A 260,064-nucleotide genomic window follows, 5' to 3' on the forward strand; every position below is an offset into this window, starting at 1 on the left:
GGGGAGTTCAGCTTCAGACACAGAGCAGAGCGGACGTGCCACACGCAGCTCTGTGGGCAAAGGCGTTCAACACAATCGTTGGGGTGAAGCAGGGCAGCTGCTTCCATAGCACTGGCACTGTCGGGATACAGAATCCTAGGGCAGTCATACTTCAAGTTGTCTACCAACTCTGCAAGGGTCGCGGGGAATGGTTAGAACAGTCACCGGACCCGTCCCACGAGTCTGGAGTAATTAGCATATAGGATCCAGGGTTGAGGACCAGCCCCATAACTGAACTGTGCTATCAGCATACAGAACGGGACACTTTACTGAGACCGGGACCCTCAAGTGCTTCATGCCACGGAGGTCCGACACCAAAGGAGGAAAGGGCTCACAGGCTGACACACACACCGGACTTGACCTTTTTACGGATCCGGGATTAGCTGGAGCCCATCATGGCAGAGAACAGTACCCTGGGCAGCGTCTGAAAGATTTGTGAGTAAAATGACCTGGAACCGCAGACCCTGTCTCTGCCTCTCCTTTATCAGCGCCCAGTGCTGCTGCGCCAATGGGGACTACCACTACCCCCGCTATCCTGCCATCCTCCCGGGGCCCGCTCTGCCTGTGGGGAGCGATACCAACCCGGCTGCACCCGACATCAGCCCCGGTGAGAGACCCTACAGTGGCGGCCCTTATCCCTGGCTGCATACCACAGGTGGTGTCACAATCCTAATAGACTTTCTTAACCCCCAACTACTACCTCCATCCTCCCTACCTCTCTCCAATCCATCTTCTTGTACAACTCGGGGCAACGGAACTGGGCCAGGCCACCCCGTGATGACACAGAGAATCTGCACCCCCCCGCCGGGTGATGAGTAGGTTAAAACACCTGCCCCATGGGGCACTACACAAACGTCTTGCACTGGGCTGAGCAACGAGAGTACCTGAGCACAGGGATGTTCACATCAGTCGTCAGCATACATAAAGCACCCAAACTCTGTTTTTTTTTATAAAGTCTGTGTTCGGTTCGGTACGAATACCAATCCTCGTGTTCACTAATTCCTACTTACTTCTTAATTCCATCTAGTGGTGCATCATTACAAATAATGGGAATCTACATCTTGTTCTAATTCTGCATCTTACTTTTATTACTGAACGTTACGGACTAGATAGGTCGTCACAGGGTACTGCACAATCTTTCTCTCACAGTGCAGGACTCAACCCCCATGGTTCTAGGTCCCCATCTCGCAGTACTGCCTCCAGCAGCATTCACAAATCCTAGTTACACCTCACACCACACCTGTCAGGCACACCAGTGGGCCGCTTAAGCTGGAATAGGGCCGTCCACCTAGGGGTCAGGCAGGGAGGTGGGAGGTGACGAGGCAAAACAGTGGTAGCCCTCGAGCATTGAGGATCTCAAGGAAGCTGGGAGTTGGAGCTCCCAGGGTAAAGGAGACTAGGTCGCAGACGGTGGTCTGGACGCGGAGAAGTCGGAGACCCGGTCGCGGGAGATTGTGACTAAGGTCTTGGAGGATAGCCAGCAGCCACAGTTCAATAGCCGGTCTGGGACCGAAGGCACGACAGGGTACACGGACTCTAGGTAGTGGAGAAGCTTCAGGCAACCCTGCGGAGGACAGGGTCTATATAGACTGTTCCCATGAAGCTCAGAGATCGGGGGCACTAGTGCAACGAGGGGGATAGGGCTTTCCAAGCAAAGCAGCCCACTGAAATCACAAGCATGAGCTCCTGAGAGCAAGCTCTTCTTGCTACTCATAGCAGGGAGCGGGGCCCAGAAAGCTCCAAGCTGACGGGCCACAATGGACACTCTAATCTACTGTGCCAGGAGGTAGGCCACAGACCATCCGGCAGTGCTGTGGGGGACGAGACCCGGACGAGCTCCCCTCGGAAGACAGCTGCATTCAGAGACTTGGTTTACTTCGTTGTCAGTGTCTGCTTTCTTCTGAGTGAGTACCTGATTAACCCCTGCAACCAGCAAGCTTGCGCTTCCTCCTGCACCCCAGACCACTATCCAGAGTCCCGGGGCCTTCCCTACCCATGGAGAGAAAACGTCATCTAGCTGTCCCCATTCCATCAACCCCGGTACTTCCATCGGCAGCGGGGGTACTCTCTCCGTTACCGCACACCACAGGTGGCGTCACAAACTATATCTCCCCTGTAAATAGCCCCCTTCTTCATTTGAGTGTGGCCCCTAACCCCCGGGCCCAGAGACCCTCGAGCCATGAGTAATCACCCCCGGATCCAAGCGGTTCGACTGCTGCAGGGGCAGCACAGAAACATAGTGACAGTTGTTAGAGGTGTAAGGCATTATTCATATGTCAGTTTTTTTCATGAATGATTTTCATCAAAGTTGGGTCTGATGTTCATCTGTTTATCTCATATGTGAAAACTAAAGAAAAAGTTTTTGTACTTTCTCCTATCAGTCAGATAAAAACGGACATAACGCAAGTGGCATCTGATTGCTGTCCAATTTTTTCATTTAACCATAGACTTGCATTGCTGAATTTTATCCAACATTCGAAACTGATATCGGACATATCTCCGCAATGTTGCACAGACTGAAGAATCAAAGACATGAACACCCCCATAGACTATCAAAGGTTTGTATGCCATCTGTGAAAACACAGTAAGCACTCAAATGAAAAAAAAACAAACTGGTGTAGCTCACTTGAAGCTCCTGGATCTCAGAGTAATATCGGTAGCAGAAAACCCTAAAGCTGGTGTCACACACAGCGACAACGACAACGACGTCGCTGCTACGTCACCATTTTCTGTGACGTTGCAGCGACGTCCCGTCGCTGTCGCTGTGTGTGACATCCAGCAACAACCTGGCCCCTGCTGTGAGGTCGCCGGTCGTTGCTGAATGTCCAGCTTCATTTTTTGGTCGTCACTCTCCCGCTGTGACACACACATCGCTGTGTGTGACAGCGAGAGAGCGACGAAATGAAGCGATCAGGAGCCGGCGTCTGGCAGCTGCGGTAAGCTGTAACCAAGATAAACATCGGGTAACCAAGGGAAGACCTCTCCCTGGTTACCCGATGTTTACGCTGGTTACCAGCCTCCGCTCTTGCTGCCAGTGCCGGCTCCTGCACTGTGACATGTGGCTGCAGTATGCATCGGGTAATTAACCCGATGTATACTGTAGCAAGGAGAGCAAGGAGCCAGCGCTAAGCAGTGTGCGCGGCTCCCTGCTCTCTGAACTGTGACATGTAGCTGCAGCACACATCGGGTTAATTAACCCGATGTGTACTGTACCTAGGAGAGCAAGGAGCCAGCGCTAAGCGCGGCTCCCTGCTCTCTGCACATGTAGCACAGCGACGTTATGATCGCTGCTTCTGCTGTGTTTGACAGCTAAGCAGCGATCATAACAGCGACTTACAAGGTCGCTGTTACGTCACCGAAAATGGTGACGTAACAGCGACGTCGCTGTCGTTTAGTGTGAACCCAGCTTAACCCCCAATATACCATGTTCAACTTAGTATGTCTCATCATATTTTGATGACAGCTGACTCTCAGTTCCCTGCTTGCCGGGGGGAAAGGCATTAGTGTTGAGCGAGTAGTAACTATTCGCACTCACTATGCTGTTAGCGAGCACTGTCCGCTACTCGCATATTTGTTACAAGTAGCAGGCGCAATGTAAGTCAGTGGGAAATACTCACTAAGTAGCGAGTAACCCGAGAGGAGTACTATTTGCTGGGGGCACGAAAAGTATGGCTTTTGGGTTACTCGCTATTTTTCATTGACTTACATTGCGCCCGTTACTCGTAATGAATATGCGAGTAGCGGACAGTACTCGCTAACAGCATAGCGAGTACAAATGGTTAACTACTCGGTCAACACTAAAAGGCATATTCGTTCGTTTAGACAGGAATCCACATTCTGAAGAGATTCTTGCCTGTTCCATAGAAAAGAGCTTGTAAGTGCTGCGCTCCATTATTGCTGATAGACTGCAGCAGTGGCAGGTGAACATGGCAGCAGGCGGTACACAAGAGAACAGACAAGATCTTTAATAAAAAGTAAACTGCAAGCTTCTTTTTCTGTCACTTTTTAATTTAACCTTTAAAATAGTAATGGCCATTAAATTTCCCAGAAAATGTTGCAGTAAGTTTACATCAAGTGGACACCACTAATAAAATCCAACATAAATGACATATTGATATCTGCAATATGTTTTATTCCAGAGGGATCCATGTTTTTCTTTTATGCAAATGATCTGTTAAGATCTATGGGGCGGACATTGATCTCCCCTAGAATCTTTCTCAAGGGGCATTACCAGTGTGAGGCATGTAGGTCAGGAGAGCAGACTGTTAGTCATTACATGTCTCAGACAGGTAATGTTCATTTTATAATAATCTCTGGAGGCAGATTCTCAGGGAGATGTTTATAGCTTATTTACATAAAAGAAAAATGTTGATTTCTCTGGAATAAGACATCAGATCGCAGATATCAAGGTATCATTTTATTCAACGTTCTATGACTTACATGTCCATATAGACTGCTTAGGATAGGTGATCCTAATGACAGCTTGGCTTTAAGTAGAAAGGGGCCTATAATGTCACCTTTTCAAGTCATGTTTTACGCCTGTTTTATGGCATATAAAGCTCCAACTTTTGTTCACAATGCCCCATTCCTAGAAGTGGGTGAGGTTTTGTGTGAGGGAAGTAGTCAACCGTCGCACAATAGATTCCTTATACAGTAAGCCAGAGGTGTCATAAATTCTAAAATAAATCTCTAGCTTATAGATTCTGGCAATCAAACTGCCTAAATATGCCCTAAAGTCAGAAATCAGTTTGTAGCATCTTACTCTGGTAGGTTCTTGATCAAGATTGGTATACAAAACTGCAGTCTTGCTGACTTATCCCACAAAGTGTATAGAATGCGGATGTGAATGGGATTCCTTGTATTGAATTTTTGTCTTAATAAATTAGTGTAAGTTGGTGTTTTTTTGTATTTTATTTCAAATAAAGGATTTTTTCATTGTTTATTTTATTTACTTTTACTTACAGATTAGTAATGGGGGTCTGATAGACCCTCCCAATACTAATCTAGGGCTTAGTGACAGTTGTGAGCTGCCATTAACCTTTAATTACTCCGATTGCCACAGCACCACGGCAATCATGAAGGGCCGGGTAAAGTTTCAGGATTGTCACATCTAATATATGTGACAATCCTGGGCAGCTGCAGGCTGCTATTTTTAGGCTGGGTGGGCCCAATAAGCATGGGCCTTCTCAGCCTGAGAATACCAACCCCTAGCTGTCGGGCTTTATTATGGCCAGGTGTCAAAAATGGTGGTACCGCATAATATTTTTAAAAATGATTTATTTACATAATTTAAAAATAAGCCGCATTGGGCCCCTCTTATTTTGATACACAGCCAAAATAAGCACACGGCTGGGGGCTGCAGCCTGTAGCCATATGCTTTATCTGTGCTTGGTATCATAATGAGAATGAGCGACCTGGAAGTAGTTACAGCCGTACCGGAGACTTGGTACGTATAGCACGTCTGCTTCAATCCCCCTATCCTTGTCAGATAGGGTTGGGGCACATCTGACTGCAATCAATCAGAGATGCGGGGACTGCTGGTGGGCACGGGAAGCAGTGCATATGTATGAGATTAATGAGCGGCCCCAGAAGTAGGGTCAGAACCTTGTGGGAGACCTTGTGGGAGACAAGTAAGTATAACTCGCCTGCTCAAATTTCCCTATACCTTCTACCAACATTTTTAAGCAACGATTCTGGTCTCCATAGACTAAGGCTATGTGCACACGTTGCGTACAGTCACTGCAGAAATTTCTGCAGCGATCTGAAGAGCACATGTGCGCTTTAAATCGCTGCAGAAATGTCCGTAGTGAAAAAAAACAAAAAACGATTCCATGCGCTCTGCCTGCAGCTCCTGCCATAGACAGAGCAGGAGCTGCCGGCAAAGCGCACGGAAGAAGTGACATGTCACTTCTTAGAACGCAGCGCTTCGGCAGTAGCCGAAGTGCTGCACTCTAAAACGCCACATGCGCACGGCCCCTGCACAATCTCCATAGACTGTGCAGGGGACGCAGGACGCATGCAGTTACGCTGCGCTACAAAGCGCAGTGTAACTGCATGAATTACGCACACGTGCGCACATAGCCTTATATGGGGACGACTGTCTGGCCAGATATCCGGGATCAATTCTGGCCAGGAGCCCCCGATCCTGGATATCTGCAAGTTTGCTCATCACTATTCAGCAACTCTCTGTTCTGTCTCATTATCTATGAGAGTGATGTACTGTAGTTGTCCTTGTGACACAATGTCTTTTAGTCACAAGAATATCCAAAGATGGCAAATATTTCTTGAAGAAATCAGGGTGTTATTAAATAGCCAAGAAAACATCTAAGGGAAAGTTTCTACTTGACTTTTTTAAATGTAGATTAAATGCCACAAAATGAAATAAATGTAGTTAAGAATTCTTTTAATAAGACAATTTTATTAAAAAATTAAGACCATAAAACCACATACTGGTAGCTTTAGCATAAAACGTAAAGGACTACTCAAACCAATATAGCAATAATGAATTATATAAATGAACAAGCAAATGAGACACTAATTTCATACATTTCAATTTTAAATGTGTATTTTCAGCATTCACCTCTAACTGCCACCTCTCAAACGAAGCACAAGGTGGAGGGTGGACTCTTTCTGGATGTTGTAGTCGCATAGTGTGCGACCATCTTCAAGCTGCTTTCCAGCAAAGATCAACCTCTGCTGATCTGGTGGGATACCCTCTTTGTCTTGGATTTTGGCTTTTACATTATCTATAGTGTCACTGGGCTCTACCTCGAGGGTGATGGTCTTGCCTGTTAGGGTTTTAACAAAAATCTGCATGCCACCTCTGAGACGAAGAACCAAATGAAGAGTTGATTCCTTCTGGATGTTGTAGTCACAGAGGGTACGACCGTCCTCAAGCTGTTTTCCAGCAAAGATCAATCTCTGCTGATCTGGTGGAATACCCTCTTTGTCCTGGATCTTGGCTTTCACATTGTCAATGGTGTCACTAGGCTCTACCTCAAGGGTGATGGTCTTACCAGTCAAGGTTTTGACAAAGATCTGCATACCACCTCTTAGACGAAGCACAAGGTGTAGAGTGGATTCCTTCTGGATGTTGTAGTCACAGAGGGTACGACCATCTTCAAGTTGCTTGCCAGCAAAGATCAATCTCTGCTGATCTGGTGGGATACCCTCTTTGTCTTGGATTTTGGCTTTTACATTATCTATAGTGTCACTGGGCTCTACCTCGAGGGTGATGGTCTTGCCTGTTAGGGTTTTAACAAAAATCTGCATGCCACCTCTGAGACGAAGAACCAAATGAAGAGTTGATTCCTTCTGGATGTTGTAGTCACAGAGGGTACGACCGTCCTCAAGCTGTTTTCCAGCAAAGATCAATCTCTGCTGATCTGGTGGAATACCCTCTTTGTCCTGGATCTTGGCCTTCACATTATCTATAGTGTCACTGGGCTCTACCTCGAGGGTGATGGTCTTGCCTGTAAGGGTTTTAACAAAGATCTGCATGCCGCCTCTTAAACGAAGAACCAAATGAAGAGTAGATTCCTTCTGGATGTTGTAGTCACAGAGGGTGCGACCATCTTCAAGCTGTTTTCCAGCAAAGATCAATCTCTGCTGATCTGGTGGGATGCCCTCTTTGTCTTGGATCTTGGCCTTCACATTATCTATAGTGTCACTGGGCTCTACCTCGAGGGTGATGGTCTTGCCTGTAAGGGTTTTAACAAAGATCTGCATGCCGCCTCTTAAACGAAGAACCAAATGAAGAGTAGATTCCTTCTGGATGTTGTAGTCACAGAGGGTGCGGCCATCTTCAAGCTGTTTTCCAGCAAAAATCAATCTCTGCTGATCTGGTGGGATGCCCTCTTTGTCTTGGATCTTGGCTTTCACATTTTCAATTGTATCACTGGACTCTACCTCGAGGGTGATGGTCTTGCCAGTCAGGGTTTTAACAAAGATCTGCATACCACCTCTCAGACGAAGCACAAGGTGGAGGGTGGATTCTTTCTGGATGTTGTAGTCACATAGTGTGCGACCATCCTCAAGTTGCTTGCCAGCAAAGATCAATCTCTGCTGATCTGGTGGGATGCCCTCTTTGTCTTGGATCTTGGCCTTCACGTTGTCAATTGTGTCACTAGGCTCCACCTCAAGGGTGATGGTCTTGCCAGTCAGCGTTTTCACGAAGATCTGCATTCTTATCTGAAAAGGATGATGAGTAATGACTCATTAAATATGTAAATATTCAGATGCAATGTTCAGACTTTAAAAGCACAAAAGAATCTGGTACAGTGATAACATTTAGTTGCTATAACTACATTATTATTGAATTTCTGTACACGGGATCACAATTTCACATCTTTGCTGGAGGGAATGAGTCACTAGGACAATAAAGAAAAAAAAACCTGTCCCAAACATGCTGTGTGAACAGGTGCATAATTGAACATGACATAAAATGACAAAAAAGACAGCTACACTCTGTAAAGAGTGCAACTGTCTTTTTTTGTCACTAGGGCAATAAAGTCCGATCTAACCCTAATGTAAAATATATCCATACCAGATAGCTGTAGTTTAACTGTTTTCATAAAATCCCTGTTTATCTTGTGCAGTGCTCCTATTTGACGGCTATCTCTCTATACTCTGAAAGGAGAGATAGCTATCAATCAGCAGCAAATGGGCAGCAGCTCATGAATATAACAGGTTGTTAGTCCGAACTGATATATTGATGACTTATACATAGGACAGATCATCAATAAGAGATTGGTGAGGGTGCAAATAACCTCACAGATCATCCGGTATCTTCTCTGGCATCAGCCAGATGTAAGCAATGTACAGAGATGAACACCAAAGCTCTGGACATTGTTTAATGTATTGCAGTATGTCTAACATTTACTTTGAAAAGTTATATATATATTTATACATATAAATCCGTGTCTTTGAGGAGTTGCTCCATATACACTATATCCCAAAAGCCTCATGCAATAATATAAAATGTAGTATACAATACAATAGTGTAGTTAGTAATAGGAAATGTTACATACCTTCTTTCTCTCCCTTAGGATCTACAGCGAATGTGAGATTCTGCTGAAATCTAAGCGCTCTGAGTACAATGACGGAGGACAATGAGTATATATACTGCTGAGTGACATCAAAGAGAAAACCAACCAGTTTTCCCGGTCTAAGACATCCAGTAGTCATTGCTCAATCAAGAATTTTTCATCGCTATAAGTTTAAATGTCCTAATAATCAGTTGCCAAAAAGGGCATCGCCTTCTAATTAAACCTACTTTGTATCTATGTGTCATCGTAAAAAATTGTTTAAAGGAAACAAGACTAGAATATGTAGAACACAGTCTACTAACCTGTGCGCTGTGACTTATAGTTCTGTACAAACAATATGGATGGAGGGGTGGAAGTACACATGTTTATTATTGCCACTAAATATATGTAAATATAAGGATACAGTATATAATAGGGTTATATTTATCAAAGGAACATGCTAAAATATATTCTAATTTTTGTGGTTTACTCCTCATTGGCTTAACTGTAATTCTTAAAACAATACCTGTCTGTTCAAGGTTTTTTTTTAATCTGAATGCTTCATCCTGAGATCTTTTGTAAGTGATGAAGTGTGTAACCACTTTTAGTGCCATGTTTTAAACAGGACCTGTCCAGTTTTTGCTCTTACTTTATTCACGTTATTCCCTGAATATATTTTTTTGTTTAAAATCTGTTTTACGGTCCCAGAAATATGGGCATTTTTCTTCAGTGCTACTTGTTATGGTTTTTATAAGGAGGGATGGCTCACAGGGTAATGATGCAGAGCAGCCTAAAGACACGCCCCAGAGGATCCTGTGAGCCACACTTTCAACCTCATCACGCTGTTCATTTTTGACATCATAAAACCCAGATGACACCTAACAGTTCATCTAGAGTCCCTCACCATTGCGAGGCTTCAAGCAGAATGTTCTCAGACGGAAGTTGCAACTGAGCTTAGAGCATCACAGAGTGTCATCAGCAGGTTGCAACAGAGATACAGAGAGACTGGAAGAATCACAAAAAGGCATAGAAGTGGACATGCTTTAACCACATCCCACGCTGATGAAGGCTTCATTGGGAACAATACCCTTCAGAACCAGATGATGAATTGTCAAACATCTCCAGGAACACTTTTCAGACCATAAGAAACCGTTCACATCAGCATAGTCTGCGTTCTAGATGTCCTGCAAGGATTCCTAACCACACCATCCGGCACAGGTATCATCTACACTGGAAGAGGGACAAGTGGTCCTCGATGCAGTACAGTGATGAAAGTCAATTCACACTGAGCAGAAATGATGGCTGCCAACAATATTGGAGACGTCAAGGAAAGCGCTATGCATCAGCCACTGCTCTCACCAGACGAGGCTTTGGCGGTGGTGGTCTTACAGTGTGGGCAGGTGTGTCTAGTCAATACAGAACTGCCCTACACTTTGTGAATGGTACAGGTACTTTAATAACATCCTTACTTCAGTCATTGTGCCTTGGCATGAACAACACAGGGCTAATTTCATCTTCATGGATGACAATGCTCCAGCTCATCGAGGCAGCATCATTAGGGAACGGCTGCTGGTAACTGGGTTACCTCAAATGAAGTATTGAACCACTTTCTGCAGACCTGAGTCTCATAGAAAGCCTATGGGATCAGCTGAGTCTTCATGTAGAAGCTCTTAACTCAGTACCCCAGAACCTCAATGATCTGAGGGCCCTTCAAGAAGAGAGGGATGCCATGCCTCCACAGACAATAATCCACTTATGAACAGCAGACGTCGTTGTCAGCTGTAATTGATGTTTAAGGCTACATGACAAGATACTGAGACATTGACATTTTGAGGGTGGGGGGGCATCCCCACCACGGTTGACTTGGATTTCAATAAATTGGTTGAGATGAGGAAATCACCATTGCTTGCTTCTACTTAATTGCGCTACCTTATGAGAAAATATCATTTTAACATGAACTTTTTTACATTTTACACAAATTTACTCCAAAACTCAAATAACCCTAACTTTTTGTGAGTAGTGTATATATATATATATATATATATATATATATATATAGTACAGACCAAAAGTTTGGACACACCTTCTCATTGAAATAGTTTGCTTTGTTTTCATGACTCTGAAAATTGTAGATTCACATTGAAGGCATCAAAACTATTAATTAACACATGTAGAATGAAATACTTAACAAAAGGGTGTGAAACAACTGAACATATGTCTTATATTCTAGGTTCTTCAAAGTAGCCACCTTTTGATTTGATTACTGCTTTGCACACTCTTGGCATTCTCTTGATGAGCTTCAAGAGGTAGTCACCGGAAATGGTCTTCTAACAGTCTTGAAGGAGTTCCCAGAGATTCTTAGCACTTGTTGGCCCTTTTTCCTTCACTCTGCGGTCCAGCTCACCCCAAACCATCTCGATTGGGTTCAGGTCTGGTGACTGTTGAGGCCAGGTCATCTGGCCTAGCACCCCATCACTCTCCTTCTTAGTCAAATAGCCCTTACACAGCCTGGAGGTGTGTTTTGGGTCATTGTCCTGTTGAAAAATAAATGATGGTCCAACTAAACACAAACCGGATGGAATAGCATGCCGCTGCAAGATGCTGTGGTAGCCATGCTGGTTTAGTATGCCTTCAATTTTGAATAAATCCCCAACAGTGTCACTAGCAAAGCACCCTGACACCATCACACCTGCTCCATGCTTCACGGTGGGAACCAGGCATGTAGAGTCCATCCGTTCACCTTTTCTGCGGCGCACAAAGACACGGTGTTTGGATCCAAAGATCTCAAATTTGGACTCATCAGACCAAAGCACAGATTTCCACTTGTCTAATGTCCATTCCTTGTGTTTTTTAGCCCAAACAAGTCTCTTCTGCTTGTTGCCTGTCCTTAGCAGTGGTTTCCTAGCAGCTATTTTACCATGAAGGCCTGCTGCACAAAGTCTCCCCTTAACAGTTGTTCTAGAGACGTGTCTGCTGCTAGGATTCTGTGTGGCATTGACGTGGTCTCTAATCTGAGCTGCTGTTAACTTGGGATTTCTGAGGCTGGTGACTCGGATAAACTTATCCTCCGCAGCAGAGGGGACTCTTGGTCTTCCTTTCCTGGGGCGGTTCTCATGTGAGCCAGTTTCTTTGTAGCGATTGATGGTTTTTGCCACTGCACTTGGGGACACTTTCAAAGTTTTCCTAATTTTTCAAACTGACTGACCTTCATTTCTTAAAGTAATGATGGCCACTCATTTTTCTTTACTTAGCTGCTTTTTTCTTGCCATAATACAAATTCTAAAGCGGGCTTTACACGCTGCGATCTCACTAGCGAGATCGCAAGCGATCGGTACCCGCCCCCGTCGATTGTGCGACACGGGCAAATCGCTACCCGTTGCGCACAACCTCACTTACCCCCGTCACACGGACTTACCTGTCCTGCGATGTCGCTCTGGATGATGATCCGCCTCCTTTCTAAGGGGGCGGTTCGTGCGGCGTCACAGCGATGTCACATGTTAGCGACTATAGAAGTGGAGGGGTGGAGATGAGCGGGACGTAAACATCCCGCCCGCATCCTTCCTTCCGCATAGCCGGTGGAGGCAGGTAAGGAGATGTTCCTCGCTCCTGCGGTGTCACACATAGCGATGTATATCGTAGCGTGTAAAGCCCGTTTAACAGTCTATTCAGTAGGACTATCAGCTGTGTATCCACCAGACTTCTGAACAACACAACTGATGGTCCCAACCCCATTTATAAAGCAAGAGATCCCACTTATTAAACCTGAGAGGGCACACCTGTGAAGTGAAAACAATTTCCGGTGACTACCTCTTGAAGCTCATCAAGAGAATGCCAAGAGTGTGCAAAGCCATATTTTCAGTTGTTTCACACTTTTTTGTTAAGTATTTCATTCCACATGTGTTAATTCATAGTTTTGATGCCTTCAATGTGAATTTACAATTTTCAGAGTCATAGCAATAAAGAAAACTCTTTGAATGAGAAATATATATATATACACACACACATATATATATATATATATATATATATATATATATATAATTAGCTGTAGTACCCAGAGTTACCTGGGATAGTAACTAAAGGCCCTGCCACACACAGAGATAAATCTGCGGCAGATCTGTTATTGCAGTGAAATTGTGGACAATCAGTGCCAGGTTTGTGGCTTTGTACAAATGGAACAATATGTCCATGATTTCACTGCAACCACAGATCTGCCAAAGATTTATCTCTGTGTGTGACGAGGCTTTAAGTGTCTCTCTCTGTCCTCTCTGTTTGTTTCCTTCTCTGTCTCTCTCTTTTCTCTTGCTTTGTTGCAAGTTGGGGGCGCAGCCCTCCTAATACTGAGACTGAACAACTAATTGCGTCTCACTTTTCTGTGTATTTAATCTGGGACACAGCTGACCACTTGCCACCATTCATATTGGAGTTTGACATGACACAAGTCAGGTATTGATAATGTTTTTAACTTCAGTAGGTTAGGGACTGTCTCAGATGGGTACACCGTGACGAGGTGAGACAGCTTTTTAGCTTTCTGCAAAAATGTATACACTAAGTATGTCACGGGCGGAGGAGGGGACGCTGCGCTCTCCCACTGCTCGGGTCCGGCTGCCGCTGCTGCTGCGGCTGCTGCTACTGCTCGGTGGTGGCTCGAGCAGTGGGCCGGATCCCGGGGACTCGAGCGGCGCTCCTCGCCCGTGAGTGAAAAGGGGGGTTGATTGGTTGTGGGGGTTTTGATTATGGATATTGTCCGTGACGCCACCCACGGTTGTGGTGATTTTGGTGACACCACCGCTGCTCTGGACGGGGATCCCGGGAGCGGTGACAGGGAGCAGCTTTGTTGTTATTCCTCCCCTCCGTGGGTAGGGGGTTGGTTGTCCCGGGGCCCGGTGATGGGGTAGGGATGGATGGCAGGCAGGTTACGGGACCTGGCGGGGTACAGGGTCTCAGGGGCAGCGCTGTGCCGCACGGCACGGTGGTACTCACTCAGCCCAATGATGAAGACACAGTTCTCGGTAAAACACACGGCTGGATGGACGGGTCCCACAGACGGCTGCGGTGTTGCTGCTCCCAGCAGGTTGGTGGCAACTGCCTTTCCCTGCACCTAAGATGTCTGTACGGTTCCAATGGGTTCCCACCGGTAACCCGCTCCCCGGCTTGGATATGGGCCGGAGGAGCCCCTTTTGCCCGCAGGCGCTGGCCCTGAGAAACGGTTGCCTTGGCGGTGGCGGTGTCTCCCTCTGTTGGTTGGACTGTTGCCTTCTGTCGGGACTTGACTGTTTGGAAACCCAGGAGGTCCCCTTCACTAACGGATTCGGCAAGTTCACGGTGACTCCTAGCCTTGCCGGGGTCCGAAAAGCCCCTGCCAGATGGTGCTGGCTTCTCTTTGTGTACCGGTCCGGTACCGCCGGGCCACCGCCCGTCCTCGGTCCTTACGGTAGACTCCAATCAGCCACTCCTGCAGACGGTCACCACCGTCTGCCAACCTTGCTGATCTGTCCGAGCCACACACCCGGACCAACTTCAGGCTGCTCTCTTACTACTTCCTTCTGCTCACTTTCACTACTCAGCTCTATCTGTGCTCTGCACTCAAGCTCTGCCTGAGCTAAACTGACTACAGTTTCCTGCCTCCAGGACTGTGAACTCCTCGGTGGGCGGGACCAACCGCCTGGCCCACCCCCTGGTGTGATCATCAGCCCCTGGAGGAAGGCAACAGGGGTTTTGTGTTCTGGCTTTGGTGTGCCTGCTGGGAGTGTGGGGTATGTGGGTGTTGTTCTCTGTGGCCCCTGGCTTGTCCAGGGCGCCACAAGTACCCTGTTATTAAGCACTTGCAATTTATTTATTTATAGTCAGGGTATTTTTCATGCAATTTTCTCTTTGTTTTTTTTCTAGTCTTAAGGTTGCAATTCACATGCTTAATGTTGCATGTTTACTGAACATTGTTTCAGCTCAGGTTTTTTGTGTTTTTTGTCTGTCTCTCTCTTTGTCTCGCTCTCTGTCTGTCTCTTTCTCTCTCTGTCTGTCTCTTTCTGATCCTGGCTGTCTCTTTCTGTCTGTCTCTCTCTGTGTCTTTCTCTGTCTATCACTCTCCCTGTCTGCCTCTCTCTATCTCTGTCTGTCTCTCTGTTTCTCTCCTTGTGTCTGTCTATCTGTCTTTCTATCTCTATCTGTCTCTCTGTCTGTCTCTTTCTGTCTGTCTCTCTCTGTGTCTTTCTCTGTATGTCACTCTCCTTGTTTGCCTCTGTCTATCTCTGTCTGTCTCTCTGTTTCTCTCTTTGTGTCTGTCTCTCTGTCTTTCTATCTCTGTCTGTCTCTCTGTCTCTCTCCCTGTCTGCCTCTCTCTATCTGTACCTCTCTCTATCCCTCTATGTCTGTCTCTTTTTCTGTCTCTCTGTCTGTCTCTCTCTGTCTCGCTGTCTGACTGTCTCTATGTCTGTCTCTCTGTCTCTTTGTCTCTTTCTCTGTCCCTGTCTGTGTCTCTGCCTGTCTGCCTCTCTATCTCTCTGTTTTTGTCTGTTTCTCTATCTCTGTTTCTCTCTGTCTTTATCTGTCTCTCTCTATCCATCTCTCTGTCTCTCACTCCCATATCCATCGCTTTCTGTCTCTCTCTCTCTCTATCCGTTTATCTGTCTCTCTCTGTCTGTCCCTCTCCCTTTCTGTCTCTCTCTCTGTCTCTCTCCATCTGTCTCTCTCCTTGTCTGCCTCTCTCTCTGTCTCTCTCTCTCTCTCTGTCTCTAATTTTTCCCTTCAAAACATAGTCTATGACGTTCCCTGAATCAAATGTGGTGTCTGTGCAAAATTTTGTGATTGTAAATGTGACAGTATGGATTTTTAGCAGACATACACACACATACACACACACATACACACACATACACATACACTCAGCTTTATATCTTAGATGTTACCACAGTACTGAAGAGCGCTGGGTTTTGTAGATCTGCCAGTCCCAGTATGCCCAGAAGCCAAGTGTCGCGGGCGGAGGAGGGGACGCTGCGCTCTCCCACTGCTCGGGTCCGGCAGCTGGTGCTGCTGCTCGGTGGTGGCTCGAGCGGTGGGCCGGATCCCGGGGACTCGAGCGGCGCTCCTCGCCCGTGAGTGAAAAGGGGGTTTGGATTGATTGTGGGGATTTATTGTCCGTGACGCCACCCACGGCTGTGGTGATAATAGTGACACCACCGCTGCTCTGGACGGGGATCCCGGGAGCGGTGACAGGGAGCAGCTTTGTTGTTAGTTCTCCCCTCCGTGGGTAGGGGGTTGGTTGTCCCGGGGCCCGGTGATGGGGTAGGGATGGATGGCAGGCGGGTTACGGGGCCTGGCGAGGTGCAGGGTCGCAGGGGCAGCGCTGTGCCGCACGGCACGGTGGTACTCACTCAGCCCAATGATGAAGACACAGTTCTCGGTAAAACACTCGGCTGGATGGACGGGTCCCACAGACGGCTGCGGTGTTGTTTTTCCCGGCAGGTTGATGGTGACTGCCTTTCCCTGCCCCTAAGTACGGTTGATGGTTCCGATGGGTTCCCACCGGTAACCCGCTCCCCAGCTTGGATATGGGCTGGAGGAGCCCCTCTTTGCCCGCAGGCGCTGGCCCTGAGAAACGGTTGCCTTGGCGGTGGCGGTGTCTCCCTCTGTTGGTTGGACTGTTGCCTTCTGTCGGGACTTGACTGTTTGGAAACCCAGGAGGTCCCCTTCACTAACGGATTCGGTAAATTCACGGCGACTCCTAGCCTTGCCGGGGTCCGAAAAGCCCCTGCCAGATGGTGCTGGCTTCTCTTTGTGTACCGGTCCGGTACCGCCGGGCCACCGCCCATCCACGGTCCTTACGGTAACTCGGATAGGCCACTCCTGCAGACGGTCACCACCATCTGCCAACCTTGCTGATCTGTCCGGGCCACACACCCGGACCAACTTCAGGCTGCTCTCTTACTACTTTCCTCCTTCTACTTCAAACTCCACAACTAATCTCTGCCTGGTTTTCCCGCCTCCAGGACTGTGAACTCCTCGGTGGGCGGGACCAACCGCCTGGCCCACCCCCTGGTGTGATCATCAGCCCCTGGAGGAAGGCAACAAGGGTTTTGTGTCTGACTTCGGTGTGCCTGCTGGGAGTGTGGGGTGTGTGGGTGTTGTGCTCTGTGGCCCCTGGCTTGTCCAGGGCGCCACATTCCCCCTTAGTTAAATGCAGACCGTCCGCGGGCTGCCCGTCCATCACCGGTTTTATTTTCACCAACTGAAAAAGATAGAAAACGGTAACACACATACAATTATAATAACTTCTTCCCACATCAGGAGGTACTCTTACTTAAAACGTTACGGTTGCAAACGGTCACGGCTTCCACTCTCTCCCACCCAAGCAACCTGGCCCTGATGCTGCCCCTAAGCAAACAGGCAGCACCCCTTGACCCCAGTCCAGCACAAGTTGCCCGAGCGGGTTCTGTCCTTTTCAGGGGACCCACGTCCATGGGGAACCCCTGAAATCCCCAGAGGATTGCCACCGGTTCCGGTGGTGGCTGGGCCCCAGCCTGCTCCACTGCGGGCCCGTCCTCCAATCTGCCTCTCCGGAGGCGGTCACGGTAGAAGCCATAACAAACATTTTTATTTACATGCCACTAAGTTTGTGGTTGCCCTGCAAGTTCTCGGGCCTGTTCATAAAGAGTTCTTTATGCAACTTTTTGAACGGTCCCCACGGGGACAACGGTGCCGGCAACAACCGGTTTCAATCAGCAGTAAATCAGATGGCAATCAGGTGACTTCATCGGTAGATTATTCTTATCATTTTTGCAAAACTTTCAAAACTTTAAACAGTACTTTCTTAACACACACGTGGTCCCAATGGGGACGGGGACAACGGCATTCCGCTGCCCTTACTCTGATTCCTCTGATGAGGCGGCCCCATCCTCCGCCACCAGCATATCAAACATGCAGTGACATGCCTGCTGGGACAGGGGTGCCCGATATCCGTTCCCACCATTACGCGCATTGTAATAGACTACCGGCTCTCCCACGTAACGGAGACGCTCACTTGCCTCTTCACTTCCAGGGGTGGGCTCAGCACCGGAGCTGGAGTCACTGGAGTCACTATCGCTTGTCTCTGCATCAGGCGGGTTGCTGCCAGCTGCCGCAGCCTCCTGGCTTCCAGTATCCAGCACATCAGATCCCTCCACGGTAGCGTGGGGCAGTAGGTCAGGTTGGCTAACACTGAGGCGCCCCAAGGACAATGGTAGGGACGATATGAGGGCCGTGATAGGACCGGGCCCCCCACCCGCAGTGGCCGGTCCTGGTAGGACATGGGGACGTGGGTTACCCGTTGGCTCCGTCACATCTGCGCCCATCCCATACATTGGGGCAGCTGCAACCAGCATTTCCACCTCATGGGTCCACTGCTCCATCATGAGATATATCTGACTTTGCTGGCGTTGGTGGAACTCCATCACTCGGGCCTTCATCCATGCCACGGTCCCGGGCTCGGGGTCTGGCGCCATCACTGCTGGGACTTCTGGCAAATCCTCATCAAGGGGTCGCGGTCCCAGTGGCTCCCATGGGAGTGGTTCAGGGGGGTCCTGAGCGTCTGCAGCCGGTTAGTCCGCCGGGGCGGGTTGGCAGGGTATCGCTACCGGTTGGACAGGTAGCGCGCCTAGTGGCGGGGCGGCAGCAGCTAACACGGGTAGCGGGGAGGGAGGCAGGGTGAGCGGGCGCAGACCGGGCTCCTCAGCCGCAGTGGCCGATCCCTCAGGAATACAGGGGCGTGGGTCCCTTACCTGCTCCTCCGAATCCTCTTCCACCTCACGTCTCCGCATAGCGGCCACCACGTCCGCCATGTCGGTCTACCACTCCTCCAGGAGGAGCTGCATGTGGGCCTGCAGACGGTTACTCAGCGGGACGGTCCGGTCCCTCAGCCACGTCACCGTGCCGGGCGCGGTGGCTTCCTCGTTGGGAGTTGGGTTATGCATCTTGGTAATGAGGTCTTCCAGGAACCCAATATCGCCGCAGAGTCCTGGCATCCCTGCTTTTATAGCCGTGCTCACATGCGACCGGCCGCCGTTTTGTCCCCCTTAGTTTCTTTCCGGCTCCTCCTCTATTGGGGCGGGGTTTTGGCCTTCGCGCCTCCACTTCTCGAGGAGACGCTCGAGCGGGAACTCTTCGCGCCCAAGATGGCGGCTTTTCAAATTTTCCAGCCGGACACCTCCGGCAATCACACAAGGCGCACTTCCACCAGTCGGTAGAACGGTAGGATCCTGTTCATGACGCCAAGTTGTCGCAGGCGGAGGAGGGGACGCTGCGCTCTCCCACTGCTCGGGTCCGGCCGCTGGTGCTGCTGCTCGGTGGTGGCTCGAGCGGTGGGCCGGATCTTGGGGACTCGAGCGGCGCTCTTCGCCCGTGAGTGAAAAGGGGGTTTGGATTGATTGTGGGGATTTATTGTCTGTGACGCCACCCACGGCTGTGGTGATAATGGTGACACCACCGCTGCTCTGGACAGGGTTCCCGGGAGCGGTGACAGGGAGCAGCTTTGTTGTTAGTTCTCCCCTCCGTGGGTAGGGGGTTGGTTGTCCCGGGGCCCGGTGATGGGGTAGGGATGGATGGCAGGCGGGTTATGGGGCCTGGCGTGGTGCAGGGTCGCAGGGGCAGCGCTGTGCCGCACGGCACGGTGGTACTCACTCAGCCCAATGATGAAGAAACAGTTCTCGGTAAAACACTTGGCTGGATGGACGGGTCCCACAGACGGCTGCGGTGTTGTTTTTCCCGGCAGGTTGATGGTGACTGCCTTTCCCTGCACCTAAGTACGGTTGATGGTTCCGATGGGTTCCCACCGGTAACCCGCTCCCCAGCTTGGATGTGGGCTGGAGGAGCCCCTCTTTGCCCGCAGGCGCTGGCCCTGAGAAACGGTTGCCTTGGCGGTGGCGGTGTCTCTCTCTGTTGCTTGGACTGTTGCCTTCTGTCGGGACTTGACTGTTTGGAAACCCAGGAGGTCCCCTTCACTAACGGATTTGGCAAATTCACGGCGACTCCTAGCCTTGCCGGGGTCCAAAAAGCCCCTGCCAGATGGTGCTGGCTTCTCTTTGTGTACCGGTCCGGTACCGCCGGGCCACCGCCCGTCCACGGTCCTTACGGTAACTCGGATAGGCCACTCCTGCAGACGGTCACCACCGTCTGCCAACCTTGCTGATCTGTCCGGGCCACACACCCGGACCAACTTCAGGCTGCTCTCTTACTACTTTCCTCCTTCCACTTCAAACTCCACAACTAATCTCTGCCTGGTTTTCCCGCCTCCAGGACTGTGAACTCCTCGGTGGGCGGGACCAACCGCCTGGCCCACCCTCTGGTGTGATCATCAGCCCCTGGAGGAAGGCAACAAGGGTTTTGTGTCTGACTTCGGTGTGCCTGCTGGGAGTGTGGGGTGTGTGGGTGTTGTGCTCTGTGGCCCCTGGCTTGTCCAGGGCGCCACACAAGCGTGTTTCTACTCTGCCTATGCTGTGAGGTAAACGTGTTGCTTACACTTGAATTTATTTTTCTTCAGTCAACCAAACTGAGTATCAGTGAGTGACAGACCCATTTTGAATCATAAAGGTATTTTTACAGACGGCATTCATATGGCAGATTTCTGTGGCTAGCCCATTCATCTGAAGGAGGTTTGCAGTTTTGCCGCATGTGAATATTCCCTCGTGGGTGTCAACGATGATGGTTTTTTATGAGGTTCCATAAAAAAAAGATTTTATCCATCCTAATTAGGGATGATCGAATACCTCATATATTCGGCTTCACGAATATCCGACAAATAGGTCGCCGCTATGCGAATATTCGATGCGCAATGTAAATCTATGGGAAGCCTGATAGTTTTGAATAGTTGTTATTCGGGTTTTCCATTGACTTACATTGCGCATCGAATACTCACGAATAGTAGAATAGTGGCGACCTATTCGACAAATATTTGCAAAGCCGAATATTTGTGGTATTCGATCATCCCTAGTCATAATGGAAGCCATGATTCCAAAGTGATGTGCTCAAAGTATTTTAAAAATGATTTCCCATTATGATTTGCGTGAAAATACCTAATTAAGGTGTATGGCCCTCTTTTATACACCAGTGTACTCAATTTGGACTATCTCTAGCTCCACGTTCTCTCGTCCCTCTTTCTATGCCTTTCTAGACACTACCAAATATTGGCCTTCTTTGATCCTGTGCTGACTCTTTGAACTTGTTCCTTATGGTCACAGTGTAAGATTATTAAGGTGATGATTTATCTTCTCGGGACGCACAGTGACTTCATATCAGTGACTTTAGCTTTGTTTTAGGTGTGGTGCTGAGTAAAAGCTGGCCTACATACATAAATACAGATCTGTAATAATTACACTCCAGAATGTGCTGTGACCTGTCCTGCTCCTCAGCCATGTGTTAGAGTCTCAGAAGCAGATAGTGAAAGAAGACGTTTTCAACAACTAAAATAGGAAAACAAGCATTTATCATATGGCTATACACATAATGATCCATAATTAACCCATATGATTATGTTACCCAAATGCTATCTCGACATCTGCCTCTTTTTCAATGGGCCTACCGGGGATAAAAGTGTCTGATTCTGCTAATTAAGCCAAGTCCCAGTTGTTGGACACTCACCGATTTATAAGTTATTACCTATACTACAGATAAGTGATCTTATTTTCACTGGACAACCCCTCTAAAGAGTTTTAAGTAAAAAATGTTAATTATTAGATATTTTGTATTCACTTCTAAATAGTCAAAGTGTGTAGGATATGTTTCACTTTTTATTTTTAACAAGGAATTGCAAGATGATACAATAGGGATGAGTAAATTGAATCCTTAAGCCAGCTTTACACCTTACAATTAGGTGTGCGATCTCGTATGCGATGTGACACGCCCAGGTTGCATATGCGATTGAATGAGATTGCACGTAGGTCGTTCATTTGCTGTCACACGTGCGTTAGTAGTCTATGTGAAATTGATCAATTTTGTGTGCGATCCTTTAGATCATGTGTTCTGTGACGTATGCATTGGGCACCCTTTTTTTTTTTTTATTTATTGACTTGCCAAGCGTGTGTAATGTGTAGGGATGCGTTTTTACTATGTCATCTGCCATTCAGCTCTGCTACATGGCCGCTAACAGCAGACACAGACAGCCATGTAGCAGAGCTGAATGGCAGATGACAGCAGACACAGAAAGAGCCGCACAATCAGAATGAACTCGGGTTAACTTCACCCGACTTCATTGTCATGCTGCGGCTCTGTCTGTGTCGCGTCCTGATTAGCGGTCACCCGTGAAGGACTCACCGGTGACCGCTAAACTCCTGAGTAACTGAATTGAGCAGCCCTCTCTCATATACTCACCGATCCCCGATCCCCGGCGCGGCCCTGCACGGCATTCACACTGCTCCAGCGGCTTTTACTATTTTGAAAAAGTCGGCCGCCCATTAAACAATCTCGTATTCCCTGCTTTCCCTGCCCACCGGCGCCTATGATTGGTTGTAGTGAGACACGCCCCCACGCTGAGTGACAGGTGTCTCACTGCACCCAATCACAGCAGCCGGTGGGCGTGTCTATACTGTGCAGTGAAATAAATAATTAAATAATTTAAAAAAACGGCATGCGGTCCCCCCCAATTTTAATACCAGCCAGATAAAGCCATACGGCTGAAGGCTGGTATTCTCAGGATGGGGAGATCCACGTAATGGGGAGCCCCCCAGCCTAACAATATCAGCCAGCAGCTGCCCAGAATTGCCGCATACGTTAGATGCGACAGTTCTGGGACTGTACCCAGCTCTTCCTGATTTGCCCTGGTGCGTTGGCAAATCGGGGTAATAAGGAGTTATTGGCAGCCTATAGCTGCCACTAAATCCTAGATTAATCATGTCAGGCGTCTCCCCGAGATACCTTCCGTGATTAATCTGTAAGTGACAGTAAATAAACACACACATCCGAAAAAATCCTTTATTCGAAATAAAAAACACAAACATATACCCTGGTTCACCACTTTAATAAGCCCGAAAAAGCCCTCCATGTCCGGCGTAATCCAGGATGCTGCAGCGTCACTTCCAGCTCTGCTGCATGGAGGTGACCGGAGCTGCAGAAGACACCGCCGCTCCTGTCAGCTCCACGCAGCAACTGAAGACAGCCGCGCGATCAGCTGAGCTGTCACTGAGGTTACCCGCGGCCACCGCTGGATCCAGTGACAGCGGGTAACCTCAGGGACAGCTCAGCTGATCGCGCTATTCCCTTCATTAGCTGCGTGGAGCTGACAGGAGCGGCGGTGTCTTCAGCAGCTCCTGTCACCTTCATGAAGCAGAGCTGGATGCGACGCTGGAGGTCCGTGGATTACGCCGGACATGGAGGGCTTTTTCGAGCTTATTAAAGTGGTGAACCAGGGTATATGTTTGTGTTTTTTATTTCTAATAAAGGATTTTTTCGGGTGTGTGTGTTTATTTACTGTCACTTACAGATTAATCATGGAAGGTATCTCGGGGAGATGGCTGACATGATTAATCTAGGAGTTATTGGCAGCTATGGGCTGCCAATAACTCCTTATTACCCCGATTTGCCAACGCACCAGGGCAAATCGGGAAGAGCCGGGTACAGTCCCAGAACTGTCGCATCTAATGTATGCGGCAATTCTGGGCGGGTGCTGGCTGATATTGTTAGGCTGGGGGGCTCCCCATAACGTGGAGCTCCCCATCTTGAGAATACCAGCCTTCAGCCGTATGGCTTTATCTGGCTGGCATTAAAATTGGGGGGGACCGCACGCTGATTTTTAAAATTATTTAATTATTTATTTCACTGCACAGTATAGACACGCCCACCGGCTGCTGTGATTGGGTGCAGTGAGACACCTGTCACTCAGCGTGGGGGCGTGTCTCCCTGCAACCAATCATAGGCGCCGGTGGGCGAGGAAAGCAGGGAATACGAGATTGTTTAATGGGCGGCCGGCTTTTTCAAAATAGTAAAAGCCGCCGGAGCAGTGTGAATGCCGTGCAGCGCCGCGCCGGTGATCGGGGATCGGTGAGTATGAGAGAGGGGGGGAGAGGGATAGACTGACATGGACAGAGAGAGAGGGACAGAGATAGTGACCGACTGACAGAGATTAGTGAATGACAGACATTGTGAGGCGCTTCAGAACACAGCTTTTCAGCTGCGCTCTGAAGCGGACGTTTTTTAAGCTGCGGTGCAGAGTGCACACCTGCGCACATAGCCTCAGACATCAAAATCGTATGAGGGATGTCACACGTTTCAATTGACTAGGTTCGTACAACAAAACGTCCAATGTATGAGGAATAAATGACGTGTATGCGATCACCGTATTTGCGTTCAATCTTGATCGCACGTAGGTGTCACACGCAAATACATCACGAACGATGCCGGATGTGCGTCACTTACAACTTGACTCCGACGACAGATTGAAAGATTTATTGAAGCGTGTAAAGCAGGCATTAGACCCTGGTCCTGTGGCCTGGTAAATATTCCATGGCCGCTGGACATGAACACTGATAAGATTATATGTAGGAGGAATGGAGTAGGAGGAGCTAGAAATCACTATCTCCTCCTTCTTCTGTCTCCATAGAATCTTATCAGTACCAACTGTCATCTCCTTTCTCAGTGATGTAGTAATCTGTCTTCATTGAATACAGATTTTAGCTATGAATTGAGAATGAAGATTAGTCCTGGTGGAGAAAAAAGTAGTATTTTGTGATAAGATATATTGAAAAATTGCTTATTGTCATCTTTATTATTGATTTATTAGTTAAAAATTAAGGTGAAGGTTGCTCTTTAAATTCAAAAGTCCATATCCATCTCTCCCCTTTTGTCGCGGGCGGGGAGGACGCCGTCACTGCTGCGCTCTCGCTAATGCTCGGGTCCGGTGCTGCTGTGGCTGCTGCTGCTCGGTGGCTCGAGCGGTGGGCCGGATCCGGGGACTCGAGCGGCGCTCCTCGCCCGTGAGTGAAAGGGGTGGTTGGTTTGGGGGATTTAGTCCGTGACGCCACTCACGGGTCGTGGTGAAGATAGGCTACAACCGGCCTCGCTAACTGCCGAGGGCCCCATCACTCAGTGGCCTGCTCCTCCTCTCTGCAGGTGCACTCCGACCACTCCACAGCCGGGATGGGGTACCTGGGAGCGGCTGGCGCCGCATCTGGGGCAGACTTCCGGTCGGGTGTCGCCTCTGCTGTGGCCGGGCGGACTGCCGGGGCCGGCGCCATCACCGTTGCAGCCGGGCGGACTGCCGGAGCCGGCGTCATCACCGTTGCGGCCGGGCGGACTGCCGGAGCCGACATCATCACCGTTGCGGCCGGGCGGACTGCCGGAGCCGGGTAAGATGCCATCAGGGTTGCGGCTACTGCTTCCAGGAACCAGACGTGTAGCAGAGTCCTGGCGACCCTGCTTTTATAGCTTTGGCTACATAAGGCAGACACACACCCGCCCCCCCTTGGTTCTCTTCAGCACTTTCGCTTGTTGGGGGTGGGGCTTCGCTTTCGCGCCTTCCCTGCTCGGAGAAGACGCTTGAGCGGGAGATTTTCGCACCAAGATGGATGCACTTCAAAATTTTCGGCCGGACACCGCCGGCGGAGATCACAAGGCGCACTTCTACTGGTAAGTAGAGGGGTTCAATCCTGTTCGTGATGCCAAGTTGTCACGGGCAGGGAGGACGCCGTTGCTGCTGCGCTCTCGCTAACGCTCGAGTCCGGCGCTGCTGCGGCTGCTGCTGCTTGGTGGCTCGAGCGGTGGGCCGGATCTGGGGACTCGAGCGGCGCTCCTCGTCAGTGAGTGAAAGGGGTGGTTGGTTTGGGGGATTTAGTCCGTGACGCCACCCACGGGTCGTGGTGAAGATAGGCACCACCGCTGCTGATGACGGGGATCCCGGGAGCGATGGCAAGGAGCAGCTGGGATGTTGTTTTCCCCCTCCGTGGGTAGGGGTTGGTGGTCCCGGGGCCCGATGATGTTGTGGGGAGGAGGCAGGGTCGGTGAGGTGCAGGGTTGCAGGGACAGCGCGGCGCGGTGCCGGATGGCACGGCTGTACTCACTCAGCAAGAAAGGTACAAAGTCCTCGGTAAACCAAACGGCTGGATGGATGGGTTCCGCAGCCGGCTGCAGTGTTTTTCCCCTGACCCCAGGTTGGTAGTGTAAGTCTTTTCCAGCACCTTCTTGTACGCTCCTCCTGTGCTCCGGTTTCCAGCTGGCTCCCCGGTTCGGTACCGGACGGGCCACCACCCTGTCCCGGATACCTTCGGTTCGGTTCCACCAAGACTGTCTTCCCGGCTCCTGCAGACGGCCACTACCGTCTGCCTGACTGGCTACACGAGGGCCCTAGGCTCCAACCTAGGCCCCAGTCTGCGTCTGCCTCTCTGCACACCTCCTCTCTCTTCCTCTGCCTGGACTTGTCTGAACTTGTTTTCTGCCTCAGGCCAGCTAGACTCATCGGTGGGCGTGCCCATCTGCCTCACTCCGCCCACCTGGTGTGTCTGTCTGAACCCGAGGGAAGAAATCAGGTCTCACTGGGGATGACTGCTGTGCACTGCTGGGGGTGGGGGTGTGTGTGTGTTGTTACCTGTGACCCCTGGCTAGTCCAGGGCGTCACACTTTCATTATTAGTAGGGGGATATTTGAGAGGCCACCTTACACACGCACACATAGATTGTTGGCCACTTCCATCAAAATCGGTTTGACCAACTTCATGCATAGTGGTCTAGAGAAATATTCACACTTGTGACAGTAGAGAAAATCAAAGAGGTCCATCTTTTTTTTTACTTGTCTTTATTTAGCTTTTTTTCTAAATCAGGTACTTCTAATTGCACGGTAAAATATATACACTAATGTTATGTTTTACATATTTCTTCTAGTTTTAGATCATGCTTTTAAGCTCATAATTATGGGTTCCATTTAGACATCATGGTTTACTACAAAAAGATACCAACTGAGTGATTGACTTACTAAATTAAAGACTGACATTAGAGTTTACGGGCAAAGATTGGTTTATTGACATCCATAAATCAGACTTGAAGTTCTAGGTTCCTGGATGGAGTTACTCACAGTCATACCATCTTCAATGGGCGGTCAACCAACACTGTTCATGACGACTATCTTCCAAAGCCCTTTAACCCATTCACCAGCCCTACACTGTTTCTATACATCTTGGTATTACTCATGCCAGTACATTCTGTTTGCATTTAGGTGTGGCACGGCTTAGTTCCTGGGTCTATTGAGGATATGACCTACTGTATAATTATATTTACGGTATCTATGTCTGATAACCGGTTCTACAGATCGTACAATTCAGCAATATGCAGAACACCTGTCTGGGTGGAGATGGTTCCCGGGAATATTGAGGTTAATCTGTAATGGGAGGATACTTTGTGCCAATGCCGAGGTAAGACGTTCTAGCAGAAAGTGTTCTAGCCCAAAACATGTGGCTCTAGAACTATTTTTTCCCTTTTGACAAGTACACCGAGAATTAACATATGTGAAAGCACATATGTAAACAGGTTATGTAATTCATCTACAGGCAAATCTAAAGACGTTTCACACTAATAAATAAGACTTGTTGGTTCTACTACCTAGTTACATCTGAAATAAGATTCCTGGAGCATTTTGTGGTCCCTCTGTTATTAGTCCGGGAAATGTATGCATAAGGGTCACCAGGGTATGTACTGCCATAGTCTAAAGCCCGCTTTACATGCAGCGACATCGCTACTGTAAAGCGATGTCATTGGGGTCACGGAATTCGTGACGCACATCCGGATGCGTTAGCGATGTCGTTGCGTGGGACACCTAGGTGCGATCGAAAATCGTCGCAAACACGTGCAAAATCGCTAATCGTTGACATGCTCCCCTATTCACCATTAACGTTGCTGCTGCAGGTACGATGTTGTTCGTCGTTCCTGCGGCAGCACACATCGCTATGTGTGACACCGCAGGAACGAGGAACCTCACCTTACCTGCGACCACCGACAATGAGGAAGGAAGGAGGTGGGCGGGATGTTCGTCCCGCTCATCTCCGCCCCTCCGCTTTGATTTGGTGGCCGCTTAGTGATGTTGCTGTTACGCCAAACGAACCACCCCCTTAGAAAGGAGGCGGTTCGCCGGTCACAGCGACGTCGCTAGGCAGGCAAGTAGTGTGACGGGTCCGCGCGATTTTGTGCGCCACGGGCAGCGATTTGCCCGTGACGCACAAACGATGGGGGCGGGTATGCACGCGAGATCGCAGCGTGTAAAGCGGCCTTAAGGCTAAGTTCACACAACCGTATTTTTGGTCCAAGTCTAAAGGGTGCTTTACATGCTACCGATAGCTAGCGTTGTCGTGCGCAATAGCACCCGCCCCCGTCGCTCATGCGACATTTGGTGCTCGCTGCCGTAGCGAACATTATCGCTACGGCAGCGTCACAAGCACATACCTTGACAGTGACGTTGCTATGACCGCCGAACAATCCCTCCGTCAAGGCGGAGGTGCGTTCGGCGTCACAGCGATGTCACTGTGGCGTCACTAAGCGGCCAGCCAATAGAAGCGGAGGGGCGGAGATGAGCTGGATGTAACATCCCGCCCACCTCCTTCTTTCCTCATTGCCGGTGGATGCAGGTAAGGAGATGTTCGTCGTTACTGCGGTGTCACACATAGCGATGTGTGATGCCACAGGAACGACAAACAACATCGTACCTGTGGCAGCAGCGATATTAAGGAAAGGAGTAATGTGTCAACGATCACCGGTTTTGGATGATTTTGCGATCGTTGATCGTTGCTCCTTGGTGTCACACGCTGCGATGTCGCTACCGGCGCCGGATGTGCATCACTAACGACGTGACCCCGACGATATATCGGTAGCGATGTCGCAGCGTGTAAAGCACCCTTTATTCATGGACAAATTGATCTCATTCGGATCAATCTTTTTCAGTTGGGATGTTCTGATGACCGTTTTTTTTTCACACTCACCGAATATGGGCGTGAAAAAGTTGCAGCATATATTGGATGCATTCTAGTCTATAGGTTTTGAATAGCATCCGATTTTTACAGGTACATTGTAATTCTTAACAGGAAATATTAAAACCAATGCCATATGGATAGTATAGAGAAGATAATGCCAATGAAAAATCTTTGTTTTCTGGATGGAACTTGGACAATATTTTAAATGTTTAAAGGGGTATTCCCATCACCAAGATCCGATCCCAATATGTAGTAGGTGTAATATTAATATTTGTAAATACTTCCAATTAGAAATGTAGTATAGTTCTCCTGATATATCCATGTTTCTTACCTCATGTGCAGGGCATTGCAGCTTAAGTATCCATGGTTCCGACCATGAGCAGCTAACTAAACTGTCACTATATGAGTGAACAAAACCATGGATACCTAAGCTGCAATGCCCTGCACATGAGGTAAGAGACATGGCTATATCAGGAGAACTTTACTGCATTTCTAATTGGAGGTATTTGCTGTTATTATTGTTCTTTCTACATATTCTGATAGGATCTTGGAGATGGGAATACCCCTTTAACTAAAGGCCGCTTTACACGCAACGACATCGCTAACGAGATGTCGTTGGGGTCACGGAATTCGTGACGCACATCCGGCCTCATTAGCAACGTCGTTGCGTGTGAAACGCACAAACGACCGTTAACGATCAAAAATACCTAATCGTTGATGCGTCGTTCTAATCCCAAATGTTGTTGCTGCTGCAGGATGCAGGTTGTTCGTTGTTCCTGCGGCAGCACACAACGCTATGTGTGCCACCACAGGAACAAGGAACCCCACCATACCTGCGGCCGCCCGCAATGAGGAAGGAAGGAGTTGGGCGGGATGTTCGTGTGACGCCCCTGCGGTAAACCAGGTGTCACAAAAAGGTAACAACTCTGTAACAGCCAGAATGCTGTGTATCTGTACCAGTCCACACATACACCAGCTCACCAGGACATTTGCACAGCTCACACATGGGATGGGAGAGACCTAAACCAGTGGGAGGAGCAAGTGACTTGAGGAGGGAAGAGAAGACAGCAGACATTTGACATGTCACGCCTACAACACCCACACTGCACCAGCCTACACCACTAGGGGGCACTGACAGAGACACAGGATCAGCAGGGTTGGTCTCAGAAAGTATAAATCCAACTCCCCTGTAGTTAGGACCCTGGGGAGAAGGGAGGGTGTAAGTTGGTGGAGACTGTGGCGAGGCAGAACTGCGTGTGGTTTGTTTGAGAGGGAGTGAGGACAGACTTTAAGCATCCTGTTAGTCCTGCAGGCAAGTGGACTTCCACGGTGCATCAGCCAAACACAAAGGGTCTGAGGCTAAGCGACAAAGAGGGAGCCGGGGAGTACCCCTTAAATAGCTCACGTCGCCAGCATTAGTATGGGACACAAGGATGCCCTCCAGAAGCTCCAGGCTGGTGAGGACTTCCAAAGACTGACACGAGTGCAAGGTGGGGAAAGTGGCCTCCAGGTTAAACTGGTACAGATTCCAGGAGGACGGTAAACCTGGCCCTGGCACGTCCCAAGGCAGCTTTTCCCAGGCTGAAAGTAAACCTGTTCAACTGCACTCAGTGACTGGACTCCCTTTCTTTAATTTTTATTATTTTTATTTTCTTTTGCTATACCGAGCCTCCAAAGCTCAGGGGAGCTGGCGTAGTCAGATTATCCCCTTTAAATTAACCCCTTTTTACTGCGCACCATGGGGCCACGGAACCGGGCCAGGCCACGACTGCACAACCACTGGCTCGGCGACGGGTGCACAGGGAACGGACTGAGCTACTCCTATCCCTGGGGGTCCCGTGCGGGTGCCGCATTCATCCTGCTCATCTTCGCCCCTCCGCTTCTATTGGGCGGTCGCTTAGTGACGCCGCACGAACCGCCCCCTTAGAAAGGAGGCGCTTCGCCAGCCACAGCGGCGTCGCTAGGCAGGTAAGTATGTGTGACAGGTCCTAACGATGTTTTATGCGCCACAGGCAGCGATTGGCCTGTGACGCACAACCGACGGGGGCGGGTACGCTTGCTAGCGATATCGATAGCGATATCGCTGCTTGTAAAGTGCCCTTTAGTCTAGCAGTGTTAGCTTTTTTTGTAAACAGACCCATTTGACAAAGGGAATGGTAGCATCTTCTCGTCAAGTCAAGCTAAGGCTACATGTGTGTATAATGTTAGATTGCATCTAATAGTTGTCAGTGTGGTGATGTTGCGACACATGACATTACAAAATGTTGACATTACATCCACAAAAAATACAAACCGGCTGGACTTTTTGGCCCAGTTGAGATGCAACTGTTCTGCCATAGACGTCAATATAAGTCGCGTTCAACTTGCCTGAAACAGGTCTGCAATGTTGTGGTTTTTATAATAGTGAAATCACACCTCTAAAATAATAACCTAATATATATAGTAAGTTGTAGACATATCACGCATACATTTTAGGTCCATGACTTGTATATTAAGGAACCCCCACCAAGTGCTAAAATGAATGAGGCAAGAAGGAGAATTGTGGTAGAGAGGAGTCGAAGGTGGCTGCTGATCCACCAATCCAAGGTACAGAATCAATTCAGATAAAGAAGTGGAAAAATGCTAAAGGGGTTTTCCCAGCTAAGATATTGATGACCTCTCCTTTGGATGGGTTATCATTGTCAGATTAGTGGGGATCCGATACCCGGCATCCCCACGGGTCAACTGTTATCAGCTTTCCAGAGAAGAGATGAAAACCGTGAACAGAGTCAAATACAACAGTGCCATTCACTATGTAGTGGCCATCCCCAGGTACTGCAGCTCAGCTTCCATTCACTTCAGATTAATCTGAGCCATGGGTCCCCAATTCCAGTCCTCAAGGGCCGCCAACAGTGCATGTTTTCAGGATTTCCTTAGTATTGCACATGTGATAATTTAATCACCTGCACAGTTGATGAATCCAACACCCGTGCAATGCTAAGGAAATCCTGAAAACATGCACTGTTGGCGGCCCTCGAGGACTGGAGTTGGGGAACCCTGAGAAAACAAAAACGATCTCTACCCCGTGTATAGAGATGTACTGTTCTGAATGGTGGAGGTACTGAGAGTCAGGCAGCCCCCGGGTGTAACTTCAATAGGTGTAGGGGTTGCAATCGCACCCAGGCCCTGGAACCTAGGTTGCCCAAAAGGTACCATATAAATGGACTATCAACATTAAAGACCTGTTATAATCGGAGGCCCTGTTGGAGATTTTGCATTGGGGCCACAAGCTTCCAGTTACACTACTAGCCTCCCCAATCTGATAATGATAGCCTATTTTAATAATAATTCACCAATATCTTAAGCTTGGCAAACCCTATAAAAGGATGAACAGCCAATTATATATATATATATATATATATAACAATAAAATACATACAAGCAGAGCTGTTAAATACATAAATAAAAACTAGATAAGCACATAAGAATACCGTAAGGACAGGATTGAATTATTTAATTATCTTGTTAACCTGTTTGGCTTTAGTAAACTGAATTTGTGCTGGGAGGTGTTACGCGGGGACCGACTGGAGTAAACTAAGGGAAGCCCAGTTGTCACCCAAGGACCTCCGGGCAGATGGCAAAGCCACTACAGACAGGTGGTCGGATGTAGCGACTACAGAGATATATAAGGAATGATGGTGTTAACAGCACACCACTACGTACACCTGTCCCTGTTAGCTTCACAGAGGGCGAGGACCAGTCACGTGCTGTGTAGGGGGTACGATCTGACCGGGAAACCAGCCCAGTTAGCGTCAATGGGTGCCTGAGGACTGGTAGAACAGGAGCTGACCCTAGGTGTGCTGAGCCGCGAGTGTCTTGGCGCGACAGGCACCGTTCGCCTTACCCTGCCTACCACTGTCCTATATACACACACGCACACACATACACACACACACGTCTGCCACAGGCACTGCAGACTATATAGCACGTGGCACATTGGCCGCTACCAGCTCAGCCAGCTGACTGAGCCTCAGACAACATATAACTGACGCTCGCACACCAATGGACATGGCCTAGGGTCTTTTATGGCCTAAGCCCTGCCATACAACGGCCGTCATGATGGCCAATCAGCGGCCACCACGTCACCGGGGACGCCCATGACCGCCAATCAGCGTAATGTAGCAGGTATCCCGCACTTAGAGCCTGGGAGGCTGCGGGAACCCGCACATGCGTGGTAGGGCAGAATGGGCACTTAGGCACAGGATGGCTTAAGACCCTAGATACCTGCCACCTCTCAGCCAGACGCCTATACCGACAGACAGGTGGTGCTGCAGAGTTGACCGACCTGAACTCAGGAGACAAAGACGGGACAGGAGCGGTTTGAGGCGCAAGGGAACCCAGAACCATAACAGGGAGCTTTGTAGTATACTATAAACATGGACATAGCAAAATAAATTATTGACTTTATCGTTTACTTAAATAGAACCTGTAAGCAGGCTTTTCCCTTATGAGCTGTGGCCCCCACCAGAGAGCCTTTATATACAGCATTCCAGAGCACTTTATATAAGACCCCAGGCCGCTCTGTGTAATGTAAAAATCACCTTTATTATACTCACCTAGGGGGCGGTCCGGTCTGTTGGGTGTCGCTGCTCTTGTATCCGGCACCTCCTCAATTTTGTGCAATCGCCGTCTTCCTTCCCAGCATCGTGTACATGACGTGTCCTGAATTATTCACACAGAGGTCGCCATTGTGCTCCTGCACAGGCGCACTTTGGTCTGCCTAGCTGAGGGCAGATCAAAGTACTGTAGCGCTCATGTGCGCTCTGTCTTTGACCTTTTCTTGCGCCTGCGCATTACAGTACTTTGCTCTAGTCTCAGCCGAGCAGATCAAAGTGTGCCTGTGTACCGCCCTGAGAGGGGCCCGGCCGCTTCCTCCGCTTGCTTGGGCCGAGCAGCTCGAGGTCTGGGCTCGGGTTGTCGGTGGCACGAGCGCCTCCGGACCGGGGGCCACGTCGCTCTGTTAGAGGGGAGAGGTGGTGGTGTGGGACGAGGTGCTCAGCCGGGGAGGGCCGCGCTGTCGTGCAATGGGTCGTGACGCCACCCACGGGTCTTGGTGACGGGGTGCACCACCGCTGCGGCTGGAGTGAAGGCTGCTAGAGATGAGGAAACAAAAGGCGCAAATAGGGTCTTACCCGGCAATAACCGTTTAGAAAAACACGAATGAGAACACTCACCTGATGAGGTTGTGCCAGTCACAACCCCTTGAAAAGCCTGTGAGTGTCAGCGTGGTTCCAAGCAGCGGCCCCGAGATGATCGTGACAAAGATTTTTATATATGTATATACATATATGAGAAACGGGTTTATGCCGCGCTCAAGAATCACTGTATCCAAGGAATTTACTTTAAATCTCTTTTTTTATTTCAGTTCCAACGCGTTTCAGAGACATATACCGTCTCCTTCTTCAGGGAAAAGAGAAAAAAGAGAAAATGTTTTTCTCTTTTCCCTGAAGAAGGAGACGGTATATGTCTCTGAAACGCGTTGGAACTGAAATAAAAAAAGAGATTTAAAGTAAATTCCTTGGATACAGTGATTCTTGAGCGCGGCATAAACCCGTTTCTCATATATGTATATACATATATAAAAATCTTTGTCGCGGCTGGAGTGAAGGCAGGCTCGTCCGGGATCGGTGTTGCGGCCACAGCCTAGATGTTAGCCCCTCCGTGGGTAGGGGCGGTGTGTCCCGGTCAATTTGCCTATACTCAGTGGCTTCTAAGCTAGGACGGGGTCTGAGTATCCAGTTTCTGGTGCTCCGGTACACGGTTGACTACCCGGTTCGGGACCGGCGGGCTCCAACCCAGGCCCGGTCCATACGGTTCCGCCGGTTGCTGTACCGGTACTCCTGCAGACGGCCACCACCGTCTGCCTGCCTGACGTTTCCAAAGGGGCCCAGGCTCCTACCCGGGTCCCTGACAGCTGCTCCACTACCACTCACTGTCAACTCCAAAACTACTCTGTTTGAACTTCCTGCCCCAGGACAGTAGTCTCCTCGGTGGGCGTGCCTTTCCTCCCGACTCCGCCCACCTGGTGTGCTCTACTAGCCCTGAGGGAGGCATCAGGTCTCTCTTTTGGGTGACATGTGTGTGACCTCACAGGGGATGGGGGTGTGTGTGTATGTGGTTGATGTAATTACCTGTGACCCAGGGGTCCAGGGCGTCACACCTGCGCAGCAGTGCAATAGAGGCCTCTCTGTGAAATATGTAGGACGCGTCATGCACACAGAACTGAGCAAGAGGATGGCAATCATAAGAAGAGAGGAAGCGCCAGACCGAGACCAGCGACACCCATCGGACCGAACCCTAGGTGAGTATGATAAAGGTCTTTTACGCTATACAGAGCGGCCTGGGCTTATATATACAGTATTCTACAATGCTGTATATAAGGGCTCACTGGTGGTGGCCGCAGCTCATAAGGGAAAATCCTGGTGACAGGTTCCCTTTAAAACATCAATTGATGTGAAGACTGATGTAACAACTGGTATGACAATACATTGTTTTTTGGGTGAACAGCAGTAAATATTAAAATTGACTTCTTGGGTTATGAATTATAAAGGATTCTTTTAATAATAATGAATTCCTCTGAGTTGAGTTCTCTGGTATACATAATATAGCTCCTCTAAGTGCCTTCTTCTTCACATGGTATCTAGGCGCATTTCTTCTTTCCTGTAGGACATTCTGGCCTTCATCATCGGAAATGTTATTTACTTTCATTCTGTTCAAAATTTTTATATTTTCTTTTAAAGAAACCGCACTGTAACAAGAACAGGTAGATATTAATGACAATATTTGCATTACTGATTATCATCTTAGTCAAAGTGAACACAATTACATGACTGGAAGCTGATTGGTTACTGTATAATCATAATCATTAATGCAGAGTTCTGTAACACTTACAATAATAGTTTGCAAATTATCATCTATTATCATTTTGAATATGCACTAACCAATTATCTTCCATTCACTTAATTCTAATCACATTGCATGTTGATATTTCAAGAGTCCTATGAGTATACACTGATAGTGAAGCGTCTTTAGTTAGAGCACCTTCCACCAGGTTTAGCATGTTATACATGTCACTTCATTTAAAAATGGCTTCAGAGCTGAGTAAAATGTAGCTTTTATTTTTTAATTTCTCCTCTCTGTTTCAGAGATATTAGTTTGGAAATTTTAGGCTATATTTAATGTTAAGTTCATGGGATGATGCCAGAGATTTGTCACTGGGGGCTTGTACTTCTTCCACTGCATGAGGTTAACCAATCATAAGATACTTCAACAGACAGGTGAAAAAAGAACATACCGTCGCAATAGTATAGAACAGGCTTTCCCAAGGAGACATGTAATGACAGATAGTCTGCTGGCCTCGCTAATCTCACTGTAGAGCATTTTGTAACTATGAAGTGCCAGGAGTATAGCAAAGATTATCTTATGGCAGTCAGTAGGGGGAGAGGGAACTTAGGTTACAGCATTGTCAGAGGAAAGCTAAAGCTGCAAACATGTTTGTAATGAGAATAAGCTCAGCAATGCTATTTCCTCTCTCACCCCACACTGACTGCTGAGAGTTGAAAGCTGTACCTGTTAAGGCCCCGTCACACTAAGCAACATCGCTAGCAACATCGCTGCTAACGAACAACTTTTGTGACGTTGCTAGCGATGTTGCTGTGTGTGACATCCAGCAACAACCTGGCCCCTGCTGTGAGGTCGTTGGTTGTTGCTGAATGTCCTGGGCCATTTTTTAGTTGTTGCTGTCCCGCTGTGAAGCACAGATCGCTGTGTGTGACAGCGAGACAGCAACAACTAAATGTGCAGGCAGCAGGAGCCGGCTTCTGCGGAGGCTGGTAACCACAGTAAACATCGGGTAACCAAGAAGCCCTGTCCTTGGTTACCCGATATTTACCTTTGATACCAGCCTCCGCCGCTCTCACTGTCAGTGCCGGCTCCTGCTCTGTGCACATGTAGCTGCAGGACACATCGGGTTAATTAACCCCATGTGTGCTGTAGCTAGGAAAGCAGGGAGCCAGCGCTAAGCATTGTGCGCTGCTCCCTGCTCTGTGCACATGTAGCTGCAGGACACATCGGGTTAATTAACCCGATGTGTGCTGTAACTAGGAGAGCAAGGAGCCAGCGCTAAGCATTGTGCGCTGCTCCCTGCTCTGTGCACATTTAACTGCAGCACACATCGGGTAATTAACCCGATGTGTGCTGTAACTAGGAGAGCAAGGAGCCAGCGCTCAGTGCGCGCTGCTCCCTGCTCCCTGCTCTGTTCTGTAGCTCCGTGCACTGGTAACCAAGGTAAATATCGGGTTGGTTACCCGATATTTACCTTAGTTACCAAGCGCAGCATCTTCCACGCGGCGCTGGGGGCTGGTCACTGGTTGCTGGTGAGCTCACCAGCAACTCGTGTAGCGACGCTCCAGCGATCCCTGCCAGATCAGGTTGCTGGTGGGATCGCTGGAGCGTCGCAGTGTGACATCTCACCAGCAACCTCCTAGCAACTTACCAGCGATCCCTATCGTTGTTGGGATCGCTGGTAAGTTGCTTAGTGTGACGGTACCTTTAGAAATCACACTCATCTCTCCTCTAATCCTGGCACTTTGATTTCACTTCAGTCCTGAATGTGATTACAGTGAGGAACTCAGACTGTCAGTCATTACATGTCTCACTTGAGAAACCTGCTTAAGGCTGTGTCCACACTTTGCGTTTTCACCTGCGTTTCAGCTGCTTTTTTGGTCAGTTTTGAACTGCAGCGTTTTCATGCCAAAATGCATGCTTTCTGATTTTCCAGCAAACTCTATGGAAAATGGTGATTTCTTGTCCGCACATTGCGTTTCTAAACGCAGCGTTTAATTTGCATAATTTGTGGCAAAAAAACATGCGTTCAAAGAAGCAGCATGTAATTGTTTTTGCCATTTGGGCTGCGTTTTGCTAACATTGAAGTCAATGAGAAGTTGCAAAAAGCAAGAAATATCAAAATTCAATCGTTAAACCTGCTTTTTTGCTGCAGAAACAATGCGTTTTGGACTACCAAAATGCACGCTTTTCTGACATCAAAATAATGGAATAAGATGTCCCTTTACACACACACATAGTCCGACAATTAAATTATTGAAAAATATAAATTTAATGCTATTTTACCGCTAAATAGTATAAAACCGCTATAAATCTATGAAATATAACTATTTTCTTTATCATTTCAATATTTATATATATGTTCCTTTTTTTCCCCTTTTTTCATTTTGTTTGACTGTTTAAACTTTATTTAGCAGTGTCTTTATGTACAAAACGCATCTTTCAAAACGCAATGGAAAAGCATGTAAAAAGCGCAAAAAACGCAGCTAAAACGCGGTAAATACGCATGCGTTTTTAACGCTATTTTGTGGTCAAAAGCAACTTTGGCAAAATCAATTACTGCCAGAGGGTGTGTTTTGAACTGCAACTAGGACGACGCAAAGTGCGGACACAGCCTTAAGCTTTTGTGGGGAGCGTTCTTTTTCCCCCTGTATGTTGCTGCCTGCTTTTGATTGGTTAACCTCATTCAGGCTAAGAAGTGCACACCCCAAAAGAGAATCTCTGCTAATAGCCCTTGGGCTTAACATAAATTATAACAAATATTATAATCTAACATTTTGGCAATCTGAGAGGAGAATACTAGGTTAAAATCAATGCTACGTCAAACTCAGCTCTGCAGCCATTATTTCTTGATGTGGCCAGTATAACATGCTCAAACTGGTGAAAGGTCTTTAAGCATCGGGAAGTGAGGGGTGCTAATTATGTTGTCTCTGATCATATCTGCCAGGACGCATACATAATCATCAGGTATTGTTCAACTGTCCTATTCATTTATTCAAATAAACTATTTCTTCCTGTATGTTTTATTTTTACTTTACACTTACTAGGTTAGTAATGGGGGTGTCTGATAGACACCTCTCCATTGCTAACTTGTGGGCTTGATGCCAGCTGTCAATTCACAGCTGACATAAATTCTAAAATAATACCCAAATTACCACTATATCATACCAATTGGGAAGAGCATGGCAAAGCGCCAGAATTGGGGCATTTAATGGATGCACGACTTCTAGTGTGGCTGTAGGCTGCTATTTTTAAGCTGGGAAGGGCCAAATAACCATAGTCCTTCCCAGCCTGATAATAACAGCCTTCAGCTGTTGGCTTTACCTTGGCTAATTATCAAAAAAGGGGGACCCCAAGCCATTTTTTTTTATTATTGTTTCTTTATTTTGTTTCCTGAGCATCCAGTCATCTTTCCCATACTGAAAGCTTGTTGACTGGCTGCCCTGCATCCTTTCAACAAACTTTATTCAGCAGTCAAACAGTATCTGAACTTGACCATGGACTTCTGTGAGAAGTCCATGTTCAAGTTCGAGCCACAGACACTTGGTGTCCATAGGAACTTCAAACTTTACAGTTCGGGTTCACTCATCCCTAGCAGAGAAACTGGTTCCAGCGATGTATACCTTCCTGCTCTGTCATATTGACAAAATCCCAGTTTATCTGCTGCAGATCTACAAGTTCTCTGCATGCTGAACTCTGTATAACCCCGCCCACACCACTAATTGACAGATTTCTGTGTACACTGTTTATAGGCAGAACGTTGCCAGTTGTGGGGGTGTACAGAGCTCATGAATATATTGACTACCTGGCAGCAGGTTTACTAGTCCTCTAGTTATAATATTCTCTTAATAAAACAGATATTTTATCAAAACTACAGCAAAAAGCCCAGTAAGTGACACATCGCAGGAATCAGGATCTGTCTCTACATTATGCTGCTCTTAGATTAGGTGGCGAAAACCTGGAGACAGATTCCCTTTAATCTTTGCTATAGGTCCTATATAAACTCAGGTAATCTTGGCTCATTATCATCCAGTCATGAAATTATTATTGACTTTTCATTTTCTGAGCTAGATAACACACTATTGCATTAATTGATAATATATAATATAATAATACAGTATATGTAAATAAATATATAATTAATATTAATAATATATAATTAATAATAATATATAATTGTATGAATAATGCATTTTCACCATTTATTTTCTATAACTTACCTTTATGAGAATTATAACAATAATCAAAAGAAGCAAAATTCCCCCAACAGAACTACCGATGATGACAGGCAGAATCTTGATCACTTTGTCTTTTGCAATCGTAACGGATAACTGGAAAATAGCAAAAAAAAAAAAGGAAACAAATGACAAATATTTCTACATAGATAGCAAGACTTGATTTGGGATGACTTAGGCTACTTTCACACCTCCGGTTTTTGCAATGCGGCACACTCCGGCACTTTGCAGGAAAATCACAACCGTTTTTTTTTGCTGCCGGTTGCGGTTTTTCTGCATAGACTTTAATTAGTGCCGCATTGTGCCGCAAGGCCTTGCGTTCCATCCGTTTTTTGCCGCATGCGGCAGATTTAGCCGATGCGGCGGCCGGATGGAACGTTGCCTAGCACGTTTTTTCGTGCGGCAAAAAAAACCGCATCTCGCCGCATTCGGCCGATGCGGCATATTTTTCAATACATGCCTACGGCGGCCGGATGCGGCGCGATGCGGCAAAAACCGCATCCGGCCGCCGCATGCGGTTTTTGCCACTGCGCATGCTCAGTAGCATGCCGCAAGCGTCAAAAACCGGACGGGCCGCATGGGAAAAACTTATGCAAAAGATGCGGTGTTTTCACCGCATCCGTTGCATAGCTTGCACAGCCGGATTGAGCCGCAGAGCTCAAGCCGGATGTGTGAAAGCAGCCTAACTCCTTCACGACATGTGATGTATATTTACGTCATGTGCCATCTCCCTGCCTTTGATGCGGGCTAGGCATATGAGCCCACATCCTTCCCTGTTAATTAGCTAAATCTCGCTGCCAACCTCGTACAGATGGAAGGGAAGCATATTATTCCCCCGCTCCCATCGGCACCCCCGTGATGGGATCGTGGGACACCGATCTGTCATCATGACAGCCTGGGGTCAGCTGATGACCCCTGTGTCTATCATTAAGAACCTCCTTTCAATGTCAGCTGTGAGTCGGCAATCATAGGAGACCGCGATTTGTGCTGGACAGATCAGTGCAGATGCACTTGCCTTTACAGTAGAAGCGATCAAATGATCGTAGCTTCAAGTTTCCTAATGAGACAAGTAAATCCAGTAAGAAGAAAAAAAAAAAGCTTTTAAAAAAATGGAAAAAATAAAATAAAAAAACCACAAAAGGTCAAATCCTCCTTTTGCCCAATCGGAAATAAAACAAAAAAAAAAAAAACCACACGTATTTGGAATTGTTGCATTTTGAAATGTTGGATCCATCAAAATATAAAATAATGAATCCGATCGGTAAACAGCATAAAGATTAAAACATTAAAAATTGCCAGAATTACGTTTTTTTGATGACGTCATGTAAGCCGGTTAATCAAAAGAAGAGTTGGGAAAGCTGGTAGGTAAGAGGAGCTTTCCAGGCCTTCCATGTTATACTAACCTGACTGATGGACTGGAATCCCTGAAATCAATTCTCCCATCTAGCTCTAGTACAATATCTCAGACAACTTGTAGGAAGACATAGCATACATTTTGGAAGATAGCAACCATATTTTTCTGATTCTGGACATTCCCTTTAACATCCATGATACTTACGTATAGCTATAAAGCTTTCTATAGCTCACCTGTGCCTTATGTTCTTGCTCCTTTAAGTTTACGTACAAAGTTTTGTCATAAAGAATTTCTCCGGTTACATTTAGTTCTTGTGTTTCGATAATTTTCTACAAATAGAACAGAAATTTTCATAATTGTGCATCGATGTTAAAGAATGCGCAATGTAATATGGTGACGCTCGTACTGTGACAAGGGTCTCCTGTCCTTGGGAGACTTTGGGATGGTTTAGGTTTGGGATCTGGGTCTCACATTGCCTTGTGAGACTCTGGGCTTTAAACGTAGTTGCTTTTTTTGGTGCAGCAAGAGTTAACATGAACCTGTCAGGTTCAATATGCACCCAGAACCACGAGCAGTTCTGGGTGTATATTGCTAATCCCTGCCTAACCGTCCCTGTATCTAGTACGATAGATAAAGAGATCTTTAGAAAAAGTATTTCTAAAGATCCTTTATGATATTGTGGTGCCCCTGAGTATATCAGGGTGCCACAGGGTACTGCAATCCTTACTCAGGGTGCAGGGCCTACCCCCCATGGTTCCAGGTTCCTAATAACCAGTGTCACTCCATCAGCACCTCAAATCCCAATCACACCTCACATCATGACCTGTCAGACACACCAGTGGGTTGGTTAAGTTGGAATAGGGCCACCCACCTAGGGGTCAGGCAGACTGGTGGGAGAGAGGAAGTCAGTTGAGAGTCAGCTCTCTGAGTGAGAGGAGTGGAGTATTAGCCCTCAAAGAGTGAGGAGCTGGGAGTAGTAGGTCCCGGGGAGCAAGAGCGAGGTTGGGTCGCAGGTGGTGGTCTGGGACTACAGGAGTCAGGGACCGGTGGCAGCGACATTTGAAAGGGTGTGATGGACATAGTCTAGGAGGACAGTCGGCATCAGAACCCCAAAAGAACTGACCGGTACCGAGCACGACGGGGTACAGTACCCTAGGTCAGGAGCAGGTTCAGCCGTCCTGATAATTAACCTGGGAGGGAGAGTATCTTCACGAACTTCCCTAAGAGCTTCAGAGATTGAAGACATCAGCACAACGCGGGGGATAGGGTTTTCCAGAAAAGCAACCCAACTGAAATCCCAAGTGCCAGCCATCAAGAACACAGCAGCCCCACACACAGGTAGCGGGTCCCCAACAGCTTCATTACAAGGGGTCACAACAGACAACTAAAATTGTGCATGGAGGCAGGGTCCGGACTAACAAGTGACACCGGTGGGAGCGGACACCTGGACGGGCTCCCGTGTAGTGACTGTAATGCACAGAGACTTTGGTTTATCTTCAGTGTGAGTGTCTGCTTTATAATCTTCATCCTGCACCACGACTACCCACAGTGAGTACTCTGTTCCCGTGCACCCTGCGCTCCCCAGTATCCACCAAAAACCTAGAGGCCGGGGTCTTCCCTACCTGCGGAGGGACTGACACCTTGCTGCCCCACACCATCTGCCACAGTACTCCTTACAGCAGCGGCGGTACTCCCATTACCGCGACCCGCAGGTGGCATCACGAACTTCTCCCCTGTAAATATTCCCTTTCAAGGATCGGAGTGTTAGCCGAGCCAGAGTCCGAACCCCTCGAGCCACGACCACCCCGGATCCGAGCACCCTGGTCTGCGCCGGGGCAGCACAATATGCTAATGAGCACAGGGACTAGTTGAAAAAGCGTAAGTTTCTGCGCTCATTCCGCCCTCTCAGCATGTTCGCACGCCCCCCTTGCTGGTAGTTCCTGGTTAGTCTTATCTCAGGTGCGCAGTGTAGCGCCGGAAATACATCAGAGGTGACTCATGGATCTATGAAGATGTTTGAATGATTTCTAAATAAATGACCAAGATTTTATTCAAGTGGATTTACCTGTTTTTTTTTTCCTGAATCTTTCCTAGTTCCTGGTTAGTCTTATCTCAGATGCAATCGGTTTGTGACCACTCCCTTCCTTTTTTAATAAGATGAAATCTTGAAAGGGAAATACGGGTTTCATGCTGCGCTTATCACGAAAGCAAGCCGGAATAATTAATCCAAGTCTTTATTGTATTTGCTAGGTACACGTCAACGCGTTTCAGAAGTGGCAGCCCCCTTCCTCAGGACAGTATAGCAGTGACAATGATAGTATGGTATCAGGAGAGACAAGCTGATATATACAGTCATATGAAAAAGTTTGGGCACCCCTATTAATGTTAACCTTTTTTCTTTATAACAATTTGGGTTTTTGCAACAGCTATTTCAGTTTCATATATCTAATAACTGATGGACTGAGTAATATTTCTGGATTGAAATGAGGTTTATTGTACTAACAGAAAATGTGCAATCCGTATTTAAACAAAATTTGACCGGTGCAAAAGTATGGGCACCCTTATCAATTTCTTGATTTGAACACTCCTAACTACTTTTTACTGACTTACTAAAGCACTAAATTGGTTTTGTAACCTCATTGAGCTTTGAACTTCATAGCCAGGTGTATCCAATCATGAGAAAAGGTATTTAAGGTGGCCACTTGCAAGTTGTTCTCCTATTTGAATCTCCTATGAAGAGTGGCATCATGGGCTCCTCAAAACAACTCTCAAATGATCTGAAAACAAAGATTATTTAACATAGTTGTTCAGGGGAAGGATACAAAAAGCTGTCTCAGAGATTTAAACTGTCAGTTTCCACTGTGAGGAACATAGTAAGGAAATGGAAGAACACAGGTACAGTTCTTGTTAAGCCCAGAAGTGGCAGGCCAAGAAAAATATCAGAAAGGCAGAGAAGAAGAATGGTGAGAACAGTCAAGAACAATCCACAGACCACCTCCAAAGACCTGCAGCTTCATCTTGCTGCAGATGGTGTCAATGTGCATCGGTCAACAATACAGCGCACTTTGCACAAGGAGAAGCTGTATGGGAGAGTGATGTGAAAGAAGCCGTTTCTGCAAGCACGCCACAAACAGAGTCGCCTTAGGTATGCAAAAGCACATTTGGACAAGCCAGTTACATTTTGGAAGAAGGTCCTGTGGACTGATGAAACAAAGATTGAGTTGTTTGGTCATACAAAAAGGTGTTATGCATGGAGGCAAAAAAACATGGCATTCCAAGAAAAGCACTTGCTACCCACAGTAAAATTTGGTGGAGGTTCCATCATGCTTTGGGGCTGTGTGGCCAATGCCGGCACCGGGAATCTTGTTAAAGTTGAGGGTCGCATTGATTCAACTCAGTATCAGCAGATTCTTGACAATAATGTGCAAGAATCAGTGACGAAGTTGAAGTTACGCAGGGGATGGATATTTCAGCAAGACAATGATCCAAAACACCACTCCAAATCTACTCAGGCATTCATGCAGAGGAACAATTACAATGTTCTGGAATGGCCATCCCAGTCCCCAGACCTGAATATCATTGAACAACTGTAGGATGATTTGAAGCGTGCTGTCCATGCTCGGCGACCATCAAACTTAACTGAACTGGAATTGTTTTGTAAACAGGAATGGTCAAATCTACCTTCATCCAGGATCTAGGAACTCATTAAAAGCTACAGGAAGCGACTAGAGGCTGTGATTTTTGCAAAAGGAGGATCTACAAAATATTAATGTCACTTTTATGTTGAAGTGCATACTTTTGCACCAGTCAAATTTTGTTTAAATGCGGATTGCACATTTTCTGTTAGTACAATAAACCTCATTCCAATCCAGACATATTACTCAGTCCATCAGTTATTAGATATATGAAACTGAAATAGCTGCTGCAAAACCCCAAATTGTTATAAAGAAAAAAGGTTAACATTAATAGGGGTGCCCAAACGTTTTCATATGACTGTATACCCATGGGTATCTCCGTTTTATTGGACTGATAAGGATCCCACCAACTTTCAAAAATAGAGTGAGGTCCTGTGACGTGTGTACCCATAGGTAGATATATCAGACTTGGATTTAATTATTCTGGCTTGCTTTGGTGATAAGCGCAGCGTGAAATCCGTTTTTCCCTTTCAAGATTTCATCCCATTTCTTCGGGGCTGCAGCTTTTCTCCACCTACTACTATGCGATTATAGGAGTTGTGACCTTTCACAACCCCTAAAGGTGAATGTTCCTTTTTAAATAGTCACATGTTCCATCACATGATGCTGGTTATATTGATTTATTCTGAACTGACCACCTTGGAGGAAGGAAACTTCTTGTAGCTGCTAGAGTCCTGTTGCCTGCAGCCCTGGTGTCTGGCTGCAGCTCTGAAGTTGAAGTATATCCTTTTTGTCTATGTTCCCCTGTCTGTCTTCCTTTCCCTGTGTCGGACTATTGTAGAGGTGAAATCTCGTGCATTCACCGGCCTTTGTACTAGCCAGGGTTAATGGAGGGACAGACTGGGACAAGGCATGTGATGGCGATGGGGGGAAAGACTCGTATAGGTACGTTAAAGGAGCTCAAGGTTCAGACATAGATTAGTGTCAGGAGGTGTCACGACCCCTGCTCCCTATTTTCAGAGCCATGCTCTCCCTTTCCATCCCTGTTGTACCTCTGTGTTACACAGTGCCGGACATCCCCTTGACCAAGTGTGACGTATCCTCAATTCACATAATCTTGTGAGCCAACTAGTGTACGTTAATTCTGTAGACCTAGCGTGGTTCATACTCTTAGGGGTACTTTGCCCCCTGAGGAAGCATTTCAACAAAACGCATCGGGGCTTCCCCCTCTTTCCACTAGACCCTTGATATGGCGAATGCACTGGCACTTTAGTTATGGGTAAGCGGTTGTTTGATTATTATGCATAGGATTTGACTGGGTTTGCCTATTATGTACCCTTTGGGTCTGTTTTTACCTCATATTGTGCTCCTGTGCTATATATTACCACCTTTTCAACTTCTCTTTGGCTACCCATTGATTATGCTGTTGAGGTCCTAGTGGGGATACCTCTGTTTCTCCTTTCAGCAACTGTTGTATTTTATAAACTTAGGTTATGACAGTGCCCCTATTTGTAATGTTCTAATGATATAATAAATATATAATATTTATTCATACTGTTTGGGTGCATTTTTTACATTTCCTACTATGTATGGCCCTATTAAACTCATCTTCTCTTTCTTATGCAATACTATTTTGAGTGGCCTTTTACATATTTTCGGATATCCATCTGTTGCTTTTTCTTCCTGTCTCTTAGGGGTACTTTGCACGCTGCGACATCGCTAGCCGATGATAGCGATGCCGAGCGCGATAGTACCCACCCCCGTCGCACATGCGATATCTTGTGATAGCTGCCATAACGAACATTATCACTACGGCAGCTTCACATGCACTTACCTGCCCTACGACATTGCTCTTGCCGGCGACCCGCCTCCTTCCTAAGGGGGCGGGTCGTACGGCGTCACAGCGACGTCACACGACAGGCGGCCAATAGAAGCGGAGGGGCGGAGATGAGTGGGACGTAAACATCCCGCCCACCTCCTTCCTTCCGCATTGCCGGTGGAGGCAGGTAAGGAGATGTTCCTCGCTCCTGCGGCTTCACACACCTCGATGTGTGCTGCCGCAGGAACAAGTCACAACATCGTATCTCCTATTGGTGCGATATTATGAAAATGACCGACACTACACAGATCACCAATTTTCTACGCTTTTGCGATCGTTTATCGGCGCATCTAGGGTTTACACGTTGCGAGGCCGTTAGCGGCGCCGGATGTGCATCACTTTCAATTTGGGCCGACTATATCGCAGTAGCGATGTCGCAACGTGCAAAGTACCCCTGAGTTACTGGAAGATTCTCCATGTTTCTAGCTGATCTGCATGTGGAATTCAGATATGTCAAATTGTAATATTAGCCCCAAAGAACAGCAGGAAATTCAGCAGGAGAAGAATGGAAGAAGCAGAAGCAAAGAAATAGGAAGAATCATGAATAGATGAAGTCTGTAATCAGAAAGGAGATGAATCATCATCATTACCTCTTGAAGATTTTGCAAAAATAATCTTGCAGTTATCTTTATCTCTTCTCTTCCAGATATGACTTTGCACAAGATAAAGCGGCACATGATTTCCTCATTCTGACAAATAGAAGGGGGTTTAATGAACACAATAAAGGCTTTATATAATGTTATATCAGATAGTTTGATATTCTGCCAGCTATGTTTACCACACAGGAAGTCAAGAGTTAAGAGATATATCATATGGTAATGGTATATATTATGGTGCCCATAAAACCGTGGTGGGATCCATATGGTTACCAATAAGTTTATGTCACTTCACGGGCTGTTTGCTGAATACATTAACCTATTATTTTATGCCAAAGTAAAGACGGTAGTTGGGGAGATTTGTGAAAAATTTATTAAAAGACGGACACTTCTTAATTGGTTTGATGCATTTTAAACTCTCTGTAAGGGAACAAATAATTCTACACCTGCTATAGGGAGACATAAGGCCACTTTACACACAGCGACATCGCTAGCGATCGCACTCATCGTTTGTGCGTCACGGGCAAATCGCTGCCCGTGGTGCACAACCTCGTTAGTGCCCGTCACACATACTTACCTGCCTAGCGACGTCGCTGTGGCTGGCAAACTGCCTCTTTTCTAAGGGGGCGGTTCGTGCGGCGTTACAGCGACGTCACACAGCAGTCGGCCAATAGAAGCAGAGGGGCGGAGAGCAGCCGAAGGAAAAACACGCCCACCTCGTTGACGGAGGACGCAGGTACGGTGCTGTTCATCGTTCCTGGGGTGTCACACGTAGCGATGTGTGCTGCCTCAGAAACGACAAACAACCTGCATCCAAAAGCAGCAACGATATTTGAGATTAGAACGACGTGTCAACGATCAACGATTAGGAAAGTATTTTTGATCGTTAGCGGTCGCTCGTACATGTCACACAAAACAACGTCGCCAATGAGGCTTGATGTGCGTCACGAATTCCGTGACCCCAACGGCATCTCGTTAGCGATGTCGTTGCGTGTAAAGTGGCCTATAGGCTTATACCATATATCCTTACTCCAAATATTCAATTTATACCTCTTAAAGGAGCAGTCCAGTAATTTTTCCCCCCTTTGTTAGCAATGATATGTGTAATGAGTGGAGTAACATACTCATCTGACGTCATATTCAATAATTTTCAGTGGCATTCTGCTTTGCTTTGGCATGACGTAACCGCGAGTGTCTATGTGGAGCAGTGGTTACTTCCTCAATACAAATCTATGAGTATCTCCAGCTTTTTAGCCTTTTTCTGAGTCTTAGTCTTGCATTGAGAACATTTAAAAAGTTACCTCAATTCCACACAGCAGACACCATGTGGTTTGACCGGTCACAAATGTTCAAGTGAAACTAGAGCTGACCGCCCCTGAAAATGGTAGAACATTGCGACCAGTGAGTATGTCACTACACTCATTACTGGTGATGGGAGGACCAAGATTGTAAAAGTCCAGACCCACGCAGTTTCAAAGGTACCCGAGTGCCAGGCTCGGACTTCTCAGGGAATTCGCATCTATTATACAGTAAAAATAAATAAATAAAATATTTGGGATAGTGTCCCCCCCACATTATGATACACAGCACAGAGAAAGCCCACGGCTACAGGCTGCAGCCCCCAGTGACCCAACCTTAGATGAGGTCACTGAGTTCATTGAGGTCGCCTGAGGTCAGGTTACATACGGTCACAGGTGGAGGGCTGCGGGAACCTCCAGCTGTGGCCACAGCTAACCTGAGTGACATCACTGCTGATCATGCGGCTCACTCGGTCTTTGCCTGAAGTCTACAGTGGGTGGTAATGATCCATGATCACACGCTGTGATATAGATGTAGCAGACCTGGAATCATCGTAGGACCTTGTGTGAATTACGTCAGACCTACAGAGGTGTCTTTGGGGTTCATAGGGTGATGAAAGAGGGTTTTTTTTGTATTTTATTTCAAATAAATTATTTTTTCAGTGTTTGTGTTTATTTACTTTCACTTACAGATTAGTAATGGTGGGTTCTCAGATGCCTCCCATTACTAATCTAGGGCTTAGTGGCAGCTGTGAGCTGCAATTAACTCCTTATTGCCCCAATTGCCACAGCACCAGGGCAATCAGGAAGAGCCAGGTAAAGTGCTGGTATTTTCACATCTAATGGATGCGACAATCATGGGTGGCTGCAGGCTGCTATTTTTAGGCTGGGGGGGCCCTTAAACATGGGTCTCTCCATCCTGAGAATACCAGCCCCCAACTGTTGGGCTTTATTATGGCTTGGTTTGAAAGTTAGGGGGGAATCGCACACAGTTTTTTTTAATTATTTATTTAAATCATTTTTTTAAAATAGCCGCATGCAGTTCCTCCTATTTTGATACACAGCCAAGATATGCACAGGGCTGGGGAGTGCAGCCGGCAGGTGTGGCTTTATCTGTGCTTGGTATCAAAATATTGGGGAACCCTACGCCAATTTTTTTATGTATTTATTGTTACTGTACGATATAGAGGCACCTAGCGTTTGTGATTGGAGGCTGACACGCTGCAACTCATGGTGGCGTCTGACTGCAACCAATCACAGATGCTAAGCGCTTCTATATCGTACAGTAAAAGATAAATAAAAAAGATTGGTCTCAATTGACTTACATGATGACTGGCATCCGGACAGATACCCGGAATCAATCTCGGGCCGGAACCAGGGTTTTTTTTTAACCCGGCTACACATGCCGGTCCCAGTTATCTCTGAGTCCGCTCATTACACATTCACACATGATTGTTAACAAAGGGGGAAGAGAGAAAAAAACCCAAAACACTAGAGTGCTCTTTTTAACTTTTTTGACTTTTGTTGGATACATTTTGCCCCTATTGAAGCCGATAGCTATTTCAGAACAATTATTCTGGAGAGATTTATTTCTAGAAATGTCATCTTCCCTTCACACTCAGGCATTCCAGATTTATTCTGCATGTCACATCAATCTGTACTAAAAATGATCAGAAACAAGGTAAAAGTCACACTGGGAAACCAAATCAAGTTTGTACAATGCCTTTGTCTTTTTATATACATTCATGTTTGATTCCTCTTTTATTAGAAATGTAGTCAAAATTTGCAAAATTAGGGTATGTGTACACAATGTCTATTTCAGGTGGACTCAACCTGGATTCCACCTGAAAATTAGCGGAAAAAGCACAGCTCAACATAAACATCATGAAAAATGATAGTACTCTGCAGAAGACTTTTGTTACTTGTTTTAACCATTTCATGCTGCAAATAAAAAAAGTAACATGATAATTGTTGATTGGCTTCGTTTGGAAGGTGCCCACTCTCTATAGCAGAGGGTATAGGAAAATGATGCAAAAAAAAAATGCAAAACCACCGCTGGAGAAGTTTCAGGAAAAAAACATATATCATCTTTTTTCTGAAGGATCTCTGTGAAAGAAAAATCCGGCGACTCTGCCGTCACATTGTCATTGACTGTGGATTTCACCCTTTGCAATGCATGGGGTCAATTCTGCAGTGGTCAATAAAATAGTCAGTACCTAAATATTTTTCTTTCCAATGATTTTAGGTGAAGAATGCCAATTCATGATATACATTAGATTTGTAAATTTACAAGGATTCCGATCTCTTTCTGTTATGTAAATGTGCAATGTTAACCTACTGCCATCTAGTGACAAGTTTTAGTAAATAGCCTGTTTTTTATTACCTTTTTGGTGTTGGGTATCACATGGTGCAACCATTTCAATCATGTAGGATAATACTGCTTGAAAAAGTGGCGGTCACAAAAGGTGTGGACATTTGGTCCCTAATGCAGCATCGTGGCTGAATATGGCTGGAACTAAGCCTGTTACACCTCGTTTATACAGACTAACGTGATATATTTTCTTATTATGTATTTATATGGAAGAAAAATATATAATCATGAATTGGAATTAGCTATGAAGAATCATTAAAAAGAAAAATGTTGGAACTGGCTATTTTATTGACCGGCAGTGATGGCTGCTTAGAGAAGTTGTGTTACGGTACTTGAAAATCAAGGTGTCTTATTATATAGTATAAAGGTCCAAATCTCTCACTCCTGGACGCTAATAATAATATTGATTTAATGTAGAATTCCTAAATAAATTTGCATTTATTCCACAGATCCTAGAAATACTTTGTAGGATGTTAAAGAATATTGGGATATATTATAGTCATCATTTTTACAAAACTTACATTAAATCCATTTCTACAGATGCGATCATTGCTTTCAATTGTACATTGAGTTGAATTCTAGAAAATAAAATACAAGATTTGATCTTATTAATTCCCACATTAGAAAAAAAAATCTACAAAAAGTGAAAATTGTCATAAACATGTACACTAGGCAGAGTATTATAATAGACCCATTCAGTGGCATACTGCCCTTTGTGGCAGACCAGGCAGCTGCAGTTTAGCCCCTGAGTTGGGGGAAGACCATAGCCAAGCAGCACCGACACCGCCCATCCAATCTGTTATTAGAATTTCAATGGTATCTACATCCCAGGGTGAATAGAATAGTGGAGCAGGGAGCCGTCAGCTCCCTCCTCCACCATTCCCCCTGAGCGTCAAAGTCTAAGAGCAGTAGACACGATTCCATCACATAGCTCGCCTATGCTATGTGGAACCTCAGTGCACACACTGCACAGTCCGCAGTAGATGGGCACAGGGAGAGGTGAGTAATATTTATTATTTTAATGTTAATAGTTGAAGGGAAAATATCAGAAAGGCAGAGAAGAAGAATGGTGAGAACAGTCAAGGACAATCCACAGACCACCTCCAAAGACCTGCAGCATCATCTTGCTGCAGATGGTGTCACTGTGCATCGGTCAACAGTACAGCGCACTTTGCACAAGGAGAAGCTGTATGGGAGAGTGATGCGAAAGAAGCCGTTTCTGCAAGCACGCCACAAACAGAGTCGCCTGAGGTATGCAAAAGCACATTTGGACAAGTCAGTTACATTTTGGAAGAAGGTCCTGTGGACTGATGAAACAAAGATTGAGTTGTTTGGTCATACAAAAAGGCGTTATGCATGGAGGCAAAAAAACACGGCATTCCAAGAAAAGCACTTGCTACCCACAGTAAAATTTGGTGGAGGCTTCATCATGCTTTGGGGCTGTGTGGCCAATGCCGGCACCGGGAATCTTGTTAAAGTTGAGGGTTGCATGGATTCAACTCAGTATCAGCAGATTCTTGACAATAATGTGCAAGAATCAATGACGAAGTTGAAGTTACGCAGGGGATGGATATTTCAGCAAGACAATGATCCAAAACACCGCTCCAAATCTACTCAGGCATTCATGCAGAGGAACAATTACAATGTTCTGGAATGGCCATCCCAGTCCCCAGACCTGAATATCATTGAACATCTGTGGGATGATTTGAAGCGTGCTGTCCATGCTCGGCGACCATCAAACTTAACTGAACTGGAATTGTTTTGTAAACAGGAATGGTCAAATATACCTTCATCCAGGAACTCATTAAAAGCTACAGGAAGCGACTAGAGACTGTTATTTTTGCAAAAGGAGGATCTACAAAATATTAATGTCACTTTTATGTTGAGGTGCCCATACTTATGCACCTGTCAAATTTAGTTTAAATGCAGATTGCACATTTTCTGTTAGTACAATAAACCTCATTTCAATCCAGAAATATTACTCAGTCCATCACTTATTAGATATATGAAACTGAAATTGCTGTTGCAAAAACCCAAATTGTTATAAAGAGAAAAGGTTAACATTAATAGGGGTGCCCAAACTTTTTCATATGACTGTATGTGTGGGCGGTACTTAAGGGGCATTATGCTGTGGAGGGGGGTATTATGTTAGGTGTTGAGGGTCACTGTTTTGTGTTAGGAGCAATGTATGGCATGATATTATATTTATCATGTGGGTGGTAATCTTAAGGCAAATTTTATAGGGAAATTCACTGTGGTAGTATCATAGTGTGTGTGGAGGCATTTTTGGAAGCATAATAATCTATTGTACATCTCAAAAATATCTCTAGAATTCATCCTTTTCCTAATTTTGACACAGCAAAAATTCTTACTGTAGCTTTAATTCATTCTCGTCTGGGCTATTGCAAATCTCTACTACTTGGTCTCCCTCTTACTATTACTAAACTCTCCCCTTTGAAATCCATCCTGAACGCAGCAGCCAGGATTATATTCTTCTCCAACCACTACACTGATGATTCTACACTGTGCCAGTCATTGCACTGGTTGGTCATCTGCTACAGAGTACAATGTAAACTTATCATTTCCACCCACAAAGCTCTTCACAGTTCTCCCTACATCTCCTCCCTCCTTTCTGTCTATCACCCTACCCGTGACTTCTGTTCCACTAAAGACCTAAAACTAATATTCTCAATAATCTGAACATCCCATTTCCATCTCCAAGACTTCTCTTGTGCTGTGCGAGTTTTATGGCATGAACTACTCAGGACAATTCAATTAATTCCCAATATCCAGTTTTAAGCGTCCCCTAAAAACACATTTCTTTAAACTGGCCTATACCCTCACCTCACTTATCTATTTCAGTTTTGTCATTACAAATCTGATCCCTCATGGCACTGTTTACACCCTCCTTGCTCTGATTCCTGAAATCTTGAAAACAATTTATTTGTCATGAGATGAAAATTTGGTGGTGAAATTTTTACACCATATTTCGGCATCAAATCTACATCACCTTGCAAAAAAAACGGATCAAAACCATTTTCATTTTTATGCCAGGTGTTGCAGAAATATGGTGTATAAATTTCACCACCAAATCTGCAACTCTTGGCAAAAAAATGAACAAAAACGGTTTTGACGCCGTTTCGGTTCAGTTTTCTGATAGGAGGTACAAATTTGGTGCTGAAATCTGACACAGACATTGCAGCACCAAATTTGCACCTCCTGGCACAAAAGTGTGTTTTTTTGCCAGGAGTTGCAGATCTGTGAAGTCACTGACTTCAAGGAGGTCACCTGAGGTCAGTTTACCTGTGGTCAAACCTGGTGTTTTATGGAAACCTGCAGCTATGACCACAGATAAACTGAGTGACATCACTACTCATCTCTGCGGCTCAGTCACTCTCTGCCTGAAGCCCAGTGTGCCACAGCGTGCCTTCAGTATGCATTTAGCAGAGCTGGAATCGTCATGGGACCTTGTGAGGATTACATTTTAACTGAGTGTTTTGGGGGTTAATAAAGGGGAGAAAACTTTTTTTTGTATTTCATTTGAAATAAAGGATTTTTTCTGTGTTTTTTATTTTTGCTTACAGATTGGGGTCTCAGATGCCTCCCATTACTAATCTAGGACTTAGTGGCAGCTTTGAGCTGTCTTTAACCCATTATTACCCCAATTGCTGCCACCATACCAGGGCAATCGAGATGGGTGGGGTAAAGTCCCAGGATTGTCGCAGTTAATGGATGCAACAATTCTGGGCAGCTGCTGGCTACTATTTTTAGGCTGTGAGGGGCCCAATAACAATGAGTCCTGCCCAGCTATCAGTTTTATCATGGCTGGGTATCAAAATTGTGGGTGACCAAATGTCGATTTTTTTAATTATTTATTTAAATATTTAAAGAAAAAAAGCTGCATTTGGTCCCTCTTATTTTGATGCACAGCCAAGATAAATGCAGAGCTGGGGGCTGTAGCCATATGCTTTATCTGTGTTGGGTATCATAATATGTGGGGAAACTATCCTGGCTGTCTGCGGGTCCGCCAATCACTACTTGTGATGTGTCATTCTGAGATACATGTATTTATTTTTTCTCGATTTACATCTTAAGATCCTTTAAGTACAGATTATCTAGTGCCTTAGACTAATCTATTACAAATATTTTTTTCCAATCCTGGATAAACCTAAAATTATGGCATCAAAGTATTTGTTTGCTTTTATATAATAAAACAGACATGACGGTGCACATCTCTGACAATATCAACATCTTCTGTTGCATTTCTTTTGCCCTCCATGTGTAACCTCCCATCAGGGCCGGCGCCAGCACCCGGCAAACCCGGTCAAATGCCGGGGCCCTGAGCTGCCGGGGGGGCCCACTCGCGGTGGCAGGAGTGGCGCACCGCTACTCAGGGGGGCCCGGTGGCCGTGCTGTCACCGCCCCCCGCCGAGGATCGCGCTTTCAATTGCATCGGCATCGCAGGTGCCGATACAATTGAGAGCAATGATGAGAGAGTGAGTGGCGCGCTCTCTCTCTTATCATTCTCCCCGCTGTGACTGTCGGCGTTTTTCTGACAGCTCTGCAGAGGACCGCGGTGACGTCATCACTGCGCGCCTGCTGAGAGGTCAGAGCGAGCGACAGCAATGGACGACGCGCCGAGGAGACCGGATCAGCGGGGGAACGAGGAGAAGTGAGCCGCCCCTCTACTGACACTGGGCTCCCCTGACTCACAGGCCGGCCACTACACAGCGGCACTAGTACACATAGGGGCCCGGCAGCCGCTCTGCAGAGCCGGCTGCCGGGCCCCTATGTGTAGTGCCGGTGTGTAGTGGCCGACAATGCGACCGTCAGGGGGCCGGCCTGTGAGTCAGGGGAGCCCAGTGTCAGTAGAGGGGCCCCTGACCTGGAGAGGCCCACCAGCCGTTTCTGAGCTGCAGCCGATCACGAGCGCGCCTGACCTTCACAGAAGACGGAATAAGCCATCCTGCAGGACCTGCGATGATGTCACGCCCATGTGACTGTGTGGGAGGAGACACAGGAAGCCGGGCAGAAAGCAAGAGGAGATTTGCAGGAGATTTGGACACATGACTGGTAATAGGAAAAGAGGGGACATGAGGGGAAAGGCCGGAGCTGCTGCAGGGTGAGGGGCATATGAGGGCTGCAGACTGTGACAGAAGGATGTGAAGGGTGCAGAGAGTTTGAGAGGGGTAAGTTGGGGTACAGGCAGGGTGAGATATGTGGGCAGGGTGTGTGAGATATGGGGGTGTAGTGTGTGTGATCTGGGGGGTGCAGGCTGTGTGAGATGTGGGGGTGTAGTGTGTATATGGGGATGCAGGCTGTATGGGGAGCAGGGTGTGTGAGATGTGGGGGTGTAGTGTGTGTGATCTGGGGGGTGCAGGCTGTGTGAAATGTGGAGGTGTAGTGTGTATGATATGGGGGTGCAGGCTGTATGGGGAGCAGGGTGTGAGATGGGGGTGTAGTGTGTGTGTGATCTGGGGGGTGTAGGCTGTATGGGGAGCAAGGTGTGTGAGATATGGGTGTGTAGTGTGTGTGTGTGTGTGTGTGTGTGATATGGGGATGCAGGCTGTATGGGGAGCAGGGTGTGTGAGATATGGGGGTGTAGTGTGTGTGTGATATGGGGGTGCAGGCTGTATGGGGAGCAAGGTGTGAGATATGGGGGTGTAGTGTGTGATATGGGGGTGCAGGCTGTATGGGGAGCAGGGTGTGTGACATATGGGGGTGTAGTGTGTGTGATCTGGGGGGGTGCAGGCTGTATGGGGAGCAGGGTGTGTGAGATATGGGGGTGTAATGTGTGTGATATGGGGGTGCAGACTGTATGCGGAGCAGGGTGTGTGAGATATGGGGTCAGAAGAGTAACTACCGCGGTCGCAGGGGTCGGAAGGAGAAGAGAGGTACTTGTTTTTTTTATTTTGCTGGCTGCATGATATATGGAGGCCTGGGGGTGCTGGTTGCATGATACATGGAGGTCTATGGGACTACATAATAAACATGAAGGACACCTTTTATACATGGACTAGGGGTGCATTATACATGGAGGAGTATGGGGCTGCATAATACAATATGATGATTTATGGCGCTATATTATAATACATATAAGGACTATGGGGGCTACATTATAATATATGGAGGAATATGGAGGCTACCTTATACATGGACTATGGGTGTGCGTTATAAAACTGGAGGCCTATGTGGTGCAGTATAATATATGGAGGACTATGGGGTGAATTATAATACATGTAGAACTATGGGAAATGCATTGTAATACATGAACTATGGGGGTGCATTCTAATATATCAAGGGTTATGTGGGACCCTTTATATTATACGGAAGGCTATGTGGGGGCCATAATAGTATTTGGAGATCTATATACAAGGGGGGACAAAGATACAAGTATGGGATGGAAATGTTTTGTCCTGAGGGAAAAAGGCTCTTTCACTCAGCACCCAGCTTTCCCATGCTCTGCTGTACATCTCTCAGCACCCAGCTTTCCCATGCTCTGCTGTACATCTCTCAGCACCCAGCTTTCCCATGCTCTGATATGGGAAAGCTGGGTGCTGATGGAAAGATGTATAGCAGAGCATGGGGAAGCTGGGTGCTGAGGACAAGATGAATATCAGAACATGGGAAAGCAGGGTACTGATAGAGGGATTTCATATCATGGGAAACCTGGGTGCTGAGGGTAAGAGCCAAGTGTCAGTGTCATTATTCCGTACCCTAAGTCTCGGTGTACGTGGAGGGGGGCCCCGGTCCAAATTTTGCACCAGGGCCCATCAAACTTTAGTTACGCCACTGAGTATTAATCACTGTATTCTACATGAGGGTGCCTACTGCTATCTGGCTCTGCAATGTGCTGTATACAGGCTGTGCTATGTTATATAGCACAGCCTGTATATAGCACAGTGCAGAGCCAGATAGCAATAGGCACCCTCATGTAGCATACAGCTTGTATATAGCCTATATACAAGCTGTATGCTACATGAGGGTGCCTATTGCTATCTGGCTCTGCACTGAGCTATATACAGGCTGTTGTATATACAAGCTGTATGCTACATGAGGGTGCCTAATGCTATCTGGCTCTGCACTGTGCTATATAGGTGCTGTGTACTATATGAGGGTGCCTAATGCTATCTGGCTCTGCACTGTGCTATATAGGTGCTGTATACTACATGAGGGTGCCTAATGCTATGTGTCTGCATTGTGCTTTATACAGTCTGTATACTACATGAGGGTGCCTATTGCTATCTGGGTCTGCATTGTGCTATAAGTGGGCTATATACTACATGAAGGTGCCTAATGCTATATGTCTGCATTGTGCTATATGTGGGCTGTATACTACATGAAGGTGCCTAATGCTATCTAGGTCTGCATTGTGCTATATGGGGGCTGCATAGTGCATATGGGGGCTACATAATACTATATGGAGGACAATGGGGGCTTCATAACACAATATGGGGGCTGCAAACTACTATACCCCCAGAGTTGTATGTCCCCTCCACCCAGGTGCTGTATACCCCCTCAGAGCTGTATGTTCCCTCCACCCAGGTGCTGTATACCCCCTCAGAGCTGTATACCCCCAGAGCTGCATGTCACCCCCCCCACCTCAGTCACTGCCCTCCTCTAGAGCTGTATGCCCCCCATTGCTGTATACCCCTTTCCTCAGTAATATATATTCCCCCAGTAATGTGTTTGTCCCCAGCCTCTCTTGTGATGTATATACAGCAGTGTTAGTGTGCTCTATGTGCGGCCATGTCTGTTAGACAAGCCGGGAGGTGAGTGAGGCTGTTGCCGTCTTCCCAATATTAGAAATATATATACAGGATAAATATATAAAAATAATGTGTGTGTGTGTGTGTGTGTGTGTGTGTGTGTGTGTGTGTGTGTGATGTGTATCTGTCTATGTATGTCAGTGTATATGACTGTGTCTAGATTTATGTCTATTTATGTGTTTTTGTGAATTTCTCTTTAAATAAGTATGTGTACGTGTATGTATCTGTGCATGTCTATGTGTGGATGGGGCCCACTGAGACTCTTTCGCCCAGGGCCCACAAAAACCTGGAGCCGGCCCTGCCTCCCATCACTACTAAAGTCTAATATTGATTGCTGATCAACTGCAAAAAAAATGTACTTGCACTCTATATACAGGTACAGCTGTTTCTAAAGTAAAGTAATACAAGTACATCTCAATAATTTAGAATATCATCAACAAGTTAATTTATTTCAGTAATACAATACAAAAAGGGAAACACATATTATATAGAGTCATTACACACAGAGTGATCTATTTCAAATGTTTATTTCTGTTAATGCTGAAGATTATGGCTTACAGCCAATTAAAACCCAAAAGTCATTATCTCAAAAAATTAGAATAATTACCAAAACACACCTGCAAGGACTTCCTAAGTATTTAAAATAGTCCCTTAGGCGGGCTTTGCACACTACGACATCGCAGGTGTGATGTCGGTGGGGTCAAATTGAAAGTGACGCACATCCAGCATCGCAGGCGACATCGTAGTGTGTAAAGCCTAGATGATACGATTAACGAGCGCAAAAGCGTCGTAATTGTATCATCGGTATAGCGTCGGCGTAATCCATAATTACGCTGACGCGACAGTCCGATGTTGTTCCTCGTTCCTGCGGCAGCACACATCGCTGTGTGTGAAGCCGCAGGAGCGAGGAACATCTCCTACCGGCGTCACCGCGGCTTCCGTAGGATATGCGGAAGGAAGGAGGTGGGCGGGATGTTTACATCCTGCTCATCTCTGCCCCTCCACTCCTATTGGCTGCCTGCCGTGTGACGTCGCAGTGACGCCATACGACCCGCCCCCTTAATCAGGAGGCGGGTTGCCGGCCAGAGCGACATCCCAGGACAGGTGAGTCCATGTGAAGCTGCCGTAGCGATAATGTTCGCTACGGCAGCTATCACAAGGATATCGCAGCTGCGATGGATGCGGTGACTATCGCTCTCGGCATCGCAGCATCGCCTTGCGATGTCGCAGCGTGCAAAGTACCCCTTAGTCTGGTTCAGTAGGCTACACAATCATGGAGAAGACTGCTAACTTGACAGATGTCCAGAAGGCAGTTATTGACACACACTACAAGGAGGGTAAGCCACAAAAGGTCTTTGCTAAAGAAACTGGCTGTTCACAGAGCGCTGTATCCAAGCATATTAATGGAAAGTGACTGGAAGGAATTATATTCTAATTTTTTGAGATGCTCCTGTACATCAATTAATCCCTTTAGTAAATGGACCTTAGAAAATCATCAGGAACCACACCTGGATCTTCTGGATTAATTGTAGTTCCGAAAATGTAACACTTCTCAGTTTAATGGGGACCTGCAACTCCAGACTCAGTTCAGCAGCAAATGGATTTTCTGTATTCACCTGCAGATACAAGTTTATGTATTAAATCTGGGTAAATAAGCTGCTTACATCACTAACTTAAGGAGTATTGTATACTTACATTAAATGTATATTGGACGTCCTCATACAATGCTGGAACAGATGGTATTGTCACAAAAAGTGCAGCCTGTTGGCTAAATGAATACATAAATAAGATAGAGTAAGATAGATAAGTACCTGCTTTGCATTGCTTCTTAAGCCAGCTTTACACCTTACAATTAGGTATGCGATCTCGTATGCGATGTGACACGCCCAGGTTGCATATGCGATTGAATGAGATTGCACATAGGTCGTTCATTTGCTGTCACACGTGCGTTAGTAGTCTATGTTAAATTGATCAATTTTGTGTGCGATCCTTTAGATCATGTGTTCTGTGACGTATGCATTGGGCACCTTTTTTTTTAATTATTGACTTGACAAGCGTGTGTGTGTAGGGATGCGTTTTTACTATGTCATCTGCCATTCAGCTCTGCTACATGGCCGCTAACAGCAGACACAGACAGCCATGTAGCAGAGCTGAATGGCAGATGACAGCAGACACAGACAGAGCCGCACTGTCAGAATGAACTCGGGTGAACCTCACCCGACTTCATTGTCATGCTGCGGCTCTGTCTGTGTCGCGTCCTGATTAGCGGTCACCTGTGAAGGGCTCACCGGTGACCGCTAAACTCCTGAGTAACTGAATTGAGCAGCCCTCTCTCATATACTTACCGATCCCCGATCTCCGGCGCTGCACAGCATTCACACTGCTCCGGCGGCTTTTACTGTTTTGAAAAAGCCGGCCGCCCATTAAACAATCTCGTATTCCCTGCTTTCCCCGCCCACCGGCGCCTATGATTGGTTACAGTGAGACACGCCCCCCACGCTGAGTGATAGGTGTCACACTGCACCCAATCACAGCAGCCGGTGGGCGTGTCTATACTGTATAGTGAAATAAAAAATTAAATAATTAAAAAAAACGGCGTGCGGTCCCCCCTAATTTTAAAACCAGCCAGATAAAGCCATACGGCTGAAGGCTGGTATTCTCAGGATGGGGAGCTTCACGTTATGGGGAGCCCCCCAGCCTAACAATATCAGCCAACAGCCGCCCAGAATTGCCGAATGCATTAGATGCGACAGTTCTGGGACTGTACCCGGCTCTTCCCGATTTGCCCTGGTGTGTTGGCAAATCGGGGTAATAAGGAGTTAATGGCAGCCCATAGCTGCCACTAAATCCTAGATTAATCATGTCAGGCGTCTCCCCGAGATACCTTCCATGATTAATCTGTAAATTACAGTAAATAAACACACAAACCCGAAAAAAATCATTTATTAGGAATAAAAAACACAAACATATACCCTGGTTAACCACTTTAATCAGCCCCAAAAAGCCCTCCATGTCCGGCGGAAGCCAGGATGCTCCAGCGTCGCATCCAGCGCAGCTGCATGGAGGTGACCGGAGCTGCAGCAGACACAGCCGCTCCGGTCACCTCCACACAGCAACTGAAGACAGCCGCGCGATCAGCTGATCTGTCACTGAGGTTACCCGCTGTCACTGGATCCAGCGGTGGATGCAGCGGTGGCCACGGGTAACCTCAGTGACAGCTTAGCTGATCGCGCTACTCACCGCCGCTCCGGTCACCTCCACGCAGCAACTGAGGTGAGTAGCGCGATCAGCTGAGCTGTCACTGAGGTTACCCGCGGCCACCGCTGCATCCACCGCTGGATCCAGTGACAGCGGGTAACCTCAGTGACAGCTCAGCTGATCGCGCAGCTGTCTTCAGTTGCTGTGTGGAGGTGACAGGAGCGGCTGTGTCTTCTGCAGCTCCTGTCACCTTCATGCAGCAGCCCTGGAAGCGACGCTGGAGCATCCTGGATTACGCCGGACATGGAGGGCTTTTTGGGGCTTATTAAAGTGGTTAACCAGGGTATATGTTTGTGTTTTTTATTTCAAATAAATGATTTTTTTCGGGTGTGTGTGTTTATTTACTGTAATTTACAGATTAATCATGGAAGGTGTCTCATAGACGCCTGACATGATTAATCTAGGACTTATTGGCAGCTATGGGCTGCCAATAACTCCTTATTACCCCGATTTGCCAACGCACCAGGGCAAATCGGGAAGAGCCGGGTACAGTCCCAGAACTGTCGCATATAATGTATGCGGCAATTCTGGGCGGCTGTTGGCTGATATTGTTAGGCTGGGGGGCTCCCCATAACGTGGAGCTCCCCATCCTGAGAATACCAGCCTTCAGTCGTATGGCTTTATCTGGCTGGTTTTATAATTAGGGGGTAACCGCACGCCGGTTTTTTTAATTATTTAATTATTTATTTCACTACACAGTATAGACACGCCCACCGGCTGCTGTGATTGGGTGCAGTGTGACACCTGTCACTCAGCGTGGGGGGCGTGTCTCACTGTAACCAATCATAGGCGCCGGTGGGCGGGGTAAGCAGGGAATACGAGATTGTTTAATGGGCGGCCGGCTTTTTCAAAACAGTAAAAGCCGCCGGAGCAGTGTGAACGCCGTGCAGAGCCGCGCCGGTGATCGGGGATCGGTGAGTATGAGAGAGGGGGTAAGAGGGATAGACTGACATGGACAGAGAGAGAGGGACAGAGATAGTGACCGACTGACAGAGATTAGTGCATGACAGACATTGTGAGGTGCTTCAGAATGCAGCTTTTCAGCTGCGCTCTGAAGCGGACCTTTTTTAAGCTGCGGTGCAGAGTGCACACCTGCGCACATAGCATCAGACACCAAAATCGTATGAGGGATGTCACACGTTTCAATTGACTAGGTTCGTGCAACAAAACATCCAATGTATGAGGAATAAACAACGTGTATGCGATCACCGTATTTGTGTTCAATCTTGATCGCACGTAGGTGTCACACGCAAATACGTCACGAACGATGCCGGATGTGCGTCACTTACAACTTGACCCCGACGACGGATTGAAAGATTTATTGAAGTGTGTAAAGCAGGCATTAGATTATATAACCTGAAGCTGCGGAGGCACCTGGGTATCAGCTTCAGCATGTGAGCGCTAAAACAAGAACATTCCACACATCTTAGATTATTTCCAGACCTCCATGTCTGCACATTGGCAAAACACATGCTCACATGGGTCATTTCAGTAGCTAATCCAGCGCTGAACATGAAGAGGTCTGGCTATTAAAGAGAACCTGTCAGGTCCAATATGCACGCAGAACCACGAGCAGTTCTGGGTGCATATTAATGATTCCTGCCTAACAGTCCCTCTATACACTAGCATAGATAAAGAGTTCTAAAAGTATTTCTAAAGATTGCTTATTATATGCTAATGAGGCCAGTGACTAGTTGCAAGGGCGTTAGTTCCCTTGGCTAGTCGACCCACATTGCATGTTAGCACACTCCTGTGGGTGTACTAACGTACTAATAATGAATGCGCAGTGACGCCGCACATATCTCACTCTTGATTGTGGCCGGTGAAGGATGGATGCACACTGCACATAATCGGGTTTCCTGGGACCTCCGATCATGCTTACTAAAGTGATGCCGTGTGTAAGCTTCCCGGCTTCAGTGAGGTACAGTGCGCATGACTCGAAGTGCTGAGGACTCCTGAACATTCCCAATGTGCATCCATCCTCCGCCAGCCGCCGGAGTGAGTGAGCTATGTGCAGCATCACTGCGCATTCATTAGCATGTTAGTACGCTCACAAGGGCGTGCAAGCATGCTATTTGGGCCGACTAGCCAAGGGAATTAGCATATAAGAAATTATCTTTTGTAATACTTTTTCTAAACATCTGTTTATCTATGCTACTACATACAGGGACAGTTAGGCAAGGATTTACAATATGCACCCAGAACTGCTCCTGGCTCTGGGTGCATATTTAACCTTACAGGTTCCCTTTAAATAAGCTGGTCAGTTATTCCACTTTATGACAGTGAGACAATGGAGAAGATGGGGAAATTAATCTCTCCATCTTCTCACCTGTGATCCGATTCTCGTATGCCAAAGAATCTGAGCACAGTAAATGACACTCGTCTCACGTTAGGAGCAGAGTTTGAGGTGACTGTCATTAATATGTAAGATCAGATTCTCTCGGATCAGATGCTATACGCCAGTGTGAATCCAGCATAATAGAAACACGGCACCATTTCTGAATTTTTACCCACTCCTGGTTTTGGCTATGAATACTGAGTTAAAAACCCACAAAATACTCAAGGTGTGCACATGGCCTAAAACAGGGAAAAAATATTGGATAATGGTGACTGCAATTAAATTGCATTTGATACACAACGCAACATAATGTGTGCTGCCGGACAATATCCTGCAAAGAGAAGAATGGATGGTGGAAAAAAGGAAGCAGCACTCAAAAAATGAGTGAAAGGTAATGAGCTTTATTGGCCCATGTGAAGATGTTTTGGATCCGGTGACGGGTGAATAGTAACTATTCGAGTTCACATTATTTGGAACGAATCCCACAGTAATATTCATCAGGAATAAAGAACCTCATGCTAGTCAAGGGGGAACCCGAGCATTTTTCTTGCCATGATAAATACCGGAATAGTACTCGATATTCGGTAAGCATAATGCAAACACAAATAGTTACTATTCGCTCATCACTACTCAGTTTATGATGTGAACTTTCCTTATTTTTTGTTTGAGAAAGGTTCACAGTAACCGAAACATCGCCACATGGGTCAATGTTTGTAATAGTTCTTTAGACTAGTTATATAAATTAGCTTGTAATTGTGAGCTATCTCAACATTGCTATATTCTGTAAACCTCTCAGTTATCCATAAGCACTGCTTGAGGAAGGTTGTCTGACCGAAACGTCACCACGACACACAGGCTAATAAAAGGTCCATTTTATTTTTGATTTTCAGGAGTCTTCTTCTATCTACCTACAACTGTATTGTATCATTGTATGTATCATAGGTATCATTGTATCTATCATAGGTATCATTGTATGTAAGGCCTTTGCACCCTATTTTTCTTTTTGTATATTGGTGCTGTTCCATTTTTTCTACTTAGATATCTACTGTATCTCTCTATCTCTGTCTATGAGGTGTTGTTGGGTGTTGCTCTTTGACACAATAGCCTTACATAATGTACAATTATTGTGTAATGTAACCATGTCAGAAGCAGCCAAACCAAATTAAGGTCACTAGAATATGGAAATAAGTTGCTGTTTTCATTTTAAGCAAAGTTTTATTTGGAGCAATGAGGACTCCTAGTACTGATTGTGTATCCTACAAATTCAGATTATTTTTGCAAAACATGTTGCTTTCCTTTATGAACAGTGGCATACCGCCAATAGCGGCAGACCACACGGCCGCTATGGGGCCCATGAGTTGGGGGGCCCAAAATCAGAGCTGGCAATGGGTCCCCCTGCCCGGCATTGCACTTTCAACTATATGGGCATCGCGGATGCAGATACAGTTGAAAGCAGTGATGAAAGAGTGAACCGTCAACTCTCTCCTGCATCATTGTCCCGCTGTGTCTGCGTTTTGATGTCTAAGCATAGCGGTGCACGATAAAGTCACTTCTACGCACCCGCTGTGCCGAGATGTGCAGTGCTGCGGAGCATAAGCCACTGCAGAGACCGAAGCAGCAAGGGAAATAGGAGGAGTATTTTATTTTATTTTTTTAAAGTCAGTGAGTATACTGTTAGGAGAACTATGGGGTATGTATTATAATATATGGAGGACTCTGGGGTTTGAATTATAATATATGGAGGACTGGGGTGTGCATTAAAATATATGGAAGACTCTGGGGTGTGCATTATAATATATGGAGGGCTATGGGGAGTACATTAAAATACTGTATATGGAGGACTATGGGGTGTGTATTATAATATATGAAGGACTATGGGGTATGCATGATAATATATGGAGGACTATGGGGAGTGCATTAAAATATATGGAGGACTATGGGGTGTGTATTATACTATTTAGAGGACTATGGGGCTTCATTACACTATTTGGAGGACTATGGGGGTTCATTATAATATATAGAGGATTATGTGGGTCCATTATACTATGTGAAGGAGTATGGGGTGCATTATAATATATGGAGGACTATGGGGTGCATTATAATATATGAAGGACTATGGGGTGCATTATAATATATGGAAGACTATGGGGGTCCATTATACTATACAGAGGACTATGAGGGTTTATTATAATATATGAAGAATTATGTGGGTGCATTATACTATATGAAGGACTATGGGGTGCATTGTAATAGATGGAGAACTAAGAGAGTGCATTACACTATATGGAGGACTATAGTTCATTATAATATAATATAGAAAATATCTTATGCTGTTCTCTTCAAAACACTTAATGCAAGAAGAATTTCCCAGACTTACACAGAGAGGACAGCGCTGAATGAATGTCTCACAGGCAACACAGTTTTCTGAACCAGCGGTGCGGAGACGTTGTTAAAGCTGAAATAAATGAAGTTATATATATAAAAAAAAAATAGTAGATTTCTATATTAAGTAAATAATCAGTATAAGCGCCTGTTTTTTTTTCCCAACTACCAAAAGTAAATTTCTAACAACCAGAGTTAACAATTCTGACATTGGAAGTCCTGAGGAGACTATCAAGAAAAATAACAGAGTTTCTTTAAAATAAAATTTCATTTTCAATAATTGTTTTGCCTTCTTTTACCTTTCTCTTTAGGTTTATCCATAAATGAAAAATGTGCTAGAAAAATAGCCCAATAATAACGAATTACTAGTGATGTATTTCATAGTATTTTGTATTGTTGAGCTGATCTGTTCTTGAAGCATGTGTTGTAGGTAAAAATAATTTCATGAAATGATGCCATTTTGAGTGTACTAGACCCCATTACATGTACTTTGTGTACAAGGTTACTGTGTACAGCTCTGCCATATGCATGAGGCTTAAAGTCATATTTTAATGTAAGTACTGTGCACACTTGGCCAGGCATTAGTGTATACGTTCCATGGAAAGAAGCTGTACACTATGAAAGACAAAAGCTGTAATTTCAAGAAAATGATAGCAGTTCGAAAAAGCAAGTCAATTGCAAACTTGTTGTTTTCCTGTTATCGATCTAAATAAAACAAATTCATAATTTGAGAATGCCTCTTTAAGTGAAAACATGCAGAGATTACTTATTACTTATGGTGATTGTATACTATTCTTTTGAATTGGAGCCGTTCTGCGTCCTTGGCAATGGCTACTACACATTAAATGGAGCCCGGCTTTGCAGTTCTGTTCACATTGTTTAAATCCAGCAACCTCCAGAGCTTTGTACCTATTGATTGGTGGGGGTAACACGTGTCGGACTCCTATTGACCTTATAGACAACAATTACAGGTACACAAAGCAGATATTAATTTAATCATGCCAAGTTTATTAAGTGTTATAAAAAACACATATAAAGTGTTAAAGAATACTTTAAATATAGGCAACACAGATGAGGAATAGGGGGAAAATCGCACTACTTAGAGTAGCTGTCTGAGACAAGTATGATCCGCAATTACATATATTCCGGCTAATGTACATAAATATGATTTATATATATGTCTAGTTCATATAGCATATAGACTATGGTTACAAGTGAGAGATATGAATGCTGCTAGGGTGCAGTTGCCAACAGTGTTGGAAAATACCAATACCTCTAATTATTATAAGGACAGTATATTCCCATGCAGCAGTCACTCCCACACTTAATTATCTCATACTATGCCAACACTATGAACCAGAGACTTTATAGTAGATTACCTATAGCCGGGCTGATATAAATAAGTATGATTTATACATGTGTCTAGTTCATATAGCGTATGGACTATGGTCCTAAATGCGAGATATGAATGCTGCTGGGATGCAGTTGCCAGCAGAGTGTTGGAAAATACCAGCACCTCTACATATGTAATAAGGCCGTATGCTCCCATGCAGCAGTCGCTCCCACACTAAATTATCATGTCAGCACTATGAACCAGGAACTTTATAGTGAATTACCTGTAGCCATATGTATAGCGATCGGCACCCGCTCAGACAGCCACTCCCACCTGACGCGCGTTTCACCGCTTCCGGTTTCGTCAGGAGGCCTCCATGATAATTTAGTGTGGGAGCGACTGCTGCATGGGAGCATACGGCCTTATTACATATGTAGAGGTGCTGGTATTTTCCAACACTCTGCTGGCAACTGCATCCCAGCAGCATTCATATCTCGCATTTAGGACCATAGTCCATACGCTATATGAACTAGACACATGTATAAATCATACTTATTTATATCAGCCCGGCTATAGGTAATCTACTATAAAGTCTCTGGTTCATAGTGTTGGCATAGTATGAGATAATTAAGTGTGGGAGTGACTGCTGCATGGGAATATACTGTCCTTATAATAATTAGAGGTGTTGGTATTTTCCAACACTGTTGGCAACTGCACCCTAGCAGCATTCATATCTCTCACTTGTAACCATAGTCTATATGCTATATGAACTAGACATATATATATAAATCATATTTATGTACATTAGCCGGAATATATGTAATTGCGGATCATACTTGTCTCAGACAGCTACTCTAAGTAGTGCGATTTTCCCCCTATTCCTCATCTGTGTTGCCTATATTTAAAGTATTCTTTAACACTTTATATGTGTTTTTTATAACACTTAATAAACTTGGCATGATTAAATTAATATCTGCTTTGTGTACCTGTAATTGTTGTCTATAGGATCTCCCATTCCCAGGGACACTTTTGTTTTCTAATATTTGAGGCTAACTATAGGTTGTATCCTATTGACCTTATATTGATTATCTATCCTATGGATTGGTTATCCATATGGGGTGTTAGAGCAATGTATCAATAACTCCAACTTGAGGGGTTCTGGGAATAGCTTATAGTTAGTAAAAATAAGAAATCTACAGACTGTGATTTCCAAGAAGTTCTGAAGTGCTCCTTTATTTATATCCTTCATGAATATGCAGAAATTTCTTACATAATAGCAAATATCAAGATACATAGCTGCATAGTAATTAGACACTCCCTGTATGTACCCATCTTAGTCTTTATTTCAGAGTGTTCTTGTGAGAATTACTACACCCAATGAGACTTGGCAGTCCCGAAGACATTAACCCATTCCTTATTCTCATACATGTGACTGGACAACCCCCAGGTAATCTAGAATTGTGGGTTCAAGATTATGGATTGTCAAAACCAGCATCATATTGGAATCTTAGTGATAGGATTTGCAAAAACTAAAGACTGAACATGTGTGTAGTTTTACATAAAGGCAAAAATGATGACACATGGACAGAATAAATATAATTGGCGATGTTGTGTAGGTACAATCACAATACGTAACCGCTAATAATTTGTTCTTGGCAATCCTAAAGGTGAAAGAAGAGCACATTTGCTGATTAGATAGGATACATAGGTTAAAATCCACTAAATTTACTAAATATAAAAGTATACTTACTTGTCAACCACATAATAAATTGTGGCTTCCGGAGCAGAAAATGTATTTTCCGTTGGTTGCCAAATAATAGAAAATGTCTCCTACATGAACAGATATATAAATATTATTACAGCTGAGCAAAGTCATGTTATTTCATGGAAACTAGAAAATAAACTTCAAAAATGCAAAAAAAAGTCCAACCAAGTCAAGGTGAACCTTTAGGGTACGCTCACACGAGCGTATAACTCGCATGAGTATCGGACCGCATCACCCGGCGCGGCTAGCTTCTCTGCTGACAGGAGCGGCTCAGCTGCATGTATTTCTATGCGGCTGACATGCTCCTGTCCGGAGAATGTGCGGCCGCACCGAGTGATGCGGTCCGATACTCATGCGAGTTATACGCTCGTGTGAGCGTACCCTTATATGGATATCACTAACGGCTCAACTCTCTATGTGCCAAGACAGACCTCATTTAAACTGGGGAAGCGAAAAGAAACCAACATACAGCTTGTCTGGGAAAGATAAGTGGATAAGGGTGCTGAGGGATAAGGGTGTGACAGGAGGGACTCACATTCCCAAAATCTGAAAAAAATAGGACCCACCCTCCTTTAGCAGTGTGCTGACACACAGTGTATGTAAATGTGTGTGTGATGGTGGGATATTATGGGGCATGTACCATTTTGTGTGGGCTCATGTTTTGGGTGTGGTGGTCTGTCTATTTGATGTATTGTTTATCCTGTCTGCAGGGTTATAACTCCTTGAAGTGCTTCTGTCCCTAGGTGTGTGGGAGGGGACCTGGAATCCACCTAAACTCTCTGCTTACCTGAAGGTTTAGTGATTCAGTCTGGCTGAGCAGGAGACGAGAGAAGGAGTAAGGTTAAACCTCTGAGGGAGACGCTGAGGCTGCGGACAGCACCCCAGAGAGAATGCGAGAAACCCTGATTTCTCAGGAGAAGTACTGCTGGAGGATTGTGACTGAACTCCGGGACATTTATGCCATTTCTGGACTATTTTTACCCTCCGAGTGGTGGCTTATTTAATGGACATTCTGTTTTGCTTGGAATAAATGTTTTTTTGATTTTTCACCTATCTCTCGCTCTGTTGATTGGGTGATATCGGAGAAGGACCCCATCACAGTGTGTATATTGGACCAGTGGGCCCCACTGTTTGTAGCATATGTTGGGGGGTTTCAGAGCTTGGCACCCTTATCCATTCATCTTTTAGACAAGGTATTGATAGTGAGCTACTCCTGGTTTCTTTTTATTTCCCCCGTTCAGTGCCTGGCTTGGCACATAGAGAGATGAGACATTAGTGATAGGGACAATCCATACTAAAGGTATACCTTGACGTGGTTGGATGGATTTTCACTTTTTGATTAAAAAAAAAAAACAAACAAAACCCATGACACACCCGTTACAATAACATACACCGGGGACGTGTCGGAGATATGGCACTGGACCGGGGAAAGGTGAGTAGAGCACAATAAAAAAAATAAATCTGAAAATGGAAAACCCCTTTAAACAATACAACTAATTTGTATTCCCAAACATTATATATATATATATATATATATATATATATATATATAAAAAGATTGCCGTCTGATACACAGAGCCAAATGTTTTGCGTGTGCCTTAAGGACTGTTCCCTAAAGGCTGTGCACTATGGAAATATTTAAGTTAAAGAATATCGGACTGTTAAGGCTCATTCCGGTACGTGTGGCATCCATTTTTTCCACTTATACAACATGTACCCATTATAATCTATGGTGCTATTCACATGTTCGTGTTTTTTTCCGGCAGCAGGGATAAAAAAGGCCGATACAAGTCTATGGGTCAGTGAAAAACACATGCATGTGCCATCCGTGTGCTACATGTATTTAATATTTCAAAGTATTGATCGATAAAATATATACGGTATATATATATATTATACAGAAACATACACACACGAGAAAATTGATCATGTTTCATTAGTGCTTTTGCTCAGAGTTTGTTCTGAGTTTCATCAATTTTCGTCTGATGAGGAAAAAAATGATTTCTCCACTTTCTCCTATCCATTAGTTCGTGAAAAATAGACAGCACACAGGTGACATCCGAGAGCTGCCCAATTTTTCACGGACCCATAGATTTTCATTGCCAAATGTCATCTGACACTTTGTTTTCAAATTTACAGACATGTGAACAGCCACATTTATTATGCATTGCTCAATCATATGCCGCAACGCTATACAGACATTAGCATCACTGTCCCCACTGGGGCTCACAATCTAAATTCACTATCTGTATGTCTTTGGAGTGTGGGAGGAAACCTACGCAAACACAGGGAGAACATACAAACTCCTTGCAGATGTTGTCCTTGGTGGGATTTGAACCCAGGACCCCAGCGCTAAAGTCACAGTCCACCCACTATCATAATTACGAATGCTATCAGTGAAACACATGGATATCACTTGTAAGCGAAAACGGATGTATGAATGAGCCCGTAGGCTAGTTTCACACTTGCGCTATTTTGACGCAAACGGAATCCGTCACTAATGTAGTACAGTTCATTTATTTACAGTGGAAGTGTGATGCCCTGGGCAAGCCAGGGGTCACAGGTAATGACATCACCACACCCTACACCCCGGTTAGGTACACCTAAGCTAGACCTGAAACCCTTGTTGCCTTCCTCCAGGGGCTGATGTCCTCACCAGGGGGTGGGCCAGGCGGTTGGCTCCGCCCACCGAGGAGTTCACAGTCCTGGAGGCGGGAAAACCAGGCAGTTAGAGATAGAGTTTTGGAGAGGAAAGAGAGGAGTTGAGTGGTAGAGGAGCAAGTGGAAGGAGAAAAAGTGACAGTTTGAGAGCCTGAAGTTAGTCCGGGTGTGTGCCCCGGACAGAGACAGCAAGGTTAGCAGACGGCGGTGACCATCTGCAGTGGAGGCTGATCGGAGTTACCGTAAGGACCCGCGGACGGGTGGTGGCCCGGCGGTACCGGACCGGTACACAAGGAGAAGCCAGCACCATTGGCAGGGGCCTTTCGGATCCCGGCAAGACTTGGAGTCGACGTAAATTTGCCAAATCCGTCAGTGAAGGGGACCTCCGGGTCTCCAAACAGCTAAGTCCCGATTGAAGGCAACAGTCCAACCGTATGAGAGAGACACCGCCACCGCCAAGGCACCAGTTTCTCAGGGCCAGCGCCTGCGGGCAAAGAGGGGCTCCTCCGGCCCATATCCAAGTCGGGGAGCGGGTTACCGGTGGGAATCCATCGCTACCAACATTACACAAGGTGCAGGGAAAGAAACAGTCACCGTTAACTACCGGGGAAAAGCAACAGCAGCCGTCCGTGGGAACCGTCTTTCCAGCCGTGTGTTTTACCGAGAACTGTGTCACCGTCTCAGGCTGCGTGAGTACCACCGTGCCGTACGGCACAGCGCTGCCCCCCGCGACCCTGCACCTCACCAGGCCCCGCACCCGGCCTGCCATCCACCCCTACCCCATCACCGGGCCCCGGGACAACCAACCCCCTACCCACAGAGGGGAGAAATAACAACAAAGCTGCTCCCTGTCACCGCTCCCGGGATCCCCATACAGAGCAGCGGTGGTGTCCACACAATCACCACAACCGTGGGTGGCGTCACGGACAATAAATCCCCAAAACCAAACCCCTTTTCACTCACGGGTGAGGAGCGCCGCTCGAGTCCGCGGGATCCGGCCCATCGCTCGAGCCACCGAGCAGCAGAGGCCGCAGCAGCAGCGGGCAGCCGGACCCGAGCAGTGGGAGAGAGCAGCGTCCCCTCCTCCGCCCGCGACAGAAGCGCGTTACTATGGCGCGTGTGTGTGTCATGCAGTACCCGCTTGTGTCCACATGATGTCGCGCTTCCACTGTAAATAAATAAACTGTACTACATTAGTGACGGATTCCGTTTGCGTCAAAATAGCGCAAGTGTGAGTGGGACCTTACTGAGATAGGAGATAACAATTGGTTCTCATAAAGTTCTACGGAGTTAGAAAGAGAGGGTAAGGGAGGAGCTGCAGGCAGACGCAGACATTCTGCTGCAACTGCTCCTGGGTCCTATAATGATGGTTACACTTTAAGGCCCTGCTTATTCATTTTTTTTTACTCTGGAGAAAAACATTAGATAAACAAGTGTAATTGAGAAACTTACAGTGGACGCGGCAAACACAGGATGTCTGATTCCACAGGTCATTGTAGAATTAGATGATGGAGTGATTTTGGGAGCAGAACATTTTACCCCGGGGATTATTAGTCTAAATGGAAAGACAAAAACTTTATAAATGTTGTCCACAATTCACCAGAGAACTGATAACAATGTATCACTTGGTTGACGTCTTACTTTCTAATGACCTATAATGTACATTTACATCATAGGTCACTAAGAAGATTATGAAGCCGATGCAGGAGCCGAGCCTGCTTCATAAAGGACAGATGCTGACTGTGTAAGGCTACGTGCACATGTTGAGTATTTAGTCCGGCTTTTATAGTGGAACAATCAGAATAAAAGTATAAAAGAAACTAGGGATGAGCAAACGAGTCTGCGTCCGAGTTTGGAGTTTGGGTACTGTTCGTAGGTTAATAAGGCTTTTGCGCAACCAAATCAACAAGCTTAATTGCATGTGGAAGTTGCCTGTACGCTGCTGTGAACAGTAAAGGAAAAAAAATGGGCCCCCACCTATTTATGATAACCAGCACAGGTGAAGCAGGCAACTGTGGGCTGCAACCCTCAGCGGTTACCTTTACCTTGGGAGGTTACCAAAAATAAAGGGGATCCCACACTATTTTTTAAAATTACTGAAATATTTTAAAAAAAAGGACTGGGATCCCCCTATTTTTATAACCAGCCAAGGTAAAGCAGACAGCTTGGGCTGGTATTAACAGGGTGGGAAGGGCCATGATTATTTTGTCCCTTCCAAACTAAACATAGCAGCCCACAGGCGCCTCAGAAGTGCTGCATCCATTAGATGTGCCAATTCTGGGGCTTTGCCCGGCTCTTCCCGATTGCCCTTGTGCGGTGTCCATCAGCTTAATACTTTTTGGTTTGATGTGAGCTGTGAATTGACAGCTGGCATCAAGCCGAAGGGTTAGTAATTTTTATTTTTTTTATTTATTCCCTAACTACATTTGTTTCCAGAGCAATTGCATCCACTTTTCTTCCTTTTGTAGCCCCAAAGCCCTTACTACGAATATTTTATACCCATTTTACAGCACACAAGTTTGGGTCTCCATTGACTTATATGGGGCTCGGGGTCAAGTTGGGATCAAGTTTGTGGAAAGAACTGAACTTTTAACTTTAGTTCTGCAGAACCTGGCGAACCAGAACACCCACGCACGGGTCCCTCATCTCTAATAGAAACACAGGTTTTGCATTTTTCACCCTCTCCTGTTTTGACTTACAAATACTGAGCCAAAAAAACAAATACTCATCCTGTGCACGTGGTCTTATATACAAGTGCACCTCACTAAATTAGAATATCGTCAAAAAGGTCATTTATTTCAGTAATTCAATACAAAAAGGGAAATGCGTATATTATATAGCCATTACACACAGAGTGATCTATTTCAAGTGTTTATTTCTGTTAATGTTGATGATTATGGCTTAAAGCAAATGAAAACCCAAAAGTCATTATCTCAGAAAATTAGAATAATTACCAAAAAACACCTGCAAAGGATTCCTAACCGTTTAAAATGGTCCCTTAGTCTGGTTCAGTAGGCTACACAATCATGGGGAAGACTGCTGACTTGACAGATGTCCAGAAGGCAGTCATTGACACACTCCACAAGGAGGATAAGCCACAAAAGGTCAAGCTGTCTGTTCACAGACTGCTGTATTCAAGCATATTAATGGAAAGTTGGGTGGAAGGAAAAAGTGTGGTAGAAATAGGTGCACAAGCAACCGAGATAACCACAGCCTTGATAGGATTGTTAAGAAAAGGCGATTCAAAATTTTGGGGTGAGATTCACAAGGAGTGGACTGCTGCTGGAGTCAGTGCTTCAAGAGCCACCACACACAGACATATCCAGGACATGGGCTACAAGTGTCACATTCCTTGTGTCAAGCCACTCATGACCAATAGACAACACCAGAAGCATCTTACCTGGGCCAAGGAGAAAAAGAACTGGACTGTTGCTCAGTGGTCCAAGGTGTTGTTTTAAGATTAAAGTAAATTTTGCATTTCATTTAGAAATCCAGGTCCCAGAGTCTGGAGGAAGAGTGGAGAGCCACAATCCAAGCTGTTCGAGGTCTAGTATGAAGTTTCCACAATCAATGATGGTTTGGGGAGCCATGTCATCTGCTGGTGTAGGTCCACTGTGTTTTATCAAGACCAAAGTCAGTGCAGCCATCTACCAGGAAATATTAGAGCACTTCACGCTTCCCTCTGCCAACAAGCTTTTTGGAGATGGAAAGATCATTTTCCAGCAGGACTTGGCACCTGTCCACACTGCCAAAAGCACCAATACCTGGTTTAATAACCACAGAATCACTGTGGTTGATTGGCCAGCAAACTCGCCTGACTTAAACCCTAAAGAGAATCTATGGGGTATTGTCAAGAGGAAGATGAGAGACACCAGACCCAATTAAAAAACACACTTTCTTGATAGAAAAAAAATCACTAAAAAGGGGGATTTTAACCTCCTGTTAGATAAAAGTTACATCTTTAGATGTGACTTTTATCTAACAGGAGGTTAAAATCCCCCTTTTTAGTGAATTTTTTCTATATCAATAAAGTGTGTTTTTTAATAAGGCCTTCTACCTTCTGTGAATTTGATAAATAGCATAAACACCTTCAACCTATATTTCTGTGAATAAGACACCAGACTCAACAATGCAGACGAGCTAAAGGCTGCTATCAAAGCACCCTGGGCTTCCATAACACCTCAGCAGCACAACAGGCTGATCGCCTCCATGCCACGCCGCACTGATGCAGTAATTCATGTAAAAGGAGCCTTGACCAAGTATTGAGTACATTTACTGTACAGACTTTTCAGTAGGCGCCAACATTTCTGGGTTTAAATTCATTTTTTCAGTTGGTCATATAATATTCTAATTTTCTGAGATAATGACTTTTGGGTTTTCATTGGCTGTAAGCCATAATCATCAACATTAACAGAAATAAACACTTGGAATAGATCACTCTGTTTGTAATGACTCTATATAATATATGTATTTCCCTTTTGTATTGAATTACTGAAAATCAATTAACTTTTTGAGGATATTCTAATTTATTGAGATGCACTTGTAGTCTTTAACTGCAGCGAAAAGAGCTTGCTCTGATCTCTGCACTTTAACCATTTAAATGTCAATACAAAAAAAAATAACAAAAATAACAAAAAGCTATAAAAATATAATTTGCACCCCTTATTGGTATCAATATAAACTACTCCTCAGGGAGCAAAACCCCTCTTCATGATTGAAAATTTAAACAAGTTACTGTAATGGGACACAAAAAAAAATGTGTTGTCTTTTTTACATATTTCATATTTTTTGTTTCACCACTAAAATAATAAAAAAAATGGACAGGTTTGATATCGCCCAAATCGTACTGAGTAGAAGAATCATTTTGCGAAGTCACTATAACCAGGTAATAAACTTTGTAAAAGTGAAACCCAGAAAAACAATTGAAGAACTGCGTTTTTTTGAATTTGGAATTTTTGATCTATTTCCCAGTACATTGTATGGTAAAATGACTGGTGTCATTCAAAACTACAACTCACCCTGCAAAAAACAAGCCCTCATATGGCTATGTCTACAGAAAAATTAAAAAAAGGTATGACTCTTGCAACAAAGGGAGAAAAAAAACAAAAGCTCCAAAAAAAAAAGCATAATTATTTTTTTAATTTTTATAATAAGAAACTTTGTAATATTTCTTATCAGACAAATCTGCTTCTTTCTCTGCCAGAATTGATCAGTCATTATCAAATTCTCAATTCTGAGGTAAAATCTGTATTCAGTGAAGACTTTCTCATTACTGAGATAGGTGATGGCAGTTGGTGCTGATGAAATTCTATGATGACGGGAGGAGGAAGGAGCTAAAGGCAGAAGGAGGAACTAAAGGCAGAGGGAGGTGCTAGAGGGAGGGGCTATAGGCAGAGGGAGGAGCTAAGGGCAGAAGGAGGAGCTGGAGGCAGAGGGAGGAACAAAAGACAGAGGGAGGAGGTAGAGGGGAGGGGCTAGAGGCTGAGGGGGGAGCGAGAGGCAGATGGAGGAGCTAGAGACAGAGGCAGGAGCTAGAGGCAGAGGGGGACCAAGAGGCAAAGGGAGGAACTAAAGGTAGAGAGATGGGGTAGAGGCAGAGAGAGAAGCTGAAAGCAGAAGGAGGGGCTAGAGGTAGAGGGAGGAGTTAAAGGGAGGAGCTGGAGGCAGAGGGAGGAGCTGGATGCAGAGGGAAGGGCTAGAGGCAGAAGTAGGAACTAAAGGCAGAGGAAGGCGCTAGAGGGAGAGGGAGGAGATATACACAGAGGGAGGAGGTAAATACAGCTCCGCCCTCCTCCCTTTTCTATGTACATAGAATCTCATCAGCACCAGCTGCCATCTCCTATCTCAGTCATGGGAAAGTCTTCACTGAATACAGATTTTACCTCAGAATTAAGAATTTTGATAATGACTGATCAATTCTGGCAGAGAAAGAAGCAAATTTGTCTGATAAGAAATATCACAAACTTGCTTATTTTTGTGTATAATTGATTCATGAAATAAAGAGTAAAATGCTGGTTATGCTTAGAGTTAGATGGAATATACAGGACTAGAAACATAGTTGCTTCTTTCACAAAACAACATTACAGCTGTGCGGCATTGCAGATCAGATCTATTCACTTCAGTTGAGTAGAGGTGCAATACTGCACACGGCCAGTGGACAGATGTGGTGCTGTTTTTGAAAGGAATCAGCTATATAATGTAGTATATAGTAGTTGTGCATTGTATGATGAAGAAGCAGGAGTAGACATTCTAAATATTCTATAGCGCTTGATCATGATGCAATATCTTTCGTCTAATTTACCGGTTTCATCAAGGTGAAGAGCAGATTTTCCGGGTAAATAAGTGTCACGTTCGTCATGTAAGATTGATCCCCAGAATTTGTGAGGGTCAGTGTTGCAGTCACATCTTTGGTATATCCAATAATCAGTTCATTCCTGAATTTAAAAAAAATGATGAATATATTGAACAGCACTGAGAGTGATCGCAGTACTATGTCACAATAATTGTCACAATTCTTACCGCGATATCTGGGTGGTCAGTGACAAGCTCGGGACACATATTTCCTTGTTATTGCAGTTCTTTTCATATGGTAACTGCAGAAATATAACAGATTATATTAATCCGATCTGCACCGACTGTATATAGTATATACACATCCATATAAGCATTGTATTATATAGCATTAACTTTTGACCACAATTTAAACACTCTGGGGACATTTATCATTACGTTAGTGCCCATGTTTTGGCAGAAATTGCAACATTTCATCGTTGTAATGCCTAATTCAAAATTAACCATTTTCAGTATCTACAGTAAAACTTAAAAATGACTAAAAAAGGGGATGTGAAGAACATTTTAGTATGAAATACAACATATGTGTGATTGAATTTTTACATAAAAGTCAACAATTGTTGGATATTGTGAACAGATCATGGCTTTCTTAAAAAGGCATGGAACAAATACTTTTTGTTGTTTGACCTGCCGTGATGTCTCCCATACACAGCACACACAGAGAACAGGAGACCCCACTCTATTTCTAACTTTTCACAAAAAAGCAAGTTTTACCATGCATTTTCCATTTTATTAAAGGGCTTGTCCACTACTTGGACAACCCATTATTATTCCCCTTGTTTTCCCCCGCAAAAATAAATAAGCCTATACTCACCTCCAGTGCGGCAGCGGATCCAGTGATGTCTAAAGCCACGCTCCTGGGGCCCACGTGACATTGTTATGATACGTGGGTCCTGCGACCAATCATAACCCGGCATCTGTCTCAGCGCCATCAGCTGTTTGAGCAGGAAGTCAGTGTAGTGCTCAAATCCTACTCAAATGTCTGAAGGTGGGGAGACAGATGCCAGGCACTGATTAGTCACGGAGTCCACGTGTCATAACAATGTAACGTGTGCCCTGGGAACGCAGCTTTAGAGATCGCTGGAACCACGGCCGTACTGGAGATGAGTATAGGCTTATTTATTTTTAAAGGGAATGAAAAGGGGTTGTCCAAGTAGTGAACAACCTCATTAAAGCCTTATAACATATTTTAGAGATCATATCAGCTGTAACATAGGCTGGCTTCACACATCAGTTTTTTTCTCATTTGTGAAAAATAGCCCATGCTTTTTCAGCGTGCTGGATCCATTTTTGGTTCATGTGTCAGGTTTTGCTATTCATGTTACATCTGTTTTCTTGATGTTAAAGGGAACCTGTCACCAGTTTTGGGCCCTATAAGCTGCAGCCACCACCAGTGGGCTCTTATATAGAGTATTCTAACATGCTGTATATAAGAGCCCAGGCCGCTGTACAGAACGTAAAAATCACTTTATAATACTCACCTAAACCTGTCGCTGTGGTAGAGTTGAATCAGAGAGGTGTCTCTGTTTTCCGGCGCCTCCTCTTTCGGCCATCTTCGTCCTCTTTCTGGAGCCAGTGTGCATGACGCATCCTACGTCATACACACTCGCCGATCCTGTGCAGGCGCACTACAATACTTTGATCTGTCCTGCTCAGGGCAGTTCAAAGTGCACCTGCACAGGACCTTAGTGCCGGTGAGTGTGCATGACGTAGGACATGTCATGCACCCCGGCTACGGAAGAAGGAGAACAAAGATGTCCGAAAGAGGAGGCACCAGTCCCGGAGAATGCCGCCACCCATTTGACCAGTCTGCAGCGGAGCGACCTCCTAGGTGAGTATTATAAAGTGTTTTTTATGTTCTACACAGCGGCCTGGGCTCTTATATTCAGCATGTTATAATGCTGTATATAAGAGCCCACTGGTGGTGGCCGCAGCTTATAGGCCCCAAAACTGGTGACAGGTTTCCTTTCAAGAGTATATTTTTAGCTTCTCTCACTCCTTACACCTTAAAATACAGACCACACATGAATGACAATCGTGTGCTATTAGTTTATTATCATGGTGCAACTTTAATCCGCAACATTTTATTTTTGCAGACAATCGGACTTAAAAAAGGAATAAACAGAGTGACTGTAATGAGCACTGCAATATTACATGTGTGCCCGATTTATAGAGAAGACATCAAGATAATTAATTACTGACTAATAATTCTGTTATCTTGGATAGAACTAGGATTATCAGTCTTCTCTTATTACAGCAGGAAATTGTTAATTTTTATTACAATATTTTTACCTGAATATAAGTATAATTTTGGTCATAGAAATCCATCACTGGTGGTGCGAGATCACTTCGTAAATCAGAATTCAGAGAATAAGATACCTTGAATACGATATCACTGAAACAGTCATAGGTACAAGGCTGGAAAATAGAAAAGAGAATTTCACGGTTTCAGAAGGTCCATAGGTTATGTGCTCGACTGTGTACAAAATATGAGATACTGTAAATATCTGTCATTAAGTATTTGGGGGTGACTGGGGACCAGGGCTCCTAGACTGGCCCTCAAGCTAGGAGGCTCAAGCAGTCCCTTATCCCAGAGGTACGTCTGATGGGGGGAAGAGGTCTGGACCGCCAATCTAGCCCTGCTTCTGGCCAGCCCTGCTATAATACCCTCTGTCCTCCACTCCAGGGGAGTGGTTAAACCCACACAAATAGACAAACGGGGAAAACAAAAGTCTTAAGCTGGGTTTACACACTGCAATATCGCAAAGGACATCGCTGTAACGTCACCGGTTTTGTGACGCAATAGCGATGTTGTTTGCGATGTTGCAGTGTGTGAAACCTATCAGCGACCTGGCCCCTGCTGTGAAGTTGCTGATCGCTACAAATCATTCAGGACCATTCCTAGGTCCTTTGTTTCCCGCTGTGCAGCATGCATCGCTACAAAGTTTCAGTGTGTGAAGACTTTGCAGCGACTTTGTTAGCAACTTCCCTTTCAAAAAGCTGCTTATCAACGTCCCCAACAACCAGCTAGGTCGCTCTGCAGGTCCGGATCGCTGTTGAGTTGTTGGCCAGGTTTGCCTGTTTGACAGTTCACCAGCGACTCACCAGAGAATTAGGGAGGTCGCTGTTACGTCACAAAACCGGTGACGTTACAGCGATGTCCTTTGCGATGTTGCAGTGTGTAAACCCAGCTTAACTCGCAGCAATCACACACAGATAATATATGATCAGGAGGAAGTGAAGATCAGGGAGGGAATAAACAAACGAGAAGAGAATTCCTACAACACACCAAACAGCACACAATAGTTTACCAGCAACTGGATCACAACAGCACACCAGTATTGCTTAAAGCTATAATCGCCACAGGAAGTCAGTGTCCACCATCTTAAAAAGGTGGGGAGCAGTTGTGATAGGTTTCTCATAGCATGTGATCCTAGAGGTAACCAGCAGGCTAGTAGAGATTAAACCCTGCCAGCCCAATCACTAATGAGCACACAGCTTTTCAACACCTGAGCCTGTCTGTGCAACTCAGAAGCCTCATAGAAATCACAGTGTGGAGTGTCAGAGTCTGTCGTGTGAACAGCGCCAGATACTGCCGTGACACTCGGAAAGTTTTGAGCCAAACGCTGTGTGACAATATCAGAAATGTGAAATGCACTAAGTTGTCTGTAAGTTCTAGAGAATTTAATTGCCAAGCTTAAATAAAAGGGTAAAAACACCAAAGCCGCAGCAGATTAGGACAGGGTGTATAAATACAATATATACCTCAGAGCAAAAAAAAAACCTGTTAAAAAATAACTTTAAATGATTTATTTAAAAGATCAAGCCCATAACACAGAAAAGTGATTAAAAAGACTGGGCAGAGTACTCCAATAGGTAGCCATATAGGAAATCCCTCATGTATAGGCAATAATGTAGCAATTTATATTTTTTCTGCATTGTGTTTTGCTACATTATTGCCTATACATGAGGAATTTCCTATACGGCTACCTATTGGAGTACCCTGCCCAGCAGGCAGCTTCCTTTGCAATTGTCAACCAATGAGTTCGCAGATTTACTCAATATGAAACACTTTTGGTGATGCTGCAGGCTTTGATAGTATGTTTAGGCCACATAGACTAGTCACAGCAGCACAAGCAATTATTAAGGCCCCGTTACACGCAGCGACATATCTAACGATATATCACCGGGGTTCCGTGATGCACATGCGGCATCGTTAGCGACGTCGTTGCGTGTGACACGTACGAGCGGCCGTTAACGATGGAAAATACTCACCAAATCGTCCATCGTTGACACGCCGTTCATTTTCAAAAAATCGTTGATTGTTGATCTCGCAGGTTGTTCGTCGTTCCCGAGGCAGTACACATCGCTACGTGTAACACCCCAGGAACGACGAACTACAGCTTACCTGCTGCCAACGGCAATGAGGATGGAAGAAGGTGGGCGGGAAGTTACGGCCGCTCATCTCCGCCCCTCCGCTTCTATTGGGCGGCCGCTTTGGGACGCCGCACGAACCGCCCCCTTTGAAAGGAGGTGGTTTGCCGGCCAGAGCGACGTCCCTAGGCAGGTAAGTCCGTGTGATGGCTCCTAACGATATTGTGCGCCACGGGCAGCGATTTGCCCTTGACGCACAACCGATGGGGGCGGGTGCTTTCACCAGCGACATTGCTAGCGATGTCGCTGTGTGTAAAGCCCCCTTTAGTATTATTGCTTTGAAAATCAGCTACTGAGATACTTTGGAGAAATGGCTGTGTCTGTGGTTTCATGATTGAGCCATTCTATACTGAAAACAATCAATCAAAAGACCATGAATTTGTAAACAAAGGGGTGATTGAAATCGAAAACCTTAAAGAAAAACCCCTAAAACATCAATTTTATTATTTCCATTTAAAAACAGAATCCCCACATGTAACAAAACACACAAAGAGACAATGGATCGCCAAAGGTTTTCACTTGGCCACTGAAAGGGAGATTCTTCTAACTCCACAAAATAAATGGCAATGGGAGAAGAAAGAGATTGTTTTGGTGGCCTAAGGGGCACTTTGCACACTGCGACATCGCAGGTGCGATGTCGGTGGGGTCAAATTGAAAATGACGCACTTCCGGCATCGCATGCGACATCGCAGTGTGTAAAGGCTGGATGATACGATTAACGAGCGCAAAAGCGTCGTTATCGTATCATCGGTGTAGCGTCGGCGTAATCCATGATTACGCTGACGCGACGGTCCGATGTTGTTCCTCGCTCCTGCGGCTGCACACATCGCTGTGTGTGAAGTCGCAGGAGCGAGGAACGTCTCCTACCGGCCTCACTGCGGCTTCCGTAGGATATGCGGAAGGAAGGAGGTGGGCAGGATGTTTACATCCTGCTCATCTCCGCCCCTCCGCTCTGATTGGCCGCCTGCCGTGTGACGTCGCAGTGACGCCGCACGACCCGCCCCCTTAACAAGGAGGCGGGTCGCCGGCCACAGGGACGTCGCACGGCAGGTGAGTGTGTGTGTGAAGCTGGCGTAGCGATAACTTTCGCTACGCCAGCTATCACCACATATCGCTGCTGCGACGGGGGCGGGCACTATCGCACTCGGCATCGCAGCATCGGGCTGCGATGTCGTAGTGTGCAAAGCCCGCCTAAGTAAGGCAATCAATTGTCCAATTAATAATCAATTAGCATTAATGCCCATCATACATATCTGAAAAAGGTATATATGTGTATCCTTCATTAGCAGTGCAACAAGGGTGTCTTCAAATGGTTACCTAATCTGGCCCTACCTAGCCGCGGAGGTTGGCACCCTATATCCAGACGCTAATGGCGCCCCCACTCAACGAAGACTCACCCTTCTTATCGTCCGCTGTTCTCAAGTGCAGCTGGACTGGGAGAAGGGGGAGTGCGGGGAAGTTGCACTGCAGTGCACTGCTAATGAAGGATACACATATATACCTTTATCAGATATGTATGATGGGCATTAATGCTAATTGATTATTAATTGGACAATTGATTGCCTTACTTAGGCCACCAAAACGATCTCTTTCTTCTCCCATTGCCATTTATTTTGTGGAGTTAGAAGAATCTCCCTTTCAGTGGCCAAGTGAAAACCTTTGGCGATCCATTGTCTCTTTGCGTGTTTTGTTACATGTGGGGATTCTGTTTTTAAATGGAAATAATAAAATTGATGTTTTAGGGGTTTTTCTTTAAGGTTTTCCATTCTATACTGCCATTGAAATTGGATGTCAGATACAAGACTGAAGCGTTTAACAGTGTCTACAGAAACATTGGCATGACATGGGGCTATAAGCCAGACATCCAGGAAGAGGTGATTCCTTGACGTCATGCCACTGTTCTCAGGCCCTGATTTATAAATTTTATATGGCCTACTCAAAATAATAAAGAAAAATTTTAAAATACTTTTCTGTGATTTCTTTTGTATATATGCCCCGCCTGACTGCTGCGCCCTAGGCCATGGCCTAAGTTGGCCTTATGAGAAATTCAGCACTGACTGCTCTCAAAGGCCATCATGGTACAAAGGAAAATGGTAATGGAGGTTTATGCTCTTCAGCAATGAGTCAAACTTTGTCTTGGATGCAATGATAGTCCAGGATTGGTCTGGAGATCACATGGATAAGGCCTTTTCACTTTTCCCACTGGTTCTACTCCCAGGATTATGATGTAGGATGACATAATGTATGTCAGCCGGGCACCCCTAGTCTTCCTTCCATTTACATTATCAGCTCAGCTTTATAAATATCTGGTTGTGAAACTGTGGTACGGCCATTTCTCCCGAGAATCTTCAACATGACAATGCCAGGCTGCATGTTGTTCGTACTACTGTGCGTGACCTGCTACCATAGCCTGCAGCACCTCTGGACTTGCCTCCCATCTACCACATCTGGATGTCGTTGGTCGGCAGTTACAAATGGAGCTGCCAGCAGTGGATCTTGATTATTTGGCCAAGCGCACTTAGCATAGCAGAACATCCCTCAACCCTAAATAACCTGATTCATAACAGTAAGTGCAGGGATATTTGCAAAGGGTGCTCATATTTGATAATGAATAGAGATGTTTAGAACATTTTGATTCCATTTTTTCATCATTTGCATATCCCTAACATTTCTATGATCCTATGATTTCCATAATTCCATGACTTTTCTTTCTTGCAACTTCAATGTTGTGGAGTGTATAAATGTTATGATTTCAAACAATTACCAGTACTGTCAGTGAAAACGAAGTACAGTTGTCAGATGTAAGGGAGATGCTTTTTTTGATGGAGGTAATATCCTGGAGTGTAATTCGCTTCTGCTCCATATAGACATCCAGCTCCATTTTGTAATCAAGAAAGGATTTTTTCAGTTCTGGAAGTAGAATTGTAAGTGTGAGCTGATAACAGGAATTTCACTACTATTTCTCTACTTAGGCTAAGGACACACAGGCATTTAGCATCCAATGCGAGAGCATCAAATGCGGCTTCCACTCCGAGTGTCATTATACTGTAATGCAATCCTGCAATCGGAGCACAGCTGCAGAGGAGAGGGAGGGACTATTCTCCCCATCTCCTCTATTGTCAGCTGATGCGTATATCGCACTGCACTTCGGTGTAATGCGAGTGCAGTGCAATGTTTCTCTCGCACCCATAGACTTGTATGGGTGCCAGTGAATAGAGATCAGATTCCATCCGCAGCATGCTGCGATTGTTTTCGCGGTTCGATTAGGGCTGAGAAAAAAATTACACATGAGAGCGGCCCCATAGAGTAACATGAGTCCGAGTGGAATGCGATATTTTATCGTATTCCACTCGCTTTGTTTTACTTGCTGTGTGTCCTTAGCCTTATATAAATTGTATACTGCATAACTACAGTAAGATACTAATATTCTCATGTTGGTTGGTGTACAATACTTCTGATGATTCAATACATACACGCAATGCAGAACATTAAGAAAGTACAAATCTAGATCTACAATTTAAATTAGGAAGGTGACTCATAACAGAGGCATGGAGGAAAAGCATATCCTCCTCTCCATCTTTAACTATATGTGTCTTTGGCATGATACCTGCATATGAATATACACTGCTCAGATTATTCTTATATAAATGTATCCATTGTAGGAGTCTATTCAGCAGGTTTAGGTATACTAAGTAGTTGTGAAACTATGTGACTCTAAGGCCTAAGCCACACGGCATGAAAATCGGACCGAGTGGAATGCGATAAAACATCCCATTCCACTCGGACCAATATTAACCTATGTCTCAGCACCCATGAGCGATTTTTTTTTCTTGGCCCCAATCAGACCGAGAAAACAATCACAGCATGCTGCGATTGTAATGCGAGACTCTTTCTCTCGTACCCATTCAAGTCTATGGGGTGAGGGAAAGATCGCAGTGCACTTGCATTACACCGGTGTACTGCGAGTGCAGAGCGAGAATGGCAATAGCCGGCTACGGAGGAGAGAGGGAGAGAAATCCCTCCCTCTCCTCCTCCGTGTTGGCTCTCCCCTCCTCAGCGCTGGCCCTCCCCTCCTCAGTGCCGGCCTGTCCCCCGCAGCTGAGGTCCAATTGCATGATCGGACCTCAGTCGAAGTGACACTCGCATGACACTTGGCTCCTGCTGTGCTGCCAGAGTGAGCTGAGTATCATGCGAGGATCGCATTACTCCTCATGTAGCCCCGGCCTTATTGTTGGAATATAAAACTGCTACAGGCTTCGGCTGGAGAGATTTTGTTATCAGATAGTGTTGTATTCACTTTTATGGCTTGTTGATATGTGTGTTGATAGATTTGTGATTCTTAAGGCTGCTTTACACGGTACGACCGATTGTGCAATTTCACAATCGATTGTACCCGCCCCCGTCCTTTTTGCGTCACGGGCAAATCGCTGCCCGTGTTGCACAAAGTCAGTAACCCCCGTCACACATACTTACCTCTCGTGCGACCACGCTGTGGGCGGCGAACGTCCACTTCCTGGAGTGGGAGGGACGTTCGGCGTCACAGCGAAGTCACACGGCCGCCGGCCAATGGAAGCAGAGGGGCGGAGATGAGCGGGACGTAAACATCCCGCCCACCTCCTTCCTTCACATAGCCGGCGGCGGCCGCGTGACGCAGGTGAGCTGCTGTTCATCGTTCCCGGGGTGTCACACGGAGCGGCATGTGCTACCCCGGAAACGATGAACAACTAAATTAAACGATATTATGGAACCTAACGAGCAGTACACGACTCACGATTTGTGAACGATACTGCGTCACTAGGAGGTGTCACACAGGCCGGCATCGCCAGCGATGCCGGATGTGCGTCACAAAAACTGTGACCCCGACGATCTATCGCACGATAGATTGTCTGGTGTAAAGCAGCCTTTAGAGCGGCGTCACATTCTACGATATATCGGGCGATATGTCGTCGGGTTCACAGATTCCGTGACGCACATCCGGCATCGTTTGACATATCGTAGCGTGTGACAGCTATGAACGACTGTGAACGAGCAAAAATACTCACCTTATCGTTGCTCATTGACACGTCATTCATTTTCAAAATGTCGGTCCTCCTTCTGTGCTCCGGTTGTTCATCGTTCCCGAGGCAGCACACATCACTCCGTGTGACACGACGAACGTCTCCTTACCTGCGGCCGCCGGCAATGAGGAAGGAAGGAGGTGGGCGGGATGTTATGTCCCGCTCATCTCGACCCCTCCGCTTCTATTGGCCGGCCACTGTGTGACGTCGCTGTGACGCCAAACGTCCCTCCCCCTTCAGGAAGAGGATGTTCGCCGCCCACAGCGACGTCGTCCAGGAGGTAAGTTCGTGTGACAGGGGGTTAACGACTTTGTGCACCACGGGCAACTAATTGCCCATGACATACAAACGACGGGGGCGGGTACGATCGCTCGTTGGATCGCACCATAGATCGTACCGTGTGACGCCAGCCTTATCTAGACTGTATTGTATAACCTGTGTGGTTTGTTTCAGTCTTTCCTTGTAATTCTCCATGTTAAGATAGAAAAAGACAATTGTTTTCTCTATGACCCAAGAAAATCAGCTCATTCTCCTGAGTGCTGAATGATTCTGCTGAAACCTGAAATCTGCACCACTTTTATGGCATATTATAATGCACATCATATCTGCCATTTTTATAGCATTAAAAGTTGTGAAGAATTTTAAAAGTGAAGATAAAAGTTGTCATGATTAACTGGGAGAAGTCAGATTTTTTTCCCTGGCTTGAAGAAAGACCAAACGACAAATTTTATTCCAACCCAAATTAGAAAAAAACTATCAGTAGAATCAACCCTCCCAAGCTATCTATAGTGGCATGCACTTCATAGAAAGCTGAATACAATGAATGATACCTTGAGAAGAGATGAGCAGACCCGTGGAAGTTCGAGTTCACAAGATTCATCGGGACTTTAGATAAAGTCTAAAGATAAGCGAACCTGAAGTTCAGTGTTCGCATCAAACACAGACCTTTCCAAAAAAACTGAGTTGAGATTTGGAGTTTGGGTGCTTTACATATGCAAACCACTCACATGAGCATCGCTGTGCTCGGGTACACTTGGTGCTCAACCCCGTGCGAGCCAATGGCTCACACTGGGGGTAACAACAGATGTAGTGGGCATCAACAAAGAAAATGGAAAAACCCGATCCACCCGACCCCGGAAGTCATCTGTTTATGCCTGGCTGCATGTGGGCGGAGACCCGAACTGCCCAATTAATGACTTCAATTGGGGTTCAAGTTAAGTCTGGATTCCAAACCAAACTTTATCTAAAGTTCGTCTGATCCTGTCGAACCGAATTTTCATGGGTCCGCTTATCTCTAATAAATTTCAGTTCGGGACTAAAGGGTACTTTGCACACTACGACATCGCAGGTGCGATGTCGGTGGGGTCAAATTGAAAGTGACGCACATCCGGCGTCGCTCTCGACATCGTAGTGTGTAAATCCTAGATGATACGATTAACGAGCGCAAAAGCGTTGTAATCGTATCATCGGTGTAGCGTCGGCGAATTCCATAATTACGCTGACGCGATGGTCCGATGTTGTTCCTTGTTCCTGCGGCAGCACACATCGCTGTGTGTGAAGTCGCAGGAGCGAGGAACATCTCCAACCTGCGTCACCACGGCTCCCGTCGGCTATGCGGAAGGAAGGAGGTGGGCGGGATGTTTACGTCCCGCTCATCTCCGCCCCTCCGCTCCTATTGGCTGCCTGCCGTGTGACATTGCAGTGACGCCGCACGGCCCGCCCCCTTAATAAGGAGGCGGTTCGCCGGCCAGAGCGACGTCGCACGACAGGTGAGTGCATGTGAAGCAGCCGTAGCGATAATATTCGCTACGGCAGCTATCACAATGATATCGCTGCTGCGACGGGGGCGGGGACTATCGCGCTCGGCATCGCATCATCAGCTTGCAATGTCGTAGTGTGCAAAGTACCCCTTAGACTTGACCTGAACTTGATTCCGGAACCCAAACCCCATTGAAAGTCACTAACTGGGCAGTTCGGCTCAACACTCACATACAGCCAGCCATAAACAGAACATTTCTGGGGGACAGAAGGCAATGTTTGTTTTTTTTGTGCACACTACATACAAAAATATTGTTATTAACCCCAGTGATAGCCTTTCATAGATAACCCTTGATAACCCCTCTGAAAGCCATTCAGAGACTTCAAGCGGCTCTCCCAGGGCTGAGCACTGAGCGTACCCGAGCAACCCAATGCTCGATTGAGTGGTATCATGCATACAGCATCCGAACTCTGATGCTAATTTTTTTAAAGTATTTGTTCGGTATGAACTCTGAACTTTACAGTTCAGGCTCTTTTATCTCTAACCTTGATATGTGTGATCTGATGTCTTTTCCAGAGAACTCCACATTTGTCCTAATATGTAAATTAGCTGTTAAAATCTATGGGCCGGGCATAGCTCTCCCTAAGAATCTGCCTCCAGAGCTTATGCTAAGTAAAAGTGAGACATGTAATGACTGACACCTTTTCTTATAATCATAGAAAGCTTTACAGTGAGATCAGAACAAACATAGTACAACAGAGCTAACATTAAGGAAGAACTGAAATTTGCCTCATTACAAACACATTTGCAGCTGCAGTTCTCTCATATTGCTGTCAGCTCCACTGTACTACCCTTTCCCCCATACTGACTGTTTGTGAGATGGAAGCTGAAGGTCTATGAAAGATGAGCTGCAGCTGCAAATAGGTTTGTAATGAGACAAAGTTCACTTCTGCTATGTGCTAGTTCTGATCTCACTGCAAAGTGTCAGTCATTACATGTCTCACACTGGTAACACAACCTTTAACTAAAAAGAATCTCTGGAGTCAGATACTCAGTGAGATCTATGTCCAGCCCATAGATCTTATCAGCTCATTTACATATTATGAAATAGAAGGATTTTTGTGTACTCACCCTAAAATCTCTTTCTCTGAGTCTTCATTGGGGGACACAGGACCATGGGTTATGCTGCTGTCACTAGGAGGCTGACACTAAGTAAACAGAAAAAGTTAGCTCCTCCCCAGCAGTATAACCCCTGAGCCGGAGGCGGGCTCAATCAGTTTAGTGCACAAGCAGGAGGAGAACCAAACAATCCTGAATAAAACAAGGTAAGAAACTATGACGAACATTCGTGTGACCAGTGACCTGGGAATACAGGCACTGGGGCAACAGGCATGTCCTATATCACAAAAAACACAAGCAGGGTGGGTGCTGTGTCCCCCAATGAAGACTCAGAGAAAGAGATTTTACGGTGAGTACACAAAAATCCTTCTTTCTCTATCGTTTCATTGGGGGACACAGGACCATGGGACGTCCAAAAGCAGTCCCAGGGTGGGAAGAAAAAACAATCACCGGAGATAGGAAGGAAGCCACTTCCCCCTTGCTGGGCTTGACCCAGACCTACAAGCGCCTACGTTGTTACAGGTGTGCCAGTGCCACCCGCAAACCCTACGCCAAGACTGGCCTCTGCCGAAGCTTGGGTGTGAACCTGGTAGAAAATAGTCAAGGTATGTCGGCTAGAGCGGGTGGCGGACCCGGGGACCTGGTCGATCGACGACTGGAGTCCAATCGTTCGAGGGTGCCCCTTGCTCGGTAGACCACGGCGGAAGTCCGTCCTTGATGCGATAGTCTGCACATATGGAGGAAAGGATCCATGTGATATTCTGGCCCCTGGCGCCGGCACACGCTTCTTGGGCAAGGGTGGAAGAATGGATTGACGGTCGGTGTAACCGAAAAATGGTGTCCTGCAGACACGAAAAACTGAGGGCTCGCACCAGCCCTGGAACGAACTATGCCCCCTTTAGGCTGAGAGAGGAGCCTAGAACCGAAAGACCGAAACCCAAAGTTCTCTGCTGGAAGGAACAGCGAGGTGTCTTGGACAGAAACGAAAGGTTCTGGCTGGAGCCCCCCCTTGTCCTGCTGGCGGAGCCGGAAAAGTGGGGAAAAAACGACAAGAGGGCTGTCCGCCCTGATGCCGTCTGTAACAACCCGATGGCCACGAGGAGCCCACCTATCAAAACCGGTGGGAGCAAGGAAAAAAGGGGGCACCTGGAGCGAACCCATCACTGGATTCAGGACCCACATATCTAGTGAACGATGAAATAAATCTTCGAGGAAACTTGGTTCCCGGCCCTCTTCAATGTCTGCCATCATCTTGCCCACAGACCTGACGAGCCAGCATCCGGGATCCACTGGTGAGGCCATGTAACTTGGGACTTCTGAGCCCTGGTAGAATAGAGGGGCCCCGACACGGAAGAATTTTGCGGTCTGGAAGGAGCCACGGGGCATTTGCGAGGAGATGAGTAAATTATGTGAAGCTATGCTCGCCTGGGTCACTCCCGAGCTATCGCTTGCCTTGGTCCATCTTGAGAACCCTCGAGATCATAGGAAGCCGCGGGAAGATGCACGAGAGCCTGAACAGGCGACACGACCGGTCTAGGGCGTCAATATCTAGTCCAGAGCAGGTGCATACTCTAAGCACCCTTGACTGAGATTTGGATCAGAAGGCCAAAAAAGGTCCACGACCGGAGGTCTTCCTTCGCCAGAGAACTGGCTGGTGATTTCCGCGTTGGAGCCCTTTACCTACGCGAGGTCCATCCTACAGCGGAAATCGGGCGTCCAAACGTCCACGCTAGGGATGTGCTGCCGAGATTGGCGAGTAAAGGGACCTGTCCCAGAGCAAGATCTTCTTAGCCTCTTCCCTTGCCATGACACTCTCTGCGTCTTCCTGGTGGATGATGCACATCATCGCTGTGGCATGGTCCGACTGGAACCTGGCTGGGTAACCACGACCTAGAGAAGAAATTGTAACTGGGCTAACCAGCTGGCTCTGAAGTCCGGAATGTTGAAGGAGAGACGACGCTCTAGGAGTGTCCCTCGGGACCGTGCCGAGGAATGGTGGGATAGCATACCCTAGCACGGGAGGCTGGTGACTGTTGATAATAAGCTCCAGAGGAGGAAAGGGAAACTTCCCAGGGATGGTTGCTCCGTTGGATAGTCCGGGATGAAATCTGGTATGTGCAACGTCGCTAACACCGCCACAGGCTGTGAAGGGCTCGCATAGCCAAAAAACCGAAGGGAAGAACCGGGAGCGGAAGGCAAAAAGCACGCGGGGCTCTGTGTCAGGAGGGAAAAACTACTCCTGCATGAGGAGTAGCCACCCCTGAACGGCTCGAATATTGTGCCTGAGGGATGATGGACCGGACCGGGCCGGGTCTGGGAGGACTCCTTCCGGTAGCTCAGCTACCCTAGTAGAAAGGAAGGGGAAGCTTCCTAGAGGGTGATGATGGCCTAAACCTCAAGGCGATGGTTCTTGAAGGGAGACTCTGGGCCTCCCGGTCGTTTCTGGGCGGAGAAAGCCTAGCAGCTCTGCAGAGTAGGATGCGTAGGGACAGTGATCCCTGTAAGCGTTTTTAGAAGGCTGGAAAGGACCGCAGCCATGCAAGGTGGAGATGGCTGTTGTAGGGATAAAGGCTTCCAGACGGGTTTGCGTGAGAGAACGATCCTGGTGCATCAGGGCCGATGCCGGGAAAGGGATATACCCTTCTCTTACGTAGCCTAGGGGGGAGAGTAGTCTACCCTGACGTAGCCTAGGGATAAACTAGACTCGACCTATCTCTGAAAGGGCGTTCCCGAAAGTCGGAAAAAAAGTCAGCGACTTCCTAGATGTCTAATCTGCGTTCCTGATCCCGAGTCAGAGGCCTCGATGGTGGACACACTGATGCTAGAGGTGCAGGCCGAGTAGCGGGCAGACATCAGGTTTGTGAAAAGAGGGTACTCACTCAAGAGGATACCCAGCCCTGGGTCGGCATAGGTGGGACGTGGACCGCTGCGTATGGTGTCCAGGAAGTCCCTGCAGAGCGGCACGATAGTGACGAGAAGCCCGGAGGAACCCAGGCGGGTCGCATAAAGGGTAGCGTGCCGCTTCCTTTCGGAGCCACCTTCGAGAAAGGGCAAGACAAATAAACGGACTTACCACTGGGAAAAATCACGTCCGGGGATTATCCATGATCACGTAGTCACCGTGCGAACTGTCCACTGAAGAAACCGAAGTGGCCCCCACCTTGTTCCCTGCAAGAGGCATGCCCCCTCTCTCCAGAGCCCTTTGGGGGGATGAAAATGACAATAACACGACCTACCGCTGGTAAACGCAGTGTCTGGTTGCCGTCTGTGAACATCAGCGACTCCAGTATAGTGTGCCCCTTCTCTCCGAAATCGCCTTGGAGAAGGGAAAAAGACAATGACAAGACTTACTGCTGGTCAACTCCGTGGTAGTTGTCTGTGAACCCGCGGTAACTCGGCGAGCTCTGGATGTCCTCTAAGCACATAAGGGTCTGCTTCAAATGTCTTAAGGGGGACCTGCGTGCACGGAGAGAAGAGGGCTGTCCGTAGCCTTACGGCTTGACTCACCATTTGTAGCAGGCTATTCGTCATGCGCCAAGACATCTAGGTCCTGCTCGGAATCCAGCAGAGGTGGAAGCCTGGGCCATCACCCGAGAGGTCGGAAGACTGCCGGAGGAAGGACAGCCTGGACCTGGGGGATAAGTGGAAACTGGGGAGCCACAAGGACGAGACCTGGCGGGTCCGCTTCCAGCATAGAAGAAAAAGTCCCTGGTATGGGACTCCCCTCCCCGAGGGGATTGCGCCAGTCCTATGGATGGTATGACCGAGCATCGGCCGGAGACGCGGCGCATGCGCACGAACCCGAGGGACGTAGCGAGGGGAGTTGTGGCCTGAGACAGAGCGTTACCAGCCGGCAGGGGTCAACAGCAATCTGACATCTTCTTCAAAATAACTCACAAAAGAGGGGACCGAGTCTTGGGCTTACCGGCCCAAAATCACTAAAAAGTCGAGCTGGAAAACGCTATGTACTAAAAACGTGATAGAAAACAAGTGCCCCCTAGGAGTCAATGTATGAAAGATCATGCCCGTATCTATAATAAAAAATCGACCCAATATAAAAAATATACACTACAAAAAGAGTGTGTTCTGTTTTTCCCCGAAAAAAGTTGCTGCAGCCTCAGTAATCCGCAGACCGGGTGTCTGCCATAATCTTTGTCTTTTGTTTTTTTTTGTTTTTTTTTAAAATAAATTGAACACTGAGGGAGCGGGAAAAAATATCCCCCACCCCCCTGATGATGCCTGGGGCAGAGCGGAGGGCGGAGAAGGAAAGGCCCGGCGGCCAATAGCGCTGCGCAGGAGGCGGGCCTGGGACGCCGAGGACCAGGCCGAAGCCGGGGGCTAAATTTTGACGCTGCCTCGCGGCAGAGGCAGCGCCGGCGGACCCGGCCACGAGGCGGCGGCGTCGCGGCCTGGGACGCCGAGGACCCGGCCGAAGCCGGGGGCTAAATTATGACGCTGCCGCGCGGGCAGAGGCAGCGGCGGCGGCTCCGGCAGCAAGGCGGCGGCGTCGCGGCCTGGGACGCCGAGGACCAGGCCGACGCCAGGGGCTAAATTTTTGCAGTCGCCCGAGGGGGAGAAGGTAGGAGAGGGTGTCCAACCTGATCCTCGGCGCGCTCCAGAGTGCAGGCTGAGACTCTGCACATGCTCCTGAGTGCTCCGCTCGCAGAAGGGATGGTTGCGGGCACCGGGGAGCCGGCTGAAGAAGGCAGGGAGGTGGACGCTGGTGGGGGGTGGAAGCCCCTAAAAACGTAGCAGCGCTGCGGGCCCCATCCAGATCGAGACGCGCTGTGGTCCAGTCCCTATTTGCCGAGCCCCTTGCGCCCTTTGGGGTGATACCGCAGAGCGGATAGGGGTGCCCAGGAAGATTCTGCCCCACACGAACACACCAGGGATTGGTACCGCGGGAATGGACGGGGGCGAGGGCCCGAAGACTCAAACCTCTGCGACCCTAGGGAGTGGTACCCACCGGGCTGCGAGAGCTGAGGAAGAGAAGTACGATACCTGCAGAAACAGAAAAGGTACCACAGATGAGAGCGACGAGCGTCGCCGAGAAAAAAAGAAAACAAATACGCAAAAAATCAAATGGCTGAAGAGGGCCCAGTCGGCCCACATCAGCCTCCTACGACACTAAGCAAAAAAACTGATTGAGCCCGCCTCCGGCTCAGGGGTTATACTGCTGGGGAGGAGCTAACTTTTTCTGTTTACTTAGTGTCAGCCTCCTAGTGACAGCAGCATAACCCATGGTCCTGTGTCCCCCAATGAAACGATAGAGAAATGTGGATTTCTCTGGAATAAGACATTGGATTGCAGATATCAAGGTGTCATTTTATTCAGCTTCCTACAACCTACATGAAAGTGGATCCTACTGAAAGATTCCAATTTTAGATTTTTGTACAAAACACCAGTCTTCATGAATGTGACTTTTCGTGGTTGCATACCTGCCCAGTTGAAAGGTGTTACGGTAAAGCACAGATTAGCTTTTACAGTTTTATGAACCATAGAGATTTTATTAGGCTCAAATTTTAGAGTGGCCCTTATTTTAACCACCGGGCAAGACCTGCAAAGAAATTAAAGGAATATTTTAGTGACAGAGAGACGACTTGGCAGATAACTGTAGAATGTTGCCTTCATTTACACTTTTTGTATTATTTATTTGTTACTCTGAAACTCTATTTAAAATACAATGTTGTCAAAATGTCAATGGTAACATTGGTCCTGTAAGCAGAGCATAAGGTGCAACACGATACCTGCTATGTCAATAACTTACTGAAGAACCACTACACTTCTCAATGCTCCGACTGTAATGTCAGGATATCCGTCCTCAGTAATATCCAGGCCCCCGTCTACAGACTGACCAAAGAACTGCAGCTTCTGTTTCAAATCCATTGCTCTAATTCTCTGTAATAATATAATAACATATTTAACATGCACATAACATAAAAGTGTTACACAGGATTAGATTAAAGGGCTGATTTCCATACTACAATAACACAGTAATTAGTGATACCCAGGATCGGCAGGTTCAACCAGGTATGAAAAAAAAATGGTTTGGGCCAAGAACTAATCCCAGATATCTGGCCCAACACCAGTCCCCATATAAGTCTGTGGGGATTTGAATCAGGCACTTAAAAATGTCGGTAGACGGGATAGGGCGATTGTAGGTGTGCTATACTTACAGAGTCTCCTGCGCGGTTCTAACTCCACTTCCGGGGCCACTCATTAACCTCATACATATGCACTGCTTCCCCCACCCACCAACAGTCCCCGTGTCTCTGATTGGTTGCATTCAGACAGCGCCCCAACCGTGTGTGACAGCATGTCTGACTCCATTCAGTCAAGCTACAAAACATATACAGCTGCACACTGAAATACTAGCAATGAATAAGGGAACTCTGGTGTTGCATTACTGCTATAGGAATATTTAAAAAAAAGAAAGATATTTAGCATAATAATTGGCCAACGCATGTGAGCCCCGTACCAATGGCAAGGTAATCTCTGTATACTGGGAAGCTAAACTGTAAGGCCACTATCTGGGTTGAAAACCTCTATGTATGGGCAGCTAGACTAAAATCCTAACTTGAAATGCCACTATCTGGGTTAAAACCTCCATGTCTGGGCAGCTAGATTCCAGCTATAAAGGGGAGTGAACACAGGCTGGTCATAGGGCGGAGTGCTCAATCAGAAAAAGATGCACTATAAATGACTCACATATCCAACAGGTGTGAACAGGTGATAGGTGCTAGCTGAAAACACATTATAACTGCAAAACATATACAGCGGCACACTAAAATGCTATCAGCGAATAAGGTTAGGATATTAGTCTAGCTGCCCAGACATGGCAGTTTTCAACCCAGATAGTGGCATACAGATTAGGTTCCCGGTATACAGAGATTACCTTGCCATTGGTTACCAGGCTCACATGCATTGGCAAATACATATGCTAAATAATCTCTCTTTTTTCAAATATTCTTATAGCAGTAATGCAGTACCAGAGTTCCCTTATTTATTGTTAGCATTTCAGTGTGCAGCTGTATATGTTTTGTAGTTATAATGTGTTTTCAGCTAGAACCTGTTCACACCTGTTGGATGTGCGGGTCAGTCTTTTTGTACATTTATAGTGCATTCAGTCAAAGACGCTTTATGTGCATCTCTATCGCTGTAAAAATAAAATAAATTAAAAAATTGGCGTAGGGTCCCCCATATTATGATACCCAGCTATCATAAACCATATGGCTACAGGCTGTAGGCCTCACCCATGCGCTTATTTTGTCTGTGTATCAAAAAAAGGAACAGCTGTGGGCTCGTATTCTCAGACTGGGGAGATTATATATTTCTTTATTTAAATTAAGAAAAAAAAAAAATAGCTATATGCAGTTTCTCTTATTTTGATGCACAGCCAAGATAAGAGCGTGGCTGGAGGTTGCAGCCTGTAGCCATATGCTTCATCTGTGCTGAGTATCATATGGGGGACCCACACCAGTTTTTGTATATATTTATTATTTTTTATACCAATATAGACACAGACAGTGTCCCTGATTAAAAGTAGTCAGACACGTTGTTACACAGGGAGAGGGCGTGTCTGACTGCAACCAATCGGTGACACCGGGACTGCCGGTGGGTGGGGGAAGCAGTGCATACGTATGAGGTTAATGCCTGACCCCAGAAGTAGTATGAGCGGCCTCAGAAGCAGTGTTACAGCCATGGGAGTATAACATGCCTGCTTTTTTTTTTTTTTTTTCAATTACCTGGACCCAGATCATTACTCAGAGTTCCCTGAGAACTCCGGGCCTGGGCCCGAGGGCCGATGCTTGGGTACTTTTAAACCCGTACGGCACTGGACTTTTATAGCCAGGTCCGCCCATCACTAACAGTAATATATAGTGAAAATTATGGCTTCCTATGAAGGCCAGCCACAAACTAGTCTTCACATGAATATCATGATGGCAGGCACAGCAACCTAATTGCATTTTGTGATTGCATTGTGACGAGAACGGGAGTGGGGATGGAAGGATGGGACAGCATGACACTTGGACCTCACACTTTAAATGCCGCTAACAGAGATTGATAGTGGCATTTAGGGGCCCTTTGCACAGTACGACATCGCAGCTGCGATGTCGGTGGGGTCAAATCGAAAGTGACGCACATCCGGCGTCGCAGTCGATATCGTAGTGTGTAAGTCATTTTTGATACGATTAACGAGCGCTAAAGCGTGGTAATCGTATCATCGGTGTAGTGTCGGTCATTTCCATTAATTGGGAAGGACCGATGTTACGATGTTGTTCCTCGTTCCTGCGGTAGCACACATCGCTGTGTGTGAAGCCGCAGGAGCGAGGAACATCTCCTACCTGCGTCCTGCGGCTCACGCCGGCTATGCAGAAGGACGGAGGTGGGCGGGATGTTTACGTCCCGCTCATCTCCGCCCCTACGCTTCTATTGGCCGCCTGCCGTGTGACATCGCTGTGATGCCGCACGACCCGCCCCCTTAATAAGGAGGCGGAGCGCCGGCCAGAACGACGTCGCAGTGCAGGTGAGTGCATGTGAAGCTGCCGTAGCGATAATGTTCGCTACGGCAGCTATCACCATGATATCGCAGCTGCGACGGGGGCGGGGACTATCGCACTCGGCATCGCAACATCGGCTTGCGATGTCGTAGTGTGCAAAGGGCCCCTTAAGCTCAACTTGCAGTGGTGGACAAGTCAATTTCTTACTTACTATAAATGTGTGTAATTGGAGCTTAAAATCTTTTTCTTTTCTGCAGCAAATCCTGAACGTGTGCACATCCCCATATATAGCGTAGTAATTGTCCATACCTGAGAGGGTGTACTGCGGAAGCCATCTTTCATACTGTTGTAAATGTAAACACTTCCAAAGGCATCTGGATCCTCAAAATGTCCCTCAAGAGGTGCCCCTATGGCAATATCTTGAAATCCATCATGATTTATGTCCCCAATCTGAGCTATGGAGTAACCAAACCTTGCAAATGAATAGTATGGCTGCTCTAGTATTGAATAAAGTGTGAATGTCCCCTATAAAGACAAAGAAACAGATACTGAACAAACATAAAGTAAAATTCATTAGTAAACCATCATATTTTCACTTACTATTTACATATAACTAGCAGGACTGAAGTATCACCTTATTGTTGATCTTATAAAGATAAACTCGTCCTTCTTCTCCCTTGATGTGGTAAAATGGCGCCCCAACCAGAAGAAAATCTGTATTTCCATCTTTATTGATGTCAATGGTGCAAAGCTGATGACCAAAGTAGGATCCAAGCTGTGTATGCAGAAGGAAAAGGAAAACTTTAAATCCTTTAACAGACCTTACGATTCAGATGTTATGTCAGAGACAGGGTAATACTAGGAAACAAAAAAATGTTTCATTTTTAGGCCTCTTTTACACGTCCATGAAAAACCACACACGTTTTGCACGGACGTGTAAAAGGTGCTTATGGCCCTCCGTGTGCTGTGATCATGGCACATGAGTGTTCTCCGTGTGCAATCCGTGATAAGGGCTCCGCCACACATCTGTGAAAACCACGTCCGTGTAAAACGGGCCATTTTTCGGGTCCGTTTTCCGTTTTTTAGGTCCGTTTTTATGGTATGTGTGGCCTGCGTGTGTATCCCGTATGCTAGCCGTATGTGCGTGTGGAATGTCCGTGTGTGCGTGAGTGAAATAACTGACATGTGTATGTGTTGTCCGTGTGAAATGTACGTGTGTGATGCAAAATGTCGTTACTACATGTCGGAAGACAGAGTAGCGGGATGAGAATGAACTCGGGTGAACTTCACCCGACTTCATAGTCATGCTGCGGCTCTGTCTGTGTGCCGTGTACTGATTAGCGGTCACCTGTGAAGGATTCACCGGTGACCGCTAATCCCCCGAGTGACTGAAGTGTCCCCCCCTCTCTCATACTCACCGTTCCCCGATCACCGGCGCTGCACGGCGTTCACACTGCTTCGGCGGCTTTTTCTAATTTGAAAAAGCCGGCCGCTCATTAATCAATCTCGTATTCCCTGCTTTACCCGCCCACCGGCGGCTGTGATTGGTTGCAGTGAGACACGCCCACCACGCTGAGTGACAGCTGTCTCACTGCACCCAATCACAGCAGCCGGTGGGCGTGTCTATACTGTGCATTGAAAAAAATAAATAAATAATTAAAAAAAACGGCGTGCGGTCCCCCCCCATTTTAATACCAGCCAGATAAAGCCATACGGCTGAAGGCTGGTATTCTCAGGATGGGGAGCTCCACGTTATGGGGAGCCCCCCACCCTAACAATATCAGTCAGCAGCCGCCCAGAATTGCCGCATACATTATATGCGACAGTTCTGGGGCTGTACCCGGCTCTTCCCGATTTACCCTGGTGCGTTGGCAAATCGGGGTAATAAGGAGTTATTGGCAGCCCATAGCTGCCAATAAGTCCTAGATTAATCATGTCAGGCGTCTATGAGACACCCTCCATGATTAATCTGTAAATTACAGTAAAGAAACACACACACCCGAAAAAATCCTTTATTAGAAATAAAAAACACAAACAAATTCCCTCATTACCAATTTATTAACCCCGACAAACCCTCCATGTCTGGCGTACTCCACGGACCTCCAGCGTCGCGTCCAGCTCTGCTGCATGGAGGTGACAGGAGCAGCAGAAGACACCGCCGCTCCGGTCACCTCCACGCAGCTAATGAGATGAGTAGCGCGATCAGCTGCTGTCACTGAGGTTACCCGCGGCCACCGCTGGATCCAGCGGTGGCCGCGAGTTACCTGACTGACAGCAGCTGATCGCGCTACTCATCTCATTAGCTGCGTGGAGGTGACCGGAGCGGCGGTGTCTTCTGCTGCTCCTGTCACCTCCATGCAGCAGAGCTGGACGCGACGCTGGAGGTCCGTGGAGTACGCCAGACATGGAGGGTTTGTCGGGGTTAATAAATTGGTAATGAGGGAATTTGTTTGTGTTTTTTATTTCTAATAAAGGATTTTTTCGGGTGTGTGTGTTTCTTTACTGTAATTTACAGATTAATCATGGAGGGTGTCTCATAGACGCCTGACATGATTAATCTAGGACTTATTGGCAGCTATGGGCTGCCAATAACTCCTTATTACCCCGATTTGCCAACGCACCAGGGTAAATCGGGAAGAGCCGGGTACAGCCCCAGAACTGTCGCATATAATGTATGCGGCAATTCTGGGCGGCTGCTGACTGATATTGTTAGGGTGGGGGCTCCCCATAACGTGGAGCTCCCCATCCTGAGAATACCAGCCTTCAGCCGTATGGCTTTATCTGGCTGGTATTAAAATGGGGGGGACCGCACGCCGTTTTTTTTAATTATTTATTTATTTTTTTCAATGCACAGTATAGACACGCCCACCGGCTGCTGTGATTGGGTGCAGTGTGACAGCTGTCACTCAGCGTGGTGGGCGTGTCTCACTGCAACCAATCACAGCTGCCGGTGGGCGGGTAAAGCAGGGAATACGAGATTGATTAATGGGCGGCCGGCTTTTTCAAAAGAGGAAAAGCCGCCAGAGTTTTTAAAACAGCCGTGCAGCGCCGCGCCGGAGATCGGGGAATGGTAAGTATGAGAGAGGGGGGGAACTGACCGCCAGACAGCTAGAGGGACAGACAGACATAGAGAGAGACCGACGGACTGAGGGAGAGAACGAAACATAAAAAGAAAAAAGACTGACATGACATGAAAAAAGCACAAAACATACAGGGAACAAACAGAGATGCGTCCGTGTCACTCGGAGGTGCGCACAGACCCATTGACTTTCATTGGGTCCGTGCTGCGTGTTGCGTGAATAAAACGGACATGCTGGCGTGAGACACGGCCCACAAAACGCATCACGGAGACGGACTAACGGACATAACCAAAAACGCAAGTGTAACCGCTGAGATATAGTAACATTGCTGCACGTTTGGCCGTGTCTCCAGTATACACGGAAATGGACCAAACACGCACGTGTTTCACGGATGTGTGTTTCAAGCCTAATACACAGAGAACAGGAAATTTCTGCTCACCTGTCCCTAGCACTGCTGTCCGTGGTGCTGATGTCTTCTGCTCTGCAGTCTATGGCCCCTCTGACTCCCCGTTGCTACTGCTGCTGCTTCTGGTCCTCGGTGCAGGTGCAATGAATATGCGATGAGCATAATGAGTCGGGTCGGAAGCAAGCGGCAGCAGCAACAGAGACAGCAGCGCTGGAGAAGGTGAGCGCAGAAATTAATTTTATTTCAGAGAAAAGTGGTTTTCTCCAGTACGTGTCACACTGATGTCACACGGATCACATCCTTGTGGTCTGTGTGACACCCGTGTTGCCTGAGAAAAATGGACATGTCTACATGTGGAGCACACGGACACAGGTATGCTCCCCAAGGACACTCGGTCCATATGAAAACATGCACGTCTACGCAGACCTATTGATTTCAATGGGTCTACATGTGTCAGTGTCTCCGGTACATGTGAAAACGGATGTCACACGTACCGGAGACACATGTGTGAAGGGGGCCTTAATTATAGAAATGTTTGAAAACATGTGATTATAAGCATACCTCCGAACTCCAAAGGAAAAAGGGACACCTGCAAAATATATTTAAAGGTAAACCACACTCCCTAACACCACCTAATCCTTGTTGTGTGGCCCAAATGAAGCCCCTAGGTGTTCCGATACAGTTTAATATCCCTTTTATAACCTCCATGCAGTATGATTCCCGAAAGATGCCCCCTCAGACGTTGATGTCCCCACATCGCCAACTTTCACATATACAAAATGATATCCCTATTGTGCCCCTCACAAAGTATTTTGGTCCCCATACACATAATGATACCAGACATTGTCCTCCACACAATGCCTATGGCCCAGCGTCATCGGCGGTGACATGCGTACCTGTGTCCATTGCACCGCCTCAGACGCCGCGCTTAGGGTCAGTGCCCATGGGTCAGAATTCCCCACACTTCTGGTGATGCACACTATGAAGCCGGGTGTATGCGTCCCGGCTTCAGAGAGGTCTAGTGCGTCTGAGGCGGTGCAACAGACACAGATACGCGGATCACTGCTGATGCTCCTGGGCCATGGGTGTTGAATAGGATGTTAGCACGCCCCTGTGGGCAAGCTAACATGCTAAGAGGGCGGAATGACCGCAGGAAATAACGTCCTTGTTACTAGTCCCTGCACTTATTAGCATATCATAGAGGATCTTTAGAAATACTATTATTAAGAACTGCTCATGGTTCTGGGTGCATTTTTGTTAAATAAATAATGACAAAGTATGATTAGTAATGTTGTTTGTCATCTGAAAAAGAAAAAATATACATGGGAATGCTAGCTTATGAATTGGCACATTAGAAATACCCAGTGCAGATGCCTATAATCTATCTTTTACCTAAAAAAAAAAAAGCTAAAAATCAAGTTTACCTGCTCCCCTGTCAGGGTCTGCCAGAGATGATAACTTTTATAATCTTCTTCAAAGACAAGGACTTTCCCAACATTGGAATGTCTTGGTGCTCCAGCTATATACAGGGAGAATTTCCCACTTGCCGTGCTCACACTGTATCCTGTTTTCGGTAACATGCAATGCAAATTAAAATCCTGTCCAATTCTTCACATTTCATGAAGAAATTTGTAGGGAATCTGTCAACCTTGACCATGTCCAATCCCCTAATAATTTATAAGACTGTGTAGATCTTTAGAAGATAAACCAAAGAGTCGCAAAGTGCTGCACTAGCACTTTATTTTTTAAAATTTTTTGTCTGGAAGTACGTTGGGACATAATGATGCACATACAGCTCCTCAGCCTCTGCTGTATTCTTGAACTAGTAGCAAGCTCCTGCGGTTGATTGATAGATAATTTGTTCTTTTATATGGCAACTGTCCTGTCAATAAGCCAGGGGAAGGTGCTGTTAGTTTGGCTGAGGAGCTGTAAGTGCATCGTCACATCCCAGTGCATTTCCAGATTGATTTTCAAAATATGATTTCTCACTCCTGAAGAAGGGCTTTGGGGTCATAAGGGGGTCGGCTAGCTTATCTTTTAAAGGGGTTACACTCATATAAATGCTTTGGGTGGGTAAAAGATGTTGACAGATTCTGTTTAAAGTTATGTTGTCAATTAAGATCTTTCAGTGACTGTTCATGAATTAGGCTCTCGTTGCCTTTGATTATATCATAATAGGATAATAAACAGAACGTATCTCTAAAAAATGAAAACCTGATAGGACAGTGATATGCAGATGGTGACAAAATCAATCATACCAAAATTGATCATAATGCATCTACTATAAGCTGACATGCTAATATGTCCCATCAGGCTTCTACTTGTCTCTGACCGGAAAAGAAGCAGAAATCCCACAGATCCATTATAAGTCAGTTGGATCTGTTAAGATCTATTACACCAATGGATTAATTTTAGCTCACTCTATAGCAACAGATATCCTAAGAGATAAAAAATATAACCACTCACAAGAGGTAATGGGGTTCTCCATAAGATATAAACAATATATAAATTCTCTATCAGATATGTATAATATATTAAAAGACAGATATAACAGCACCATCTTTAAAATCTATGCCTAACAAGAGAAGTTATTATCACCTAGTAAGGCTGGGTTCAGATATGTCAGTTGCATCAGCCTCAATTTTTTGACAACACAATTTCAATAGTTAAATATGGTGAAAGGCTAAGGATAGATATCTAAACAATAAAAATTACAAGAAATACTAATAATACATTTCTTTATTAATAAATACAATAAAATATTTAGTTCCATGTAACAGAAAATATGGAATGTAGTGAGCTATACATGATAGAGTAAACAAAACATATCTGCTATAAGGGGACTATAGAATAAATAATTATGTAAATCTTAACATGTACAGCTAATCATGTGGTAAAGAAAAAAAATATTTATAATGTCTACATTATGAAATATAAACGTATAGGTCAACAAAATGTATATGCATGTAAGATATTTCAAAGAAAAGAACAGCACAAATCAGTAAGGGACAGACCATAGAGTAAATACAACAGAAGGATACTGTACCCCAGATGTCTGATGTACGTTTTGCTTGATAGCTTTCTCAAGAAAACCGGGGTTGGGACAAGCTTTATTCTATGCCGGGGTGGTACATGCTCTGTTCTATGCCAGGGTGGGACAAGCTCTATTCTATTTTGGGGTGGGACAAGCTCTATTCTTTGTTGGGGTGGGACAAGCTATTTTATGCCAGGGAGGAACAAGTTATGATCTATGCCGGGGTGGAAAAAGTTCTATTCTATGCCAGGGTAGTACAAGTTTTGCTCTAAGCCGGAGTGGGACAAGCTCTGATCTATGCCAGTATGGGACAAGCTCTGTTCTATGCTAGGGTGGGACAAGCTCTGTTGTGTACTGGGGTAGGACAAGCTCTATTCTATGCCTGGGTGGGACACATTCTGCTCTATGTAAGAGTGGTATAAGCTCTCTTCTATTCTAGGGTGGGACAAGCTCTATTCTATGCCTGGGTGGGATAAACTCTGTTCTATGCTAGGGTGGGACAAGCTCTGTTCTGTGCCGTGGTGGGACAAGTTCTGAGCTATGTCGGGGTGGGACAAGCTCTATTGTATGCTGGGGTGGGACATGTTCTGCCCTATGCTGGGGTGGTACAAGCTCTCTTTTGTTCTGGGGTAGGACAAGCTTTGTTCTATGACAGGGTGGTACATGCTCTGTTCTATGTCGGGGTGGGACAAGCTCTGATCTATGCCAGGGTGGGACAAGCTCTATTCTATGCCAGGGTGGGACAACTTCTACTCTATGTCGGGGTTGTACAAGCTCTGTTTTATGCTTGGGTGGGGCAAATTCTGTTCTATGCCAGGGTGGGACAAGCTGTGTTCTATGCCAGGGTAATACAAGTTTTGATCTATGCCGGGGTTGGACAAGCTCTGTTCTATGCTGGGTTGGGACAAGCTCTGATCTATGCCAGGGTTGGTCAAGTTCTGTTCTATGCTGAGTTGAGACAAGCTCTATTCTATGCCTGCGTGGGACAAGCTCTGTTATATGCCTGGGTGGGACAATCTCTGTTTTATACTAGGGTGGGACAACCTCTGTTCTGTGGCGGGGTTGGACAAGCTCTATTCTATGCCGAAGTAAGACACGTTCTGCTCTATGTAAGGGTGGTACAAGCTCTCTTCTATTCTGGGGTGGACAAGCTCTGTTCTATGCCAGGGTGGTACATGCTCTGTTCTATGTAGGGGTGAGACAAGCTCTGATCTATGCCAGGGTGGGACAAGCTTTATTCTATGCCAGGGTGGGACAACGTCTACTCTATGCCGAGGTGGGACAAGCTCTGATCTATGCTGGCAAGGGACAAGTTCTGTTCTCTAACAGGGTGGGACAAGCTCTGTTCTATGCTGGGGTGGAACAAGCTCTGTTCTAGGCCAGGGTAGTACAAGTTTTGATCTATGCCAGGGTTGGACAAGCTCTGTTCTATGCTGGGGTAGGACAAGCTCTGTTCTATATCTGGGTGGGACAAGCTCTGTTCTATGCCTGGGTGGGACAAGCTCTGTTTTATACTAGGGTGGGACAAGCTCTGTTCTATGTCGGGGTGGGACAAGCTCTATTCTATGCCAAGGTGGGACATGTTCTGCTCTATGTAAGGGTGGTAAAATCGCTCTTCTATTCTGGGGTGGGACAAGCTCTGTTCTATGCCTGGGTGGGATAAACTCTGTTCTACGCTAGGGTGGGATAAGCTCTGTTCTGTGCCGGGGTGGGACAAGCTCTGATCTATGCTGGGGTGGGACAAGCTCTGATCTATGCTGGGGTGCGACAAACTCTATTCTATGATGGAGTGGGACACATTCTGCTCTATGCTGGGGTGGTTCAAGCTCTCTTCTATTCTATGGTGGACAAGCTCTGTTCTCTGCCAGGGTGGTACATGCTCTGTTCTATGTCAGGGTGGGACAAGCTCTGATCTATGCCAAGGTGGGACAAGCTTCATTCTATGCCAGGGTGGGACAACGTCTACTCTATATCGGGGTTGTACAAGCTCTGTTTTATGCTTGGGTGGGACAAGCTATGTTCTATGCCGGGGTGGGACAAGCTCTGATCTATACTGGGGTAGTACAAGTTTTGATGTACGCCAGGGTAGGAGAAGCTCTGTTCTATGCTGGGTTGAGACAAGCTCTGATCTATGCCTGGGTGGGACAAGCTATCTTCTATTCTGGGGTGGGACAAGCTCTGTTCTATGCCAGGGTGGTACAAGCTCTGTTCTATGCCGGGGTGGGACAAGCTCTGATCTATGCCAGGGTGGGACAAGTTCTACTCTATGCCGAGGTGGCACAAGCTATGTTTTATGTTTGGGCGGGACAAATTTTGTTTTATGCCGGGGTGGAACAAGTTCTGATCTATGCTGGGGTGGGACAGGTTCTGTTCTATGCCGGGGTGGGACAAGCTCTGATCTATCCTGGGGTGAGACAGGTTCTGTTTTATGCCGGGGTGGGACAAGCCATATACATATACAGTATGTCACCTTTGTGAAGTGGCAAAAAAAAAATCACTTCATAGCATGCAAATTTAGTGCAAGAGAAATATCGTAACTAGATTAAATACAATTTAACTCCTCAAAACAAGCTGTCCTCGTGATTTAATCTAAACTAATATAAACCATAGTAAACGTTAGCACTTACCCAAGTAGCTGTAGTCCACTTTTTTGTGCAAATCAGAGGACTCATTGAGAAATCTCACTTTGTGTGGCTTTGAGTCTGTGAAATACACCATCAAACCCCCCGACCAGTCAAAGGCACCTACTGCTCCAAGCACCAACGTAGTCTGCACAGATAATATGTGGTAGTTATATCAGATTAAAAATATTAAATTTTGATCAATCAAGTTGTTTGATTAATTGAGCAATTTTGCAACCTTCTCTAATTAAAAATCCTCTGCATTGTCTAGAATAGATAGGGGTTTTTTTTAGCTTATATATCTTTTCCTAGGTTACTGACCAACCTGCAGTCTCAGAGTGGTCGATTACCTACAGCATGAGAGCTGACTTACTTTGGACAAGCGGTGTGACCATGTAGCTTGTGTGAACTATCAATATTCAAGAGCGCACAGCCACATGTAATCAGTAAGCCAGGAGGCAGAGGAGCGGTATGCTCATTGCTCACGAAGAAAGAACATAGACAAATCTTCTAAAGATTAAAGGGAACCAACCAGCAGGATTTTCATATATACAGTAAAGCCAGTGCTATACTGGTGCTAAGATGCTGACTGTAAGCACAGCTTTTATTCAGAGATGGATGTTTTATTTCAGAAATATGTGCAAGTAAAGTTCCAGCAATGCACTACTATTTGATTGACAGGTGCAACAGGAAGGGAATATGTGGGTTGGGTCTTGTTATCTATTCTCGCCCCTGTCTGTCTGCCAGCACTGGAATTAACGTCTTTGATAGCGACAGGGGGAGGAAGGCCAGGCAGGCAGAGAGGGGCGGGAATAGATAGCAAGACCTGATCCACATAGTACCTTCCTGTTGCACCTGTCAATCAAATAGCAGTGCATTGCTGGAACTTTCCTTGCACATATTTCTGAAATAAAACATCCAATCTCTGAATAAAATGTATGCCTAGATTCAGTATCCTAGTGCCAGTATAGCACTGACTTTACTTTATATATGAACATCCTGCTGTTGGTTCCCTTTAATGGACTTATCTGCCATATTTAACACAAAAAACTCAAAATCAGTATGTAAGTCTCCTGTCTGAGACTCATTTTGCAAAATGATTCCATGTGATTCATGTGATTAATAGCAAAAGTGATCAATAGTGATGAGCGAGTACCAAAAAGCTCGGGTGCTCGAGGCTCAGGCCGAGCATCCCAAGATACCCGTGTACTCGGCCCGAGCACCGAGCCCAATGTTATCCTATGGGAGACCCGAGTATTTTTATGAAATGACCCCCGGCAGCATGTAGAAACCCTAAAAATGTCACAAAAGTCTTAGAAGAGTGCTCAAATGACATGGCAACAGCATGGGGAAGACCCCTTGAAGCATTTATCACTCAAAAGTCACAGCTGTGAACAATTTTGTCCGAGTTTTACGCCATTTTTACGGACTCACCAGAAAACCTTCCAAAATGACACCAAAATTAATTTTCATGGCCGAAATGTTAAGGGCACATACCCAATAGTGAGGTAGAGCTGGTCTATGTTACTTTTTGAGATTACATGAAAGATTTTACGTGAAAACATTGTGTGGCACTCCGATGTCCAAAACGCACGTTTTGTGCTTTTTACTAGCGATGTCGGTCATTTTTTTTTTCATTCTATCTCCCTCAGCCCGTCGGTCGGTCTCTCTGTCTGTCTGTCGGTCCCTCTCTGTCTTGTCTGTCCCCCTCTCACAGTCTGTCGGTCAGTCTCCCCCCTCTCTCATACTTACCGTTCCCCGATCACTGCCGCGGCGCTGCACAGCTGTTCACTAAACTCCGGCGGCTTTTCCTCTTTTGAAAAAGCCGGCCGCTCATTAAACAATCTTGTATTCCCTGCTTTCCTGCTTTTCGGCGCCTATGATTGGTTGCAGTGAGACACGCCCCCACGCTGAGTGACAGGTGTCTCACTGCAACCAATCACAGCAGCCATGAGGGCTGGCTCTCAAAAGAGCGCCAACATGCAGGGATGAAGACCACGAGTACAGCACGAGTATCGCGAAATTACTCGGTACCCGCCGAGTAGCCCGAGTACAGTGATACTCGTGCGAGTACCGAGTAGTGACAAGCATGCTCGCTCATCACTAGTGATCAACTAATTTTGTTGTAAATGCTGGTGAATTGGAAAATCTATGCTAAATGACTGGATTAAAGAAAGTGGCTTATATTTCTTTTCTGTGTAAAAACAGACCTCACTTAAGTGGCTTTAATCACATACCTTATCCTTTAAATGTGCCGAAAATCCAACTTCAGCCAAGTCAAGTTCCAATGAATCGCCTTTAGTACCTGCAGAAAAGCAATGTTTTACCCTACTATTAAAATACAGATGGAGCATATAAGTGGACAAAAAGAAAATTTTGAACCAAGCTGAAATAGTCACATTCAATGCAAAGTATGGCTTAAAGGTTCATTATTGTCGTCCCGTTTTAAAAGCTGTCCACAGAACCACAGATGCATCCAGGACGGTTCTCTTCTCCAGAGAAGACTATTCTTTAACTAAGGTACATTTTAGATTTCCAACTTTACCTTCAATTCTAGCCATCTTCTGCTGCAAGGAGGAAATTAGCCCATCGAGTTTGGAGTAGTCTTCTACTCTTATGACATGGTCTTCATCATTAGCAATAAGTTTAAGCTCATTATAGGCTTTAGTTTTGTTAAATGCATTTCCAACCTGAAATAAGCAATACCATAGAATATTTAGTTCTTTAAATTGAATGTACTTGCTTTGCATTCTGTATTTCATTTTATAAATTTTAAAACTGATAATTAAAAATGCCTTATAGGAAACTAATGTCTTATTGACTTCCATGGGAGAGTATTCTAGAATTGTTCAGTGATCTATGCAGAGATCGTTGTAGAGAGAGCGTTTGAGCTGTTCCCATCACCTATTGTGAATTGTATGATCCTGTGTTAATTCTTCTTATCAGCATATATTTTAGACCATCACTTTGGTCAAGGATCTACAGTATATAGATTTTATCTGTTATTGTGATGCTGCCTATAATGGCATTATGATGACTGCTGGAAGTATTACTCCATTTTGAAGTTTAGATACTAAATAAAAAACTTAAAAATGTCATGATCAGTCATTAACCACCTTCCCAACCAAGCCTGTTTTCACCTTCCTGACCAAGCCAATTTTTTCAATTTTGACTAGTGTCACTTTACAGGTAGTGATGGGCGGACTTGCAGATACCCAGGATTAGCGGGTCCAATCAGCTCATTATCCTTCATGCATACTCACTGCTTCCCCTGCCCAACGGCAGTCAGACGCTCCCCCACCCTGTGTGACAGCGTATCTGACTGCTTTCAATCAGAGACACTGTCTGTGCATTTCTATTGGTGTAAAAATAAATTAAACAAAAAAAATTGGTATAGGGTCGCACATATTGTGATACCAAGCACAGATAAAGCTTACGGCTACAGTCCCCAGCCGTGCACTTATCTTGGCTGTGTATCCAAATAAGAGGAACCACGTGCAGCTTTTTTTTACAATGATTTAAATAAATAATTTTAAAAAACTGGCATGCGGTACCCCCAATTTTGATATCCAGCCATGATAGCCAACAACTTGGAGCTGATATTCTCAGGCTGGGGAGACCCATGATTATTTGACCCCCACAGCATAAAAATAGCAGCTTACAGCTGCAATTTGACCTCAGGTGACTTCATTAAATTCAGTCACTTAACCTGAGGTGGAGTCACTGAGTTCATTTAGGTCCCCTGCGGTCACAGGTGAAGAGCTGTTGGAACCTCCAGCTGTGCCCACAACAAACCTAAGTTACATCACCAATGATCACTGTTCAGTCTCTGCCTGAATTTTGCAGCGAGCGGTCATGTACCATGATCGCGTGCTGTGTCCTCAGTAATGTAGCAAAGCTGGAATCGCCATGGAACCTTGTGTGGATTACGTGGATATGCAGGGGTGATTTTGGGGTTAATAAAGTGGTGAAAGAGGGTGCTTTTTTGTCTTTAATTACAATTAAGGGATTTTTTTTGGTGTGTGTGTTATGCCTACCATTACTAATCTAGGGCTTTGTGGCAGCTTTGAGCTGCGATTAACCTCTTATTACCCCCAATTGCACCACACCAGGACAATCGGGAAGAGCCAGGTAAAGTGCTGAGATTGTTGCAGCAAAATTTTGTATTTGCTGCTCATGGCAACAGTGTTCTACGCATGCGGGCAAATGAAATGGTGGCGTCTAATGCGATATTCACAGCAACTGAGAGGAGACGAGTCATAAAATTCTTGTTTCTGCAAGGAAAGTCCACAAAAGATATTCATTGTGATATATCGCATTCATTGGGGGATCAATGTCCTTCATATTTCATAGTTAAGACCTGGGTTGTCAAATTTAAAACGGGCCACTTCAGCATCAATGATAAAGAACGTCCTGGGCGACCAAGAGTGGTTGTTGTTCCGGAGATCATCGATGTTGTGCATAACCTCATACTGGAGAATCGACGAATTTCCGCTAAAACAATAGCAGACATCATAGGGATTTTCTGTGAACGTGTTTGTGTCATTATCCATGAACATTTGAACATGAGGAAGCTATCTGCAAAGTGGGTCCCAAATGTTTTGACAACAGATCAGAGAAGCATGCAATTCAAAACTTCCTGGTCCATTTGTCAGAGTTTCCAGACTGATAAGAACTTCCTGGATCAACGGGTTACTATGGATGAAACCTGGATTTATTTGTATCACCCTAAAAACAAGGAGCAGTCAAAACAGTGGAGGCCCAGTGATTCTCCTCATCCAAAGAAGTTTAGGGTGCAAAAATTAGCCATTAAGGTGATGGCGTCTGTGTTCTGGGATAAGGAGGGCATTATGCTAGTGGACTACCTTTAAAAGGGTTCCACCATCAATGCAAGGTATTACATTTAACTTTTGGACCAATTGAAGGCAGTTCTGAAGGCCAAAAGGCTCGGCAAGCTGTCCAAAGGAATTTTGTTCCTGCAAGACAATGCCTCCGCTCACATTGAACAAGTGACCATGGCAAAACTGGCAGAGCCGACTATCATCTTTTTCCAAACCTGAAGAAATATCTCAAGAGTACCAAATTTCACACCATTTCTGATGCCATGGCTGCTACGTATGCCTGGTTTGAGGCACAACCGAAATCCTTCTTTTTGCTAGGCTTACAGAACTTGGAATACCGATGTAAGAAGTGTGTTGACATCAGTGGAGAGTATGTGGAATAAATGTAAAGTTTCATCATCCTATCTCGTTTCTTTCTGGGTAAAGCCAAAGACTTATCGGCAGCCCCTCGTAGCTCAGCATTCAGACCACCATCAATCCTGGTCAAGTAACCAATGCCTTTGGCTGTCAAACACCCCCTTTATCATCAGGTTTCCTCCATTGAACTTGACAGTTCCTTCAATTTCTTGATCCATTTGTCCCTTTTTCCCTTGTTTCTTCAAGACCCATTTGCCACATCAATGCATAGTCTGAGCACTGCTATATCTGCAGAGGAGAGAAAATCAAAATGGCAGCATGCAGACCAGCAAGTGACACATTGTTGAAATTAGGGTCTCAACCCTACATCATGGAGTTCTCAGATTTCATAGTAAAAACCTGGTGACAGATTCCATTTAATATATATAGTAGTAGGAAATCGAATAGTAAAAGTCAGATCTGACCAATAACTAATTCTAAAGAAAATACTTTACAGTGTAAACCTACCCCAATGGAAAATCGTTCAATGGTCTTCATCTTTGGAGAATTTATGACAGTTGTGAGATTCACTGGATCCATAAATATATCTCCATCAGTTATTACCAAGATAATTTTACTGGCACTTTCTCTAGATCCACGGCTTTCATTGAAAATATTGTTTCTGCAATATAAAAAAAAAATCTTAATTATTTTAATACACCAGTGCCTTTGAACCCTTGTGTCAGACCTGGGAAAATTGCAGCGGAAGTGAAGAGCTGCTCATCAATGGTAGCAGAGCAACTAGTGAGAGAATGCTGACACAAGCAGTAATGCGAGTGCATCGCATGACACTCAGCTCCTGCTCTGCTGCGAGTGTAAGCCGAGTGTCATGCCACTGTGATTTTATCCTGTGATCACAGCACAGCTGCGGAGGAGAAGGCAGGCGCTGCGGAAGAGAGGGAAGGATTAATCTCTCTATAGGCTGCTTTACACATGTCAATTAAACGTGCGATCGCATTTGCGATCGCACCCGCCCCTATCGTTTGTGTGGCACGGGCAATTTATTGCCCGTGTTGCACAATGCTGTAACCCCCGTCACATGTACTTACCTTCCATACGACCTCGCTGTGGGCGGCGAACATCCTCTTCCTGAAGGGGGAGGGACGTTCGGCGTCACAGCGACGTCACACAGCGGCCGGCCAATAGAAGCGGAGGGGCGGAGAAGAGCGGGACGTAAACAGCCCGCCCACCTCCTTCCTTCAGCATTGCCGGCGGGACGCAGGTAAGCGGTGTTCATCGTTTCCGGGGTGTCACACACACACAGCGATGTGTGCTGCCTTGGGAACATTGAACAACCGGACGTTCAATTTTTAGAAAATGAACGACGTGTATGTGATCAACGTTTTTGCATACAATCTGAATCGCACGTAGGTGTCACACGCAACTACAACACTAACGATGCCGGATGTGCGTCACTTACGACGTGACCCCGCCGACACATCATTAGATATATTGTAGCGTGTAAAGCCCGCTTATCTCCTCCATTGTCAGGTGATCCATATATCGCACTGCACTCCTCTGTAATGCAAGTGCAGTGCGATGTTTTTTCTCGCACCCATAGACTTGGATGGGTGCGAGTGAAAACTAATCGGATTCTACCAGCAGCATGCTGCGATTGTTTTCTCGGTCCGAATAGGGCTGAGAAAAAAAATACTCATGGGAGCTTCCCCATAGAGTAACCCTGATCCGAGTGAAATGCGATTTTTTGTATTGCATTCCACTCGCTCCATTTTACTCGTCGTGTGTCCTTAGCCGAAGATGCAGACTACCTTGTCCTGCTTCTCAACATAACTAATAAGTAGAGAATCAATTCACAGGACCCTGATCCAGCAGCTGGGTGAGTATTCTACTGGATGGGAGCCCTGCGAATCACCTCTTACCTGTCATCATCTGCGTGTCTTCTTTTGATTAGCCAGACTAGGGTGTCGTCACCCTTGAGGTATGATACACACAACAGATATTTAAAAGAAAAACTGGGATGATAATAGGTAAGCAGCGATTTGCATAACCAGCGTCCTGTGAATCGATTCTCCAATCTCTACTACCAAGTAGTGTTGAATGAGCACTGCCATGCCCGGGTGCTCGGTACTTGTAACTAGTGATGAGCGGGCACTACCATGCTCGGGTGCTCGGTATTCGTAACTAGTGATGAGCGGGCACTACCATGCTCAGGTGCTCGGTACTGGTAACTAGTGATGAGCGGGCACTACCATGGTCTGGAGCTCGTTACTCGTAACTAGTGATGAGCGGGCACTACCATGGTCTGGAGCTCGTTACTCGTAACTAGTGATGAGCGGGCACTACCATGCCCAGGTACTCAGTACTCAGAATGAGCAGTTTGACGCTTGGATGGGCTAAACTTGTTTACCGAGTATAATGGAAGTCAAAATGGGGAACGCGAGTATTTTTCCGGAAAATTTTAACATCACCACAGGTCCTTCACCACCACTTCTCTGCTAAGCTCCACCCATTACAGTCACATGGTTGTGACATCACCACAAATCCTTTACCACCATTTCTACAATGCTGGGCTCCGGAGCTCAGCAGAAGAGAATTGGTGGTGGGGTGTGAACAAGTTAAAATAAGGATTGTTCTTGAACTTGAGTGATGGTGACTGAACCCAGCAAAAGTGCCGCCCCTATGACTGAAACCTAAGGTATGTACTGCATTCTCCTAAACATATAAAGTGTTTTTAAAAGATAAATACATGGATTTTTATTTATTTATTAAACCATGTTAGTGATGCATATTATATCATTTAAAACACATTAGGGGTGGATTAATATAAAAAAAAATTACTTGACAGGTTCCCTTTAAGTTTGGTTCTCCACAACTGTCTCAGTTTCTCATGTGGCCCCTTGGAAAAATTAACTAGCTTGTGTCATGTATTTATACAGCAATATTATATCACTTGGGAAAAACTGGGGGAACAGATAACTGGTTATCAGTAGGAACGACCAAAACCATATTACACCGTTAGGTAGAATGGATTATAATACAGTAAAGTACTTTTCATAAAAAACAGAAAACATTTTATTCAAGGGTGAAAAAACACAGAATCAGGCCCGGTGTATGTATTGAAGCATCTAATGAGTGTGTGCAAGGTCATAGTAAAGGGAGTCAGCTGTGACATTGCCTGCGGTGCTTTGTGGGTCTGTGTTACCTGCTGTGCTTAGAGTGTTACCTATCATTGTAATCCTGCCGGGGATGTTAAAGAGTCTTCTTAAAAAACAAGAATTGTGAGTCCAAAATAGCCCCAGTGTTTTTTTTGCGTGAAACTTGTAAGACGTCTATTTTTTTTACTACACATAATATAATTAAAAAAATAACATTTTTAAATCTATTTATTTGATGTAAAACATAATTTAAACATTAGGTCATTTTCCTGTAGATACATTCCCTTTTCGTTCCTTACAGCTCACCCAAAGGGGGCTTCACACGCAGTGATATCGCTAGCGAGCGTACCCGCCCCCGTCGTTTGTGCGCCACGGGCAAATCGCTGCCCATGGCGCACAATATCATTAGGAGCCATCACACGGACTTACCTGACTAGCGACGTCGCTGTGGCTGGCGAACCGCCTCTTTCTAAGGGGGCGGTTCGTGCGGCGTCACTAAGCGGCCGCCCAATAGAAGCGGAGGGGTGGAGATGAGCGGCCGTAACATGCCGCCCATCTCCTTCCTTCTTTATTGCCGGCGGCCGCAGGTAAGCTGTAGTTTGTCGTTCCCGAGGTGTCACACATAGCGATGTGAGCTGCCGCAGGAACGACGAACAATCTTCGTCCTCAACAATCAACGATTTTTTGAAAAGGAATGACGTGTCAACGATGGACGATTTGGTGAGTATCTTCCATCGTTAACGGTCGCTCGTTAGTGTCACACGCAACGACGTCGCTAACGATGCCGGATGTTGTCACGGAATCCATGACCCCGGCGATATATCGTTAGCGATGTCGTTGCGTGTAACGGGGCCTTTAGTCACCTACATTGCTACACAACTGCTGGATGACATCTCAAATCTAAAGAGAACCTGGAATGTGACACATGTTCTCCAAACCATGTGGAGCATAAATCACACACCAGGTTCTGCACACCTCTGATATCTTGCGATGTTTCAGAGAAAAACATATTTGAAAGTGCAGCTGAGGACAAGTGACTAGTTGCTGAGTGAGTCCTCGCCCGCTTCTCCCCGCCCATTCAACTACATTGACAGATCTCCCCCTAAATGTCTGTAGGCAAAAATCTGTCAGTCAATCTGAGCAGATTGGGAGAAGTTGGTGGGGACATACTTCTGGTCATCTTGTTCCTAGCTGTACTTACATACTTTTTGTCTTCATTGTCTCAGAATAAAACATACTAATGCAGGAGCCGCTCTCTGTTTTATGTAGCCCTAGTTACAGATTCCCTTTATTCTCCTGTTTTTCAGATTTTGCCATAAATAGTATCCTATTTAAAGATGCCAAACATCTTGTGCTGGTGTACATAAGGGATATGTCACAGGTGTGTCACGGGTAACAGACAGTCCTGTGGTGTCCAGCAATAGAAGGTCACAATGTTGTCTGTGCAAAATGCTCCTTGACTTTCTATTGTTCCTGCTGTCAGTATTCGTATACTAGGTATCTCTTTTGCTGGAATTTCATCCTTTTCCTTTAAGACCCAGTGCAGCTCCTCCTTCCTTCAGCTGCTGATCATCTGTATTTCCCCTTGGGTTTAAATACTCCCACCTTTCCTGCACTTGTGCTGGTGATATTCAGTTCATTCAAGGTCTAGATGCAAGCAGATGGCTTGCACTCATTTGTGGTATTGTTGCTGAAACATTGCTGAACTTCTACCTGAGTCACCTGTGGATAAGTAGTTCATGCACTTTTCCCTTGTGTGTCCACCTTGTGTTTTCTTTAGTGTTTCGTGGGGTTGACAAAGAGCTCATCCCACCCGTTCCCAATTTAGGATCCAGCATGAGTGATACCTAGGGTCAGGTATCCGGCTTGGCGCATAGGTGCGAAACCTATCTAGGGTGGTGAGGGACCCCAGGGACCAGCGGTAGGTTTGGTCAGGGGTCACCATCTCCCCCTTTTTTAGACACAGGGTTTCCCTTCCCTTTTGCTTGGTACTTTCTTGTCACTAACGTGACAGGATAATACTATCAATGATCATTATTGACTTACATTCTGCATTCTACATTTTCTATCATTTTGTCCCTCTGAAGGCTCTGTTTCTGATTTTCTATTGTCTCTAAGATAGTGGATGAAGACTAGCTACTATGATGTTTCTCATACTCTGCACACACAGATGTGAGGGATTCCTGCTCTCCTGTCTTTCTGTAGCACAAGTTCAGAAGCAGCAGTATAGTGGACATTAGATAACAGTACTGGGTAATGTAAGTGTAAATTCAGTTCTGGGTTGATAAAAGAGCAGCAGCACTCAATGTCAAGCAGCAGCTACAAAAGCAAACAAGATGTTAGGGTGCATAAAAAGAGAGATTAGATCCCGTGATCCCAACGTATTGTTACCCCTCTATAAATCAATTATAAGGCCACATCTGGAATATGGGATCCAGTTTTAGGCTCCAAATTTTAAAAAGGATATTCAGAAGTTAGAGTCAGTTCAAAGGCGGGCAACTAGACTACTACAAGGAATGGAAGGCCAATGCATCAATGCATCAGTAATATATCTTTGTAATGTTACTCACAGAACATGGAGAAGGGCAGATGCAGTTTTTGTAACTTCCCCAACTTGCGTAATGTTTTGAATTTTCTCATGAATAGAAAGGCTGTCTTCACGACTGTCCAGGAGATCAAATTCTGTTTGTATTACATCCCCATACTGCACAACAGCAAACTCACACTGACAAAGAAAGAACAAAAAAAGGTAAAAAACAAATGATAAAATGTGATTTATTGTGAGATTGTTGCTTTCAGATGTTCTTTTTCACGGAAGCAAATGTTTGATCTTACAAACCTCAAAACAATTTTCCCATATTTTAGTAGTCAGGTTTGATATAAATTCCTTTGCCTTTTGGAAATCATCAGTCTTTATGCTTCCGGATCCATCTAGGACTATGGCAATCTCCGTTCCTATCAGAGTTTGAAAGATGTGTTGTAGTAAATATACAAGAATATGGAGAAAAGTTTCTATTCATTTGTACAGTATGACAGGCAAGGAGAAATTAACATGTTTGTCTGACAAGAATGTAGTAAAGAAATAACCTAATTGATAATTGGGATTTCAAAAGCCATTCTAGGGACAAGTTGGGACCCTTTATTTTCCAGAATAATAAGCCATACAATACACTATGACTTGTGTATATACATCAGTTAGGAGACACATCAACTAGTATCTACACTGTGTGCAGAATTATTAGGCAAATGAGTATTTTGATCACATGATAATTTTTATACACATTGTCCTGCTCCAAGCTGTACAGGCTGAGAGCCAACTACCCATTAAGTAAATCAGGTGATGTGCCTCTCTGTAATGAGGAGGGGTGCGGTGTAATGACATCAACACCCTATATAAGGTGTATTTAATTATTAGGCAACTTCCTTTCCTTTGGCAAAATGGGTCAGAAGAGAGATTTGACGTGCTCTGAAAAGTCCAAAATTGTGAAATGTCTTGCAGAGGGATGCAGCAGTCCTGAAATTGCCAAACATTTGAATCATGATCACTGAACAATCAAGCATTCCATGACAAATAGCCAACAGGGTCACAAGAAGCGTGTTGGGCAAAAAAGGCGCAAAATAACTGGCCATGAATTGAGGAAAATCAAGCGTGAAGCTGCCAAGATGCCATTTGCCACCAGTTTGGCCATATATCAGAGCTGCAACGTTACTGGAGTATCAAAAAGCACAAGGTGTGCCATACTCAGGGACATGGCCAAGGTAAGGAACGCTGAAAAACGACCACTTTTGAACAAGAAACATAAGATAAAACGTCAAGACTGGGCAACAAATATCTTAAGACTGATTTTTCAAAGGTTTTATGGACTGATGAAATGAGAGTTACTCTTGATGGGCCAGAGGCTGGATCAGTAAAGGGCAGAGAGCTCCACTCTAACTCAGACGCCAGCAAGGTGGATGTGGGGTACTGGTATGGGCTGGTATCATCAAAGCTGAACTTGTGGGACCTTTTCGGGTTGAGGATGGAGTGAAGCTCAACTCCCAGATCTACTGCCAGTTTCTGGAAGACAACTTCTTCAAGTAGTGGTACAGGAAGAAGTCGGTATCGTTCAAGAAAAACATGATTTTCATGCAGAACAATGCTCCATCACATGCATCCAACTACTCCACAGCGTGGCTGACCAGTAAAGGTCTAAAAAATGAAAAAATAATGACATGGCCCCCTTGTTCACCTGATCTGATCCCCATAGAGAACCTGTGGTCCCTCATAAAATGGGAGATCTACAGGGAGGGAAAACAGTACACCTCTCGGAACAGTGTCTGGAGGCTGTGGTGGCTGCTGCACGCAATGTTGATCGTAAACAGATCAAGCAACTGACAGAGTCTATGGATGGTAGGCTGTTGAGTGTCACCATAAAGAAAGGTGGCTATATTGGTCACTAATGTTTTGGGTTTTGTTTTTGCATGTCAGAAATGTTTATATCTAACTTTTGTGCAGTTATATTGGTTTACCTGGTGAAAATAAACAAGTGAGATGGGAATATATTTGGTTTTTATTAAGTTGCCTAATAATTCTGCACAGTAATAGTTACCTGCACAAACAGATATCCTCCTAAGATAGCCAAATCTAGAAAAAAAACCACTCCAACTTAATATAAAACCAAAAATATTAAGCTTTGATATTTATGAGTCTTTTGGGTTGATTGAGAACATAGTTGTTGATCAATAATAAAAAAAATCCTCTAAAATACAACTTGCCTAATAATTCTGTACACGGAGTATATATCACATAAGAGACAGCAGGGCTGGAGCATACACATCATATAGTACACACTGGGGCTGGAGTATATTTATCACATAGGAGACACTGGCTACTGTCATCATCAGTAAGGTGGAAGGGCAGAGTGCGAAAAATCCGCCTACAAAGTATATCCTGACGCTGACATTGGCCAGCGTCAGGACATAATCCTTCACTTCATGTGCAGCAGCGTTCAGTAGTTAATGCTGCATGCGCATGCTCACAGTGTAAGGAGGAATTAAAGGACTAGTAGACAGGAAAACAGTGCCTCTGGCCCGAGCACTGTGGTCCCCGTGAATCTGCCAGGGGGGCGGAAGATTTATCACCTCTGATTTAAATTAACACCATGAAAAGATACATTACTACTACAGTGGCCAACAATAATGTGTGGCTGGTCACATCATCCGCTATTGATGCCAACTGGTTGTTGGGGTTTTATAGCTAGATCCATGTCAAGCAGCCGAACTATGTCTGCATTATTTGGAAAAATACATTCCTCCATTCCATTCTAGGGAACACTGGCCTTTTTTGTTTTTATTTTTTTTTCAAAGAAAAGAAATGATAATTTTGTTGGGGACATATATTAAATTTGGACCACCAATGATCCTACAGAATAGTGATTCACTGATTATTATATTGGTCTTTATAGTGCCATGGGGACAGCTTTGTCACCTGCCACATGCACTATTTGTGTTTAGGCAATGTCTTGATAATGTCTGAACTTAATAGGGTATGACCATACAACAAACTAAAAATGAGCTCCATTCATATGAATATAGTTATATTGGCATCTAGCACATGGAATTCTTCAAGACTCATTCAGATGATTAGTATAGATATAAGCATCTTTTCATTAAATTTGTCAAATGTGAACGCACACTTAAAAGGAGTTGTTTTCAAGTTCTTAAATGGATGCAAATTTAAGTGCTTGTAACAAAAAGCATCCTTGCAATTTACTTCTTATTACGAATTTTGAGTTCTTAAAAATGGAGACATTTTTAGTTTTATGAGTTTTATGGTGTACAGCTCATTACCAAGGTTACCGGTCACCGGTCAGAGTGGCTGATTACTCAGTCAAGACGCTTGAGGGCTCTATGATTTAGAGCAGTGGTCCCCAACCTTGGGACCCCTGACGTCACAGCTGCAGACCCCGCAGTATGGCGTGTGTCATGGCAGTGACGTCACGGGTTCACTGCTGTGAGGTTCAGGCTGTGACTGAAGTGAGCTGCATGGTCAGCGGTGACGTTACTCAGATGAGTCCTCCACCTGCGGCTCACTTCAGTCGTGGCCTGATTTGCAGTCACAGGTGGAGGAGTCCAGTTGTGGCTGTGGCTAACCTGAGTGATGTCACCGCTGATAGTGCGACTCACTTCAATTGCTGCGTGGAACTCACAGTGGGCAGTCTTGCCCTATGACGCTCGCTGTGAGCGTCAGATGTAGCAGTGCTGGAAGGGTCGTGGGACCTCGTGTGGATTACGTCAGACCTGGAGAGGTGTTTGGGGTGTTAAAAAAGTGGTGAAAGAGGGTAGCTATTTTGTCTTGTATTTCAAATTAAGGATTTTTTGGGTGTTTGTGTTTATTTACTTTTACTTACAGATTAGCAATGGGGGGTGTCTTATAGACTCGTGCCATGACTAATCTAGGATTTAGAGGCAGCTAGGAGCTGCCATTAACTGCTTATTACCCCAATTGCCACTGCTCCAGGGTAATCGGGATGATTCAGGTAAAGTCCCGGGACTGTCGCATCTAATGGGCTTTGAGAGAGGGTCGCAAGCCACATTCAGCTCTGCGAGAGGGTCGCAAGCCACATTCAGGTCTGAGAGAGGGTTGTGAGCCACATTCAGCTCTGTGGGAGTCGCAAGCCACATTCAGCTCTGAGAGGGAGTCGGAAGCCACATTCAGCTCTAAGAGAGTTGCGAGCCACACTCAGCTCTGAGAGGGAGTCGCAAGCCACATTCAACTCTAAGAGGATTGCGAGCCACATTCAGCTCTAAGAGGGTTGTGAGCCACATTCAGCTTTGGAAGAGGGTTGCTCAGCTCTGTGATAGGGTCATGAACCACAATCAGGTGTTACAGAGGGTCGCAAGCCACATCCAGCTTCCAACCTCCCTCCCCACCCACAGTCTTGACACCCAGAGCCCACATTACTGGTATAATGGCAGCCAAAATGTTTCCACACAAATCACACCGAGTCATTATACCAAAATTCAGGCCATCCTTTTCCCACAATTCCCAGTTCAGCATTTTCGCATCAGACAATCCCACCACACTGTCACATCCAGTCCTCGTGCTAATGCAACAAGCTGGCCGACAGCCGCGAGCCACATATCCCAAGCCCACAAGCCACATGTGGCTACTGAGCCACAGGTTGGGGTTCCCTGCTTTAGAGCTTGTTCATGACGCTCTGAAGCTGGCTGGATCTGGCCATCTTCAATCCTCCTGCACTTCTCACATACTGCAGAAGCAAAGCTATCTCTTCTAGCAGCCTGGAAGAGAGCACAGTTCATTTCAGTGGCAAAAACATGCTGCTGGTCCAAACTGTCAGTCTTCAGGAGTGCACCGCCTATATGCCAGGAGATAGTGAAGCATTTTACTCCTCAGGATTAACTATAAGAAAAAAGATTGTTGTGCATCAGTTGAAAATAAAATAATCTGAGCCCTGAATTAATCATTAAAGGAGTTATCCAGCCATATGACTTTTTTTTTTAAAAAAAACAGCCAATCATTGGCTAATGAGTTTACATTTTGCAAAACCATATGCAATTTTAAAGTTTCCATATAAGCAAATAAAACCAAATACAATGTAAAAACAAGCTCAGGGGTTAGCACTGTTACTATATAGAGTTAAGGTGGTGTCACACACAGCGACAACGACGTCGCTGCCACGTCACCATTTTCTGTGACGTTGCAGCGACGTCCCGTCGCTGTCGCTGTGTGTGACATCCAGCAACGAGCTGGCCCCTGCTGTGAGGTCGCCGCTCGTTGCTGAATGTCCAGCTTCATTTTTTGGTCGTCGCTCTCCCGCTGTGATGCACAGATCGCTGTGTGTGACAGCGAGAGAGCGACGAAATGAAGCGAGCAGGGAGCATGAGCCGGCATCTGGCAGCTGCGGTAAGCTGTAACCAAGGTAAACATTGGGTAACCAAGGTGGTTACCCGATATTTACCTTCGTTACCAGCCTCCGCCGCTCTCACGCTGCCAGCGCCGGCTCCTGCTCTCTGCACATGTAGCTGCAGTACACATCTTGTAATTAACCCGATGTGTACTGTAGCTAGGAGAGCAAGGAGCCAGCGCTAAGCAGTGTGCGTGGCTCCCTGCTCTCTGCACATGTAGCTGCAGTACACATCGTGTAATTAACCCGATGTGTACTGTAGCTAGGAGAGCAGGAAGCCAGCGCTCAGTGTGCGCGGCTCCCTGCTCTCTGCACATGTTGCAGAACAGTGACGCGTGTCGTTATGATCGCTGCTTCGGCTGCTGTGTTTGACAGCTAAGCAGCGATCATAACAGCGACTTACAAGGTCGCTGCTACGTCACAGAAAATGATGACGTAACAGCGACGTCGTTGTCGCTGTCGTTTAGTGTGACCCAAGCTTTAGGTTCTTGGGATCAAGTGCCACAAAGGACAACATCTGCAAGGGGTTTACATGTTTTCCCCATGTTTGGGTGGGTTTCCTCTGGGATCTCCGATTTCCTCCACTTCAAAGACATATTGATAGGCAACTTAGATTGCAATCCCTATAGGGACAGTGATGATAATGTCTAAAAAGCCCTTTGGAATATGATAGCCCTATATAAGCAAAGCATAAATAGTAATAATGTTATTGACCAAAATACCTACCACCTTCTTCATCAATGTCATAAGCATTATTATTGTTATTAGTGTTTGTTTCAGGTTTCTTGCTTTTCCTTGATTCATGTAAACCATCACTAAACTCTAAAACACAGAATAATAAGACTTGTTAGTGTTATTATATTTTTATTTTTGTGCAAAGTCACTTTGTGTATTGATAATTTTAAATAGGAAGTGTGAGAAATTCCCGGCCTGCCACTGACCAGGAGTGACCTATGGAGCCTCTTTCTCAGATCTCAGGATTTGATGGACTTCGTGGGACATTACACCATTGGAACTTTGAGGATTTATTTTTTATTAATAAATTAGTGAATGAGGGAGTGTGGGAGTCTTTATTCACCAGTGGATTATGTCGGAACGTTAAGGATTTTTTAAAATTAATAAATTGGTCAATGAGGGAGTATGGCGGAGTCCTTATTCAAATAAACTAATTTTGCTTGTGTGTGTTTTTTTTTAACTGTAGACTTACCAGGTTAGTAATGGGGGTGTCTGATAGGTGCTTCTTCATTACTAACCTGTTTGCTTGATAGCGGTCAATTCCCAGCTGACATCAACCCCAAAAGTATTACCCTGATTGCCACCGCACCAGGGCAATCTGGAAGAGCCGGGCAAAGAGCCAGAATTTGTGCATCTAATGGATGTACCGCTTTTGGAGCAGCTGCGGGCTGCTATTTTAAGGTTGGGAAGGGCCAAATAACTATGGCCTTCCCAACCAGAAAATACCAGCCGCCAGCGGTGTACTTTACCTTAGCTTGTTATCAAAAATAGAGGTGACCTCACAGAGTTTTTTTAAATGAATAATTAATTTTAAAAAAACGGCGGGGGGTCCCTTTATTTTTGATAACCAGTCAAGGTAAAGCAGACAACTGAAGGCTGCAGCCCGCAGCTGTCTGCTTTACCTGTGCTGGTTATCAAAAATAGAGGGGGAAGAAGCTGCCGGCATTCGTCTGTTCAGCTGATCAACAGTGTGGCTCAGTCCGCAACACCTATTAACGTATGTTTTTTTTTTATGAAACACCACAATGTTTCAGAATCAAACATATCTGGCTGTGATCATACAGTGGCTGATACATGCTTCCCACAATCACCCTTTACAAAAGGTATGTTTTAGTGCTTGGGTTGAGTTAGTAAAGTCAAAATAATCAACAAAGGAACATATTTCCACAAAACGGTAGCTTTCAACTAGAATACAGATTCTAACTCAGGATGACTAATGTACATTTTCACAATGAATGCATGCTGTTTATGAATTTGTTATTGTTTTTAGTTATATCTTAATATTCTGAGTTTTAGCTAAAAAAAATCACCTTGATTGAGTAACAATCCATCTATAGCATTGTTGTTGTTGTTGTTGTTGTTGTTATGTCTGTTCTTCTTCTCCTCCAAAAAGTCAAACACTGCATGAAATATAATGTAATTGTATAAACAATCCAGTCTAGAATATAACTACATTTGAGCCAAATTTATTAATTCAATCTGAATTGAATAGACATAACTGGCATAAGCAGATCTCATCATCCATGTTATCCCACTTTTAACATTTATCACTTATCCAAAGCTCATCACTAGATTGCTGGAACCAAGTTTGCCATAAACATGTAAAGAAGAGGTCGAGTGCATGCTCAACAATCACTCCATATATCTCATCCACAAAGTGACTATCAGAGGAGGACCAGAGGATTCCTGTTCTAGCCATCTAACCTACAAAGGGAACCAACCATTAGGATGTTCATATATAAAGTAAAACCAGTGCTATACTGGTGCTAGGATGCTGAATGTAAGCATAGCTTTTGCTCAGAGATTGGATGTTTTATTTCAGAAATATGCATAAGTAAAGTTCCAGCAATGCACTGTTATTTGATTGACAGGTGCAACAGGAAGGGGATATGTCGGTCGGGCTTTGCTATCTATTCCTGCTCCTGTCTGCTTCATTGCCATGGTAGATGCTAGACTGTGCCCACAATCAATAATTCTGCTGAAATCTGCAACAATGTCTTGCTATGATTTAGTGATGGGGATGGGAATAGGGGATAGTTGGGAAACTGTGCGCGTTGTGATGGGGAACCACATTATTACTAGCTACTTCTGTTTTGCTTTACTTATGCAGCATGTCTAATGAACAATTAAAGTTTTTGCTTATCTTTTCATGTTTTAGGCCCTTTATTCCAGAATAGATCATTGGGGGTCTGAGTTGCGAGACACACAGCAATTGCTCAAAAGACAACCGAGAAGTGCATAGCTCAAGAAGCAGGAACACATGGCTGATTTATGAAGGGGCTGATTCATAAGCGTGATTCATCAACACTGGCATAGTGCATGTGTGGCGCCCTGGACAAGCCAGGACGTCACAGGTACTACAACAACACACCCCACACCCCGGTTAGGCATATCAGTCACACACACAAATCCTTGTTGCCTCCCTCCAGGGGCTGATGTCCACACCAAGTGGGGCGGGGCCAGGCGGTTGGCCCCACCCACCGAGGAGTTCACAGTCCTGGAGGCGGGAAAGGAAGGGAGTTGAGTTCGGGAGAGTGGAAGTGGAGGAGCGAGAAGGAGTTGTGGAGGAGCAAGAGCAGACAGACGGTGTCCGGGTACGTGGCCCGGGCACTCAAGAGCAAGGTTGGCAGACGGTGGTGACCGTCTGCAGGCGAGGCCGATTGACGCACAACTGTGAGGACCGGGGACGGGCGGTGGCCCGCCGCTACCAAACCAGGGAACCAAAAAGAAGAAGCCAGCACCATTCGGCAGGGCCTACGGACCCCGACCAGGCTTGGAGTCGCCGTTAAACCGGTCAAATCCGTCAGCGACGGGAACCTCCGGGGTTTCTCAGCAGCAAAGACCCGACTGAAGGCAACCGCTCAACCATGAAGGGAAATACAGCTACCGCCACAGCTAGAGTTCCCAGGGCCAGAGCCTGCGGGCAAAAAGGGGCTCCTCTGGTGGATGCACCGCTGGGGAGCGGGTTACCGGTGGGAAGCCATTGTAGCCGAAAACACATCACAGGTGAAGTGAGAGACAGTCACCGCCAACCTACCGGGAGTGACCATCGCAGCCGCCTGCGGGACCCGTCCATCCAGCCGTTTGTTTTACCAGAGACTCCGTCTACGTTATTGGCTGAGTGAGTACCACCGTGCCGCCTGGCACTGCGTTGCCGCCCACGCGACCCTGCACCTTGCCAAACCCTGCCATCCACCCTACAGTCCCCATCACCGGGCCCCGGGACCACCAAAATCCCCTACCCACGGAGGGGAGAGAAACATCTCGGCTGCTCCCTGTCATTGCTCCCGGGATCCCCTTCCAGAGCAGCGGTGGTGCCCCCAACCTCACCACAATCCGTGGGTGGCGTCACGGACTAAATCCCCAAACCAGGCCACCCCTTTCACTCACGGGCGAGGAGCGCCGCTCGAGGCCCCGGATCCGGCCCACCGCTCGAGCCACCGAGCAGCAGCAGCAGCGCCAGACCCGAGCGTTAGTGGGCGCAGCGCCCTCCCCGCCCGCGACAACTTGGCGTCACGAATAGGATCTTACCGTTCTATCGCCTGGTAGAAGTGCGCCTTGTGTCCCGCCGGAGGTTTTCGGCCGAAAATTTTCAGAAACCGCCATCTTGAGCGCGAAAAGTTCCCCGCTCGAGCGTATTCCCGAGCAGTGGAGGCGCGAAGGCCGAAGCTCCGCCCCTGAAGAGGAGGTGCCGGAAAGAAACTGAGGGGGGACGGATGGCGTCTGGCCGCATGTAAGCCGCGGCTATAAAAGCAGGGACGCCAGGACTCTGCGGCCATCTTTGGTTCCTGGAAGAGGCCGCTGCAACGATGCACCATCCGACCAGCAACAGCGTAGCCCCCGCGCCCGTCAACGCAGCGTGGGTGGAGGTCCGGACCGCCCAGCTAAGTAGCCGTCTGCAGATCCGAGTGCAGCTCCTTTTGGAGGAGCGGGAGGCCGACATGGCGGATGTGGTGGCGGCCATACGGAGACGCAAGGTGGAGGAAGTTTTGGAAGAGCGGGTAAGCGACCCACGCTCCTGTATCCCTACCGGGTCGGTCGTCGCAGCTGAGGGGCCCGGTTTGCACCCGCTCGCCCTGCTGCCTCCCCCGCTGCCCGTGTTGGCTGCTGCTGCCCCGCCACTAAGGCCGCTACAACCGCAACCGGTAGTGGCACCCTGCCTATCCGCCCAAGCGGACCGATCTGCAGCCGAAGCCTGTGGCCGCCCTGAACCGCTTCTATGCAAGCTGCCGAAGACCAAGCCCGTCAGCGGAGATATACCGGAGGCACATGTGGTGACCATGCTTGGTCCCGTACCGACTCCGGCAGCTCGCCCCGTGCAGGAGGAGGCAGAAGTCAAGCGGGAGAGGACACCTGTACCCATCCCCCACGCCTCGGCTGAGGCTGCGCCGGGTCGCCGCTCTGAGGCAGCACCACAGGCCATGACACCGCGGGACCTTCCACCCAGAATGCCAGTAATGGGCAGCGTAAAGGAAGTCTCGCGGGGCCCGACCCGCGCAGGGGCCCGCAGCAGCCCCTTACTGGGACAGGGAACCGACCCCGCTGGGCCGAGAGATTACGGAGAGGGAGAAGAGGAAAGCGGAGCTGGTAGCCCGCACCATCCAGGAGAAGGAGAGCCTCCACAGAGCCACCTTCCGAGTACGGGGCCCGAGATATGAGGGGCAAGTGAGGAGATTTGATGTCCGTAGGGGATACGGATTCATCTTTGAGCCGGGCCTGGAGGCCGAAGTTTTTGTGGCCCGAAGGGACGTGAATGACCACCTGCCGGAGGACCACCCGGGCCGCAACCTGCTCCCCGGTGACCTCGTCACCTATACCCGGCACTGCGAGGAGAGGGGCTGGTTTGCCCTGGACGTTAGGCTGAGAGGAGGCCAGGGGCCTCAAGCGCCAGCCCAGCCCCCTCCCCCGGTCTGTGGGGGGGACCTGAAGTGAGGCAGCGGTCCTCCACTGCAAGTTGTCCCCGTTGGGACCACCAGTACCGTTAAGTAACCGAATGATAGGAAAAGTAATCAACCGAAGATGTTGTCTGATTTGCAACCGTGATTGAACCGGCCTTTGCCAGCAACTAGTCCCCGTAGGGACTGTCTGCACCGTTTGCGTAAGGAACTGCTTACGGACACGCCCGAGAACTTGCAGGGCAACCACAAACTTGTGGCATGTAAATAATTGTTGGCATACATCCGTTACCGCCTCCGGAGAGGCAGATTGGAGGAAGGGCCCGCAGTGGAGTAGGCTGGGGCCCGGCCACCACCTGGACCGGTGGCCATCCTCCGGGGGTCAGGGGTCCCCCATGGACGTGGGTCCCCTGAAAGAGACCGTGCCCGCTCGGGCAGCTTGGTGATGGACTGGGGCAAGGGGTGCTGCCCACTTCTTAGGGGCAGCATCAGGCCAGGTTGTTTGGGCGGGAGAGAGCGGAAGCGGTTACCGTTGATAAAGTTGACTACCGTTAGTAACGTTAAAGAAAGTGCCTCCCGTTAAGGGAAGATTGATAAAAGTGCTTGTTTTAATGTTTATGTGTTTTTTATCTTTTTCAGTTGCAAAAATAAATTCGGTGATGGACGGGCAGCCCGCGGACGGTCTGCGTTTAACCAAGGTGGAATGTGGCGCCCTGTACAAGCCAGGACGTCACAGGTACTACAACAACACACCCCACACCCCGGTTAGGCACATCAGTCACACACACAAATCCTTGTTGCCTCCCTCCAGGGGCTGATGTCCACACCAGGTGGGGCGGGGCCAGGCGGTTGGCCCAACCCACCGAGGAGTTCACAGTCCTGGAGGCGGGAAAGGAAGGGAGTTGAGTTAGGGAGAGTGGAAGTGGAGGAGCGAGAAGGAGTTGTGGAGGAGCAAGAGCAGACAGACGGTGTCCGGGTACGTGGCCCGGGCACTCAAGAGCAAGGTTGGCAGACGGTGGTGACCGTCTGCAGGCGAGGCCGATTGACGCACAACCGTGAGGACCGGGGACGGGCGGTGGCCCACCGGTACCTAACCGGGGAGCGAAGAGAAGCCAGCACCATTCGGCATGGCCTACGGACCCCGACCAGGCTTGGAGTCGCCGTTAAACCGGTCAAATCCGTCAGCGACGGGAACCTCCGGGGTTTCTCAGAAGCAAAGACCCGACTGAAGGCAACCGCTCAACCGTGAAGGGAAACAGCTACCGCCACAGCTAGAGTTCCCAGGGCCAGAGCCTGCAGGCAAAAAGGGGCTCCTCTGGCGGATGCACCGCTGGAGAGTGGGTTACCGGTGGGAAGCCATCGGAGCCGAAAACACATCACAGGTGCAGGGAGAGACAGTCACCACCAACCTACCGGGAGTGACCATCGCAGCCGCCTGCGGGACCCGTCCATACAGCCGTTTGTTTTAAAATAGACTCCGTCTACGTTAATGGCTGAGTGAGTACCACCGTGCCGCCTGGCACTGCGCTAACGCCCCCGCGACCCTGCACCTCGCCAAACCCTGCCATCCACCCTACAGTCCCCATCACCGGGCCCCGGGACCACCAAAATCCCCTACCCACGGAGGGGAGAGAAACATCTCGGTTGCTCCCAGTCATAGCTCCCGGGATCCCCGCCCAGAGCAGCGGTGGTGCCCCCAACCTCACCACAAACCGTGGGTGGCGTCACGGACTAAATCCCCAAACCAGGCCACCCCTTTCACTCACGGACGAGGAGTGCCGCTCGAGGACCCGGATCCGGCCCACTGCTCGAGCCACCGAGCAGCAGCAGCAGCGCCGGACCCGAGCATTAGTGGGCGCAGCGCCCTCCCCGCCCGCGACACATGCTTGCTATGCTGCTGTTGATGGAGGACAAGAAGCGCCAAATTTATTTAAAAGTGCACACCACTTAAAGAGTTAGTTGTTTTTTTTCTGAGTGGCATGTGCCACCATGTGCCACGCCAGAAATGCTACTCCAATCAGGGACTGGAAAAGTATTTCAGCTATGCAAAATGTTGGCAGTTTTGATGAACTGGATGGGTGAGCCTGTCCACACACTACTGTTGGACAAATATAAATTGACATCTCTGATTTAATTGGATTTGTTTGTACTTAATTTAAGAGTTGTTGAATGTCATTTGATTTAACTAATTGTTATGTATAAAAATTATGCAATGCTCAGAATAATGCGTACACCCCTTGGAAAAGTAAGATTTTAATCAATATCTCACTGAAGTCATAAAAGTAAGAGCAATAATATAACATTTATTACAAAATCTTCAGTTTTACTCAAATTAATTGATGCAAAAATGAGTACACCCCACATTAAAAACAACTTTGTTTAGTATTTTTTTCTGCTTTCCATCATGATCATGATGTCATCATTTCATTGATGGTATCATAAATTCACAAATGTACTGCTCTATATTGAAAGAGAAGATGCTCCCATCACTCTGTGCCTTTGGTAGACGTGCACTTTTCCAACGTAACAATGATCCAAAACATTGGAAGGTAAACTGGAGTGAGAATAGTGCAAGAAGGGTCTTATCTGAGTAAATAGTGACAAATATACAGGGATATGCTCACCTGACAAGGTTGTGTGAACACAACCCTTAACACACTTAGATCCAGGCTGCTGCAAGACCCACAAGACGAAAAAATAATCCAAGGATGAAACCGAAAGGAGTAATTCCTTCACTACCTGTATGAGGAGACCGCTTGACTGATGAAGTCAGAAACTCAAGGAGATTAAAATTAAATGTGATTTATTTGTCAACGCGTTTCAAAGTATCACACTTCTTCAGGATAAATCACATACTGTTGCTTGTCTTGAAGACGTATGATACTTCAAATAAACCACATTTAATTATAATCTCCATGTGTTTTTTACTTCATCTGTCGGATGGTCTCCTCATCTAGCGTATCCTTCAGTTCCAGCCTTGGAATGATCCAAAACACACATCTGTTGCAATTCTGAAGAAGACCAGGTTGAAAGTGATTCAGTGGCCAAGTGTCTTCTGATCTGAACTCAACTGAACACCTATGGGTAATTCTGAAGAAATAAGTTGTTATTTCTCTCCATTCATTATTCAGGCTATAAAATAGGTCGTTCTTGAAGAATGGAAACAGTCGACTTGGTGCTGCCCTTAAACATCAACAAAGTCGTACAAAACAACAGATGTAGTAGTTTTTTATGTGGGGTGCATTCATTTTTGCATCAACTAATTTGAGTAAAACTGAAGATTTTGTAATGAAAGTTATATTATTAACCTTAGTTTTATGTTATGAGTTAAACAAATGTTATTTGAAACTCATTCTTGTCAACATTTTGGAAATTGTTCTTGTGTTCAGTGAGATAATGATTAAAATCTTACTTTTCAAAAGGGTATGTACTCAGTTATGCTGAGCACTGTAGATACCCCTGATTTGAATATAACATGATGTTTATGTACTGTTACCTACTTATGGTCAGATTAGAGGCTTTTGTTTTTAATTCTAAAAACTTGTCCAATAAGAAAGCTTCATATATACAGTATAACAGTATTTAAAAAACAATAAAAAAACATACATACCAGTTGTTGCAAGGTCAGGATAAACCCATTCCTTAAAAGAGCCATTTTCATCAGTACGCAGTGAGCAAACTCCATTGAGTTCACCTGTTGTGGTTTTTTGCGTCCTCCCTCTGATCTGCTGGCACATCTGTAGGGGCGAGTGAGGAATACTTCAAAACTGCCTAGTTTAAGGATTGTTGTAAATTATTTGAAAATGTAATATTCTGAGTATAGATGAGCAGATCTTTTGAAATTTCAATTTGCTGACTTTACCAAATGTTTCCCCAAAATTTGATTTGCGACAAATAAATTTGCTCAGATTTGAATACTGTAAAGTTTGTAATTGCTTGTTAAATATATGTGCTGGAGAGCAGAGAGACAGGAGCCGGCCAACCATAAGAGCTTACCCGCCACAGGAGAGAGCACAGCCTACTTATCATAAGAGCTTACACTATACAGGAGAGAGAAGACTCCACTGTCCAAAAGAGCTTACACTCTACAGGAGAGAGAAGACCCCACTCTCCAAAAGAGCTTACACTCTACAGGAGAGAGAAGACCCCACTCTCCATAAGAGCTTACACTCTACAGGAGAGAGAAGACCCTGCTGACCATAACAGCTTACACTCTACAGAAGTGAGAAAAAGAGAGAGAGAGGACCTTGTTGACCACAAGAGCTTACACTCTACAGGAAAATGGAAGAGGAGCCCACTGACAATAAGGTCTTACACTCTGCGGGACAGAGAGAGAAGACTCTGCTGACCATAAGATCTTACACTCTACAGGAGAGAGAGAGAAGACCCTGCTGATTATCAGATTGTACACTCTACAGAAAAGAGAGAATGAAGATCCTGTTGACCATAAGAGCTTACAGTCTATAGGAGAGAGGACCCCGCTGATCATAAGAGCTTGTACTCTACAGGAGAGGACCCCGCTGATCATAAGAGCTTATACTCTATATGAGAAGACCCCGCTGTTAAAAAGAGCTTACAGTCTACAAAAGGTCACTCTGCTGACCATAAGAGCTTACACTCTACAAGGCAGAGAGAGAGGACCCTGCTGACCATAAGAGCTTACACTCTACAAGAGTGAGAGAGAGGACCCGGATGACCATAAGAGCTTACATTCTACAAGGCAGAGAGAGAACCCTGTTGATCATAAGAGCTTACACTTTTTTTTGGCAAGCTGCAAATCAAATCTCAAAAGTTCAAATTTGCGTGAAACTACAAATTTCAGAATATTTGACTCAGACTCGATCCTCCACAATTTGATTCTCTCATCTGTAATTCAGAGCACTGAACAAATAATTACTGGGGTTATCCCTCCATGGTAGTGAATAAATTACCAAAGATGTTAGAATTAGTTTTGATTTTAAAAGGAACCTGTCATTTCAGATTTCATATCTAAGTAAAAGCAAAGCATGTTAAGTCTGATAATTAGCATCCAGAACATGTGTCTGTCACAAATAGCAGTCATCATTGAAACAAGAAAACAATGTGATAGTTGCACCGTGCCCTGCTCCTTTCCAGTCATCGAGGTTGGTGCAGCACTGAACAGTCATGGCTTTTCTCCAATCATGCCGATTTTTTAGTTGATTACTGCTCAGGTTCCCTTTGTCAGGATTCTATATGTTGTATGTCTGGCCCTCTGTATAGGGTCTATATAGGGATGCTGGGCAAAGTAAATATGAGTTCTTTGGGTTTTTGGAGGATTAAATCAGGGCTCATTTAACCAGCATCTTCTATACATGAGGTGATATAACAGTTTACAGAAAACACACAGCTATATAACACTATTTCAGGCAATAGTAGATTGAAGGCTTTAATAATCTTAACACAGGGCTTCCAGAGTAACATATATGACAGTCTGTTCACAGATTATCTGCTCTCCTTACACAGTGGATGTACACAGAGCAGGTTATCTTATGATGCAGTGCAAGTTCTCTATCCTTCTGCTGCACAGAGATTGCTTTTGAACTATCCTGAGCTGTTCTCTACTCCTGGCAGTCTCTGTCCTGAACTGGCATATCTCCATAGCTTGATTTTTCCTACGATACATATACTACACTTTCTCAGCACTGCTCCTTTTTTGCAGAGAGACAAACAGACACTTCTTTCCTTATGCAGAGAGGTAAATACACACTCACTGTTCCCAGCATCCCTTGAGTCACTGCTGGATACTTCCTGCCTCCTACTACAGGTTTATCTCCACACTTTCTGCATGGTTTTAGATGATCTGTAAAGTTCCTGCTTGTCACATATATATAGGCCAATCAACTTGCAACTAGAGATGAGCGAACCGGTCCCGGTTCGGCTCGAGGTCGGTTCGTCGAACGGAGGTCCCGTTCAAGTTCGGTTCGTCGAACGTTCGACGAACCGAACTCAAACTGCATAGGAAACAATGGCAGGCATTCACAAACACATAAAAACACCTAGAAAACACCCTCAAAAGGTGTCCAAAAGGTGACAAACAACTCACAACACAACACAAACACATGGGAAAGTGACAAGGACATATACTCATGCGAAAACAAAACAGCTGGACAAGGAAAAAGAGGAGGACACACAGATATAGGCATGGCACGCCCTTCTAAAATCATGTAAAACACCGCAAGGTGACTCCAAGCGGAGTCTCCCTTTTTTCCAAAAATTGTGCCCCACACACACCCACACATTCAGTGGCAGCACTTGTGCCCTAGTTGTACACTTCACAGCTAGATTTGCATCAAGCACATTCAAAAATACGCCATACTTAACCGTCCCCAGGATGACACCGGGGTAGGTAGCAAAGTCTTTCCTGATCCCAGCTCTGTTCATCTTGGCTTCTTTTAAAAACAATGTAAGCAAGGGTTACTCCAAGCGGAGTCTCCCTTTTTTCCAAAAATTGTGCCCCACACACACCCACCCCTTCAGTGGCAGCAGTTGTGCCCCAGTTGTACACTTCACAGCTAGATTTGCATCAAGCACATTCAAAAATACGCCATACTTAACCGTCCCCAGGATGACACCGGGGTAGGTAGCAAAGTCTTTGCTGAACCATGACTTGCTCATCTTGGCTCCTTTTAAAAACAATGTAAGTAAGGGTTACTCCAAGCGGAGTCTCCCTTTTTTTAAAAAAATTGGGCCACACAGACACCTCATCAGTGGCAGCACTTGTGCCCTAGTTGCAAACAGGATGTTTTGATTTGCATCAAGCACATTCAAAAATACGCTATTCTTAACCGTCCCCAGGATGACACCGGGGTAGGTAGCAAAGTCTTTCCTGATCCCAGCTCTGTTCATCTTGGATCATTTTAAAAAAACACAGCAATCAAGGGTTACTCCAAGCGGAGTCTCCCTTTTTTTCCAAAAATTGGGCCCCACACACACCCACCCATTCAGTGGCAGCACTTGTGCCCTAGTTGTACACTTCACAGCTAGATTTGCATCAAGCACATTCCAAATCCCCAAGCATTTACTCTCCCCAGGATGACACAGGGGTAGTAAATTCCTGGTGGATCCATGACTTGTTCATTTTGATGAACGTTAGTCTGTCCACGTTGTCACTGGACAGACGCGTGCGCTTATCTGTCAGCACACACCCAGCAGCACCGAAGACACGTTCAGAGACAACGCTGGCCGCTGGACATGACAAAATCTCCAAGGCGTAACTGGAGAGCTCTGGCCATTTTTCTAGATTTGAAGCCCAAAATGAGCAAGGCTCCATTTGCAAAGTCATGGCATCGATGTTCATTTGGAGATACTCCTGTATCATCCTCTCCAGCCGTTGACTATGTGTCAGACTTGTTGTCTCTAGTGGCCTTGCAAAGGAGGGTCTAAAAAAATTATGAAAAGATTCCATAAAATTGCTGTTACCAGCACCAGATACAGTCCTACTGGTACGGGTAGACTGTTAAAGATGACGAGACCGTCCCATGTTTGTCAAGTTACAACTGGGAGAATCACTCCCTGCACCTGCACGGTTGTTTGGTGGAAAAGCCGAGCTAAGATCGAGTAACAGCTTCTGCTGATACTCCTGCATACGTGCGTCCCTTTCTATGGCTGGAATTATGTCACAAAATTTGGACTTGTCCCGGGGATCTAATAGTGTGGCAAGCCAGTAGTCATCATCACTTCTAATTTTGACAATACGAGGGTCATGTTGGAGGTAGTGCAACAAGAAGGCACTCATGTGTCTTGCGCAGCCATGCGGACCAAGTCCACGCTGTGTTTGTGGCATAGAGGTGCTACCCGTTCTTTCTTCCTCTGACATCTCCCCCCAACCTCTTTCAACTGAAATTTGACCAAGGTCTCCCTCATCTGCTGAGTCTTCCATGTCCATGGACAGTTCGTCCTCCATTTCTTCATGTTCTCCTGCACCTTCCTCAACATTTCGCCTGCTACTATGCGCCATTGTTAATCCCTGTCCCCCATGGTCCCATGCCTGCTGCGTTGGTGATGATGAACGTCTGGACCTTGGTGATGTTGTTGTCCCTTGCGCATATGAATCCTCCTGTAGTTCCTCCCCTTCCTGTTGTCCCACCCCCTGACTCCGAATAGTGTTTAGCGTGTGCTCCAGCATGTAAATGACTGGAATTGTCATGCTGATAATGGTATTGTCAGCGCTAAACATATTTGTCGCCATGTCGAAACTGTGCAGAAGGGTGCATAGGTCCTTGATCTGAGGCCACTCCATCAGGGTGATCTGCCCCACCTCTGCATCTCGTTGGCCCAGGCTATACGTCATGACGTATTGCACCAGGGCTCGGCGGTGCTGCCACAGTCGCTGTAACATGTGGAGAGTCGAATTCCAGTGTGTCGCCACATCGCATTTCAGGCGATGAACCGGCAGGCCGAAAGACTTCTGGAGAGATGCAAGTCGCTCAGCTGCGGCGGTTGAACGGCGGAAGTGAGCAGACAGTTTTCGTGCCCTGGTCAGAAGGCCATCTAGGCCGGGATAGTGTGTTAAGAATTGCTGGACAACAAGGTTCAACACGTGAGCCATACAAGGCACGTGTGTCACCTTGCCCAGGCGAAGGGCCGCACCCAGGTTTGCAGCATTGTCGCACACGGCCTTACCAGGCTGCAGGTTGAGTGGAGACAACCATTTATTAAACTCGGACCGCAGAGCTGACCACAACTCCTCAGCTGTGTGACTCCTATTCCCAAGACATGTCAAGCTAAAGACCGCCTGATGACGTTGCGCTCTGCTGCCAGCATAGTAATGAGGGGTGCGTGATTCCTTCTGCGCAGTGAGAACGCTGGTGGCCTGACCAGGCAGGCTTGGGGCGGAGGTGGAGGACCCAGATGAGGTGGAGGAGGCAGAAGCAGTGGCGGAACTTGGACAGACAGAGGATTGACACACAAGTCGTGGGGACGGCAAGACTTGTGCAGCAGACCCTTCACCATCTATCACCATAGTTACCCAGTGCCCAGTCAGCGACATGTAACATCCCTGTCCATGCTTACTGGTCCAAGTATCGGTGGTGAAATGCACCCGTTCACACACAGAGTTTCTCAAGGAAGCGATGATGTTGTGTGCGACATGGTGGTGTAGCGCAGGCACACCTTTCTTAGAGAAGTAGTGGAGACTAGGCATCTGGTACTGGGGCACAGCGACAGACATAAGGTCTCTAAAATCCTGTGTGTCCACTAGGCGGAAAGGCAGCATTTCGGTAGCCAAGAGCTTACAGAGGGATAGAGTCAACCTCTTAGCTTTGTCATGGGTCGCAGGAAATGGCCTTTTATTTGACCACATCTGAGGGACAGAGATCTGGCTGCTGTGTGTAGACGGTGTTGAGTAGGGTGTCCCTGTAAAAATGCAGGTTTGTGAGGAAAGTGCAGGTGGAGACATGATGTTGCCTTCATCCAACGTTGGTGCTATCGATGTCTGAGAGAGCTGTACACACTCACTTGTTTCCCCTTCCAAACCAACTGATGACCTACCAAGCAAACTGCCTGTTGCGGTTACAGTGGTGGAAGTTGTGCGTGGAAAACCAGGTGTGACAGCTGTCCCCACAGTCCTAGAAGATGAAGAGCGCGCGGATGCACTGGAAGGGGCAGGCCGTGGATGGTTCGCTCCGCTAGGCCGCATTGCAGCACGGTGAGCTTCCCACCGGGACCTATGATATTTATTCATGTGACGATTCATGGAAGAAGTTGTCAAACTGCTGAGGTTTTGACCTCTACTAACAGAATCACGACAAATTTTACACATCACATAATTTGGGCGATCTTTTTCTATGTCAAAAAAGGACCAGGCTAGGCAAGGCTTAGAGGGCATGCGACCTGCTGAGCCCCCCCGACTAGTGCTCAGAGGCAGAGTGGTGGCTGATGATGCAGTTGTAGACGTGCTACCAGTGCTCCGACTCTGTCCAGGAAGGCGCAAGGTAACTTCGTCGTCGGTTGCATCCTCCTCCACCGCCTCTGTTGACCTCCTCGAGTGCCTGACTGGGGGTTGACAGTAGGTGGGATCTAGAACTTCATCATCAATTGTTGTGTTTGCAGTCCCCTCCCCCTCAGACCGAGCCTCTTCTTGCCCTGACCGAATATTTAAGTTGTCATCCCAATCTGGTATCTGGGTCTCATCGTCATCAGTATGTTCCTCATTGTCTATAACCACAGGTGTTACAGTTTGTGACAAAGGGTCAACATTACGCTCAGAAACTTGGTCCTCACGGCCTGAATCAGAGTCACAAAGGTTCTGGGCATCACTGCAGACCATTTCCTGGTCTGTACTCACTGTAGCTTGGGAGCAGACCTCTGATTCCCAGGCTATAGTGTGACTGAACAGCTCTGCAGACTCAGCCATCTCAGTTCCACCATACTGTGCAGGGCTGATGGTGACTTCAGAGCTGGGAGAAAGCAAGTTTGATTGGGATGACAACTCAGAGGACTGGTGTTTTTTGGATGCGGTACTTGAAGTGGCTGAGAGGGCACTTGTTGGACCACTTGAGATCCATTCAAGCATTTTCCTTTTTTGGCCATCATCTAGCTTTGTTCCTGTTGTTCGTGTCCGTAAAAAAGGGAGCACATCGGATTGTCCACGGTAAGTAGTAGACATCTTACTTTTGCTGGTAGATGGTCTATCTTCAGCAGATGATAATGGAGCTTTGCCACCTTCCCCACGGACAAACCCTTTTTTTCCCTTTTCCACCACGCCTCTTCCCCTTTCCACCAGCATCTGTCATTTTGCCACTCATGTTGATTGCGACAAGATTGTGCACTGAAAATGTGGTAGTAAAAATTGAGAGGTGGTGTAGATTGCAGCGGTGGTCCAGCTTTATTAACAGCAGAATAATAAAGAATAAATATCCCTGACAATGCAACTACGGCCCTTAAATTGGCAGCATAAATTGCTAGCATAATGGCTTAGTAACAATGAGTTGGAGTGTGCAATGCAGGCAGACGTGCTGCAAATATCTGTGCACTACTGGGACTATACAGAAGTCCAATAGCCACGTTTAGGATGCCACTAGGTACACTCAGGGTTTGCTAGTATAATGGCTTAGTAACAATGAGTTTGAGTGTGCAATGCAGGCAGAGGTGCTGCAAATATCTTTGCACTAGTGGGACTATACAGAAGTCCAATAGCCACGTTTAGGATGCCACTAGGTTCAATCAGTGTTTGCTAGTATAATGGCTTAGTAACAATGAGTTTGAGTGTGCAATGCAGGCAGAGGTGCTGCAAATATCTTTGCACTAGTGGGAGTATACAGAAGTCCAATAGCCACGTTTAGGATGCCACTAGGTGCACTCAGGGTTTGCTAGTATAATGGCTTAGTAACAATGAGTTTGAGTGTGCAATGCAGGCAGAGGTGCTGCAAATATCTTTGCACTAGTGGGACTATACAGAAGTCCAATAGCCACGTTTAGGATGCCACTAGGTTCACTCAGTGTTTGCTAGTATAATGGCTTAGTAACAATGAGTTTGAGTGTGCAATACAGGCAGACGTGCTGCAAATATCTTTGCACTAGTGGGACTATACAGAAGTCCAATAGCCACGTTTAGGATGCCACTAGGTACACTCAGTGTTTGCTAGTATAATGGCTTAGTAACAATGAGTTTGAGTGTGCAATGCAGGCAGAGGTGCTGCAAATATCTTTGCATTAGTGGGACTATACAGAAGTCCAATAGCCACGTTTAGGATGCCACTAGGTACACTCAGTGTTTGCTAGTATAATGGCTTAGTAACAATGAGTTTGAGTGTGCAATGCAGGCAGAGGTGCTGCAAATATCTTTGCACTAGTGGGACTATACAGAAGTCCAATAGCCACGTTTAGGATGCCACTAGGTACACTCAGTGTTTGCTAGTATAATGGCTTAGTTATAATGAGTTGGAGTGTGCAATGCAGGTAGACCTGCTGCAAATATCTGTGCACTACTGGGACTATACAGCAGTCCAACAGCCACGTTTAGGATGCCACTAAGTTCAGTCAGTGTTTGCTAGTATAATGGCTTAGTTATAATGAGTTGGAGTGTGCAGAGGACAGGAGGGTACAGTGGCAGGGTTGTGGGTCTCTGGGTACAGGAATGGAAGCCTGCCTTTCTATCCCTCCTAATGGGGAAATGCAGCAAGGAAATCCCTGACCTTAGCTACACAGACGCTGTCATCTTGTGTAGCTGTTAAACTCTGTTTTAAACTCTGTCACCTATGGCTCTGAGCCTGCCGGTATGAGCCCTTAAAAGGACTGATAGAAAGTGCTATCCCTATGCTGTACAGCGCTGTGTATGGAGCGCATACAGCAGTATCGGCGATAGGAGCTGCGCCAGTGATGTCTGACACCAAGGACGCAGAAGAGATAATGGCGTCCGGACGGGCAGATACTCATTTTTATAATGCAGGGACATGTGACATGGACATCCTATCACACATGCCGTTGCTTCTCTGGCTAAAAGTCCACTTAGCTGTGTGTGTGTCTGGGATTGGCTGACATGCTGGCCCTCCCCACTACACGCGCGCGCTTAGGGAAGGAAGACAAGGGAAAAAAAAAAAAAATGGCGATCGCCATTATAGAAACAGCAGTGATCTGAATGCGCTGTTCCCGCTCACTATACACTGAAATGTCATAATAGTGTGAGTCACAGAGTGACTTACACTATTACAGCGGAAAGCCAGCTAGGAATTAGCTGTTTTTTTGCTGCTAGAACCGTTCTCGAACGTATCTAGAACTATCGAGCTTTAGCAAAAAAGCTCGAGTTCTAGTTCGATCTAGAACAGCCCCCAAAATCACTCGAGCCGCGAACTGGAGAACCACGAACCTCGAACTGCGCTCAACTCTACTTGCAACCAATTTTGAATGGACTGCTCATTGAGCACTGAAACAGGCAAATGCTTTCACTTAAAGGGGTTTTCCAATATTTCTTTATTTACTCCTACTAAAAAAAAATTGCATATGGAACAGCTTTTCCTTTGCTTCTGTGCCCAGCTATTCCAAATTAAAGCTCTCATCCGCCCATATTACTGTGCATATACCACAGAACGTCTCTGAGGGTGAACAGGAACCCTCTTCTGTCTGTGTCATGAGTCATGACATAATTGTGCTGCCAGACATGTTCTTTATTACTAGTCTCATATGACACATTACTAGGATATGCCAACATTACAAGTGGTGGAGTCTGACCTCAAGGCTCATCACTAAATACAAGAACAATGTGAAGGAATTAAAATCCACTTCCCTGTTGTAATTGCTGTTCACGAAAAAGTTTGAAGATACAATTTGATTTCCCCAATGCTATGACTATATAAATCATATTTTATCCATCACATACTGCAGTAGGAAAACATAAAAGTTTGTTATAAAATACTGTGGAATGTCATCTACCAGTTTTACAAATTCTCAAAATCATAAAAAGTCACCTAAAACATCACAAATCTCAGCTGAAGCTTTCGAGACTGTGCACTTAATCATTTTATTTACAGAATCCCATGTAATAAATGTTAAATGCATTTTGTCCACTAGATGTCATAAATGGGTTTTATTACAAAATGTGCAATGCAATAAACCAAGCATTAAAGGAAACCTGTCAGGTAAAATCAGGGCCGCCACTAGGAATTTCAGGGCCCCATACTGGCAACATTTTCGGGCCCCCTTGGGACTCCTCCCAGGCTCCACCCCAGCTCCGCCTCCACCCCTCAAACCTTCTCCAGTCTCACTGCCCCTCTTGGAAAAACATGTGTAATGTATATATATATATATATATATATATATATATATATATATATATATATATATATATAAATATACACACAGTATGTATATATATAATGTCCCCCTCCTGAAATATATGTCCCTTTCTTTGTATATATGTCCCTGTTTAGGTATATATGTCCCATCCTGGGCCCCTCCTGCTATATACATCCCCCTCCTGGGCACATTCTGGTATATACAGTGCCTTGCAAAAGTATTCGGCCCCCTCAAATTTTTCAACCTTTTCCCACATTTGAGGCTTCAAACATAAAGATAAAAATGTTAATGTTCTGGTGAAGAATCAACAACAAGTGGGACACAGTTGTGAAGTTGAACGATATTTATTGCTTATTTTAAACTTTTTATAAAAAATAAATAACTGAAAATTGGGGCGTGCAATATTATTCATCCCCTTTAAATTAATACTTTGTAGCGCCACCTTTTGCTGCGATTACAGCACACGTCTCTTGGGGTATGTCTCTATCGGTTTTGCACATGAAGAGACTGAAATTCTTGCCCATTCTTCCTTTGCAAACAGCTGGAGCTGAGTGAGGTTGGATGGAGAGCGTTTGTGATCAGCAGTTTTCAGCTCTTTCCACAGATTCTCAATTGGGTTCAGGTCTGGACTGTGACTTGACCATTCTAACACCTGGATACATTTATTTGTGAACCATTCCATTGTAGATTTTGCTTTATGTTTGGGATCATTGTCTTGTTGGAAGACAAATCTCCGTCCCAGTCTCAGGTCTTTTACAGACTCCAACAGGTTTTCTTCAAGAATGGTCCTGTATTTGGCTTCATCTATCTTCCCATCAATTTTAACCATCTTCCCTGTCCCTGCTGAAGAAAAGCAGGCCCAAACCATGATGCTGCCACCACCATGTTTGACAGTGGGGATGGTGTGTTCAGGGTGATCTCATCTGACCAGAGAACCTTCTTCCACATGTTTGGTGTCTCCAAGGTGGCTTGTGGCAAACTTTAAACAACACTTTTTATGGATATTTTTGAGAAATGGCTTTCTTCTTGCCACTCTCCCATAAAGGCCAGATTTGTGCAGTGTACATCTGATTGTTGTCCTATGGACAGACTCTCTCACCTCAGCTGTAGATCTCTGCAGTTCATCCAGAGTGATCATGGGCCTCTTGGCTGCATCTCTGATCAGTCTTCTCCTTGTTTGAGATTAAATTTTTGAGGGACGGCCAGGTCTTGGTAGATTTGCAGTGGTATGATACTCCTTCCATTTCAATATGATCACTTGCACAGTGCTCCTTGGATTGTTTTTAAAGTTTTGAAAATCTTTTTGTAACCAAATCCAGCTTTAAACTTCTCCACAATAGTATCAGGGACCTGTCTGTTGTGTTCCTTGGTCTTCATGGTGCTATTTGCGCTTTATACAGAACACTGAGACTATCACAGAGCAGGTGCATTTATACGGAGACTTGATTACACACAGATGACTTATATTTATCATCATCAGTCATTTAGGACAACATTGGATCATTCAGAGATCCTCAATGAACTTCTGGAGTGAGTTTGCTGCACTGAAAGTAAAGGGGATGAATAATATTGCACGCCCCAATTTTCAGTTACTTATTTTTTACAAAAAATTAAAATAAGCAATAAATATCTGTCAGCTTCCAATTGTGTCCCACCATAACATTTAAATTTTATGTTTGAAGCCTGCAATGTGGGAAAAGGTTGAAAAATTCAAGGCGGCCGAATACTTTCGCAAGGCACTGTATATACATCACAGGAGGGACTGGGGGCATATACACATCACAGTAGGGGCTGGGGCTCGGACAGTACTGGTGGTGGCACGGACAACACTAGAGGGGCACAAACAGGACTGGAGACATGAACAGGACTGAGGGAGCACATACAGCACTGGAGAGAGGGTGGCACACAGCACTGGGATGGTGGCACACAGCACTGGGAGGGTGGCACACAGCAGCCGGAGGCAGGTGGCTCACAGCAGAGAGGCAAGGAGGCTCACAGCAGAGAGGCCAGGAGGCTCACAGCAGAGAGACCAGGAGGCTCACAGCAGAGAGGCAGGAGGCTCACAGCAGAGGGAGGCTCAAAGCAGAGAGGCAGGAGGCTCATAGCAGAGGGAGGCCAGGAGGTTCATAGCAGAGGGAGGCTCACAGTAGAGAGGCCAGGAGGCTCACAGCAGAGAGGCCAGGAGGCTCACAGCAGAGAGGCCAGGAGGCTCACAGCAGAAAGGCCAGGAGACCACAGGCGAGGGAGGCTCAAAGCAGAGAGGCAGGAGGCTCACAGCAGAGGGAAGCTCACAGTAGAGAAGCCAGGAGGCTCACAGCAGAGAGGCCAGGAGGCTCACAGCAGAGGGAGGCTCAAAGCAGAGAGGCAGGAGGCTCACAGCAGAGGGAGACTCAAAGCAGAGAGGCCAGGAGGCTCACAGCAGAGAGGACAGGAGGCTCACAGCAGAGAGGCCAGGAGGCTCACAGCACAGAGGCCAGGAGGCTCACAGCACAGAGGCCAGGAGACTACAGGCCAGAGGTTCGCACCCCTGATCTAGCTGAAGCAAGACAGGGGCTGGGGTCGGTGGGCGGCCACGGGCAGAGATCAGTGCCCCCCCCACCTTCAGCAAAGATCAGTGGGCCCCAGGCAAAGATCAGCGCCCCCCCCCCCGGGCAGAGATCAGTGGGCCCCATGCAGAGATCAGTGCCCCCCTTTCCCCCGGGCAGAGATCAGCGCGGGCCCCGGGCAGAAATCAGCGCGGGCCCCGGGCAGAGATCAGCACGGTCCCCGGGCTGAGATCAGCAAATCTTCGGCTCACAGCGCTTACCTGTCCCGCTGGCTGCCGCGTCCTCGCCACCTCAGCCGCTGTTGCAGGAGTGTAATGAGGTTGCAGAGTGATGACCTCACCTCCTGCTGGATGGCTCAGCGATGATGCGCCGGCGCCATGCTCTGCTCCAATGACCCTGTCTTCACTACAGCACATGGCTAATTTGCATGCTCCGCCCCTTCGCATGCAAATTAGTCATGTCTGGTAATGAAGCGACACTGCGGGGCCCCTCTGCTGCTGCTGCTCCTGTGACTGGGGCCTGGTGAAGAGAAGGGGCCTGTTCTGCCTGAAGCTAAAGATAAGTATTTATCCCAGCCCCCTCTCTTCACCGGGCCCCCTAGACCAGGCACATTAGTAATGCCCTGATGGCGGCCCTGGGTAAAATATGTACTCAGAGCCTCGAGCAGTTCTGGGTGCATATTGTTAATCCCTGCCTAACCGTCCCTGTATCTAGTAGCATAGATAAAGAGATCTTTAGAAAAAGTATTTCTAAAGATCTTTTATGGTATTGTGACGCCCTGGGCAAGCCAGGGGTCACAGGTCACAACACCACACACACCCCCACCCCCAGCAGTTCACAGCAGACATCCCCAAAGTGACCTGCTTTCTGCCTCGGGCTCAGACTGACACACCAGGTGGGCGGAGTCAGGAGATGGACACGCCCACCCTGGAGTGAGCTGGCCTGAGGCAGGAAACAAGCAGAGAGTGAAGTTCAGCAGTGAAGGAGAGAGGAAGTCTGCAGAGAGGCAGACGCAGACTGGAGCCTAGGTTGGAGCCTAGGGCCCCTGTGCAGAAAGTCAGGCAGACGGTAGTGGCCGTCTGCAGGGAGTCGGGGAGCCAGTTGGTGGAACCGCAGGTAGCCGGGGCTGGGCGGTGGCCCCCCGGTACTGAATCGGGGAGCCAGCTGGAAACCGGAGAGCAGGAAGAGTGTGCACGAAGGCGAAGGAAAGGACTTACACTAACAACCTGGGGTCAGGGGAAAAACACCGCAGCCGCCTGTGGGACCCGTCCATCCAGCCGTTTGTTTCAGCAAAGACTCTGTGTGCTTCATTGGGCTAAGTGAGTACCACCGTGCCGTGCGGCACAGCGCTGCCCCTGCGCCCCTGCGCCCCTACACCTCCACAGGCCCCATATCCGCCTGTCCACCATCCCAACCCCATCACTGGGCCCCGGGATCACCAACCCCTACCCACGGAGCGCAGCGGTGGTGTACATTCAATCACCACAACCGTGGGTGGCGTCACGGACAATAAATTATCCCCAAATCCCAATCCCCTTTCACTCACGGGCGAGGAGCGCTGCTGCAGCCGTGGCAGCCGGACCCGAGCAGTAGGGAGAGCGCGGCGTCCCCTCCTCCGCCCGCGACAGTATGCTAATGAGCGTGCTTCCCTTGCTAGTTAGCCCCATTAGCATGTTAGGATGCCCCTGTGGGCATGCTAACATGCTAATGAATGCGCAGTGTCAGAGGATGATCTCACTCACCTCTACACTGCCATTGCCATCTGGAACGCGTACACCTAGCTTCATAGTGCGCACGACCGAATCACCAGGGTCATGCGCACTGAGCCGAAATCCAACATTGGACGCGATGGCAGCAGAGAGGTGAGTGAGATCATCCTGTGATGCTGCGCATTCATTAGCATGATAGCATGCCGACAGGGACATGCTAACATGGTAATGGGCCGACTACCAAGGAAAGCAATGCCCTTGGGAAAGAGTCCCCATGCTCATTAGCATACAATAAAAGATCTTTAGAAATACTTTTTCTAAAGATCCCTTTATTTATACTAGTGTATACAGGGACGGTTAGGCAGGGATTAGCAATATGCACCCAGAACTGCTCGTGGTTCTGGGTGCATATTGAACCTGACGGGTTCCCTTTAAGTTAATGAAAATGCAGCCGGCACAGAAGGGAGGGAGCAGTGAGCCAGTCAGTCAGTGAAGCTGAGGGAGAGAGAGCAGTCGCAAGGAGGCTCCCTGAAGGCTGTCACTAGTCAGACACCGCAGGTGCAGTGGTTGCTGGCGGGGGAGAACGGTCACTCGGTAGTGCCGCCTGAAAACCACCCGAGGCCGGAGCGCAAAGGGGTGGCTGAGTACGGGGACTGCCAGGTGAACCAGGCCCATCCGGGGTTACAGGTCCCCAGAGCAGGGGCCCATTCAGTTGGCCTGCTCAACCTGCAGGTGAGGGCATTTCATGCCTTTTGCCAACCAAAACACAGAGTCCGCAGCCACGTAGCAACGAGAGGGCCCATAGGTGACGAGAGGCAAGCAGCCGGAGTTTCCTGGTCCAGGCTACAAGCAAACGGGCCGAAAAGGGGAGAACAGGCAGAAGTAACTTCCCTGGGTGACCCCGTAGGACTACAAGTCTAGGTCACCACAAAAACAAGAGGGCTAGGAAGGCAAGTCAGTAGCCACCCCCTAAGTCAGCCTGAAGGAGCCTGGTTCCCTACTTGGAGCATCACAGCATCGCCCGGGTTAACCCCTGCCATCCGAAGTGAGTAAAAGCCCTGAAAGACATTCCTGCTGTGCGTGTGAGTTCTTCTGCAACCTGTGGTACTACGCACCTACACCGGGCCCTGGGGCCGGCCTCACTCTCGGGAGGCCACCACATCTAACTGCACTCAACATCAGCCCCAGGCGTCCCCTAATCTGCAGTGGCGGTCGCCCTGACCGCAATACCAAGAGTGGCGTCACGAATCCTATAGAAGTCAACCTACCTGTGACCAGAAGGACCCAGGACTTGCAGTCCCTGAAGACCCTGAGACGATCTGAAGGTAACGGGGCCACGGGGCGCGCACACACTGACACTCCGCACAGCACATGCCATGATCTGACGTCATCACATCCGCTGTATCTTCCTCCAACAGTGTGTTCACTGTGTCGCCCAGGGCTAGAGGGTACTCAGAGCCGGGCCAATGGGGTTGCTTCTAGAGGTATCACGGTGGCATGACCCGGTCTGTGATCCCAGGCTCCACAACAAAAAGGGAATATGTAAAGGGGGATTGTCTGTGACGCCACCCGTGGGTTGCGGTGATGAGATGCTGGCACCGCCGCTGCCTCTGGGGACCATGCCCGGGACTGATGGTGTGGGGCAGCAAGGTGGGATCCCCTCCACGGGTAGGGGAGTTGTAGTCCCGGGGCCCAATTGGGAGTTGTGGTGGTGACAGGGATTGCAGGGAGCAGGAAACTCACAGTTCGGTTGTCTTGGTGTTGGATGCAGCTAGGCTGATGTGTGTGGTCAGAAAACACAGAGTCCTTTGTAAACCAACTTGCCAAATGGCCGGTCACCTTTGGCGGGTGTCTTCGGGTCCCACACCCAGATGTACAGCCAGGGGCCCTTCTTTCCACACTCTCTGTCTGTCTCTTTCCTGTCTGGACTAGTCCATTTGAACGGCCTCCAGCTCGGGTCCCTCTCCCAGCACCAGTGGGCTACAACCCTGTCCCGGTCGCCTCAGGTTCCCCGCTGCCGGATCTCCGTCGCCTGTGGCCCTCACAGCCACCTAGTCCGTAGTCCAGGGCTCCAACCCCGGCTACCACTTTCTCCGGGGAGCTGCAAGCCTCCCCTGTCAGCTTTCCACTGACTACAGCACAACTGAACTAAATTCTGCTCTGTCACTTCCTTAACTCCCCTCGCCCCCTCCCTTTTCCTTGGGAGGGGGTGAGTAGGTGTGTGTTTTTTTTCGCTGCAGGAACTGCTCCTACTGTGGATATATGAGACCTTCTAAGTTTGTTAGGAGTTCAGGGAACGGAAAGGAGTTCTTTATCAGAGACTTTGCCAATTGCAAAACTGCGGGTGTCGTCTATGCGGTTACCTGCACCTGCCCCCTGGAATATGTGGGTAAGACGAGGAGGGAGTTCAGGAGGCGGGTGGGGGAGCATTTGGGGGACATCCGCAACAAGCGGGATACCCCCTTGGCCAGGCACGTGATTGAGAAACATGGGGGAAATCCACACCAGCTTTCCTTTTGTGTCATGGAAGTTGTCAAGCCCAATCCAAGAGGGGGTGATTTCGATAGGTGTATATTGCAGAAAGAGAGCGAATTGACCTTTAGACTGGACTCCCTAACTCCTAGGGGGATTAATGAGCAGATATCCTATACGTGTTTCTTGTAACAGGGTGATACTATAAGGGGTCCTAAGATGGAAAGTTTGGCGGTAGCTGTCTGGTGTAGGACAGCTTTATTAGTTTCTTATTTAAGTATCAAATCGGGGGTCCTCCATGACCCAGAGTGTATTAGGGAGGTATCTGTATATTGTGATACCCCTAAATAAAATACTCCACAGGAGGCCCGTTTAGGACTATTTTCCTCAACCACCCCTCCCCCTCCCCCGGCCTGGGATCGGTTGGAATGTTACTCCTCTCTAATATATCTATAAGATGGGTTATGAGTAATTTTGGCACTTCCTTTATACACCACTATCCATTACCTTGTTAATACTCATGCTTTGAGATCGGTTAAATAATCTGTATACCGATAGCTATAATATAGGAGTGTCATAGGCATGCGTTCCACTGTGGAACGCGGAAATAATGAGGGTATCATGTTGATTTGTCCCTTTGACATGCGCCATGGATCTACCCGGCCTGGGGGAGGAGTTGGTTGTGCTGTGCTTGTATGCGATCTGCGATCCGCCCCCTGGAGCGTGCACATAGACGCTGCCCTACAGGTTATGGGGGGGCGGGTCGCACGTGCGTTCCATCTTGGAACGCGGAAGTTAGCACGGACATCGCCAGTGCATCCACACACCACAGTGGTGGCTATGCCTATGTGCATTTAGGTCTCCGCCCCCTGGAGCGCGCACATTGACGCGGCCCCACGTGTATGGGGGCGGTGCACGCATGCATTCCACTGTGGAACGCGGAAGTGAGCACGGGTACCATTGCCAGAACATGTGGAGGAGTGGGAACGGGCCTTTCCCGGACAATAATTAAGGTAACGCTCTTGTTCATTGGTCAGTACCTGGCTTGGAGGACCCCTGAGGGGTTATAAGAGGTTGTTTGATCACCTGGTGGCCCCTTAGCATCATGTGAATCTGGCAGCACGGTTACTGCCACAGGTTTATCATACCACAGCATATGGACATCGGCCTCCTGATGAACCATGAGATGGGGAAACGCGTTGAGGCAGTTTAAGCTAAGTCTATATGTCCCTGCTATCATTGAGTGTCTCATTTGAGATAGGATCGTGGCCTCTTATCATTTGAGGCTTTTTATGAGCTCTATTTTTGCACAATATCACCTTATATATATATGATCGCACTGCACTTTTTTGCTTGCACTGCACTTTATCTTTTGGCTAGGGGCTCATACGGTCATTAGCAGGGACAGTCATCGAGGAGTGGGGGCGCCACTACGTATCTTTAGGGTGCCAACCTCCACGGTTAGGTAGTGCTCAGGAGGGAGCGGACATTGTAGGGATTTATTTCCCTCTCTCTTCTGTGCACTATATCACTTTGATCACATAGTGTGGTATTGTACTTTTTAATATCAATATTATATGTTAAGTTTTAAGAGGGTTTTATGTTAAAGAGTTATATACCCTATTACTGGTAAATTTTGGAAGGGGTGAGTAGGGCCTGATTGGCTGCTGTACATCTGTGTGGAGATTGTGTAGCTGCCAAGGAGGATTAACTCTTTATATGACTACCTGGTTTTGCCAGGGCGTCATATTCACCGCTGTCTGAATCTTGTGGATTCAAATAGCGGTAACAGCGCGCAGTGGGCAACAGAAGATGGGGAGGGCACGGTGCAGCTGCGGTCCACTAGTTTCAGCCCTTTTGCTGTCTTGGTCCTCGGGCTGGATTGGAACAGCGAGAGGGCCGGATATGGGCCACAGGACATACTTTGCCCAGCCCTGCCTTAGACGGTTGGCTCTGTGGAAATATACATATAATGAAATACAATGCTCCTAAGTGAAAATTACTGTATATCACAAGTGATGGAATGCGTCATTTTGGCACAAATACCTAATCTATATATATAATTGCCTTATTCTGTCTGTCTGTCTGTCTTGCTCCAAAATTGTGTCACCGTGACAATGTCACCGTGACAGTATCATTAGCATGACAACTGTCGGATTGGCCGCTGGGCTCGGCCTGGCCCCGCCCCCCCATTGATTGGCCGCTCGCCTCGGCCTGGCCCCGCCCCCCGCATGGATTAGCCGCCCCGGCCCTCTGCACGCATTGCCCGCTCCAGCGTACACCAGCTCCCAGTACACATGTACACGCTCGCCCCCGCCACACGTTGGCACACTCGGCCCCACCCCCGTCGGACATAACCTTGCGATGCTGGGAACGTGACAGAGCTCCCTGCACATGTGTACCGGGAGCCGGTGTACGCTGGTAACCATGATACACATCGCGTAACTATAGGAAGCGCTTCCCTTAGTTACCCGATGTGTATCATGGTTACCAGCGAACACCGGCTCCCGGTACACATGTGCAGTTAGCCGGCATACGCTGCGGTCAATAAAGAAGTGTCATGCAGCGGTGAAAGAGTTAAAGACACTGCAAGACACTTCATTATAGGCAGCGGGCACCCCCAGAAGAGAGAAGACAGAAGAAAGAAGACCCCGCAGTCATACTCACCAAACGATGACCGGGAGCAGGTGAGCGCATCAAGGTCCTGCAGCGGCGGAACACACACACACGCACACACATAAGAACAGACACACACACATCAGATCACACTCACTCACTCTCACACACACATCAAATCGCATCTACACACTCACAACATCCAGTGATATTGCTTACTTCTCGGCGGCGATACTTTGCGTGCAGTGACCTTCCAGGACCTGCCGAAAGATCACATGGTATTGTGGCGCCCCTGACCTGGTCAGGCACCACTGAGTACTGCACCCACGCTGGGGACAGTACAATACAGGTAATCCAGATGGCTGACAGGGGTGTGGAACACAGGCGCATAGTGATCAGGTCTCACACATGTACCTTTGAGAGGACCCCTGGGGATCCCAGGAGGGGGCAAGCCTTCACCTTCACTGGAATAGTGGAGGGGGTAGAGCCTCCATCTCCTCTCAAGGGGTGTGGTAAGAGAGTCTGGTTGCTAGGTGGCGTAGGCAAGAACAGGAGAGGAGGGGCAGTGAGCCAGTGCAGTGTAGAGTCCAGGGAGCTCAAGTGAGGAGCAGATCCCTGGAGCTGTGCAATCTGACAGCGTCCGCGCAGTGGCTATTGACGGGGGAGAACGGTCAACTAGGAGTGCTGCCTGAAAGCCAGCTTCAGCTAGGAAGTGCAACGGAGTGGGAAGTAAGGAGACTGCTAGAGAGCACCAGGCCCAACCGGGCGGCAGATCCCGAAGCGGGGATAGATTCAACTTTCTTCTGCTAAACCTGCCGGTGTGGGGCTCTTAAAGCCCACACCACAACACTACAAAAGCCGCAGCCACGTAACCACAAGTTAGGGCCCATAGGTCATAGGAGGCAAGAGGCTGGAGTGGCCTGGTCCGGGGAACAAGCACACGGCAAAACAAGAAGGGGAGAGAGGCTTGGAGCATCTTCCCTGGGTGACCCCCATAGGGACTCAAAGTCGGGGTCACCCCAAACCACCAAGGGCTAAGGAAGGCGAGTCAGTAGTCACCCTCATAAAATCAGCCTGAAGGATACCTGGTTCCACCTGGTTCGTCCCAGCTACGCCCGGGTTACTCACCCTGCCATCAAATGTGAGTAAAAACCCTGAAAGACACTCTGCCTGTGTGGTCATTCTGCGACTTGTAGTACTACGCATCTACACCGGGCCCTGGGGCTTGCCTCACTCTCAGGAGGCTACTACATCTGACTGCACATATCATCAGCCCCGGGCACCCCTAACCTGCAGTGGCGGTCCCCACTGACCGCAATACTGAGAGTGGCGTCACGATCAAAACCGAAGATTCCCTACCTGTGACCAGCACCAGCTACGTGGAGTCCCTGAAGGTATGCACCGACACAACACCGGTGGGGCTTCACATCTGGCGTCACGAACAGGATAAGGACTAGACCTGTTCAGACAGGTGACCATGTGCCTGGGCGGTCCGCTTGAAAAATTGGAAGCGCCGCCATATTGCCACCATGAAAAGCGCGCTGAAAAACAACAGCAGCCCGCGCTGGAAGAAGTTACCGCCCACGAAGAGGTGTGGCTACCCAGAGATCCCCTGCAGAGTCCTGACCTCGCTGATGAAGAAAGCGGAAGCGTCGAGAGACGGCGGAGCAGAAGAGAAGCCAGCAGCTTGCTAGAGAAAATGGAGTCCAGACGTGGATACCCAGAGCCAGGCTCTGCTGCCTGGTGGTGCCGGGAGCTGGCCCAGTTCTGCGACCGACTGGAGACCCGGGTCGTGGAGCAGATCAGAGAAGAACGCACGGAGCTCCTGGAGATGGCTGCGGCGGTGCGGACCTACGAGGAGGGAGCCGCGCGACGCCTGCCAGACCGAGCGGCGACGACTCAGACCCCGATGCTGCCACCGATGGGTGAGTCCAGAGATGCCCCGGCCAGCGCGAATGCCCCGACTCCTGCTGCTACGCCCGTGGTCCCAGAAGAGGCGCCCGGCGCGGCGACGCTTGACCAGGCCGCAGCCACGCTAGAAGCGGCCCGCCAAATGCAGGCTGCCGCAGCCATGCCCCGCCTGGCCCGCAAAGGTCCGACTACCACTGCGATACTGATCCGTGCCGCAGGCGTGACACTGACCCAGGCTGCCACCCTGCTGAGCCCAGTCCGCCAAGACCCCACCGCAGCAGCGACGCTCGTCCGCGCCGCAAGTGAGATGCTGAACCAGGCCGCAGCCCCGCCAGGTGCGGCCCGTCAAGCCCCGATCACAGCAGCGACGCCCAGCTCAGCCTGCACAGAGCCCCCTGCAACAGCGACACTGATCCAGGCCGCCGCCATGCCAGGCGCGGCCCGCCAAGACCAGGCCGCCGCCATGCCAGGCGCGGCCCGCCAAGACCAGGCCGCCGCAGCGATGCCCTGCCCGGCCCGCCAAGACCAGGCCGCCGCCATGACAGGCGCGGCCCGCCAAGAAAAGCCTACCTCACCATTTTCCCTGGCCTGCAAGGCCAGAGCAGACATTGCTCCCCAGTCCACGGAGGTCCCTGATAGGAAGCCTATGCTGGGAGAGGACTCCACCTACTGGCAGCTGAGGGCTGACATGGAGGCCAAGTTTCCGAAGTGGTTGGTGGATCAGTACGTGCGCCCCCCGCGCACCCCCAAGGAGATTCAGGCAACCCCTGCAGCCCCGCCAGAGAGTCCACCGCCCGGACCAGCTGAGGACCACTCATCCCCAGCGCTGCCACAACCAGAGTGCAGCGAAGAACTAAGGGGGAGAGGAGGCCAGGAAGCTGAGGGACTGACTCCGACTCCAGTGCCACCAGCAGTGGACCCATACCCAGAGCCGGAGATGCTGCCCTATTCTCGCTGGGATGAGGAAGACCTAACCCCGTCCGCTGATGAAGATCAACCCAAAGACCTCACCTGGGAGCCCACAGGCATGAACCCAGCCCGCAAGACACGGCGCAGCAGAGCAAAGTATCCTCCAACACCACAGTCTCCAGAGCAGAGAGAGGTCACAGCCAGAGACCTGGAGGAGAAAAGGTGCCTAAGAAGGTCTGAAGCCCAGGCCAGAGGACCCCTTTACAGAGGAGTAGTAGAGGACTTCAATTTGAAAAGCGGATACGGCTTTATTGTAGTAAGAGGAATAAAAGAGGGCATATTTGTGAATCGGAGAGATGTTCAAGCCCACCTGCCCAGAGGACATTCAGGCAGAAATTTGAAAATTGGAGACCTAGTACAGTTCACCATGCATGAAGGCGAAAGGGGATTGTATGCCCTGGACGTAGCGCTATGTCCCAGCAAACCTTACAGCCATCCCATGCTACAGGAAAGACAGGAAAGACAAGAAAGACAAGAAAGAAAAGACAGAGATAAAGAACCAGATGTAGAAACAGACGAAGACCAAGAAAGGAAAGATAAAGAACCTACAGATGAAACAATCACAGACAAAGATCCTACAGATGAAACAACCACGGACGACGACGGAGAGCAAGAAAGTCACAGGTGCCGGTGCCCTACATGCCCACGCCCTGGTGAAATGGAGGAGTAAAGTAAAGAAAGAAGTACCGAAAGTTTGACCAGTTTGACAAGTTGAAAAGTTTGCAACGTTATTGTTTAAGCAAGTGCCCACAAAAACTATTGTGAGAAAACCATAAACCTTAAGGCTATGAACTTGCTATAGCCACAAACTCTCGCAGTGTAAATAGTTACACCAGTGGCACCACCACCAGGGCCAGCCTGTTTAGGGGCTTGGCTCGTCTGCAACCAGGAGGAGCCCGTCCGTATATAGGGCCTTGGCTCACTTGCGACCAGAGAGCACGCCTGTTTATGGGGCCTTGGCTCACCACCACAAAGAGGGTACCTGGTCAGCACCAACTGTGGAGGCCGCCTCTGCATCCTGCCAGAAGAGGCTGAAGGCGCGGATCCACCAGGCCAGGTATACCCTGAAACCACCAGCCCATGAAAGCCGCCTCTACATCCTGCCAGAAGTGGCTGAAGCCGCGGCCAACGGGAGAGGAAGATTGGAGGAAAGGTCTGGGGAAACGGATGGCCCAGACCTGGTTACCAAAAGAAACCGGTGACCTGCCTCCTGAGAGGGTTTTGGGTGGGTTAACGGACTTGTGGGTGGAGGGTGGTGATGTACGATAACTGGTGATCTTAAAATGTTTTACCATGTTTTAATGTTTTATGCATTTTAAAATGTTGTCTTGCAGCCCGAGGACGTGCTGGTGATAACTAAGGGGGAATGTGGCGCCCCTGACCTGGTCAGGCACCACTGAGTACTGCACCCACGCTGGGGACAGTACAATACAGGTAATCCAGATGGCTGACAGGGGTGTGGAACACAGGCGCATAGTGATCAGGTCTCACACATGTACCTTTGAGAGGACCCCTGGGGATCCCAGGAGGGGGCAAGCCTTCACCTTCACTGGAATAGTGGAGGGGGTAGAGCCTCCATCTCCTCTCAAGGGGTGTGGTAAGAGAGTCTGGTTGCTAGGTGGCGTAGGCAAGAACAGGAGAGGAGGGGCAGTGAGCCAGTGCAGTGTAGAGTCCAGGGAGCTCAAGTGAGGAGCAGATCCCTGGAGCTGTGCAATCTGACAGCGTCCGCGCAGTGGCTATTGACGGGGGAGAACGGTCAACTAGGAGTGCTGCCTGAAAGCCAGCTTCAGCTAGGAAGTGCAACGGAGTGGGAAGTAAGGAGACTGCTAGAGAGCACCAGGCCCAACCGGGCGGCAGATCCCGAAGCGGGGATAGATTCAACTTTCTTCTGCTAAACCTGCCGGTGTGGGGCTCTTAAAGCCCACACCACAACACTACAAAAGCCGCAGCCACGTAACCACAAGTTAGGGCCCATAGGTCATAGGAGGCAAGAGGCTGGAGTGGCCTGGTCCGGGGAACAAGCACACGGCAAAACAAGAAGGGGAGAGAGGCTTGGAGCATCTTCCCTGGGTGACCCCCATAGGGACTCAAAGTCGGGGTCACCCCAAACCACCAAGGGCTAAGGAAGGCGAGTCAGTAGTCACCCTCATAAAATCAGCCTGAAGGATACCTGGTTCCACCTGGTTCGTCCCAGCTACGCCCGGGTTACTCACCCTGCCATCAAATGTGAGTAAAAACCCTGAAAGACACTCTGCCTGTGTGGTCATTCTGCGACTTGTAGTACTACGCATCTACACCGGGCCCTGGGGCTTGCCTCACTCTCAGGAGGCTACTACATCTGACTGCACATATCATCAGCCCCGGGCACCCCTAACCTGCAGTGGCGGTCCCCACTGACCGCAATACTGAGAGTGGCGTCACGATCAAAACCGAAGATTCCCTACCTGTGACCAGCACCAGCTACGTGGAGTCCCTGAAGGTATGCACCGACACAACACCGGTGGGGCTTCACAGTATCTCCGGATGTTGTGAGTGCGTATGTGCGATATCGTCAGTGTGTGTGTGCGTGTATGCGATCGGATGTGTGCGTGTATGCGATCGGATGTGTGCGTGTATGCGATCGGATGTGTGCGTGTATGCGATCGGATGTGTGAGTGTCGGCAGAAGGCAGAGGAGCACGGTGTGCAGCACAGCTGCTGGGACCGCCCACCGGAGGGCACAGGGAGAAGTGGGGTGTGAGTGTATGCGATCAGATGTGTGCGTGTATACTGTCTGTGTGACTGTGGAGCATGATGGGGAGTGCGCAGCATGGGGGATGGAGCACGATGGGGGGTGCGCAGCATGGGGGATGGAGCACGATGGGGGGTGCGCAGCATGGGGGATGGAGCACGATGGGGGGTGCGCAGCATGGGGGATGGAGCACGATGGGGGGTGCGCAGCATGGGAGATGGAGCACGATGGGGAGTGCGCAGCATGGGGGATGGAGCACGATGGGGAGTGCGCAGCATGGGGGATGGAGCACGATGGGAGTGCGCAGCATGGGGGATGGAGCACGATGGGGGTTGGAGCACGATGGGGGTGCGCAGAATGGGGGATGGAGCACGATGGGGGGTGTGCAGCATGGGGGATGGAGCACGATAGGGGGTGCGCAGCATGGGGGATGGAGCACGATGGGGGGTGCGCAGCATGGGGGATGGAGCACGATGGGGGGTGCGCAGCATGGGGGATGGAGCACGATGGGGAGTGCGCAGCATGGGGGATGGAGCACGATGGGGAGTGCACAGCATGGGGGATGGAGCACGATGGGGAGTGCGCAGCATGGGGGATGGAGCACGATGGGGGGTGCGCAGCATGGGGGATGGAGCACGATGGGGGGTGCGCAGCATGGGGGATGGAGCACGATGGGGGGTGCGCAGCATGGGGGATGGAGCACGATGGGGGTGCACACCTCCCCCCAAAACACACACAGCGCCACACGCGCACTGCACAACACACCACACACACACTGGGATTCACAAACACCGCCCTACACAGACACCCACACACAGACAACGCCGCACACACACAACACCCAACACACAAACACCGCGGCATACACAAATATACGCACATACCGCGCAACACACATACACTGCACAAAACATACCTCCCCCAAAACACACACATGCACTCCACACCCACACAAACCGCACAACACACACAGCACCACACACAGACAACACTGCAGATACACAGCGCTCCACAAACAACGTAACACACACAACGCAACACACATACAACACCGCTCTCACACCCCCCCACCCAGACAACACCCAGAACATTTACAGTGCCCTACACAAACACTGGCAACTACACACAACAACATCTATATATATATAACAAAAAACATACATTAACTACACAATAAATTCTAGAATACCCGATGCGTTAGAATCGGGCCACCTTCTAGTCTAATATATAAAGCTGAGAGTATGTATGTGTGTATGTCCGCTAATGAAATCTACACTATCACATTTATAATCACAAAATTTTGCACAGCCACCTCATTTGACTCGGGGAACGTCATAGACTGTTTTGAGGGGAAATTTTAACGCTTTACAGTGGTTCGCCCCAGAAAATGGTTATTTACTGTTTGGATGTGTGAGGCAATATATTGACTGTTTTGACAGTTAGCCTGGATATTTGTCAGGTGACCTATAACAACCAATCACAGCTCTGCTTCTATTTTGCTACAGCTCATTAATAGGAGCTCTGACTGGTTGCTATAGACAACAAAGGACATTCTTAGTATAAGACAGCTTATGTGTCAGTTAATATGATTTTCAGTTGTGAGTGGGAGACTGGGAGAGTAGGAGAGAGAGAGGGAGAGAGGGAGGGAGGGAGAGTGGGAGAGTGGGAGAGTGGGAGAGTGGGAGAGTGGGAGAGTGGGAGAGAGGGAGAGAGGGAGAGAGGGAGAGAGGGAGAGAGGGAGAGAGGGAGAGAGGGCGAGAGGGCGAGAGGGAGAGAGGGAGAGTGGGAGAGGGAAAGTGGAAGAGTGGGGGAGGGAAAGTGGAAGAGTGGGGGAGGGAAAGTGGAAGAGTGGGAGAGGGAAAGTGGAAGAGTGGGAGAGGGAAAGTGGAAGAGTGGGAGAGGGAAAGTGGAAGAGTGGGAGAGGGAAAGTGGAAGAGTGGGAGAGGGAAAGTGGAAGAGTGGGAGAGGGAAAGTGGAAGAGTGGGAGAGGGAGAGTGGGAGAGGGAAAGTGGAAGAGTGGGAGAGGGAAAGTGGAAGAGTGGGAGAGGGAAAGTGGAAGAGTGGGAGAGGGAAAGTGGAAGAGTGGGAGAGGGAAAGTGGAAGAGTGGGAGAGGGAAAGTGGAAGAGTGGGAGAGGGAAAGTGGAAGAGTGGGAGAGATCGAGAGTGAGAGAGGGAGGGATGAAGACTAGGAGATGGAGAGTGGAAGAGAGGGAGAGTGGAAGTGAGGGAGAGTGGAAGTGAGGGAAAGTGGAAGAGAGGGTGAGAGGGAGATGAGGGGAGAGAGAGAATGGGAGAGAGTGAGAGTGGGAGAGAGAGAGAGTGGGAGAGTTAGTTACTATACCCGGTAATGTCAGGTCCTACAGCTAGTAAGAAATAAAACAGACCTGAGAATAAAAGATATTGCCAGTTCTACTAAAATAATTTCTAATAAAGCAAATTTCGTACAACCCAGCTCCACAGTGCTAGAAAACAGCAATGATGAAATTTAAAACACTAGTCTATGAGAGCTGATATAGAGGAGAAGGTTCACACACAGGATGTGTTCATTTCTTTTATTTCACATAAGTCTTGGATACTTAAAGGGAACCTGTCATCAGAAATTTAGCTTGAAACCTAAACGTTTCCCCCTCTGCAGCTCCTGGGCTGTATTCTAGCAAGGTTCCTGTTGTTTATGTGCCCCCTTTCTGACCAAAATAAAGACTTTATAAAGTGGTACCTTTTTGTATTGAAATCTTGATAATGGTACACGGGGGCGGGCTCTCTGGTGGCCGTTAGTCTGCCTCCTGTCGCTTTAGGCCGTCCCCCATCACTCCATTCCATACTTCAGGACGCCGCCCACTGTGCCCGAGGGGCCGCGCACGCGAGGACCGCTGGTCACGTGTGTCGCAGGCACGAGATTATGGGCAGCGCTGTGATTGCATCGCAAGTGCCCGCCCATCATCTCGTGCCCGCCCTTTCCCCTCTGCCTCCAGCGTTCTGCGCAAGCTCTGGCCAGATGACGTGACGTCACCTCTCGTAACCGGTGGTGTCCTGCTCCGCTCCTCCCATCTATTTCCTGCTGCAGGGTAAGATGGGAAAGAGGTGACGTCGGGTCATCTGGCCAGCACTTGCGCAGAACGCTGGTGGCAGAGGGGAGAGCGTGGCCACGAGATGATGGGCGGGCACTTGCGATGCAATCTCAGCGCCGCCCATAACCTTGTGCCTGCGCACACGTGACCAGCGGCCCTCGCGTGCGCAGCACCTTGGGCGCAGTGGGCGGCATCCTGAAGTATGGAATGGAGCGATGGGGGACGGCCTAAAGCGACAGGAGGCAGACTAACGGCCACCAAAGAGCCTGCCCCCATGTACCATTATCAAGATCTGAATACAAAAAGGTACCACTTTATAAAGTTTTTATTTTGGTCAGAAAGGGGGCACATAAACAACAGGAACATTGCTAGAATGCAGCCCAGGAGCTGCAGAGGGGGAAACGTTTAGGTTTCAAGCTAAATTTCTGATGACAGGTTCCCTTTAACTACATCCTCAGATCTAGTAAAATCTAACTTGCATTGTTTCTACATACAGTCTTGCACAGGATTTTATTCCATCTATATTGCAAAACTCCCTAGCAACTCACACCAAGTTTGGCCAAACAATTGACATGAAGCCACAAAAAAGTGGAAGTCATTGACAGATACAGTATATCAAAAAGTATGGGTAAAATGTCAAGAGAAAAAGGGTTCTATGAAAAAGAATCCATATTTAGACCATAAATACATGAATAGTTTTACTTAAAGATTTGTACCTGAAAACTTATACAATGTCAGAAAATATTTTCATGTAAAGCTGACAGAATAAAGTTATTCAGTCCCCAAATAATATTACCATATATTACCTAAGCTGTATCTTAACAGTATGTATTGCTAAAATAGTGCTGCCCTATACTGCTATATATTGCCCAACAATGTCATTCAATATATACATAATATAATGCCAAAATAGTGTCATGTAGAGCCCAAAAATACCATTTGTATCTATGACACGGAAGTTATGAGCTGTGATGTTCCTGGTTGACTAAGGGAATGAACGTTGGAGATTGATTTATATCAGACAGTAAACATGTTGTTGCGCCCTAGTGGTCTAAGGCGGGCTTTGCACGTTGCGACATCGCAAGCCGATGCTGCGATAGTCCCCGCCCCCGTCGCAGGTACGATATCTTGTGATAGCTGGCGTAGCGAAAATTATCGCTATGCCAGCTTCACATGCACTCACCTGCCCTGCGACCGTCGCTCTGGCCGGCGACCCGCCTCCTTCCTAAGGGGGCGGGTCGTGCGGCATCATAGCGACGTCACACGGCAGGCGGCAAATAGCAGCGGAGGGGCGGAGATGAGCAGGATGTAAACATCCCGCCCACCTCCTTCCTTCCGTAGAGCCGCCGGCGGCAGGTAAGGTGAAGTTCCTCGCTCCTGCGGCGTAACACACTGCGATGTGTGCTGCCGCAGGAACGAGGAACAGCATCGTACCTGTCGCGGCAGCATAATTATGGAAAAGTCGGAGCCTGCACCGATGATACGATAACGATGCTTTTGCGCTCGTTAATCGTATCATCTAGAATTTACACACAATGATGTCGAAAGTGACGCCGGATGTGCGTCACTTTCGATTTGACCCCACCGACATCGCACGTGCGATGTTGCAACGTGCAAAGTCGCCCTAAGCTGGTAGAGGGGTTAGTAGTTACTCTCCTGGTGACTTAAACTGTTTCTGCAAGTTCAGGTGACTTTTTACAATCAGCTGTCATGTATGGGAACATTAGTAATTAGACTATTTTTAGCTATCAAAAAGAGATATATCCGGCTTCGTTCACCAGTTTTTGCTCTGCCGACACTATTTTTAATCTTCCGTTGTTTCGGAGCTAGTAGGTTTAGAGTAATCTATACACAGGACACACAGACATGATGCGTTCCTGTTCTCCTTTCTCCTTTTAGCAGACATTCAGAATCAACAGCATTGTAAAAATAAATATACAGCAGTACTGAGATCCAGCTTTATGGTGAGGTAAAACATTTACTAGAAAGCAGCATTTGCCTCCCTCTTACTCAATTTCACTTTCACTTTCCGTTTTTATTTTAGTGTTAAAGTCCCTGGTAGTCTAGGACGGGGAAGAGGGTGCTTAATATTCACCTCTAAATATAGGTAAATATCTAATATATCCAAATGTATGGGGTAGTATATAAAAAGAGGGAAAGGGATAAATAAACTTAAAAGGGTTGTTTACTACTTTTACATTGATCTCTTATCTCCTTAGGATAAGTCATCAATGTCTGTCGGCCTAGGTCTGACAACCGCCACCCCCACCGATTAGCTGTTTTCGGTGCCGGTGGCGTCAGTAGGCGGCTGAAAATGCTCAGTTTGGGAGCTGCTCCGTCATCTGAAAGTGGCCGCAGCCGGGTACTACACATCCACCGCCCATTGATTTAATTTGATTTAGGAGAGGGTGCCAAGTGTCGGACTCGGCTGATCAGACATTGATGGCCTATCCTATGTAAAAGTAGTGGACACCTCCTTTAATATTAATCTCCTTGTGATGTCCAGTTACGAAAGGAAGCCGAACGGCACCAGTGAATCTCAAATAACACTGTGCCGCCCCGGTAGGCCTCTGATGTCAAAGTGGTGGGTCACGCCATTCGAGTGGTGAAGTGGTTGTACCGGGTGCGTGTGACAGGCTTTGTGATGGGAGGTTAAAAATAATATATAAAAAGTGGAGAAAAAAATAAATAAATAAATGAATAAACAGTTTGTGACGTCGGTTGGGATGTACGGCTTTGGTATGGCCGGGCACTGCTGAAGGTTCCCTGGAGTTAGGTGGTGATGTACAGTGCCAGAGGGTTGTCCCCTCACCCCCCATCTAAGGCTGGTTCCTATGGAAGTTGAGGTAAGGAGAGTGCAGTAGAGAATCATCAGCCAGAGACAGGACAAGGAGCTTTTACCCTTTACTGAAGCCCTGCGGAAAACAGTCCGGAACCTTCCATATAGAATATACTAGGATGATGGTCTGTCCTGCCCTAATGAGAGTTCAGTTTCTCTGCTGTGTGTTAACATAATCCTTGTGCTGCTACTTCCCTTACTGGGAAAAGGTATCTTGAAATCCTGAGATTTTCAAGACTGAAAAGCTCTGGAACCTTAATTCCTTCCAGTGAGCAGGTGGCTCAAATCCTATAGGAAAACTTACTGTTGCTTGTAAAAGATTCTGGATTCAACCATGTCGCTGAGTTCCTGGGCAAATTTACTGCTCCTTATAAAAAGGCTCTGAGCAGTCTCTCAGTTTGATACTGACCCTGGAAGTCTAGGTGGCCTAGGGACTGATTTCCAGCAAATTTGCATCTGGCCCCTCCAAAGGTTTTAAAAGCTACCTCAGGCCAGGACAGTCTCCAATTTATACTCCTCTCACACGATCACCCTGACACCAACTCCAACTGACTTTACCTCACACTAAGCTCCTCCCCTTTCTCCTTCTAGGGCGCACACACAAGCTTTGTTATCAGCTCAGGTGAACAGCCCCAGTAAGGGAGTGTAGGAAAATGTTTGTATGTGGTGAACAGCAGAGAAAACCAAATCTCATTAAAGGGAACCTGTCACCAGTTTTATGGCCTATAAACTGCGGCCACCACCAGTGGGCTCTTATATACAGCATTCTAACATGCTGTATATAAGAGCGCAGGCCGCTGTGAGAACATAAAAAACATTTTATAATAGTCACCTAAACCGGTTGCTGCGGTGCTGGTTGGCCCGATTGGCGGCGCTGTTCTCTGGGACCTCTCTCGGCCAACTTGCTCCTCCGTCTTCTGAAGCCTGTGTGCATGACGCGTCCACGTCATACACACTCGCCGGCACTGAGGTCCTGTGCAGGCACACTTTGATCTGCCCTGCTCAGGCCAGATCAAGGTATTGTAGTGCGCCTGTGCAGGACCTCAGTGCCTGCGAGTGTGTATGACGTGGACGCGTCATGAACACAGGCTTCAGAAGACGGAGGAGCAAGATGACCGAGAGAGGAGACGCCGGTCCCGGAGAACAGTGCCGCCCATCGGGCCAACAAGCACCACAGTGACCAGTTTAGGTGAGTATTATAAAGTGTTTTTTATGTTCTCACAGCGGTCTGGGCTCTTATATACAGTTCAAAAGGATAAGGCACTTCTACCGAATTTCGAGTTACCAGGGTGCTCAGGTAGGTTTCCAGACCATATACAGTAGTAATATATACAAGGCACTCCTGAATTCAGTAAAATGATGATTTTTTATTATTTCATACTCAGTATAGTCAAGTCAGACGTTGCGGCCCAAACATGGCCTTCATCACTAACTGAAATAGATTAACAAAATATCCAAAATTACATCAAAAGAATAAAAAAATTATAAAAATAAATTAGGAACATCAAGTACAGTAGATTTATACAAAACAGATGCCACATAGCTAGACCCGCCCCTCCCCCCATGTGATTGGATCATTCCGGCTTTTAAGCCTGACAGTTTCCTAGAGTCAATCCCTCCACACAGCAGTGGATACTGCTAATGACAGGCTGCAAACCACAGAAACTCTTAATAGGTAAGCTTGTAGATTGTTGCCTCTAGTCCTCCTTTTGGGAAGCCACCTAATGTTATATATCCTTCCTTTATTTAGCATTACTACAACTGCCCATGGCAGAAATAACAGGCTGCAGATCCCAGTCACGTATCTGCTAGGTAAGCCGGGAGGTCTGTGCTCTCTCTATTCCTTTCATGTAAAGGAGCTCAATACCTGACATTTTCCCACATTCATTTTAGCATTCCAAATACTGCCTTCATCTCAGGTGCTAGGTAAGACAGGCACTTTCTTTTTGTCCCATTCTATTACCTCACTATCATCACTATTATTCAAGTATTTTTCACATTATTTTTCACAGTAATTTTTCATGATTATTTTTTACGTTTTTTCTAGTTTTTACTTCTCTCTACAGCATTTTGCTATACAGCACTGTAATCACTTATGATATATCATTCATTGTATTGGTCTATTCTATCTATATCATTTGGTACTATTAACACAGATGTTTAATCTGTTTTGTATAAATCTACTGTACTTGATGTTCCTATTTTATTTTTATATTTTTTTTATTCTTTTGATGTAATTTTGGATATTTTGTTAATCTATTTCAGTTACTGATGAAGGCCATGTTTGGGCTGTAACGTCTGACTTGACTATACTGAGTATGAAATAATAAAAAATCATCATTTTACTGAATTCAGGAGTGCCTTGTATATATTACTACTGGGCTCTTATATACAGCATGTTAGAATGCTGTATATAAGAGCCCACTAATGGTGGCCGCAGCTTATAGGCCATAAAACTGGTGACAGGTTCCTTTTAAAGCTGGGAATACATGTTATACATATTGAAATAGACATGCAGCTATTATTTGTGGCGACTCAGGAACAGAAAACCACAAAACCATATTCACCATTTCTTAGAGAGGAGGAATAGCATGTTGAACCTCTTGGCCACACCAAAGGTACAGCAGGCTGCCTAATTAACATCATTTTTAAAACTTCAGCTTCTGCATAATGGAGGCACCAATTAGGTGCGATTTTTATACGGAATATATCACCTACAAGACTATGTGCTTAGTTTATACTGTCAATTTGGGCTGACAGATTCCCTTTAAAGCCAATTATCCTACGCATATAAAAATTATCCAGATTTTTAGCTAATCTCTTGCTCTGAATTTTAAATTGTGAACACTTACCAACAAACTGTCCGAACTTCTGGCTTGAGAAATAATTGGATATGGGACAACTCTACGCACTTGGCCTTGTCCTAAAATCAGTAAGAAATATGCAATATGTAAGTCACATGTCAGAATAGCACAAGATTCCTGATAATATAGATCCTCTTCAATACTCATAGCAAGATTCACAACAGATGTGGCAATAGGCAAAGAAGTGTCTATGTCCAAGTACTAAATGGCATGTGCAGGCGACTTCAGCAGAAATTAATATACAGTGTAAGACACCAGCCATGACACTGAGGTAAGAGATTTTGAAATTGAAGACGGTTTGTAGCAAAGTTTTCCTTCCCCACGGACAAAGATTCAATTGACACCCTTTCCACTGGGATCTAGAAACCCTCCCTACCAGCTCAGCTCCTCTGCATATGAATGAAGACAAGCATTATACGCAAGGGGATTATCTTCATTGAGTACCTAATAATAAGAAATATACCATATTAGGTAGAATTCCATTACTGTAAGCAGCATGCATTTGTGAACAAAAAATTGGCGTAATTATAGGGCATGAGGCACAGTGTATGATACTGTCACAATGCGACTACAGATGTCACGCCAGGCACAAGAGGACTCCCGGTGATAGTCCTCTTCTACCTGGCATGATAGCAGTACAATGGAAGCCCCTGGCGCTAGGGAGATGGGAGCGGGGTCACCTCCTAACACTCACCTGATTCCTGCACTCCCTAGCATACCTAGATGGGTCCTTCCCTCAGTGCGCAATCACATGCTTACACCCTCGTGGGCCCTGAACTCACTCTAATTAGTGAAGGTCAGCAAGATGGCCACTGTAATAAGAAAACACAAGGAAGGTATGACAAACAGATGGGGAAAGACCCAAAAAATAGCACTCCACAGGTTCTCCAGCAGGAACCTCTTAGCTGCAACAGAAGTGACACCACAGCTTCTCAAGAGATTGGATCCTTCAAAGTGGTCAGCATAGGTATGAGCTATAACCTGCAAAGTGAGGAGTGGATATTTATAGTAGAAGGGAGTGGCTGCATCTAAGGTTACAACTAACTGTTAGATCACTGTGGGATAGAAATGAACCTTAACCACTTCAGTATTGGTTGGAATGAAATATGCTTCAATGTGGGATAAATGAAGAGCGGGCACTAATATTGTGATGAACACTACCCTGTGACGTTCTGATCCCAGATTCCCACAAAATAACATCAGGCAGTGACACACTTGTGACATACAGCGATGGCGAACCTATGGCACGCGTGCCACCAGGGGCACGCTGAGCCCATTCTGGTGGCACGCGTGCTGTCGCCCGATTCTGCAGTTTTGATCTGCTAGTGCAGTGGCGCTGGCAGATCAAATCTGTGTTGGAGCAGAGGAGACATTTCTCCTCCGCTCTGACACTCCTCCTCTCCCAGGCTGCAGGTATGTTGCCTAGGAGACGGAGGAGCGGCGCCGGCGCCGTCTGCTGGCCGCGTGGGAACTGAGGACCCAGCAGCGCACAGCGGGGGAGCGTGTGCAGGTAAGTTGTGTGTTGCGCTTTTTTTTTTTTTTTTTTTTTAACTCGTGTGCGGCTGTGCCAAGGTGGGGATAGGGGGGGGCAGCGCCAGCATGGGGTGGGGGAACGCACATGGCAGCGTGGGGTGGGGGGAACGCACTTGGCAGTGTGGGGTGGCGGTGGGGGAACGCACATGCCAGCTTGGGGTGGGGGAGGGGGAACGCACACGCCAGCATGGGGTGGGGGAGGGGGAACGCACATGCCAGCATGGGGTGGTGGAGGGGGAACGCACATGCCAGCTTGGGGTGGGGGAGGGGGAACGCACATGCCAGCTTGGGGTGGGGGAGGGGGAACGCATGGGGTGGTGGAGGGGGAACGCACATGCCAGCATGGGGTGGTGGAGGGGGAACGCACATGCCAGTATGGGGTGGGGGAGGGGGAACGCACATGCCAGCATGGGGTGGGAGAACACGCATGCCAGCATGGGGTGGGGGAGGGGGAATGCACATGCCAGCATGGGGTGGGGGAGGGGGAACACACATGCCAGCATGGGGTGGGAGAACACGCATGCCAGCTTGGGGTGGGGGAGGGGGAACGCACATGCCAGCATGGGGTGGGGGAGGGGGAACGCGCATGCCAGCATGGGGTGGGGGAACGCACATGCCAGCATGGGGAGGGGGAGGGGGAACGCACATGCCAGCATGGGGTGGGGGAGGGGGAACGCACATGCCAGCATGGGGTGGGAGAACACGCATGCCAGCATGGGGTGGGGGAGGGGGAACGCACATGCCAGCATGGGGTGGGGGAGGGGGAACGCACATGCCAGCATGGAGTGGGAGAACACGCATGCCAGCATGGGGTGGGGGAGGGGGAACGCGCATGCCAGCATGGGGTGGGGGAACGCACATGCCAGCATGGGGAGGGTGAACGCACATGCCAGCATGGGGAGGGGGAGGGGGAACGCACATGGCAGCGTGGGGTGGGGGGAACGCACTTGGCAGTGTGGGGTGGCGGTGGGGGAACGCACATGCCAGCTTGGGGTGGGGGAGGGGGAACGCACACGCCAGCATGGGGTGGGGGAGGGGGAACGCACATGCCAGCATGGGGTGGTGGAGGGGGAACGCACATGCCAGCTTGGGGTGGGGGAGGGGGAACGCACATGCCAGCATGGGGTGGTGGAGGGGGAACGCACATGCCAGCATGGGGTGGTGGAGGGGGAACGCACATGCCAGCATGGGGTGGTGGAGGGGGAACGCACATGCCAGCATGGGGTGGGGGAGGGGGAACGCACATGCCAGCATGGGGTGGGAGAACACGCATGCCAGCATGGGGTGGGGGAGGGGGAACGCACATGCCAGCATGGGGTGGGGGAGGGGGAATGCACATGCCAGCATGGGGTGGGAGAACACGCATGCCAGCTTGGGGTGGGGGAGGGGGAACGCACATGCCAGCTTGGGGTGGGGGAGGGGGAACGCGCATGCCAGCATGGGGTGGGGGAACGCACATGCCAGCATGGGGAGGGTGAACGCACATGCCAGCATGGGGAGGGGGAACGCACATGCCAGCATGGGGTGGGGGAGGGGGAACGCACATGCCAGCATGGGGTGGGGGAGGGGGAACGCACATGCCAGCATGGGGTGGGGGAGGGGGAATGCACATGCCAGCATGGGGTGGAAACATGCATGCCAGCATGGGGGGAGGCATGCACGCCAGGATGGGAAACAATGCATGCCAGGATGGAGGAAACATGCATGTGAGGATGGAGGAAACATGCATGTGAGGATGGAGGAAACATGCATGTGAGGATGGAGGAAACATGCATGTGAGGATGGAGGAAACATGCATGTGAGGATGGAGGAAACATGCATGCCAGGATGGAGGAAACATGCATGCCAGGATGGAGGAAACCTGCATGCCAGGATGGGGAAAACATGCATGCCAGGATGGAGGAAACATGTATGCCAGGATGGGGAAAACATGCATGCCAGGATGGAGGAAACATGCATGCCAGGATGGGGAAAACATGCATGCCAGGATGGGGAAAACATGCATGCCAGGATGGAGGAAACATGCATGCCAGGATGGAGGAAACATGCATGCCAGGATGGAGGAAACATGCATGTGTCGCGGGCGGAGGAGGGGACGCCGCACTCTCCCACTGCTGCTCGGGTCCGGCTGCCGCGGCTGCTGCGGCCTGCTGCTGCTCGGTGGCTCAAGTGGTGGGCCGGATCCCGGGGACTGTAGCGGCGCTCCTCGCCCGTGAGTGAAAGGGGGTTTGTTGGGTGTGGGGATTGTTTATTGTCCGTGACGCCACCCACGGTTGCGGTGATTTGTAGCACCACCGCTGCTCAATATGGGGATCCCGGGAGTGGTGATGCGGAGCAGCCAGGTGTTGTGTTGCCCCTCCGTGGGTAGGGGTTGGTGATCCCGGGGCCCAGTGATGGTGTGAAAGGTGCAGGGCCTGGTGGGCGCAGGGACGCGGGGCAGCGCTGTGCCTTGCGGCACTGTGGTACTCACTCAGCCTGAGACGTTGACACAGTTTTACGGTAAACCACACGGCTGGAAAGACGGTTCCCACGGACGGCTGCACTTGCTCTCCCAGTAGGTAACGGTGATGTCCCTTTGACCTGCACCTAGTGTTTCTCTGTTGGTAGCGATGGGTTCCCACCGGTAACCCGCTCCCCGGCTTGGATATGGGCCGGAGGAGCCCTCTCTTGCCCGCAGACGCTGGCCCTGAGGAACTGGTGCCCTGGCGGTGGCGGTGTTCCTCCTTAATGGTTGGACTTTTGCCTTCAGTCGGGACTTGGTTGTTGGGGGATCGACGTCCCCTTCACTGACGGATTCGGCAAATTATGGCGACTCCTAGCCTTGCCGGGGTCCGAGAGGCCCCTGCCCTGGTGCTGACTGTCCTTCGTATACTGCTCCAGACCGCCGGGCCACTACCCGTCCGCGGTCCTTCCAGCAACCTCCGAGCAGTCCCCCTCCAGACGATCACCGCAGTTGCTGACCTTGCTGACCTGTCCTGCACTTAGCTGGACTAACTTCAGGTCTTTCTACGCTCACTTTTGCTCCTTTTCTTCTTTGCTCCACTACCACTTCACTTTCACTTAGCTGTTTACTCCTTCACTCCCCTAACTGTTCTGCTGGTTCTTCCCGCCTCCAGGGCTGTGTACTCCTCGGTGGGCGGAGCCAACCGCCTGGCCCACCCCCTGGTGTGAACATCAGCCCCTGGAGGAAGGCAACAAGGATTTTAGTAGCTTTGGTGTTCCTAACTGGGATGTAGGGTGTGATGACCCGTGACCCCTGGCTTGCCCAGGGCGTCACACATGCTAGGATGGAGGAAACATGCATGCCATGATGGAGGAAACATGCATGCCAGGATGGGGAAAACATGCGTGCCAGGATGGAGGAAACATGCGTGCCAGGATGGAGGAAACATGCGTGCCAGGATGGAGGAAACATGCGTGCCAGGATGGAGGAAACATGCGTGCCAGGATGGAGGAAACATGCGTGCCAGGATGGAGGAAACATGCGTGCCAGGATGGAGGAAACATGCCTGTCAGGATGGAGGAAACATGCATGCCAGGATGGAGGAAACATGCCTGTCAGGATGGGGAAAACATGCATGCCAGGATGGAGGAAACATGCATGCCAGGATGGAGGAAACATGCCTGTCAGGATGGAGGAAACATGCCTGTCAGGATGGGGAAAACATGCCTGTCAGGATGGGGAAACATGCATGCCAGGATGGAGGAAACATGCCACGATAGGGTACATTTACCAGGAAGGGGTACACTTACCTGGATGGGGGTAAATTAACCAGGATTGGGAACATTTACCAGGATGGAGGACATTTACCAGGAATGGGGTACATGCCGGAATAGGGGAACATTTACCAGGATGGAGGACATTTACCAGGAATGGGGTACATGCCATGATGGGGGAACATTTACAAGGATGGGCAATATGTCAGGATGGGGTACATTTACCAGCATGGGGGAACATGCCAGAATGGGTAACATTTACCAGGATGGAGGACATTTACCAGGATGGGGCCGTGATAGGGACAAATATACCAGAATGTAGGAAATATATATCAGGATGGGGGACATGTTTACCAGGAAGTGGCCGAGGAAGGGGACAGAACTACACAATGATGGGGAGGGGAGCCACTCGTACGTCTTTATGGGATATCAAGATGTTCAGACTTTGAAATGTAGATGTGGATTACAGGTGAAATATGATTGCATTCCAGGCTAAAATCTCTGTCTAATATGCTGCATTTTTTTCCAGAAAGATCAATCCAACTGCTGTGTCTGGAAAGGGCAGGGGCTCAGCTTCAATGTGTGGTAAGCATGAGCGTGATGTCCCCTGCTGAAGAGAAGAGAAGACTGCAAAGGTAAGGTTACAATTAATTATTTACATAATAGGATTGGTTGGCACTTCGGAAAAAAAATTGGGTTTAGGGCTACAGTTTGGGCACTCGGCCTGTAAAAGGTTCGCCATGACTGGCCTATAGTGTATGACTTTTAGGATTGCTACTTCCAATAGGTGGCGCTGCGCTAGAGTTTGTCTCCTTTCCTGGAGAGACAATTTCAGTTTTAGCAAGTGGTTACAGTACTTTAACAATTCCAAGTTATGCTGTGGCTTCATGCAGTAGCATAGTGTGGTTTGGCAGCAGTTGAGACAAAGCAGCCCCTAATCTGTAAGCAGTTAACACTTTGTGTCCATTCCGACAATCCAGTAAGAAAAAGAGAAACCAAGGAAAAAAAAAATTGTGAAAACATACCCTGCTGTAACTAAATAAAAGCATAGTGCATATAAACATAGGGTACTTAGTAAACACTGTTTTTGATCAAAAAAAGCATAAAGCTATCCCACCAAACGTCAAGGTGTACCCAGTTGGGATAGTACCTACACTCTCTAATATTAAAACCTTACCATGGGTCTAAAATAGGCCTCAATGTGGCTAAGGGCTGAGAGCGACCGGGTCCCAACAGGACACACACAGTCAGGGGGATTCACAGAATGAAATGTCCAGCTCGCTGAGAAGGGGGCCACTCCCTGTTTGTACTGAATACAAAAAAACTACATAAAAACAAAAAAGTGAGCCGGAGTATGAGATGGTATACATGGAACTTGTGAGACCATGTTCACACTGGCCATGAGACTAAGAGAAACCAAGGAAAAAAAAAATTGTGAAAACATACCCTGCTGTAACTAAATAAAAGCATAGTGCATATAAACATAGGGTACTTAGTAAACACTGTTTTGATCAAAAAAAGCATAAAGCTATCCCACCAAACGTCAAGGTGTACCCAGTTGGGATAGTACCTACACTCTCTAATATTAAAACCTTACCATGGGTCTAAAATAGGCCTCAATGTGGCTAAGGGCTGAGAGCGACCGGGTCCCAACAGGACACACACAGTCAGGGGGATTCACAGAATGAAATGTCCAGCTCGCTGAGAAGGGGGCCACTCCCTGTTTGTACTGAATACAAAAAAACTACATAAAAACAAAAAAGTGAGCCGGAGTATGAGATGGTATACATGGAACTTGTGAGACCATGTTCACACTGGCCATGAGACTAAGAGAAACCAAGGAAAAAAAAATTGTGAAAACATACCCTGCTGTAACTAAATAAAAGCATAGTGCATATATCCCAACTGGGTACACCTTGACGTTTGGTGGGATAGCTTTATGCTTTTTTTGATCAAAAACAGTGTTTACTAAGTACCCTATGTTTATATGCACTATGCTTTTATTTAGTTACAGCAGGGTATGTTTTCACAATTTTTTTTCCTTGGTTTCTCTTAGTCTCATGGCCAGTGTGAACATGGTCTCACAAGTTCCATGTATACCATCTCATACTCCGGCTCACTTTTTTGTTTTTAATCCAGTAAGAAAAGGCTGGTACTGATGATCTAGCAGCCCTTTGACCTTGTATCTTCTTCTTTTGATTTTTCAAATACAACATAACATTTTAGGAATTGGAGGATTTTCTGTACATTATTTTAATGTATCCTATTTACTTTTTAAATTACATTTTTAATGTAGCGTAACTATTTTAGAATTTAAGTGAATATCCAGCATTTCAGATTTCCTATAAAAATTCAGCTTCATCCAATTCTCCATAAAGACTTTACAATGTAGCATCAGGATAAAAACAAGGAGGATATACCGTACAATCTTAAGCGTGCCTAACTAAAATACTGAGATTTAATCATCCTCCTTGGATATGTGAAGACGTGAAGACAGTATGTACAGTATATATACTGTAGATATATACAGTTTTATTTATATATATATATATATATATATATATATATATAGTTCCTTGTAGCAACATATAGAATACAACAATGAAAACAAGTGTATTGTGATTGGACAAAAAATATAGAAAACAGAGCTACACACTATATAACCAGTTAAAATTCAGAGAAGTGCAGGTCACAATCCATCAGATTCTCTTGCATGAAAGAATATATGCCAGTGTGAGTGTACATGGAAATCCCGATGTAAGCGCTCAGTGGAGAGCGCAGGATAAATGTGAATTGAGCCTCATTCCGAATTTTGGAAGGTAGAATGAACAAATAGACAGCAGTAAAACAATAGGCGTTTTTTTTTTTGTACAGTTCACCATGTGGTAAAGTGATTAGATGACCTGATTCTTCGGGACAGTGCGATTACAGCAATACCAGATTTATATATATTTTTTTATGTTTTGTTACTAGCACACAGTAGAAAGGCTTTGTTATAAAAGTAGTTTTTCCATCATCATATTCTGAGAGCTGTAACTTTTTATTTTTTGTTGTGCAGAGCTGTATAGGGGCTTATTATTTGTGGTTGGAGATATCTTTTGACCCACTTTTGGGTATATAAAATGTGTTGATCTCTTTTTATTCAGATGCAAAAAAAGAAAACCCAGCATTTGACTATTTTTATATTTTTTTTTGTACGGTTCACCATGTGGTAAAAGGGATAAAACCAATTTATTCCTTGGGTTAGTATTATAGTGATACCAGATTTATATGTTTTTTTTTAATTCTTTGCTACTTTTACACACTAAAAAATATATTTAAAAAAAATGAATTTGTTTTTGCATCTCCATATTCTGAGACCTGTAACTTTTTTCCCAAATGAGCCATATTAGGGCTTTCCTTTTTGCGGGATGGTTTGATGTTTTAATTTGTATAATTTTTTTAACATATACCTTTTTGATTGCTTTTTATTCATTTTTGTGATGAAAAAGCAACTTTTTGATGTGTTTTTATTATTTTTTGCACAGTGTTCCCCTTATGAAAGAAATAACATAACAGTTTTATAGTTCGGGTCGTTCCGGACGTGTCAATATCAAATAAGTGTACTCTTTTTTTTTTTTGTTTATTTTTGTTTTAATGCAAATACTACGTTTGAAGTGGTTTGTGGTGATTTTGGTTTTGGGGTTTTTTTGTATGTTTTTTTACACATTTTATTTCAATTATATTTACTTTTTTAATTGATCCCACTTCGGGACATGAATTTTTTTTTTACTTTGATCACTGATCTCATGCATTGCAGAACTCATGACCTGCAGTGTCGGAGACCTGTCAGTGAATCACTAAGGCTATGTGCGCACTTTGCGTTTTTACCCGCGTTTCCGCTGCGCTTTTTGAGGCTGCGTTTTTGTGCCAAAACGCATGCGTTTTTGTTTTCCAGCAAAGTCTATGGGAAAAGATGAATTTCTGTCCGCACTTTGCTTTTTTTTCTGCAGCGTTTAATTTGCATATTTTTGGTCAAAAACCATGCAGAAAAAGAAGCAGCATGCCAATTGTTTTTGCCATTTCTGCAGCGTTTTGCTAACATTGCAGTCAATGAGTAATGGCAAAAACCAAGAAACTTCAAATTTCCTGCGTTTTACCTGCTTTTTAGGTGCAGAAAACATGCGTTTTTGATAACCAAAACGCATGCTTTTCTAACATTAAAATAATGGAATAATATGTCCCTTTATACACACACATAATCAGACAAATAAATTAAAGAAAATTATGATTTTCTTGCTATTTTTGGAATTAATATGATAAAACCGCTATATTTTCAAGAAATATAACTATTTTCTTTAATAATTCTAAAATTATCTATGTTTTGCTTTTTTTTTCTCTTTTTTCATTCTGTTTGACTATTTAATCTTTATTTAGCAGTGTATTGATGTTCAAAACGCATCTGTGAAAACGCATGTGTAAACACATGGAAAAAGCGATAAAAACGCATCTAAAACGCGATAAATACGCATGCGTTTTTAGCGCTAAAAATGGTCAAAAGCCATTTTGTCAAAAACCAAGGGCTTAAAAACGCGCAGAATAAACTGCAGGCACTACAACGCAAAGTGTGCACATAGCCTAACTGTGCCTGTTAGACACTGCTTATGTGTCGCCCGGGGACCAGGGGGTACTCAGATCCGGGCCACAAGGTCACTTCTGTGGGTATCACGGTGGCGTGACCCGGTCTGTGATCCCAGGCTCCACAGTAAAAGGGGGTTTGGTAAGGGAAATTGTCCGTGACGCCACCCACGGTTGTGGTGAGGTTGTGACACCACCGCTGCTCTGGATGGGGATCCCGGGAGTGATGGTATGGAGCAGCTAGATGTTAGTTCTCCCCTCCGTGGGCAGGGGGCTGGTTGTCCCGGGGCCCGGTGAGGTAGGTGGATGGGTAGCAGGCGGGTTATGGGGCCTGACGAGTTGCAGGGTCGCAGGGGCAGCGCTGTGCCGCACAGCACGGGGTACTCACTCAGCCAGTAATCACGACACAGTCCTTGGTAAAACACTCGGCTGGATGGACGGGTGCCCACAGACGGCTGCGGTTGTTGTTTCTCCCCTGACCCAGTTTGGTGGTGTAAGTCCTTTCTTCCACCTCCGTGCACGCTCCTCCTGCGCTCCGGCTTCCAGCTGGCCCCCCGGTTCGGTACCGGTGGGCCACCGCCCAGCCCCGGCTACCTACGGTTACACCAACTGTCTCCCCGGCTCCCTGCAGACGGCCACTACCGTCTGCCTGACTCTCTGCTGCACGAGGGCCCTAGGCTCCAATCCTAGGCCCCAGTCTGCGTCTGCCTCTCTGCAGACCTCGTCTCTCTTCCTCTCCTAGGACTTGACTGAGCTTGATTCTTGCCTCAGGCCAGCTAACTCCTGGGTGGGCGTCTCCATCTCCTGACTCCGCCCACCTGGTGTGTCAGTCTGAGCCCGAGGAAAGGAATCAAGTTTCACTGGGGATGTCTGCTGTGAAACTGCTGGGGGTGGGGGGGTGTGTGTGTTGTTACCTGTGGCCCCTGGCTTGTCCAGGGTGCCACACTTAAACCAGGACTTTAACCACTTAGATGCCCCTGTCACTATTTAAAGCTGTATTGAAGGGATTTATTGTCCCCAATTGGTACCAAAACCGGCCGTGCCGATGCCCATGGCGGCACTATCTGCATCCCTTAGCGCCATTAAAAGGCAGCGCTGAGAAATAAGGCCCATTAACGGCTGCTGTTAAAATGCATATTGGCAGTCATTAATGGGTTAATTTAGCCATGTCTTTTTCAGGTAGTACGAGTTCATCCTGTTCTAGTGGCAGGCAGTACTACTTCCACTTGAGTGATATAGTACCCAAAACCTTTCTCTTCCTATGGTGCAAATATAGTTTAAAGTTAACCAATGTGGCCGCGGCATGTACCCATTGTAATATGTATACCACACTTTCAAAAACACTAGTTTAAAGAAAAAAAGCAGATGAAAATGACAATTGGCCATTGCAAAGGATTATGAAAGCCTATGAAACTGCAACTAATAATGCTTTGAGTACTGCACTGACTTGTAGCAATGGCACAAGTTGCCACACTTTGTAGCTGCTTTAAAGGGGATTCTGTCAGCAGGATTTCAGGATTTCACACCACAAACTATTTATATGCACATGTAGTCCTTTTATAGAGAAGATCAGCAATGGGTGGACATATTATTGGTGCAACCTTTGCGGCTCAAGAGCTAAGAGGGCCCATTTCTACCAAAGCAGGTGGAATTGTGCATTTTGATGAGATGGGCCCATATACTGTTGTTGCACAGGAACCCTTTTCTGTCTGTGCCCGCCTGTGAGTCCAGCAATACATTTACATGGTTTGTTTTTTTATCCATTACTGAGAAATCAATGACTGAATAGATATGCAAATGAGGCTGAAGAGCTTTTGGCACTGATTCTCTGTCCTCCAGCTCTAATTTCCACCCAGCACTGCCACCTAGTTGACTAATAGCCTCCATGCTGTGTGAATTCAAGCAAAGGAGTAGTCAATTAAGGAGGAGGAGGTGGGGCAAGGTCAGGGAATAGAGCTGGAGTGACAGAGGCTTAGGAAAAGCTTCTACAAAGCACTTAAACCTCATTTCCATATGGAGCACCCCACAGGGCCTGGGGGGATACTCGTCGCCGTACAGTGAAGGGTCGGGGGATGTCATGGGTGGCCTGCCCAGTTTCGTGACCCCGAGGTGTCCACAGAAAGGGATGGATGGACGGGATGGAGAGGATGAGGGTAATAGTGGACGAGGGTGAAGAGGATGATTGTCTCGTGACGCCACCTGTGGTATGCGGCCAGTTATTAGCCGCTGCTGCTGTCCCTGTCCTCCGGGGTGGATGCTTGTAGCAGCAAAGATGGTTCTGCTCCCTACAAGTGGAGCGGGCCCCAGTGAGGATGATGAGGGGATTAGTGGCCTTTGGCTCAAAAGCGCGGGGCGGCAGTGCCGGCAATAACAAGCAGACACAGTCTCTGCGGTTCCAGGTGTCTTTACTCACTGCTCCAGTGCTGTCCCAGAGTACTGGTCACCGCCGTGATGGGCCCCAGTTGATCCCGGATCCGTTGGAGGTCGAACTCGGTAAGGTGGTCAGTGGGCCCTTCCTACTCGCAGCTGTAGAGATGGATCCCCGTGTCCTGAAGCTACTTGGGGACTCCAGTTCTTGAATTGTTGTCTCCCATCCTGTATGCAGGTGCCGTGGGTTCGCGGTGGGGCCAGACTTGGTTTACGGCCCTGGGCTCTGTATGGCACTGTGCTCCGGGAACTTTGGAGGTCAGAGGGATATGCAATCCCCCTGTCCTGCAGATTCTGGTGATACCACTTGATTTTAGTTCCACCCTAGGATTCTGTACCCTGCACTGCGCCGGTCCTAAGGGAGCAATTAAGCTCTCTCCTTGGCGATCGTATTGACTCCTGTGTTCCACCAGAGCTCCTTTCCTCTCCTGCTGGAGAACTCCCTAATTGTTGTGTTGACTCCTCACTCCCCCTAGTGGCTGCTTCTCCCCTGGTTCCCTGTCACTAGTGGGTGACAGCCCCCATGTTTGGTGACTGCCTTAAGACCTGACTCTAGGGGAGGGGAGGGCAACCTGTTTGTGTGTATGGTTTGTATGTAGTGGAACCGGTACCGACCTCCTCTGGATCCAGGATAAGTACCGCACCTTAAGTGAAATGCAGTACCCTGTGGCAACTGAGGCCTCAGGGGCGACACACATATATATTCAAATACTCATTTATCAGTAAGGGAGGATGGAACTGGTAATCTAAAGATATTGCTTGACTTGTATTTGAAAGAGCTTCATGTGCATATAAAGAGTTTAGTAGGGGAAATCCTGCCAACAGGTTCCCTTTAACCCCTTCACGACATCCACCATACATGTAGGGCGTTGCAAGTTCCACTCACCCCTTTGTACTGCTGGGTTAGAGAATTGATGGCTGCATCGCCTGTCTCCTGCGTTCTCCTTCTGAGCTCCTCTGCTGTATAGTGGGGTTGCCTGTGTGACTTAACTGTGATCACAGCAGCAGTGTCAGAAGCAGTTCCTACATCCCTGCTCCAGACCTTACTCACTACCAATACCCCCGCCCCGAATCGTCCCCCCCACTTCCCAATTGCATTTTTTGACAAACTTATTTTTTGTGCCGTTTTTGTATTTGCATCTTGCATGCACACCTCAGTTTGATTTTTCACTGAGCATCCGTGTTCAATTTTTGGCGCAGTTTTTTTTTCTTGCAACACTAAGTTGTGTGCTTTCCACAGTCGCAGTACTCTGATTGATATTGCTGTTGATCAGAGTCTGCGCTCAAGGAATTTTTTCTTTTTCCCATGAGTAGAGTACTGGGCGTTACATTACTAGTGACGTCCAATTTTTTTGTAGAAAAAATGATAATAGTAAAATAGTAGTTATGTAGCATCTACTCTGTGAGCTAGGCATAGAGTTCCACCCACATTCACCTCTATGGATGCTGCTTCCTTGGGTGAACTGCAGAAAACTACAATTCCCAAGGTACCTTGCAAATCTGGGGTAAGTGGAGCAGCCAAAGAGACTGAGAGGGATTGGTGGAACATGGGGAAGAAGAAGGGAGGGGGGGATTTGTACTGTAGGGTATAAGGAGATTCAGCCATATTGTCGGGGAGAAAGTGTGACTTGACTCTGTGTGACGAGAAACTGACTTCTGAAGCTACAGGACGTACTATTAGTAGAAACTGCCGTTGGCTGGGTTTCCCATTCAGAAATATAGCATCCAGCGTGAGAGAACTCACCCAGGTATTGAAGTATGTCACAAGTATTTGTGGCGCCGCTGAGGCTTCAGTCACCACAGAGGTACTGCACCTCACCCAGAGGTGTGGTATTCCATCCTGGGGAAGGAGGAGGTCAATGCCGGTTTATGCAAAAGCATAGCACACTCACTTAGCAACACATCACCAAACCTAGTATGGGCATGATTATACCCAAACCAGACCGGGGGGTGGAGTCAGCTGAGTGGGAACAGAGGTGTCGTGTGGAGTCAGTAGGAGTTGAAAGTTGGAGAGGAGCAGTGGAGGAGCAAAGATCCGCTGTCTGGAGTTGGTACCGCTCGGCCCGGGCATAGACAGAAGAGTCCCAGAGCCCACAGGAATTACTACACTACCCTGTGGACTTGTTCCACATATAATCAATGAGTGGAGGGACACGGTCACAATTCGGGGACTGGTCCCCAGGCTAGAGGAGATTAAACCCACAGGCTCCCTAATGAAACCAGTGGCCGAGGTGTCTCCAATCACTGAGGCTACTACCGCACACAAATTCACTGGAAAGTGACCCAAAACAAAACCAGAGGGATAGAGCTTCAAGCCACCCAAATGGGTTCATGGGCACTGGAACAGGGTTCAGTGAGCGACTGCGCAAGGCAGGAGGGCGAAGCCAGCGCAGAAGTCGACCAGGGAAAGAGTACATTAAAGAAAGGTGCACCGGACTCGACCTCCGAACTGCCCAGGTTCGACTGGAGCCCATCACGGTGAAACCCGGAACTCCAACAGTGGTACACGGCTTGTGTGTAACTGGCCACAGTGAATAAAAACACCTATTGGCTGCATCCCTGAGTAGCTACATTATTCGCCTGCGCCCGCCATAATAGACTACTACTACCACCCTCATCTGCCCAAGGGCCCAGCTCTACCTGTGGAGAGCGTCACCATCAGCCCCAAAGCTCCCTATCTCACAGCAGTGGCACCAAACTGGCCGCAATCCACAGGTGACGTCACAAATAACTCCCATCATCCCCTACATCTTTATTAAACGACACCGTTGGGGTCACGGAATCGGGCCTGGCCACCGAGGCGTCCCAGCAGCAGAACCGTGGCCCGATAACGAGTCTCCCCAGGCCCCGGTGGGCGCGTCATATTCAATAATCAAAAATAGCAGCACTGTGATTTAAAACTTAACCTTTACTGAACGCTTAAAATACAACAATAATGATTTGTGTTCATAGAGTGATTTAAAAAGTCACACAAATTGTCTGTAAACAATATTCTAATGGTGATCCTCAGACAACAAATGATTCTCAACTAGTCACCTATCTTCCTAGACAGTGGGGGGAAGAAACAAACAGGAAGGGACAAAAAATGAACAGTGGCAAGACATATGGCTCAGATAAATACCAATCATTATGCTGTATCAACCTACCCATAAATTCTTATTTAGGATTGATCTCACCCGATTAGCTGCATGGGTCCATATCGCCACAGTCCCGTCCACTTCAGTCAGAAAGACAGGAGCAGGAGAGGCCCCTAAGTACTGTCCCTCAACAATAACTCCTGCCCTTAGAAGGGCAGTCCACAGCTGACCCTATGCCGTGACTGCCCCTTCACATAGTCCTGGTGCCTCCACCTCCTTTTCAAGAGAGGAGGACCACCCAGCAAGGTGCCATAGGACCGAGGCAACACCCTCAGCAACAGATCCCATATGGATTTCCTCCCCCCCTTCCCCAAAAATTATCAGCCTGTTATTCCGGATTTCTTGGGCAGCTCAGGAATCCATCTAAAAAAAATGAACAGCAACTCTCAAATGCCATCCGAGTACTGTTCGTTTTTCACCGACTGATAGAAGAAGATGGAGAAGCATATTTTTTTCATCCCAAAAAATCTTATGAAACTCTGCCCAAACTGTTATGAAACTCAGACAAATTGTTTAGTACTAGAAAATCACTGATGTGTACATGAACTCTTTGACTTTTTTGCTGCATGTGCAATAGTTGAATTCAGGTTATTTATTATCTTACTTTGGTGGCAGACGGAAAGTCACTGTATAGCCCCATCCTTACTGACAACTCCAATAAAAACTATAGTTTTGAATAAATGTTTGAAAAACAATAAAAGCCATAGAATATCTTCTTATGCCTGGGATATATATATAATACCTGTTTCAAGTTTAATATTCTCCATTTTACAGTGCAGTTGTAGATCCTCATCTTTCAGCTCACATTTATACAGCCCTTCATAAGTTCTGCTCTCAGAATCCTTTAGTGGTGAAAAAGCATAAACTCTGCATGGGCAAGAAAAAAAAGAAAAGAACATGTTACTAAATGATAGTGTCAGTAAATTTATAGTGGTGACATAATATAGACATTCCTTAATCAAGTGCCTAAATACTGACTAATAAAAAAAGAGGAGAGAGGGCGCTCCTGTGTGGAACCGTAAAACAATGGATGGAAGTGTAATTTTGTACACTCACCTGATAGTGTTGTACAGCAGCTACAACACTGATAAAGATGCTGATGGGGGTTCCAAGGGTTCACCGTTCCTTACCACCAGAATCCTGTCCTGTCAGTCCCGCTGGAGTTCTCGCCTGTGTGGCCGCTGGTGCGATCCAAAGACACGTGCAATGCAGAGCCGTTGGATCTGCTGCGGACAGCGACTCCTCCTCCAAACCGGATGGTCCCGTGGTCTCGGTGACGGTATAGAACTAGGCCCGTATTCCAGCGTCAGTGGAGATAGCAACCTCCTGACCTGGCTGCAGCAGCCCCGTGAGCTCCCGACGGGAGAGGTAAACTCAGTTCAATGTGATAAAAAACCAGTGTCGGCTGCGCTGCCCAGACTGGAGATGGATGTAGATATTATAAAGTTCTTTTATTGAATCATAATAATGCCACAACGCGTTTCGGGGGCATGTACTCCCCTTTCTTCAGGTAGCCTACCTGAGAAAGGGGGAGGACATGCCCCCGAAACACGTTGTGGCTTTATAATAATTAAATAAAAGAACTTTATAATATCTACATCAATCTCCAGTCTGGGCAACGCGGCCGACACCGTGGTTTTTTATCACATTGAACTGGCTATTTCATTTCAGACACAGGAGGTCCCTGACTATTTGGCAGATTTCATGGATGTATTTAATGAGACTGAGACTGCATCTTTGCCTCCGCATAGGGACTATTATTGCACTATTGAATATAGCAGGCTACCTGAGGAAGGGGGAGGACATGCCCCCGAAACGCATTGTGGCTTTATAATAATTTAATAAAACAACTTTATAATATCTACATCCATCTCCAGTCTGGGCAGCGCGGCTGACACCATGGTTTTTTATCACATTGAACTAAATACTGACTAATTGAGCAAAATGCTTGTACTGTATACAAATGTGTGATGTGTTTCAGCAGGCATACAAATCATTGTTATTGGCAGCACATTGTCCTGTGTAAGTGTGGCGCCCTGGACTAGCCAGGTCGTCACAGGGACTACAACACGACACCCCCACCCCGAGATAGGCACATCAGTCAGACACAAATCCTTGTTGCCCCCCTCCAGGGGCTGATGTCCACACCAGGTGGGATGGAGCCAGGCGGTTGGCCCCACCCACTGAGGAGTTCACAGTCCTGGAGGCGGGAAAGGAAGTTAGTTAAGCTCGGGGAGAGCTTGAGTGCAGTTAGGGAAGTGGAGGAGTAAAGTGGTAGTAGAGGAGCAAACTGACTGTGTCCGGGTACATGGCCCAGGCACAGACAGCAAGGTTGTCAGACGGTAGTGGCCGTCTGCAGGAGAGGCAGATCAACGTGGAACCGTAGGACTGGGGACGGGCGGTGGCCCGCCGTTACCGAACCGGGGAGCGAAGTGAAGCCAGCACAAACCGGCAGGGCCTGCGGACCCCGACCAGGCTTGGAGTCGCCGTTAAACAGGTCAAATCCGTTAGTGACCGGAACCCCAGGGGTTTCCAAACAGCCAAGACCCGATTGAAGGCAACCGTCCAACCAGCACAAGGGAAATACAGCTGCCGCCACAGCTAGAGTTCCCAGGGCCAGAGCCTGCGAGCACAAGGGCTCCTCCGGCCCATATACACGCTGGGGAGTGGGTTACCAGTGGGAAGCCATCGGGACCGAAGATACACAAAAGGTGCAGGGAAAGGCAGCCACCACCAACCGTCCGGGAGAAACCACAGCAGCCGGCTGCGGGACCCATCCATCCAGCCGTCTGTTTTACCAGAGACTTTGCATCCATTTGTGGCTGAGTGAGTACTACCGTGCCGTCCGGCACCGTGCTGCGCAGTCCAAGCGACCCTGCACCTTGCCAACCCTGCCTCCCCGTCACCTCACCGGGCCCCGGGACCACCAACCCCCCTACCCACGGAGGGGAGAGAAACATCCCAGCTGCTCCCTGCCATCGCTCCCGGGATCCCCGTCAACAGCAGCGGTGGTGCCCCAACCTCACCACAAACCGTGAGTGGCGTCACGGACCAAATCCCCCAAACCACACTACCCCCCTTTCACTCACGGGCGAGGAGCGCCGCTCGAGTCCCCGGATCCGGCCCACCGCTCGAGCCACCGAGCAGCAGCAGCAGCAGCGCCGGACCTGAGCGTGGTGAGCGCAGCGCCCTCTCCGTCCGTGACATAAGCGTGTTCGCTGCCGATAACATGATATTCTGTGTTTACACATCGCCTTGTTACAGTTCATAGTAAGTTGTTATTTCAGAGACCTTAGATATTGTAATATTACATAAATTGTCTGGGAATGACACCTCATCTTTGTTTTACTCCTTCTCCCATTTAGACCCAAGAATAAGGTACACCACACTGGATGTAGAACATTTGGATGTCCCAGAAGTTTTATAGTTCTGCTGTGTGTTGGGGATCTGTGTCCGGTCTATGGTCACTATACAATAGTGGGTTTTACAGCTCCTAATATTGTAGGGATAGTTGCTGTTACTCACTTGTCCTCGCTCCAGCGTCAGGCTCTGGGGCTAAATTATAGCTTAGTTTTATGCCCTGAGCTGACAGTTTTATTGATACCATTTTGAGTAGATGCGATTGTGACGCCCCTGGACTATCAGATCGTCACAGGGTACTGCACAAGCTGCCCTTCCATGTAGTATTCCACCTCCCTCTTGGTTCTGGGTCCCTACCTATATGGTTTTGCCTCCAACAGCAAATCAAATCCTAGATACACCCTGCACCACACCCACCAGACACACCAGTGGACGGCTTGAGTGGAATAGAGTCGCCCACTTGGGGGGTCAGGGAGGGGAGGTGAGGAGTGTATTCAGTAGAGTTGAGTAGTGGAGTTGAGAGGAGAGCTGAAGGAGAGAGGTTGGGAAGTAACCCTCGAGCTGTGAGGAGGTCAGAGGAAGTTGGGAGTGGTGACTCCTGAAGTAACTGTCTAGGTTGCAGACGGTGGTCTGGGCCTAGAGGAGTCGGACCTCCGGTCGCAGGGGATTGTGGTGAGGTGCTCGGACCTGTTGAGGAGGATAGCCAGAAGCCTAGCACTATGACCGGTCCAGGACCAAAGGCACAACAGGGTACACGGACCCTAGGTCGGGGAGTAGCTTCAGGCAACTCGACAATTCACCTGAGGAGAACGGAGTCTTTATGATCTGTTCCCACCCACTCCAGAATTGGGGCATTAGCGCAACGAGGGGGATAGGACTTTCCAATCCAAAATGGTCCAGAAAATCCCAAGCGTGAGCCCTGAGAGCAAGCTCCCATACTTAGCCATAGTAGGGAACGGGGCCCGGCTAGTTCCAAGCTACCAGGCCATCAAGTTGAAGTCAAACTAAGCGCCATGAGGCAGGTCACGGATCACCAGGCAGCACCATTGGGGACGGGACCCGGACGAGCTCCCCTCAGCGGCAGCAGTACCCAGAGACTTGGTTTACTCGGTTGTCAGTGTCTGCTTATGAACTGAGTGAGTACGAGAGTGACCCCTGCACCCCACGGCACCCCTAACCGAGTCCTGGGACACCCCCCTACCCGTGGAGGGTTACAACATCTTATTGCGGTACTCCCCAATTTACCGTACACCATGGGTAGTGTCACGAACTGTAAATCAACTCCCCTGTAAATACCCCCCTTTCATTCGAGTGGCCGCACGACCCCCCTGGGGTCTGGAGACCCTCGAGCCACAGCGGACCCGGATCCAAGCAGCTCGGCTGCTTCCACGGGGGCAGCACACAATTTATTGAATTTTTTTGCAATGTTCAGATGGCCAAAAAAATGTGATTTGGACGTTTTATACACTAGGTCATCAAGGCTGCCTGCAGTGGCTGATCTGTGGCAGGCAAAAAGGAGACCGTACTGGACATAACACGATCCTAAACTGTCGACAAAGACACAGAACATGAGACAATGGTGAGGCTAGTGAGTGGCCTTCTGATGAAGTGGCCCTCGGCAAAAGGGTCCAGAAGATTGGACTCTAGCAGTAAGGCCCCAAGCCTCAACGGAAAAAGGGCAGAGACTTAGTGGTACATGGCCATAGTCAGCTTTTCCAAGAGCAGTCTCCCCAAGCGTCTCAGAGTGCAAGGCTCTTCTGGTACTACTGGCTAGCCCTTACCCCCATCTTCTACGAAGACAAGAGACGTGGATACGGAAGCATCTGCGAGCATAAGGCTTTACTTTAGCTATAGAGGCTGACCCCTCCCCTATGAGGAGTTTGGACGTAGAACCCCAGGAAAGAAATGTGACCATCACGAATTGGACTGTTGTGTTAAGCGGGCTTTACACGCTACAATAAATCTTACGATAGAACAGAAAAGGGCAGAATATAGGACCATTGCTTCTTTTTAAGGGACTAATCCCAAGGTACATACTAAATAGGATAACTGAAGTGAGCACTAATATATATTCTGAGTGCAAGCCAAAAAAATACATAGTACATAAGGATAAGGCTGCACATCAAAGTTAGATAATAGTATAATGCTATAAGCATACCGAAAAACATTGAAGCATACAATGAAAAATGCCACTTGCTAACTTGGAAGTGTGAATAATGAAATGCATACCTGCCATAAACCAAAGGTACAATCATAACAAACAAGAGAAGAAATGGGAATCATAGTCCAAGTATATAGTAAAGAGTCTGAACTAAAATCTTGCATGAGTATAAAAACATTTTATTCCAAAATTACATTATAGCAATATTTAAATCGTGTAATAGAAATATTAAATACATTAATGACCTACAGGTTTAAACAAGGAGGGATCCTGACAAAATACACTAGGGTCTAAAATTAGACATGGGAATAGAGTTAGAAGTCCAAGGATTCCATCTAAACAAGTTGCCCCACACAATATCGATCTATGTTAATAACAGCCGACAAAGGGCAAATGATCCTATGATTAGAACATAGATGAGCTGTGGGCTTCTATATATTCATATCAATAAAAGGATGGACTTCATTAAATGCATGAAGGAGAGACCAGGGACATTTCACAATTCATAGTCAAACAGCCAAAAAAGTCGGCATGGTCAAAAACCAGGGAAATGTCCCCAGGCCTAGTGTACAGCGGTTCGCTGGTTAAATTCACTTACCCATGTGCCCCACATTCTCTACCCTGGCATCCATCCTGACATGGGTAAGTGAATTTAACCAGCGAACCGCTGTACACTAGGCCTGGGGACATTTCCCTGTTTTTTGATTATGCCGACTTTTTTTGCTTTTTGACTATGAATTGTGAAATGTCCCTGGTCTCTCCTTCATGCATTTAATGAAGTTCATCCTTTTATTGATATGCAGTGGCGTAACTACCGCGGTTGCAGCGGTCACGATCGCGACCGGGCCCGGGAGGTTAGGGGCCCGGCGGCCGCCAGGCAGATCAGCAGCCAGCTGCTGTCAGTGTGAGAGGAGCTGCGCTGATCTGTCACAGACCTCGCGGCCGCTATTTGACCTGCTGCCACCACCGACACCGGGCCCCCCTGCCTGATGTCAGCGGCGGCACCGGGGCCCCCTGCCTGGTGTCAGCGGCTGCAGCGTCTCCCCCGTCACCGCGCACAGTAATGATGAAGCATAGCGTGGCCGGTGCCGCGCTATGCATCACCATTCTCCCCCTGTGCGATGACGTCACTCCCGAGCGACTGCTGTGCTGAGTGCACAGAGTGCAGGACAGGAGGACGCTGACCGCAGCACCGGGAGAACGAGCAGCGGGGAAGACAGCAGCGGTGGAAGGAAGAGAGAAGGTGAGTACTTGGGGTTTTTTTTAATATAAGTGAGTAAACGGTGGCCAGAGGCTTGGGAAGGCAGTTCTGGGAAAGCTGCATTATTGTATATGGAAGCCTGGAGAGGCTGCTTTATACATGGAGGTCTGAGGAGGCTGCATTATATGTGGAGGTCTGGGGTAGCTGCATTATTATACATGGAGGCCTGGAGAGGCTGCTTTATACATGGAGGTCTGAGGAGGCTACATTATATATGGAGGCCCGGAGAGGCTGCTTTATACATGGAGGTCTGAGGAGGCTGCATTATATATGCAGGCCTGGAGAGGCTGCTTTATACATGGAGGCCTGTAGAGGCTGCTTTATACATGGAGGTCTGGGGAGGCTGCATTATATATGGAGGTCTGGGGTGGCTGCATTATTATACATGGAGGCCTGGAGAGGCTGCTTTATACATGGAGGTCTGGGGAAGCTGCATTATTATACATGGAGGCCTGGAGATACTGCATTATACATGGAGGCCTAGAGATACTGCATTATACAAGGAGGCCTGAGGAGGCTGGGTGCATTGTTATACATGGAGGCCTGGAGAGGCTGGCTGCTATATTATACATGGAGGCCTGAGGAGGCTGGGTGCATTGTTATACATGGAGGCCTGGAGAAGCTGGCTGCTACATTATACATGGAGGCCTGAGGAGGCTGGCTGCATTATTATACATGGAGGCCTGGAGAGGCTGGCTGCATTATTATATATGGAGGTCTGGGGGGGCTGCATAATACAAAATGAAGGACACCTTATACATGGAATATAGGGGTGCCTTATGCATGGAGGAGTATGGGGTCGCATAACGCATTATGAAGTTTTATGGGGTTGCGTTATAATACATATAGGACTATGGGGGCTACATTATAATATATGGAGGACTATGGAGGCTACCTTATACATGGACTATGGGGGTGCATTATAAAACATTGGGGACTACGTGGTGCAGTATAATATATGGAGTACTATGGGGTGAATTATAATATATGGAGAACTATGAGAAATTCATTATAATAATTGGAGGGCTACTTTATACAAGGAGGATTATAGGGCTGCATTATAATATATGGAGGCCTATGTGGTGCAGTATAATACATGGAGAACTATGGGGTGAAATATAATACATAGAGAACTATGAGAAATTCAAGATAATAATTGAAGGGCTACTTTATACATGGAGGATTATGGGGGTGCATTATAATATATGAAGGACTATGTGGTGCAGTATTATATATTGAGTACTATGGGGTGAATTATAATGCATGGAGAACTATGGGAAATGCATTATAATACATGGAGGACTATGGAAGTGTATTCTAATATATGAAGGGCTATGTGGGACCCTTTATACTATTTGGAGAACTATATACAAGGGGGGACAAAGATACAAGCAGGGGATGGGAACGTTTTGTGCTGAGGGAAAAAGGCTCTTTTCCCTCAGCACCCAGCTTTTCCATGCTCTGCTATACATCTTCTCTCAGCACCCAGCTTTCCCATGCTCTGCTATACATCATGTCTCAGCACCCAGCTTTCCCATGCTCTGATATGGGAAAGCTGGGTGCTGAGGGAAAGATGTATAGCAGAGCATGGGGAAGCAGTGTGCCGAGGATAAGATGGATATCAGAAAATAGGAAAGCTGGGTGCTGATAGAGGGATTTCATATCATGGGAAATCTGGGTGCTGTGGGTAAGAGCCAAGTGTCAGAATCATTATCCTGTACCCCGAGTGTCAGTGTCATTATCCTGTACCCTAAATGTCGATGTACGTGGAGGGGGGGCCCAGGTCTGAACTTTGTACCGGGGCCCATCAAACTCTAGTTACGCCCCTGTTGATATGAATATATAGAAGCCCACAGCTCATCTATGTTCTAATCATAGGATCATTTGCCCTTTGTCGGCTGTTATTAACATAGATAGATATTGTGTGGGGCAACTTGTTGAGATGGAATCCTTGGACTTCTAACTCTATTCCCATGTCTGATTTTGGACCCTAGTGTATTTTGTCAGGATCCCTCCTTGTTTAAACCTGTATGTCCTTAATGTATTTAATATTTGTATGACACGATTTAAATTTTGCTATAATGTAATTTTGGAATAAAAAGTTTTTATACTCATGCAAGATTTTAGTTCAGACTCTTTACTATATACTTGGACTATGATTCCCATTTCTTCTCTTGTTTGTTAATAATCCTTACGATGTGTCGGTGGGGTTATGTCGTAAGTGACGCACATCCGTCATCGTAAGTTATATTGTAGTGTGTGACAGCTACGTGCGATTGCGATTGAACGGTAAAACGTTCATCGCATGCACGTCGTTCAATTGCTAAAAATTGCACGTCGGGTTGTTCAATGTTCCCGAGGTAGCACACATCGCAGTGTGTGACACCCCGGGAATGATGAACAGATCTTACCTGCATCCCGCGGCTCCCGCCGGCAATGCGGAAGGAAGGAGGTGGGCGGGATGTTTACGTCCCGCTCATCTCCGCCCCTCCACTTCTATTGGCCGGCTGCTGCGTGATGTCAATGTGACGCCGAACGTCCCTCCCACTCCAGGAAGTGGATATTCGCCGCCCACATCGAGGTCATATGGAAGAGTAAGTACGTGTGACGGTAAATAATCGTTTGTGCGACAAGTTCAACAAATTGAACGTGCCGCACATACGATGGGGGCGGTTACGATCGCATACGATATCGTATGCTTAATCGTAACATGTAAAGCAGGCATTAGGCTGGCTTGTAATGGGACTCACAGGAGCAATAAAATAGGAAACAACCCAGCGTGAACTGACAATGTGTCTGAATGTGCTCTGTAGATTTGAACCATGCGTGCCCACTATATAGTGAATAAAGTTAAGATGAAAAGTTGAGAAAAATTCTGTTGTTTAAAATTAACTGGTTGTCTCCTTGTGGAAATGTGTCGTCAATCGGTCCTAGCCAGTGAATGCCAGCAGCAACATGTGGCCTACACAGGAGCAGTGTCTATACTTTAAAAGTCTACCCACCCAGCCAGGACCATGTCCTTCATGTAACATGCCAGGGCATCTGGAGTCAATGCCTTACCCACAACTACTGCCCCGTGTGACTACATAGTCAAGAGGTCACAAATCATCTCTAAATATCTGTCCTAATGTATATCGCTGATCATACTTTTTAGATGGCTTAACAATGCTTAGGCCAATTATTCGTCTGCCAGTCATCTCAGTGGTCCATGAACTACAAACATAAATCTAAGCCCTTTATGAATTCAAGTAGAATTCTCCTAAAATTTACTCCAATTTCAGGAATACATTTTAAAGACTTGTTAGCTCAGGATTAATCATGCACCTACCATGAGGAGGCTCAACCACTTTTGAGAATTGGGACGGAGTTGGTGTAAAATCCAAACAGTTACATTATTGTGGAACCATGGGTAAATACTTTAGGACCAGAAATACTCTAATGTTTGACTCTTGTGTTCTCAATATAATTTTTTTATTATTATATTGATACCAGAGACTAAACCACATTCTGGTGACTTTTGAATCATAACAGGACGCGAAAAGCACAAACCACAACTATTAAAGTTGCTCACTATTAGACGAGAAGGCTGACATTCTCTTTGCATGCTTAGGTGGCTTCATCCCACTCTCTGCAAGGGTTTTTTTTTTTATACAAAAACAACTTAAAATTCGAGAATTAAAAAAATCAATTTATACCCACAGAAATTTTGAAAGTACTCATTAGGCATTTTATCAAAGTGCCTGTGAACACTTTACATTCATGACTGTCTTCATGCAATTTTGCAGCTGTCAATTTCTGTAACAGTTCATGCCAATTCATGTTTGGGACTAAAAGTTTATATGTATAGCACAGCACTTCTGACCCTGAGGGTGTACTGGTAGGTTTCAAATCCGTAAATCCAATGATAATATACCCAGGCACTATAATAAGGTGAAAAAAAAGATTTTGTAGTTTTCTAAAAGCATTTAGTTCAAATTCTACTGACATCTTCATTAGTTAGAACTGGTACCGTATATACTCGATTTATAAACTGACCCGAGTATAAGCCGAGGCCCCTAATTTTACCACAAAAAAACTGGGAAAACATATACACTCGAGTATAAGCCTAGGGTGGAAAATGCAGCAGCTACTGGAAAAATTTCAAAAATAAAAAAAATATACTAATAAAATGTGCCTTGTAGTAATGTGCCCCATGCTTTAGTAATGTCCTCATTCTGGTCCCATTCTTGTCTCCTATTGCCTATCTATCGATATTAGAATGGAGGTTTGCGGTATCGCGTTTATGTATTTTTTTTTTTCCTTTCAAGATTATATTGAGAATGAGATTATTCAGCAAAATCTTCAGAAAGCTCTATTGGATGAGAATAAATAACATTGGATTCTGAATATAAGAAACTTTATTTTCGATTCTGCGTTGTTCATGTTTGTTTGCCATTAATTAGGACATCTTGTTATAGACTAAGGGGTACTTTGCACACTACGACATCGCAGGTGCGATGTCGGTGGGATCAAATCGAAAGTGATGCACATCCGGCGTCGTTGTCGATATCGGAGTGTGTAAATCCTTTTTGATACGATTAACGAGTGCAAAAGCGTCGAAATCGTATCATCGGTGTAGCGTCGGTCATTTCCATAATTTTTAAAGGACTAATGTTACAATGTTGTTCCTCGTTCCTGAGGCAACACACATCACTGTGTGTGAAGCCGCAGGAGCGAGGAACATCTCCTACCTGCGTCCTGCCGCCAATGTGGAAGGAAGGAGGTGGGCGGGATGTTAATGTCCCGCTCATCTCCGCCCCTCCGCTTCTATTGGCCGCCTGCCGTGTGACGCCGCTGTGACGCCGCACGACCCGCCCCCTTAGGAAGGAGGCGGGTCGCCGGCCAGAGTGACGTCGCAGGGCAGGTAAGTGCATGTGAAGCTGCCGTAGCGATAATGTTCGCTACGGCAGCTATAACACAATATCGCTTGTGCGACGGGGGTGGGGACTATCGCGCTCGGCATCGCAAGCATCAACTTGCGATGTTGTAGTGTGCAAAGTACCCCTAAATGGTAGTGACTAATTGAACCATTTTGTCGTAGTCATCAACTAAGGGGTACTTTGCTTGCGATGCCGAGCGCGATAGTGACACTTGTCAGCTGCATTTGACCACTTTCCTCGTGGTTCTCATGTCTGCCTCCATCTGTCAGCACTTAGGGGTACTTTGCACGCTGCGACATACCTAGCCGATGCTAGCGATGCCGAGCGCGATAGTCCCCACCCCCGTCGCAGCTGCGATATCTTGTGATAGCTGCCGTAGCAAACATTATCGCTACGCCAGCTTCACATGGACTTACCTGCCCTGCGACGTTGCTCTGGCCGGTGACCCTCCTCCTTCCTAAGGGGGGCGGGTCGTGCGACGTCACAGCAACGTCACACGGCAGGCGGCCAATAGAAGCGGAGGGGTGGAGATGAGCGGGACGTAAACATCCCACCCACCTCCGTCCTTCCGCATAGCCGGAGTGATCCGCAGGTCGCAGGTAGGAGATGTTCCTCGCTCCTGCGGCTTCACACACAGCGATGTGTGCTGCCGCAGAAATGAGGAACAACATCGTAACATCGGTCCTTCTGAAATTATGGAAATTACAGATGCTACACCGATGATACGATTTCGACGCTTTTGCGCTCGTTAATCGTATCAAAAATGATTTACACACTCCGATATCGACAGCGATGCCGGATGTGCGTCACTTTCGATTTGACCCCACCCCTAAGGGGCACTTTGCACACTGCGACATCGCAGGCCGATGCTGCGATGCCGAGTGCGATAGTCCCCGCCCCCGTCGCAGCAGCAATATGTGGTGATAGCTGGCGTAGCGAAAATTATCGCTACGCCAGCTTCACACACACACTCACCTGCTGTGCGACGTCCCTGTGGCCGGCGACCCGCCTCCTTGTTAAGGGGCGTGTCGTGCGGCGTCACTGCGACGTCACACGGCAGGCGGCCAATCGGAGCGGAGGGGCGGAGATGAGCAGCATGTAAACATCCTGCCCACCTCCTTCCTTCCGCATAACCTACGGAAGCCGCGGTGACGCCGGTAGGAGATGTTCCTCGCTCCTGCGGCTTCACACACAGCGATGTGTGCTGCCGCAGGAGCGAGGAACAACATCGAACCGTCGCGTCAGCGTAATTAGGAATTACGCCGACGCTGCACCGATGATACGATTACGACGCGTTTGCGCTCGTTAATCGTATCATCTAGCCTTTACACACTGCGATGTCGCATGCGATGCCGGATGTGCGTCACTTTCAGTTTGACCCCACCGACATCGCACCTGCTATGTCGCAGTGTGCAAAGTGCCCCTAAGAGTTCAGCTCTTAATTGAAGAATTTTTAAATGTAGAACATGAGAAGGTTTGCTTTATTGAGATCGCTCTTCCTTAGAAATTTTATTTACAACTACTTGTATTCTTTTTTTTGTTTGTTTTTCTATGTTGGGAATTAATTTGAATAAGGATTCCCCTTTTTTACTCCTTTGTGCACACTCCAAATTATACTTGGTGAGGTTTCTTATATTGCATTTTCTTTAAAATAATTTTCAATAGATTTTTCAATTTTTCCTTTGAAAAGTGGGTGATTTAATAAAAATGTATTAGGTGCTGCAGAGAAGATAGGGTGTCATGCCCCGCTGCTGCCAATAAAAACTAATTTGATTAATAGAAACATTTTTATTCTATAGGTAGACAATAAAAAAGAATTGTTGATTTAATAGTAATATTTTTATTCTATAGGTCGACGCGTTTGTGGGATCAAGTCCCCTTCCTCAGGACCAAGAAAATCAACAAAGAGTGTCCATAAATACAACTGACAAATATATATACCTGCGAACAGATAGAGGACCGCCCACTGAAGATACAAAAAATCGGCGGGCAACACAAGATACAATGACGCAGCATATAAAAATATTACTATTAATCAACAATTCTTTTTTTATTGGCGGTAGTGAGGTATGACACCCTATCTTCTTTCCAGCACCTAATATCTAACACATGTGGGGCTGCGGCAGCCGCCATTATATCCTATGTGTTTATAGGGGTTGTGCCTTCCACAACCCTGCCAGGTGAGCGACACTCCTAACATACCTTAATTGTTATCCTGGTAAAACACTATTGCACTCTCTAGTTTTATAATAAAAATGTATTAGTACTCCATAATCTAGTATTGTTTTGGGTGTTAGATGTTAAGAAAGTAAGAAAACTGTTGCGTGATCTGATAAGAAAGTAAGAAAACTGTTGCGTGATCTGATAAGAAAGTAAGAAAACTGTTGCGTGATCTGACCACCTAATATTACCCACAGAAACGTCTTTAAATTTAGATAGCGAGTGGATATTTATTAGTATAAAATAAATCCTGTTAAAGGTTTGATGTTTATCCAAATAGTAGATGTATTCTCTAGATGTTGTATTAAATTGATTTATCCAATATTTTACAGTAACATTTTTTTGTCTAAGTGATATATTTGTGTCTAAAGCTTGGTCTGGGACAATGTTAAAATCATGTAAAAGGATCAGTTCTACTTTTTGGAAATTATTTTTTTCAGCATCATATTTAAATATGTAATCTATCATTATAGATTAGCTAAAGTATAATCACAATTATTTATCTTGCATTAATAAGGTCCATTTTCATCTTTGCAGTAGTCTCTGAACTGAAAGGCCATGGAGTCTCTGATAGCTGTAAGAACACTGTGACTAAAATTAGGGGGAAGAAAATTCTTGGAGACAGATACAATCTATGTTTGATTATTTTTTTTTGCATCTTTCGAAAGGAGGTACCTTTTAATAAGGCTATTAAGTCCCTTTATTTTTAAAGATAACATTTTAAAAAAACATATATTATTGAGAAAATTATTATTTGTTTATACCAGAAACCATGGAATATTTTAATATATAATAACTCAATTAAACAACAACAGGTGAAAAAGATATTGTATAAAACTATAAAAGCACTATCAAACAAAATACCAACAACAAAAAAGTCCAAAATCTGAAAAGAAATATGTTCTTCTGATTCGTCTCAGACGACCCGAGTAAAGATATACAGTGACAAGCAAAACAGTAACAATGTTTTGAACGTTTGACTTTCAGACTCTATATCTCACCATCCACTACATCTTTGAGCATGAAACTACCTTCATTTTATAGACAATCATCTTGGCTATCTCATATATAAGTGTGACTTGCAACTATTTAGCATATTATTAGTTATGCAGATTCTTGTCATGTCATTGCATTGTTACTATTTTGTTCCTGGTGTTTGGAAAAACCTTTTCTTCCTGTATACTACAAATTACAATCTGTTCTCATAGTCTATAATAGTTCAGTGTTTTATTAGGTTGATTCCCAAGTGAAAGGTCATTGGTTTGATTTGAGGAGCAGCCATGAAGAAGATTTCCCAAGAAAAGAAAAACAGCATCATCCACTTCATCGACAGCCGTGTCTTGGCCAAGGAAATTGCCAAATAGCATCATGGGAGGCCATGATAGGCAAAATAATACAAAATGAAGTCTGTCCATCCATTCAAAAGACAAGAGATGGACATCCACACAAAATATTGGAGTCAACAAGTCATCTCATCACAAAGTCTATAAGTTCTGGCGAGACAAACATGGCAGTGGAGGCGGCTCATTTGCTTCATAATAGTGAGATAACAGACATCCATTCAAGCACCGTGCAATGCACACTACACAAGTCTAGAATGGTGGCCTGAAAAAGCCTAGACTTTATCATCATCATAAGAAGCACCGGCTCGAGTTTCCACAAAAGTACAAAAAGTGAATATTAGTAGATTGGAAACAGGTGATTTGCAGAGATGACATGAAAGTCAAATGGGTCTTTAACAAACCAGGGAAAAAGGGGCTAAAAGATAGAGAATTTGAATGAACTGCGAAGTTCGATGGAGGAAGCCTGATGAAATGGGGTTCTTTAATAGCCAAAGGCGTTAGATACTTGACCAGTATTGATGATGGTTTCAATGCTGAGCTATATGTAAGTATCCCACAAGACGAATTACTTCAGACACCCGAGAACTATGGGTTGCGAACAGGATGACATAGTGTTCTAGAAGGACAAAGACCCACAGCATATATCAAGATTGGTGAAAAAATGGTTCAATGACAATGAAAAAGAGGTGATGGATTGGCCCCCACAGTCCCCAGACCTCAACCCAATCAATCACTTGTGGAGAGAGATGAAGAAAAAGCTGTATACATATCCAACTGTGCAAAAACGCTGGGACTATGAAGAAGAGACCTGCGATCAGTTTTCGATCAAGACTTGCTTGAATCTGATCAAGAACATGTCCAGACGAATTCAGGCAGTGTGAAAGCCAAAGGTGGATTTACCAAATACTAGCAAAATAATACAATTTTTTTTTTTTAGATTATTAGAAGCAGAACAGTAACACTGCAGGAACATGGCAAGAATCTGCATAACTAATCATATGCTAAATGGTTGCAAGTCAAATTTATGTATGAGATAGCCAAGGTGATTGTCTATGAAATGAAGGTAGTCTCACACTCAAAGCTCTAGTGAATGTTGAAATATGGAGCCTGAAAGTAAAAAGTTCAAAAGATTGTTACCCTTTTGCTTGTCATTGTAATTGAGGAGGAGCAGCATAGGTCGAACCTGAGTGGTTCATCATTGTAGTCTTTGATAAATTAATATTCTTTAAATTGCAGGGAATAATACTAACCTTTTGTTTTATTCCTTGCTCCTTCTTGTGTAACAACTTGATATACATAAGATACAGGGTTGATATTATTGCTATGAGACATACCAGTAGCATCAACTATGTTAACTGTTGTGAGTTCTTGTGTAGAGGATATTGGGTATTTATTTGTTTTACAGTCTTTAGGTCTGGTGACTGCCTTATGAGTCTCTTTATTTTTAGTTGAGGAAACATTATCCATATTATTTTGATTAAACTGACCAGTGTCAGAAACTATATCCTTGTCATTATTTCCTTGGAACCTTGGATCTTTATGTGTGTGCAGGGACTCCTGAGAATGATTGCATTAAATTAAGTATGATCGCGGTATGCAGGACTGTTTGACACCAGCATTGCGCTAAGGCGAAGCCAAACTAGGTTTTTAGATCCAATTTTGTTATAGGGTGATTATCTAGCGTTTGGGGAGTTGTCCTTGGAGTGTGAGTAGTGTCACTCACCCACTCATTAGAGCTGAGGTCTAGAGAAGCTGAGTGCAGTTTAACCTGTTCTAAATATCCCCAGTCTATTCTACAGGTCTGCGGTGAGTTCTCTGAAGGGAACAAAGATTTCCCAAGTGGCAATGATTCCTCTCTCCCCAAAAGGCTGAGACTTGTGATTGTGGCTGAGAGGACTCCTGTGATACATTGGATTCCCGCTCTTTGACAACTACGCCGCTGTGGTGTAGAGGAGTGACAACATGTTGAACCCACTACTATTGTGGCTCCTGAAGTTGGAGGGGACTTCTTGTTGTTCGATGAGGTCCTCTTATTAGGAGAAGAGGAAGCACACACCTGACCTGGAGAGCAGAGATTCGCGATGTGTGATCGTGTATTGGTTCAGTTGATAGGTGCGACTTGCTTGCAGCAGCGGATCTATGCAGCAATGTTAGATATAAATACAACTGACCGAAGGTCAGAAAAAGATGCAAACAACTTTCCTATAAAATTAATTTTTATTAATAGATAATGTTAAAAGAAAATACTGAAGCAGGGGCACCTAGACTGGGGACCCTGTGCTGTCCCTTTTCCCTGAGGTACACCCAATGGTGGCGAGGTCTGGACTGCTAGTATGACCCTAACTCCTGTTTGAACCCTGGTCAAACACCCCTTTTCCTTCACCCTTATGTAGGGCCAGGACCGAAGTAACAAACCACACAAATAACACAGACGGGGAGAATCAAAACACATACACACTTCAATCAGACAGAGGAGAGATAACATGTGTACAGAAAGAAGTAAGATACTGGGAGGAAATAATCTGACAACAGGCATACCTCCACACCACACGAGGTATTATACAAGTGATCACCAGAAACTGGATCACACTAAAGACCGGAATCACTGGAGCTGTAGTCGGCGTTGATCAACTGGATCCAGCACCTTATATAGGGTGGAGATGTCTGTGAGTGGTCATTAGCAACCTGAGCTCCTAACAGCTGTTCAAAAACCAGCAGGAATTAATTCCTGCTGGATTGATGAGCAGTGACCAAGAAACAGCCGATGCCCGGCTCTGGCTGAACAAGTAAGAGACACCAGATTGCCTGTCAGACTTTGCATTGTAAACAGAGTCCGACGCCACCATGACACCTAGCAAGTGCAGAGCAGAACACCGAATGACAAAACTAGCCAAATATAAAATAAAATGGCAGAGGCCTCAATAGGGTCCAAATATGCAAGGGGAATATAAGTACAGTTATTTAGTAATGTACAGTCCCTGACAGAAGTTCTGTCGTTTATCCATGTCATGTAAATAAAAGCCTACAGTATAACCTGACTTTAAATTCATCCATTGGTTTCATAAATTACTCTTTTGAAAGCTGAAACCCTCCCAAATTTGGTTTTGGTTATGAAAATAAAGTTGCTGCAAAGCTGAAATATTGATCATTTAATGAACACAGAAAGGTCAGATTTTGGCAAGACAAACGTTTTGTCGCCTTGTCATATAATGCACCCAATCCTAGTTTACATCCTCACCTGTGCTCACTAAATGATCGGTTAATTAGTGAGTGTGTATAAAAAGAAACCCAGCACCCTAGACCTTCAGTTGATCTGCAACTTAACCTCTGACAACATGTCAAAAATCCACCCTGCGACCAAAGCCTTGATTATCAAGAGGCTGAAGACCAGATCCAGTACAGAGGTGGCTGGCACCTTTAATGTGTCTCAGCGTCAAGTACAAACAATTAAAAAAAGATTTGAAGAGACTGGAGATGTTTTTAACAAGCCCAGGTCCAGCAGACCCCGCAAGACAACTGCTCAGGAGAAATGTCTGTTGGTTAGAAAATCCAAAGCCAGCCCCTCGTCCACTGCAGCAGAGCTCCAAAAGGCCTGGTCACCTGAAGTCCCTGTGTCAAAAGGCCTGGTCACCTCAAGAACAGTTTGTAGGACTCTGTTTCGAAATGGCCACCATGGTCGAATCAGTGCCCAGAAGCCAGCACTAAACAAAAGGAATTAAAAAACCATGTGGCATTTGCCAAAATCTGACCTTTCTGTGTTCATTAAATGATCAATATTTCAGCTTTGCAGTAACTTTATTTTCATAACCTAAACCACATTTGGGAGGGTTTCAGCTTTCAAAAGAGTAATTTATAAAACCAATGGACGAATTTAAAGTCAGGTTATAAGCTTTTATTTACATAACAAGGATATGCGACAGAACTTCTGTCGGGGGCTGTATAATGGTAATATAATATACCATGATGGAGGTCACAAATACAAGTTAGAAAAGTGCATCAGTGAAATACCTGACCGTAAAACTCAAAACATAAAGATATGTGCGATCCATGAGATACATATACTGTAGAAAAATAGCATATTTAATAGAAATATACAGTATTCTACTAAAGTGCAAGGAAAAGTGAAAATGACAGTGCAATGAAATATAAAGTGCAAAAGAGTACTAGCAATCTACAGTATATGGAGATGTTACATGCAGTCAGTAACTTAATAACAGAATTTGGACCCTATTTGGGCCTCTGCTATTTTATATTTGTCTAGTTTTCTTTTTTAATGTTATCTATTAATAAAAATTAATTTTATAGGAAAGTTATTTGCATCTTTTTTCTTACCCTCAGCCAGATGTATTTATGTCTTGGTAAATTTGATGTTATTTCTAGAGATGAGCGAACCGGTCCCGGTTCGGCTCGAGGCGGTTCGCCGAACGGGGGGTCTGGCTCGAGTTCGGCTCGTCGAACGTTCGACGAACCGAACTCGAGCCCATAGGAAACAATGGCAGGCAATCACAAACACAGTAAAACACCTAGAAAACACCCTCAAAGGTGTCCAAAAGGTGACAAACAACTCACAACACAACACAAACACATGGGAAAGTGACAAGGACATGTACTCATGCGAAAACAAAACAGCTGGACAAGGAAAAAGAGGAGGACACACAGATATAGGCATGGCACGCCCTTCTAAAGTCATGTAAAACACCGCAAGGTGACTCCAAGCGGAGTCTCCCTTTTTTCCAAAAATTGGGCCCCACACACCCACCCCTTCAGTGGCAGCAGTTGTGCCCCAGTTGTACACTTCACAGCTAGATTTGCATCAAGCACATTCAAAAATACGCCATTCTTATCCGTCCCCAGGATGACACCGGGGTAGGTAGCAAAGTCTTTCCTGATCCCAGCTCTGTTCATCTTGGCTTCTTTTAAAAACACAGCAAGCAAGGGTTACTCCAAGCGGAGTCTCCCTTTTTTCCAAAAATTGGGCCACACAGACACCCACCACATCAGTGGCAGCACTTGGGCCCTAGTTGCAAACAGGATGTTTTGATTTGCATCAAGCACATTCAAAAATACGCTATTCTTAGCCGTCCCCAGGATGACACTGGGGTAGGTAGCAAAGTCTTTGCTGACCCATGACTTGTTCATCTTGGCTTCTTTTAAAAACAATGTAAGCAAGGGTTACTCCAAGCGGAGTCTCCCCTTTTTTCCAAAAATTGGGCCCCACACACACCCACCCATTCAGTGGCAGCACTTGGGCCCTAGTTGTACACTTCACAGCTAGATTTGCATCAAGCACATTCAAAAATACGCCATTCTTATCCGTCCCCAGGATGACACCGGGGTAGGTAGCAAAGTCTTTCCTGATCCCAGCTCTGTTCATCTTGGCTTCTTTTAAAAACACAGCAAGCAAGGGTTACTCCAAGCGGAGTCTCCCTTTTTTCCAAAAATTGGGCCACACAGACACCCACCACATCAGTGGCAGCACTTGGGCCCTAGTTGCAAACAGGATGTTTTGATTTGCATCAAGCACATTCAAAAATACGCTATTCTTAGCCGTCCCCAGGATGACACTGGGGTAGGTAGCAAAGTCTTTGCTGACCCATGACTTGTTCATCTTGGCTTCTTTTAAAAACAATGTAAGCAAGGGTTACTCCAAGCGGAGTCTCCCCTTTTTTCCAAAAATTGGGCCCCACACACACCCACCCATTCAGTGGCAGCAGTTGTGCCCCAGTTGTACACTTCACAGCTAGATTTGCATCAAGCACATTCAAAAATACGCCATTCTTATCCGTCCCCAGGATGACACCGGGGTAGGTAGCAAAGTCTTTCCTGATCCCAGCTCTGTTCATCTTGGCTTCTTTTAAAAACACAGCAAGCAAGGGTTACTCCAAGCGGAGTCTCCCTTTTTTCCAAAAATTGGGCCACACAGACACCCACCCCATCAGTGGCAGCACTTGGGCCCTAGTTGCAAACAGGATGTTTTGATTTGCATCAAGCACATTCAAAAATACGCTATTCTTAGCCGTCCCCAGGATGACACCGGGGTAGGTAGCAAAGTCTTTCCTGATCCCAGCTCTGTTCATCTTGGCTTCTTTTAAAAACAATGTAAGCAAGGGTTACTCCAAGCGGAGTCTCCCCTTTTTTCCAAAAATTGGGCCCCACACACACCCACCCATTCAGTGGCAGCACTTGGGCCCCAGTTGTACACTTCACAGCTAGATTTGCATCAAGCACATTCAAAAATACGCCATTCTTATCCGTCCCCAGGATGACACCGGGGTAGGTAGCAAAGTCTTTCCTGATCCCAGCTCTGTTCATCTTGGCTTCTTTTAAAAACACAGCAAGCAAGGGTTACTCCAAGCGGAGTCTCCCTTTTTTCCAAAAATTGGGCCACACAGACACCCACCACATCAGTGGCAGCACTTGGGCCCTAGTTGCAAACAGGATGTTTTGATTTGCATCAAGCACATTCAAAAATACGCTATTCTTAGCCGTCCCCAGGATGACACCGGGGTAGGTAGCAAAGTCTTTCCTGATCCCAGCTCTGTTCATCTTGGCTTCTTTTAAAAACAATGTAAGCAAGGGTTACTCCAAGCGGAGTCTCCCCTTTTTTCCAAAAATTGGGCCCCACACACACCCACCCATTCAGTGGCAGCACTTGGGCCCTAGTTGCAAACAGGATGTTTTGATTTGCATCAAGCACATTCAAAAATACGCTATTCTTAGCCGTCCCCAGGATGACACCGGGGTAGGTAGCAAAGTCTTTCCTGATCCCAGCTCTGTTCATCTTGGCTTCTTTTAAAAACACAGCAAGCAAGGGTTACTCCAAGCGGAGTCTCCCTTTTTTCCAAAAATTGGGCCACACAGACACCCACCACATCAGTGGCAGCACTTGGGCCCTAGTTGCAAACAGGATGTTTTGATTTGCATCAAGCACATTCAAAAATACGCTATTCTTAGCCGTCCCCAGGATGACACCGGGGTAGGTAGCAAAGTCTTTCCTGATCCCAGCTCTGTTCATCTTGGCTTCTTTTAAAAACACAGCAAGCAAGGGTTACTCCAAGCGGAGTCTCCCTTTTTTCCAAAAATTGGGCCCCACACACACCCACCCATTCAGTGGCAGCACTTGGGCCCTAGTTGCAAACAGGATGTTTTGATTTGCATCAAGCACATTCAAAAATACGCTATTCTTATCCGTCCCCAGGATGACACCGGGGTAGGTAGCAAAGTCTTTCCTGATCCCAGCTCTGTTCATCTTGGCTTCTTTTAAAAACACAGCAAGCAAGGGTTACTCCAAGCGGAGTCTCCCTTTTTTCCAAAAATTGGGCCACACAGACACCCACCACATCAGTGGCAGCACTTGGGCCCTAGTTGCAAACAGGATGTTTTGATTTGCATCAAGCACATTCAAAAATACGCTATTCTTAGCCGTCCCCAGGATGACACTGGGGTAGGTAGCAAAGTCTTTGCTGACCCATGACTTGTTCATCTTGGCTTCTTTTAAAAACAATGTAAGCAAGGGTTACTCCAAGCGGAGTCTCCCCTTTTTTCCAAAAATTGGGCCCCACACACACCCACCCATTCAGTGGCAGCAGTTGTGCCCCAGTTGTACACTTCACAGCTAGATTTGCATCAAGCACATTCAAAAATACGCCATTCTTATCCGTCCCCAGGATGACACCGGGGTAGGTAGCAAAGTCTTTCCTGATCCCAGCTCTGTTCATCTTGGCTTCTTTTAAAAACACAGCAAGCAAGGGTTACTCCAAGCGGAGTCTCCCTTTTTTCCAAAAATTGGGCCACACAGACACCCACCACATCAGTGGCAGCACTTGGGCCCTAGTTGCAAACAGGATGTTTTGATTTGCATCAAGCACATTCAAAAATACGCTATTCTTATCCGTCCCCAGGATGACACCGGGGTAGGTAGCAAAGTCTTTCCTGATCCCAGCTCTGTTCATCTTGGCTTCTTTTAAAAACAATGTAAGCAAGGGTTACTCCAAGCGGAGTCTCCCCTTTTTTCCAAAAATTGGGCCCCACACACACCCACCCATTCAGTGGCAGCACTTGGGCCCTAGTTGCAAACAGGATGTTTTGATTTGCATCAAGCACATTCAAAAATACGCTATTCTTAGCCGTCCCCAGGATGACACCGGGGTAGGTAGCAAAGTCTTTCCTGATCCCAGCTCTGTTCATCTTGGCTTCTTTTAAAAACACAGCAAGCAAGGGTTACTCCAAGCGGAGTCTCCCTTTTTTCCAAAAATTGGGCCACACAGACACCCACCACATCAGTGGCAGCACTTGGGCCCTAGTTGCAAACAGGATGTTTTGATTTGCATCAAGCACATTCAAAAATACGCTATTCTTAGCCGTCCCCAGGATGACACCGGGGTAGGTAGCAAAGTCTTTCCTGATCCCAGCTCTGTTCATCTTGGCTTCTTTTAAAAACACAGCAAGCAAGGGTTACTCCAAGCGGAGTCTCCCTTTTTTCCAAAAATTGGGCCCCACACACACCCACCCATTCAGTGGCAGCACTTGGGCCCTAGTTGCAAACAGGATGTTTTGATTTGCATCAAGCACATTCAAAAATACGCTATTCTTATCCGTCCCCAGGATGACACCGGGGTAGGTAGCAAAGTCTTTCCTGATCCCAGCTCTGTTCATCTTGGCTTCTTTTAAAAACACAGCAAGCAAGGGTTACTCCAAGCGGAGTCTCCCTTTTTTCCAAAAATTGGGCCACACAGACACCCACCACATCAGTGGCAGCACTTGGGCCCTAGTTGCAAACAGGATGTTTTGATTTGCATCAAGCACATTCAAAAATACGCTATTCTTAGCCGTCCCCAGGATGACACTGGGGTAGGTAGCAAAGTCTTTGCTGACCCATGACTTGTTCATCTTGGCTTCTTTTAAAAACAATGTAAGCAAGGGTTACTCCAAGCGGAGTCTCCCCTTTTTTCCAAAAATTGGGCCCCACACACACCCACCCATTCAGTGGCAGCAGTTGTGCCCCAGTTGTACACTTCACAGCTAGATTTGCATCAAGCACATTCAAAAATACGCCATTCTTATCCGTCCCCAGGATGACACCGGGGTAGGTAGCAAAGTCTTTCCTGATCCCAGCTCTGTTCATCTTGGCTTCTTTTAAAAACACAGCAAGCAAGGGTTACTCCAAGCGGAGTCTCCCTTTTTTCCAAAAATTGGGCCACACAGACACCCACCACATCAGTGGCAGCACTTGGGCCCTAGTTGCAAACAGGATGTTTTGATTTGCATCAAGCACATTCAAAAATACGCTATTCTTAGCCGTCCCCAGGATGACACCGGGGTAGGTAGCAAAGTCTTTCCTGATCCCAGCTCTGTTCATCTTGGCTTCTTTTAAAAACAATGTAAGCAAGGGTTACTCCAAGCGGAGTCTCCCCTTTTTTCCAAAAATTGGGCCCCACACACACCCACCCATTCAGTGGCAGCACTTGGGCCCTAGTTGCAAACAGGATGTTTTGATTTGCATCAAGCACATTCAAAAATACGCTATTCTTAGCCGTCCCCAGGATGACACCGGGGTAGGTAGCAAAGTCTTTCCTGATCCCAGCTCTGTTCATCTTGGCTTCTTTTAAAAACACAGCAAGCAAGGGTTACTCCAAGCGGAGTCTCCCTTTTTTCCAAAAATTGGGCCACACAGACACCCACCACATCAGTGGCAGCACTTGGGCCCTAGTTGCAAACAGGATGTTTTGATTTGCATCAAGCACATTCAAAAATACGCTATTCTTAGCCGTCCCCAGGATGACACTGGGGTAGGTAGCAAAGTCTTTGCTGACCCATGACTTGTTCATCTTGGCTTCTTTTAAAAACAATGTAAGCAAGGGTTACTCCAAGCGGAGTCTCCCCTTTTTTCCAAAAATTGGGCCCCACACACACCCACCCATTCAGTGGCAGCAGTTGTGCCCCAGTTGTACACTTCACAGCTAGATTTGCATCAAGCACATTCAAAAATACGCTATTCTTAGCCGTCCCCAGGATGACACTGGGGTAGGTAGCAAAGTCTTTGCTGACCCATGACTTGTTCATCTTGGCTTCTTTTAAAAACAATGTAAGCAAGGGTTACTCCAAGCGGAGTCTCCCCTTTTTTCCAAAAATTGGGCCCCACACACACCCACCCATTCAGTGGCAGCAGTTGTGCCCCAGTTGTACACTTCACAGCTAGATTTGCATCAAGCACATTCAAAAATACGCCATTCTTATCCGTCCCCAGGATGACACCGGGGTAGGTAGCAAAGTCTTTCCTGATCCCAGCTCTGTTCATCTTGGCTTCTTTTAAAAACACAGCAAGCAAGGGTTACTCCAAGCGGAGTCTCCCTTTTTTCCAAAAATTGGGCCACACAGACACCCACCACATCAGTGGCAGCACTTGGGCCCTAGTTGCAAACAGGATGTTTTGATTTGCATCAAGCACATTCAAAAATACGCTATTCTTAGCCGTCCCCAGGATGACACCGGGGTAGGTAGCAAAGTCTTTCCTGATCCCAGCTCTGTTCATCTTGGCTTCTTTTAAAAACAATGTAAGCAAGGGTTACTCCAAGCGGAGTCTCCCCTTTTTTCCAAAAATTGGGCCCCACACACACCCACCCATTCAGTGGCAGCACTTGGGCCCTAGTTGCAAACAGGATGTTTTGATTTGCATCAAGCACATTCAAAAATACGCTATTCTTAGCCGTCCCCAGGATGACACCGGGGTAGGTAGCAAAGTCTTTCCTGATCCCAGCTCTGTTCATCTTGGCTTCTTTTAAAAACACAGCAAGCAAGGGTTACTCCAAGCGGAGTCTCCCTTTTTTCCAAAAATTGGGCCACACAGACACCCACCACATCAGTGGCAGCACTTGGGCCCTAGTTGCAAACAGGATGTTTTGATTTGCATCAAGCACATTCCAAATCCACAAGCATTTACTCTCCCCAGGATGACACAGGGGTAGTAAATTCCTTCTGGATCCATGACTTGTTCATTTTGATGAACGTCAGTCTGTCCACATTGTCACTGGACAGACGCGTGCGCTTATCTGTCAGCACACACCCAGCAGCACTGAATACACGTTCAGAGACAACGCTGGCAGCTGGACACGACAAAATCTCCAAGGCGTAAGTTGCGAGCTCTGGCCATTTTTGTAGGTTTGAAGCCCAAAAGGAGCAAGGCTCCAGTTGCACAGTCATGGCATCGATGTTCATTTGGAGATACTCCTGTATCATCCTCTCCAGCCGTTGACTATGTGTCAGACTTGTTGTCTCTGGTGGCCTTGCAAAAGAGGGTCTAAAAAAATTATGAAAAGATTCCATAAAATTGCTGTTACCGGCACCAGAAAAGGTCCTACTGGTACGGGTAGACTGTTGAAGATGACGAGACCGTCCCATGTTTGTCAAGTTACAACTGGGAGATTCACTCCCTGCACCTGCACGGTTGTTTGGTGGAAAAGCCGAGCTAAGATCTAGTAACAGCTTCTGCTGATACTCCTGCATACGTGCGTCCCTTTCTATGGCTGGAATTATGTCACAAAATTTGGACTTGTACCGGGGATCTAATAGTGTGGCAATCCAGTAGTCATCATCACTTCTAATTTTGACAATACGACTGTCATGTTGGAGGTAGTGCAACAAAAAGGCACTCATGTGTCTTGCGCAGCCATGCGGACCAAGTCCATGCTGTGTTTGTGGCATAGAGGTGCTACCCGTTCTTTCTTCCTCTGACATCTGACCCCAACCTCTTTCAACTGAAATTTGACCAAGGTCTCCCTCATCCGCTGAGTCTTCCATGTCCATGGACAGTTCGTCCTCCATTTCTTCATGTTCTCCTGCACCTTGCTCAACATTTCGCCTGCTACTATGCGCCCTTGTCGATCCCTGTCCCCCATGGTCCCATGCCTGCTGCGTTGGTGATGATGAACGTCTGGACCTTCGTGATGTTGTTGTCCCTTGCGCATATGAATCCTCCTGTAGTTCCTCCCCTTCATGTTGTCCCACCCCCTGACTCCGAATAGTGTTTAGCGTGTGCTCCAGCATGTAAATGACTGGAATCGTCATGCTGATAATGGCATTGTCAGAGCTAAACATATTCGTCGCCATGTCGAAACTGTGCAGAAGGGTGCATAGGTCCTTGATCTGAGACCACTCCATCAGGGTGATCTGCCCCACCTCTGCATCTCGTTGGCCCAGGCTATACGTCATGACGTATTGCACCAGGGCTCTGCGGTGCTGCCACAGTCGCTGTAACATGTGGAGAGTTGAATTCCAGCGTGTCGCCACATCGCATTTCAGGCGATGAACCGGCAGGCCGAAAGACTTCTGGAGCGATGCAAGTCGCTCTGCTGCGGCGCTTGAACGGCGGAAGTGAGCTGACAGTTTTCGTGCCCTGTTCAGAAGGCCATCTAGGCCGGGATAGTGTGTTAAAAATTGCTGCACGACAAGGTTCAACACGTGAGCCATACAAGGTACGTGTGTCACCTTGCCCAGGCGAAGTGCCGCACCCAGGTTTGCAGCATTGTCGCACACGGCCTTACCAGGCTGCAGTTTGAGTGGAGACAACCATTTATTAAACTCGGACCGCAAAGCTGACCACAACTCCTCAGCTGTGTGACTCTTATTACCAAGACATGTCAAGCTAAAGACCGCCTGATGCCGTTGCGCTCTGCTGCCAGCATAGTAATGAGGGGTGCGTGATTCCTTCTGCGCAGTGAGAACGCTGGTGGCCTGACCAGGCAGGCTTGGGGCGGAGGTGGAGGACCCAGATGAGGTGGAGGATGCAGAAGCAGTGGCGGAACTTGGACAGACAGAGGATTGACACACAAGTCGTGGGGACGGCAAGACTTGTGCAGCAGACCCTTCACCATCTATCACCATAGTTACCCAGTGCCCAGTCAGCGACATGTAACGTCCCTGTCCATGCTTACTGGTCCAAGTATCGGTGGTGAAATGCACCCGTTCACACACAGAGTTTCTCAAGGAAGCGGTGATGTTGTGTGCGACATGCTGGTGTAGCGCGGGCACACCTTTCTTAGAGAAGTAGTGGCGACTAGGCATCTGGTACTGGGGCACAGCGACAGACATAAGGTCTCTAAAATCCTGTGTGTCCACTAGGCGGAAAGGCAGCATTTCGGTAGCCAACAGCTTACAGAGGGATAGAGTCAACCTCTTAGCTTTGTCATGGGTCGGAGGAAGTGGCCTTTTATTTGACCACATCTGAGGGACAGAGATCTGGCTGCTGTGTGTAGACGGTGTTGAGTAGGGTGTCCCTGGAAAAATGCAGGTTTGTGAGGAAAGTGCAGGCGGAGACATGATGTTGCCTTCATCCAACGTTGGTGCTATCGATGTCTGAGAGAGCTGTACACACTCACTTGTTTCCCCTTCCAAACCAACTGACGACCTTACAAGCAAACTGCCTGTTGCGGTTACAGTGGTGTAAGTTTTGCGTGGAAAAACAGGTGTGGCAGCTGTCCCCACAGTCCTAGAAGATGAAGAGCGCGCGGATGCAGTGGAAGGGGCGGGCGGTGGATGGTTCGCTCCACTAGGCCGCATTGCAGCACGGTGAGCTTCCCACCGGGACTTATGATATTTAGTCATGTGACGATTCATGGAAGAAGTTGTCAAACTGCTGAGGTTTTGACCTCTACTAACAGAATCATGACAAATGTTACATATCACATGAGTTGGGCGATCTTTTTCGATGTGAAAAAAGGACCAGGCTAGGCAAGGCTTAGAGGCCATGCGACCTGTTGATCCACCACGAATAATGCTCATAGGCAGAGTGGTGGCTGAGGATGCAGTTGTAGACGTGCTACCAGTTCTCCGACTCTGTCCAGGAAGGCGCAAGGTAACTTCGTCGTCGGTTGCATCCTCCTCCACCGCCTCTGTTGACCTCCTCGAGTGCCTGACTGGGGGTTGACAGTAGGTGGGATCTAGAACGTCATCATCAATTGTTGTGTTTGCACTCCCCTCCCCCTCAGACCGAGCCTCTTCTTGCCCTGAACGAATATTTAAGTTGTCATCCCAATCGGGTATCTGCGTCTCATCTTCATCAGTATGTTCCTCATTGTCTATAACCACAGGTGTTACAGTTTGTGACAAAGGGTCAACATTATGCTCAGAAACTTGGTCCTCACGGCCTGAATCTGAGTCACAAAGGTTCTGGGCATCACTGCAGACCATTTCCTGTTCTGTACTCACTGTAGCTTGGGAGCAGACCTCTGATTCCCAGGCTATAGTGTGACTGAACAGCTCTGCAGACTCAGCCATCTCAGTTCCACCATACTGTGCAGGGCTGATGGAGACTTCAGAGCTGGGAGAAAGCAAGTTTGATTGGGATGACAACTCAGAGGACTGGTGTTTTTTGGATGCGGTACTTGAAGTGGCAGAGAGGGCACTTGTTGGACCACTTGAGATCCATTCAAGCATTTTCCTTTTTTGCCCATCATCTACCTTTGTTCCTGTTGTTCGTGTCCGTAACAAAGGGAGCACATCGGATTGTCCACGGTAAGTAGTAGACATCTTACTTTTGCTGGTAGATGGTCTATCTTCAGCAGATGATAATGGAGCTTTGCCACCTTCCCCACGGACAAAACCTTTTTTGCCTTTTACACCACGCCTCTTCCCCTTTCCACCAGCATCTGTCATTTTGCCACTCATGTTGATTGCGACAAGATTGTGGACTGAAAATGTGGTAGTAAAAATTGAGAGGTGGTGAAGATTGCAGTGGTGGTCTAGCTTTATTAACAGCAGAATAATAAAGAATAACTATCCCTGACAATGCAACTTAGTTATAATTAGTTGGAGTGTGCAACGCAGGCAGACGTGCTGCAAATGTCTTTGCACTAGTGGGACTATAGCAAAGTCCAATAGCCACGTATAGGATGCCACTAGGTACACTGAGTGTTTGCTAGTATAATGGCTTGGTTAGAATGAGTTGTAGTGTGCAATGCAGGCAGATGTGCTCTGCTAATGTCTTTGCACTAGTGGGACTATAGCAAAGTCCAATAGCCACGTATAGGATGCCACTAGGTACACTGAGTGTTTGCTAGTATAATGGCTTGGTTAGAATGAGTTGTAGTGTGCAACGCAGGCAGACGCGCTCTGCAAATGTCTTTGCACTAGTGGGACTATAGCAAAGTCCAATAGCCACGTATAGGATGCCACTAGGTACACTGAGTGTTTGCTAGTATAATGGCTTGGTTAGAATGAGTTGTAGTGTGCAATGCAGGCAGATGTGCTCTGCTAATGTCTTTGCACTAGTGGGACTATAGCAAAGTCCAATAGCCACGTATAGGATGCCACTAGGTACACTGAGTGTTTGCTAGTATAATGGCTTGTTTAGAATGAGTTGTAGTGTGCAACGCAGGCAGACGCGCTCTGCAAATGTCTTTGCACTAGTGGGACTATAGCAAAGTCCAATAGCCACGTATAGGATGCCACTAGGTACACTGAGTGTTTGCTAGTATAATGGCTTGGTTAGAATGAGTTGTAGTGTGCAATGCAGGCAGATGTGCTCTGCTAATGTCTTTGCACTAGTGGGACTATAGCAAAGTCCAATAGCCACGTATAGGATGCCACTAGGTACACTGAGTGTTTGCTAGTATAATGGCTTGGTTAGAATGAGTTGTAGTGTGCAATGCAGGCAGATGTGCTCTGCTAATGTCTTTGCACTAGTGGGACTATAGCAAAGTCCAATAGCCACGTATAGGATGCCACTAGGTACACTGAGTGTTTGCTAGTATAATGGCTTGTTTAGAATGAGTTGTAGTGTGCAATGCAGGCAGACGCGCTCTGCAAATGTCTTTGCACTAGTGGGACTATAGCAAAGTCCAATAGCCACGTATAGGATGCCACTAGGTACACTGAGTGTTTGCTAGTATAATGGCTTGGTTAGAATGAGTTGTAGTGTGCAATGCAGGCAGATGCGCTCTGCTAATGTCTTTGCACTAGTGGGACTATAGCAAAGTCCAATAGCCACGTATAGGATGCCACTAGGTACACTGAGTGTTTGCTAGTATAATGGCTTGTTTAGAATGAGTTGTAGTGTGCAATGCAGGCAGACGCGCTCTGCAAATGTCTTTGCACTAGTGGGACTATAGCAAAGTCCAATAGCCACGTATAGGATGCCACTAGGTACACTGAGTGTTTGCTAGTATAATGGCTTGGTTAGAATGAGTTGTAGTGTGCAATGCAGGCAGATGTGCTCTGCTAATGTCTTTGCACTAGTGGGACTATAGCAAAGTCCAATAGCCACGTATAGGATGCCACTAGGTACACTGAGTGTTTGCTAGTATAATGGCTTGGTTAGAATGAGTTGTAGTGTGCAACGCAGGCAGACGCGCTCTGCAAATGTCTTTGCACTAGTGGGACTATAGCAAAGTCCAATAGCCACGTGTAGGATGCCACTAGGTACACTGAGTGTTTGCTAGTATAATGGCTTGGTTAGAATGAGTTGTAGTGTGCAATGCAGGCAGATGTGCTCTGCTAATGTCTTTGCACTAGTGGGACTATAGCAAAGTCCAATAGCCACGTATAGGATGCCACTAGGTACACTGAGTGTTTGCTAGTATAATGGCTTGTTTAGAATGAGTTGTAGTGTGCAACGCAGGCAGACGCGCTCTGCAAATGTCTTTGCACTAGTGGGACTATAGCAAAGTCCAATAGCCACGTATAGGATGCCACTAGGTACACTGAGTGTTTGCTAGTATAATGGCTTGGTTAGAATGAGTTGTAGTGTGCAATGCAGGCAGATGTGCTCTGCTAATGTCTTTGCACTAGTGGGACTATAGCAAAGTCCAATAGCCACGTATAGGATGCCACTAGGTACACTGAGTGTTTGCTAGTATAATGGCTTGGTTAGAATGAGTTGTAGTGTGCAATGCAGGCAGATGTGCTCTGCTAATGTCTTTGCACTAGTGGGACTATAGCAAAGTCCAATAGCCACGTATAGGATGCCACTAGGTACACTGAGTGTTTGCTAGTATAATGGCTTGTTTAGAATGAGTTGTAGTGTGCAATGCAGGCAGACGCGCTCTGCAAATGTCTTTGCACTAGTGGGACTATAGCAAAGTCCAATAGCCACGTATAGGATGCCACTAGGTACACTGAGTGTTTGCTAGTATAATGGCTTGGTTAGAATGAGTTGTAGTGTGCAATGCAGGCAGATGCGCTCTGCTAATGTCTTTGCACTAGTGGGACTATAGCAAAGTCCAATAGCCACGTATAGGATGCCACTAGGTACACTGAGTGTTTGCTAGTATAATGGCTTGTTTAGAATGAGTTGTAGTGTGCAATGCAGGCAGACGCGCTCTGCAAATGTCTTTGCACTAGTGGGACTATAGCAAAGTCCAATAGCCACGTATAGGATGCCACTAGGTACACTGAGTGTTTGCTAGTATAATGGCTTGGTTAGAATGAGTTGTAGTGTGCAACGCAGGCAGACGCGCTCTGCAAATGTCTTTGCACTAGTGGGACTATAGCAAAGTCCAATAGCCACGTATAGGATGCCACTAGGTACACTGAGTGTTTGCTAGTATAATGGCTTGTTTAGAATGAGTTGTAGTGTGCAATGCAGGCAGACGCGCTCTGCAAATGTCTTTGCACTAGTGGGACTATAGCAAAGTCCAATAGCCACGTATAGGATGCCACTAGGTACACTGAGTGTTTGCTAGTATAATGGCTTGGTTAGAATGAGTTGTAGTGTGCAACGCAGGCAGACGCGCTCTGCAAATGTCTTTGCACTAGTGGGACTATAGCAAAGTCCAATAGCCACGTATAGGATGCCACTAGGTACACTGAGTGTTTGCTAGTATAATGGCTTGGTTAGAATGAGTTGTAGTGTGCAATGCAGGCAGATGTGCTCTGCTAATGTCTTTGCACTAGTGGGACTATAGCAAAGTCCAATAGCCACGTATAGGATGCCACTAGGTACACTGAGTGTTTGCTAGTATAATGGCTTGTTTAGAATGAGTTGTAGTGTGCAATGCAGGCAGACGCGCTCTGCAAATGTCTTTGCACTAGTGGGACTATAGCAAAGTCCAATAGCCACGTATAGGATGCCACTAGGTACACTGAGTGTTTGCTAGTATAATGGCTTGGTTAGAATGAGTTGTAGTGTGCAATGCAGGCAGATGTGCTCTGCTAATGTCTTTGCACTAGTGGGACTATAGCAAAGTCCAATAGCCACGTATAGGATGCCACTAGGTACACTGAGTGTTTGCTAGTATAATGGCTTGTTTAGAATGAGTTGTAGTGTGCAATGCAGGCAGACGCGCTCTGCAAATGTCTTTGCACTAGTGGGACTATAGCAAAGTCCAATAGCCACGTATAGGATGCCACTAGGTACACTGAGTGTTTGCTAGTATAATGGCTTAGTTATCAGTTGGAGTGTGCAGAGGACAAGAGGGTACAGTGGCAGGATTGTGGTGCTCTGGGTAGAGGAATGGAAGCCTGCCTTTCTATTCCCTCCTAATGGTGAAATGCAGGGAGGAAATCCCTGACCTGGGCTACACAGACGCTGGCGCTGTTTGCAGGACCTGTCACCTATGGCTCTCTGACCCTGCCGGTTGGAGCCCTTAAAAGGACTGCTATAAAGTGCTCTCCCTAAGCTGTCTAACGCTGTGTATGCAGCGCATACAGCTGTATCGGCTATAGGACTCAGGAAGACGGAGCTGCGACAGTGATGTCTGACACCAAAGACGCAGAAGGCAGATAATGGCGTCCGTGAAGAAAATGTCCGGTTTTATAATGCAGGGACATGTGACATGCAGATCCTATCACACATGCCGTTGCTTCTCTGGCTCAAAGTCCACTTAGCTGTGTGTGTGTCTGGGATTGGCTGACATGCTGGCCCGCCCCACAAGACGCGCGCACTTAGGGAAGGAAGACAAGAAAAAAAAAAAAAAAAAATGGCGATCGCCATTATAGAAACAGCAGTGATCTGAAGGCGCTGTTCACGCACACTATACACTGAAATGTGATAATAGTTTGATTCACAGAGTGACTTACACTATTACAGCAGAAACCAAGCTATGATTTAGCTGTTTTTTGGCTGCTAGAACCGTTCTCGAACGTTTCTAGAACTACCGAGCTTTTGCAAAAAGCTCGAGTTCTAGTTCGATCTAGAACATGCCCCAAAATCACTCGAGCCGCGAACTGGAGAACCACGAACCACGAACCGCGCTCAACTCTAGTTATTTCACCACAAACTTTGGGTTGTCGAGTGAACATTGTTGATAACCATGCGGCAATGTTATAGACTGCAGGTTACTCAGCATCTTCATCTGTGAAGGGGATCCCGTTTCTTTTTTCTTTTTTTCTTATTTTGGAGTTTAATAGAGTCTAAAATTGATCCTCAATAGTCTTGAGGGGTCCAGACAGGAAATAATCCAACATAGGAGTTGAAGTCCACGGGAAAAGGCATTGATGTAACTTTGGAAGGTCAGATTGTGCAAAAGCTCAGCAGAACGTGTCCTTCCAGGGCGGGCTCCCCGCCAGCCTCCAGTCACACTTTTTTGTGCCATTCCATGTCACGTCACTTTTGCACACAATCTAACACTTTTCTGAATAGTTGAGAAAAAAATGGCGATGCTGGTATAGAACAATTTTATACAATAAAAACCCACAATACAGGGTAACATATTATTGTCAACCCAGGACAGAGCAGTATCTCCCTCCATTATATGAGAGGGACCCATACACAATTCTTGTGCAAGGGCCCTTTGCTCTGTATCTACCTGTGTCAGCGACTATTGAAAAAGATTACAAAAAACAAACTTTCTATGCTGCACACAATAGAAAACGTTGTTTGTGCATTCATGTGACCTTCCTGGGGCATTGAAGTTGGGGTAAGACAAAATGGTTCTCTTGATTTTTTATTATACAAGAAAATAGATGACACAGGAAAAGTAAAAACTACCAGGTGAATAGAGAGAGACAATAGTTTGCCATAGCAGATGGTAGCCTACTGAAAGCTCCTGTCTTTGCCATTTTAGTGCTCTTATGAATCTCAGCCTGTGGCTTGCCTTCATTGGAGATCAGTACTTTTACTATATACTGCAATACTGAAGTGATTCTTTCAAAAATCCTTACCTAATGTAGTGATCATTTGTGATCTCCTCTCCTATAAACAATGAATATAATATTGGTTGCACATGTTAATCACTTAATCTGATTACACAGGGAGCTTTGGGACCTTAAGGCTATGTTCACACAGGGCTTTTTTGGTAAGTTTTTTTCTTGATCAAAACCTAATCTTGTGGCAGGAAATCTCCTTTGAGTCATCTGCGGTTTTGGTGCGTTTTCTAGTGCCATTTTTCAAGCGTTTTTGGTGTGTTTTTTTCTAAATGGGTTGTACCAAAAAAAAAAAACATTGCAAAAAAACCCTGCAAAAAATCGACATGCTCATTCTCTGAAATCTGCAGTAAAAACGCAGGTATGTGACAAAACAGTCTGGAAAATAAATCTGCAGGTGTGTGTGTTTGTGTGTGTGGGTGTGTGTGTGGGTGTGTGTGGGTGTGTGTGTGGGTGTGTGTGTGGGTGTGTGTGTGTGTGGGTGTGGGTGTGGGTGTGTATGAGATTTCAGAAATCTCATAGACTTTGCTGGGACTGTAAAAAGCAGCTTTTTATTTGCATGGATTTGCATAAAACCAAGGCAAATATACAGCTAGAAAAAACCCTGCAAAACCGTACCAAAAAAGCCATGTGTGAACATTCCCTAATTCTCATAACCAGTAGCGGTCACGGTAATCAGACCCTCAGCAATTATATATTTTTAGTCAGTGGATATTTATTGCTTATGAGATAATCTGTTAAAAGAACAGTTAATTTCTCACATTTATTACATAGTTGTTGGATAACTTTTTATCAGTAAAACTATAACCAAATACACCTCGGTTTTCGTTGAATCTGTCTGAATACAATCAATGAAAACCGAAATCAATGAAAACTGAAGCAATTATTTCCATACGAATCAATGTAAATCCAATTAATCCGTTTTAGACACTCTAAAATACATACAAAAACCCCCCAGATTTTATAGAGAATAAAGATAGTGTTTAATACTAAAAATAATAAGAAATGAATATTAAAAGAATATTAAATGAATATAAAATACTAATATAAAGAATAAATACATTTTATCTTAGATTTATTATATACATTTTGAAACTGACAAGCGGGGGGGGGGGTAATACTCACATAATGCCACACAGAGCAGAAAAAGGCATGGCTCACCCTTTGTTGTCACAAAAGTAGCAGCGCAGTCACGTGGGCATGCCAACAAAAACCGAAGCAAATTTTTTGTGGGAAAAATCAACAAAAACCAAAATCAACGATAACCGACGTCAATGAAAACCAAGATACCATTGTATAGTATAAAAAACAATATTGTGCACTTATCTAGCTTCCTTTGGATAATGTTATAGTTTCGTTTAGGATAAACATATATTTATTGTGAAAAATTAATTTTAGGAGATACCATGAGTTTATACAATAATTTTTCACATGACTATGATTTTAATTTGGAAACAACTTACCCTTTGTTTGAACCATGTTTATATTGTATTACACTTTGTCCAAACAGGGACTTCTCTTTCCCTCTGTAACTCCATACCTTCCCTGTATCAATATTAAAATTTTCTGAAGGAACCAGCACTACAAAAGAGAAAAAAAAGATTATAATGTAATTTTACTTCTATTACTACTATCTTTATGTACTAATTATTTGATATTACACTAGAAAATTTTGGATTATGTGAAAATTAAGCCACAGAAAGACATTTCTGCATCAGATAAATTCTCATTTTTATTATAAATGTTTTCAGATCTTTATTGTCCCTCTCATTTATCTTAAATATTGGTTATTTGCAATTATCCCAGGTAATAAAAGGTTGAATAAAATGATACCTTGATATCTACAATACAATGACTTATTCCAGTGATACCCATATTTTTCTAAATGTGTATCTGAGCTGTTAAGATATGTGGGTGGGACAACTATCTTCCAGAGTCTGCTTCTGGGGGTGTGTGTAATTCTTCCCCTGTATGATATTGACCAATCATAAGTAGGCAGCAACATGCAGGGAACACGAACGTGCCCCAATAATAACTTACAGCAGGCTTTACAATCTGAGACATAGGCCTGCGACACACATCCGTGCTGCAGGGACGTGTTTGCCATTTTTTACACGTACAGGCGGCACGGAGACACGTACAGCAATGCTACCCTATTGTAGCAGGCACACACACGTAAAACCACACGGAACGTGTGTCCGTGTGTGTTTGTATGTGTGTGCGTTTTTCTACACGGCGACATGTCAGTGTTTTCTACGACAGCACGGGTGTCACATGGCCCACACCCGTACCACACGGGTGTAGTGTGGATGCGGTCCCATGTGACACGCGCCGGAGAAAACACACGTGGCAGTGAAAAAAAAAAACCCTTAACTTACCTTCTCCTGCCCTCCTGTCTCTGCCGCTGCTGCCACTTGCTGCCGACCGCCGCTCATTATTCTCATTTAATATTCACTTCACTGCCTGGCAGCAGCAGCAGCAGCGGGGAGACGGCAGGGCTGGAGACCGAGGATCAGCACCACGGACAGCAGCACGGACCACGTGAGTATGCAAATAACCTGTTCTCCGTATGTTATCACTGATAGTATGTGGAGAACACATGTGGCCCGCACGTACCAGAGACACGTACTTACCGGCACGCAACACGCAGGGGAAATACGTGTCTCTCGGCACGTGCGTGATTTTCACGTGAGTGTGTCGGAGGCCATAGAAGAATTTGAGAACCTAAGGCACCACTTAGTATATTATGTAGATCAGCCCAGTGTATGCTGACTGAACATGAGGGAAATGTTTTTAAAACGCTGCATACACACAAAGAGAGGATCCACAAGTTTATAATAAAAGGTATCTTTATTAAAATAAATGCCTAAGTTACATTTAAAAACATTTTAAAAGGCCACAGGGTCAATTAAATACACTGTCCAGATAGGTGCATAATAGGATCAATAGGGGCAGTATTTGTGCAGGAATTTGGTGTATAAATTCAAGCACCAAATCTGAAACTTTTTGCAAAAACAAAAATGTGTTTTTCTGCCAGGAGAAGCAGATCTCATTGAGTTCAATGAGCTCACCTGTGGTGAGTTTACCTACGGTCACAGGTTGGGTACCGTGGGAACCTCCAGTTGTGACCGCATGTAAACTCAGTGATGTCACTAGTGTGTGCTTGAAGCCACAGCGGGTGGTCATGTTCTCTAATGTGCCATGCGCTGCGACTTTAGTATTTAATAAGCGAATTCCCAATGAAACCATCATAAGTAAATCCCAAATCACCTATAAGAATAGGTCTAAGGAATTATGCATAACTCCATAATACATAGAAAACAGGAGGACAAGGAGTATATCATGCAAAATATGTTTTTATTCAAATGTATTAATATTTTCAGCAAATTTAATTTACAATAAGAGAAATTCAGACATACATGTAACAAAAGGACAGTGAACATGTAAAATTCATGGTCATAGCTACCAGTTTGGTAATGGGGGTGGGTATATGAATATCAATAAATAAGCCACAAAATCCCTATATAAAGTGCACGTGCATATCTCAAAAGATGAGAGGGAATCCCAGGGGAGTACCTATATTGTATAAATTGGTGAGCAGGAGTCAAAGAAAAGACTACATTGAATGAATTACAAAGTCAGCTATCAAAAAGCCCCCACATTATAGGTAACAAAACCCAGGGAGAAAAGGCATATAAAGTGGAGTCAGATACCACCCCCCCAGTAGGAAAGACCCCCAACGTACGTTTCACAAGTTTCTTACCATGGGGTACAGAAGAAATAAACTAGCTTCATCAGGGGACTTTAGTATTTAACAGAGCCAGGATCATCATGGGACTTTGTGGTGTGGCTCACGTCAGACCTGGGTGCTTTGTGGGTTAATAAAGTGGAGGAAAAGGGTGTTTTTTTATACAGGATTTTTCTCTGTTTTGTGTTTATTTTTTCACTTACAGGATTGGTAATTGGTGGGTTTCATAGATCCCTCCCCATTACTAATCTAGGGCTTATTGGAGCCAATTTCATCCTACAACAGGACAATGACCCAAAGCACACCTCCAAATTATGCATGAACTATTTAGGGAAGAATCAGGCAGCTGGTATTCTATCTGTAATGGAGTGGCCAGCCCAGTCACCAGATCTCAACCCTATTGAGCTGTTTAGGGAGCAGCTTGACCGTATGGTGCAAAAGTGCCCATCAAGCCAATCCAACTTGTGGAGGGGCTTCTGGAAGCATGGGGTGAAATATCTCCAGATTACCTCCGCAAATTAACAGCTAGAATGCCAAAGGTCTGCAAAGCTCGAATTGCTGCAAAGAAGCATTCTGTAACAAGAGCAAAGTGTGAAGGAGAAAATTATTATTTCAAGTAAAAATCAGTATTTCTAACCTCGTTAATGTCTGGACTATATTTTCTATTCATTATGCAACTCATTTGATAAACAAAAGTATGATTTTTTCATGGAAAAGACAAAATTGTCTTTGAACTGCAGTCTATATGTGACGCCCTGGCCGGGCAAGGTAGTCACAGGTAGGCCCCTGCACAACACCTTCCCTCACAGGTAAGAGCAGCCGACCTGCTTAAAACCCTAGTCACCCCCCTCAGGGCTAGATGGACACACCAGGGGGCGGAACCTGGCGGTTAGAAGACTCCCACCAAGGAGTCTAGACAGCCCTGGGCGGAAAAGTAAACAGTTAAAGGAAGGAAGGAGAGGCGTTATAGTTCAAGTTGGAGAGGAGTGTGGGCTGGAGCTGTGTCCAGCTCCAGCAGAGGCGAATACCCCAAATTCAACGGCGCCAGGGTAGGAGCCCTGGTGCCTTTGGCTAGGAGGCAGACGGCGATCTCCGTCTGCAGGAGCTGGGAAGATGGCTCGGTGGAACCGAGGTGGACCGGGACAGTGTTGTAGCCCGCCGGTACCGACCCGGGGAACCGAATCGGAAACCGGAGAACACAGGGGGGTACTTGGACCCTGATACCGGGACCAGAAGCGACTGGAACCGGTTAATTAACCGATTGAGGCCAGGACTAGAGGTCCTGTCCCACCCAAAGTTCCTATTAGAAGACAACAGCCCACCGAGGGGGATAAAAGGCTACCGCCAAGGCTCAGAGATCCCATGGGCCAGCGTCTGCGGGCAAGGGCTCCTTAGAACACATCCAGCGGACTCCTGAAGTTGCAAGCGCAGGCAGTCCACCATTCTAAAAAGGTGCAGGAGAAAGACAGAGACCACCAGCTGGGTGGGGGAACCAGAACGCAGCCGGCTGCGGGCACCGACCACCATCACCTTGGTTTAGCAGAGACTCGTGTGTTTCCTTAATAGTGGATTCCTCTGTGGACACAGGACTCAATCTCTCAGAAGGATTTATGACTCATTATAAAATCTGAGAAGTCAGCTCCAGAGACTCACCAGACCTCTGATCCCACATGGATATTGGGACAATAAAACTCATGCCACTAATCAAAGCTAATTAAGGATTCACTTTCCAAGCTCAGTGTTTGTTTATTTAAATGTCCTTTTACTATGCATCGCTCTGCCCTGTTTTGTGTATATATTTGTGTTTCTTCTTCTTGTCATACCATGCCTGAGGAAGAGACCAGAGATGTCTCGAAAGCTTGCTTTATAACATCATATTTTATTTTAGTTAGCCATTAAAAGGTATCACAACTACAAAATTTTAATTTTGTTTCTCTCACTGAGAGCAATCAATCCTTAATAGTGAGTACACCAGCACCCTCCGGTCGCCCATCTCCCTGCACAAAACCCCAATGGGTCCTGGGGCCAGCATCCCTGCCCACGGAGGGGTTAACAACTTGCTGCATAACATCTCCCCCGGGTGCCCCGTAATTGCAGCGGTGGTGTCCAACCTCACCACACACCGTGGGTGGCGTCACGAACTTAATACGGCTCAGCCTGTACATATACGTCCTACATCCACCCCCCTCCACCCTTTTCATTCGGAGTGTCCACGGGACACCCCTGGTCCAGAGACCCTCGAGCCACCCACCGGAAGGTCCGGATCCGAGCAGCGGTAAGCTGCTGGCACGGGGGCGGCACATATATATATATATATATATATATATATATATATATATATATATATTATATAGATAGATAAATAGATAGATTTGATGTGATAACTAGGAGCTGTACTGTTAAGGCTACAGGAGACAGGAAGTATTCATCAGTGACCCATGGGATGCTGGGAAGTAGTTAGTGAGTCTTTTCTGTGTGGGAAGAAGCTGTATCAGAAAAAGACTGTTGTGTGTCATAAACTATGTCGAGCTGCAGAGGCCAGCCATTCCAGGGGAGTGAATGTCAGGAGTGAAGAATAGCTAGTCCTGATGTGCTGCAGTAGGAGAGTGGAGAGACCTGACGGAGCCCAGGACGGCCTCTCTTCCCCTCTCTATGAACATACTTTCATGCATGTTAATCTGGAGGCCTTATGTGAAGAGAAGGAGAATTATTAAAGATTTACCATCTACCACTACCTGAAGCCTTGTGATATAGCACTACTGTTATGAGGGCTGAATCTGCACCAACCCTGGCTGTGTGATCATTTTCAACAGCTGCAAGGGAGACAAGTGCATCAGCTACTTAGTGCCCAGTGCGATAGTCCAACTATGCATTCCTTGGATCAAGAGGATATCTTAGTCAGTAAGGATAGCCTCATCAGCTTAATCGGTAAAAGGTGTCGTATTCAATGCAAGTTGGATGGACTCCTGGTGAAAGTGTAGCACCCCATGGGACCTGCAGGGCATAACTTGTCACAGTGTCTTGGACAGAAACAGCAGTTAGTACTGCCCATAATATATTATAGATTGGTCTTCAAAGAACTCCAAGAGATATGGCACTTCGGAGTAGAAAGAACTATCAACATGCACTGTGAATGTTTCTTCTGGCCGTATATACAAAGAGATATCAAGAGATATGTGATCAGAGAGTGTGGTTCTTTGAAAGACAAGCATCCTAAGTGTTAGGGCCAGGTGGACGGGCAGGCCCAGGAGGTGGATCCACTGGACCGAACTCCTTGATGATGGTAAGGGGTCCGGTGGCTGGAGCACTACAGGTAGCAGAACAGTCCGTGTACAAGAGGAGAATGCAGAAGTCCCTGGGACCACGGAGTCACTGATGGTAGTCCGGGTGACGGAGCTCAGGTTCGGAGGCCAAGATGTTGTCAGGCGGAGTCCGGAACCGATGGAGCGAGCAGACGGGTCACCGCAGGGATCAGAGATTGAACGGACTGTCAGGATGGCTTATGGACAGCGTTCGGGGTTCGGGATCTGGCAGAACCGGGTGACGAAGCAGGATCGGCTCTAGAAGAGAGAGAGGTGAGTATCTCACAGAAACACAAGGAGACCTGACTCTTAGCTTGGGAAACACGAAGAACAGGCCCCGCCCACTTGGACATTAAACCCCTTTATACCCTGTACCTGCGTGTTCAATTTCCTGTTAGTGGACGCTGGCCCTTTAAGAGAGGGTCAGTGACCGCGCGCGCGCCCTAATGCGCATGCGCGCGGCCCGGGTGCCAGAAGCCAGAGGAGGGAGCGGTGAGGAGGAAGCAGGAGAGCCAGGCTGGGGCTGGGTTGCCATCGGACGCCGGGAGCGGGGACCGGGCTGCCTGGGGACCGCAGGCAATGGGGCAGGAAGGCTGTGGAGCAGGGAACCAGGAAGCCTGGCACGGGAGCGGCGGAGCGCAGCAGGGGAGCCGGTGAGTGTGACAGGGGACCCGGGGACCGTGACAGGGGACCCGGGGAGCGTGACAGGGGACCCGGGAAGCGTGACAGTACCCCCCCCACGCCCCCCTCCTCGCAACCGGGTCAGGAAGGCACGGATCAAAGGAGTACCCACATTCTCCCGGGGTTCCCAGGACCTATCCTCAGGACCATAGCCAGCCCAGTCCACCAGGAAGAACTGTCGGCCCCGTACAGTTTTCATGGCCACGATATCCCTTACCGCATAGATGTCGTCATCGGCAATAGGAGGAGGAGCCGAACTGGCAGCAGCGGAGAAGGGACCAAGGACAACCGGCTTGAGCAGGGAGACGTGGAAGGAGTTGGGTATCCTCATCGTGGCCGGGAGCTGCAGCTTGTAGGAGACCTCATTGATCTTGCTGAGGACTTTAAACGGCCCGATGTAGCGAGGTCCCAGCTTGTAGGATGGTAGCTTCAATCAGACGTACTTGGAAGCAAGCCAGACGAGATCTCCTGGAGAGAAACACGGAGGGTCCAGACGCCTCTTGTCTTCGTGTCTCTTCATCCGCAGGGAAGCACGTCCAAGGGATGCCTTGACAGAGTCCCAAATCGTTGTAAAGTCACGGGCTACAGCATCAGCAGCAGGAACATCCGAGGAAGAGGATACAGGTAATGGGACGGAAGGCTGAAGTCCGTAAACGACATGGAAGGGAGAGCTGGAGGAGGACTCACTGACGTGGTGGTTATGGGAGAATTCAGCCCAAGGAAGAAGCGTGGACCAGTCGTCATGATGGGCGTTGACGTAGTGACGTAAGAAGGAGGTCAAGATCTGATTGACCCGTTCCACTTGGCCGTTCGACTGAGGATGGTAGGCTGAAGAAAAGTCCAGAGTCACTCCCAGATGTTTGCAGAGAGCCCTCCAGAAGCGGGAGGTAAACTGAGTTCCCCTGTCGGACACAATGTGTGATGGAAAGCCGTGCAACCGGAAGATGTGCTGTATGTAAGCGTCAGCGAGTTCCTGGGCAGAGGGCAGTCCAGCCATAGGGATGAAATGAGCCATTTTAGAGAACCGATCCACCACGACCCATATGACTGTGTGTCCGGAGGACAGTGGCAAGTCCGTAATAAAGTCCATCGCAATGTGTTGCCACGGAATTGAGGGTATAGGCCGAGGCAGAAGGCGGCCATATGGCAGGTGTTTGGGCGTTTTGTTCCTGGCACAAGAGGAGCAGGCTGAGACAAAAGAAGCGACATCCGTCCGAAGGGAAGGCCACCAGCAATGACGTACAATCGTACTCCATGTTCTCTTCTGACCAGCATGACCGGCTATTTTTGAGGCATGGCCCCAGTGTAACACTTTGGTCCTGTCAGTCTCAGAGACATAGGTCTTCCCGGGCGGTATCTGGGCCAGGGTGACAGGAGCCACCGGAATGATCTTACTAGGGCAGATGATGGACTGGGATGTCTCCTCCTCCTGCTCCATGGGCATGAAAGACCTGGACAAGGCATCTGCGCGTACATTCTTGTCCGCGGGTCGGAAATGGAGCTGGAAATCAAATCTGGCAAAGAACAAGGACCACCTGGCTTGCCGTGGGTTCAGTCACTGAGCAGACCGCAGGTATTCCAGGTTCTTGTGGTCCGTGTAAATAATAACGGGGTACACTGCTCCTTCCAGAAGGTAGCGCCATTCTTCCAGAGCCAGTTTGACTGCCAATAGTTCTCGATCACCGATGGTGTAGTTGCGTTCAGGCGCTGAGAAGCTCTTGGAGAAGAAACCGCAAGTCACCATCTTCCCGGAGGAGGACTTCTGCATGAGCACTGCTCCAGCTCCCGAGGAGGAGGCATCCACCTCCAAGGTGAACTGTCGGTTTAACTCCGGACGGTGGAGCACAGGAGAGGAGGCAAATGCCCGCTTCAGAGAGCCAAACGCGGCGTCGGCCGCAGGTGACCAGTCCTTTGGATTAGCCCCCTTCTTGGTCAAGGCGGAGAGAGGAGCAGTCAGAGCAGAGAAGTGAGGGATGAACTGGCGGTAATAGTTGGCGAATCCCAGAAAGCGTTGGATTGCCTTCAGTCCAGAAGGAGGGGGCCAGTTGAGAATGGAAGAGATCTTCTTCGGATCCATCTGCAGTCCGGTATCGGAGATGACGTAACCCAGGAAGGGAAGCGAAGACTGCTCGAAGACACACTTCTCGTACTTGGCGTACAGACGATTCTCCCTCAGTCGTCGTAGTACCAGCTGCACGTTCTCTCTGTGGGTCTGGAGGTCCGGAGAAAAGACCAGGATGTCATCTAGATACACCACCACACAGATGTAAAGAAGGTCCTGGAACACGTCGTTCACCAATTCCTGAAAGACTGCTGGTGCGTTACACAGGCCGAAGGGCATCACACAGTATTCATAGTGCCCATCGCGAGTATTGAACGCGGTCTTCCATTCATCCCCAGAGCGGATGCGGACCAGGTTGTAGGCACCCCGAAGATCCAACTTGGTGAACACACGAGCTCCTCTAAGCCGATCAAACAATTCGGGGATGAGCGGCAGAGGGTACTTGTTTTTCACGGTGATTTGGTTTAATCCCCGGTAGTCTATGCATGGACGTAGATCACCTTCTTTCTTCTTCACGAAGAAGAAGCCTGCTCCAGCAGGAGAGGAGGATCTCCGAATGAATCCCCTTGCCAGGCTCTCTGTGATGTAAGTAGACATGGCCCTTGTTTCGGCTGGAGACAGCGGATATATCCGTCCTCGAGGTGGTGTGGTTCCCGGAAGCAGGTCGATGGCACAATCGTAAGGACGATGTGGCGGAAGTACCTCTGATTCCTTTTTGTCGAAGACATCCGCGAAGGACCAATAGGCCGAGGGCAGTCCCGGTAAGGACTCTGGACCCGGAGGTCGTCGGATGAGTTGTATGGTCTTCAGACACTTCTCGTGGCAAGAGGAGCCCCATCGGGTGATCTCACCAGTACCCCAGCTGACTGATGGTTCGTGTGTCCGTAACCAGGGAAGTCCCAGCAGGATTTGATGGGACATGTGTGGAAGGACGTAGAGAGCGATGTTCTCGGTGTGCAGGGCACCGATACGCAGTTCGAGCGGCCTGGTGATCCACGAGATGGTGTCAGAGAGGGGTCTGCCATCCACAGAGGCAATCACGAGGGGTTTCTCGAGTGGAGTAACAGGCACCTGGTATTTGTCCACCGTGGCCTGCTGGATGAAATTGCCTGCTGCCCCAGAATCGAGGTACGCCTCAGCCGTGAACCGCGTCTCTCCCGTTGTCACTTGCACAGTCCAGGTAACCGGGTCTGAGAGAGTCCAGCACCTAGGGTGGCCTCTCCTACCAACCCTAGGCTTTGGAGTTTCCCGGCCTTTCTGGACAGGAGCGTAGCAGGTGTGTGCCCTCTCCGCAGTAGAAGCAGAGGCCCTTGGCGAGCCGCTCTGCTCGGCGTTGTTCAGACTGCCACACACGGTCGATCTGCATGGGCTCGTGGACGGAGACACCAGATGCCGTTGACTGAAGGACGGCGGGCTTCTGCGGAGGAGAGGAGTGTCGTACCGGACGTCTCTCACGGGACACCTCTTTTGATCGCTCCTGAAAGCGAATGTCCACTCGGGTCGCAAGAGTAATCAGGGCATCCAGGGTGGACGGTACGTCACGACCAGCCAGCTCATCTTTAATTCGACCCGAGAGTCCTTCCCAGAAGGCGGCGGTTAGAGCCTCGTTGTTCCACCCGAGTTCCGATGCCAAAGTGCGGAAACGTATGGCGTATTGACCCACCGTCAGAGTCCCCTGACGTAACCGGAGAAGAGATGAGGCAGACGCGGAGGCGCGTCCAGGCTCGTCAAAGGTGCCACGAAATGCCTGCAGGAACTCCTGGATGTTCTTGGTCACAGGATCCTCCTTTTCCCACAAGGGGTTCATCCACGCCAGTGCCTCACCCTCTAGATGGGACATGATGAACGCGACCTTGGCTTGGTCGGAGGCAAACAAATGCGGCAGCTGCGTGAAATGGAGGGAGCATTGGTTTATGAATCCACTGCAGGTCTTGGGATCTCCGGCGTACCGGGGTGGTGAGGCCAAACGAAGTCTGGAAGCATCCGAAGAGGCTGCCACGGGGGCTGGAGCCGTGGATTGGCTAGTGGAAGCCCGAGATGCTGAAGATGTAACCGACGCTTGTAGCGTGTTCAGGCGGGCGTCCACAGAAGACATGAATTGCAGCATGCGGGTCTGAGTCTCACGCTGGCGTGCGAGTTCCTCCTGCAGGGCTGCTAGTGCTGCAGCGGGATCCATGGCCTGTTCTTACTGTTAGGGCCAGGTGGACGGGCAGGCCCAGGAGGTGGATCCACTGGACCGAACTCCTTGATGATGGTAAGGGGTCCGGTGGCTGGAGCACTACAGGTAGCAGAACAGTCCGTGTACAAGAGGAGAATGCAGAAGTCCCTGGGACCACGGAGTCACTGATGGTAGTCCGGGTGACGGAGCTCAGGTTCGGAGGCCAAGATGTTGTCAGGCGGAGTCTGGAACCGATGGAGCGAGCAGATGGGTCACCGCAGGGATCAGAGATGGAACGGACTGTCAGGATGGCAGATGGACAGCGTTCGGGGTTCGGGATCTGGCAGAACCGGGTGACGAAGCAGGATCGGCTCTAGAAGAGAGAGAGGTGAGTATCTCACAGAAACACAAGGAGACCTGACTCCTAGCTTGGGAAACACGAAGAACAGACCCCGCCCACTTGGACATTAAACCCCTTTATACCCTGTACCTGCGTGTTCAATTTCCTGTTAGTGGACGCTGGCCCTTTAAGAGAGGGTCAGTGACCGCGCGCGCGCCCTAATGCGCATGCGCGCGGCCCGGGTGCCAGAAGCCAGAGGAGGGAGCGGTGAGGAGGAAGCAGGAGAGCCGGGCTGGGGCTGGGTTGCCATCGGACGCCGGGAGCGGGGACCGGGCTGCCTGGGGACCGCAGGCAATGGGGCAGGTAGGCTGTGGAGCAGGGAAACAGGAAGCCTGGCACGGGAGCGGCGGAGCGCAGCAGGGGAGCCGGTGAGTGTGACAGGGGACCCGGGGAGCGTGACAGGGGACCCGGGGACCGTGACAGGGGACCCGGGGAGCGTGACAGGGGACCCGGGAAGCGTGACACTAAGACACCAACCTAAGCACCTATGGGCAACATCCAAACTACCTACCGTTTTGAGATGGTTTCAATAGACTATCTGCACCTCAAGAAGTGCAAGGGTGGATTTGAATACATCTTATTGGTATTGGACCATTTTACCAGATTTGCTCAAGCATATGCTACCACTAAGTCTGGTAAGACAGCAGCAGAGATCTTCAATGATTTTGATTTGAAGTTTGAGTTCCCAACAAGACTACACCACGACCAGGGAAGAGAATTTGAAAACCAGTTATTTGCTAAGTTAAGATCCAGAGATTCTACAAACCACCCCAGCACCCAGAAGGCAATGGACAAATGGAACGTTTCACCCATACGTTACTGTCAATGTTGAGAACCTTGACAGCTGACGAAAAGGATTGGAAGAATTCTGTATTAAAAGTGGTGTATGCCTACAATGGTACCAAGAGTGAAGCAAGCGTTTACTAACCATTCTTCCTGCAGCTTGGTCGAGCTCCATTAATATACACACATGGTCAAAATTGTTGGTACTCCTCATTTAATGAAGGAAAAACCCACAATGGTCACAGAAATAACTTGAATCTGACTAAAATAATAATAAAAAAAACTATGAAAATGAACAAATGAATGTCAGACATTGCTTTTTAACCATGCTTCCACAGAATTGTTTAAAAAATTAAACTCATGAAATAGGCCTGGATATAAATAATGGTCCCTTAACTTAAAATTTTGTTGCACAACCTTTTGAAACAATCACTGCAATCAAACGATTCCTGTAACTGTCAATGAGACTTCTGCACCTCTTGACAGGTATGTTGGCCACTCCTCAAGAGCAAACTGCTCTAGGTGTCTCGTGTTTGAAGGTTGCCTTTCCCAGACTGCATGTTTCAGCTCTTTCCAAAGATGCTCAATAGGATTTAGGTCAGGGCTCATAGAAGGCCACTTCACAATAGTCCAATGTTTTCCTCTTAGCCATTCTTGGGTGTTTTTAGCTGTGTACTTTGGGTGATTATGCTGTTGCAAGACCCACGACCTGCGACTGAGACCAAACTTTCTGACACTGGGCAGCACGTTTCTCTCTAGAATCTCTTGATAGTCTTGAGATTTCATCGTACTCTGCACAGTTTCAAGACACCCTGTGTCAGATGCAGCAAAGCAACCCCAGAACATAACAAAGCCTCCTCCATGTTTCACAGTATGGACAGTGTTCTTTTCTTGGTATGCTTCCTTTTTCCATCTATGAACATAGAGCTGATGTGCCTTGCAAAAAAGTTCAATTTTTGTCTCATCTGTCCACAGGACATTCTCCCAGAAGCTTTGTGGCTTGTCAACATGTAGTTTGGCAAATTCCAGTCTGGCTTTTTTATGATTTTTTTTTCAACAATTGTGTCCTCCTTGGTTAGTCTCCCATGAAGTTCATTTTGGCTCAAACAACGATGGATTGTGCAATCAGACACTTATGTTCCTTGAGCTTGATGTTCACCTTTAATCTCTTTAGAAGTTTATCTGGGCTCTTTTGTTACCATTCATATTATCTGTCTCTTTGATTTGTCATCAGTTTTCCTCCTGTGGCCATGTCCAGGGAGGTTGGCTACAGTCCCATGGATCTTAAATATCTGAATATTATGTGCAACTGTAGTCACAGGAATATCAAGCTGCTTTGAGACGGTCTTATAACCTTTACCTTTAACATGATTGTATGTAATTTTCTTTCAAATTTCCTGAGACAACTCTTTCCTTTGCTTCCTCTGGTCCATGTTGAATGTGGTACACACCATGTCACCAAACAGCACAGTGAGTATCTGTAGCCCTATATACAGGCTTACTTACTGATTACAAGTTTGTAGACACTTGTGATGCTAATTAGTGGACACACCTTGATTTAACATGTCTCTTTTGTCACATTATTTTCAGGGGTACCATCTTTTCTGTCCAGACCTGTTTCATGAGTTTAATTTAAAAAAAAAATTTGTGGAAGTATGGTTGAAAAGCAATGTCTTTCATTTGTTTATTTTCATTGATTTTTTTATTTATTATTACTTTTGTCAGATTCAAGCTATTTCTGTGACCATTGTGGTTTTTTCTTTCATTATATGAGGGGTACCAACAATTTTGACCACTTGTGTAATGTTTGACACTCCAGTGTCAAAGATTTACCACACGTATCTTAAATATGTTCAGATATGGAAAGAACCTATGACAGATGTTTAAAGGGAACCTCTCAGGTCCAATATGCATACAGAACCACGAGCAGTTCTGGATGCATATTGCTAATCTATATATATAATTGCCTTATTCTGTCTGTCTGTCTGTCTGTCTTGCTCCAAAATTGTGTCCTTACGGTGACACAAAGCTGATTGGCCGCTGGGCTCGCCATGGCCCCGCCCCCCGCACGGATTGGCCGCTCGCCTCGCCTCGGCTCCGCCCCCCACGGATTGGTCGCTCGCCTCGGCCTGGCCCCGCCCTCCGCATGGATTGGCCACTCGCCACGGCCCTCCGCCCGCATCGCCAGACATAACCTTGCGCTGCTGGGATCGTGACGGAGCCGGTGAACGCTGGTAACCATTATACACATCGGGTACCTAAGGTCCCTTAGTTACCCGATGTGTATCATAGTTACCAGTGTACACCGGCTCCGTCACGATCCCAGCAGCGCCAGACATAACCTTGCGATGCTGGGATCTTGACGGAGCCGGTGAACGCTGGTAACCATTATACACATCGGGTAACTAAGGTCCCTTAGTTACCCGATGTGTATCATAGTTACCAGTGTACACCGGCTCCGTCACGATCCCAGCAGCGCCAGACATAACCTTGCGATGCTGGGATCTTGACGGAGCCGGTGAACGCTGGTAACCATTATACACATCGGGTAACTAAGGTCCCTTAGTTACCCGATGTGTATCATAGTTACCAGCGTACACCGGCTCCCGGTATACATGTGCAGGGAGCCGGCATTATACTCCTCTCCCCCCAGGACTACTCCTCCTATTATAGTCCTCCTATTATACTCCTCTCTGAGTATAATAGGAGAACTATTATAGCATGGGGGCTGGAGCACGATGGGGTGCGCAGCATGGGGGATGTAGCACGATGGGGGGTGCGCAGCATGGGGGATGGAGCACGATGGGGATGCGCAGCATGGAGGATGGAGCACGATGGGGAGTGCGCAGCATGGGGGATGGAGCATGATAGGGAGTGCGCAGCATGGGGGATGGAGCACGATGGGGGGTGCGCAGCATCGGGGATGGAGCACGATGGGGAATGCGCAGCATAGGGGATGGAGCACGATGGGGGGTGGGCAGCATGGGGGATGGAGCACGATGGGGGGTGGGCAGCATGGGGGATGGGACACGATGGGGGGTGCGCAGCATGGGGGATGGAGCACGATGGGAGGTGCACACCTCCCCCCCAACACACACACACAACACACCACACACACACTGGAAACCACAAACACCGCCATACACAGACACCCACACACACAGACAACGCTGCACACACACAACACCCAACACACAAACACCGCGGCATACATAAATATACGCACATACCGCACAACACACACACACATTGCACAAAACATACCTCCCCCAAAACACACCACACACACACAAACCGCGCAACACACACACACAACGCTACAGACACACAGCGCTCCACAAACAACGCAACACACGCAACACACATACAACACCGCTCTCACCCCCCGCCACACCCAGACAACACCCAGAACATGTACAGCGCCCTACACAAACACTTGGTAACTACACACAACAACATCTATATATATATATATATATATATAACAAAAATCATACATGAACTACACAATACGTAAATTCTAGAATACCCGATGCGTAGAATCGGGCCACCTTCTAGTCCCTACATAACTGTCCCTGTATCTAGTAGCATAGATAAAGAGATCTTTAGAAAAGTATTTCTAAAGATCTTTTATCATATGCTAATGAGCGAGAGGACTAATCCCCTGGGCATTAGTTCTCCTGGCTAGTCAGCTCCATTAGCATGTTAGTACGCCCCTGTGGGCATGATAACATGCTAATGAATGTGCAGCATCAGAGGATGATCTCACTCACCTTTCCGCTGCTATTACGTCCGACGCTGGATTTCGGCTCACTATGCACGACCCCAGAGTTTTGGTCATGCAGACTACTATGTTTGAAGCCAGGATGCATACACTCGGCTTCATAGAACTCCGGGGTTATACGCACTGAGCCGAAATCCAGTGTCGGGCGGTGATGGCAGTGGAGAGGTGAGTGAGATCATCCTCTGACGCTGCGCATTCATTAGTATGTTAGCACACCCACAGGGAGCCGACTAGCCAGGGGAACTATCACCCAGGGGACTAGTCCCTTTGCTCATTAGCATACGATATAAGATCTTTAGAAATACTTTTTCTAAAGATCTGTTTATCTATGCTAGTGTATACAGGAACAGTTAGGTAAGGATTAGCAATATGCACCCAGAACTGCTCGTGGTTCTGGTTGCCTATTGGACCTGACAAGTTCCCTTTAAAAAATAGCCTCAAAGTGGCCACGGAAGGGCAAAACAGGAGCAAAGAATATTATGATAGGAAATGTCATGTGTTAGTCAAGAACCTACGTCAGAAATGTGGTCCAAGAAAACTTTGTTCGTATTGGGAAGACAAGGTTATGTGGTCATTAAGAGGAAGTCTGACGACAGCGCAGTTATGATGTCAAAATGACAAAAAAGACAGTTGCACTCTGAAATGCTAAATCATGTAAACCATGAATGTAAGAATATAGACATGCATTACTGCTAAAGGAAATCTAAGAAAAAATTTAGATATTTAGCATACAAAAATGGCCATTCCTATATCTGCCCAGTAGCCACGTCAAGACAATCTCATATTACTGGGTACCTACTCTGAACTGAAGCCTCTGTCTGGATTTAAAAACCTCCATGTATATGATGAGTAGGAGCCTGCTATGAGAATAATGTAATCTGTGGCTAACAGGGGAGGGGTGCACAGTCAGAAGACATGACCCCAAAATCTAGACTTAAAGACTGACGGCACTCCCTAACATGTAGTGTGAACAGGAGCATGACATATAGTGACAAAAAAAAGACAATTGCACTCTGAAATGATAGTGTAGCATTGGCTCCCCTAGTGCAGCGGCGCTCTGCGGCGTCTTAGCACCATGTCCTTGCTCCCTCCTCTTTCTTGTATGGCCATTCTCATGCTGTGTGGTCCTCTGCACTCTCGCATGACCATCCAAATGTTGCATGGCCCTCAACTAGCCCCCTAGATGTCATAAACATGTTGCATGGTCCTCTACATCCCTTTATTGACATCCACATGTAGTGAGCTACCCAGCTCGTCCCCCCCATGAATGCCTACATTTGTGTCAGTCCTAAGCTCCTGACTAAGCCCCAGGACTGACTGGTCTCCTGCCTAGGGGTCATACGCAGGTGCTTCCTGTCCCTTTAAGAGAAAGAAGGCACCAGGTATTTAAGGCTCATCACCCTGATGGGAGGGGCCAGAGCAATGCATTAGGATTCACATCCTAGCCAGAGTGTTGGTCCTATCTGTCTGCTCTGGTCTCCTAGCCTCCAGCACCAGTCCTGCATGCAACCAGTTCTGCTCTGCTATGTCTGTCCTGTCTGTATCCTTGAGCCTGTCATGTCTGCTCCCTGGTTCCAGTCTGTATCCTGTACCTGTGTCTGTACCTGCCTGTACCCTGCACCTGTGTCCATACCCGCCTGAACCTGTCACCCTGTCTGCCTCAGCCGCCCTGTGTCGATGTTCTGAGCCTGATGTCTCATGCCTGATGATCCGTGCCTGATGACCTGGACCCTGAAGACCGGAGTTCCATGCCTGATGACCTGGACCTTGATGACCGGAGTTCCTCTAGATGTCCTGTCCTGGCTGCACCTGTGGCCGATATTCTGTGCCTGATGTCCCTTGCCTAGTGACCGGTGCCTGATGACACGTGTCGGAAGCCCTGCACCTGGATGTCCATGTTCTGCCTGTTCCCTTCCAGACTGTGTTCCTGTTATGCCCTGTTTGTCCTGCCAGCCCTGTTTGTCCTGCCTGTGCCCATCCTGCATGCCTGCCCATTAGATGACCCTGGTCCTGCTGTCTCCCTGCTCTGCTCAGCTGCCACAGTCACTGGGAGTGGCACATGGCATACTGCCTCATGGTGGGCACTTAGTCAAGCCCCTCCCATGAAAGGGTAAGCCTGGGTTGCCCCTGTGATCCAGTGGGTCTACTCTGGCTCACTGCCCTTACCAGTGGGGAGCGTTACATAAAGCATGCAAACCATGAATGTAAGAATATAGACATGCATTAGTACTAAAGGAAATCTAAGAAAAAAATGAGATATTTAGCATACAAAAATGGTCATTTTTATATCTGCCCAGTAGCCACATCAAGGCAATCTTATTTTACAGGGTACCTACACTGAACTGAAGCCTCTCACTGGGTTTAAAAAACCTCCATGTGTATGGGTGAGTAGGACCCTGCTAAAAAAATAAAATCACCTGTAACTAATGGATGAGGGATCCATAGTCAGAAAGCATGACTCCGACAAAAAGACTGACAACACTCCCAACATGCAGTGTGAAAAGGTGCATAACTGAACATGACATTATTTCATGGTTCAGCACGGTTTGCATGCTTTAGCATTTTAGAGTACAACTGTCTTTTTTTGTCATTATATGACAGAGTGCCGGCACTCAGAGGAACACTCATTTCTCCTGATCAGAGCCATGTTGCAGCATCGCTCTGATCAGGAGAAGTAATGGGACAGTGCAGAGATAAAATCCCCTAGGGACACTAGTAAAATCAATAAAAAAAAGTAAAAAAAAAAAAAAGTTTGAAAAAATATGAAGTAATTAAAAAAACCTAAATGTTCAAATCCCCCCCTTTTGCCCCATTGAAAAATAAAATAATTAGAAAAAAAAATACACATGGTTGGTATTGCCGAGTTCAGGTATTCCCAATCTATCAAAATATGAAATCAATTAATCTGATTGGTACATAGTGAGGCGAGAAAAAATTCCAAACATCGAAATTACATTTTTTTTGGTTGCTGGAAAATTGCATTAAAATGCAATAATAGGTGATCAAGACATCGCATCTACACAAAAATGGTATAAATTAAAAATGCCAGCTTAACATATAATACAAAACAAAACAAAAATAAGCCATTATTGAGCCCCAGATCATAAAAAAATGAGAACAGTACGCGTCTTGGAAATGGCGACAATAGCGCTATTCTTTTTTTGGACAAACTTCTGAATTTCCTTTCACCCCCTAGATAAAAGTAAAACTATATGTGTGTGGTATCTACAAACTCGTACCGACCTGAGGCATCAAACTGATATGTCAGTTTTACCATATAGTGAACATGGTGACTAAGAAAACAAAACCATTGTGAATATCACTTTTTTCACAATTTTTTCACTTTTGTAATTTCTTTCCCATTTCGCAGTACGATATGGGGCAGAATGAATGGTGTCATTCAAAAATGCAACTCATCCTGCAAAAAATAAGCATTATATATGGCTATATCGATGGAAAAATAAAAACGTTATGGCTCTTGGAACAAAGGGAGAAAAAGAGCTAAAATGAAAAATGGAAAATCACCCAGGGCTGAAGGGGTTACATTCTGGTGAATAGACAATAAGTAACATTATTCAGGCTTTCAGAACTTGTATACATTTTCGTTTTTGGTAAACGGAAAGCCCAAAAATGCGCCAAATTAATACAAGTCTTGCACCTTGTGATTAATTTCAGGCATTATACTCCAGTGGAATTGAAACCAAAATTGGTAAATGAAACTTCAGTCTTTATAGTCCTTATAAATTATCCCCTGTACTTTTTAGATAATTATAATTAGTATTATAATGCTAAGACATTGAAACATTTTAACCCCCACAGAGTCTTCTCAGTTCCATGCTCTACCCATAGCAGTTGTACAGGCAGTGTTTATAGTTAATCCCTTGCAAATGCATCCATAATACAAAAAATATTGCTATATACAGTGGGAAAAAAATAATTAATAATAATTTGATACAAACCCATTTTGAAAATTTTCCCTAAAAACAATGGAGAGGTCTATAATTTTTATATTAGGTACACTTCAACTGTGTGACAGACAGAATAAAAAAAAATTGCAGAAAATCACCTTGTATGATTTTTAAATAATTAATTTGCATTTTATTGCATGAAATAAGTATTTGATCACCTACCTTCTGGCTCTCACAGACCTGTTCTTTTTTCCTTAAGAAGCTCCAACTCTGCACTCATTACCTGTATTAATTGCACCCGTTTGATCTTGTTACCTGTATAAAAGACACCTGTTCACACACTAAAGGGTACTTTACACGCTGCGATATCGGTACCGATATCGCTAGCGAGTGTACTCGCCCCCGTCGGTTGTGTGTCACTGGCAAATCGCTGCCCGTGGCGCACAACATTGCTAACATTCATCACACATACTTACCATCCCTGCGACGTCGCTCTGGCCGGCGATCCGCCTCCTTTATAAGGGGGCGGTTCGTGCAGCGTCACACCGACGTCACACGGCAGCCGTCCAATAGCAGAGGAGGGTCGGAGATGAGCGGCCGGAACATGCCGCTCACCTCCTTCCTTCCTCATTGCCGGTGGACGGAGGTAAGGAGATGTTCGTCGCTCCTGCGGTGTTGCACATAGTGATGTGTGCTGCCTCAGGAACGAGGAACAACATCGCTACTGACCAGACAATGATTTTTGGTAAATGAACAACCTCTCATGTTCCAACGATTTTTGTCTCTTTTGCGATCGTTTAATGTCGCTTCAGCCTGTCACACACTGCAATGTCGCTAACGACGCCGGATGTGCGTCACAATCACCGTGACCCCGACGATATATCGTTAGCGATGTCGCAGCGTGTAAATGGCCCTTTAGTCACACTTCAACCTCTCCACCATGGCCAAGACCAAAGAGTTGTCTAAGGATACCAGGGACAAAATTATAGACCTGCACAAGACTGGGATGGGCTGCACAACAATAGGCAAGCAGCTTGGTGAGAATACAACTGTTGGTGCAATTATTAGAAAATAGAAGAAAGACAAGATGACTGCCAATCTAAAGGCCGCTTTACACGCTGCGATATCGTGACCGATATCGCTAGCGTGCGTACCCGTCCCCATCGGTTGTGCGACACAGGCAAATCGCTGCCCGTGGCGCTCAACATTGCGCAGATCTGTCACACTACTTACCTGCACAGCGACGTCGCTGTGACCGGCGAACCGCCTCCTTTCTAAGGGAACGGTTCGTTCAGCGTCACAGCGACGTCACAGCAGCGGCACTGAACCGCCGCCCAATAGAAGCAGAGGGGTGGAATGAGCGGGACGTAACATCCCGCCCACCTCCTTCCTTCCTCATTGTGGGCGGACGCAGGTAAGGTGAGGTTCTTCGCTCCTGCGGTGTCACACATAGCGATGTGTGCTGCCACAGCAAGGAGGAACTACATCGCTAGCTGCAGCAGCAGCAGCGATAATCGAGAATAGGGGGGAATGTCACCGATGAGCGATTTTGACCGTTTTTGCGGCAATTCAAAATCGCTCATAGATGTCACAAGCTACGACATCGCTAAAGCAGCCGGATGTGTGTCACAAATTCTGTGACCCCAACGAGATCGCTTGTGCGATGTCGCAGCGTGTAAAGCGGCCTTTAGTCTCCACACCTGAACCCAATAGAAAATCTTTGGAAGGAGCTGAAACTCAATGTTGCCCAGCGACAGCCACGACACCTGAAAGATCTGGAGAAGATCTATATGGAAGAGTGGGCCATAATCCTTGCTACAGTGTGTACAAACTAAAGTAAAGAACTACAGGCAATGTCTGACCTCTGTAATTGCAAACAAAGGTTTCTGTACCAAATAATAAGTTCTGTTTTTCTGTTGTATGAAATACTTATTTCATGCAATAAAATGCAAATTAATTATTTAAAAATAATACAATGAGATTTTCTGGATTTTTAGTGGGGATTCTGTCTATCACAGTTGAAGTGTACCTACGATAAAAATTACAGAACTCTCCATTCTTTGTAGGTGGAAAAACTTGTAAAATCGGCAGTGTATCAAATACTTATTTTCCCCACTGTAGATGTAAAACCCCCCACATCATTATTACATTTATAATGTGTTTTCTACTATTATCATACAGGTTATATTAAGAAATAAAGACATAGCTGTGGAGCCACAACTACAGACAGTACAATGGGTTACATAAGATGTAATCATCCAACTAACACTAACCGTCAAAAAACATCACAATGAAGATGACCCCAATAGCAAAACCCGAAAGTCAAGATGTTTTCAAGTGTAACACCTGCTTCAGCAAAGTTGGCAACACTTTCTGACACCAGTGAGATAGAGATATAGAGGTTACAATAACCTTAAATGTCGATAATCTATATAAACAGAAAATGGATATAAAATATCTTACATGACAATAGGAGGAGTCCAATCTGGATCCAGAGAAAGGGATGGGAGTCCAGTAATAATCCCAACATGGTGCTCTACTGTTTGTAGTCCACAGAGAAATGACGAGTGATAAGAGACAGGCAAGAATGAGTTAACACGAGCTGTTGTAGACTTGTGGTGTGTCTCGTCTGCAAGGCATGCATTCTGTTCTTGTAAGTGCTGTTCCACATTCTGCTAAGACATTTACCACATTTGCTCTTTAATTTTCCAAAAAGGAACTAGAATCTTGTTCTTCTTTCAAAAACCTTTGTAAAGTGGCTGCTATAAGTATTTAACAGTTACCTATGCATGTCTCTACCAAGAAACCATTATGACTGACTGGCCAAGTTGCACAATTATGCCCTAAAAACAACTTGAACCCCTTCATCACCAGGCGATTTGGAAATCCTGGAAGCTGGATAAACATATAGCTGAGATGATTTAGGAAAACCTGCACTCACAAGGCTCTTGGGGTCCCTTCCAATTGTACGATTATATGATTCTATGATTTTCCATTTTTCATTTTCCTCCCTTTCTTCCAAGAGCCATAACTTTTTTATTTTTCCATCAATGTAGCCATGTGAGGGCTGGTTTTTAGCAGGACGAGTTGTACTTTTGAAAGTCACCGTTAAATTTGCCTCATATAGGCAAAGATCCTGCCCTCTGTTCTAATTACAGGCTGATATCACTTTTAAGCGTAGATATCAAACGATTTGTGAAAATGATAACATCTAGATTGGCTCCTTCCTTAAGCTGGGTTCACACTAAGCGACAGCGACAACGACGTCGCTGTTACGTCACCATTTTCGGTGACGTAACAGCGACCTTGTAAGTCGCTGTTATGATCGCTGCTTAGCTGTCAAACACAGCGACGCAGCAGCGATCATAACGTCGCTGTACTACATGTGCAGAGAGCAGGGAGCCGCGCTTAGCGCTGGCTCCTTGCTCTCCTAGGTACAGTACACATCGGGTTAATTAACCCGATGTGTACTGCAGCTACATGTCAGTGCAGAGAGCAGGGAGCCGCGCGCACTGCTTAGCGCTGGCTCCTTGCTCTGCTTGCTACAGTATACATCGGGTTAATTACCCGATGCGTACTGCAGCCACATGTCACAATGCAGGAGCCGGCGCTGGCAGCAAGGGCGGAGGCTGGTAACGAAGGTAAATATCGGGTAACCAGGGAAAGGTCTTCCCTTGGTTACCCGATGTTTACGCTGGTTACAGCTTACCGCAGCTGCCAGTGCCGGCTCCTGCTCGCTTCATTTCGTCGCTCTCTCGCTGTCACACCCAGCGATGTGTGTGTCACAGCGGGAGAGTGACGACCAAAAAATGAAGCTGGACATTCAGCAACGACCGGCGACCTCACAGCAGGGGCCAGGTCGTTGCTGGATGTCACACACAGCGACAGCGACGGGACGTCGCTGCAACGTCACAGAAAATGGTGACGTAGCAGCGACGTCGTTGTCGTTGTCGCTGTCGCTGTGTGTGACACCAGCTTTACCATCACTCATTCACCCTGATAAGGTGGGCTTCGTGGGTGGTAGAGAAGCTATAGATAACACAACTAAAGGTGGCTTTACACACTGCAACATCGCAAACGACATCGCTGTAACGTCACCGGTTTTGTGACGTAATAGCGACCTCCCCAGCGACATTGCAGTGTGTGAAACACATCAGCGACCTGGCCCCTGCTGTGAAGTTGCTGATCGCTACAAATCGTTCAGGACCATTCTTTGGTCCTTTGTTTCCCGCTGTGCAGCATGATCGCTAGAAAGTCTCAGTGTGTAAAGGGGACTTAAATGTGCAGGCAGCAGGAGCTGGCTTCTGCGGACACTGGTAACCACGGTAAGCATCGGGTAACCAAGAAGCCCTGTCCTTGGTTACCCGATATTTACCTTCGTTACCAGCCTCCGCCGCTCTCACTGTCAGTGCCGGCTCCTGCTCCTTGCACGTGTAGCAGAGTACACATCGGGTAATTAACCCGATGTGTGCTGTAACTAGGAGAGCAGGGAGCCAGCGCTAAGCATTGTGCGCTGCTCCCTGCTCTCTGCACGTGTAGCTACAGCACACATCGGGTAATTAACCCGATGTGTACTGTAGCTAGGAGAGCAGGGAGCCAGCGCTAAGCAGTGTGCGCGGCTCCTGCTCTGTGCACATGTAGCTGCAGCACACATCGGGTAATTAACCCGATGTGTGCTGTAACTAGGAGAGCAGGTAGCCAGCGCTAAGCGGTGTGCGCTGCTCCCTGCTCTCTGCATGTGTAGCTACAGCACACATCGGGTAATTAACCCGATGTGTACTGTAGCTAGGAGAGCAGGGAGCCAGCGCTAAGCAGTGTGCGCGGCTCCTGCTCTGTGCACATGTAGCTGCAGCACACATCGGGTAATTAACCCGATGTGTACTGTAGCTAGGAGAGCAGGGAGCCAGCGCTAAGCAGTGTGCGCTGCTCCCTGCTCTCTGCACGTGTAGCTGCGTGCGCTGGTAACCAAGGTAAATATCGGGTTGGTTACCCGATATTTACCTTAGTTACCAAGCGCAGCATTGCTTCAGTGCGTCGCTGCTGGCTGGGGGCTGGTCACTGGTTGCTGGTGACAGCTCACCAGCAACCCGTGTAGCGATGCGCCAGCGATCCCTGCCAGGTCAGGTTGCTGGTGGGATCGCTGGAGCGTCTGACTGTGTGACCTCTCACCAGCAACCTCCTAGCAACTTACCAGCGATCCCTATCAGGTTGGGATCGCTGGTGGGATCGCTGAAAGTCTCAGTGTGTAAAGGGGCCTTTAGGCTCTAAACCTTATTTACAGAGAAAAGCTGAAATCTCTGCCCCTGATGCTGCTTTCCACTGACGCAGAAAAGGCGTTCAACAGGGTGAATTGAACATTTATTTTCGAGACACTCTGTCGAATCGGCCTCAGACCTAACATACTCGCCTGGATCTCAGCCTTATATTCAAAACCGTCGGCCAGGGTGAAAGTGAATGGATTCCTTTCTTCTGATTTTTCTATACTTAATGGAAAAAGGCAGGGGTGCCCACTCTCTCCCTTGATTTTCATACTATGATTAGAACCATTCCTCCGGAAGATCAGGAATAACATTAACATACAAGGCCCCATTATTAAAGGAGCACCATACAAAATTGCAGCCTATGCAGACGATTTATTGTTTTTTATCAGTATCCCTTTATCTACTATAGCAGCTCTCATGACTGAATTTGAATTGTACGGAAAGCTATCAAATTTTAAAATTGACCTAGCGAAATCTGAGGCATTAAACATTAATTCGGCTCACACTGCCTTGGCACCATTGGAGAGGTCTTACAAATTTCACTGGGCGAACTCTTCAATCAAGTATCTAGGCATTATGCTCCCAAGGGACACCCACCAGACCTTCTCCCTAAATTTTCCTAAGACATTACAGGAAGCCCAAAATGATTGCTCGAGGTGGAGGAAGAATACTTTCAAGTGGTTTGGGAGAATTGCAATTTTTAAAATGAAAATCCTTCCTAGAATATTATATATCCTTCAAGCCCTCCCGATTATGGTCCCTTCATCATTCTTCAAAACCCTCACAGCAATCTAAACTAAATTCATCTGGGGTGACAAACCACCACGAATTAGCAGAAAGATCCTGCACCGCTCCAAGCTGGCTGGAGGGACTGCACTCTCTAATTTCAGGTCATATTACTTAGCTAGTTATCTTTCCAGAGTTCTGGATTGGTGTAGGAACGGTGAGATGAAGGCCTGGGTGGGAGTGGAACAGGATTTCACAGATGTACATTTACCGGGCATTCCATGGGTTGCTTCCAGCAGAGTAAAACATCTGAGAGGTCACCCCACAATTACAGCCACTTTGGCATGTTGTGATAATTCATTCGTTAGATCACATGTGACGCCCCTGGACTAGTCAGGGCGTCACAGGGTACTGCGCTTGCTGCTCTTTAGTTCAGGGCTCAACCCCCCATAGTTCTGGGCTCTCAACCTATGGTACTGCCTCCATCTGCATCCAAATCACAACCACACCTCATACCACACCCTCGCAGACACACCAGTGGGCTGCTGAGCTGGAATAGGGCTGCCCACCTAGGGGTCAGGCAGACTGGTGGGAGGGAAGAAAGGAGAAGTAGTGAGTTGAGTGTTAGCCCTTGAGAAGGAGGAGCTGGGAGTGTGTGGCTCCCAGGGGGTTACAGGTTGGGTCGCAGAGAGTGGTCTGGGCCTGGAGGAGTCGGAGACCCGGTCGCAGGGTATGGAGGCTGGGTGCCTAGACCTGGCCTTGGATGACGGTCAGCAGCTTGAGTCTAATAACCGGTCCAGGACCGAAATCATGGCGGGGTACAGAACCCTAGGTCGGGGAGTGGCTTCAGGCAACCTGGCAATTAACCTGTGGACGAAAGTGACTTTATGGACTGTCCCCATGAAGCTCAGATATCAGAGGCACTAGCGCAACGAGGAAAATAGGGCTTTCCAACCCACACAGCCCACAGAAATCCCAAGCGTGAGGCCTTGAGAGCACAGCTCCACTACCAACAAGTAGGGAGCGGGGTCCGGACACCTTTACCACCAGAACACTTCTAATTTTTGCACGGAGGCAGGCTCCGGACCACCCGGCAGTACTATAGGGGACAGATACCCAGACTGGCTCCCCAAAAGGGCAGCGGCACCCAGAGACTTGGTTTACCTTGTTGTCAGAGTCTGCTTTGCTGTCGCACAATCACTAATACTGCCTAAGTGAGTACATGATCCTCCCCTGCTTCCAACCAGCGCTGCGCTCAGCTGCAACCAGCATCCCACCATCCAGAGTCCCGGGGCCTCCCATACCCATGGATGGAACGTCATCTGGCTGCCCTGCTCCAGCTCCCATTGGCAGCAGCGGTATTCCCCTTACCACGAACCACGGGTGGCGTCACAAACTCATCCCCTGTATATAGTCCCCTTTACATTTCAATGGCCGCAAGCCCCCGGGTCCAGAGACCCTCGAACCACAGCAGACCCCGGATCTGAGCGGTTTGACCGCTGCAGGAGCAGCACACACACATACTCCCCCAATCGTCCTCATTATTTCCGATTCTTGGAAATCCGCTCTTTCCGCCGGGGGTGGATGACTAAGATTTTCCGGTCAATTATGAGAGAAGGCTTCTGTAGAGTGCTACACTTTGGTGGGGAAAACGCCTGGCCAACAAAGGAGCAACTTATGAGCTTCCAAATTCCCGGTGACCTTGATGTATGGAGAGCCAACCAATTGACACATTTCTTGAAATCCCTTTCTCCTAGATCCCATTTTTCTGACTCTACGACACCTTTTGAGAATGAATGTATAAACACTATTAGACATACCCTTTCCATGGCTTATAATCTTATTAACACTCCCACTGGGAACGCCAAAACCAAATTTCAATCATAATGGGAAGACGATCTTCAAATCCAGTCTTCTGAGGCCCAATTGGAAAAGATATGTTCTCTGACCCATCGATACACTATCTCCTCTCGGGATCAGGAAGCAAGTTTTAAGTTGCTTACCAGAGTTCCTACTAGATTGCACTCAATCTTCCCAGAAGTGAGCTCTGTTAGAGATGTGGTGAGGAGGGGGGTCGTCTGATGCATATCTTCTGGTCATGTAGGCGCCTTGCCTCATTTTGGGAGAATGTACAAACAGTTATACATAAAGTTACTAGCTTGACCACCGCTCTGGATCCGGCCTTTGTCCTTTTACATCATTGTGACATACCTACAAAAAGGTGGAATAATTCATTACTACGGCACTTAATCACGGCAGCCGGAGCTTGCATACCTCGCTTGTGGAAAAATAGTAACCCTCCTACGATGGCTAGGTGATTTGCCAAGATAAACGAGACGATGTTGCTCGAAGATCTCACTTCTATAATTCACAACTCTCAAGACCGGTTCGATAGAACCTGGTATTACTGGACAGAGTTTAAGGGATCGGATGATTACATTTCACTACTGGAGACAGGTTGAATCTGCACTGTGTCAGTGTCTGAAACTTGTCCCCCCCCATCCTGACAAATTCACCTACCCTTTTGGACCCCAACCTTCCCACCTTTTTCTTTCTCTGACTTTTTTTGCTCTCTTCTTCGTTCTTGTTCATATTTTACTCAGCATCTTCTACTCTGCCAACTCACATTTGAATTGCGGCCCCGGTTTTGTTCACTCCTCTAAAGTGATCTCGTCATGTAGTATAAAAAGGTATTATGTTGATCATTCGACAGTAGTCAGTTACAACTTCATCGTTGTTGATAGTCTGGAATTTTGTATCTTCCCATATTTTAGGCCTACGAATACGATATGCTAACAATATCTAGATACAAGGCTTGTGTACTGACATTGTGCATTATTCTGTACAATATGGGGTTTCCGGTGTTAATAATAATAATGTTAATAAAACTTAAATTTATAAAAAAAAATAAAAAATTCTGCCCCGTATTGTACCAGAAAACGGGGAAAAAATTACAAGTGTGGTGAAATAGCAAAAAAAAATTGTAATTGAGAGATTGATTTTTCGGGGGTTGGGGTCACTAGCGGAAATATAGCTGGTGCACAGGGGCCCACAGGTGAGAGGGGCCCCCTTCACAACCAGGGTGTAACTGGCCTGACTAGACAGCATGGGCTCCAGGTCCTCGGTGGGCCCCCTGTGCTTGATGTAGAGGGGCCCACCGCTGATAACCATGGTTGTTTGAATGGGCCTATGGGCCATCAAATATCATTGCTATGCACCGAGCACTGATGTCAGCATGCAGAGGCACAGCGGTAAGCAGTACTGACCATTAAACGTCACTGCTGTGCTCTGAGCGCTGATAGCAGTTCCAAGCACATACAGTAGCTGGGACGTTTAATGGCCGCCGGCCTATCAACGGTCGTACATGTTTTCAAGCGGCCTCTGATAGGACAGCAGCTGATTAAATGTCACTGCTATGTGCCTAGAACTGCTATCAGCGCGTGGTGCTTAGCAGCGACATTTAACAGCCATCCCTGCTTACCGCTGTACCATGGAGGCAGTAGTGACTCGGAGTCAGACTGCAGAGATAGAGAGTTCACACTGAGGAAAAGTGTGTGAGAGAGAGAGTCGTGGGGTGGGTGGTCCAGAAGGAAAATGGGGAGCACAGTATTAACAAGTGAAAAAAGGAGGGGAACAGTATGGAGAAGTAAGAACTCGGGGGAACAGTATGGATAAGTGGGACCATAGGGGGCAGTATGGATTACTGAGAGCATAGGGGGATCAGTATAGATAAGTGGGAGCATAGGGGGAAGTATGGATAAGTGGGACCATAGGGGGCAGTATGGATAAGTGGGAGCAAGGGGGGCAGTATAGATAAATGGGAGCATAGGGAGAACAGTATGGATAAGTGGGAGCATAGGGGGAACAGTATAGATAAGTGGGAGCATAGGGCGCAGTGTGGATAACTGAGAGCATAGAGGGCAGTATAGATAAGTGGGAGCATAGGGGGATCAGTATAGATAAGTGAGAGCATAGAGGGATCAGTATTGATAAGACGGAGCATAGGGAGGCAGTATGGATAACTGAGAGCATGGGGGGCAGTACAGATAAGTGGGAGCATAGGGGTAACAGTATGGATAAGTGGAAGCATAGGGGGAACATTATATATAAGTGGGAACATAGAGGGGGCAGTATGGATAAGTGGGAGCATAGGGGATTAATATAGATAAGTGGGAGCATAGAGGGATCAGTAAAGATAAGTGAAAGCATAGGGGGGGATTGTAAGGAGAAATGGGAGTGTAGGGGGTATGTATGGAGAAGTAGGACCATAGGGGATAGTATAAAGAAGTAGGGGAACTATATGTTGAAGTGGGAGAATAGGGGGCAGTATGGAGAGGTAGATCTGTTTTCTAGTAACAACCTTACCATTGTTAAAGAAGCCTCCCATTACATTTTGTATTCATTAAATGTGTGTATGTGCATGTGATGTAGTGTGATAATATACTCCCCTACCGCTACTCTCTGGTGTCCAGCGCCGGCCTCCTCTTCTCGGTTACGTCGCTGTGCTACAGACTCTCTGGAACACCCTGCTCTGCATGTCCCAGAGGTGACTTTTTGTCTCAGGGAAGAGGGGGGGAAGCATACACAATTATTGCACAGGTGCCCTTTGCTCTCAGTGTCTGCCCCTGGGTGGGGTTATTTACTTTGTTCACTGTATGGTAAAACTGACCAGGAAGTATGATTTCCCAGGTCAGTACAAGTTCGTAGATACCAAACATGTATAGTTTCTTTTTTATTTAGGTGGTGAAAAAAAATTCAAAAATGTATCAAAAAAAGAATTGTGCTTTTATCACCAGTTAATGAGACCCTTAGGGGTACTTTGCACACTGCAACATCGCTAGCCGATCCTTGCGATGCCGAGCGCGATAGTACCCGCCCCCGTCGCACATGCGATATCTTGTGATAGCTGCCGTTGCGAACATTATCGCTACGGCAGCTTCACACGCACTTACCTGCCCTGCGACATCGCTCTGGCCGGCGACCCGCCTCCTTCCTAAGGGGGCGGGTCATGCGGCGTCACAGCGACGTCACACAGCAGGCGGCCAATAGAAGCGGAGGGGTGGAGATGAGCAGAACGTAAACATCCCGCCCACCTCCTTTCTTCCGCATAGCCGGTGGAGGCAGGTAAGGAGATGTTCCTCGCTCCTGCGGCTTCACACACAGCGATGTGTGCTGCCGCAGGAACGAGGAACAACATCGTATCTCCTATTGGTGCGACATTATGAAAATGACCGAGGCTACACAGGTCACCGATTTACGACGCTTTTGTGATCGTTTATCGGCGCATCTAGGCTTTACACGTTGCGACGTCGTTACCGGCGCCGGATGTGCGTCACTTTCGATTTAACCCAACGATATCGCAGTAGCGATGTTGCAGCGAGCAAAGTACTCCTTAGTGTTCCACTTTTTTGGGATCTGGTGCTGTGTGAGGGCTTGTTTTATTATTTGCATTTTATTGCAATGTTGCGATGACCAAAAAAATGTAATTCTGGTGTTTTTATTATTTCTCTCATTAAGGCCTTTATTTATCAGATTAATTTATTTTAGACTTTGATAGATCGGGCACTTCTGAACAATATGTTTATTTTTATATTTTTTTATTTATTATTTTATTTTCAATGGTGCAAAAGGAGGACAATTTGAACTTTTGTTTTTCTTTAATTTCTTCATATTTTTAAAAACATTTTAATATGTTTTCTTTGTTTCTTGTTTTTACTAGTCTTTTTAGGGGACTTGAAGCTGATACAGTCTGATCGCTTCTGTGCTGCGCTGATCTCCTGAGCGCCGACATTCACAGCAACTATGTCATGACAGTGACACAGGTCATCAGATGACCCCTAGCTGCCATATCAACCCATTGGCACCTCATGATCACGTTACGGGAGTGGGGAATGATTCGCTCCCCGCCAGAGATTGACATTGGGATTTAATTAGTTGCACTGAAAATTAGCTGCACATGTTGGCTGATCAGATCAGACGTCATGTGTGGAGAGATATGTGGCTCGCTGCACAAATCCACTTTAAAGGGACTCAGACGACCAAAGACATACCGGTACATCATAGGTCGTGAAGGGGTTAAAACTATTTTGCTTTACATGTCTTTCAAATCAGTGGTTAAAGAACTAGTAGCCAGGCACTCAACACTACGTAAAGCTCCCATGCACTCAGTAAACAGGATTTCAATAGGATTGACATGCGAAAATTTGCTGTAAATTTGTCAAGGAGAAATTCCATAGTTTTCGGGAAATCTCCTTCTTAAGCGTGAATGTCTGCTGTAATCTCAAATTAAAGGTCATCGAGAGGCGGCGGAGAAATCCAGACCACACAGATAACATCTGGTATGTATTCCTTCTCAGTGAAGGTGCCCATGTGATCTGCTATATTTTTAAAAGCCTTTATTATAGAATGGTAATTGGCTAATCTTTTAGTACAATTCTTAAGTATGCCATTGGCTATATTAAAGCATATGCAGAAAACCTGTGAGGTTTGTGCATTTTTGGGACTTCCCCTCCAGTCCCTCTTATGTTCCAACTCCATTTCTTGTAGAGATTTTGGCACATAGCACCCCAGCCGTAAATTTGAACTTGCGCAGATAGCCAGTCTTTGTTATCAACATTTGCATTCCGTTCCTTTGTATCAGTCTTCACCTGCTGACCTTGGTATAGACATGCTTACAATCTCTTACTTATATAGAAAAAAAATCTTAGTTATAGAAAAGGCATTGTATCCTTACATTAGAAAAGCACATAGACAAATATATTGTATTCTCACAGTCCCCCTAAAATATTTTTTTATTTGATTTTTTTTAACTCTATCCTTGAGTTTAGTTTCCCGTGTGCTTTAGTTTTTATGACTACCATGGCTGTTGGTAGCTTGAGAGCCTGTGATTAATGCTTCAACAGCTTCAGAGTTCTTTATGGGAGCTCCACTGGCTGTTTTGGAGCCCCCTAGTGCCCACAAAGACGCGTATCTGCAGTCCGTGTAGATATTAGGCGTCTTTCCTTCTACCAGTCCGCTGGCTTTAGTGAGAGCCGTAAGTTCGTCTTCCTGTGCTGACTTGTGTGGAGGCAATGGTTCCACAATAATGATATCCGGAGGCAACAGAACAGAGTAACTGGTGTGAAACCGTCCTGTCTCATCCGTGTAGCGTGAGCCGTCCGTAAAGAAGATCAGAGCAGCATCTGGCAATAGTGTCCCTGTAACTGTGGGCAGGTGGAAGCACTCAGATAACATAAGGCCTCTTTCATACATCAGTTTTCTTTCCATCAGTCGCAATTTGTCGTTTTGTGAAAGAAAACGGATCCAGCGTTTTTGACTTGAATTAGCAACGGATTGCAACGGATGTCCTCACTTTTCATCCGTTGTGTGACGGATCCGTCGAAAAATGTTTTTCCGGCCGACGTCTATACAAACGTTGTTTGTGTGCGTTGAAAAAACGGACGCCTATGGGCGCAGGATCCATCGCAATCTGTCAAGTCAAATGACGGATTCCGGCGATGGAGCCGTCTTTTTTTTAACCAAGCATGCTCAGGTGTGTAAATTCCATTCTGGTCAGAAAAAGTCTCTCTCTCCCCCTCTCTCTCTTTCTCTCTCTCTCTCCTCTCTCGTCCATAATTGGCCAAAACGCGTTGTTGTGCCACCGAGTCATACTGTACCGTTAGCATAACATGTCGTTACCATTATGGACTTTTAAGCTTATCAAATAAAAGCTACATTTTATTTTTTCATCCGTGGATGCCTACCCGGATTTTTTTTTTAAGGTCTAAATAATATGCGTTTTCCTTTTTGTAGTGAATTACTGAAATAAATTAACTTTTTGATGATATTCTAATTTATTCTACCAACCCCCATTAATCTGCAATTGCTAGCTAGGTTCTTGTTTTCCATTAGTATAGTTCAGGCACATGCAAACACAGATAGACAGATAAGAGAAGCAGCTGCAGAGTCCCACAAAACGGTCGTTGTCTGAGCTATCTCCGAAAATGGGGCAATGAGTAGTATGTGCTGTGAAATGTGCATCAGTAAGCAGGCAGAAAATTAGAGCGAAGATTTGCCACAACAGCATTACTCCTGATTTGAGCATTGTCACAACAAAGAAGTCCAAGTACTGATGCCTGAGTGTCAAAAGGATTGCCAAACTGGAGGCAGTTGGAGGTTGGTGCCTGTGAGGGACTGAAAGATTCAGGCCTAATTCAGATGTTTGATTCCCGTATGCAAAAAAAAGTGTGGTGCTGGACAAAAAGTGAAATGGTGCCTAAATTGCTAACATATATCACCACCACACAGAAACATTTAAGGTGCATTGGCACAAGTTTATTTTAGACCATAAAATAAACTGACTATATTCAGGTATTTTCATCTCTTGAATACTGGCTCTTTTTAAAGACTGACCACCGATGGAGGCAAAATATTCCCCAACAGATAATTTTGACCCCGTCACACATGTCTCTTGGATCGCTGTCCGCATTCTCCACCAATCGTGATAGGGACACTCACTTAGTAAACTTGATGAGGTATCACACAGGAACGATTTCTATTTAAGTTCAGCAGGTTTATTAGTCCATTATAAACTGCTCCAACTGTACAGAAACAAAACAGCCCTTTCCAGCACAAAATTCCAAACAGAACACAAAAAAGTCCACATACAGTGACAAATCAAAAGGGTAACAATATTTTCAACTTTTGACTTTCAGGCTTCATATCTCACCATCCACTACAGCTTGGAACATGAGACTACTTTCATTTATTAGACAGTCACCTTGGCTATCTCATACATGAAACTGACTTTCAACTATTCGGCATGATTTGTTATACAGATTCTTGTCATGTCACTGCATTGTTACTGTTTTACTCCTGGTGTGGGAAAAATGTTTTTCTTCCTGCATACTGCAAATTACAACCTGTTCTCATATTCGCTTATAAATCATTGTTTTACTAGGCTGATTCTGAAGTGAATGATCACTGGTTTGAATCGAAGAGCAGCCATCAAGAAGATTTATCAAGAAAAGAGGGAAGCAGCAAAAAAAAGAAACAGCATCATCCATCTCATTGATAGCGGTCTCTTGACCAGCAAAATTGCCAAACTGCACCATGTCAGTGCCATGACAGTTGTAAGAATAAGAAATGAAGTCTATCCATTCATTTAAAAGACAAGAGGTGGGTGTCCAGGCAAAAGATCGGCGTCAACAAGTACGCTCATCAAAAGCTCTATCAGTTCAAGCGTGACAAACACAGCAGTAGAGGTGGCTCATATGCTTCATAATAGTGAGATCACAGACGTCCATGCAAGCACTGTGCGACACACGTTACACAAGTCTGGAATGCTGACCCGAAAAAAGGTGAAAAAGCCTCAAGTTCAATATCATCATAAGAAGTGTTAGCTTGAGTTTACCAAAAAAGTACAAAAAGTGGACAGTAGAACATTGGAAACTGGTGATTTGGAGCAATGAGACAAAAGTCAATAGACTAGGTTCTGATGGGTGCAAATGGGTGAAGAAACAAAGGATAAAGGGGTCAATGGATCAAGAAATTAAGGAACTGTTAAGTTTGGTGGGCGGAAGCCTCATGATATGGGGTTCTTTCTCAGACAAAGACATTGGATACTTGACCAGGTCAATGGTGGTCTGAATGCTGAGCTATATGTGCTATATGTGAGTATCCTACAAGAAGAGTTACTTCATACACATGAGTACCATGGGTTTTAAAAGGACAACATAGTGTTTCAGCAGGACAACAATCTGCAGCATACAGCGAGATTGCCAAAGAAATGGTTCAATGACAATGAAGTAGAGGTGCTGGATTGGCCTCCACAGACCTCAACCAAATCCAACTATTGTGGGTAGAGTTGAAGAAAAGGCTGTATACATTCTCAAGTGAGTCGACCAGTGTGAACCAGCATTGGAAACGTGTAGAAGAGACCTTGGATCAGATTTCGGTCGAGACATGCTTGAATGTGATCGAGAGCATGCCCAGAAGGGTTCAAGCAGTGTTGAAAGCCAAAAATGGCTTTACAAAATACTAACAAATAATAAAAATTTAAATTTACTTTGTGGAACAAAATTATAACAATGCAATGACATAACAAGAATCTGCATAACTAATCATATGCTAAATAGTTTCAAGTCAAATTTATGTATGAGATAACCAAGATGATTGTCTATAAATTGAAGCTGGTCTTAAGCTCAAAGCTGTAGTGGATAGGGAGATATGGGGCATGAGATTCAAAAGTTCAAAACATTGTTACCCTTTTGCTTGTCAGTGTATGTATCTGCAGGGTTCGCCTGCCCAGGATTTCTCACCAAGATCCCACAGGAGGCCTTCTTACAGACACATATTTAAAAATGAGACACACCAATGGGTGTAAATAACTCAACAGATAGCCATTAATGCCAAAACCACTGGCAACAAAAGTGAGAACACTCTTAAGTGGAAATGGCCAAATTGTGCCCAATTAGTCATTTTCCTCGCCGGTGTCACGTGACTCATTAATGTTACAAGGTCTCAGGTGTGAATGGGGAGCAGGTGTGTTACATTTGGTGTTATCACTCACACACTCTCTCATACTGGTCACTGGAAGTTCAACATGGCTCCTCATGGCAAAGAATTCTCTGAGGATCTGAAAAAAAAATTGTTGCTCTACATGAAGATGGCTAGGCTATAAGAAGATTGCCAACACCCTGAAATTGAGCTTCAGCATGGTGGCTAAGACCAGGGCCAGCGTTACCACTCGTGCACTCGGGACCCTGGTCAGCAGGGGATGTGGTCTTTAATACAACCCCAGAGCAGATTTCCGAGGACCACAGTGCTCAGGCCGGCAGCCGAATTTTGCTGGCTGCCAGCTCTTTAAACAAGAACTAGCAGTGCAAGCACACACACGCAGAATTCACTGTTGAATGCTGCATGCACGTGCATTGTAGGATGATAATAATCCATGTGCGAAGTTATGCGGGCATCACACGAGACGAGCTATGGATTCATTGTTGGGGGTCACGGTTTTAGTGACGCACATCCGGCATCGCTTGCAACATCGTTTCGTGTGACACCTCCGAGCGACACAGAATCGCTCACAAATCGTGAGTCGTGTATTTGTCGCTTATTTTTAAAAAATTGTTTATTTTTAATGGCGCCGGTTGTTCATCGTACCCGGGGCAGCACACATCGCTCCGTGTGACACCCCGGGAATGATGAACACAGCTTACCTGCGTCCCGCGGCTCCCGCCTGCAATGCAGAAGGAAGGAGGTGGGCGGGATGTTTACGTCCAGCTCATCTCTGCCCCTCCGCTTCTATTGGCCGGCCGCTGTGTGACGTCGCTGTGACGCCGAACATCCCTCCCCCTTCAGGAAGAGGATGTTCGCCGCCCACAGTGAGGTTGCTCAGCAGGTAAGTACGTGTGATGGGGGTTTAACGACTTTGTGCACCACGGGCAACTAATTGCCAGTGACGCAAAAACGACGGGGGCGGGTACGATCGCTCATGCAATCGCACGATAGATCGTACCATGTGAAGCCCACATTAGTGCGCGATGTGCTCCCATCCCACAGATGAAGAGGAGCTGCAACACCAGCATCCCCCAGTGCTGTGTGCCCCTCCAGCACTGTATGTCCCCACAGCACTGTATGCCCACGCCAGCGTTGCATGACCCACCAGTAACATGTATGCTTCTCCAGTGCTGTATGCCCCCCAGTAGTGTGTTTTCACCCCCAATGCTGTTTGCCTACCCACCCCAGTAACATGTATGCCCCCCAGTAATGTGAAGTCCCCTCTAACAACGTGTTTGCACCCCCACTAATGTGTATGCCCTTACAGTGCTGTATGCCCACCCACCCAAGGAACATGTATGCCCCCCAGCGCTGTATGCCCCTCCAACAATGTGTATGCACCCCCACTAATGCATATGCCCCCCCCCAGTGCTGTATGCACCCCAGCTCAGTTATATGTGTGCTATGACAACCTTCCTCAGGTACATTCACATGTGTGTACCTGAGGAAGGCTATAATTGCTGATGCGCATTGTACTTTTTCCTTAGTTTTTTTATATATCTTAATAGATCGATATTTCCAGCAACAATGGAAATACTCTTCTTATATATCATTCATCGACGTCCAACCACAAGTAGCGCGCATATCGGCTTCACTACGTGTGTGCCCCCTAAATAACATGTTTGGAAACAAGGGTAATTGTGGTGCCACCTCTGAGGACTGTACTGTGTGTGAAGTTGAGGTGGAGGAAGAGGAGGAGAGGCCACCTGATGCAACGCTTGCCATTCACTGTAGCACATGCTCTTTCTTGCCCTCATCTACAAGTTGTACACCTGTGAGGCTGCCAAAGAAAGGGTGTGGAGTAGCTCATCCAGTAACAGAAGTTGTCAGTTGTCTTTGGCTAGGACAAGCCAGTGTTTTGTTCAGTAGAGCTTTCAGAAACTTTAGCACCTACCCCGCATACACCACGCTTATTCCCCCTTCACCCACAACCTCTGGATTTCTCACTCATGTTTGATATACTCTTTCCCTCTTTTAAGCATCTATTTCACCACCCTAGTCCCACACCTGTCAGTCACCTATCACTAAATTAACAATCATTATTTAGGTGATTAGATGACAATTTTCACCTTTAGCACAGATTTTTCAGTATTTAGATGCATAACTAGCATTTTGGAGCTGGACCCCAGATGTGGCCCTATTGAAATGCAGAAATCGCAATTTGGAGCTGGAACACAGATATAGCCCTATTTAGATGGACAAATCATAATTTGGAGATGGAGCACAAAATTATCTATCAGTAGGTGATGAAATGCGGATTTGTGGCACACAACATTCCCTACACTGTGCTTCCCTATATTACACTATTGCCCTACATCCTAACTATTTCAACTACCTATGATTAAACCTCTAACTAAGCTAACTGTCCAGCTGCAGTGGCGGCAGCAACATCCCTAAGGTTTAGCAATCACAAGTTGCTGCCGATGTCATATGTCCACATTTTATATGCAGAGGGACATGTCACTTAGGCAGCCAATGACACAAGCCCTTGTGTCTGAACATTGTGGATGTTTTCTGCACCCTGATTGGCTGCCAGAAAATCCACACATAAAGTTAAGGGAAAAAAAATCAGCCGCACCTCTGACCTCTACCCACCGCCTCTCCTCATCAAACACATCCCCTGCTGATCACACAGCACCACTATAGTAGCCAAAGTAATCGTAAAGTATTAGAAAGGCCGCAAACAGATATCAAACAAAACTGAACATTGCCAACTTTTGGGGAAAGTGTTGAGATTACTGAGCCCAAACTGGCCAAGGCTCGTACCGAATTTGAGATTGGCGAACCTTTATCAAACAAGTTCGCTCATCTCTACTTGTCACGCCTGATCATGGGAGGACTCCCGGTGAGCGGCGTGACACTGCAGTAACACCAGGGTAGTTTCACGCCTGGGGAGGGGATGACCCTCGGTTTGTAATGCAACACGCAGGGTACACCAGGAAAACAATACAACGATTGGACCTCACGCTGGGGAGAGGTGAGTGGGGTCAACTCCTAACTCTCACCTGAGGCTCAACCCATACTCCCTAATGTCCCTAGATGGGTCCTTATCCCCATGCGCCGATCACATGCCTAGGCCCTTGCTGACTCTAAACTCACCTTGGCTAGTAAGGGTAAGCAAGACACTAGTCTCACTACTACAATAAGACAACACGAGGTGTGAAGGTAGCCTGGGCTATAGGTTGTTTGTTCAAACGTAATAAGATTATCTGTGTATGTAAATAATCAAAATGTAGATGTAGTAGCATAATTATTTGTGTGTCTATATGACAATTGCACAGACACCATAATATGATTCTAAGCTGTATGTTCAAGAAAGGGTTAGCCAAGGTACAAATGAACGAACTATGAACAAGAAAGATATTCATTAAGTTAATTGGGAGCCTTATCAGTAAAATTCACAGTAGAAAGAATGTAATATCTGTAGGATAAGGCAGGTGATCCCATACTCCCATGCATCACTCCTACAGAATCTCATCTTCGCT

The 260,064-nt window shown here is 46.8% G+C and overlaps 2 protein-coding genes across 2 annotated transcripts; both read right to left on the reverse strand.

Annotated features, from left to right (window-relative positions):
* Positions 1 to 6,437: 6,437 nt before the first annotated feature.
* LOC142291009 (polyubiquitin-C-like) lies at positions 6,438 to 9,174 on the reverse strand. The gene is made up of 2 exons (XM_075335191.1): positions 9,069 to 9,174; positions 6,438 to 8,229 (listed from the first exon to the last, which is right to left on the reverse strand). Exon 2 carries the CDS (start codon positions 8,221 to 8,223, stop codon positions 6,622 to 6,624), a length of 1,602 nt encoding a protein of 533 aa, XP_075191306.1. The 5' UTR covers positions 8,224 to 8,229; positions 9,069 to 9,174; the 3' UTR covers positions 6,438 to 6,621.
* A 26,311-nt stretch (positions 9,175 to 35,485) lies between these two features.
* ITGAE (integrin subunit alpha E) lies at positions 35,486 to 242,603 on the reverse strand. The gene is made up of 32 exons (XM_075333152.1): positions 242,517 to 242,603; positions 220,691 to 220,808; positions 184,630 to 184,754; positions 168,445 to 168,515; positions 134,590 to 134,716; positions 127,395 to 127,484; positions 126,076 to 126,171; positions 120,282 to 120,397; positions 120,013 to 120,167; positions 114,795 to 114,948; positions 111,635 to 111,779; positions 111,327 to 111,394; positions 109,096 to 109,237; positions 104,859 to 104,998; positions 100,583 to 100,723; positions 100,258 to 100,473; positions 97,215 to 97,345; positions 96,886 to 97,004; positions 86,277 to 86,422; positions 81,371 to 81,496; positions 79,247 to 79,320; positions 79,021 to 79,161; positions 74,180 to 74,273; positions 70,052 to 70,131; positions 66,964 to 67,041; positions 60,686 to 60,758; positions 60,499 to 60,606; positions 51,743 to 51,799; positions 47,547 to 47,645; positions 41,676 to 41,771; positions 40,074 to 40,184; positions 35,486 to 35,758 (listed from the first exon to the last, which is right to left on the reverse strand). The coding sequence occupies exons 1-32, from the start codon at positions 242,581 to 242,583 to the stop codon at positions 35,705 to 35,707; spliced, it is 3,558 nt and encodes a 1,185-aa protein (XP_075189267.1). The 5' UTR covers positions 242,584 to 242,603; the 3' UTR covers positions 35,486 to 35,704.
* Between the last annotated feature and the right edge of the window lie 17,461 nt (positions 242,604 to 260,064).

Source organism: Anomaloglossus baeobatrachus, chromosome 2 (assembly GCF_048569485.1).
Source record: "Anomaloglossus baeobatrachus isolate aAnoBae1 chromosome 2, aAnoBae1.hap1, whole genome shotgun sequence".
Lineage (NCBI taxonomy): Eukaryota > Metazoa > Chordata > Amphibia > Anura > Aromobatidae > Anomaloglossus > Anomaloglossus baeobatrachus.

Coding starts and splice junctions, on each gene's coding strand:
- LOC142291009 (XM_075335191.1), bottom strand. CDS start 8,223: ATGCAGATCTTCGTGAAAACGCTGACTGGCAAGACCATCACCCTTGAG.
- ITGAE (XM_075333152.1), bottom strand. CDS start 242,583: ATGTTGGGATTATTACTGGACTCCCATCCCTTTCTCTGGATCCAGATT. Junction 126,172..127,394: donor TGGATTGTTACTCAATCAAG/GTGATTTTTTTT, acceptor TCTGTGTTTTAG/AGTTTAGTGATGGTTTACAT. Junction 111,780..114,794: donor TTGAACGATTTTCCATTGGG/GTAGGTTTACAC, acceptor TGCTTATTTCAG/GTTGGAAATGCATTTAACAA.